Below are 213,945 nucleotides of genomic sequence, written 5' to 3'. Positions count from 1 at the left end.
CCTATTTTTAAAATAAATTTATTTCTTGTCACAATATATCAGTTATAATTTTAATATGTTGTGTGTTGCCTTACTTGTCTAAAGGTAAAGGGACCCCTGACCGTTAAGTCCAGTCGCAGACAACTCTAAGCAGATAGTAATTTGCATTTCTGATGTTATGCAACTTGTCATTACTGCTTATTTGTGTTTTATTTTCTGGAAATAATAGCATTTATTTTAAACTTTATATTGATTTTATTAGTGTTGTACAGTACTGAAAATACTGCACCATGTAGATATGCTTATTAAAGAACGTACTTATATAGCGGACCTGAGGTTTTTTTTATATTCCTTTTACTTTAAAAGCTACATTTCATACATACACAACATAATTAGAATTCAAACTTGATAGTAAATATACGGTTAGTGGCAGGCTTAGTGATTAACGCGAGTCATTCATGTTGTTTTTTCAATTTCAAGTTTGGTGCAAAAAAATCAAAGAATGTGAATTCACTGCATTGCCTCATTGAATAAAAGCATCTGTACAGTTTTTTGTTGCCATCTGAACAAGTTTACCCATGAATAAACATGCATATTAATTAATGCTATCATTTTCAATGCATCAAAATTATATCATTTTCAATGCATTAAAATGAATATTCTCCTATTTTAAATGAAAAGTCTCTAAGATTCTCATTAATTGATAATATTCTTGAGAATATTCTCCAAAAGATTATTCACTAGATTTTAACATCACTAAACCATTTTATACCATCATAAAGCATGGAAATTCCTCCTCCTCTTCCTAGAGGAAGCTATTTGCAGGACATTCAGCAGGCAGCACTTCCAGCTGGATGACCAGGGAAGAGCCATGGCTCAGTGGCAGAACACCTGCTTTGCATGCAGAAGGTCCCAGGTTCAATCCCTGGTGTCTCCAGGTAGGGCTGCAAAAGACTCCTGCCTGGAGCCCTGGAGAGCCGCAGTCAGGCAATATTAGCAATCCTGAGCTAGATGGACCCTGAGGCCCATTTGGGACCTTCCTCTGTTCCAGAGAGGTCAGGATGGCCTGCAAACCTTCTGAACTTACAGCCCTGATTTACCGTAATTTTTTTGCAGGGCTCAAGCAGGAAAGTAAAAGGACCTTCCCTTCTACAAAGGGACAAGCTCTACCCTGAGTCCAAAGAACTGCCAGCCCTTGTACTTAAGGCTGATTCTTTGCTGTTCTGTGTGTCCTAAGGGCGCTGAAATTATTTGTAATATTTTAAGCAATAGCAATCAGACTGTTGAAACATACCAAATTGTTCCATATGCGCTAAATGCCTGGCGCTAAAGTAAAGGTACTTCCAAACATTCCAAGCAGATGGTTGTTTTTCCTTCCCTCCTTCGCGGCTGCAGCTCAGCGCTGGGCTGGCGCAACCAGGGATGGAAGGATCTGCTGTCAGACTGAACGGCTGCGAAGGTCAGGATCCACCAAAGACTTACCTTCCTTGATGGAGAGGCGAAAGTCCGCCTCTCGCTTGCGGTCCAGGGCGCTCAGTGCTTTGGCTGCCAACTCGACTGCGTAAGGTGCGCCGTAGTAGCTGAGCAGCAGGTCTCGGAGGCGAGAGGCGCTGGCCTTGTACAGAACCAACTTGGGGATGCGAACGAAGCCCTCCTCGAGCGGGATCTCGCGTAGTTTGCGCCGGAACCTCCGCCGCTCGTCCCGACTCAAACGCCCCAGGGAGACGTTCAAAGCGGTAACGATAGGGGACAGACCGAGAAAGACGCTCTCCCGCTCAGAGAAAAACTGCGACGAGAAAGAGTGCGACAATCGCCCCGTGCTGAGGGCCCAGTCGTCATCGTAGCTGCTGCTGCTACTCTGGCGCCCACCACCCTCGAGACTTCGGGACATCGGGAACTTGAGGAGGGGATCCACCACCCTCCCCCCCTTCTTCTCGGTGGACTTGCCTCCTTCCTCCAGGGGCTCCTTCTGGCGCCCACCACCCTCGAGACTTCGGGACCTCTGCAGTCCCTGGAACTTGAGAAAGGGATCCTCCTCCCTCTGCCCTTCCTCCCTCCCCCCCTTCTTCTCGGTGGACCTGCCGGCCTCCTCCGTCTTCAGCTTCTCGCCTCCTTCCTTCAGGACCTCCTTCGCCCAGGGGTCTTCGGGGGTCGCCATGGCGCCCTTGCCCAGAGGAAAGTCTCGCCCCGAGGCAGAGCCGGAGAGGCGGCAGCGTCCGAAAAGAGAAAAAAGGAAGCGGGCGAGGCCCTCGGGGAAGCGGCTCCTCCGCGGGCGCTTGGCAGGGGCGGAGACTCCCGAGGTTTCCTCCCGCCGAGCAGAGAATCAGCGCCAAACCTGGGAAGGCGAGAACGTGCGAAGGGTCTTCCCGGCGCTCCCAGAAGACTGGCTGGCTGGCGGGGGGGGGGGGGGACGGGCAAAATGAAAACACGCCGCTTCCTTCCAAGTTTGGCTCAACTTCCAATCGCCACCAGCATCTCCTCTCTCCCCCCGCTGTCAAAAGGAGCACACCCGCCTTGCTTAACCGCAGGACCCAGAAAGGCAGAAACGAAACCGCCTGGTGAGCAAAGAAAGAGGGTGGAGCGCGCCTCTTTCTCAGCGCGGAAGGAAGCCCTTGGCCGCCGCCTCTTCCTCGGAGAACCCAAAGTGGCTGCCCACGTTCTGGCTGCGGGATCCCGAAGACCGTCGGCCGGTGCAGGACGGGAGCAACCAGGGGGGCCTAGAGGAAGTAAAGCAATAGAAAGGACTAACTGAACAATTAGGTCGGTTCTGCCCCCCTAACAAAGGTCCACCCCCCAAAAAAAAATATAATAATCCTGGCAACGCCCACGCGCCGGTGCCTGAAGGACCCCCTAGAGAACCTGGAGAAAGACGAGCTGCGGAAGTTCAGGGGGAAACTGAAGGCAATTCCCATCGATGGATGGCGCTGAAGGAGCGGGTGCCACAAACGCACGTGAGCCTGCTCCGGCTTCGCCACTACACGGAGGAAGACGCCCCACACCTGACAGCCCAGATCTTCAATGGGATTAACTGCAGCATAGGCGCCAGCTCCGATGGCCCTTTGCCCCCCGCCTAAAATATTTGCGGGGGCCAGGTCCACCTCCAAGGTTGACAGTGATTGCCATTCAAAGGATGTGATCTTGTGATCGATTATGTGGGGCAAGGCTCACCTGCGCCCCCCCCCCGCCCCCATATTTCATTCAAGTTGGCTCCCCTGACTATTCCTCTCATTTCTTTCAAATAACCAAATTCCCATGATGAAGTGTACCAAAAATTGAGAGAGACTTCTTGGACCAGTTTCCTTTGGATGAAAGAATACTGGAAGCTTATGCAGGCCTAATGAAAAGGACAGAATGTTATTGGTAAAATATTTTTATTACAAAGTACTTTTATTTACAATGTACAAACTGGAAAGGAGAAATGTTAGGAAGCCCTAAAGCAAAACAACTTGGAATCACCACCACCCAGGAAGTTCAGAGAAGGACAGGCTGTCTCTCTCTGGCTTCATCTCCTGGGATTGACACCTGCTCCTCCTCTAAGAAGTCCATCTCCCAGCAGGAGAAAAAGTCCTGTCAGGAAAGGAACATGCACTGAACTGCAGCCACAGGAGGGACTTTGCTCACCAGAGGCACTGTACTTAGTGAATGAGACCGCTCTGCTGTGGTATGTCAAACACAAGAGCAGTCAAGTACAACATTCCTAGAGTGAACATTTACACATGGGGAGGAATGTTTGTCCAGCCAGCAGGTAAACTTCCTCTGCATGTGACTAGAGGTGGGTGTGGCCTCACCTGTGCAGGTAACGACAATAGCACAGGGCAGGGCAGCCATCTCTCTCTCTCTACTTTAGTTGAAGAAGTAACATCTGCTTAGCCAAAGATGCTCTCTTGGCCTCCAAGAGAGGACAAAGGGACTCCAGCCAAGAGAGGACAAAGGGACTGTCTCCTTTTGAGTTAGCTTTGAAAAATAACATACACCTGAAAACTAAGTCTGCCTTCTGGGATCCAATTGTGAACAGAATGTGAGTAAACTCTTTTTATACTTTTATAGAAGACTGTGTCGTGTCTTTTCTTTTATAAGGGAATAAAGGGGGAAATACCAGAACTGCTTTGTGTGGCTCATTGGTATTTTCCTGGAGGTCTGGAAATTGAAGCTCTATTGGGACTTCCGGTGGAGCGCGATCTCACCGCAAGCGGGGATTTTTGCGGAGAGCAAATCCCGGGCTATTTTGGAGGAAAGGGGGTGCTACAGGGCGCAGTAGCCCCCAAAAATCACCTCTGGTGGGAGTCCAGAAGGTCAGGTTCCCGGCGGTACCAGAAGCGGACCGCCCGGCCGTCAGGTAGCTTCTTGGAAGTGAAGAGAACGGCGGAGCGGTTCAGCGGGTCCAGGGACGCCATTATCTACCTCCGAATAGCGAAGCCCCGAGCTTGCAGAGGAAGCGCTTCGCTCTCAAGATTTGAAACCCGGCACCAAATCAAAGATCAGATTGGACTAATTTGGATTATAAGGAAGTCCCGGGGAGCGTAAAACTTTGCTCCGAGTTCAGCCGGCAGCCGAAATCGGCGGAGACGCAGCACCATCGGCAGAGCAGCAGTAAAGGAAAAGTGAGTCACTGGCGGTTACTGTTTCTTTTCCCCCATAAGATACATATGAACTAAGAGGAGAGCAGCTTGAAACAATGTCTCAAGCTTGACTTAAATAAGGGGGGAACAGAAGATTAAGAGAATTAAAAAGAGGTTTCCTGTTAAACTGAGGGTTCTTTTTGTTTATTCAACTAGAGGAGCTTCTCTATTTGGATTACTCTTTTCTTGGAAAAGGATAACAGAGTTAAAACGGAAGAGAAGCCCTCGACACCATTTTTAACCATCAGACGTCCTCTAGAACTTAAAGAAGTATAAAGGGATACATCTGGAATTGGAAGTGGGGGCTCTTATCAGCATGTTAGATTCCTCTGATGGTTGTTTTTTCTGATGTTCTTTTTTTTTTTGGAAAGAATTACAACTGTTAGAGTATTACAAAAACTTTTTGATCTACGTTCTTTTTCGTCTCCTTTTTTGAACTGCGTCATTAGCCATCCCCCCGGTGGTGGCTAAGGAAATTACAACTTATTTTTTTCTGCCTTCGGCCACAAACTTAAGGGACTTACGTTTTCTTTTCTCTTTTCGAAGTGAGTTACCAGCCATCCCCCTGGTGGTGGCTAAGGAAATTACAACCTATTTTTTCTTTCCTCTGTCTTTGGCTTTTTTAATTTAAGGGACTTACGTTTCTTCTTCCCTTTTTTGAACTGAGTTATCAGCCATCCCCCCGGTGGTGGCTAAGGAAATTACAATTTATTTTTCTCTTTCTTCGGACACAAATTTAAGGGATTTAATCACAAATTTAAGAGATATAACCTGCAGAATCCTCCCTCCATGGTGAGAGGGGTTGAAAGGATGGACCAATTTTTTGTGCTATGGGAATGATTTATTGTCTCTAGTTTTGTCTCCAACGGAACTAAATTTGGGATTACAATTAGACAATCTTTGGACCCCGAAATTTAAAGGCTTTAATTTGAATGACCCCCAAAGTGGATTAGCCTGAGTGGAGGCAAGAAGAGTAGATCAACGCAAAATGGATTAGCCTGATTGGAGGCAAGAAGAGGAGCCAATATTTGGACAAACTATTGTTATTGATTTATTGCCTTACCGAGGACTTAAAATAATTATCTATATTATTTGTATTTTGTTATATATTGAAATTAGTAAATAAGGAAATAAGGAGAAGGGGTAAAAAGGAGACAAAATGTCTAATTTGGGAAAGAAAGGGGCGGAGGGGACACCATCAGATAGAAAGGGGTCCAAACAAGAAACAGAATTTAAGGCAGAGATTTTAAAAATGTTTGCCGATATTAAACAGAGTCAGAACAATTTGGAAACAAAGCTAGGGCATGTGGACAACAAAATTGGAAATGTGGATAAAAAAATCGATGAGACAGTAAAGGAACTGAAAGGACAGCTGAAGGAGGTTGTGAAAAGAACACAATCATTGGAGGAGGGAATGAAGAAGACAAGAGTAGAGGTGAAGGAAGTTAGAAAGGAGGAAGAGAAAATGAAATCGGAAATAAGGGAGCTAAGTAAAGCACAGGAAGAGATGAAGGATTTAATAGCTATGAATGAACTTCGACAGAGAGAGGTGAATTTAAGATTGAGAGCTGTTCCAGAAGTGCAAGGAGAAAATATTAAAGATAAACTGATTTCTGAATTGGCACAATGGTTAGAGATACCAGAGGAAGAGATGGCAAAAACTGTGCAAAGCGCATTTAGAATGAGAGTAAAATCAACAAAAGCAAGGAAATTTACAGGAGACTGCCTGATTACATTCAAAGATAGAGAGATGAGGAACACAATCTTACAGAAGAATAGAGAGAAGAGACTGAGCATAAATGGGAATTATATAATTGTATTTAAAGATGTTCCGATCAGATTGCTTAAACGAAGAGACCCCTATAAACATCTAGTGCAAACGCTGAAGAAAAATAAGATTGAGTTCAGATGGGAGTTTCCGGAAGGGATAGCGTTTGCATACAAAGGCAAAAGACACAGGCTGACATGTCCGGAAGAAATGGGGAAATTTCTGAGGAAAGACAAGGAACTAAAATCAGAGAAAGAAGAAGACAAAGGGGAGGACGTAGAACCATCAGGCGGCTCAGAGGAAGAGGAAGAAGAAGAGAAGGGGAAGAAAACAGACGAAGAAGAAGAAGAGGAAGAAGAAGAAGCGAAATTATAAAATTATTTAAATAAATTTATTAAAATTAGAATTTGGAAAATATGGCGCTGAAAATCTGGAACTGGAATATTAACGGAATGAACGACAAAAAGAAAAGAAACAGAATCGAACAATTTTTAAGGAAGAAACATCTAGATATGTTTACAAGAAACACATGTGGCAAGAAGACAGAAAAGGATATTGATTAACAAAAGACTAGGGAATGAATTCATATCTTCGGACAAACAAAAGAAAAGAGGAGTGGTCATCTACATAAACAACAAAATCAAAGCCCAGCAAATATTTAAAGATGAAGACGGGAGGATAATTGCGGTACGAATCAACTGGCAAGGAGAAAATTTAATTATAGTCGGGATCTACGCACCTAATGGAAATAAGACTGAGTTCTATAAAAATTTGGAAGAAAAATTATTTGAATAAATGGATCAGAAAATAATAATAATGGGAGATATGAATGGAGTGGTGTCATTGGAGATGGACAGACTTCGAGAGGGAGCAAGCAAGGAAGGGAAACTACCGAAGTCTTTCTTTTCAATGATAAGGAATTTGAACATGATAGACATTTGGAGACTTAGACACCCATTGGACAAACAGTTTACATATTATTCGGAACCGAACCAGTCAATGTCTAGAATAGATCAAATCTGGATTTCAACGGAACTCACTCCAAGAACCCAACAGATAGAGATCCAAGCAAAGGTAATCTCAGATCATAATCCAATAAAATTTGAATTGAAGGGATATGAGGAAAGAACCTTCAGATGGAGGATGAACGACTATCTATTGGATGACCAGGAAGTGGTAGAAAAAGCTCAGAAGAAATTGACGGAATATTTTGTGGACAATTGTAATAAAGGTACTAAACCAAAGGTGGTTTGGGATGCAAGCAAAGCTGTAATGAGAGGTTTCTTTATTCAGCAGAACGCAATTAAGAGTAAAAATAGGGAAAAAGGGGAAAAGGAAATTTTGAAACAAATAATGAACAATGAACAAAAGCTAATCAAACACCCGAACAACCAGAAAACAAAAGAAAATATTAAAATATTACAAAGCCAATTTGCAATGATAATAAATAAAGAAGTCGAGTGGAATATAAAAAGATTGAGACAGAACAATTTTGAACATGCAAACAAATCCGGGAAATGGTTGGCTTGGCAAATGAAAAAAAGGAAAGAGCAATCCACAATAAGCAAAATTATAGTTGAAGGTGAAGAGAAGGTTAATCCGAGAGAGATAAGGAAAGGGTTTTTGGACTTTTATAGAGGCCTGTATAAGAAGAAAGAAAGAAACAATTTAAGGAAAATAGAGAGATATTTAAAAGATAAAAAGGTGCAAAAGATCCCGACTGAGAAAAGACAGTGGCTAAATACCCCAATAGAAATTGAAGAAGTAAAGGAAGCTATTAAAAACTTGAAAAGGGGAAAAGCTCCGGGTCCAGATGGATTCACCGCAGGATATTATAAAGAAATGAAATCTATTGTGCTAGCACCGTTGAAGGAAGTTATGAACAACATTTTAAAAGAAAGAGACATCCCAGAAACATGGAAAGAAGCATACATCACATTCTTACCAAAACAGGACTCTGACTTAACCCAAGTAAAGAACTATAGACCGATCTCACTATTGAATACTGACTACAAAATATTTGCAGGGATACTTGCAAAACGGTTGAAAAGAATATTACAAGATTATATACATAAAGACCAGGCTGGTTTCCTTCCAGGCAGACAGATGAAAGATAATATAAGAAATGTAATCAATATAATGGAATGTCTGTCTGTCAGGATTGATAAACAAGCCATATTGATGTTTGTGGATGCAGAAAAGGCATTCGATAATATAGCTTGGGACTTTATGTTAAGAAATTTAGAGTTTATGGAAATCGGTGAAGAGTTCCTCAATGGAATCAAGGCAATCTACACAGAGCAGAGAGCCAAACTTATAATAAACAATGTTATTACAGAAGAATTGAAGATCTCTAAAGGAACAAGACAAGGATGTCCGCTTTCGCCATTATTATTTATAACGGTGTTAGAGGTCCTTCTGAATTCAATAAGGCAAAATAAAAATATAAAAGGGGTAACGATAGGACAAAATGAATATAAAATTAAAGCATTTGCAGATGACCTGGTGGTAACAATAGAGGAACCAGCAGAGACGGCCAAAGAAGTGATAGAGGAAATGGAAAAATTTGGAGAAGTGGCAGGATTTAAATTAAACAAGAAAAAGACTAAGATGATAGTGAAAAACGTGGATCAAAGCGCAATTGGAACAATGCAACAGCAAATTGAAATAGAAGCGGTGAAGAAGGTGAAATATCTGGGAGTATGGTTAACTCCGAAAAATATTGATTTATTTCAAAATAATTATATACCGGTGTGGAATGCAATAAAGAAGGACCTGGAAGTGTGGGGAAGGATGAAGTTCTCATTTTGGGGAAGAATATCTACAATCAAGATGAATGTGCTGCCAAGAATGTTATTTTTGTTCCAGACTATCCCTATAATTAAGGGGGGTAACCTATTTAAAGAATGGCAAAGAGCGATTTCAAGATATATATGGCAGGGCAAAAAGCCGAGAATACAATTTAAACTTTTAACGGATACTAGAGAAAGAGGAGGCTTTGCCCTGCCGGATTTGAAGTTATACTATGAAGCATCATGCCTTTGCTGGTTGAGAGATTGGATAAAATTAGAGAACAAAGAACTGTTAGACCTGGAAGGATATGATAATAGATTTGGCTGGCACGCATATTTATGGAAAGAGAAAAAGAAGGTACACAAAGGTTTTGGAGACCACATCTTCCGAGGTCCATTAATTGAAGTCTGGGATAGGTACAAAAACCTATTAGAACCTAAGATACCACACTGGTTATCACCTCTAGAAGTTATGAGTGTAAGGAAAATCAATATGAGAAGTGATTGGGCCACGTATGGTCAATTATTGGAGAAGGAAGGAGGGAAATGGAAAGTGAAACCATACGAACAGGTTAAAAAGCATGTTTATGATTGGTTGCATTACTATCAGGTCAACGAAATGTTTAGGAAAGATCTGAAAGAGTGGGGATATGCTGAGAAAGAGTCAACTTTCCAATCTGAGATAGTAGATAAGGAAGCTAAAAATTTGTGGAAAATGTACAAATTGTTGTTAGAATGGAACTTGAAAGATGAAGAGGTAAAATCGGTAATGATACACTGGGCCAGGGATTTTGGGTATAATATACAGTTGGAAGACTGGGAAAAGTTATGGAAGGAGAACTTAAAATTTACAGCATGTATGGCATTGAAAGAGAATGTGATGAAAATGTTTTATAGATGGTACATTACACCGGTAAAATTGGCCAAAATGTATAAAACATGTAATAAGTGTTGGAAATGTAATGAAAAAGAAGGATCATTTTATCACATGTGGTGGGAATGTAAGAAAGTGAAAGACTTCTGGGAGTTGATATATAATGAGTTGAAGAGGATTTTGAAATATACTTTTACAAAGAAGCCAGAAGTCTTTCTGTTAGGTATTATAGGAAAGGAGATTAAGAGAAAAGATAGTAAGTTTCTCCAATATGCAGTGACGGCAGCGAGGATGTTACTGGCACAAAAATGGAAACAACAGGAAATACCGACAATAGAAGAGTGGAGGTTTAAGTTGCTAGAGTACGCAGAATTGGATAAGATGACTGGAAAAATTAGACACATAAGAGACCAAAAGTTTACAGAAAACTGGGGGAAATTCGTTAATTATCTGGAAAAATTAAGTGATGGTCAAATAACGCTAGAAGGTTTTAAAAGAGCACTGTGATATACGCGAGAGACATTGTTAAAAGGAATGATAGAGAAAAGATATAACCAATGACAATGGGAAAAAAGGAAATGCGGAAACTAACAGTGACTATGAAAGATTTACGGAACAGCTGAAGGAAGTCGAAAACTAAAGACTTGGAAATGAGAATGTGAAACAGGAAAATAATATATGTGTTGTTTTGTTTTGTCTTGTTTTGTCTTGTTGTAAATTAATAAAAATTATTAAAAAAAAAAAAAAAGGAAAAGGCTAGGGATTTTGTGGGAGAATTCTTAAGAGCTCAATGGGCTAAAATTCACAGTGGGTAGCATGATGAAGAGGTGGATCTAGTGTGTGGCAGCTGTGAAAAAGTCCAATTCCATGCTGGGGATCATTAGGAAAGGAGCTGAACTTAAAACTGTGAATATCATACCATTTTGCAAATCCATGGCCAACCACATTTGGAATGCTGTGAAAGTTCTGGTTCCAAACCGCAAAAAGGACATTGTAGAGTTGGAAAATGTTCAGAAAAGGGCAAGCAAAATGATTGAGGGGATGCAGCAACTCCCATATGAGAGAGGCTGCAGGGCTTGAGACTGTTTAGAGAAAAGGTAAGAGAGGACATGATAGAGGTTTATAACATTATTCAGGGTGTGAGCAAAGTGGACAGAGAAATGTTTTTATCCCTTTCTTGGTACGCTAGAACCAGTGAGCATCCAATGAGGCTGGATGTTGGAAGACGCAGACAGATAGAAGTCCTTCACACAGCGCAGAGTTAGACCATGGAACTCACTTCCACAGGAGACAGTGCTAGTCACCAACAAGGGTGGTTTCAAAAAAGTTACTGGACAACTTCATGGAAGACACGGCTCCTTGCCATGATGGCTGCGCTCTCCCTCCTCAGTCAGAGGTAGAAATGCTTCTGAATACCAGTTGCTGGAAGCCACAGAAAGGGAGCGAGTTCTTCCACTTGCAGGTTTCCCACAGCCATCTGGCTGGCAGAGGTGAGAACAGGATGCTGGTCTGATCCAGCAAGCTCTTACTATCTTATAAGGCACAGGTTTTGGCATGAACTACTACCTGGAGGAAGGAAAAAAGGGATCATTGAGTACATGTGTGAAGCTATTAAATACTGTCAGGAAATGAAGGGAAAAGAAGCCCCCAAATTTCTAAAGTGTGGGACACCTTTTTCATTTCGTTATACATCATTTCCCAGAAGGTCTTAATCCTTGGGCACGTCCACCAAAGGTGAAAGCAAGTACCTTCCGTCTCATTACATTTCCAACATTTATTATCAGGCAAATGATAAATTTTTGCCAGCTTGACTGGTGTTATGTACCACCTGTAAATCATTTTCATTAAATTCTCCTTTAAGGCATTGCATGCTGTAAACTTCATACCTGTGGTCCATAACTGTTCCCAGTCAGCCATCATAATGTTATGCCCAACATCTCGTGCCCATTTAATCATAGCAGATTTCACCGTTTCATCTTGAGTATTCCATTTCAGCAGCAGGTTGTACATTCTTGACAAATTCTTAACCTTGGGTTCTAACAATTCTGTTTCTAATTTTGATTTTTCCACCTGGAAGCCTAATTTTTTGTACAGCTCTAGAATGTTCCAAGTGGTGGCCTATGCAGGTAATCCTAAAGTATTACGGTGGGTGCAGGCAAGGGGTTCAGGAAGTTAGAAAGGGCAAGTTTTACCTAAAGTGAGAAACACATCCCTAAATTTGCGAGAAGTTTCACTGATGTACCTGTTCCCAGGCAGAGCAAGCTGTCCCCCAGTCATGTTGTAGCAAAACTCCCCAAACTGGGGAACATGAGACCATGTGAATCAGGGGTAGTCAATATGGTGCCCTCCAGAAGATGCTGGACTACAACTCCCATCTTGCATGACCATGGGAAGTGCTCTTCCGTAAGCCTCAAATCTGAGGGACACAAGACGAAGGGCTGATTGACACCATTAAATGCATGAATTCCTCCAAAGAATCCTGGGAACAGTATTTTATTTAGAGCATGGTGTATTTCAGCCCTGTGAAGGGCTAAACTACAGTTCCCAGGATGCTTTGGGGGAAGCCACATGCTCTAAACGTGCATTAAAAATGTGGTGTGGATGCACAACTAGATCCATGTCTTCCTATCTCCAACAACATTGCCCCAGAGCAAACAGCTTTTGTATGTACAGCAGCGGTAGCCAACACAGTGCCCTAAATAAACTGCAGGACTACAACTCCCATCATGCCTGATCTTTAGGAGTGCTGGCTGGGACTGATGGGAGCAGCAGTCCAACACCTCTAGGGAATCCTTATTCTAGCAAGGCAGCACCTACACTCTGGAACTGCTTGCCCATTGACAGCTGTCTTCTTTGTACGATGCTCAGTGCCTGCTAAAAAAAAATATTTGTTTAGGCAAGCCTACCCAGATACGTAACGCTGACACGTATTTTAATAGGTGATTTTATTTTAAAAAATATATTTTAGCTGCTGATATTATTACCATTTTGAATTTTTTAAACCTCAACTAATTTTAAACTTCTGACTTTTATTTAAAAATAATATTTTTTGTTTTATACAAATAGCTTAGAGATTTTTTTCTTATAACTGAGCAATACACACATTCTGTTAAATAAAAAAGATAAGCCAACTACTCAAGGGCACCAGGTTGGTTATCCCTGACGTGTGGTTTTTATCCTCTCATCCCCACTGCCCCCATGAAGAGATTATGAATCCACCACTCTGCATTGGGGGGGGAAGGGGGGGCTGGCAGGTGGCACTCCATTTGCCTTCCATCCTAGCAAGTTTTGTGAGCTGGAATTCCTTCTTTCTTACTCAGTCTCAGAGAGGGAGATGAGCCTCTCTGCCTCAGGCCTGCAGTTGATGGCTCTGAGCACATCAGCCGCCACCTGCACAGCATCTTCCATGTAGTAACCCAGCAGCAGCAAGCTCAGGTCCATGACATCCGCCTTCATTAGCCTCCCTCGAGGGATGTTGTCATAGCCACCCCTGATGGGGGAATCACTGAGACTGAGCTTGAACCTCTTGAGTTCATCCTCATCCAGATTCTCCAGGACGGACACCAGACGTTCTCTGATGGTCCTCACCTTCACTCTGCACTGGCGCCTCCAACAGCAGGGAAAAGCAGACACAAAACAAGAGAAGCTCAGCAAAGGGATATGGGAAGGAACTACATCATCAGGAGGTGCTGTCCCCTTCCATGACTGTGACTGGCACTGAGGGAGGGGAAAGAGGGGTGGCCTGAAGTTGCTTTGAAGTTTAGAGAGCCATCTTTGATCAGCGATCGGAGGTCCGAGCACCACAATGCTGGGATTGGAGCTAAACCTCCTCCTGCTCTGAGGGGAGCCTTGCATGCAACTGATTCGTAGAGAGATACCCAATTTAGCTTCTGTTGACTTTACACATTTGCATATTCCTGCTCCTCCAGCAACAGCAGTGCAGCCAATGTCTAAGCAGCACGCCCCCCCCCCAACATCTGCTGTCTGCCTATGGCAGCTGCTGTATTGTCCCTAATAGCAGGACTAGCTTTGTGTGAGGAAAGGGAATGTCAAGCCCTACTTGCTTTCCACACCATGTCCTGAGTCAGTGCCACTTGATGCAGCATGAGACCGAGTGCAGGAAGAAGCACCTGGAAAAGAGAAATTTAGTGGATAGGTAGGAAACAAGGAGGGATTATGGGAAAATGATAATTATGGGACATGAACCTGTGCCACGCTTTCGGGTCTCAAATTATAGCAGCGCATTGTGCAACATCAAAATTTTCTAGCCCCCACTTCTCACCTTCCATTCTACATTATAGCAGTGTGGGGTGCCAGGGGGCATAAGCCCCACGTGCACAATTTTTACAGGGCCCAAACCAGACACACAGTGATCCCTGTTCCACCCTGCCTGCCATGGGGGTCTCCCATGATCCTTCCTTTCTTCTGTGGGAAGAGAGTGGCCATTATGCCGGCTTTTAAATCCATGAAAACTTTACCCACAAGGCCTCTACCCTGGGAAGAAAGCCACTTTTAAGGACTCTGTGCAATAAACCTTACTGTGTTACACTTATATTGCCACTTCATAACAAAAGTTCTCTAGCTGGCTCACAAGGAAAAACAAAGCAACAAGAACACACATTAACATGCAGTTAGAAAACCAATTAAACCTATTAAAAACAATATTTTAACAACTGACGCTAAGTTGAAAACTGAGAAGCCTAGGCTGTAACACATACCAGGAGAAATCACGCGCCCATTCAGGGATCTCTGTCTGACCCTGCCTGCTGCCGGATGTTTCTGTGCTCCCATTGGGAGGAAGGTGAGATTTAAGTATGAGGAAATAATTAAAACCTGCTGACCTTGTGCTGCATGTAGAAGAGGAGAAGTCATCTCAGGGGACTTTAACTCTTCTGAAACAGAACAGGAAAGAGGCAGTCAAAGAGGGAATGTGATTGGCATGTCCTTTATCACCCTGCCTCCCAAATTATGGTCCAACCTTCTGATCTTCCTCCATTCCAACTCACTTTGTGTCACATGGGCCTCCCAGATGAGTTTATTCTTGCGCTTGTCCATCACACGGAAGTTGAACGTGTCTTGCATTTGCTCAGCAGACAGTTCCACATATTGCTGCAGCTTGTCAGCATCCAGGTATTGAAACTTCACTTCCTGTGGGGAAGCATTAAACCAGGGTGTCAGGGAACTGCCATCGGAGCGGGAGGCGGAGAGGAGGCTCCCAGACGATGGTGGAGAAGGTCCTAGTAGGAGGAGGGATAGCCCATCCGCTGGGGAAGGTAATCAGCGCAACACCAGTGGAGAAGGGGAGGAGATGGAGGAATCAGAGAGGTGGCTCCAGGACTCTTCGCAGGAGACCAGCGGAGAGGGTACTAGTACTCCGTTGCCCACACCCACCTTGCGCAGAAAACTTTCATGCAGGCAACGGGGGAGGAGACTGGGCGTCAAACAGCTTCTATGCTGGAAGCGGTTTAAGGAACGCCCACTGACGGATTCTGCCAGCGACTGAGGCAGCCACGGAGCTTGAGGCTGTCCTGACAGAAAGGGTTCAACCATGCAACCTAGCCAGGAGTAAAGGCAACTTACGCACGAGCAACCCCTAGAACCATTACAGCAATCCGTCAGTCCCTTACGTTGCTTGTGCACAGCTTCGGAGGAGCGACAACATGAGCCTTACCAGGGGATCCGGAGGTTAGGAGGAGCAAGCAGCTGGAGGGGAAAGTCTGGTTGAGAGAAACCGAGACTTGGAACAGCATGTGGCTCTCCTAACGGCGCGGCTGGATGAAAGGCGGGCTCTGGATGCACAGGTCAGACCCACCCCCATCGCAAGGAAAGTACCGGGGTTGGTACAGAAGTTTGGGGGGGACCCCCAAGACTATAATGCGTTCCGAACGAAAATAGAGTATGCCTTGGAACTGCAGCATAATGACTTTGCGGACAATGGAGAACGGGTGGCATATGTGGTGGGGCATCTCCAGGGAGGGGCACGTGAATGGATTAGGCCCCTCATGGCAACGCAGAATACGGTCCTGAAGGACCTTAAGAAATTCTTCCAGGCCATGGATGCGATGTATTCAAGTGAAGTGGCACAAAGTGTGACTCGGCGGGAGCTGATGGGGTGCAAGCAGGGGAACCAATCAGTTAGAGAATACTGGTCATGTTTTGCCATGTTGATCCACCGGCTCGGGTGGAGTTTGGACTCGGAACCAGTGCAAATGCTATTCGAGGAGGGTTTTTCTCCTGCTGTGAAGGACGAACTGTCCAGGGCGCCCCGCCCGCAGTCCATGGATCAGCTGACCAAGGCTGTGCTTGTGATTGGAGTACGACAGGAAGCGCGCGCTCAGGAGAAGTGCGAGGGAAAAGGGGAACGTTGCCTTGACTACAGCATTCCTGAAATACTAAGGCAGCTTTCTCAGGCTCCTGAACCAATGGAGGCGGATGGTGCTCGCGCCAGCGGGGTTTCAAAGTCCAGTGAAGGTCACAAAAGGGAGGGAAAGGATTGGAAGACGACCAAGAAATGTTTTCTCTGCCAACGGCCAGGACACTTTGCCAGGGTCTGCCCTCAAAAGAAGGCTTGGCAAGGGATGGTGGGGGCTGCTGCCAGTGGGGAGGAGAAGGAGGAGCAAGAACAGGCGCAGGGAAACGAAAATGCCTGGCTGCCAATCAAGAGGGGCAGCGGCCAGGCCAGCAACCAATAAAAGCGCCCCAGCCTGAGCGCCCCAGAGCAGCTATAGCTGTAGAAGTGGTGCTAGAACTCCCAAATGGGCACGCAGTCAAGGTTGAGGGGTTGCTGGATTCAGGCAGCTCCTGTAATTTCTTCAGCAGGGACTTTGCCCTGGAGCACCAACTCCACCTACTACCTTTGGATTTTCCCTTGCAAGTGACCACCATAGATGGCAGGGAACTTCTGGGAGGGGAAGTGACACACCAGACCCCACCAATGCGAATGAGGGTTTCCAGGCACACTGAGACCATCGCCTTTCATGTGGCCACACTGGCAGGACCTCCAATAATATTGGGAATGAGCTGGCTGGCACTGCATGACCCAGTAGTGTCATGGCATCAGCAGTCAGTCACCTTTGGGTCAACTTACTGTTTGGAGCACTGTCTGGGGGGGGGGAACCCCAAGAATGACTGTGGCCAGGGTGGCTGGGCTGGCAGTGGGAACGAAAGGGGAGGTGCCAACACAATATGCTGACCTAAGGGAAGTCTTCAGCGAGAAAGAGGCAGACAAACTACCCCCTCATCGGCCCTTTGACTGCCAAATCAACTTGCTCCCAGGGGCTCAACTACCAATGGGTAAGCTGTATGCCATGTCTGACAGGGAGATGCAGGAGTTGCGGCAGTTTATCAACAAGAATCTGAAGAGAGGGTTCATAAGGGAATCAAAGGCGGTGGGGGGCAGCCCGGTGTTCTTTGTGGACAAAAAGGAGACTAATCAGCCCAGATTGGTCGTAGACTATAGGGCGTTGAACATGGTTTCAGAACCAGTGACCTTCCCAATGCCAAGGATTGATGACATTTTAACACAGGTGATGCGGGGGGAAAATTTTACTAAGCTGGATCTCAGGGGAGCGTACAATCTGATTAGAATATGGGAGGGGGACGAATGGAAAACCACCATGTTCACCCCCCTGGGGGCGTTTGAGTACTTAGTCATGCCATTTGGATTACAATCAGGCTCCGCCTGCTTTCAAGCTTTCATGCACCACGTGTTGGGCCCCCTGCTGTACAAGAACTGCGTGGCCTTTTTGGACGACATCTTAATCTATTCGGACAATGAGGAGCAACATGTCAGAGACATCAGGGAAGTGCTAAAAAGACTGCATAAGCACCAGCTGTGGGTCAAGCTGGAAAAATGCCAATTCCACGCCAGAGAAGTCGAATTTCTGGGGTACAGGTTGTCGGACAAGGGCCTAGCTATGGACCCGAGCAAGGTGCAGGCGGTGTTGGAGTGGAAGGCACCCAAGACCCGGAAGGACGTGCAGAGGTTCCTAGGGTTCAGCAACTTCTACAGGAAGTTCATCAAGAACTTCGCCCACTTGACAGCACCCATCACAGATTGTCTCAGCAGCAAGAAGAAGTTCGCCTGGACAGAAAGTGCCCAGCAATCCTTCGAAAGACTGAAGAAGGCATTCGCCTCGGAGGAGCAGCTCCTACATGTTGATCTGAAGAAGCCCATGAGGTTGGAAACCGACGCGTCCGACCGAGCCATTGGGGCGGTACTTCTTTTGCAGGCGGGAGCCAAAGGGGACTGGAGACCGTGTGCCTTTTTCTCGAGGAAGCTGAGCAAGTCGGAGCAGAACTATACCGTGTATGACCGTGAACTGCTTGCGATCTATGCGGCGTTTCGCCGATGGAGACATCTGTTAATAGGGGCGCAACACAAGATTCAGGTTTGCACTGATCACAAGAACCTAGAATACTGGAGGACCACGCGAGTGCTCAACCAGAGACAGATTTGATGGGCACAGAAGTTCTCCAAGTTTTCCTTTGAGATCCGATACGTTCCGGGAGAAGAAAACGTGAGAGCAGATGCGCTCTCCCGGAAGCCGGAGTACATGGAAGGAGAGGGACCGCTGGAGATACGACACGTGATCCCCGAGGACCGATGGGTGTGGGGGGGAGCGTTGGTTGGGAAACGAGAACTGGGGGAGCTTACTAGAAATGACGAGTTCGCTCAAACTAAGATCAGAGAACTCCGAGACGGAAGGGAAAGCCAGGGAGGGTTTGAGGAAAAGGAAGGGCTGTTGTACTACAAGGGGGCGCTGTATGTACCAGGGGGGACCCTGAGGGGAAGGGTACTCAAACAACTCCACGACAACCCCACGGCGGGCCACTTCGGGCAACACAAAACTATGCTACTTGTCACCAGGCAATTCTGGTGGCCAAGGGTAAGGGAAGATGTGCGAGAATATGTACGGGGGTGCGACCACTGCCAAAGGGCCAAGGGGGAGAGGGCGGCTCCTGCAGGGTTACTGGAACCCTTACCCACGCCGGGAAGACCCTGGGAGGTGGTGTCCATTGATTTTATGACAGATTTGCCCAAGTCGAGGGGGAAAACAGCAGTCATGGTAGTAGTCGATCTACTGACAAAGATGTGCCATTTCATCGCTTGCTCACATGCGGTGACGTCAGAGGAAACAGCCAGGTTGTTTGTGGAGCACATCTTCAGACTGCATGGAGTTCCCTCGAGAGTCATCTCAGATCGCGGGAAACAATTTACTTCCCGGTTCTGGAGGAAGCTCATGAGCTTGCTGCAGGTCGAGGTGGGGTTCTCGACGGCGCAACACCCGGAAACCGATGGGCAAGCAGAAAGAGCAAACGGGATACTCCAGCAATACCTACGCTGCTACTTCAGCGAGAGACAGAACGATTGGGTATAGAAGTTAGCGCTGGCTGAGTTTGCGTACAACAACGCTGAACATGTATCCACGGGAATGAGCCCCTTCATGGCCAATTATGGGTGTCACCCCAGGGCCTTCCTGGGGAGGGGGGAGGAAGGATGGAGTGTACCTGCGGCAGAGCAGTTTGTGGAAGAAATGGAGGCCTTGCACCAGCAACTCAGGTGGAACTTGGAGCGGGCCAAGGAGGTTTACAAGAGACAAGCCGACAAACACCGTCGGGAGGGGGAGACCATACGGGTGGGAGACCGGGTGTGGTTGTCAACCCAGGGGTTACCCCTAAAGGGAGGGTGCAAGAAGTTGCAACCAAGGAGGCTGGGACCATTTGAGGTAACACAGCAGGTGAACCCGGTGGCACTCAAGCTCAAACTGCCTAACAGCATGAAGATACATCCGGTGTTCCATAGGTCCCTACTCTCACCGTACAGGGAGGGGCGGGAGTTTCCAGAGCAAGGGGGAAGAGTCACCACCCACCCGCAGGTAGAGGAGAGGGAACACCATAACCAAGCTACGGAAATACTCGATTCAAGGTGGGGAGGGCGCCAGGTGGAGTACTTGGTAGCTTGGGAAGGAGAACCCGAGTCAGAAAACACGTGGGTCCCTGCTGAGGCAGTCACGGACGGGTGTCTAGTGGAAGAATTCCACAACCTGTATCCAAGGAAACCAAAACCGCTAGTGAGATTCTGGGAGGAGGAGTTTGGCACTACAGACGACGAAGAGGACTTCGTGGGTTTTCCTGCCTCCGAAGAGGAGGGAGGGGAGGTGTCTGAGGAAGAAGAAGCAAGCTGGGAGACTCACCCCACGGGAAGGTATCGGGGCGGGTGGGAAGCTGGTTTTGAATCCTCGGAGGATGACGACAGCTCCTTCAGGGGCTTCCCCACATCGTCGGTCGAGGATAAGGACGAGGTTATGTCAGAAGGTCAGGCCGGGGGTGGAGGGGGTCCTGGGGGGGAGGTGGATGTCAGGGAACTGCCATCGGAGCGGGAGGCGGAGAGGAGGCTCCCGGACGACGGTGGAGAAGGTCCTAGTAGGAGGAGGGATAGCCCATCTGCTGGGGAAGGTAATCAGCGCAACACCAGTGGAGAAGGGGAGGAGATGGAGGAATCGGAGAGGTGGCTCCAGGACTCTTTGCAGGAGACCAGCGGAGAGGGTACTAGTACTCCATTGCCCATACCCACCTTGCGCAGAAAACTTTCGCGCAGGCAATGGGGGAGGAGACTGGGCGTCAAACAGCGTCTATGCTGGAAGCGGTTTAAGAAACGCCCACTGATGGATTCTGCCAGCGACTGAGGCAGCCACGGAACTTGAGGCTGTCCTGACAGAAAGGGTTCAACCATGCAACCTAGCCAGGAGTAAAGGCAACTTACGCACGAGCAACCCCTAGAACCATTACACAGGGGTTGGGGGAAAAATTAGCCACGGACTGCTCCACTGCCCCTCAGACCTTGTGGCGGGCTGGAAAAGCAACACTGGGGGGGGGGGGGAGCTGGAAGAAGAGGCGAGGAGGGCAAGTAGCCCTCCTCCCCACCCCCCACCCCCAGCTTACCTTTCCTGGGGCTACCACCACTGCTGCTTCTCATGGGTAGGCAGAGTGAGCTTGTCCACGCCACTCTCTGGCCCACAGGAGCACCAGTGCAACCGTCAGCAGAGGGCAGATGAGAAGTGCAAAAGGGCTGGCTCTGGAGAGGGGCTGCTTAAAATGTCAGTCAGCCAGTTCAGTCCAGCCCCCTTCCTTCTCTTGGCAGGGTGGGGAGAAGCCAGGAGGGAGGAGGTGGTGCCACGGTATGTGTGATAAGAGTAGGGTGGGGATGGAATGGCACTGTGGGGGGGATGGTGCAGCCCGAACGAACAGAATCCCCACGCTGATCCACGGACAGACCATGGGCCGGATCTTGAAGGCAATTGGGCCTGATCCAGCCCGTGGAACTTAGTTTGCCGACCCCTGCATTAAACCTTATGTGGGAGTCAAATTAAGGTGTGACGAGGGATCTGGTGGAGTCCCCTCCATTCTCATACTTCACAGCCTTGGCTGTACCCTAGCAAAGCTTTTCATCATCTTTGTGCCTCACCTTGGGGCAAATTTTGGCACCATTTGTCTCCACAAAGAAGCGACAGCCAATTCTCAGAGGTCTCAGAGTGCAGGGGGGCTTCTCTATTTTCTGTGAACGACTACGTGGTTCATTATCATCAACCGCCTGGGAAAGGCAAAGAAGGTCACTTCTGAGATATGCAAAAAAGGTAACCAACTTCTGGAAGACTGGATCCCTACCCCTTGCTTGGCTCTGTTGCAGCTTGTAAGGTAGGGATGGAGAGTCTGCAACCTGTGGATTCCTATCAGCCACAGACAGTATAGGTCAAGAATGATGGGCTTTGTAGTCCCACAGAATTTAAAGGGACACAGGATCTCTATCAGTAATATAAAGAAAACTAAACCACTTTGGTAGTAGAGACCAAAATATGGACAGGCAATTTTCTGACCACCTGGGGAATTCTATTCTGGACCCCTGAATTTGTGGGATGTAAAACACAGGAGCAGTCAATTACAACATTCCTAGAGTATACATGTTAAGACATGGGGAGGGATGTCTGTCCAGCCAGCAGGTAAACTTCCTGGGACAGACTTCCTCCACATGTGACCAGAGGTGGGTGTGGCCTCACCTGTGCAGGTAATGATAAAACCACAGGGCAGGGGTAGCCATCTCTCTCTTGCCTCTCTCTCTGCCATCTTCCTTCGAAGAAGCAACATCTAAAGATGCCCTCTTGGCTCCCAGCCAAGAGAGGAGAAAGGGACCATCTTCCTATAAGATAGATTCTAAATGTATTTTACCTTTTTAAGCCTGTCTGCCTTCTGGGGTCCTATTGTGAACAGAACGTGAGTAAATTCTCTTTATACTTTTATGAAAGACTGTGTCATGTCTTGTATTTTAAGAGGGAACAAAGGGAAAATTACCAGAGTGATTGTTATAGAGGTTCTAGCGAACCTGAGCACAAGTTACCATTGCGAACTTAAAAGGGGAATGTCTTACTCTGCTGATATTTTGGGAGCTTGTTAGCACAAGTTGGATAAGGATATAATCTCACAATATATCCTCTCCTGCATCCCTGAACATTCCCGCATAATTGGCCAGCTTGACCTATGAAACAGCAGAGGTACCAGCTATCCTGGGTCACCCTGCTAACTCTCTTGAGGAGGCAACACAGGAAAGCATAGAAAGCATTATACTTTGATCAAAACATAACATAATATTCTTAGGAATACTTGAAACTGAGAAGGCAATTTATCTATCATGTGCCAACTTTGCAAACCAAAAGCAACATTTTCCCTCATGAGTTCTTGGAGAAAGCTCCTAGTAAATACCAAGCCAATTCCTAAGCAAATTCAGCAACAATGCTGTTGTCTATGGAACCAGGCATGGCATTCGCCCTCTGGAAAAGAGGCTGCCTAGCACTGGAAATGTCACTTTTAAACATCACTACTGGTGGAAGTCAAAGTAACTCAGTGAAGGGCAACTACTGATCTCTCTAGGGGCATATTGATGTTAGTGAGAAGTTTCGTAAATTAGTTCAAGCCAACACAGGGTGGTACAGTTCATGAGCCATAACACACTCTGATGCATTATTTTGCATAGCTACTCTGTCAGGCTTCTTATGATCAAGCAAATGATCGAGGCCATCTGGAATACCAATCAGAGTTGGAGAATCCCAGTTACCTTTCTCACGGAAGAGTCATTGGGTAGGAGGTACAGGTGGAATTTTGGTGGCTGGAACTGAACCATTTGATAAAGCAGTGCCACAGTGTGGACCTTTCTCATTAGCTTAAACAATGGTATTTCCGAAATGGCTCCATGGGAAGAGAAGTTTGGGTTTTCCAACACAACATGATACGACCCCACTCTGTTTGGTTTCTCTAGACTCATCCTCCCTTCCATAAAATGTGCAAGGTGGACTTGGGAACCATCTTTACCTGGAAAGAGGCACAAAAGAACAGGTCACCAATAAAACACCTTGTTTCAGTGAAATAAACCCTTTATTCAAGGAAACAAGGCCATCCCAGGATGCCAAGCCTAGTGAGCAGATTTGGCCCAGAGAGGAAATTCCCTAAGGCTCCTTCCCAAGCAATCTTAGATTACATCACCATGTCTGTATTTGCTCTGCCTTCTTCATACCACTTCTGATTCTGGGAGACGAATGGAGAAGAAAGCTGGTCACAGCAGGAGGGGAGACTCCCTGGCTTCTCAGCGGCCTGCCTCACATCTGTCTCCTGGCCCCCTTCCTCTCCAGTCTCCACTTCTGCCCCCAATTCTGCACTGTTCTCAGTCACAGCCTCTTCCTGCTCACTAAACCCTGTTCCCTCGCTAATCTCCAACACCACCTCCTCCCAGGCTGCTCCCTCTGATCCCTCGTCATTCTCCCACCAGCAATCTCCTGGCTCTGAGCCTTCTTCCCCTGGAGGTTCCCTTGGGGGTTCCCCAACTGGTGCCTCCCACCACTCCTCTGCAGCCAGCCTGTGCATGACCTCCCTTGAGTTTGGATGACAAAGCTCATTACTGCACTCATCCTGTTACATGCAATATTTGTTTTGTTACAAACTTTTTTGCCTGCCATACCTGCAAGACACAAGAAGTGAGGGAAGTGAACAGCTGCCACAGCCTCTGCTGGATCTGCTTCAATGTTGATCAAAGGCCCAGCAACAACCCAATTCTTCATGTTCTGTTCGGTCAGGTGCTTAGACCATGAATCAAAGTGGTAGGTGATGGTCACAGCTCCTCTCACCTCAAATATGACATCCGTATAAAAGCAAAGGAAGGATCCAGCCTCAGTGAAGCACAGTCTGAATGCCACAAAGGGAAAAATGGAAAGAGAAGTGGATTGAACAGCAGCCGGACACCCTCTGCATCTTCCTGATTGGAAGCAATCCCCACTCTAAACTCGACCCCCCCAACCTTCCAGGGAGGAGGAAGACAGTATTGGGGGGGTGTCTTTGCTCTCCTACTTTAAAGGCTCGCTGGGTTCTGGAAGATAGAGGGTCTGGAATGCTTTCTACTGATAACATGTTAGCTGTGCGTTGCTCTGGCTCTCCCATGATTTCCCAACTTTCCCTCTCATCTGACTCTGAGCTGTGACCTGCCTCAAACCCCTGTTCTAAATCTATACTGTCTTCTCTTCTTCCTCCGTGGAAGGTTGGGGGGGGGGCGGTCTCCACCATTCCTCCTCTGCCCAGTCCCTGACACAGATGTAGTTTGGGAACATTTTCGAGAGGACCACCACATGTGATGATTGTGAGACCTTCATATACCAGATGTGTTCTGCGGAACACTTCTCTGAAACCTAAAAAGAAAATCAACTTTCCCTTAAAGGAGAAAGCTCTGCAAGATCTGAGAGAGACATTGCTCACCTGTATCTTTCATGACTTGTTTCTGCGTCCAAAAACACCTCTGGTCTGATTGTCTCTGGAAGATACTGTTACAAAATAATTTACCATTAATATGGGCACCAGACTCCTTTTCCGCCTGAAAGCAGGACATTCCTGTCTGTTTCTAACACCCATACGACCACACCAAGGAGCACTGCTTGAGGTCAAACCCACAAATACAGATGACTTACGACTCTTTTATAGCTACTTTGTTCTACGTTCATTTTGGCCATAGCAGTTCTCGCTCAGGTCTGACAGTTTCTTATGAAAGGTTTTTTCTTTCACCTCAGCAGTATTCCCCCTGTTCCTTATAGAGAGCCCCTGCACAGGTTTCTCCCTATTAACATTAAGGGATCTTTCTCCTTGTTTCATTTTTTTAAAACAATTTTTTTTATTGAGTTTATTCACAACATACGCACACACTTGTCAAACTGAACATGAAAATAATAATCAAAAGACAAACAAACAACAAATAGAAACAACAAAACAAAACAAAACAAAAAAGTACAAATAAAACATAACATACGAAAACTTACACAAAACAAATAGTCACACCCACACCCACACACCCACAAACACACCCACCCACCCACCCACACCATATTACATTTCTTCTTTTCTTCCAATTGACTTACTTCATCCTCAACATGGTTCTTTTATCGCTTTTGGTAAACTGTCTCCTTTTTAATTCATTATTACCCCTTTTTCTTTCTGTTTTTAACCTAAGTACTGTAAACTATTTTGCAGAAGTTAATCAAAACAAGTCCAAGTATTAATCTGAGGGCACTGCTTTTTAAGATATTCTCTGTATTTTGCTCATTCTTTTTGGAATTTTTGCTTGGGTTGGTTTGACTCCTAATTACCTCTGTCAATCTGGCCAATTCAATATAATCAAATAATTTGTCTTGCCATTCTTTTTTTTGTTGGGATTATTTCTTTTTTCCAATTTTTGGCAATTAGTGTTCTTGCCACTCCCGTGGCGTAACTGAATATTTTATTATTTTCTCTGGCAATATCTGTGTCTAGTTTCCCCAATAAAAAAGCTTCTGTTTTCTTAACAAAGTTTTGTTTAAACATTTTCTTTAACTCTTCATACACCATATCCCAGAAGCCTTTGATTTTATCATGTCCAATACATATGTATGACACATATGTATTTGTTACACCTCCAACTTTGATTTGATTTTGTTTTATACATTTTACATATTTTTAAAAAGGTAACGGACCCCTGACAGTTAAGTCCAGTCATGAACGACTCTGTGGTTGCGGCGCTCATCTCACTTTACTGGCCAAGGGAGCCAACATTTGTCCACAGACAGTTTTTTTGGGTCATGTGGCCAGCATGACTAAGTGAAACCAGAGCAGCACACGGAAACACCATTTACCTACCCACCGGAGCGGTACCTATTTATTTACTTGCACCTTGACGTGCTTTCAAACTGATAGGTTGGCAGGAGCTGGGACTAAGCAACGGGAGCTCACCCTGTTGTGGGGATTCGAACCACCGACTTTCCAATCGGCAAGCCCTAGGCTCAGTGGTTTAGACCACAGCACCACCCGTGTCCCTTTTACATATTTTGGTTGGTGTTAAATACCATCTGTAAAACATCTTTATTAAATTTTTCCTTATCGCTTCACAAGCCATAAATTTCCAACTCTCTTTCCATAATTTTTCCCATGATGATAATTAGGTAGTTTTACCTATATCTATAGCCCATGTAATCATTGCCTGTTCGTCCTTCACCTCCCACTCCAGTAGTGTTTCATAAATTTTAGAAGTTACCTTGGTCTTATTTTGTAATAACTCTTTATCTAGTAATGAGATTTCCTTTGTAAAGCCTCTTTTCTCATCTGCCTTGAACACTTCATTTAGTTGGTGATACTGAATCCACCCTGTCAGATGATGCCTTATTTTCTTGTAATCTTTTAATACCAGCTTTTTTTTCTTTTAATAAATCCTTATATGTAGCCCAATTTAGTTCCATATTTTTCTTTTTTACCATTATCACTTCTAAGGGTGAAATCCACCAGGGTGTCTTTGGTTCTAGTAGTTCTTTGTATTTTGCCCATACTCTGTATATCGATTTTCTTATGATATGATTGGTAAATCCCCTGTGAACTTTCACCTTTTTGTATCCTAAATATGCATGCCACCCACAGTGGTTATTAAACCCTTCAAGGTCCAATAAATCTCCATCCTGTAACAATATCCACTCTTTTTTTTATATATGCTTTATTGTTCATACTTGCATCTGTACATCAAAGACATACCTTCCTTATTTTACATTAGTCAATTTTGTCAAAACAAAAATCCAACAAAAGAATGTAAGTCCTCCTATAGTACATTTAATACATAAGCTTGACTTCCTGTCCTTTCCCAGTTTTTCTGCTCTAATAAACCTATTGCCTCAATATATTACTCATGAAATTAAATCTGTTTTCTCACAGAGATTACTCAAAGGCTGCATCAAGTTCTGGTTGCAACAATTGTTCTTTAAATATCTCCTTAGAGGTTCCCAGTTTGAAATGAACTCCTGTTTTGACTTATCTTTGATCTTTTCCGAGAGACTGTCTAATTCAGCATATTCTACCAGCTTTAGTAACCATTCAGTAACCTTCCAGTGTTTTACTATAAGTACCCTTGCGGCAGTAGTGGCATACAGAAAAACTTCTTATCTTCCTAACAATGTCTCAGTATCCTGAGATCTCTCTCAGCAGCCATTCTCCCTCCTCACACGCAGAGAGAGAGGCAGAAAGATTGTTGAAAAAGACAGTTACTGGAATAACAGTTGGAAGAGAATGGAATGCCTCTCTCATGTGACCCACAGTCAGCCAATCACGTGACAGATACAGCGAAAGGAACACACACACCCTTAAAGTACACAGTGATTTAACATAAGAAAACATCTTCATACCAGGAAATGGGAATGCACTGCCACAGAATAGGTCTTCAAAGAGGCTCTAGTCTGTGTTCAGACGGACTCATTCTGCCAAGTTCGTTGTAGTCACCCTCTCTCACATTTGCCGTAATCATTACCAGCTCCCTAGAGAACCAGGTGGCTGGTTTGGCTCCAGTTCCTGAGCAGGGACACTCAGGAGTAATCTGTCTGACTGTGTCTTGCAGATTTGGAATGAAATGTCTCAACAACTGCTATACGCAACAGCAGCCGCCCAAATCTTAATTGCAATAAACTGGAAAGGGGAAAGGGTTCCAACAAGTTTGGAATGGTAGAATAAATTACTGGAATACGCATAAATGGCACAACTGACTAATCGGATGAGAGATAATTAAAAACAATCATTTATTAAAAAATGGGATATGTTGAAGCTATATTTACAATAATGTAACAGTGGTGTGATATCTATGGCTGTATTTGAGTGACCCTTGTGTAAAATAATAACAAAGAAATAAGGAAAACTGGTACGATACGTTGTAAGAATGTATTAAAAAGTATAAATTGATGAAGGTAATAATTATAAGTACACTCGATATTAGAAATGTTAAATGCATTGGGAGTTGATGGGAAGTCTATTACACTTTAGTAAGAATGTTGAACTAAAGAGATTGTATAAGATTGAATCAATTTTTATCTGTATATTTACATAAGATTACTTACATAAGATCATTTTTGGATTTTTTTTGTTATTTATGAAATTCAATAAAGCATTGAATTGGAAAAAATAAAAATAAAAAATACTTTTTTTGACCCCAAGTGCTCAGAAAAATCTGTCAAAATCTTTCTGCAATTTCTACTTTTAGTTAAGTATTTTTATTCATTTACTTGATTGGGTGGAGGCAGCTGCCCCACCCCCACCCCAGTCTGGGCCCATCTGTTCAGCCACTTACCTCACAGGGACACAGCTTACACACAACACTTTCCCCACAAACTGCTGGGTTTTCCATCTTGCTTCTTCTTCCTTCCTCCGCAAATAGGGTGGATTCTGACTTCAGCCCTGAGGGGCCTGTCGCCTGGACCAATTTTTTACCCGAGCCTGTAAAAGACAATTCTTTACCTGACATGACTGTTGCAAGGAGGAGGAAGGTAGTTGAACTGTCCTTGAAGCTTAGAAAGTACTCTAAGTCAAACTCACCATGGACTGCAACTAGCAGAATCTGAATGGAGCCTGGATGTTCCCTTTCTACTTGTTCCAGGAACCAGCAACAAGTTGCCTCCCCCCTTTCCTGGATAATATCCAGCAATTTTTGAATTTTCTGCTTGGAGTTTTCTCCTGCTTTCCACAAATCCCAGTATTTTGTCGGTGTGATAATAAAGCCATAGCACAATTCAAGTAAAAAGAATTCTAGGTTCTTTTCAATAATTTCAAGTAATTCTTTTCTTCCCTTGCAGACTATTTCATCACCAGTGATAGCGACTCCTTCCAGTGACCTGTAGCAAAAACATTTATTTTATATTAGGCATTGTTGTGGGGAGAGAATTAGAGCTTCATTAGGATACAGGCTGGGGCTTAATTTTTCCATCCCTAGTATACTGCCTTCACTGAGCATTCCTCTGAGCATGCTGAGATCTGCTTTTCCTTTGCAACCTGGAAAATATGTTAATTTATTCCACACTGAAAAGAAAGCACGATGTAATTTGCCACCCGTTTTTTACTGGCCAAGAATATACACAGTCTTCGTGATACATTTTGCACTCCTCTCTAGGTTTCATCCAAGGCAGGTGTCCCTGCTGACTTCGTTATTATACGTTCTGCATGTAGACACAGCCAGGCTGCCCATGAAAAGGGTGAGGAAAGCTTGTGGGGAGGGGAAACATACCTGGACCCTCCTAAGAGGGGTGTCAAATCTGCCGGCCACTGCCTCTGTGACCAGCTCTTCCACAGACCCTCTTGCTGCCTCTCCTCCTCCACCGACTGCTAACTTGCCACTTCCACCTCCTCCTCAACTGCACATCTGCCCTTCCTTGCAGGTCTCTATTTTGAAAATGGAAGTGTTACAACTTCATCCACACCCCTAAGGAACAAGGAAGGCAAAGTTGTACTAGAGTGATTTTCAAAATGGAGGCCTGAAAGGAAGGTGTGTGGCAGGGGGTTGGTGGGGGTGAAGCTGCGCTGGTGGCCTGAATCTGCAGCAGGGACTCAAACCAGTCAGCTGCCTCTCTTGTCCATACTTTTCCATCTTCCTGAGAAAGGAAGATGCAGCAGCTGTGCCTCCCCCTCTTCCATCTGGGCTAGGGTATTATTATTATTATTATTATTATTATTATTATTATTAAGCTGGCGGTTTTTGGCTGTCAGGTCCAGCTCTGCCTCCTCTTTCAGGTAAGGCAGCCTCCTTTCCACCAGTAGAAGGCAAAAGCCACTTCATGGGGGGGGGAATGACAAACAGGCAACTCAGGGTTCGATTATAGGTTTTTCTAAAGGCGAAAGAGGGAAAACCTCTTGCCCCAGGGCAGATATAAATAATGGATTTTAGAAATATATTGGCAGAATAATGGAGCAGTCTTTCTAGCAGAAAGAAAATTTGGCTTGCTTATCTACCAAGTTAATAAGAGGCTTCAAAGCGACTCATTAGCTTGACAGCCCATCTCCCAGAGCCCCCCACCCACAGATCTGGATTCTGTATACATTTAGGTGTTGAATTTGAAAAGGGGGGGGGTAGTGTGTGCATGTGTGTACATAACATGCATTGTGGAAAAAGATTGCCACCTCTGGTTAAAGACCCCTCTTAACTGCATGAGATTTCCCATTTCTTTTTCCTCCTCCATGGGAGGAGCAGAAGCTGATCTAGGAAGGATGCTGCTAAGCCAGGGTTTTCTCTTTCCTCAGCTCCTTCCTTCAGTCACAATGGCTGCTGCATCTTTGGTGGCTCTCAGGTCACCTTTTCCATCACAGCCTGGCTCAGACCCCTGGCCCCAGCACTGCCCCACCCACAGCCGGGCAAGGGTCTTCCTGGCCACTGATGCTGCTCCTGCCACTGCTTATCACCGGTTGGGCTGCTGAGAAGGAAGGCAAGAGGGAAAGAAAGGAGACAAGTGTTTTCCCTGTGTTTCGTGTGTGTGTAGAAAGAGAAAGAGAGAGACCCTTAGCAAACTACAATTCCAGGGGGAGAACCAATTTGATTTGCCTCAGGCACCAAAATGTCTGGGGCCAGCCCTGCATGCAAACCATGCTCCATAATAATAAGCAGAAGCTTGAAGTCATAGAAATGGCTGAGAAGTTGCCCTCTGGACTCACACACAAGCCTTTCTCCAAGGCTGCTTCTCCCATTCCCCCATTCATCAGGTTCCTGAGGACCACTGAACTACATGTGTCTCTTTACTAGTACACCAACATCGCCTAGTAACCCCGTTTCCTAGGAAGTGATGTTGTTGTTGTTTAGTCGTTTAGTCGTGTCCAACTCTTCGTGGCCCCATGGACCAGAGCACGCCAGGCACTCCTGTCTTCCACTGCCTCCTGCAGTTTGGTCAAACTCATGCTGGTAGCTTCGAGAACACTGTCCAACCATCTCATCCTCTGTCGTCCCCTTCTCCTTGTGCCCTCCATCTTTCCCAACATCAGGGTCTTTTCCAGGGAGTCTTCTCTTCTCATGAGGTGGCCAAAGTACTGGAGTCTCAGCTTCGGAATCTGTCCTTCCAGTGAGCACTCAGGGCTGATTTCCTTAAGAATGGATGTGTTTGATCTTCTTGCAGTCCATGGGACTCTGAAGAGTCTCCTCCAGCACCATAATTCAAAAGCATCAATTCTTCGGCATCAGCCAGAAGCATCAGCCTTCTTTATGGTCCAGCTCTCACTTCCATACATCACTACTGGGAAAACCATAGCTTTAACTATACGGACCTTTGTTGGCAAGCTGATGTCTCTGCTTTTTAAGATGCTGTCTAGGTTTGTCATTGCTTTTCTCCCAAGAAGCAGGGATTTTTTAATTTCGTGGCTGCTGTCACCATCTGCAGTGATCATGGAGCCCAAGAAAGTAAAATCTCTCACTGCCTCCATTTCTTCCCCTTCTATTTGCCAGGAGGTGATGGGACCAGTGGCCATGATCTTTGTTTTTTTGATGTTGAGCTTCAAACCATATTTTGCACTCACCTCTTTCACCCTCATTAAAAGGTTCTTTAATTCCTCCTCACTTTCTGCCATCAAGGTTGTGTCATCTGCATATCTGAGGTTGTTGATATTTCTTCCGGCAATCTTAATTCAGGCATGGGATTCATCCAGCCCAGCCTTTTGCATGATGAATTCTGCATATAAGTAAAATAAGCAGGGGGACAATATACAGCCTTGCAGTACTCCTTTCCCAATTCTGAACCAATCAGTTGTTCCATATCGAGTTCTAACTGTAGCTTCTTGTCCCACATAGAGATTTCTCAGGAGACAGATGAGGTGATCAGGCACTCCCATTTCTTTAAGAACTTGCCATAGTTTGCTGTGGTCGACACAGTCAAAGGCTTTTAGTCAATGAAGCAGAAGTAATGTCTTTCTGGAACTCTCTAGCTTTCTCCATAATCCAGCGCATGTTTGCAATTTGGTCTCTGGTTCCCCTGCCTCTTCTAAATCCAGCTTGCACTTCTGGGAGTTCTCGGTCCACATACTGCTTGAGCCTTCCTTGAAGAATTTTAAGCATAACCTTGCTAGCGTGTGAAATGAGTGCAATTGTGCGGTAGTTGGAGCATTCTTTGGCACTGCCCTTCTTTGGGATTGGGATGTAGACTGATCTTCTCCAATCCTCTGGCCACTGCTGAGTTTTCCAAACTTGCTGGCATATTGAGGAAGTGATACTTATCACTAAATCCCTTAGCACTGTCCATTCCAGTGACACATTTGCCCATCTTGGTTCCTGGATGAAGCTCCCTCCCAAGCTAAGGTCTGATTCTCACAGCATCCAATCAATGCTCTTCCACTATAAGCTGCAAGTAGAATTGCAATGGGACTTACCACACATTTTTCTTTCGTACATTCCTCTGTATACCAAGGGACATGGCACTGTAACCTGTGGACAGGTAAGGGAGAGGTCAAAACTAGCTGTTTATCCCCCCCCAGCAGTCTTTTGCTATATTTAATTGGCACCAGTGCATTTCTTGCTGGGTAAGCACTTTTTCCTTTAACCATTGATGTTTGTGTGACACTAGCCCTTTGGAATTCCAGTGGATATCATACTGTGAAATGTATATGAGAGAAAGAGTAGGGGCGAATCGTTAGTTGACACTTGACAGCTCTAGTTCTAACAACAAATGGAGTAGAACAAGGGTGCTTATTGGCACCCCGGCTGTTTAACATTTATGTAAATGATGTAATAACTAGAACTAAAACAACCAGAATTTTTTCCTGTTACAGTTTTATCCCATAAGGTATCCATCCTGCTATATGCCGGCAATATGGTGCTATGAGCACAAACACGTGGGTATGAGGCGATTACTAAAGAACTTTGGGATTGTTTGTCCTAGCAAAGATTTGAATATAAATTGTTTCAAGACAAAAGCTGTAGTATTTGAGGCACAGCCTGTGAAGCATAAATGGTTCTTAAATGAACAAATAATTGAACAAGTGAGACATTTCAATTATTTGGAGATTTGTTCTCCGAGAGGAGTACTTGGTCACACCATATAGCAGCACTTAGGCCTTGAAGACATCAAGATCTGCACAAGCAATTCTTAGTTTTACCAGAAGCAAAGGCGGCAATATGATTGTCCCTGCACTGAGAACAAATAATGGTTAGGTGCTCCCACAGTTAACGTATTGGGGAGAAATTAATTTCTAATAAGACTACTCGGTTTATTCCCCCCCCCCCAACTCCAGCAGCTAGTATTGGAGCAGAAACAGGAACTATGCCAGTACAGTGTCAAATTCCTATGGTCTTATTTAGGTATTATTTAAAACTCTGTAATATGGAAGACTTTTTGTGGAACAACAAAAATTACAACATAAGATTTCTTGGGAGAGACATGTGGCTCGGGCGCGCTGCAGACCCCAGTGTGGAGTCTGGGAGAGATGTGGTGGCTTGGGCATGCAGACTCCATGCTGCCAAAAAACAGTCCACCTGCTGCCTCCCCCCCCCCCCAAGCTGGAGGGCAGCTGAGTGGAAGGAGGCAGGCAGACTCTGGAGGCCCCACTGTGCGCCCCGGCCCTATGGGCAGTTCGCCCCACCCTGGAATAGGTTTTTATGGAGAAGAAAACATCACTAAAATTGTGTCTTTTGTCAATTATTTAGGCACATACATTGCTCTTAAAGGGCTCTTTCTGATTAAACCTTTCTTGAGCTCCTGAATTATTTTCCATGTACAGGATTGGGCTCATCTGAAGGAAGGTTAACCAAAAGTTTATTGTGGGGTGGAAACCCAGTTCCTTATTTATAATAATCACCTGACGTCATCCTCTAATAATGGGCATGCAGCAAGTTCTGCAGACAGCCATTTGGAGACTGTGCTGTAGTGGCAGAATTGAATAGAAAATCCAGGGAACCTCCTTATACCATCGTAAAGCATGGAAATTCCTCCTAGAGGAAGCTATTTGCAGGACATTCAGCGGGCAGCACTTCCAGCTAGATGACCAGGGAAGAGCCATTGCTCAGTGGCAGAACACCTGCTTTGCATGCAGAAGGTCCCAGGTTCAATCCCTGGTGTCTCCAGGTAGGGCTGCGAAAGACTCCTGCCTGGAAGCCTGGAGAGCCGCAGTCAGGCAAGATTAGCAACCCTGAGCTAGATGGACCCTGAGGCCCATTTGGGACCTTCCTCTGTTCCAGAGAGGTCAGGATGGCCTGCAAACTTTCTAAACATACAGGCCTGATTAAAAAAAATTTGCAGGGCTCAAGCAGGAAATAAAAAGGAGTCTCCTTTCTACAAAGAACAACTTCAACCCCGAGTCCTAAGGACTTTGAGCCCTTCTGCTTAAGGCTGATTATTTGCTGGTCTGTGTGTCCTAAGGGCGCTGAAGATATTTGTAATATTTTGAGCAATAGCAATCAGACTGTTGAAACATACCAAATTGTTCCTTATGCGCTAAATGCCTGGCGCTAAAGTAAAGGTACTTCCTAACATTCCAAGCCCATGGTTGTGTTGTTTTTCCTTCCCTCCTTCGCGGCTGCAGCTCAGTGCTGGGCTGGCGCAACCAGGGATGGAAGGATCTGCTGTCAGGGCTGCGAAGGTCAGGATCCACCAAAGACTTACGTTCCGTGATGTAGACGAGCATGTGCGCCTCGTACTCGCAGTCAACGGCCCTCAGCGCGTCGGCCGCCACCTCGAATGCGTAAGTTACGCCGTAGTAGCTGAGCAGCAGGTCTCGGAGGCGAGAGGCGCCTGCCTTGTACAGAACCTCCTTGGGGATGTGGACGAAGCCCTCCTCGAGCGGAATCTCGCGCAGTTTGTGCCGGAACCTCCGCCGCTCGTCCCGACTCAAATCCCGCAGGGTCAATCGAAAGACGCTAGCGATACGGGGCAGAACGAGAAAGAGATTCTCCCGCTCAGAGAAAAACTGCTGGGAGAACGAGTACGGCAATCGCCACGTGTTGGGGTCCCAGTCGTCGTCGTCGTCGTCGCTGCTGCTGCTACTCTGGTGCCCACCACCCTCGAGCCATCGGAACTGGAGGAGGGGATCCTCCTCCCTCTCGCTTTCCTTCCACCTCCACTTCTTCTCGGTGGACCTGCCGGCCTCTTTCGCCTTCAGCTTCTCGCCTCCTTCCTCCAGGGGCTCCTTCGCCGAGGGGTCTTCGGGGGTCGCCATGGCGCCCCTGCCCAGAGGAAAGTCTCGCCCCGAGGCAGAGCCGGAGAGGCGGCAGCGTCCGAAAGGAGGAAGAAGGAAGCGGGCGACTCTCTCGGGAAGCGGCTCCTCCGCGGCGCTTGGCAGGGGCGGAGACTCCCGAGGTTTCGGAGAGAATATAATGAAAATGATTTACAGATGGTACATGACACCAGTCAAGCTAGCAAAAATGTATCATATGCCTGACAATAAATGTTGAAAATGTAAAGAATCTGAAGGTACTTTCTTTCACCTTTGGTGGACGTGCCCAAGGATTAAGGCCTTCTGGGAGATGATTTATAATGAACTGAAAAAAGTGTTTAAATACACATTTAGAAAGAACCCAGAAGCCTTTCTCCTGGGTATGGTAAACCAACAGGTCCAGGCGAAGGACAGGACATTTTTTATGTACGCTACAACAGCAGCAAGAATACTCATCGCACAGTATTGGAAAACGCAAGATTTACCCACGCTGGAAGAATGGCAGATGAAGGTTATCGATTATATGGAACTAGCAGAAATGACTGGCAGAATCAGAGACCAGGGAGAAGAGACGGTGAAGGAAGACTGGAGGAAGTTTAAAGACTACTTACAGAAGCATTATAAGATAAAGAATGTTTGAGGACATCAGATAGAATTTAAAAGAATATTAGCATAAAAATTTAATGATCAAGAAAGATTAATGTTTTAAGACATATGGAAATGCAATTATGTTAAGATAGTAAGATTAAGTCGAACCAAACATATGCCAGAGGGAAAGAATTCACTGTCAGAACATAAGATCTAGAATACAGAGTGGGAAGGTTTGGGGAAGTCGCAGATCCAAGTTAATGTTAAAAAATGTAAAGACACAATAATTGTTTTTAACCTTTTTCTTTTATTCTTTTTTGTACACTGTATTTTATATTGTTTGTATGTATTGCTTTTATCTTTTTTGTTTTGTATTTGTTTGTTTGTATTCTTTGTTTATTGGTTGTGAAAAATAAAAAACATTATATATATATAAAAAAAGGAGACTCCCGAGGTTTCCTCCCGCCGAGCAGAGAATCAGCGCTGGACCTGGGAAGGCGAGAACGTGGGAAGGGCCTTCCCGATGCTCCCAAAAGACTGGCTGGCTGGCAGGCAGGCAGGGGGGAAACACAAAATAAAAACACCCTGCTTCCTTCCAAGTTTGGCTCAACCAGAGGCTAGCAATTTTGTTGTTGTTGTTTTTTGTCACACCCCCAACCTTTTTTTAACAGAGGGTACCCCAAAGTTCCCCTTCATGGATCACTGCCTTGTCGTGGTGAAGGGGCTTAAATAACTCAGAGAAGCTATGAGCTATGCCGTGCAGGGCCACCCAAGATGGACAGGTCATAGTGGAGAGTTTTGACCAAACGTGATCCACCTGGAGCAGGAACCGGCAAGCCACTCCAGTATCCCTGCCAAGAAAACTCCATGGACAAAGACAACAGGCATATAAAAGTTATGACGCTGGAAGATGAGCCCCTCAGGTCGGAAGGCGCCCAACATGCTACTGAGGAAGAGCGGAGGACAAGTACAAGTAGATTCAGAGCTGATGAAGCGGCTGGGCCAAAGCCGAAAGGACGCTCAGTTGCAGATATGCCTGGAAGCGAAAGGAAAGTCCAATGCTGTAAAGAAAAATATTGCATAGGAACCTGGAATAGTGATTTCGGGTAAGAACCATGAACCTTGGTAAGTTGGATGTGGTCAAAAATGAGATGGCAAGAATAAATATTGACATCCTGGGCATCAGTGAACTAAAATGGATGGGAATGGGTGAATTCAGTTCAGATGACCATCATATCTCCTACTGTGGGCAAGAATCCCGTAAAAGAAATGGAGTGGCCCTCATAGTCAACAAAAGAGGGGCGAAAGCTGTACTGGGATGCAATCTAAAAAATGATAGAATGATCTCGATACGAATCAAAGGCAGACCATTTAACATCACAGTAATCCAAGTTTATGCACCAACCACTGGTGCTGAAGAAACTGAAATTGACCAATTCTATGAAGACTTACAACACCTTATAGAAATGACACCAAAGAAGGATGTTCTTCTCATTATAGGGGATTGGAATGCTAAAGTAGGGAGTCAAGAGGTAAAAGGAACACCTGGCAAGTTTGGCCTTGGAGTTCAAAAAGAAGCAGGGCAAAGGCTAATAGAGTTCTGCCAGGAGAACAAGCTGGTCATTACAAACACTCTTTTCCAACAATACAAGAGACGACTCTACATATGGACATCACCAGATGGGCAGCATCGAAATCAGATTGATTATATTCTCTGCAGCCAAAGATGGAGAAGCTCTATACAGTCAGCAAAAACAAGACCTGGAGCTGACTGTGGCTCAGATCATCAGCTTCTTATAGCAAAATTCAAGCTTAAACTGAAGAAAGTAGGAAAAACCACTGGGCCGGTAAGATACAATCTAAGTCAAATCCCTTATGAATACACAGTGGAAGTGAGGAACAGGTTTAAGGATTTAGATTTGGTGGACAGAGTGCCTGAAGAACTATGGATGGAGGCTCGTAACATTATACAGGAGGCAGCAACTAAAACCATCCCAATGAAAAGGAAATGCAAGAAAGCAAAGTGGCTGTCCAACGAGGCCTTACAAATAGCGGAGGAGAGAAGGCAAGCAAAATGCGAGGGAGATAGAGAAAGATACAGGAAATTGAATGCAGAATTCCAAAAAATAGCAAGGAGAGACAAGAAGGCCTTCTTAAACGAGCAATGCAAAGAAATAGAGGAAAACAATAGAATGGGAAAAACCAGAAATCTGTTCAAGAAAATTGGAGATATGAAAGGAACATTTCGTACAAAGAGGACCATAATAAAAGACAAAAGTGGAAAGGACCTAACAGAAGCGGAAGACGTCAAGAAGAGGTGGCAAGAATACACAGAGGAATTATACCAGAAAGATATGGATGGCTCGTACACCCCAGGTAGTGTGGTTGCTGACCTTGAGCCAGACATCCTGGAGAGTGAAGTCAAATGGGCCTTATAAAGCACTGCTAATAACAAGGCCAGTGGAAGTGATGATATTCCAGCTGAACTATTTTAAATTTTAAACGATGATGCTGTTAAGGTGCTACACATGTGCTCTGGTCCATGGGGTCACGAAGAGTTGGACACGACTAAACAACAACAACCCCAAAGTTGTTGAGCCATTTAAAGGGAAGGTTGCACAGAGTTTTTGAGCTTTTCGGGGCAAGGAACACCATAGTTTATCAGCTTTTTTTAGGGACGGTTGCTGTGCGGGACCGATCTGCCCACCGGTGTGCGAGCGCTGATTACTTTTCTCTGGCAGATCAGCCTGTTTAATGCAATTCAGCCCCTGGAACAATGCTAGCCATGCTCCCTTGCTTGGTTGCAGATGTTTCACAATTTCCTTTGCAAGAAGGGGTGAGCCCAGCTTGTTCAATTCAAACAGCCATGTCTTCAGAGCAAGTCAGTGCAAGATGAATGCTGAAACACAAACCTCACAGCAGCCATCACTGGGGGAAACTCTTCTAAAATTAAGGGGGGGAAATATGCATTCTAATATTTGGAAGGAAACTGGAGTGAGGGAATCTTCCCCACTCCCACCCCCCCCCCATTGACAAAAGGCTCAAGAAAGTGGAGTCCAGGCTTAGGCTGAGTGCACACCATACATTTAAAGCACCTGGAAAAAGCAGCACCCAGGAAGCTGTAGTTTGTTATGGGTGCTGGGAGTTATAGCTCTTTCGGGTAACCTACAGCTCTCAGAGTTCTTGGAGAGTGTGTGTGTGTGTGTGCTTTAAAAGTGTGATATGTACACAGCCTTAGATAACTTTAATAGGGAATATAACAGTTTTATAGAGGACAGAGATCTACCAATAGTCCAAAACAATCATATTAATATACGTGTCACTAATTTTCTCTTCCTTTATTATGCTGCTGCTCTGATAAGAATCTGTTTTGTTATGAAAAACTGTGTTCCATAGCGCATTTATTATTACTATCATAATTTGATTTTTTAATAACCGTTTTCATTTTATCAGTAAAAGAAGTTACACGCAACTATTTAAAATATTTAAAAATAATTACAAATGAACCATATGCTAAAAAGCAGATTAAAGTGCATGTCGAAATTTTACATGTCTGGATGGGCTTTCCTAAACAAACATTTGTTTATTTTTGCAGGCAGTAAAAAGAAAAAGCAGTGAAGGCGCCTGCCTGGTATCAATAGGCAGGGAGTTCCAAAGTCTACCTATGCTGCCACACTAAAATATTGATTTTTCACAAGTGCAGGTGTTTTATATGGAACCAGTAACTGCGCCAGTTTTCTGAGATCAAAGCAGTTGAGTTCGGAATACATGGGGGAAGGCAATCTCTCAAGCAAGCTGATCCCAAGCTGTTAAGAGCTTTGTAGTCCAGCATAAAATGAGTGGGGTCAGGTCAATGGCCCATCTAGCCCTAGAAACATGGCTTTAGGGATTATTATTGTTTAATACAGGTAGGTGGCCGTGTTGGTCTTTGGATACCTGATATCAGATATCTGAAGAAGTCTGCATGCACACGAAAGCTCATACCATAACAAACTTCGTTGGTCTCTAAGGTGCTACCGGACAATTTTTGGAAAGATACTTTTAAGGACTATTTTTGGAGAGAAAAAATAAAGACTTGATTCTTTTAAAGGATTTTTTTTGGAACAGTTTTTTTAATTACCTTTTTCATTAGAATTTATTTATTTATTTATTTATTTATTTAAAAAACCCAAACTTTTTTTTGTTAAGCACCTTTCAACATCCTCAAGCACCAGCACCAACCAGCACCAACCAGCACCAGTCATTTTAACCACCAATCGGAAAGAAGTCGCTCCAAAGCAGTGTTGTGGTGCAGAGACAGAAAAACAAGTCTTTGGGAGCAACTAGATTTTTATGTGTCTAACAAAAGCCCCATGCATTGCCCTAAACGTCCAGGGAACACGAGGTGCTTCTAAACGTCCTTTTCATTGGACATGCATCAATTTCATTTGCACCTGCAAAAGTTTTGGGGCTGTCCTACATACTTCCTTTCCCACCGGTCCTAGAACTTCCCGATGAAATCCTATAGCTGTTCATGCCACAAATGTTCTAGGGAAGAGTGGGGGGTGGTCCCCTCTTTTGCTGTGCCACTCCAGAAATAGACAATATGGTAGCCACAGGGAACAACTAATAAAGGGCAGAATTAAATCCACCACCGATGCGCTATTATTCTGTCTAGGAACGGAACACCATTGCGGAAGGGCCCATTAACTATGTCCCCAGAAGGGCGGCTACTCCCATAGCTCATGAGACAAGCACACCCCAGGGACCAGGAACTTGAGCATCCAGCCATCTTTAATAAAAAAAACCCCACGTTTAAATAATTAACAACAGAGAGGCTTGTTTCATGTACTACCGATTGCAATAAAAAAGGTGGGAGGGGAGAGATAATACACACACACACACACCAACCACACCTCGCAATGTGGCACCATCTGATATTTGAGGATTATTTCCACCAGCCCAGTCTTGCTCTTCCGAAAGGGGAGGGGTATCAATGCCAACTCCTTAAAGGAGCAGATATTTTCCAAGCTCTAAACGGAGATGGGAAAGCTGAAAGCAGTCAACAGGCAGCCCTGCCAGGCACCCGCCGCTTAAATGCACTATGCAAGGGGGGTAGGGAAGAGAGCCCCAGGAAAACCCAAAGCCTGGCGGCAGAGGAAGAAAGCCTCTTAAAGAGGCAGGCAGCTCATTAGAACGCTGAGGAAAATATGCAGTGCCCAGAAAACACACGCCAGTCCCATCAGCCGAGACTGGGAGGCAAGTGGCAAAGAACACACACTCCAACAACGCAAAACAGGGACTGGGAGGCCGGCAGCAAAGCAGGAAACACACAGAACTCAAACCAGCAACGCAGAGGGAAACTCACCACACACACACACACACACACACACACACACACAAAATTTCAGGAGGGGAAGCGCACACGCACTAAAAATAAATAAAGGGGAGATCTCAAGTAAATTTGGTCTTGCCCGCCAGAGCCGCTGCAGCCAGGCAGCGAGGGCTGGCGAAAGGGCGCCAGGGATGGAGACACGACGTTTTGCAAGAGCAGCGGTTCCCTCGCGGAACTGGCAGGGCGAAGTTGATCCCGCAGCAAAATAAGCAGGAGCTGGAGCAAACGCCAGATCGCCGCCGCTGCCAGATCCCCAGCCAGAGCTTCTTCTATATACTGCGGAGAGCCGAGCAGAGCCCAGCCCGCCAGCCCAGCCGCCGGGGGGGAGGGGGCGTGAATGTCGCCCCCTTAGGAGTGACACCCAGGGCGGCCCACCCCACCTTCCTACACCACTGAACACATTGCAAGCAACGGGGTTCTGTTCTTTATGGAGTTCAGTCAACTTTTCTCTCTCTGGTCCCAGAGAGAGATCCAAAGCTTGTTCAACATGCAGAGTTTCTCTGCTGCTATTAGCCATCTCTGATTTCTCAAGTTTCCTTTCCAGCTGTGAAAACTGCAGTGTGGGTTTCCAGCAATGAGGTAGCTTAACACACTGAAATGGAGAAGCACTCTTCTTCTTTCACCTAGAGTAGAAGAAATGGCTTAAGGTAAACATCTCCTTACAGCATTGCAAATACAATGCATTCAAACACAGGATTTTGTCTATATAACTTTCTCTTGTGCAGGTGGCAAAATTCAGCTCCTTGCATGGATGGCGCCTGCCTTACAAGCCTGGAGACGCCTCACGGGAGGTGGGAAAGAGGAGAATGCCCAGGTGTTATTCGTGGATCAATGAATTCTTCTTGTGGGGAACCTTTGGCCCTCCAGATGTGGCTGAATTACAACTCCTATAATCCCTGCCCCTCCCTCAGCCCCTTTTGTGTTTTATTGTTTTAGTGTTTTCTGTTGTTTTATTGGCCATATTTCCCATGTTTATCCAAAGAGTTGGGAATCCCTGAAGGTGCTCCTCCTCTCACACATTTGATTTTACAGACATTCTTTGAAGCAGACGTAGACTTAAGACAGAGACTGGCCCAAGGAAACCCAGGGAACTTCTCTCATTCCAGACCATTTCTCCAATTTCTTTCAAATGGGCAAATTCCAAAAACTGTCTCAAAAATTCCCATAACAGTCTCAAAAATTGTGCAAGGCTTCTTGGACCAGTTTCCTTTCAATGAAAGAATACTGGAAGCTTTTGCAGGCCTAATGAAAAGGACATAATATTATTGGTAAAATATATTTATTACAAAGTACTTTTATTTACAATGTACAAACTGGAAAGGAGAAATGTTAAGAAGCCCTAAGGCAAAACAACTTGAAGTCTCCACCACCCAGGAAGTTCAGAGGAGGACAGCCTGTCTCTCTCTGGATTCATCTCCTGGGATTGAAACCTGCTCCTCCTCCCAAGATGTACATCTCCCAGCAGGAGAAAAAGTCCTGTCAGGAAAGGAACATGCACTGAACTGCAGCCTCAGGAGGGATTTTGCTCTCCAAGCGCACTGTGCTTAGTGAATGAGACCGCTCTGCTTTGTGTGGCTCACTGGTATTTTCCTGGAGGTCTGTGAATTGAAGTTCTGTTGGAAAAAGCTAGGGATTTTGTGGGAGAATTCTTAACAGCTCACTGGACTACAATTCACCGGATTCTCTGAAGGATGTCAGGGCATTATAAAACTGGCAAATATTTGTAGCTGTGGCCTGAGTGAAGTGTTGCAGAGGATGCTGGGAGAGCTGAGACAAAACATCCAGATCTTTTTGGAGACTGAAGGATCAGAGACAGTGGGAAGGGGCTCCCCATTGTTTCCCAAGGAGGAGGATGAAAGGGGGCAGCACAACCCTTGGGGTCACAGCGGGTCGCATGATGAAGAGGTGGATCTAGTGTGCGGCAGCTGTGAAAAAGTCCAATTCCATGCTAGGGATCATTAGGAAAGGAGATGAACTTAAAACTCTGAATATCATAATAAAGGTAAAGGTAAAGGGACCCCTGACCATTAGGTCCAGTCGTGACTAACTCTGGGGTTATGGCGCTCATCTCGCTTTACTGGCCGAGGGAGCCGGCATACAGCTTCCAGGTCATGTGGCCAGAATGACTAAGCCACTTCTGGCGAACCAGAGAAGTGCACGGAAACACCATTTACCTTCCCGCCAGAGTGGTACCTATTTATCTATTTGCACTTTGACGTGCTTTCGAACTGCTAGGTTGGCAGGAGCAGGGACCGAGCAACGAGAGCTCACCCCATTGCGGGGATTCGAACCGCCAACCTTCTGATCAGGAAGTCCTAGGCTCTGTGGTTTAAACCACAGCAATAATACCGTTATGCAAATCCACGGCGCAACCACATTTGGAATACTATGTACAGTTCTGGTTCCACACCCCAAAAAGGACATCGTAGAGTTGGAAAACGTTCAGAAAAGGGCAAGCAAAATGATTGAGGGGATGCAGCAACTCCCATATGAGAGAGGCTGCAGAGACTGTTTAGAGAAAAGGTCAGAGAGGGCATGATAGATGTTTATAACATGCTTCAGGGTGTGAGCAAAGTGGACAGAGAAATGTTTTTATCCCTTTCTTGGAACGCTAGAACCAGTGAGCATCCAATGAGGCTGGATGTTGGAAGACGCAGAGAGATAGAAGTCCTTCACACAGCGCAGAGTTAGACCATGGAACTCACTTCCACAGGAGACAGTGCTAGTCACCAACTTGGGTGGTTTCAAAAAAGTTACTGGACAACTTCATGGAAGACACGGCTCCTTGCCATGATGGCTGTGCTCTGCCTCCTCAGTCAGAGGCAGAAATGCTTCTGAATACCAGTTGCTGGAAGCCACAGAAAGGGAGAGTGTTCTTCCACTTGCAGGTTTCCCACAGCCATCTGGCTGGCAGAGGTGAGAACAGGATGCTGGCCTGATCCAGCAGGCTCTTCTTAAGTTCTAAGGCACAGGTTTCAGCATGAACTACATCCTGGAGGAAGGAAAAAAGGGATTATTGAGTACATGTGTGAAGCTATTAAATACTGTCAGGAAATGAAGAGGAAAGTAGCCCCCTGTCAGGAACTCTAGAAAAGGTGTAGGGAACCTTTGGCCCCCCCAAATGTTGCTTAACTACAACTCCCATCATCCTGGGCTCCATTGGCCAAGTTGCCTGGGGCTGATGGGAGTTGAAGTTCAACAACTTCTGGAGGTTCAACAGTTACCTGCTCCTGCTGTAGAGAATGATCTTCAACTTTGGGCCCCCAGATGTTGTTGGCCTACAAGTTCCATCACCCCCAGCCAGCTTAACCTGACCTCAAAGAGGGTGGGAGTTGAAGTTCAGCAACATCAGGGGAACAGAACTCTCCAGGTTGTGGCCTATGCAGATAATCCAAATCTATGAAGTCATCTCTATAATTGTGAAAAGCTTCACTAATGCACCTGCTTCCAGTGAGAACAAGCTGTCCTACAATCTCTCCCATCTAGATTTGATCTCGTTCTGGCTGGGACTGGTGGGACCAGCAGACCATCACCTGTAAGGAACCCATATTCTAGCAAGACAGCCCCTACACTGTGGAACTCCCTGCCCATTGACATTAGGCAGCTGCCTTCTTTGTATTATGTTAAGTGCCTGCTTTTTAAAAAAATAACTTCTTTTTTAAGGCAAGCCTACCCAGATAATGTAAAGCTGACATGTATCTTCATATGTGAATTCATTTTAAAAAATACATTTTAACTGCTTTTATTAGTGACATTTTGAATTTTTTCCACTCAAGTCACTTTAAACATCTGACTTTAAAAAATGATGTTATGTTTAATACAAATTGTTTACTGTAGGTATTTTATTACAACTAAGCGTTATACAAATTCTGATAAATAAGAAAGATAAACCAACAGTGAAGGGCACCAGATTAGTTGTCCCTGATCTAATTTTTCCCTCCTCTTGTCCCCACAGTCCCATGAAGAGATGATCAGAATCAATCCCCCTCACCCCATAGCGGGTGAGGCATCAGGCAGATGCAGGATTAAACCCTGCAGAGGCCCCGTGGCAGACAAAATCTCAGGGGGCGGGATGAGCTCGCAAATTATCCCCTAATAATCTTTTGTAATTTTATTTTAAGATCAAATCAATATTATTCTGATCCGTTGTTACGGGGCCCCTAAACAGTGTGGGGCCCAAAGGCCGGTGCCTATTTGGTAATCCAGCACTGACATCAAGGGCGACTGGCGCTCCATTTGCCTCCTAGCAAGTTCCATGAGGTGGCCCTCCTTTGTAGGGGTGCAAATATCCAGAGTGTGGGGGTCAGGTGGGATTGCTATGAGGAATTATGAAAAATGAAGCAAGCCATTGAGTCAGCAGTGAAAGCATTGCATTGACTGGGTTTGATTCATTGACAATACTTTCTGATCGAATCCCACAAGCCTCTCCACCTCTGCCATTTGCTTTCTCTACGTCTGACAAGCACGTATAAGCATTCTAGGACACAGACCAGTTGCCCGTTGTGCACCAGGCATCCTAGGCCATAAAGTTAATCGATTACTGTGATGTAGTTTGTTAATCTTTAAGACATATCTTAAAGGCCAGGAAGAGAGTTCACAAGGAGATGGTAAATCCTGCCTCTCCTCTTTACTCCTGTTTATGACCTCCAGGGTTTCCTAAAAGCATTCCTCCTTGCTTCCTCTTTTATTTACTCTGGACTACTATGCATGCTCAAATTAGCTCTTTGTAGTTTTAACTTTTAACTTTGTCCCCACATGGGGTTTTTGAAATGCTCAGAGGAAATCTGATTGGTTCTTAAGAACACTGTGTAAAAAGTTCTTTTGTGAATAAAACGACCTGGGCCGAGGGGTGGACAGGAATTATTATACGCACTCCTCCCAGAGTCTTGCTGGTCAAGCCTGTGTGTATTTTATTAATCAGAGTCCAATCCTTCCTTGCTTTGGGAACGCTACACTCCTTCTTTCTTACCTCTTCCCGGTGAGGCTGAGGAGCTTCTCTGCCTCATCCCTGCAGTTGATGGCTTTGAGCACATCAGTCGTCACCTGCACAGCATAATCCTCCATGTAGAATCCCAGCAGGAGTCGGCTCAGTTCCATGGCATTCGCGTTCTCCAGTGGCCCTCGGGGTATGTTGTCAAAGCGCTCTGCAATTGAGAACTCATTGAGCTTGAACTTGAACCTGTTGAGATCATCCTCCCTCAGGTTCTCCAGGGCGGACACCAGGTGGTCTCTGATGGTCTTCTTCATCACTCTGCATTGTCACCCCCAGAGGCAGGGAAAAGCAGGCACAAAACAAGAGAAGATCAGCAAAGGGACCCGGGAAGGAGCCACACCATCTGCAAGTGCTGCCAACTTCCATGACTGGGATTGGCACAGAGGGAGCAGGAAGAGATGCGGGTTGCAATGGTCCTTACATTTACCAGCAATAAAGGCCAAGCTGCTTCACTGGGCCTAATAGCAAGACTGGCCTTTTGTGAGGAAAGGGAACCTTAAGCCCTACCTGCTTTCCACACCATGTCCTGAGTCAGTGCTGCTGGATGCTGCATCAGTTGATGTGCAGCAAGAAGCACCTGGAAAAGAGAGAAAGCAAAAGTGTGTGGATACATATGAAACAAGGAAGGACTATGGGAAAATGATGATCATGGGACATGAACCAGGAGAGGACCTTGACTCCCTCCAGCGAGTGCTGCTAGCAGAGGGACTCAGGTGCCCAGCAGTTTCACCGGCAATACACCACTGAGTGAAACTGACATCACAGTCTGCCCCTCATACTGGGTCCTGGGTGATATATATCAATATATTGCCCAAGCCCAGCAGGGAGGAAAGCCCAATTGCACTACCATGAGCATTTGCACTGGATTCCGTTAGCACACAGGGTGTGCTGAATCCAGGCCATAGTGGCTTCTACAAAACTGGGCTGGTATGAAAGACCTTCATCTGGCACCAAAGGAGACTATAAAGCAGGGGGAATCTGTACTGGAAGGAGACTCCATAACATTACAAACGTGACTTTTCCTTGTTGCACCATGTACGCAGCACTGTATCACCAGCCACTGTCCTTGGAAGAAGACCACCTGGACTCTGTGTCACAAATGTTACTTGTTTAAGTGTTACACTTACACTACCACTTCACAACACAATTTCCAAAGTTGGCTCATAAGGAAGAACAAAGCAACAAAAACATACATTAACATGCAATTAGAAAAATAGTTTAACATCTGACACTCAGTTGAAAATCAAGAAGCCCAGGTGGTAAAACATACCGGGGGAAATTCAACATCACCCTCTGTGGCCATTTCTACTTGCCAGACTGAGCGTTCTCCCCACAACCGCCAAGAACACACATTACTCCCTTTCCCACTGTTCTGGAGGTTCTCCTGACCCTTCAAAGCACATCTGGGGGACATGGGGGGGCGCAGGGAGGAGAGCCCAATTGCACTAGTGTGAGCACTGGGACAAGATTCCATCAACACATTAGGTTATTTGAATCCACGCCAAAGTTGTTTTTTACATAACTGAGCTGGATTGAAAGACCTTCATCTGGCACCAAAAGAGAATATAAAGCCAGGTGGAGCTATATCGGAAGGCAATTCCATAACAAGAGTGACTTTTCTGTGTTGTACCATGTATACAGCAGTACTCTATCACCAGCCACTCTGTGCTCCCACTGGGAGGAAGGTGAGATTTTAAGTAAGAGGAAATAATTAGAACTTGCTGACCTTGTGCTGCATGTAGAAGAGGAGAAGTCATCTCAGGGGACTTTAAGTCTTCTGAAAGAGAACAGGAATGAGGCAGTTAAGAGAGGGAATGTGACTGGGATGTCCTTTATCACCCTGCCTCCCAAATTATGGTCCAACCTTCTGATCTTCCTCCATTCCAACTCACTTTGTGTCACAAGGGCCTCCCAGATCAGTTCATTCTTGAACTTCTCCATCACACTAAAGTTGAAGGTATCTTGCATTTGCTCAGCAGACAGTTCCACATACTGCTGCATCTTGTCAGCATCCAGATATTGAAACTTCACTTCCTGTGGGGAAGCATGAAACCTCCTTATGTGCAAACAGAGCATGGCCTAGTGAACCGTTCCAAGGGAGTCAAATTAAAGGGTGACGAGGGATCCTAGAATCATAGAATCATAGAGTTGGAAGAGACCACAAGGGCCATCGAGTCCAACCCCCTGCCAAGCAGGAAACACCATCCTGGTGGAGTTCTCCCATTTTCATACTTTAAAGCCTTGGCTCTGACCTAGCAAAGCCTTTCATCATCTTTGTGCCTCACCTTGGGACAGATTCTGACATCATTTGTCTCCACAAAGAAGCGACAGCCAATTGTCAAAGGTTTCAGGGTCCAAGGGGGCTTCTCTATTCTCTGTGAAGGACACTGTACTTCATGCTCATGAACCGCCTGGGAAAGGCAAAGGTCACTTTTGAGATATGCAAGAAAGGTAACCAACTTCCGGAAGACTGGATCCCTACCCTTTCTTGGCTTTGTTGCAGCATGTAAGGCAGGGATGTGGAACCTGCAACCTTCCAGATGTCATGAGTCAGGAATGATGGGTTTTGGAGTCCCGCAGCATTTGAAAGGACACAGGATCTCTATCAGTGATATAAAGAAAACTAAACCACTTTGGTAAAAGGTAAAGGTACCCCTGCCCGTACGGGCCAGTCTTGCCAGACTCTAGGGTTGTGCGCCCATCTCACTTAAGAGGCCAGGGGCCAGCGCTGTCCGAAGACACTTCCCGGTCACGTGGCCAGTGTGACATCACTGCTCTGGCGAGCCAGAGCCGCACACGGAAACGCCATTTACCTTCCCGCTAGTAAGCGGTCCCTATTTATCTACTTGCACCCAGGGGTGCTTTCGAACTGCTAGGTTGACAGGCGCTGGGACTGAACAGTGGGAGCGCACCCCGCTGCGGGGATTCGAACCGCCGACCTTTCGATCGGCAAGCCCTAGGCGCTGAGGCTTTAACCCACAGCGCCACCCGCGTCCAACCACTTTGGTAGTAGAGACCAAAATATGGACATGTCATTTTCCCATCCCATGGGGAACTCCTGTCTCGACTCTTGGAATGGCCAGGTTGACCCATGAAGCAACAGAGGGGTGCCAGCTATCCTGGTACACCCTGCCACCTCCCCCGATGAGACAACACAGGAAACTATAGAAGGCATTACACCTTGACGAAAACATAAAATTCTTAGGAGCAGTTGAAATTGAGAAGGCATTTTGTCTTTTATGTTTGCAATATTTGCAAACCAGAACCAATGGATTTCCTCCAGAGATTTTGGAGAAACCTCATAGTAACTACTAAGCCAATTCCTAAAGAAACAAGGAAAATGTGGTCATCACGAAATACATTTATTTTGAAGGAAGCTCCACGGATTTCAGAGAAGGATTAGGGGTCTTAGAACTGGAGCATAAATATATTTTGCTTGCATGATTTCATTGACAATGCTGTTATCAAGGGAACCAGGCAGGGCACTGGTCCTCTGGAAAGGAGTGAAAAATGCTTATTTCAGTATTGGAAATGCCATTTTAAACATCACTACTGGTGGGAAGAAAAGTACTATATTTTTTGCTCCATAAGATGTACCTGACCATAAGATGCACCTAGTTTTTAGAGGAAGAAAACAAGAAAAAAAATATTCTGAACGAAACAGCGTATGTATGATTTTTGTGGTTCATGCTGTGGCTACAGACATGTGATTTGACGGTGAGTTTGGGGTAGCCCAATGCAAAAATCCTGAGAATCCATGTGGATACATGCTTTGTAATGATGTTTTTGCGCCATGGCGGCCCCATGCAACAGTGGGTGCGTGATGTTTTTGGTGCAGGCTGTACCCATGGACATACTATGTGATCTGATAGTGAATTTGGGGTGACCCAATGTAAAAATCCTGAGGATGCATGGGCTTTTACATCCCCCCTCCCAGGCAGCCTCCTTTATCACTAGTGTCCCTTATCTCCCTCCCTTACCAATCAGCTGCTTCCTTTCAACACTCCCTTCCCTCGTTTGCCTTAGTGTCTTTTCCTTAGCTGCAGCAGTTTTTTGCTCCTCATTTTCTTCTAATTTCTCTCCTTATTGCTTTAGTCTTCCTGTCTCCTCTCCTTGCAAGTTCGTTCTTTACCTCCCCACTCCCAGGCAGCCTCCTTTATTGCTAGCGTCCCTTATCTTGCTCCCGATCGCTTGCTGATCAGTGACTTTGTTTCAACACCCACTTCCCTCTTGCCAAAAAAAAAGCATGATCTGCTTTTTGCCCCTGGGCAATTCAGCTCCAGGGATGACGCATTTGCTCCATAAGATGCACAGACATTTCCCCTTACTTTTTAGGAAGAAAAAAGTGTGTCTTATGGAGCGAAAAATACGGTAATTCATTGGGTGACAACTGACAATCTTCTCTCTAGGGGCATGTTAATGTTGGAGAGCAGTTTGGTAAATTACTTCAAGTCCACCAACGGGAGATACAGTTCATGAACCATGTCACACTCTGATGCATAATTTTGTATAGCTACACTGTCAGGCGTCCTATGGTCAAGCAAAAGATCCAGGACTTCTGGAATACCAACCAGAGTTGGAGAATCCCGATTACCTTTCTTAGAGAAGAGTCATTGGGTAGGAGGTACAGATGGAATGTTGGTGGCTGGAACTGAACCATTTGATAGAGCAGTGCCACAGTGTGGACCAGTATCTTCCGTTTAAACCATGACCATGATGTTTTCAAAATGGCTCCACGTGGAGAGAAGTTTGGGTTTTCCAAAATAGCACGATACGATCCCACTCTGTCTGGCTTCTCTAGACTCATCCCCCCTTCCACAAAATGTGCAATGTAGACTTGGGAAACATCTTTACCTAGAAAGAAAGTAAGAAGGGTAGTCCAGGAAGCCAGCATTGCAACTCATTCCAGTACATCTAGCCCCTATGAGGCTGTTCCCTAAGGCTCTTCCTCCCCCAGGTCCTTCCCAAAGCGATCTGAGATTCCAACACCATGTCTGTATTTGCTCTGCCTTCTTCATACCACTTCTGATTCTGGGAGACGAATGGAGAAAGGAGCAGGCTGCAAAAGGAGGGGGAGGCTGCCCTGACTTCTTTAGCAGCCTGCCTCACATCTGTCTCCTAGTCCCCCTCCTCTCCAACCTCCACTTCTGCCTCCAATTTTGCACTGCTCTTGGTCACAGCCTCTTCTTGCTCACTAAACCCTGTTCCCTCTCCAACCTCCACCACCACCTCCTCCCAGGCTGTTCCCTCTGATCCCTCGTCATTCTCCCACCAGCACTCTCCTGGCTCTGAGCCTTCTTCCCCTGGGGGTTCCCTTGGGGGTTCCCCAACTGGTGCCTCCCACCACTCCTCTGCAGCCAGCCTGTGCATGACCTCCCTTGAGTTTGGATGACAAAGCTCATCACTGCACCCTTCCTAGCTACATGCAATATTTATTTTGTTACAAACCTTTTTAACCTGCCATACCTGCAAGACACAAGAAGTGAGGGAAGTGAACAGCTGCCACAGCCTCTGCTGGATCTGCTTCAATGTTGATCAAAGGACCAGCGACAACCCAGTCCTCCATGTTCTGTTCAGCCAGGTGCTTAGACCATGAATCCAAGTGGTAGGTGATGGTCACAACTCCTCTCACCTCAAATATGACATCCGTATAAAAGCAAAGGAAGGATCCAGCCTCCGTGAAACACAGTCTGAATGCCACAAAGTAGAAAATGGAAAGAGAAATGGATTAAACACCAGCTGAACACCCTCTGCATCCCCCATGATGGGAAGCAATCCCCACCCCAATAATATTTGACCATAAAATCTCAAAGAAACATTAAAATGGGTTAGAGCACGGTTCTGATCAGTGTTATTCTTCTAGAAAGAGATGCTGGAACTCACCATGAACGCTTCCCTTCTTCTCTTATAATGGCCATGGCACCCACCTGAGAGGTGCTGGAACTCAGTTCTGGTGAGGTCCAGATGAAAAAAGCCCTGGAGCTGATAATGCCAAGGTTTCAAGTTTGATCCCTGTATGGGGCAGCTGCATATTCTGGCATTGACCCTCAGGATACCTTCCAACAATCCTATGATTCTATGAAGATTAGGAAGAGACCTACGCACACTTAAACCCCTATGGAAAGCAGGGTGTGAAAGAGTGAAATGGAGATGTGGAATATTAACCCCAAGGTCACAACTGAAAAGTGGAAAACCACGAGCTCTTTGTGTGAGACATTTAAAATACAGTCGAACCAACAATTTGTGTTTTGCTAGATAGGCGCATGAACGGGTTTTCCTGTAAACTTGCTAGCAAGAGCTGTGTGAGATTTCACCCCTCCCATACCCAGGAATCTCCTGAGCAGTCTGCTGATTCTGCAGAGAGGAGGAGGCGTGTTCTGATATCTACTTATTCTGCTCCAGCACCACGTCAGTGAGTGAGAGAGTCGGTCGGAGAGTGAGTAGGTCAGTGAGAGAGTCAGTGAGTGAGTCAGTCAGTGTGTCGGAAAGACTGAGTGTTATCTCTGTGTAGATAAGGTCGCTGCAGAAAGCAGCTGTAACACTCAGTGCAGTCCAGCATCTCCATTTGTATATAGTTTGTATAATACAGTAGCTGTTAGTGAATAAAAGAAGATATTCTTCAGCGCTGTCGTCCGAGTGATTTATGCTCTGCTGTACTCTGCTGTACAATGACTGTCTTCTTGTTGGAGTGATTTGCGGTGCTCACAGCTCTGAGTTGTGAGTCCACAGCACTTAGACCTGTTCCTGTGAGAAGGTGGTCTCTGGAAGTGCTACCCAGCTCGCCTAGCCCAGTCGGGGCTGAAGTGGATGAGTCCAGTTGGTGACACTGGCTCAAGGGCGATGCTGACATCGGTTATGGGTCCAGTCGTTGTTCCAGTCGTCTGACAAGGCGTTGTTCCAGTTGTACCAGTCATCCCAGTCGCCAGAGGGTTTTATTGCTGATTGCCGGACCGCGGAATGGAGGCTGCATGCTGGACTGATTTGTGGTGCCCAGAAGCAGAGCTGTTTTGGAGCAGAGTGTTCAAGCTGCCGCTGTTGCTGCTGCTTGATTTATGGAGGTATGTTGCTGACTGCCAAAGAAAGAAGATAGCATCCCTGTTTGCCTGTTAATTGCGCTCTGAGTGGAAGAGAGAGTAGCTGAAGGAGTCCAAGGCTTTATCTGTGTTGCACGAGGGAAGTGTCTTGCTCTAAGTAATAGCAGACATGGCCTGTGCACATTCTGGCCAGATGGCTCTGTCCTTTCCTCTCCTGACACCTGAAACCTATGCAGTAGGGCAAGTGAAGATGAAAGCGCTTTTACAGAGGGAAAAGCTATTTCACACGATAGAAGATGACCCTCCCGATAAGGATGATGATGAATGGCCTGAGTGGCATGCTGCAGACATAAGAGCCCGAGGGACAATTGTTTTGAGTGTTTCCGACCACTTGCTGGTAAACTTAGAGGGTCAAGAGACTGCACGAGCTGTTTGGCATAAGCTGAGAGACATGCATTTGAGGCAGAATGCTGGTTCCAGTGTGATTTTCTTCAAGAAGCTGTGCAGGCTGCAGTTGGAGAAAGGTGGTGATTTGCCTAGCCATCTATCTCAGTTAAAGCGTCTCAGACAGGACCTTGTTCAGCGATACCTGGCTATTTCAGAGGCTGTGTTTGCAATGCTGATGATAAATAGCCTAGACGATTCTTACGATGGAGTAGCTGCCCAGATTTCTACCATGCCTTCTGACCGGCTAACCGAAGATTATGTGTCTAGCATGCTCCTGAATGAGTGGGATCGCAGACAGGCTGTTAGAGAAAGCCGGGAAAATGGTGCTGTTAAAAATGTGCTTGAAAATGTGCCTAAGGAAAGTGAAAGTGAAACTGCTGCTGTTAAAGCACTAAAGTTGAAGCGGTGCTTTTGGTGTGGAGCACAAGGCCATTTGAGTTTTCAGTGCAGCAAGAAAACTTCAAAGAAGAAGGGAAACTTCAGAGGCAGAGGGGGAGGAGGACGAAATCCTAAAGCACCTGCTACTTCAAAGGCTTTGATCTCTCGCTGCTCCAATCAACGTGGGCGGAGTTTCTTCGTGATCGACTCTGGCTGTACCAACCACGTAGCCAAAGATAAGGATCTCTTTGTTCAGCTTGAGAAGCAAGAGAAAGAAATTCATCAAGCAGATGGGACTGTTCTCATGAGTTTGGCTAAGGGAACTGTGTTCTTAAAGAGCCTGAATGCAACAATTAAGAATGTCCTGTATGCGCCTGATATTCAGGACAATTTGTTGAGTGTTTCCCAGCTTGATCGTCAAGGGTTTAAGGTGGTGTTTGCTAAATCTCGCTGTGAAATTCGTCGAGATGGCAAGCTCATTCTGTATGCAAAATGTGTTAATGGTTTGTACCAATTGCCTTTTGTTTCAGGTACAGGTACTGCAGAAGCAACTAAGACAGAGTGTTGCAATTTATCTGTTGATAAGAATGAGAAGTTGCATGACCAATGTATTCATTTTTACCACCGTGTTTATGGTCATTTGAATTTCCAGGCTGTGGCAAAAATGCCTGATATGGTTCAGGGTATGAAGTTGAAAGAATGTCCCTACCACATGAAATGTGTTTCTTGTGCTGAGAGTAAGGCAAGGCAAGCTCCCAAAGGTACAGAGTCTGGGAGAGAGGCCAAGAAACCATATGAAGTCATTCATGCAGACTTAGTGGGGCCTCTAACGCTTTCTAGAGGCAAATCAAGGTTTTTCATGGTTTTGATAGATGCCTATTCTAGATATGTATGGGTCTATATGCTGCAGAAAAAGTCTGAAGCCTTTACCAAGTTTCACCAGTTTTGTAAATGGCTCAGAAATGTACATAATGAGAACGTACGTTGTCTTTTCACTGACAGGGGAGGTGAGTTTTGTTCAGAGGAGTTTGAGAGTTTTCTTTCTGAACAGGGCATTGAGCATAGGACTGCCACGCCCAGATCACCCTGGCAGAATGGTTTATGTGAGAGAGTAAACCAGACCCTGCAGCAAGGAATTAGAACACTGTTACATGATTCGGGGCTGCCCAATCCCTATTGGGCCGAAGCTCTTTCGTTTTTCTGTCACGTGTATAACAGGAGGTACCAGTCCGCAGTAAATTGCACCCCATATGAGATGCTTCACGGAAGGAGGCCATGTGTAAAGCATTTTAAAATTTTTGGATCAGAGGTTTGGGTGCACACCTCGCAGGGTGACAAACTGAGCAAGCGTGGAGAACATGGTGTTTTCCTAGGATATGAGAAAGGGTCTTATCGTGTCCTTATCACAGACACGAAACCATCAGGCTGACCAGGAGTATTGAGGACAATCCACAATGTTGGCGTTTTTCAGTGCCATCCCATTTGTGATGATGGTGCAAAAGGGGCAAAGACAGTTAAGAGGGAGGCAAGTTCTGATGTGATTGATAATCCTGATGCCGATGTAGTTCCGGATAGTGGCACAGATTATCAGAGCCCAAAAGCCTCAGAAGAGTCTGACGCAGATTCAGACTTAGCAGCTCCCAAAGAGGAGGAAGCACCAGAACAAGAGGATCAGAGAGTTTTGCGCAGATCCGAGAGAACAACCAAGGGTGTACCACCGAAAAGGTTTTCTGAAGAGTTCGCCAAGACTGCGGTCACATGCAACTCTGGTGTGGTTTTTAAACCAGGCATGAAATGTGCTGAGAGTAATAGTATAAAACGCTTTATTTATTTCCTTACCTGACCTAAAGTGGTTCATGTATAACACGTTAAAAGGATCAGGATTGAAGGAGCAAGTGTATTTAAGTACAAAAAGTGTTTTGTTTAAATCTGCCTAAATGAGCAATGTTAATTTGCATGTAAGAAAGAGAAACGTGTATGAAGATTTTTCTAGAAGCTGCTTATTCATTTGAGTATTCACAATGTGTATTTTGTGTAAACTGCAGATTGAGGTTTATGCTTTAACTCCTTCCTAATAGACACAGAGTGGTTACAGTGATTGTTTAATGGTATTGTTAAAGTGTCTTAGATAAAAGGGGAGAGAGGTACCTGCAGATATGTTAACCAAGGTTGTAAGCAGAGAACTTTTGGAGTGCGTGTGTAAATTACAGTTATGTTAAAGATTCTTGAAATGGTCGGATGAAATGGGGGAGGATGAGGAGATTTCACCCCTCCCATACCCAAGAATCTCCTGAGCAGTCTGCTGATTCTGCAGAGAGGATGAGGCGTGTTCTGATATCTACTTATTCTGCTCCAGCACCACGTCAGTGAGTGAGAGAGTCGGTCAGAGAGTGAGTCGGTCAGTGAGAGAGTCAGTGAGTGAGTCAGTCAGTCAGTGTGTCGGAAAGACTGAGTGTTATCTCTGTGTAGATAAGGTCGCTGCAGAAAGCAGCTGTAACACTCAGTGCAGTCCATTGTATATACAATCTCCATTTGTATATAGTTTGTATAATACAGTAGCTGTTAGTGAATAAAAGAAGATATTCTTCAGCGCTGTTGTCCGAGTGATTTATGCTCTGCTGTACTCTGCTGTACAACGACTGTCTTCTTGTTGGAGTGATTTGCGGTGCTCACAGCTCTGAGTTGTGAGTCCACAGCACTTAGACCTGTTCCTGTGAGAAGGTGGTCTCTGGAAGTGCTACCCAGCTCGCCTAGCCCAGTCGGGGCTGAAGTGGATGAGTCCAGTTGGTGACACTGGCTCAAGGGCGATGCTGACTTGAATATTAACCCCAAGATCACAACTGAAAAGTGGAAAACCACGAGCTCTTTGTGTGAGACATTTAAAATAGAGTCGAACCAACAATTTGTGTTTTGCTAGATAGGCGCATGAAAGGGTTTTCCTGTAAACTTGCTAGCAAGAGCTGTGTGAGAACATCCCCTTGTACCCAGGCAGGAAGTGGGCAAAACTATATCTCCTCCTCTCTGCCTGGGCACACCTTCTTTCTGCTCTTCTCCATGTGCCTGCAATGTTGCAAGATCTGATAAGTCTGAGCTCCTTTATTTAAAGAGTAGAAAAACCTTTTCTCCAAACTTACAGACTTCACTTTCCTCACAATCTGCTTTGGCTTAGACATCATTTTGTGATGCTAAGCCCATTCCTCAGAGGACAGACGGGGGATATAAACAATTGGATATAAGCAACACCAATGTTGAATCGTAGTATTTTCCCAGCTCTGTTCCTGAGAACCCAAGAATGCAATGTGCAAGTGACAGATGGTCAGGATGCTGTCAGCAACGCCCAGCTGTTGCCCAGAAAATTATCGTAACAAGGGAATATTTCTTACCATCCTTTTTTATTCAGTATTTACAGAGAGAGGCTATACAACCCAGTCTCTTCAATAATGGAGTTGTCCCGAGTGAATCTCCACACATCCCGTCTCTCCCACTTCCTCATTCGTCACTTCTATTGGTGCTGTCTTTGACCTCTTAGCTCTCCTGCTTTAAAGGCTCGCTGGGTTCTGGAAGATGGAGTGTCTGGAATGCTTTCTAATGTCAGTATGTTAGCTGTGTGTTGCTCTTGCTCTCCCATGATTTCCCAACTTTCCCTCTCATCCGCCTCTGACCTCCCTCAAACCCCTGTTGTAAATCTATACTGTCTTCCTCTTCTTCCTCCATGGAAGGTTCGGGGGGGGGGGGCGTCTCCACCACTCCTCCTCTGCCCAGTCCCTGACACAGATGTAGTTTGGGAACGTTTTAGAGAGCACCACCACATATGATGATTGTGAAACCTTCTTATACCAAATGTGCTCTGCTGAACACTTCTCTGAAACCCCAAAAGATATTCAATGTAGATAACTTTCCCTTAAAGGAGAAAGCTTTGAAAATCTGAGAGAGACATTGCTCACCTGTATCTTTCACGACTCATTTCTGAGTCCAAAAACACTTCTGGTCTGATTGTTTCTGGAAGATCCTGTTACAAAATAATTTATCATTAATATGACCGCCATACCGCTTTGCCACCTGAAAGCAGGACATTCCTGTCTGTTTCTAACACCCATATGACCACACCAAGGAGCACTGCTTGAGGTCAGCCCCACAAATACAGACCACTAATGGCTCTTTTAGAGCTACTTTCTTCTACATTCATTTTGGCCATAGTAGTTCTCACTCAGGTCTGACAGTTTCTTATGAAAGGTTTTTTCTTTCACCTCAGTGGCATTCTCCCTGTTCCTTACAGAGAGCCCCTGCACAGGTTTCTCCCTATTAACATTTAGGGATCTTCCTCTTTCTGTTTCACCTTAGACCACAGTGACACACACGGCCCAAATGAGTGTTCTCAGTATCCTGAGAACTCTCTCTTGGCAGCCATTCTCCCTCCTCTCACGCAGAGAGAGAAGCAGAAAGACAGTTGAAAAAGATAGTTACTGGAATAACAGTTGGAACAGAATGGAATGCCTCTCTCATGTGACCCACACTCAACCAATCACATGAGAGATACAGTGAAAGGAAAAACCCATGTTAACGTAAGAAAACATTCCCATTCCAGGAAAGGGGAATGCACTGCCACAGAATAGGTCTTCACAGAGGCTCTAGTCTGTGTTCAGTCAGACTCATTCTGCCAACTTCCTTGTCGTCACCCTCTCACACGCTTATTCATTACCAGCTCCATAGAGAACCAGGCGGCTGGTCTGGCTCCAGGTCCTGAGCAGGGAAACTCAGGAGTAATCTGTCTGGCTGTGTCTTGCAGATGTGGAATGAAATGTCTCAACAACAGTTGTTTAAAATCACCGTATTTTTCACTCCATAAGACGCACTTTTTTCCTCCTAAAAAGTAAGGGGAAATGTCTGTGCGTCTTATGGAGTGAATGCATGGTCCCTGGAGCCGAATTGCCCAGAGGCAAAAAGCAATATTTAGAAAGAGGGAAGGGGGTGTTGAAACAAAGCAGATGAGCAGCTGATCAGCAAGCGATCGGGAGAGGAGATAAGGGATTCTAGTGATAAAGGAGGGAGGTAAAAGCACATGGATCCTCAGGATTTTTGCATTGAGTCACCCCAAATTCTCCATCAGATCACATAGCATGTCCATGGCTACAGCCTGCACCAAAAAGACCACACATCCACTGTTTCGTGGGGCCGCAATGGCACAAAAACGTGGTTACAAAGCATGGGCTACCCCAAACTCACTGTCAAATCACATATCATGTCTGTGATCATAGCATGAACCACAAAAATCATACATCCACTGTTTCGTTCAGAATATTTTTTTTCTTGTTTTCCTCCTCCTAGGTGCGTCTTATGGTCAGGTGCATCTTATGGAGCGAAAAATACGGTACTTTGTTGTTGTTGTTTTTTACCCCAAGTGTTCAGAAAAATCTGTCAAAATCTTTCTACAATTCCTACTTTTAGTTAAGTATTTTTATTCATTTACTTGACTGGGGGGAGGCAGCTGGCCCCTCCCCTGATCTGGGCCCATGTGTTCAGCCACTTACCTCAAAGGGACACAGATGACACACAACACTTTCCCCACAAACTGCTGGGTTCTCCATCTTGCTGCTTCTTCCTTCCTCCGCAAACAGGGGGGATTCTGACTTCAGCCCTGAGGGGCCTGTCCCCTGGACCAATTCTTTACCCAAGCCTGTAAAAAATAATTCTTTACCTGATATGTCTGTTCCAAGGAGGAGGAATGGAGTTGAACTGTCCTTGAAGTTCAGAAAGTACTCTTAAGTCAAACTCACCATGGACTGCAACTAGCAGAATCTGAATGGAGCCTGGATGTTTCCTTTCTACTTGTTCCAAGAACCAGCAACAAGTTGCCTCCCCCCTTTCCTGGACCATATTCAGCAGTTTTTGACTTTTCTCTTTGGAGTCTTCCTCTGCTTGACACAAGTCCCGGTATTCTTTCAGTGTGATAATATAGCCATAGCGTAATGAACCTAAAAAGAATTCTAGGTCCTTTTCAATAATTTCAAGTAATTCTTTTCTTCCCTTGCAGACTATTTCATCACCAGTGTAAACAACTCCTTTCATTGACCTGTGGCAAAAACATTGATTTTATTTTAGGCATTGTTGTGGGGAGAGAATTAGAACCTGATTAGGATACAAGCTGGGGCTTACGTTTTCCACCCCGGTATACTGCCTTCACTGAACCTCTGAGCATGCTGAGATCTGCTTTTCTATGCAACCTGGAAAATATGCTGATTTATTCCATGCTGGGAAAAAAGCATGATGTAATTTGCCATCCTTTTTAATGGCCAAGAATATACTCAAACCAGTCAGCTGCCTCTCTTGTCCATACTTTTCCAAGAAAGGAAGATGCAGCAGCTGTGCCTCTCCCTCTCCCCTCTGAGCTAGGGTATTATTATTATCAAGCTGATTGGTCTTGGCTGTCAGGTCCAGCTCCGCCTCCTCTTTCAGGTCAGGCAGTCTCCTTTCCACCAGCAGAAGGCAACAGCCACTTCATCTCAAGTTGCCTCCCCCATCCCAGCCTGGCTCAGCCCCCCTGGTCCCAGCAGGGCAAGGGGTTTCCCTGCCATTGATGCTCTCCTGCCACTGCTCATTGCTGGTGGGGCTGCTGAGAAGGAATAAAGGCAGGAGGGAAAGAAAGGAGAGAAGTGACTTTCTCCTGTGTTTTCACACACCCACCCTTAGCAAACTACAATTTCTGGGGAAACACCCATTTGATTTGCCTCAGTCACTAAAATGTCTGGGGCCAGCCCTGCATACAAAGCATGCTGTATGATAATATGCAGAAGTCTGAAGTCAGAAAATTATGGTTTGCATGTGATGTTATGTGGTGAGAGGAGGCCTGATGGGGTCTGTCACAACAGCATGAAGGGCCTTTTTATTATTATTTACTTGATTGGGGGGGCAGCTGGCCCTCTGCCTACTCCCATGGTCATGGGCACAGAATATTGAGGGGACCCAACCCGCTCCTTGAAATTTGGGGGGTTGTCAGTCCCCCGTCCCCCTTGCTTATCATCAAATCCCTTAGCACCATTCGTTTTAGCAACACAGTTGCCCATCCTGCAAACAGAATTGTGTTGGACTTACCACACTTTTCTCTTTCTTTCCTTGCTCTGCATATATAAACCTGTAGGCAGGTAAGGGAGAGGTCAAAATTGGCTGCTTTATTCCCCCTCCCCCTGCCCCCAAAACAGTCTTTTTCTATATTTAATTGGTGCCAGTGCATTTCTTGCTGGGTAAGCACTTATTTCTTTAACCAATGGCTAGGGGTGTCACACTAGCTGTTTTTTGGGGGGGTATAGAATATTCTCCACAAACTGTAAATTCTAATGTAAGAAAAAGTTTTACAACCCACATTTAAAAAATCTAGTAAAAATTAAGTCAAGCTGTGATATTGCCAGTGTAAATAATGAATAATGGATTTTTTGATCCAGTTACATTACTGGGCAATGTGTCATTCACCACTGGCACTTATGAAATGTGAGCTACAGAAAACATTTTTTTTTTTTTTTTTAGTTTTAAAAATGCTATTCGTTTAAATTTGATGAACATTTGAATTTGTTTGTATTTCAACTATATGTAATAGCCTTTTTCTATTTTGGTGTGACCTTATTCTTAGCAATTGTATACCCTTGGCCATACAGTGTGATTTTTTTTTTACAGAAAGTAGCTTTAATGCTTTATACACTTAAAGTACCCACAATTATGTGTAATAGCATGTGAGGTGGACTTATTTATTTAGCAAAAAGGAATAGGCAGAGACAGAGCAGAAAAGCTTGCATATGTAGCTCATAACTTAAAGCTCCTAGAAGAGAAGAAAACACAGCTTCTAACAAGCTCATTGAATTTTACACAACCATCAACTTCGTTCTATGATCTTGCAGATGATCAGTGTGGAACTGAAAGCTCTGCTATCAGTGGAGACAAAGGTGGTAACTTATCCTCTTAAGATGTTTGAGGAGTCAATATAAATTTATAAACATTTGAGACTTGTTACTTAAAGCCTATTTTTAAAATAAATTTATTTCTTGTCACAATTTATCAGTTATAATTTTAATATGTTGTGTGTTGCCTTACTTGTCTAAAGGTAAAGGGACCCCTGACCGTTAAGTCCAGTCGCAGACAACTCTAAGCAGATAGTAATTTGCATTTCTGATGTTATGCAACTTGTCATTACTGCTTATTTGTGTTTTATTTTCTGGAAATAATAGCATTTATTTTAAACTTTATATTGATTTTATTAGTGTTGTACAGTACTGAAAATACTGCAGCATGTAGATATGCTTATTAAAGAACGTACTTATATAGCGGACCTGAGGTTTTTTTTATATTCCTTTTACTTTAAAAGCTACATTTCATACATACACAACATAATTAGAATTCAAACTTGATGGTAAATATACGGTTAGTGGTGGGTGGTAGGCTTAGTGATTAACGCGAGTCATTCATGTTGTTTTTTCAATTTCAAGCAGGAAAGAAAAAGGACTTTCCCTTCTACAAAGGGACAAGCTCTACCCTGAGTCCAAAGAACTGCCAGCCCTTGTACTTAAGGCTGATTCTTTGCTGTTCTGTGTGTCCTAAGGGCGCTGAAATTATTTGTAATATTTTAAGCAATAGCAATCAGACGGTTGAAACATAACAAATTGTTCCATATGCGCTAAATGCCTGGCGCTAAAGTAAAGGTACTTCCAAACATTCCAAGCCCATGGTTGTTTTTCCTTCCCTCCTTCGCGGCTGCAGCTCAGCGCTGGGCTGGCGCAACCAGGGATGGAAGGATCTGCTGTCAGACTGAACGGCTGCGAAGGTCAGGATCCACCAAAGACTTACCTTCGTCAATGGAGAGGCGAAAGTCCGCCTCTCGCTTGCGGTCCAGGGCGCTCAGTGCTTTGGCTGCCACCTCGAATGCGTAAATTCCGCCGTAGTAGCTGAGCAGCAGGTCTCCGAGGCGAGAGGCACCTGCCTCCTGCAGCGCCTCCTCGGGGATGCGGACGAAGCCCTCCTCGAGCGGGATCTCGCGCAGTTTGCGCCGGAACCTCCGCCGCTCGTCCGGACTCAAACACCCCAGGGAGACGTTCAAAGTGGTAACGATAGGGATAAGATCGAGAAAGACGCTCTTTTGCTTAGAGAGAAACGGCGAGGAGGAAGAGTGCGACAATCGCCCCGTGCCGAGGGCCCAGTCGTCATCGTCGCTGCTGCTGCTACTCTGGCTCCCACCACCCTCGAGCCATAGGGACATTGGGGACTTGAGGAGGGGATCCACCACCCTCCCCCCCTTCTTCTCGGTGGACTTGCCTCCTTCCCCCAGGGGCTCCTTCTGGCGCCCACCACCCTCGAGCCTTCGGGACATCTGGAACTTCAGGAGGGGATCCACCACCCTCCCCCCCTTCTTCTCGGTGGACTTGCCTCCTTCCCCCAGGGGCTCCTTCTGGCGCCCACCACCATAGAGCCATAGGGACTCCTGCTGTCCCTGGAACACGAGGACCCTGGAATCCTCCTCCCTCTGCCCTTCCTCCCTCCCCGCCTTCTTCTCGGTGGACCTACCGGCCTCCTCCGTCTTCAGCTTCTCGCCTCCTTCCTCCAGGGCCTCCTTCGCCCAGGGGTCTTCGGGGGTCGCCATGGCGCCCCTGCCCAGAGGAAAGCCTCGCCCGGCGGCAGAGCCGGAGAGGCGGCAGCGTCCGAAGGAGGAAGAAGGAAGCGGGCGACGCCCTCGGGGAAGCGGCTCCTCCGCGGGCGCCTGGCAGGGGCGGAGACTCGCGAGGTTTCCTCCCGCCGAGCAGAGAATCAGCGCTGGACCTGGGAAGGCGAGAACTTGCGAAGGGTCTTCCCGGCGCTCCCAGAAGACTGGCTGGCTGGCGGGGGGGGGGGGGGGAATGAAAACACGCCGCTTCCTCCCAAGTTTGGCTCAATTTCCAATCGCCACCAGCATCTCCTCTCTCCCCCCGCTGCCAAAAGGGGCACACCCGCCCTTGCTTAACCGCAGGACTCAGAAAGGCAGAAAGAAAACCGCCAGGTGAGCAAAGTAAGAGGGTGGAGCGCGCCTCTTTCTCAGCGCGGAAGGGAAGCCCTTGGCCGCCGCCTCTTCCTCGGAGAACCCAGAGTGGCTGCCCACCTTCTGGCTGCGGGATCCCGAAGACGGCCGGCCGGTGCAGGACGGGAGCAACCAGGGGGGCCTAGATGAAGTAAAGCAATAGAAAGGACTAACTGAACAATCACGTCGGGTCTGCCCCCCTAACAAAGGTCCACCCCCCCAAAAAATAATAATCCTGGCAACGCCCACGCGCCGGTGCCTGAAGGACCCCCTAGAGAACTTGGAGAAAGACGAGCTGCGGAAGTTCAGGGGGAAACTGAAGGCAATTCCGGTTGATGGATGCGTGACATCCCCAGAGGGTACTGAAGGAGAGGATGCCATGCACGTGAATCTGCTCCAGACTCCAGGCAATTCCCATCGATGGATGGCGCTGAAGGAGCGGGTGCCACAAATGACGTGAGCCTGCTCCGGCTTCGCTACTACACGGAGGAAGACGCCCCACACCTGACAGCCCAGATCTTCAATGGGATTAACTGCAGCATACGAGCCAGGGCTCCAGGGCCCTTTGCCCTCCGTAAAATATTTGAGGGGGCCAGGTCCACCTCCAAGGTGTCCACCTCCACAGCCATTCAAAGGGTGTGATCCTTTGATAGACTATGTGGGGCAAGGCTTACCTGCCCCCCCCCCCCGCCTGCATATTTCATTCAAGTTGGCTCCCCTGAACTGCAGCGACCAGGCACAGGATCTGGGAAGTGGATTGGAATAGGGATAAGAAGGAGAACTTCCCCAAGTTTTCTGGTAAGTCGGTCCTGATCAAATTATCTGGATCTGTAGGGAGCTGGTTAGAAGAGGGCTTTCTTCAATATCTGGCGCAGGTGCCCAGAAATCTTGGGTGGACTTCTGTGCATCCCAGACCATTCCTCTCATTTCTTTCAAATAACCAAATTCCCATGATGAACTGTATCAAAAATTGAGCGAGACTTCTTGGACCAGTTTCCTTTCAATGAAAGAATATTGGAAGCTTTTGCAGGCCTAATGAAAAGGACAGAATGTTATTGGTAAAATATCTTTAATACAAAGTACTTTTATTTACAATGTACAGACTGGAAAGGAGAAATGTTAGGAAGCCCTAAAGCAAAACAACTTGAAGTCTCCACCACCCAGGAAGTTCAGAGGAGGACAGGCTGTCTCTCTCTGGATTCATCTCCTGGGATTGAAACCTGCTCCTCCTCCCAAGATGTACATCTCCCAGCAGGAGAAAAAGTCCTGTCAGGAAAGGAACATGCACTGAACTGCAGCCTCAGGAGGGACTTTGCTCTCCAAGCGCACTGTGCTTAGTGAATGAGACAGCTCTGCTTTGTGTGGCTCACTGGTATTTTCCTGGAGGTCTGTGAATTGAAGTTCTGTTGGAAAAAGCTAGGGATTTTGTGGGAGAATTCTTAACAGCTCACTGGACTACAATTCACCGGATTCTCTGAAAGATGTCAGGGCATTATAAAACTGGCAAATATTTGTAGCTGTGGCCTGAGTGAAGTGCTGCAGAGGATGCTGGGAGAGCTGAGACAAAACATCCAGATCTTTTTGGAGACTGAAGGATCAGAGACGGTGGGAAAGGGCTCCCCATTGTTTCCCAAGGAGGAGGATGAAAGGGGGCAGCACAACCCTTGGGGTCACAGCGGGTCACATGATGAAGAGGTGGATCTAGTGTGCGGTAGCTGTGAAAAAGTCCAATTCCATGCTAGGGATCATTAGGAAAGGAGATGAAACTCTGAATATCATAATAAAGGTAAAGGTAAAGGGACCCCTGACCATTAGGTCCAGTTGACTAAGTCTGGGGTTGTGGCGCTCATCTCGCTTTACTGGCCGAGGGAGCCGGCATACAGCTTCCAGGTCATATGGCCAGCATGACTAAGCCGCTTCTGGTGAACCAGAAAAGTGCATGGAAACACCGTTTACCTTCCCGCCAGAGTGGTACCTATTTATCTATTTGCACTTTGACGTGCTTTCGAACTGCTAGGTTGGCAGGAGCACGGACCGAGCAACGGGAGCTCACCCCGTCGCGGGGATTCGAACCGTCAACGTTCTGATCAGGAAGTCCTAGGCTCTGTGGTTTAAACCACAGCAATAATACCGTTATGCAAATCCATGGCGCAACCGCATTTGGAATACTGTGTACATTTCTGGTTCCACACCTCAGAAAGGACATCGTAGAGTTGGAAAATGTTCAGAAAAGGGCAAGCAAAATGATTGAGGGGATGCAGCAACTCCCATATGAGAGAGGCTGAAGACTGTTTAGAGAAAAGGTCAGAGAGGGCATGATAGAAGTTTATAACATGCTTCAGGGTGTGAGCAAAGTGGACAGAGAAATGTTTTTATCCCTCTCTTGGAACGCTAGACCCAGTGAGCATCCAATGAGGCTGGATGTTGGAAGACGCAGACAGATAGAAGTCCTTCACACAGCGCAGAGTTAGACCATGGAACTCGCTTCCACAGGAGACAGTGCTGGTCACCAACTTGGGTGGTTTCAAAAAGGTTACTGGACAACATCATGGAAGACACGGCTCCTTGCCATGATGGCTGCGCTCTCCCTCCTCAGTCAGAGGCAGAAATGCTTCTGAATACCAGTTGCTGGAAGCCAGAGAAAGGGAGAGAGTTCTTCCACTTGCAGGCTTCCCACAGCCATCTGGCTGGCAGAGGTGAGAACAGGATGCTGGCCTGATCCAGCAGGCTCTTCTTAAGTTCTAAGGCACAGGTTTCAGCATGAACTACATCCTGGAGGAAGGAAAAAAGGGATCATTGAGTACACGTGTGAAGCTATTAAATACTGTCAGGAAATGAAGAGGAAAGTAGCCCCCTGTCAGGAACACTAGAAAAGGCGTAGGGAACCTTTGGCCCCCCCAAATGTTGCTGAACTACAACTCCCATCATCCTGGGCTCCATTGGCCAAGCTGGCTGGGGCTGATGGGAGTTGAAGTTCAACAACTTCTGGAGGTTCAACAATTACCTCTAGAGAATGATCTTCAACTTTGGGCCCCCAGATGTTGTTGGCCTACAAGTTCCATCACCCCCAGATAGCTTAACCTGACCTCAAAGAGGGTGGGAGTTGAAGTTCAGCAACATCAGGGGAACAGAACTCTCCAGGTTGTGGCCTATGCAGATAATCCAAATCTATGAAGTCATCTCTATAATTGTGAAAAGCTTCACTAATGCACCTGCTTCCAGTGAGAACAAGCTGTCCTACAATCTCTCCCATCTAGATTTGATCTCGTTCTGGCTGGGACTGGTGGGAGCAGCAGACCATCACCTGTAAGGAACCCATATTCTAGCAAGGCAGCCCCTACACTGTGGAACTCCCTGCCCATTGACATTAGGCAGCTGCCTTCTTTGTATTAGGTTAAGTGCCTGCTTTTAAAAAAACAACTTCTTTTTTAAGGCAAGCCTACCCAGATAATGTACAGCTGACACATATTTCCATATGTGAATTCATTTTTTAAAAAATTACATTTTAACTGCTTTTATTAGTAACATTTTGAATTTTTTCCACTCAAGTCACTTTAAACATCTGACTTTAAAAAATGATGTTATGTTTAATACAAATTGCTTACTGTAGGTATTTTATTACAACTAAGCGTTATACAAATTCTGATAAATAAGAAAGATAAACCAACAGTGAAGGGCACCAGATTAGTTGTCCCTGATCTAATTTTTCCCTCCTCTTGTCCCCACAGTCCCATGAAGAGATGATCAGAATCAATCCCCCTCACCCCACAGCGGGTGAGGCATCAGGCAGTGCAGGATTAAACCCTGCAGAGGCCCCATGGCAGTCAAAATCTCCAGGGGGAGGGGCTCGCAATTATCCCCTAATAATCTTTTGTAATTTTCTTTCAAAATCAAATCAATATTATTCTGATCCATTGTCATGGGCCCCTAAACAGTGTGGGGCCCAAAGGCTGGTGCCTATTCTGCCTATTTGGTAATCTGGTACTGACATCAAGGGCGACTAGCAATCCATTTGCCTCCTAGCAAGTTCCATGACGTGGCCCTCCTTCTTTCTTACCTCTTCCCGGTGAGGCTGAGGAGCCTCTGTGCCTCATCCCTGCAGTTGATAGCTCTGAGGACATCAGCCGTCACCTGCACAGCATAATCCTCCATGTAGAAACTCAGGAGGAGTTGGCTCAGGTCCATGACATCTGCCTTCTTCAGCCGCCCCAGGGCAATGTTGTCATGGCCCTCACTGACAGGGATCTCGTGGAGCTTGAACTTGAACCTGTTGAGATCATCCTCCCTCAGGTTCTCCAGGGAGGACACCAGGTGGTCTCTGGTGGTCTTCTTCATCACTCTACATTGTCACCCCCAGAGGCAGGAAAAAGAAGGCACAAAACAAGAGATCAGCAAAGGGACCCGGGAAGGAGCCACACCATATGCAAGTGTTGCCGGGGGGCCGCTAGGGGCGCATTGGAAGATGGCCAACAATACCATCTCTCCGGCTCACACAAGGTAATTAAGAGGCTAATATGGGAGCAATTAGCCTCCTGAGTTTTTCCAGGTGGAATGGAAAAACACTGCCTTGTCTGCGGTTGCCTATAAATCACCCCCCAGGTTCGAAAGAAGGAGGGTGTGTGGGCACTAGACGGATAGCACTCGTGTGGGTTTTTCGCTCTCCCAGACGCTACTTCTGATCGCAACCTAGTTGCAGGAGCTCAAAATAAATAATCGGAGAGGAGCAAATGCACATGTTTCAAGTGAAGAAAGGGAGTATTGATTGCTAATTTGAAAACGACCTCTGTGAAGCTGAGCGACGGGTTGGACTGAACAGGAAAATATATCAAAGAGGACTACCTCAAAGATGTCGATATGTCAGAACGGGGCGGAAAGGGGGGGGGGAACTTTTCTTTCTTTCTCTAACAACCGCCCGCTAAGAAGAACCGTTGCAATAATCGACAACAAGTGAGATGGATTAATGAACTGTGTGGAAATGAATCATTAACTAAAGGCTTTGCTTTGGGGAAGATCTGGAAAGGAAATGGAAGGCTTTTGCGATGACGCAGTTCTAAAAGAGATTCGCCATGACAAGACAGGCTCTGTTGCAGGCTTGACGGTCAAGAGGGGGAGGAAGCCATGGCTTTGTTATCATATTTGACTCTGTGTCTGATCTGGCAGAACCCCCTGAAAAGATTGATGTCGGAACAACAGGTCTGTGAAAGCTAATGAGCAGACGTTGAGACAGTATTTTATGGAAGTGCCGAAATGGCGTCTGCCGTCTGAATATGACTTTTGGATTAATGTGAAAATCCACACAGGACTATAACAATGTTTGTTTCAACTCACTTGTGGAGACTCTCAAAGGTTATAAAGAAAGGGGAAAATATACAATAACAACAAGAAAATTGGAAGATGACTTGTAAAGGAAAACAACAAAGAGATGAATGGACAGAACTGTGAACATCAAAGCAGCAGAAATAAGAGATGATTGGACCCTTTCTGAGCTCGAAGCATGGGTACCCCCAACAAAAATTTAAAAAATTCGGTTTTCTAATTTGTAATTCGGCATTAATGTGATTTGATTGGTCTGTTAATAAAAATTATTTTAAAAACCATCTGCAAGTGTTGCCAACTTCCGTGACTGGGATTGGCACACAGGGAGCAGGAAGAGATGCGGGTTGCAATGGTCCTTACATTTATCAGCAATAAAGGCCAAGCTGCTTCACTGGGCCTAATAGCAAGATTTGCCTTTTGTGAGGAAAGGGAACCTTAAGCCCTACCTGCTTTCCACACCATGTTCTGAGTCAGTGCTGCTGGATGCTGCATCAGTTGATGTGCAGCAAGAAGCACCTGGAAAAGAGAGAAAGCAAAAGTGTGTGGATACATATGAAACAAGGAAGGACTATGGGAAAATGATGATCATGGGACATGAACCAGGAGAGGACCTTGACTCCCTCCAGCGAGTGCTGCTAGCAGAGGGACTCAGGTGCCCAGCAGTTTCACCAGCGATACACCACTGAGTGAAACTGACATCACAGTCTGCCCCTCATACTGGGTCCTGGGTGATATATATCAATATATTGCCCAAGCCCAGCAGGGAGGAAAGCCCAATTGCACTATCATGAGCATTTGCACTGGATTCCGTTAGCACACAGGGTGTGCTGAATCCAGGCCATAGTGGCTTCTACAAAACTGGGCTGGTATGAAAGACCTTCATCTGGCACCAAAGGAGACTATAAAGCAGGGGGAATCTGTATTGGAAGGAGACTCCATAACATTACAAAAGTGTCTTTTCCTTGTTGTACCATGTATGCAGCACTGTATCACTGAAAACCAAGAAGCCCAGGTGGTAAAACATACCAGGGGAAATTCAACATCACCCTCTATGACCATTTCTACTTGGCAGACTGAGCGTTCTCCCCACAACAGCCAAGAACACACATTACTCCCTTTCCCACTGTTCTGGAGGTTCTCCTGACCCTTTCAAAGCGCATCTGGGGGAAGTGGGGGGCGCAGGGAGGAGAGCCCAATTGCACTAGTGTGAGCACTGGGACAAGGTTCCACCAACACATTAGGTTATTTGAATCCACGTCAAAGTTGTTTTTTCATAACTGAGCTGGATTGAAAGACCTTCATCTGGCACCAAAAGAGAATATAAAGCCAGGTGGAGCTATATCGGAAGGCAATTCCATAACAAGAGTGACTTTTCTGTGTTGTACCATGTATACAGCAGTACTCTATCACCAGCCACTCTGTACTCCCACTGGGAGGAAGGTGAGATTTTAAGTAAGAGGAAATAATTAAAACCTGCTGACCTTGTGCTGCTTGTAGAAGAGGAGAAGTCATCTCAGAGGACTTTAAGTCTTCTGAAAGAGAACAGGAATGAGGCATTCAAAGAGGGAATGTGACTGGGGTGTCATTTTCCATCCTGCCTCCCCAATTATGGTCCAGCCTTCTGATCTTCCTCCATTCAAACTTACTTTGTGTCACATGGGCCTCCCAGATGAGTTCATTCGTGCATTTCTCCATCACACTAAAGTTGAAGGTATCTTGCATTTGCTCAGCAGACAGTTCCACGTACTGCTGCATCTTGTCAGCATCCAGATACTGAAACTCCACTTCCTGTGGGGAAGCATGAAACCTCCTTATGTGCAAACAAGGCTTAGCCCAGTCGACCAGTCCAAAGGAGTCAAATTAAAGGGTGACGAGGGATCCTAGAATCATAGAGTTGGAAGAGACCACAAGGGCCATCGAGTCCAACCCCCTGCCAAGCAGGAAACACCATCCTGGTGGAGTTCTCCCGTTCTCATACTTTAAAGCCTTGGCTCTGACCTAGCAAAGCCGTTCATCATCTTTGTGCCTCACCTTGGGACAGATTCTGACATCATTTGTCTCCACAAAGAAGCGACAGCCAATTGTCAAAGGTTTCAGGGTCCAAGGGGGCTTCTCTATTCTCTGTGAAGGACACTGTACTTCATGCTCATGAACCGCCTGGGAAAGGCAAAGAAGGGCACTTCTGAGTTATGCAAGAAACGTAAGCAATTTCTGGAAGACTGGATCCCTACCCTTTCTTGGCATTGTTGCAGCATGTAAGGCAGGGATGTGGAACCTGCAACCTTCCAGATGTCATGAGTCAGGAATGATGGGTTTTGGAGTCCCGCAGCATTTGAAAGGACACAGGATCTCCATCAGTGATATAAAGAAAACTAAACCGCTTTGGTAGTAGAGACCAAAATATGGACATGTCATTTTCCCACCCCATGGGGAACTCCAGTCTGGACTCTTGGAATGGCCAGGTTGACCCATGAAGCAACAGAGGGGTGCCAGCTATCCTGGGACACCCTGCCACCTTCCCTGATGAGACAACACAGGAAACTATAGAAGGCATTACACCTTGACGAAAACATAAAATTCTTAGGAGCAGTTGAAATTGAGAAGGCATTTTGTCTTTTATGTTTGCAATATTTGCAAACCAGAACCAATGGATTTCCTCCAGAGGTTTTGGAGAAACCTCATAGTAACTACTAAGCCAATTCCTAAAGAAACAAGGAAAATTTGGTCATCACGAAATACATTTATTTTGAAGGAAGCTCCACTGATTTCAGAGAAGGATTAGGGGACTTAGAACTGGAGCATAAATATATTTTGCTTGCATGATTTCATTGACAATGCTGTTATCAAGGGAACCAGGCAGGGCACTGGTCCTCTGGAAAGGAGTGAAAAATGCTTATTTCAGTATTGGAAATGCCATTTTAAACATCACTACTGCTCCATAAGATGTACCTGACCATAAGACGCACCTAGTTTTTAGAGGAAGAAAACAAGAAAAAAAATATTCTGAACGAAACAGTGTATGTATGATTTTTGTGGTTCATGCTGTGGCTACAGACATGTGATTTGACGGTGAGTTTGGGGTAGCCCAATGCAAAAATCCTGAGAATCCATGTGGATCCGTGCTTTGTAACGATGTTTTTGCACCACGGCGGCCCCATGCAACAGTGGGTGCGTGATGTTTTTGGTGCAGGCTGTACCCATGGACATACTATGTGATCTGATAGTGAATTTGGGGTGACCCAATGTAAAAATCCTGAGGATGCATGGGCTTTTACCTTCCCCCTCCCAGGCAGCCTCCTTTATCACTAGTGTCCCTTATCTCCCTCCCTTACCAATCAGCTGCTTCCTTTCAACACTCCCCTCCCTCGTTTGCCTTAGTGTCTTTTCCTTAGCTGCAGCAGTTTTTTGCTCCTCCTTTTCTTCTAATTTCTCTCCTTATTGCTTTAGTCTTCCTGTCTCCTCTCCTTGCAAGTTCGTTCTTTACCTCCCCCCTCCCAGGCAGCCTCCTTTATTGCTAGCGTCCCTTATCTTGCTCCCAATCGCTTGCTGATCAGTGACTTTGTTTCAACACCCACTTCCCTCTTGCCAAAAAAAAAAAAAGCATGATCTGCTTTTTGCCCCTGGGCAATTCAGCTCCAGGGATGACACATTTGCTCCATAAGATGCACAGACATTTCCCCTTACTTTTTAGGAAGAAAAAAGTGCGATTTATGGAGCGAAAAATACGGTAATTCATTGAGTGACAATTGACAATCTTCTCTCTAGGGGCATGTTAATGTTGGAGAGCAGTTTGGTAAATTACTTCAAGTCCACCAACGGGAGATACAGTTCATGAACCATGTTACACTCTGATGCATAATTTTGTATAGCTACACTGTCAGGCGTCCTATGGTCAAGCAAAAGATCCAGGACGTCTGGAATACCAACCAGAGTTGGAGAATCCCGATTACCTTTCTTAGAGAAGAGTCATTGGGTAGGAGGTACAGATGGAATGTTGGTGGCTGGAACTGAACCATTTGATAGAGCAGTGCCACAGTGTGGACCAGTATCTTCCGCTTAAACCATGACCATGATGTTTTCAAAATGGCTCCACGTGGAGAGAAGTTTGGGTTTTCCAAAATAGCACGATACGATCCCACTCTGTCTGGCTTCTCTAGACTCATCCCCCCTTCCACAAAATGTGCAATGTAGACTTGGGAAACATCTTTACCTAGAAAGAAAGAAAGAAAGAAAGAAAGAAAGAAAGAAAGAAAGAAAGAAGGGTAGACCAGGAAGCCAGCATTGCAACTCATTCCAGTACATCTAGCCCCTATGAGGCTGCTCCCTAAGGCTCTTCCTCCCCCAGGTCCTTCCCAAAGCGATCTGAGATTCCAACACCATGTCTGTATTTGCTCTGCCTTCTTCATACCACTTCTGATTCTGGGAGAAGAAAGCTGGTCACATCAGAAAGGGAGACTCCCTGGCTTCTCAGCGGCCTGCCTCACATCTGTCTCCTGGCCCCCCCTCCTCTCCGCTTCTGCCTCCAATTCTGCACTCCTCTCAGTCACAGTCTCTTCTTGCTCACTAAACCCTGTTCCCTCGCTAATCTCCAACACCACCTCCTCCCAGGCTGCTCCCTCTGATCCCTCGTCATTGTCCCACCAGCAATCTCCTGGCTCTGAGCCTTCTTCCCCTGGGGGTTCCCTTGGGGGTTCCCCAACTGGTGCCTCCCACCACTCCTGTGCATGACCTCCCCTGAGTGTGGATGACAAAGCTCATCACTGCACTCATCCTGTTACATGCAATATTTATTTTGTTACAAACCTTTTTAACCTGCCATACCTTCAAGACACAAGAAGTGAGGGAAGTGAACAGCTGCCACAGCCTCTGCTGGATCTGCGTCAATGTTGATCAAAGGCCCAGCCACAACCCAATTCTCTGTGTTCTGTTCGGCCAGGTGCTTAGACCATGAATCAAAGTGGTAGGTGATGGTCACAGCTCCTCTCACCTCAAATATGACATCCGTATAAAAGCAAAGGAAGGATCCAGCCTCCGTGAAGCACAGTCTGAATGGCACAAAAGGAAAGAAAAGTGGATTAAACATCAGCGGGACACCCTCTGCATCTTCCTGATGGGAAGCACTCCCCACCCCAATAATATTTGACCATAAAATCTCAAAGAAACAGTGCAACAGGTTAGAGCATGGTTCTGATCAGTGTTATTCTTCTAGAAAAAAGAGGTGCCGGAACTCACCATGAACGCTTCCCTTCTTCTCTTATAATGGCCATGGCACCCACCTGAGAGGTGCTGGAACTCAGTTCTGGTGAGGTCCAGATGGAAAAAGCCCTGGAGCTGATAATGCCAAGGTTTCAAGTTTGATCCCTGCATGGGGCAGCTGCATATTCTGGCATTGCAGAGGGTTGTACTATATGACCCTCAGGATACCTTCCAACAATCCTATGATTCTATGAAGATTAGGAAGAGACCTACGCACACTCAAACCCCTATGGAAAGCAGGGTGTAAAAGAGTGAAATGTAGATGTGGAATATTAACCCCAAGATCACAACTGAAAAGTGGAAAACCACGAGCTCTTTGTGTGAGACATTTAAAATACAGTCGAACCAACAATTTGTGTTTTGCTAGATAGGCGCATGAACGGGTTTTCCTGTAAACTTGCTAGCAAGAGCTGTGTGAGAACATCCCCTTGTACCCAGGCAGGAAGTGGGCAAAACTGTATCTCCTCCTCTCTGCTTGGGCACACCTTCTTTCTGCTCTTCTCCATGTGCCTGCAATGTTGCAAAATCTGGTAAGTCTGAGCTCCAGTCTCAGGCTCCATTTCTAAGCTAGACCTAAGCATGTCTTCTCTTTTAAGCTGCAAATAGATGGCACTGCTGAACTCACAAATGTAAGGAAGGAAGGATAATATCTAACAAATATATCCTCTCCTAACAACTAATCACATCCCAACACTTTGAGGACGGGGGATATAAACAATTGGATATAAGCAACACCAATGTTGAATCGTAATATTTTCCCAGCTCTGTTCCTAAGAACCCAAGAATGCAATGTGCAAGTGACAGATGGTCAGGATGCTGTCAGCAACGCCCAGCTGTTGCCCAGAAAATTATCGTAACAAGGGAATATTTCTTACCATCCTTTTTTATTCAGTATTTACAGAGAGAGGCTATACAACCCAGTCTCTTCAATAATGGAGTTGTCCTGAGTGAATCTCCACACATCCCGTCTCTCCCTCTTCCTCATTCGTCACTTCTATTGGTGCTGTCTTTGACCTTTTAGCTCTCCTGCTTTAAAGGCTCGCTGGGTTCTGGAAGTTGGAGTGTCTGGAATGCTTTCTAACGTCAGCATGTTAGCTGTGTGTTGCTCTCCCATGATTTCCCAACTTTCCCTCTCATCCGCCTCTGACCTCCCTCAAACCCCTGCTGTAAATCTATACTGTCTTCCTCTTCCTCCTCCCTGGAAGGTTCAGGTCTCCCCCACTCCTCCTCTGCCCAGGCCCTGACACTGATGTAGTTTGGGAACGTTTTAGAGAGGACCACCACATATGATGATTGTGAGACCTTCATATACCAAATGTGTTCTGCTAAACACTGCTCTGAAACCCCAAAAGATATTCAATGTAGATAACTTTCCCTTAAAGGAGAAAGCTTTGAAAATCTGAGAGAGACATTGCTCACCTGTATCTTTCACGACTCATTTCTGAGTCCCAAAACACTTCTGGTCTGATTGTTTCTGGAAGATCCTGTTACAAAATAATTTATCACCAATATGAGCACCAGACCCCTTTTCCACCTGAAATAAGGACATTCTTGTTTCTAACATCCATATGACCACACCAAGGAGCACTGCTTGAGGTCAGCCCCACAAATACAGACCACTAATGGCTCTTTTAGAGCTACTTTCTTCTACATTCATTTTGGCCATAGTAGTTCTCACTCAGGTCTTACAGTTTCTTACGAAAGGTTTTTTCCTTCACCTCAGTGGCATTCTCCCTGTTCCTTACAGAGAGCCCCTGCACAGGTTTCTCCCTATTAACGTTTAGGGATCTTCCTCTTTCTGTTTCACCTTAGACCACAGTGACACACACGGCCCAAATGAGTATCCTGAAAACTCTCTCTTGGCAGCCATTCCTCCTCCTCACACGCAGAGATAGAAGCAGAAAGACAGTTGAAAACGATAGTTACTGGAATAACAGTTGGAACAGAATGGAATGCCTCTCTCATGTGACCCACAGTCAACCAATCACATGAGAGATACAGGGAAAGGAAAAACCCATGTTAACATAAGAAAACATTCCCATTCCAGGAAATGTGAATGCACTGCCACAGAATGGGTCTTCAAAGAGGCTCTAATCTATGTTCAGTCAGACTCATTCTGCCAACTTCCTTGTCGTCACCCTCTCACACGCTTATTCATTACCAGCTTCATAGAGAACCAGGCGGCTGGTCTGGCTCCAGTTCCGGAGCAGGGACACTCAGGAGTAATCTGTCTGGCTGTGTCCTGCAGATTTGGAATGAAATGTCTCAACAACAGTTGTTTAAAATTACCGTATTTTTCGCTCCATAAGACATAAGTGCATCTTATGGTCAGGTGTGTCTTATGGAGCAAAAATACGGTACTTTTTTGGGGGGGGGGTTACTCCAAGTGTTCAGAAAAATCTGTCAAAATCTTTCTACAATTCCTACTTTTAGTTAAGTATTTTTATTCATTTACTTGACTGGGGGGAGGCAGCTGGCCCCTCCCCTGATCTGGGCCCATGTGTTCAGCCACTTACCTCACACGGACACAGATGACACACAACACTTTCCCCACAAACTGCTGGGTTCTCCACCTTGCTGCTTCTTCCTTCCTCCGCAAACAGGGGGGATTCTGACTTCAGCCCTGAGGGGCCTGTCGCCTGGAACAATTCTTTACCCAAGCCTGTAAAAGATAATTCTTTACCTGACATGACTGTGGCAAGGAGGAGGAATGTAGTTGAACTGTCCTTGAAGTTTAGAAGGTACTCTAAGTCAAACTCACCATGGACTGCAACTAGGAGAATCTGAATAGAGCCTGGATGTTTCCTTTCTACTTGTTCCAGGAACCAGCAACAAGTTGCCTCCCCCCTTTCCTGGATCATATTCAGCAATTTTTCACTTTCCTCCTTGGATTTTTCCTCTGCTACCAGCAAGCGACGGTATTCTTTCCATGTGATAATAAAGTGATTGTGTGATAACCATACAAAGAATTCTAGGTCCTTTTCAATAATTTCAAGTAATTCTTTTCTTCCCTTGCAGACCATCTCATCCCCAGTGACAGCGACTCCTTCCACTGACCTGTGGCAAAAACATTTCTTTTATGTTAGGCATTTGTGGCTGGGAGGGTGGGGTGGAGAGGGAGGGATAGCATTAGAGCCTAATGCAAGCTGGGCCTGAAGTTATCCACCCCTGTTCCACTTTCTCCCTGATCCTTGCAGACCATTTGATCAGCAGTGACAGCGACTCCTTTCATTGACCTGTGGCAAAAACATTGATTTTATTTTAGGCATTGTTGTGGGGAGAGAATTAGAACCTGATTAGGATACAAGCTGGGGCTTAAGTTTTCCACCACTGGTATACTGCCTTCACTGATCCTCTGAGCATGCTGAGATCTGCTTTTCTATGCAACCTGGAAAACATGCTGATTTATTCCACGCTGGAAAAAAAGCATGATGTAATTTGCCATCCTTTTTAATGGCCAAGGATATACTCAAACCAGTCAGCTGCCTCTTTTGTCCATACTTTTCCATCTTCCTTGAGAAAGGAAGATGCAGCAGCTGTGCCTTCCCCTCTCCCCCCTGGACTATGATATTATATTATTATTATTATTGTTGTTGTTGTTATTATTATTATTATTATTATTATTATGCTGATTGGTCTTGGCTGTCAGGTCCAGCTCTGCCTCCTCTTTCAGGTCAGGCAGTCTCCTTTCCACCAGCAGAAGGCAACAGCCACTTCATCTCAGGTTGCCTCCTCCATCCCAGCCTGGCTCAGCCCCCCTGGTCCCAGCAGGGCAAGGGGTTTCCCTGCCATTGATGCTCTCCTGCCACTGCTCATTGCTGGTGGAGCTGCTGAGAAGGAATAAAGGCAGGAGGGAAAGAAAAAAAGGAGAGAAGTGACTTTCCCCTGTGTTTTCACACACACACACCCTTAGCAAACTACAATATCTGGGGAAACACCCATGTGATTTGCTTCAGTCACTAAAATGTCTGGGGCCAGCCCTGCATACAAAGCATTCTCTATGATAATACGAAGAAGCTTGAAGTCAGAGAATTATGGTTTGCCTGTGATGTCATGTGGTGAGAGGAGGCCTGATGGGGTCTGTCACAACAGCAGGGAGGGCCTGAAGGGGTCCACCACAGCAGCCCATCGGGGCCAGTCAAAGCCTTGAGTCTGGCCAGGATTTATTGTAGGGGGCAGGCTTTATGTTGGGGGGGACAGAACTGAGCTCTCTTGGACACAACTGATCAATTAGTTAGGTTTTTTTTTATTTACTTGATTGGGGGGGGGCAGCTGGCCCTCTGCCTACTCCCATGGTCAAGGGGAAAAAATATTGAGGGGACTTGTGTGTTGGACTTACCACACTTTTCTCTTTCTTTCATCACTCTGCATATAATAACCTGTAGGCAGGTAAGGGAGAGGTCAAAATTGGCTGCTTTATTCCCCCTCCCCCTGCCCCAAAAACCTGTCTTTTTCTATATTTAATTGGTGCCAGTGCATTTCTTGCTGGGTAAGCACTTATTGCCTTAACCAATGACTAGGGGTGTCACATTAGTTGTTTGGGGGGTATAGAATATTCTCCACAAACTGTAAATTCTAATGTAAGAACTAGTTTTACAACCCACATTTTAAAAATCTAATAAAAATTAAGTCAAGCTGTGCTATTGCCAGTGTAAGTAATGAATAATGAATTTTTTGATCCAACTACATTACTGGGCAATGTGTCACTCACCACTGGCACTTCTGAAATGTGAGCTACAGAAATCATTTTATTTTTTTTTAGTTTTAAAAATGCTATTCGTTTAAATTTGATGAACATTTGAATTTGTATGTCTTTCAACTATATGGAATAGCCTTTTTTTTAAAAAAAACCTTTTATTTTGGTGTGACCTTATTGTTAGCGATTGTATACCCTTGGCCATACAGTGTGATTTTTTTTTTATTTACAGAAAGTAGCTTTAATGCTTTATACACTTAAAGTACCTACGCCTATACAATTATGTGTAACAGCACGTGAGGTGGACTTATTTATTTAGCAAAAAGGAATAGGCAGAGACAGAGCAGAAAAGCTTGCATATGTAGCTCATAACTTAAAGCTCCTAGAAGAGAAGAAAACACAGCTTCTAACAAGCTCATTGAATTTTACACAACCATCAACTTCCTTCTATGATCTTGCAGATGATCAGTGTGGAACTGAAAGCTCTGCTACCAGTGGAGACAAAGGTCCCAGGTTCAATCCCTGGTGTCTCCAGGTAGGGCTGCGAAAGACTCCTGCCTGAAACCCTGGAGAGTCGCTGTCAGGCAATATTGGCAATCCTGAGCTAGATGCACCACGAGACCCATTTGGTACCTTCCTCTTTTGCAGAGATGTCACTTACAGGCCTGATTAAAACTTTTTGCAGCGCTCAAGCATGAAAGAAAAAAGACTTTCCCTTTTACCCTGTGCAGGGTAGGCAAGCTCTACCCTGAGTCCAAAAAACGGCCTACCCTTGTACTTATTAAGGCTGATTCTTTGTTGTTCTGTTTGTCCTAAGGGCGCTGGAGGTATTTGTGATTTTTAAAGCCATCAGATTGCTGAAACATCAAATTATTCCATATGCGCTAAATGCCTGGCGCTAAAGTAAAGGTACTTCCAAACATTCCAAGCAGATGGTTGTTTTTCCTTCCCTCCTTCACGGCTGCAGCTCAGCGCTGGGCTGGCGCAACCAGGGATGGAAGGATCTGCTGTCAGACTGAACGGCTGCGAAGGTCAGGATCCAGCAAAGACTTACGTTCCCCGACGGAGAGAAGGAGCATGTCCGCCTCGTACTCGCAGTCAATGGCCCTCAGCGCGTCAGCCGCAACCTCGACTGCGTATATTCCGCCGTAGTAGCTGAGCAGCAGGTAGCGGAGGCGAGAGGTGCTTGCTTTGTACAGAACCTCCTCGGGGATGCGGACGAAGCCCTCCTCGAGCGGGATCTCGCGCAGTTTGCCCCGGAACCTCCACCGCTCGTCCCGACTCAAACGCCCCAGGGAGAATTGCAAGGCGCGAGCGATAAAGAGACTCTCCCGATAGTAACTCGCCTGCTCAAAGCCAAAGCGCAGGGGGAACGGGTCCTGCCGCCGCCCCGGGGGGAGGTCCCAGGGGGTAAAGTCGTCGTCGTCGTCGTCGCTGCTGCTACTCTGGCGCCCACCACCATAGAGCCATCGGGACCCCTGCTGTCCCTGGAACTCGAGGAGGGGATCCACCTCCCTCTCCCCCTTCTTCTCGGTGGACTTGCCGGCCTCCTCCGTCTTCAGCTTCTCGCCTCCTTCCTCCAGGGGCTTCTTCGCCGAAGGGTCTTCGGAGTACTTGCCTGTGCGGTTCCTCCGCCGCTGCTTCCTCCCCCCCTTCTCCTCGGGGGTCGCCATGGCGCCCCTGCCCAGAGGAAAGTCTCGCCCCGCGACAGAGCCGTAGTGGCGGCAGTCCGAAAGGAGGAAGAAGGAAGCGGGCGACGCCCTCGGGGAAGCGGCTCCTCCGCAGCGCTTGGCAGGGGCGGTCGCTCCAAAGCAGTGTTGTGGTGCAGAGACAGAAAAACAAGTCTTTGGGAGCAACTAGATTCTTATGTGTCAAACAAAAGCACCATGCATTGCCCTAAAAGTCCAGGGAACACGAGGTGCTTCTAAACGTCCTTTTCATTGGACATGCATCAATTTCATTTGCACCTGCCAAAGTTTTGGGGCTGTCCTACATACTTCCTTTCCCACCGGTCCTAGAACTTCCCGATGAAATCCTATAGCTGTTCATGCCACAAATGTCCTAGGGGAGAGTGGGGGGGGGGGGGGTCCCGTCTTTTGCTGTGCCACTCCAGAAATTGACAATATGGTAGCCACAGGGAACAACTAATAAAGGGCAGAATTAAATCCACCACCGATGCGCTATTATTCTGTCTAGGAACGGAACACCATTGCGGAAGGGCCCATTAACTATGTCCCCAGAAGGGCGGCTCATGAGACAAGCACACCCCAGGGACCAGGAACTTGAGCATCCAGCCATCTTTAATAATAATAAAAAAAACACGTTTAAATAATTAACAACAGAGAGGCTTGTTTCATGTACTACCGATTGCAAAAAAAGGTGGGAGGGGAGAGATAACACACACACACACACACACACACACACACACCAACCACACCTCGCAATGTGGCACCATCTGATATTTGAGGATTATTTCCACCAGCCCAGACTTGCTCTTCCGAAAGGGGGGGGGGGGTATCAATGCCAACTCCTTAAAGGAGCAGATATTTTCCAAGCTCTAAGCGGAGATGGGAAAGCTGAAAGCAGGCAACAGGCAGCCCTGCCAGGCACCCACCGCTTAAATGCACTATGCAAGGGGGGTAGGGAAGAGAGCCCCAGGAAAATTCAAAGCCTGGCGGCAGAGGAAGAAAGCCTCTTAAAGAGGCAGGCAGCTCATTAGAACGCTGAGGAAAATACGCAGTGCCCAGAAAACACACCCCTCTCCCATCAGCCGCGACTGGGAGGCAAGTGGCAAAGTACACACACTCCAACAACGTGAAACAGGGACTGGGAGGCCGGCAGCAAAGCAGGAAACACACACAACTCAAACCAGCAACGCAGGGGGAAACTCACCACACACACACACACACACAATTTCAGGAGGGGAAGTGCACACGCACTAAACAAAATAAAGGGGAGATCTCAAGTAAGTTTGGTCTTGCCCGCCAGAGCCGCTGCAGCCGGGCAGCGAGGGCTGGCAAAAGGGCGCCAAGGATGGAGACACGACGTTTTGCAAGAGCAGCGATTCCCTCGCAGAACTGGCAGGGCGAAGTTGATCCCGCAGCAAAATAAGCAGGAGCTGGAGCAAACGCCAGATCGCCGCCGCTGCCAGATCCCCAGCCAGAGCTTCTTCTATATACTGAAGAGAGCCGAGCAGAGCCCAGCCCGCCAGCACAGCCGCCCGCGGGGGGGGGGGGCGAATGTCGCCCCCTTCAGAGTGACACCCAGGGCGGCCCGCCCCACCTTCCTACACCACTGAGCACATTGCAAGCAACGGGGTTCTGTCCTTTATGGAGTTCAGTAAACTCTTCTCTCTCTGGTCCCAGAGAGAGATCCAAAGCTTGTTCATCACTGCAGAGTTTCTCTACTGCTATTAGCCATCTCTGATTTCTCAAGTTTCCTTTCCAGCTGTGAAAACTGCAGTGTGGGATTCCAGCAATGAGGCAGCTTAACTCACTGAAATGGAGAACCACTCTTCTTCTTTCACCTAGAGTAGAAGAAATGGCTTAAGGTAAACATCTCCTTACAGCATTGCAAATACAATGCATTCAAACACAGGATTTTGTCTATATAACTTTCTCTTGTGCAGGTGGCAAAATTCAGCTCCTTGCATGGATGGTGCCTGCCTTACAAGCCTGGAGACGCCTCACGGGAGGTGGGAAAGAGGAGAATGCCCAGGTGTTATTAGTGGATCGATGAATTCTTCTTGTGGGGAACCTTTGGCCCCCCAGATGTGGCTGAATTACAACTCCTATAATCCCTGCCCCTCCCTCAGCCCCTTTTGAGTTTTATTGTTTTCTTTTGTTTTATTGGCCATATTTCCCATGTTTATCCAAAGAGTTGGGAATCCCTGAAGGTGCTCCTCCTCTCACACATTTGATTTTACAGACATTCTTTGAAGCAGATGTAGACTTAAGACAGAGACTGGCCCAAGGAAACCCAGGGAACTTCTCTCATTCCAGACCATTTCTCCAATTTCTTTCAAATGGGCAAATTCCCGTAACTGTCTCAAAAATTCCCATAACAGTCTCAAAAATTGTGCAAGGCTTCTTGTACCAGTTTCCTTTCAATGAAAGAATACTGGAAGCTTTTGCAGGCCTAATGAAAAGGACATAATATTATTGGTAAAATATCTTTATTACAAAGTACTTTTATTTACAATGTACAAACTGGAAAGGAGAAATGTTAAGAAGCCCTAAGGCAAAACAACTTGAAGTCTCCACCACCCAGGAAGTTCAGAGGAGGACAGCCTGTCTCTCTCTGGATTCATCTCCTGGGATTGAAACCTGCTCCTCCTCCCAAGATGTACATCTCCCAGCAGGAGAAAAAGTCCTGTCAGGAAAGGAACATGCACTGAACTGCAGCCTCAGGAGGGACTTTGCTCTCCAAGCGCACTGTGCTTAGTGAATGAGACAGCTCTGCTTTGTGTGGCTCACTGGTATTTTCCTGGAGGTCTGTGAAATTGAAGTTGTGTTGGAAAAAGCTAGGGATTTTGTGGGAGAATTCTTAACAGTTCACTGGACTACAATTCACCGGATTCTCTGAAAGATGTCAGGGCATTATAAAACTGGCAAATATTTGTAGCTGTGGCCTGAGTGAAGTGCTGCAGAGGATGCTGGGAGAGCTGAGACAAAACATCCAGATCTTTTTGGAGACTGAAGGATCAGAGACAGTGGGAAGGGGCTCCCCATTGTTTCCCAAGGAGGAGGATGAAAGGGGGCAGCACAACCCTTGGGGTCACAGCGGGTCGCATGATGAAGAGGTGGATCTAGTGTGCGGCAGCTGTGAAAAAGTCCAATTCCATGCTAGGGATCATTAGGAAAGAACTTAAAACTCTGAATATCATAATAAAGGTAAAGGTAAAGGGACCCCTGACCATTAGGTCCAGTCGTGACTAAGTCTGGGGTTGTGGCGCTCATCTCGCTTTACTGGCCGAGGGAGCCGGCATACAGCTTCCAGGTCATGTGGCCAGCATGACTAAGCCGCTTCTGGTGAACCAGAAAAGTGCATGGAAACACCGTTTACCTTCCCGCCAGAGTGGTACCTATTTATCTATTTTCACTTTGACGTGCTTTCGAACTGCTAGGTTGGCAGGAGCACGGACCGAGCAACGGGAGCTCACCCCGTTGCGGGGATTCGAACCGTCAACCTTCTGATCAGGAAGTCCTAGGCTCTGTGGTTTAAACCACAGCAATAATACCGTTATGCAAATCCATGGCGCAACCGCATTTGGAATACTGTGTACATTTCTGGTTCCACACCTCAGAAAGGACATCGTAGAGTTGGAAAATGTTCAGAAAAGGGCAAGCAAAATGATTGAGGGGATGCAGCAACTCCCATATGAGAGAGGCTGCAGACTGTTTAGAGAAAAGGTCAGAGAGGACATGATAGAAGTTTATAACATGCTTCAGGGTGTGAGCAAAGTGGACAGAGAAATGTTTTTATCCCTTTCTTGGAACGCTAGAACCAGTGAGCATCCAATGAGGCTGGATGTTGGAAGACGCAGACAGATAGAAGTCCTTCACACAGCGCAGAGTTAGACCATGGAACTCGCTTCCACAGGAGACAGTGCTTTTCACCAACTTGGGTGGTTTCAAAAAAGTTACTGGACAACATCATGGAAGACACGGCTCCTTGCCATGATGGCTGCACTCTCCCTCCTCAGTCAGAGGCAGAAATGCTTCTGAATACCAGTTGCTGGAAGCCAGAGAAAGGGAGAGTGTTCTTCCACTTGCAGGTTTCCCACAGCCATCTGGCTGGCAGAGGTGAGAACAGGATGCTGGCCTGATCCAGCAGGCTCTTGTTAAGTTCTAAGGCACAGGTTTCGGCATGAACTACATCCTGGAGGAAGGAAAAAAGGGATCATTGAGTACATGTGTGAAGCTATTATATACTGTCAGGAAATGAAGGGAAAAGTAGCCCTCCAATTTCTAAAGTGTGGGAAATCTTTGGCCCTCCAAATGTTGCTGAACTACAACTCCCACCATCCTGGGCTCCATTGGCCAAGCTGGCTGGGTGTGGCTGGGAGTTGGTTCAACAACTTCTGGAGCTTCAACGGTTACCTGCTCCTGCTCTAGAGAATGATCTTCAACTTTGGGCCCTCGATGTTGTTGGTCTACAAGTTCCATCACCCCCAGCCGGCTTAACCTGACCTCAAAGAGGGTGGGAGTTGAAGTTCAGCAACATCAGGGGACCCAAAGTTGAAAAACAGCTCTAGAATGTTCCAAGTGGTGGCCTATGCAGGTAATCCTAAAGTATTACGGTGGGTGCAGGCAAGGGGTTCAGGAAGTTAGAAAGGGCAAGTTTTACCTAAAGTGAGAAACACATCCCTAAATTTGCGAGAAGTTTCACTGATGTACCTGTTCCCAGGCAGAGCAAGCTGTCCCCCAGTCATGTTGTAGCAAAACTCCCCAAACTGGGGAACATGAGACCATGTGAATCAGGGGTAGTCAATATGGTGCCCTCCAGAAGATGCTGGACTACAACTCCCATCTTGCGTGACCATGGGAAGTGCTCTTCCGTAAGCCTCAAATCTGAGGGACACAAGACGAAGGGCTGATTGGCACCATTAAATGCATGAATTCCTCCAAAGAATCCTGGGAACAGTATTTTATTTAGAGCATGGTGTATTTCAGCCCTGTGAAGGGCTAAACTACAGTTCCCAGGATGCTTTGGGGGAAGCCACATGCTCTAAACGTGCATTAAAAATGTGGTGTGGATGCACAACTAGATCCATGTCTTCCTATCTCCAACAACATTGCCCCAGAGCAAACAGCTTTTGTATGTACAGCAGCGGTAGCCAACACAGCGCCCTAAATAAACTGCAAGACTACAACTCCCATCATGCCTGATCTTTAGCAGTGCTGGCTGGGACTGATGGGAGCAGCAGTCCAACACCTCTAGGGAATCCTTATTCTAGTAAGGCAGCACCTACAGTCTGGAACTGCTTGCCCATTGACAGCTATCTTCTTTGTACGATGCTCAGTGCCTGCTAAAAAAAAATATTTGTTTAGGCAAGCCTACCCAGATACGTAACGCTGCCACGTATTTTAATAGGTGATTTTATTTTTAAAAATATATTTTAGCTGCTGATATTATTACCATTTTGAATTTTTTAAACCTCAACTAATTTTAAACTTCTGACTTTTATTTAAAAATAATATTTTTTGTTTTATACAAATAGCTTAGAGATTTTTTTCTTATAAGTGAGCAATACACACATTCTGTTAAATAAAAAAGATAAGCCAACTACTCAAGGGCACCAGGTTGGTTATCCCTGACGTAAGGTTTTTATCCTCTCATCCCCACTGCCCCCATGAAGAGATGATCAATCCACCACTCTGCATTGGGGGGGGAAGGGGGGGCTGGCAGGTGGCACTCCATTTGCCTTCCTTCCTAGCAAGTTCTGTGAGCTGGAATTCCTTCTTTCTTACTCAGTCTCAGAGAGGGAGATGAGCCTCTCTGCCTCGGGCCTGCAGTTGATGGTTCTGAGCACATCAGCCGCCACCTGCACAGCATCTTCCATGTAGTAACCAAGCAGCAGCAAGCTCAGGTCCATGACATCCGCCTTCATTAGCCTCCCTCGAGGGATGTTGTCATAGCCACCCCTGATGGGGGAATCACTGAGATTGAGCTTGAACCTCTTGAGTTCATCCTCATCCAGATTCTCCAGGACGGACACCAGACCTTCTCTGATGGTCCTCACCTTCGCTCTGCACTGGCGCCTCCAACAGCAGGGAAAAGCAGACACAAAACAAGAGAAGCTCAGCAAAGGAATATGGGAAGGAACTACATCATCAGGAGGTGCTGTCCCCTTCCATGACTGTGACTGGCACTGAGGGAGGGGAAAGAGGGGTGGCCTGAAGTTGCTTTGAAGTTTAGAGAGCCATCTTTGATCAGCGATCGGAGGTCGAGCAACACAATGCTGGGATTGGAGCTAAACCTCCTCCTGGTCTGAGGGGAGCCTTGCATGCAACTGATATGTAGAGAGATACCCAATTTAGCTTCTGTTGACTTTACACATTTGCATGTTCCTGCTCCTCCAGCAACAGCAGTGCAGCCAATGCCTAAACAGCACCCCCACCAAACATCTGCTGTCTGCCTGTGGCAGCTGCTGTATTGTCCCTAATAGCAGGACTGGCTTTGTGTGAGGAAAGGGAATGTCAAGCCCTACCTGCTTTCCACCCCATGTCCTGGGTCAGTGCTGCTGGAAGCAGCATGGGTCAGAGTGCAGCAACAAGCACCTGGAAAAGACAGAGAGAAAGTTCATGGATAGGTAGGAAACAAGGAGGGATCACGGGGAAATGATAATCATGGAACATGAACCAGTAGAGGACCTTCGGGTCTCAAATTACAGCAGCGTTGTGTGACACCAAAATTTTGCACACTCACAAGCTTCTCACCTTCCATTCTACATCATAGTTGTAGCAGGGGTATAGCGTGGGGGGCCCAGGGGGCCATCGCCCCAGGTGAACAATTTTTTGGGGGTGCAAACCAGGACTGCCGGCAGGGGTCTGCTGCGATACTGTAGGGAGAGAGAGGCCATTCTGCCAGCATTTAAATCCATGAAAACTACCCACAAGGCCCCTGTCCTTGCAAGAATACCACCTTTTTGGACTCTGTGTCACATATGTTACTTGTTAAAGTCTTACACTTGCACTACTCCTTCATAACACAATTTGCAAAGTTGGCTCACAAGGAAAAACAGAGCAACAAACACACACATTAACATGCAATTAGAAAAATAGTTTAACAACTGACACTCAGTTGAAAACTGAGAAGCCCAGGCTGTAAAACTTACAGGGAGAAATTAAATGTCACCAACAGTGACCTTTCCTGCTTGCCAGACAGAGCTATCCCTTCCCAACAGCCAAGTACACACATCACACCCTTTCTGGCTGTTCTGAGGGTTCTCCTTGACCCTCCAAAGTGCATTTGAGGGAAGTGGCGGGTGAAGGGAGGAAAGCCCAATTGAAGTATCGTGAGCATTTGCACTGGATTCCGTTAGCACACTGGGTATGCTGAATCCAAGCCAAAGCTGTTTCTACAAAATTTAGCTGCGTTGAAAGAACTTCATCTGCCACCAAAGGAGATTATAAAGCAATGGGCAACCCGCACCGGAAAGCGATTCCCTAACATTACAAAAGTGACTTTTCTATGGTACTGTATCACCAGCCACTCTGTGCTGCCATTGGGAGAAAGGTGGGATTTAACTACGAGGAAATAAGTAATTAAAACCTGCGGACCTTGCTCTGAGTTTGAAGGAGAAGACGTCATCTCAGGAGACTTTAACTCTTCTGAAAGAGAATAGGAAAGAGGCAGTCAAAGAAGGAATGTGACTGCGATGTCCTTTATCATCCTGCCTCCCAAATTATGGTCAAACCTTCCGATCTTCCTCCAATCCAACTCACTTTGTGTCACATGGGCCTCCCAGATGAGTTCATTTGTGCGCTTGTCCATCACACTGAAGTTGAACATGTCTTGCATTTGCTCAGCAGACAGTTCCACGTACTGCTGCATCTTGTCAGCATCCAAATATTGAAACTCCACTTCCTGTGGGAAGCATAAAAGCTCCTTATGTGCAAACAAGGCTTAGCCCAGTCGACCAGTCCAAGGGAGTCAAATTAAAGCATGATGAGGAATCCTGGTGGAGTCCCTCCCGTTCTCATACTTCACAGCCTTGGCTCTGCCCTAGCAAAGCCTTTCATCATCTTTGCATCTCACCTTGGGACAGACTCTGACATCATTTGTCTCCACAAAGAAGCGAGAGCCAATTGTCAGAGGCCTCAGGGTCCAGGGGGGTTTGTCTATTCTCTGTGAAGGGCACTGTACTTCATGCTCATGAACCGCCTGGGAAAGGCAAAGAAGGGCACTTCTGAGTTATGCAAGAAAGGAATCAATTTCTGGAAGACTGGATCCCTACCCCTTTCTTGGCTTTGTTGGAGCATTTAAGGCAGGGATGGGGAACCTGCAACCTGCCAGATGTCGTGGGTCAGGAATGATGGGTTTTGTAGTCCCAAAACATTTGAAGGGACACAGGATCTCCATCAGTGATATAAAAAAACTAAACCACTTCGGTAGCAGAGACCAAAATATGGATAGGTAATATGATGTTGGCTAGCAGTCTGGTAAAATAGTTCAAGCCCAACAAAAGGAGATACAGTTCATAAACCATGACACACTCTGATGCATAATTTTGTATAGCTACTCTGTCAGGCTTCCTATGGTCAAGCAAAAGTGATCCAGGACGTCTGGAATACCAATCAGAGTTGCAGAATCCTGGTTACCTTTGTTATGGAATGGTCATTGGGAAGAAGGTACAGGTGGAATGTTGGTGGCTGGAATTGAACCATTTGATAGAGCAGTGCCACAGTGTGGACCTTTATCTTTCGCTTAAACCATGACCATGATGTTTTCAAAATGGCTCCACGTGGAGAGAAGTTTGGGTTTTCCGACACAACATGATACGGCCCCACTCTGTCTGGCTTCTCTAGACTCATCCCCTCTTCCACAAAATGTGCAATGTGGACTTGGGAACCATCTTTACCTGGAAAGGAGCAAAGGAAAAAACAAACAGACATGTTACAAGTGGCAAACTGGAGCCGTCCACCAGGAACTAGAGTCAAGAGCAGGTCAGCAATGAAACACCCAGTGTCAGCGAAGTCAACCCTTTATTCAAAGAAAGAAGGCTAGCCTGGGAAGCCAAGCCTACTGAGCGCTGCAACTCATTCCGATACATCTAGCCCCTATGAGGCTGTTCCCTAAGGCTCTTCCTCCCCCAGGCCCTTCACAAAGCGATCTGAGATTCCAACACCATGTCTGTATTTGCTCTACCTTCTTCATACCACTTCTGATTCTGGGAGACGAATGGAGAAAGGAGCAGGCTGCAAAAGGAGGGGGAGGCTGCCCTGACTTCTTTAGCAGCCTGCCTCACATCTGTCTCCTAGTCCCCCTCCTCTCCAACCTCCACTTCTGCCTCCAATTTTGCACTGCTCTTGGTCACAGCCTCTTCCTGCTCACTAAACCCTGTTCCCTCTCCAACCTCCACCACCACCTCCTCCCAGGCTGCTCCCTCTGATCCCTCGTCATTCTCCCACCAGCACTCTCCTGGCTCTGAGCCTTCTTCCCCTGGGGGTTCCCTTGTGGGTTCCCCAACTGGTTCCTCCCACCACTCCTCTGCAGCCAGCCTGTGCATGACCTCCCTTGAGTTTGGATGACAAAGCTCATCACTGCACCCTTCCTGTTACATGCAATATTTATTTTGTTACAAACTTTTTCGCCTGCCATACCTGCAAGACACAAGAAGTGAGGGAAGTGAACAGCTGCCACAGCCTCTGCTGGATCTGCTTCAATGTTGATCAAAGGCCCAGCGACAACCCAATTCTCTGTGTTCTGTTCGGCCAGGTGCTTAGACCATGAATCCAAGTGGTAGGTGATGGTCACAGGTCCTCTCACCTCAAATATGACATCCGTATAAAAGCAAAGGAAGGATCCAGCCTCCGTGAAGCACAGTCTGAATGGCACAAAAGGAAAGAAAAGTGGATTAAACATCAGCGGGACACCCTCTGCATCTTCCTGATGGGAAGCACTCCCCACCCCAATAATATTTGACCATAAAATCTCAAAGAAACAGTACAACAGGTTAGAGCATGGTTCTGATCAGTGCTATTCTTCTAGAAAAAAGAGGTGCCGGAACTCACCATGAACACTTCCCTTCTTCTCTTATAATGGCCATGGCGCCCACCTGAGAGGTGCTGGAACTCAGTTCTGGTGAGGTCCAGATGGAAAAAGCCCTGGAGCTGATAATGCCAAGGTTTCAAGTTTGATCCCTGCATGGGGCAGCTGCATATTCTGGCATTGCAGAGGGTTGTACTATATGACCCTCAGGATACCTTCCAACAATCCTATGATTCTATGAAGATTAGGAAGAGACCTACGCACACTTAAACCCCTATGGAAAGCAGGGTGTAAAAGAGTGAAATGGAGATGTGGAATATTAACCCCAAGATCACAACTGAAAAGTGGAAAACCACGAGCTCTTTGTGTGAGACATTTAAAATGCAGTCGAACCAACAATTTGTGTTTTGCTAGATAGGCGCATGAAAGGGTTTTCCCGTAAACTTGCTAGCAAGAGCTCTGTGAGAACATCCCCTTGTGCCCAGGCAGGAAGTGGGCAAAACTGTATCTCCTCCTCTCTGCCTGGGCACACCTTCTTTCTGCTCTTCTCCATGTGCCTGCAATGTTGCAAGATCTGGTAAGTCTGAGCTCCAGTCTCAGGCTCCATTTCCAAGCTAGACCTAAGCATGTCTTTGTAACCGGATTACCATTTTAATCCTGAATAATGCTGCTTACTGGTTACTCTTCAAGAAGCATTCTGAATGAGTAAGCATTATTTTTACCTTTGACAAGACTATTTTGTGTATGATAGTTATTTTAAGGGGGAGAAAAGGGTAATATCAGCCTGCCTTAAAGCATCCTGGGTTACTTACACTAAAAGGCTAAAACTAGCCTATGTAAGGCTTCTCTTTTAAGCTGCAAATAGATGGCACTGCTGAACTCACAAATGTAAGGAAGGAAGGATAATATCTAACAAATATATCCTCTCCTAACAACTAATCACATCCCAACACTTTGAGGACGGGGGATATAAACAATTGGATATAAGCAACACCAAAGTTGAATCATAATATTTTCCCAGCTCTGTTCCTGGGAACCCAAGAATGCAATGTGCAAGTGACAGATGGTCAGGATGCTGTCAGCAACACCCAGCTGTTGCCCAGAAAATTATCATAACAAGGGAATATTTCTTACCATCCTTTTTTATTCAGTATTTACAGAGAGAGGCTATACAACCCAGTCTCTTCAATAATGGAGTTGTCCTGAGTGAATCTCCACACATCCCGTCTCTCCCTCTTCCTCATTCGTCACTTCTATTGGTGCTGTCTTTGACCTCTTGGCTCTCCTGCTTTAAAGGCTCGCTGGGTTCTGGAAGATGGAGTGTCTGGAATGCTTTCTAACGTCAGCATGTTAGCTGTGTGTTGCTCTTGCTCTCCCATGATTTCCCAACTTTCCCTCTCATCCGCCTCTGACCTCCCTCAAACCCCTGTTGTAAATCTATACTGTCTTCCTCTTCTTCCTCCGTGGAAGGTTCGGGGGGGGGGGCGTCTCCACCACTCCTCCTCTGCCCAGTCCCTGACACAGATGTAGTTTGGGAACGTTTTAGAGAGCACCACCACATGTGATGATTGAGAGACCTTCATATACCAAATGTGCTCTGCTGAACACTTCTCTGAAACCCCAAAAGATATTCAATGTAGATAACTTTCCCTTAAAGGAGAAAGCTTTGAAAATCTGAGAGAGACATTGCTCACCTGTATCTTTCACGACTCATTTCTGAGTCCAAAAACACCTCTGGTCTGATTGTTTCTGGAAGATCCTGTTACAAAATAATTTATCATTAATATGACCGCCATACCCCTTTGCCACCTGAAAGCAGGACATTCCTGTCTGTTTCTAACACCCATATGACCACACCAAGGAGCACTGCTTGAGGTCAGACCCACAAATACAGACCACTAATGGCTCTTTTAGAGCTACTTTCTTCTACATTCATTTTGGCCATAGTAGTTCTCACTCAGGTCTGACAGTTTCTTACGAAAGGATTTTTCTTTCACCTCAGTGGCATTCTCTCTGTTCCTTACAGAGAGCCCCTGCACAGGTTTCTCCCTATTAACGTTTAGGGATCTTCCTCTTTCTGTTTCACTTTAGACAGATCACACTAACACACACGGCCCAAATGAGTATCCTGAAAACTCTCTCTTGGCAGCCATTCTCCCTCCTCACACGCAGAGAGAAGCAGAAAGACAGTTGAAAATGATAGTTACTGGAATAACAGTTGGAACAGAATGGAATGCCTCTCTCATGTGACCCACAGTCAACCAATCACATGAAAGATACAGGGAAAGGAAAAACCCATGTTAACATAAGAAAACATTCCCATTCCAGGAAAGGGGAATGCACTGCCACAGAATGGGTCTTCAAAGAGGCTCTAATCTATGTTCAGTCAGACTCATTCTGCCAACTTCCTTGTCGTCACCCTCTCACACGCTTATTCATTACCAGCTTCATAGAGAACCAGGTGGCTGGTCTGGTTCCAGTTCCTGAGCAGGGACACTCAGGAGTAATCTGTCTGGCTGTGTCTTGCAGATTTGGAATGAAATGTCTCAACAACAGTTGTTTAAAATTACCGTATTTTTCGCTCCATAAGACACACTTTTTTCCTCCTAAAAAGTAAGGGGAAACATGCGTGGTCCCTGGAGCCGAATTGCCCAGGGGCAAAAAGCAATCTGTGTTTGTTTGTTTTTTGAAAGAGGGAAGGGGGTGTTGAAACAAAGCCGCTGAGCAGCTGATCAGCAAGTGATCAGGAGAGGAGATAAGGGACTCTAGTTATAAAGGAGGCTGTCTGGGAGGGGGGGAGGTAAAAGCACATGGATCCTCATGATTTTTGCATTGGGTCACCCCAAATTCTCCATCAGATCACATAGCATGTCCATGGCTACAGCCTGCACCAGAAAAGCACACATCCACTGTTTCGTGGGGCCGCAAAGGCACAAAAACGTGGTTACAAAGCACGGATCCACATGGATCCTCAGGATCCATCAAATCATATATCATGTCTGTGGCCACAGCATGAACCACAAAAATCATACATCCACTGTTCAGAATATTTTTTTTCTTGTTTTCCTCCTCTAAAAACTAGGTGCATCTTATGGTCAGGTGTGTCTTATGGAGCAAAAAATACGCTACTTTTTTTTTGGGGGGGGTTACTCCAAGTGCTCAGAAAAATCTGTCAAAATCTTCCTACAATTCCTACTTTTAGTTAAGTATTTTTATTCATTTACTTGACTGGGGGGAGGCAGCTGCCCTTGGGCCCATTTGTTCAGCCACTTACCTCACAGGGACACAGATGACACACAACACTTTCCCCACAAACTGCTGGTTTTTCCACCTTGCTGCGTCTTCCTTCCTCCGCAAACAAGGGGGATTCTGACTTCAGCCCTGAGGGGCCTGTTGCCTGGACCAATTCTTTACCCGAGCCTGTAAAAGACAATTCTTTACCTGACATGACTGTGGCAAGGAGGAGGAAGGTAGTTGAACTGTCCTTGAAGTTTAGAAGGTACTCTTAAGTCAAACTCACCATGGACTGCAACTAGGAGAATCTGAATGGAGCCTGGATGTTTCCTTTCTACTTGTTCCAGGAACCAGCAACAATTTGCCTCCCCCCTTTCCTGTATCATATTCAGCAATTTTTGACTTTCCTCCTTGGATTTTTCCTCTGCTACCAGCAAGCGACGGTATTCTTTCCATGTGATAATAAAGTGATTGTGTGATAACCATACAAAGAATTCTAGGTCCTTTTCAATAATTTCAAGTAATTCTTTTCTTCCCTTGCAGACCATCTCATCCCCAGTGACAGCGACGCCTTCCAGTGACCTGTGGCAAAAACATTTCTTTTATGTTGGCATATTTGGCTGGGAGGGGGGGTGGAGAGGGAGGGATAGCATTAGAGCCTAATTAGGATACAAGCTGGGCCTGAAGTGCTCCACCCCTGCTCTACTGCCCCCACTGATCCTTGCAAACCATTTGATCAGCAGGGACAGCGACTCCTTTCATTGACCTGTGGCAAAAACATTGATTTTATTTTAGGCATTGTTGTGGGGAGAGAATTAGAACCTGATTAGGATACAAGCTGGGGCTTACGTTTTCCACCCCTGGTATACTGCCTTCACTGATCCTCTGAGCATGCTGAGATCTGCTTTTCTATGCAACCTGGAAAACATGCTGATTTATTCCACGCTGGAAAAAAAGCATGATGTAATTTGCCATCCTTTTTAATGGCCAAGGATATACTCAAACCAGTCAGCTGCCTCTTTTGTCCATACTTTTCCATCTTCCTTGAGAAAGGAAGATGCAGCAGCTGTGCCTTCCCCTCTCCCCCCTGGACTATGATATTATATTATTAATTATTATTATTATTATTATTAAGCTGATTGGTCTTGGCTGTCAAGTCCAGCTCCGCCTCCTCTTTGAGGCAAGGGAGTCTCCTTTCCACCAGCAGAAGGCAACAGCCACTTCATCTCAGGTTGCCTCCTCCATCCCAGCCTGGCTCAACCCCCTGGTCCCAGCATCACCCCCACCCACAGCTGGGCGAGGGGTTTCCCTGCCATTGATGCTCTCCTGCCACTGCTCATTGCTGGTGGGGCTGCTGAGAAGGAATAAAGGCAGGAGGGAAAGAAAAAAAGGAGAGAGGTGACTTTCCCCTGTGTTTTCACACACACACCCTTAGCAAACTACAATATCTGGGGAAACACCCATGTGATTTGCTTCAGTCACTAAAATGTCTGGGGCCAGCCCTGCATACAAAGCATGCTCTATGATAATACGTCAGAGAATTATGGTCTGCATGTGATGTCATGTGGTGAGAGGAGGCCTGATGGGGTCTGTCACAACAGCAGGGAGGGCCTGAAGGGGTCCACCACAGCAGCCCATCGGGGCCAGTCAAAGCCTTGAGTGTGGCCAGGATTTATTGTAGGGGGCAGGCTTTATGTTGGGGGGACAGAACTGAGTTCTCTTTGACACAACTGATCAATTAGTTAAGGTTTTTTTTATTTACTTGATTGGGGGGGGGGCAGCTGGCCCTCTGCCTACTCCCATGGTCATGGGGAAAAAATATTGAGGGGACGTGTGTTGGACTTACCACACTTTTCTCTTTCTTTCATCACTCTGCATATAATAACCTGTAGGCAGGTAAGGGAGAGGTCAAAATTGGCTGCTTTATTCCCCCTCCCCCTCCCCAAAAACTGTCTTTTTCTATATTTAATTGGCGCCAGTGCATTTATTGCTGGGTAAGCACTTCTTTCCTTAACCAATGACTAGGGGTTTCACACTAGTTGTTTGGGGTAATATTCTCCACAAACTGTAAATTCTAATGTAAGAACTAGTTTTACAACCCACATTTTAAAAATCAAATAAAAATTAAGTCAAGCTGTGCTATTGCCAGTGTAAGTAATGAATAATGAATTTTTTGATCCAACTACATTACTGGGCAATGTGTCAATCACCACTGGCACTTCTGAAATGTGAGCTACAGAAATCATTTTTTTTTGTTTGTTTGTTTTAAAAATGCTATTCGTTTAAATTTGATGAACATTTTAATTTGTATGTCTTTCAACTATGTGGAATAGCCTTTTTTAAAAAAACCCTTTTATTTTGGTGTGACCTTATTCTTAGCGATTGTATACCCTTGGCCATACAGTGTGATTTTTTTATTTATTTACAGAAAGTAGCTTTAATGCTTTATACACTTAAAGTACCTAAGCCTATACAATTATGTGTAACAGCACGTGAGGTGGACTTATTTATTTAGCAAAAAGGAATAGGCAGAGACAGAGCAGAAAAGCTTGCATATGTAGCTCATAACTTAAAGCTCCTAGAAGAGAAGAAAACACAGCTTCTAACAAGCTCATTGAATTTTACACAACCATCAACTTCCTTCTATGATCTTGCAGATGATCATTGTGGAACTGAAAGCTCTGCTACCAGTGGAGACAAAGGTCCCAGGTTCAATCCCTGGTGTCTCCAGGTAGGGCTGCAAAAGACTCCTGCCTGGAACCCTGGAGAGCCGCAGTCAGGCAAGATTAGCAATCCTGAGCTAGATGGACCACGAGGCCCATTTGGGACCTTCCTCTGTTCCAGAGATGTCAGGAAGGCCCGCAAACCTTCTGAATTTACAGGCCAGATTAAAACTTTTTGCAGCGCTCAAGCATGAAAGAAAAAACACTTTCCCTTTTACCCTGTGCAGGGTAGACAAGCTCTACCCTGAGTCCAAAAAACGGCCTGCCCTTGTACTTATTAAGGCTGATTCTTTGTTGTTCTGTTTGTCCTAAGGGCGCTGGAGGTATTTGTGATTTTTAAAGCCATCAGATTGCTGAAACATATCAAATTATTCCATATGCGCTAAATGCCTGGCGGTAAAGTAAAGGTACTTCCAAACATTCCACGCCGATGGTTGTTTTTCCTTCCCTCCTTCGCGGCTGCAGCTCAGCGCTGGGCTGGCGCCACCAGGGATGGAAGGATCTGCTGTCAGACTGAACGGCTGCGAAGGTCAGGATCCACCAAAGACTTACGTTCCCCGACGGAGAGAAGGAGAATGTCCGCCTCGTACTCGCAGTCAATGGACCTCAGCGCGTCGGCCGCCACCTCGACTGCGTATATTCCGCCGTAGTAGCTGAGCAGCAGGTAGCGGAGCCGAGAGGTGCTTGCTTTGTGCAGACCCTCCTCGGGGATGCGGACGAAGCCCTCCTCGAGCGGGATCTCGCGCAGTTTGCCCCGGAACCTCCGCCGCTCGTCCCGACTCAAACGCCCCAGGGAGAATTGCAAGGCGCGAGCGATAAAGAGACTCTCCCGATAGTAACTCGCCTGCTCAAAGCCAAAGCGCAGGGGGAACGGGTCCTGCCGCCGCCCCGGGGGGAGGTCCCAGGGGGAAAAGTTGTTGTCGTCGTCGCTGCTGCTGCTGCTACTCTGATGGTAGAGCCATCGGGACCCCTGCTGTCCCTGGAACTCGAGGAGGGGATCCTCCTCCCACTCCCCTTCCACCCTCCTCCCCTTCTTCTCGGTGGACCTGCCGGCCTCCTCCGTCTTCAGCTTCTCGACTCCTTCCTCCAGGGGCTCCTTCGCCCAGGGGTCTTCGGGGGTCGCCATGGCGCCCCTGCCCAGAGGAAAGTCTCGCCCCGCGACAGAGCCGGAGTGGCGGCAGTCCGAAAGGAGGAAGAAGGAAGCGGGCGACGCCCTCGGGGAAGCGGCTCCTCCGCGGCGCTTGGCAGGGGCGGTCGCTCCAAAGCAGTATTGTGGTGCAGAGACAGAAAAACAAGTCTTTGGGAGCAACTAGATTCTTATGTGTCAAACAAAAGCACCATGCATTGCCCTAAACGTCCAGGGAACACGAGGTGCTTCTAAACGTCCTTTTCATTGGACATGCATCAATTTCATTTGCACCTGCCAAAGTTTTGGGGCTGTCCTACATACTTCCTTTCCCACCGGTCCTAGAACTTCCCGATGAAATCGTACAGCTGTTCATGCCACAAATGTCCTAGGGGAGAGTGGGGGGTGGTCCCCTCTTTTGCTGTGCCACTCCAGAAATTGACAATATGGTAGCCACAGGGAACAACTAATAAAGGGCAGAATTAAATCCACCACCGATGCGCTATTATTCTGTCTAGGAACGGAACACCATTGCGGAAGGGCCCATTAACTATGTCCCCAGAAGGGCGGCTACTCCCATAGCTCATGAGACAAGCACACCCCAGGGACCAGGAACTTGAGCATCCAGCCATCTTTAATAATAATAAATAATAATAATAATAATAATAATAATAATAATAATAATAATAATAATAATAATAATAATAATAAATGTTTAAATAATTAACAACAGAGAGGCTTGTTTCATGAACTACCGATTGCAATAAAAAAGGTGGGAGGGGAGAGATAATACACACACACACACACACACACACACACACACACAAATAAACCACACCTCGCAAAGTGGCACCATCTGATATTTGTAGGATTATTTCCACCAGCCCAGACTTGCTCTTGCTCTTATCAATGCCAACTCCTTAAAGGAGCAGATATTTTCCAAGCTCTAAACAGAGATGGGAAAGCTGAAAGCAGGCAACAGGCAGCCCTGCCAGGCACCCGCCGCTTAAATGCACTATGCAAGGGGGGTAGGGAAGAGAGCCCCAGGAAAACCCAAAGCCTGGCGGCAGAGGAAGAAAGCCTCTTAAAGAGGCAGGCAGCTCATTAGAACGCTGAGGAAAATGTGGGAATGTTCTGGGGTGCAGGAGAGGATATATTGACTAATTATATCCTTATCCAACTTGTGCTAACAAGCTCCCAAAATATCAGCAGAGTTTATAGACATTCCCCTTTAATTTCACAACGGTAACGTCTGCACAGGTTCGCTAGAACCTCTATAATAATTACTCTGGTAATTTCCCCTTTTGTTCCCTCTTAAAATACAAGACACGACACAGTCTTTATAAAAGTATAAAAGAGTTTACTCACGTTCTGTTCACAATATGATCCCAGAAGGCAGACAGCTTAAAAAAAGGTTACATACATTTAGAATCTATCTTGTAGCAAGATAGTCCTTATCTCCTCTCTTGGCTGGGAGCCAAGAGAGCATCCTTAGATGTTTCCTCATCGAAGGAAGATGGCAGAGAGAGAGATAAATGGCTGCCTGCCCTGTGCTTTTATCATTTACCTGCACAGGTGAGGCCACACCCACCTCTGGTCACATGCGGAGGAAGTCCGTCCCCAGGAAGTTTACCTGCTTGCTGGACTGACATCCCTCCCCATGTTCTAACATGTACACTCTAGGAATGTTGTCATTGACTGCTCCTGCGTTTTACATCCCACAGAAAATACGCCGTGCCCAGAAAACACACACCTATCCCATCAGCCATGACTGGGAGGCAAGTGGCAAAGCAACGCAAACAACGCAAAACAGGGACTGGGAGGCCGGCAGCAAAGCAGGAAACACACAGAACTCAAAGCAGTAACGCAGGGGGAAACTCACCACACACACACACACACACACAATTTCAGGAGGGGAAGCGCACACACACTAAACAAAATAAAGGGGAGATCTCAAGTAAGTTTGGTCTTGCCCGCCAGAGCCACTGCAGCTGGGCAGCGAGGGCTGGCAAAAGGGCGCCAAGGATGGAGACACGATGGTTTGCAAGAGCAGCGGTTACCTCGCGGAACTGGCAGGGCGAAGTTGATCCCGCAGCAAAATAAGCAGGAGCTGGAGCAAACGCCAGATCACTGCCACTGCCAGATCCCCAGCCAGAGCTTCTTCTAAATACTGCAGAGAGCTGAGCAGAGCCCAGCCCGCCAGCAAGGCTGCCCGGGGGGGGGGGGAGTGAATGTCGCTCCCTTCAGAGTGACACCCAGGGCGGCCCGCCCCACCTTCCTACACCACTGAACACATTGCAAGCAACGGGGTTCTGTCCTTTATGGAGTTCAGTAAACTTTTCTCTCTCTGGTCCCAGAGAGAGATCCAAAGCTTGTTCATCACTGCAGAGTTTCTCTGCTGCTATTAGCCATCTCTGATTTCTCAAGTTTCCTTTCCAGCTGTGAAAACTGCAGTGCGGGTTTCCAGCAATGAGGCAGCTTAACTCACTGAAATGGAGAAACACTCTTCTTCTTTCACCTAGAGTAGAAGAAATGGCTTAAGGTAAACATCTCCTTACAGCATTGCAAATACAATGCATTCAAACACAGCATTTTGTCTATATACCGTATTTTTCGCTCTATAAGACGCACCAGACCACAAGACGCACCTAGTTTTTGGAGGAGGAAAGCAAGAAAAAAATATTCTGAATCTCAGAAGCCAGAACAGCAAGAGGGATCGCTGCGCAGTGAAAGCAGCAATCCCTCTTGCTGTTCTGGCTTCTGGGATAGCTGCGCAGCCTGCATTCGCTCCATAAGACGCACACACATTTCCCCTTACTTTTTAGAAGGGAAAAAGTGAGTCTTATAGAGCAAAAAATACAGTAACTTTCCCTTGTGCGGGTGGCAAAAAAAACAGGAGGTGGGAAAGAAGAGAATGCCCAGGTGTTATTAGTGGATCAATGAATTCTTCTTGTGGGGAACCTTTGGCCCTCCAGATGTGGCTGAATTACAACTCCTATAATCCCTGCCCCTCCCTCAGCCCCTTTTGAGTTTTATTGTTTTAGTGTTTTCTGTTGTTTTATTGGCCATATTTCCCATGTTTATCCAAAGAGTTGGGAATGCCTGAAGGTGCTCCTCCTCTCACACATTTGATTTTACAGACATTCTTTGAAGCAGACGTAGACTTAAGACAGATATTGGCCCAAGGAAACCCAGGGAACTTCTCTCATTCCAGACCATTTCTCCAATTTCTTTCAAATGGGCAAATTCCCAAAACTGTCTCAAAAATTCCCATAACAGTCTCAAAATTGTGCAAGGCTTCTTGTACCAGTTTCCTTTCAATGAAAGAATACTGGAAGCTTTTGCAGGCCTAATGAAAAGGACATAATATTATTGGTAAAATATCTTTATTACAAAGTACTTTTATTTACAATGTACAAACTGGAAAAGAGAAATGTTAAGAAGCCCTAAGGCAAAACAACTTGAAGTCTCCACCACCCAGGAAGTTCAGAGGAGGACAGCCTGTCTCTCTCTGGATTCATCTCCTGGGATTGAAACCTGCTCCTCCTCCAAGAAGTCCATCTCCCAGCAGGAGAAAAAGTCCTGTCAGGAAAGGAACATGCACTGAACTGCAGCCTCAGGAGGGACTTTGCTCACCAGCCTCACTGTGCTGGTATTTTCCTGGAGGTCTGTGAATTGAAGCTCTGTTGGAAAAAGCTAGGGATTTTGTGGGAGAATTCTTAACAGCTCAATAGGCTAAAATTCACAGGATTCTCCAGAGGATGTGAGGGCATTATAAAACTGGCAAATATTTGTAGTTGTGGCCTGAGTGAAGTGTTGGAGAGGATGTTGAGCGAGCTGAGACAGCTTGATGTCCAGATCTTTTTGGAGACTGAAGGATCAGAGACGGTGGGAAGGGGCTCCCCATTGTTTCCCAAGGAGGAGGATGAAAGGGGGCAGCACAACCCTTGGGGTCACAGCGGGTAGCATGATGAAGAGGTGGATCTAGTGTGCAGCAGCTGTGAAAAAGTCCAATTCCATGCTGGGGATCATTAGGAAAGGAGATGAACTTAAAACTCTGAATATCATACCATTTTGCAAATCCATGGCGCAACCGCATTTGGAATACTGTGTACATTTCTGGTTCCACACCTCAGAAAGGACATCGTAGAGTTGGAAAATGTTCAGAAAAGGGCAAGCAAAATGATTGAGGGGATGCAGCAACTCCCATATGAGAGAGGCTGCAGAGACTGTTTAGAGAAAAGGTCAGAGAGGACATGATAGAAGTTTATAACATTATTCAGGGCGTGAGCAAAGTGGACAGAGAAATGTTTTTATCCCTTTCTTGGAACGCTAGAACCAGTGAGCATCCAATGAGGCTGGATGTTGGAAGACGCAGACAGATAGAAGTCCTTCACACAGCGCAGAGTTAGACCATGGAACTCACTTCCACACGAGACAGTGCTGGTCACCAACTCGGGTGGTTTCAAAAAAGTTACTGGACAACTTCATGGAATACACAGCTCCTTGCCATGATGGCTGCGCTCTCCCGCCTCAGTCAGAGGCAGAAATGGCAGAAATGCTTCTGAATACCAGTTGCTGGAAGCCACAGAAAGGGAGCGAGTTCTTCCACTTGCAGGTTTCCCACAGCCATCTGGTTGGCAGAGGTGAGAACAGGATGCTGGCCTGATCCAGCAGGCTCTTGTTAAGTTCTAAGGCACAGGTTTCAGCATGAACTACATCCTGGAGGAAGGAAAAAAGGGATCATTGAGTACATGTGTGAAGCTATTAAATACTGTCAGGAAATGAAGAGGAAAGTAGCCCCCTGTCAGGAACACTAGAAAAGGTGTAGGGAACCTTTGCCCCCCCCCAATGTTGCTTAACTACAACTCCCATCATCCTGGGCTCCATTGGCCAAGCTGGCTGGGGCTGATGGGAGTTGAAGTTCAACAACTTCTGGAGGTTCAACAATTACCTCTAGAGAATGATCTTCAACTTTGGGCCCCCAGATGTTGTTGGTCTACAAGTTCCATCACCCCCAGATAGCTTAACCTGACCTTGCAGAGGGTGGGAGTTGAAGTTCAGGAACATCAGGGGAACAGAACTCTCCAGGTTGTGGCCTATGCAGATAATCCAAATCTATGAAGACATCTCTATAATTGTGAAAAGCTTCACTAATGCACCTGCTTCCAGTGAGAACAAGCTGTCCTACACTCTCTCCCATCTAGATTTGATCTCGTTCTGGCTGGGACTGGTGGGAGCAGCAGACCATCACCTGTAAGGAACCCATATTCTAGCAAGGCAGCCCCTACACTGTGGAACTCCCTGCCCATTGACATTAGGCAGCTGCCTTCTTTGTATTATGTTAAGTGCCTGCTTTTAAAAAAATAACTTCTTTTTTAAGGCAAGCCTACCCAGATAATGTACAGCTGACACATATTTCCATATGTGAATTCATTTTTTAAAAAATTACATTTTAACTGCTTTTATTAGTAACATTTTGAATTTTTTCCACTCAAGTCACTTTAAACATCTGACTTTAAAAAATGATGTTATGTTTAATACAAATTGCTTACTGTAGGTATTTTATTACAACTAAGCGTTATACAAATTCTGATAAATAAGAAAGATAAACCAACAGTGAAGGGCACCAGATTAGTTGTCCCTGATCTAATTTTTCCCTCCTCTTGTCCCCACAGTCCCATGAAGAGATGATCAGAATCAATCCCCCTCACCCCACAGCGGGTGAGGCATCAGGCAGTGCAGGATTAAACCCTGCAGAGGCCCCATGGCAGTCAAAATCTCCAGGGGGAGGGGCTCGCAATTATCCCCTAATAATCTTTTGTAATTTTCTTTCAAAATCAAATCAATATTATTCTGATCCATTGTCATGGGCCCCTAAACAGTGTGGGGCCCAAAGGCTGGTGCCTATTCTGCCTATTTGGTAATCCGGTACTGACATCAAGGGCGACTAGCAATCCATTTGCCTCCTAGCAAGTTCCATGACGTGGCCCTCCTTCTTTCTTACCTCTTCCCGGTGAGGCTGAGGAGCCTCTGTGCCTCATCCCTGCAGTTGATAGCTCTGAGGACATCAGCCGTCACCTGCACAGCATAATCCTCCATGTAGAAACTCAGGAGGAGTTGGCTCAGGTCCATGACATCTGCCTTCTTCAGCCGCCCCAGGGCAATGTTGTCATGGCCCTCACTGACAGGGATCTCGTGGAGCTTGAACTTGAACCTGTTGAGATCATCCTCCCTCAGGTTCTCCAGGGAGGACACCAGGTGGTCTCTGGTGGTCTTCTTCATCACTCTGCATTGTCACCCCCAGAGGCAGGAAAAAGAAGGCACAAAACAAGAGATCAGCAAAGGGACCCGGGAAGGAGCCACACCATATGCAAGTGTTGCCGGGGGGCCGCTAGGGGCGCATTGGAAGATGGCCAACAATACCATCTCTCCGGCTCACACGAGGTAATTAAGAGGCTAATATGGGAGCAATTAGCCTCCTGAGTTTTTCCAGGTGGAATGGAAAAACACTGCCTTGTCTGCGGTTGCCTATAAATCACCCCCCAGGTTCGAAAGAAGGAGGGTTTGTGGGCACTAGACGGATAGCACTCGTGTGGGTTTTTCGCTCTCCCAGACGCTACTTCTGATCGCGACCTAGTTGCAGGAGCTCAAAATAAATAATCGGAGAGGAGCAAATGCACATGTTTCAAGTGAAGAAAGGGAGTATTGATTGCTAATTTGAAAACGACCTCTGTGAAGCTGAGCGACGGGTTGGACTGAACAGGAAAATATATCAAAGAGGACTACCTCAAAGATGTCGGTATGTCAGAACGGGGCGGAAAGGGGGGGGGGGACTTTTCTTTCTTTCTCTAACAACCGCCCGCTAAGAAGAACCGTTGCAATAATCGACAACAAGTGAGATGGATTAATGAACTGTGTGGAAATGAATCATTAACTAAATGCTTTGCTTTGGGGAAGATCTGGAAAGGAAATGGAAGGCTTTTGCGATGACGCAGTTCTAAAAGAGATTCGCCATGACAAGACAGGCTCTGTTGCAGGATTGACGGTCAAGAGGGGGAGGAAGCCATGGCTTTGTTATCATATTTGACTCTGTGTCTGATCTGGCAGAACCCCCTGAAAAGATTGATGTCGGAACAACAGGTCTGTGAAAGCTAATGAGCAGACGTTGAGACAGTATTTTATGGAAGTGCCGAAATGGCGTCTGCCGTCTGAATATGACTTTTGGATTAATGTGAAAATCCACACAGGACTATAACAACGTTTGTTTCAACTCACTTGTGGAGACTCTCAAAGGTTATAAAGAAAGGGAAAAATATACGATAACAACAAGAAAATTGGAAGATGACTTGTAAAGGAAAACAACAAAGAGATGAATGGACAGAACTGTGAACATCAAAGCAGCAGAAATAAGAGATGATTGGACCCTTTCTGAGCTCGAAGCATGGGTACCCCCAACAAAAATTTTAAAAATTCGGTTTTCTAATTTGTAATTCGGAATTAATGTGATTTGATTGGTCTGTTAATAAAAATTATTTAAAAAACCATCTGCAAGTGTTGCCAACTTCCGTGACTGGGATTGGCACACAGGGAGCAGGAAGAGATGCGGGTTGCAATGGTCCTTACATTTATCAGCAATAAAGGCCAAGCTGCTTCACTGGGCCTAATAGCAAGACTGGCCTTTTGTGAGGAAAGGGAACCTTAAGCCCTACCTGCTTTCCACACCATGTCCTGAGTCAGTGCTGCTGGATGCTGCATCAGTTGATGTGCAGCAAGAAGCACCTGGAAAAGAGAGAAAGCAAAAGTGTGTGGATACATATGAAACAAGGAAGGACTATGGGAAAATGATGATCATGGGACATGAACCAGCAGAGGACCTTGACTCCCTCCAGCGAGTGCTGCTAGCAGAGGGACTCAGGTGCCCAGCAGTTTCACCGGCAATACACCACTGAGTGAAACTGACATCACAGTCTGCCCCTCATACTGGGTCCTGGGTGATATATATCAATATATTGCCCAAGCCCAGCAGGGAGGAAAGCCCAATTGCACTATCATGAGCATTTGCACTGGATTCCGTTAGCACACAGGGTGTGCTGAATCCAGGCCATAGTGGCTTCTACAAAACTGGGCTGGTATGAAAGACCTTCATCTGGCACCAAAGGAGACTATAAAGCAGGGGGAATCTGTATTGGAAGGAGATTCCATAACATTACAAACGTGACTTTTCCTTGTTGTACCATGTATGCAGCACTGTATCACTGAAAACCAAGAAGCCCAGGTGGTAAAACATACCAGGGGAAATTCAACATCACCCTCTATGGCCATTTCTACTTGCCAGACTGAGCGTTCTCCCCACAACAGCCAAGAACACACATGACTCCCTTTCCCACTGTTCTGGAGGTTCTCCTGACCCTTCAAAGTGCATCTGGAGGAAGTGGGGGGGGGGGCGCAGGGAGGAGAGCCCAATTGCACTAGTGTGAGCACTGGGACAAGATTCCATCAACACATTAGGTTATTTGAATCCACGCCAAAGTTGTTTTTTTTTTGAGCTGGATTGAAAGACCTTCATCTGGCACCAAAAGAGAATATAAAGCCAGGTGGAGCTATATCAGAAGGCAATTCCATAACAAGAGTGACTTTTCTGTGTTGTACCATGTATACAGCAGTACTCTTATCACCAGCCACTCTGTACTCCCACTGGGAGGAAGGTGAGATTTAAAGTAAGAGGAAATAATTAAAATCTGCTGACCTTGTGCTGCTTGTAGAAGAGGAGAAGTCATCTCAGAGGACTTTAAGTCTTCTGAAAGAGAACAGGAATGAGGCATTCAAAGAGGGAATGTGACTGGGGTGTCATTTTCCATCCTGCCTCCCAAATTATGGTCCAACCTTCTGATCTTCCTCCATTCAAACTTACTTTGTGTCACAAGGGCCTCCCAGATGAGTTCATTCTTGCACTTCTCCATCACACTAAAGTTGAAGGTATCTTGCATTTGCTCAGCAGACAGTTCCACGTACTGCTGCATCTTGTCAGCATCCAGATACTGAAACTCCACTTCCTGTGGGGAAGCATGAAACCTCCTTATGTGCAAACAAGGCTTAGCCCAGTCGACCAGTCCAAAGGAGTCAAATTAAAGGGTGACAAGGGATCCTAGAATCATAGAGTTGGAAGAGACCACAAGGGCCATCGAGTCCAACCCCCTGCCAAGCAGGAAACAGCATCCTGGTGGAGTTCTCCCGTTCTCATACTTTACAGCCTTGGCTCTGCCCTAGCAAAGCCGTTCATCATCTTTGTGCCTCACCTTGGGACAGATTCTGACATCATTTGTCTCCACAAAGAAGCGACAGCCAATTGTCAAAGGTTTCAGGGTCCAAGGGGGCTTCTCTATTCTCTGTGAAGGACACTGTACTTCATGCTCATGAACCGCCTGGGAAAGGCAAAGGTCACTTTTGAGATATGCAAGAAAGGTAACCAACTTCTGGAAGACTGGATCCCTACCCTTTCTTGGCATTGTTGCTGCATTTAAGGCAGAGATGGAGAAGCTGCAACCTTCTAGATGTCATGAGTCAGGAATGATGGGTTTTGTAGACCCACAGCATTTGAAAGGACACAGGATCTCCATCAGCGATATAAAGAAAACTAAACCACTTTGGTAGTAGAGACCAAAATATGGACATGTCATTTCTCCACCCCATGGGGAACTCCCGTCTGGACTCTTGGAATGGCCAGGTTGACCCATGAAGCAACAGAGGGGTGCCAGCTATCCTGGGACACCCTGCCACCTTCCCTGATGAGACAACACAGGAAACCATAGAAGGCATTACACCTTGACGAAAACATAAAATTCTTAGGAGCAGTTGAAATTGAGACGGCATTATGTCCTTTATGTTTGCAATATTTGCAAACCAGAACCAATGGATTTCCTCCAGAGATTTTGGAGAAACCTCATAGTAACTACTAAGCCAATTCCTAAAGAAACAAGGAAAATTTGGTCATCACGAAATACATTTATTTTGAAGGAAGCTCCACTGATTTCAGAGAAGGATTAGGGGACTTAGAACTGGAGCATAAATATATTTTGCTTGCATGATTTCATTGACAATGCTGTTATCAAGGGAACCAGGCAGGGCACTGGTCCTCTGGAAAGGAGTGAAAAATGCTTATTTCAGTATTGGAAATGCCATTTTAAACATCACTACTGGTGGGAAGAAAAGTACTGTATTTTTTGCTCCATAAGATGTACCTGACCATAAGACGCACCTAGTTTTTAGAGGAAGAAAACAAGAAAAAAAAATATTCTGAATGAAACAGTGTATGTATGATTTTTGTGGTTCATGCTGTGGCTACAGACATGTGATTTGACGGTGAGTTTGGGGTAGCCCAATGCAAAAATCCTGAGAATCCATGTGGATCCGTGCTTTGTAACGATGTTTTTGCACCACGGCGGCCCCATGCAACAGTGGGTGCGTGATGTTTTTGGTGCAGGCTGTACCCATGGACATACTATGTGATCTGATAGTGAATTTGGGGTGACCCAATGTAAAAATCCTGAGGATGCATGGGCTTTTACATCCCCCCTCCCAGGCAGCCTCCTTTATCAATAGTGTCCCTTATCTCCCTCCCTTACCAATCAGCTGCTTCCTTTCAACACTCCCTTCCCTTGTTTGCCTTAGTGTCTTTTCCTTAGCTGCAGCAGTTTTTTGCTCCTCATTTTCTTCTAATTTCTCTCCTTATTGCTTTAGTCTTCCTGTCTCCTCTCCTTGCAAGTTCGTTCTTTACCTCCCCCCTCCCAGGCAGCCTCCTTTATTGCTAGCGTCCCTTACCTTGCTCCCGATCGCTTGCTGATCAGCGACTTTGTTTCAACACCCACTTCCCTCTTGCCAAAAAAAGCATGATCTGCTTTTTGCCCCTGGGTAATTCAGCTCCAAGGACGACGCACTTGCTCCATAAGATGCACAGACATTTCCCCTTACTTTTTAGGAAGAAAAAAGTGTGTCTTATGGAGCGAAAAATATAGTAATTCATTGAGTGACAACTGACAATCTTCTCTCTAGGGGCATGTTAATGTTGGAGAGCAGTTTGGTAAATTACTTCAAGTCCACCAACGGGAGATACAGTTCATGAACCATGTCACACTCTGATGCATAATTTTGTATAGCTACACTGTCAGGCGTCCTATGGTCAAGCAAAAGATCCAGGACGTCTGGAATACCAACCAGAGTTGGAGAATCCCAATTACCTTTCTTAGAGAAGAGTCATTGGGTAGGAGGTACAGATGGAATGTTGGTGGCTGGAACTGAACCATTTGATAGAGCAGTGCCACAGTGTGGACCAGTATCTTCCGCTTAAACCATGACCATGATGTTTTCAAAATGGCTCCACGTGGAGAGAAGTTTGGGTTTTCCAAAATAGCACGATACGGTCCCACTCTGTCTGGCTTCTCTAGACTCATCCCCCCTTCCACAAAATGTGCAATGTAGACTTGGGAAACATCTTTACCTAGAAAGAAAGAAGGGTAGCCCAGGAAGCCACACCTACTGAGCATTGCAACTCATTCTGGTACATCTAGCCCCTATGAGGCTGCTGCCTAAGGCTCTTCCTACCCCAGGTCCTTCCCAAAGCGATCTGAGATTCCAACACCATGTCTGTATTTGCTCTGCCTTCTTCATACCACTTCTGATTCTGGGAGACGAATGGAGAAGAAAGCTGGTCACAGCAGGAGGGGAGACTCCCTGGCTTCTCAGCGGCCTCCCTCACATCTGTCTCCTGGCCCCCCCTCCTCTCCACTTCTGCCTCCAATTCTGCACTCCTCTCAGTCACAGTCTCTTCTTGCTCACTAATCCCTGTTCCCTCGCTAATCTCCAACACCACCTCCTCCCAGGCTGCTCCCTCTGATCCCTCGTCATTCTCCCACCTTCTTCACCTGGGGGTTCCCTTGGGGGTTCCCCAACTGGTGTCTCCCACCACTCCTCTGCAGCCAGCCTGTGCATGACCTCCCCTGAGTGTGGATGACAAAGCTCATCACTGCACTCATCCTGTTACATGCAATATTTATTTTGTTGCAAACTTTTTTGCCTACCACACCTGCAAGACACAAGAAGTGAGGGAAGTGAACAGCTGCCACAGCCTCTGCTGGATCTGCTTCAATGTTGATCAAAGGCCCAGCGACAACCCAGTCCTCCGTGTTCTGTTCAGCCAGGTGCTTAGACCACGAATCAAAGTGGTAGGTGATGGTGACAGCTCCTCTCACCACAAATATGACATCCGTATAAAAGCAAAGGAAGGATCCAGCCTCCGTGAAGCACAGTCTGAATGGCACAAAGAAGAAAATGGAAAGAGAAGTGGATTGAACACCACCTGCATCTTCCTGATGGGAAGAAATCCCCACCCCAACTACTTGGACTCAATAATATTTGACTATAAAAGATCAATGAAACACTACCACAGGTTAGAGCATGGTGCTGATCAGTGCCAGGGTTGCAAGTTCAATCCCTGTATGGGAGAGATGCATATTCCTGCATTGCAGGGGGTTGGACTAGATGATCCCCTGGGTCCCTTCCAAGTCTTCAATTCTATCATTCTGATTCCCAGCAAATGTCTGGACAGTATAGCAAATCTGGTGGGAAATAACTAGAGATGGTTATTTGGACGAAGGGGCAATAAAGCCCAGGAAGTGGAGAAAGAGAAAGCAGGACAATGATCTTCCGTCATGAAGCTCCTTGGGTGGTTTTGGGCAAGCCACTTTCTTCATGTTTTGCCAGAAAGGCCTATGAGAGGTGCTGAGGCTGAGTACATATTATTTTTACTTTTCACCACACCAGAGCTTTCTTTGAGTCAGAACTCTCCGGAACTCAGTTCCGGCATCTCTCGGGTGGGTGCTACTGCCATTCAAAGAGAACAAGGGAGGCGTTCATGAAAGCTTTGGAAGATCACCTGTATCTTTCATGACTCCGGTCTGAATCCAAAAACACCTCTGGTCTGACTGTTTCTGGAAGACCCTGTAACAAAATCGTTATTCATTAATGTGGCCGCCAGACACCTTTCTGCATCTGAAAACAGGGCATTCTTGTCTGTTTCTAACATCCTTATGACCACACCAAGGAGCACTGCTTGAGGTCAAACTCACACAAAAAACACCTCTAAAGGCTGTTCTATATCTGCATTGTTCTGCATTCATTTTGGCTGTAGTAGCCTGACCGTGCAATGCTCAGAGAAATTGGGGGGGGGGGACCCAAGAGTTACATCTCAGGCTGTACAGGCCTCAGTTAGAATGTTAAAAGTTTATGGCAGTACAGTTAGAAAAAGACTGAACAAATATGGTTTGTTTGGAAGGGTAGCCAGGAGAAACCTTGTTTTTCAGCCACAGGACCTGGGAACATTGCAGCCATTGAGTCAGAGTTAATTCCTCTGTATACCATAGTATTCTAGAGTCAAACATGAGGCCATCCAAGATAGCTTAAAGCTTGGCCAAATTTGGGTCATGCATCAGGACAATGATGCGAAGCATGCCTACAAATCTACAACAGAATGGCTGAAAAAGAACAGAATTGGGGTGTTGCAATGGCCCAGTCAAACTCCAGACCTTAACCCAATTGAAATGCTGTGATGGGACCTGAAGAGACCTACACATAAATAAATGCCAGCAAACCTCAATGAACTGAAGAATGTTGTGAAGAAGAGTGGGCCAAAATTCCTCCACAACGATGTGAGAGACTGATAAAGTAATACAGAAAACAAGTAATATAGAAAACAATTACTTCAAGTTATTGCTGCTAAAGGTGGTTCTGTAAACTTTTGAATCGTAAGGTGTACTTAGTTTTTCCACACATGTCTTCTCCATTTTGGCTTTATTTCTCTTAAATAAACCATGGCATGGTGTTAGACATCATGTGCTACCTATTATGAAGACCTGCTAAGGAACAGGTGGTTGTTTATTATGTCCTCCTACGTAGAACCACAGAATTCAAAGAGGGTGTACTTTCTTTCCCCCCATGACTGTAGAGCAGGCATAGGCAAACTCGGCCCTCCAGATGTTTTGGGACTACAACTCCCATGATCCCTAGCTAACAGGACCAGTGATCAGGGATGATGGCCAATACTGATGAAGATGGCTGCCTAAATCCTTAACTCCAGCAAAGGCCAGAATCAAACCCTCTTACAAAACCAACCCTGCACTTACTTTTCATCATAAATTTATTCTTAATTCTTTGGGCATGCCAGTGATTCCGAATCAACAAAAAACAGGCAACCTTTCTGCTTTCTTCAAGCTGTGCAACTGCAAGCAATCTAGTACAGGTCCACTACAGAAACAGACACAGACTACTAGCAACATGGCAGACACTTCGAGAAATGTGGGAGACCAAGCAGAAAATGGTGATTCCATTCTTCGTGAGATATGGAATCAGGTGGATTAGGGGAATGATGTGGACTTAGTGTATCTTGATTTCAAAAAGGCTTTTGAAAATGTTCCCCATGATAGTCTTGCAGGGAAGCTGTCAAAATGAGGGCTGGATGACCGTTAGGTAGATTTGTAGCTGGTTGACTGACCAAAGGAACACAGAGAGTGCTCATTAATGTTTCCGTTTCATCCTCAGGAAAAAATTAAAAGTGGGGTGCCAAAGGGTTCTGTCCTGGGCCTGTTGCTGTTCAACTATTGTTATAAACAACCAGGGGACTGCCTTGGCTCCAGTTGCAGAGAAGAGAAGCTGCCCTGGTCATTTCTCCATTCCAGAAATCCACCAGAGCTTTGACAGAACCACCTTCCAAGTATCAATGTCTATGCAAGTAAGACGTCCAGTCACCTACCTCACTGGGACACAGGTTACACACGACTCTTGTCCCAGAACATGCTGGGTTTTCCATCTTGGTTCTTCTTCCTTCCTCTGCAAACAGTGGGGATTCTGACTGCGTCACTGAGGAGCTTGTCGCCTGGACCAATTTTTTACCTGAGCCTGTAAAAGACAATTCTTTACCTGACATAATAATAATAATAATAATAATAATAATAATAATAATAATAATAAAATTTTATTTATATCCCGCCCTCCCCAGCCGAAGCCAGGCTCAGGGCGGCTAACAACAATAAAACAGTACAAAAGTACAGCACAAACAACACTCTAAAATCATTCATTATAAAATTAATTAATTCAAGCCACTGGCAACCATTGGGCCAGAGCTCTGCGAAGATTGCCGAGGGAGGGAGTCAGGCTGTGCCCTGGCCAAAGGCCTGGTGGAACAGTTCTGTCTTGCAGGCCCTGTGGAAAGATGTCAAGTCCCACAGGGCCCTGGTCTCTTGTGACAGAGTGTTCCACCAGATCGGAGCCACAGCCGAAAAAGCCCTGGTTCTAGTTGAGGCCAGCCTAACTTCTCTGTGGCCTGGGACCTTCAAGATGTTTTTATTTGAAGACCGTAAGTTTCTCTGTGGGGCATACCAGGAGAGGCGGTCCCGTAGGTACGAGGGTCCTAGGCCGTATAGGGCTTTAAAGGTTAAAACCAGCACCTTAAACCTGATCCTGTACTCCACCGAGAGCCAGTGCAGCTGGTATAGCACCGGGTGAATGTGATCTCGCAGCGAAGACCCCGTAAGGAGTCTCACTGCAGCATTCTGCACCCGCTGGAGTTTCTGGGTCAGTCTCAAGGGCAGCCCCACGTAGAGCGAGTTACAATAATCCAGTCTGGAGGTGACCGTCGCGTGGATCACAGTGGCTGGGTCAGGGCGAGAGAGGTAAGGAGCCAACTGCTTAGCTTGGCGGAGATGGAATGAATGCTGGAAGGAAAAGGAAGGTAGTTGAACTGTCCTTGGAGCTTAGAAAGTACTCTAAGTCAAACTCACCATGGACTGCAACTAGCAGAATCTGAAAGGAGCCTGGATGTTTCCTTTTTACTTGTTCCAGGAACCAGCAACAAGTTGCCTCCCCCCTTTCCTGGATCATATTCAGCAGTTTTTGACTTTTCTCTTTGGAGTCTTCCTCTGCTTTCTGAAAGTCTCGGTATTCTTTCTGTGTGATAATAAAGCCATAGCATAATTCACGTAAAAAGAATTCTAGGTCCTTTTCAATAATTTCAAGTAATTCTTTTCTTCCCTTGCAGACTATTTCATCACCAGTGATAGCGACTCCTTCCAGTGACCTGTGGCAAAAACATTTATTTGATTTTAGGCATTGTTGTGGGGAGAGAATTAGAGGTTGATTGGGATACAAGCTGGGGCTGGGGTTCTCTGCTGCCCTCATTAATCCTCTGAGCATGCTGAGATCTGCTTTTCCATTGCAACCTGGTAAACATGCTGATTTATTCCACATTGAAAACAAAGCATGATGTAATAATAATAATAATAAAATTTTTTATTTATACCCCGCCCTCCCCAGCCAAAGCTGGGCTCAGGGCGGCTAACAACAGTCAAAACAATCCAACATTCTAAAAACTTTTCACCATAAAATCAATCAAAAACAAATTGATGGCAACCAGCAAGCAAGACCCTGTGCAGATTGCCAGAGGAGGGGGGTCAGGCTGCGCCCTGACCAAAGGCCTGGTGGAACAGCTCTGTCTTACAGGCCCTGCGGAAAGATGTCAAGTCCCGCAGGGCCCTAGTCTCTTGTGACAGAGCATTCCACCAGATTGGTGCCACAGCCGAGAAAGCTCTGGCTCTAGTTGAGGCGAGCCTAACCTCTCTGAGGCCTGGGACCTTCAGGATGTTTTTATTTGCAGACCATAGGTTGCTCTGTGGGGCATACCAGGAGAGGAGGTCCCGTAGGTACGAGGGTCCTAGGCCGTATAGGGCTTTAAAGGTTAAAACCAGCACCTTAAACCTGATCCTGTACTCCACCGGGAGCCAGTGCAGCTGGTATAGTACCGGATGAATGTGATCTCGCAGCGACGACCCCATAAGGAGTCTCGCTGCGGCATTCTGCACCCGCTGGAGTTTCTGGGTCAGTCTCAAGGGCAGCCCCACGTAGAGCGAGTTACAATAATCCAGTCTGGAGGTGACCGTCGCATGGATCACAGTGGCTAGGTCAGGGCGAGAGAGATAAGGAGCCAACTGCTTAGCTTGGCGGAGATGAAAAAATGCCGCCTTTGTTATAGCTGTAATCTGCGCCTCCATAGAGAGGGAGGTATCGAAGATTACACCCAAACTCTTAACGGACGATGCTGGCACTAGTTGCACCCCCGCAAGAGATGGGAGTTGCCCCCTCAATCCCATATCGCCCCGTCCCAGCCAGAGGACCTCTGTCTTCGAAGGATTTAACTTCAACCGGCTCCCACGTAACCATCCAGCCACAGCTTCCAGGCATCTGGTCAGTGTGTCTGGGGCTGAGTCAGGATGGCCATCCATCAACAGATAGAGTTGGGTGTCATCGGCATACTGATGGCAACCCAGCCCAAAACTCCGGACAAGCTGGGCGAGGGGGCGCATAAAGATGTTAAAAAGCATCGGAGAGAGAATCGCACCCTGAGGCACTCCACACACCAGGGAGTGGCGCGATGACAATTCCCCCCCAAGCGCCACCCTCTGTCCCCGACCAGAGAGAAACGAGCGCAGCCATTGAAGGACTGTGCCCTGGATCCCCATGTCGGCAAGGCGGTGGTCCAGGAGTTCGTGATCGACCATGTCGAAGGCTGCTGACAGGTCTAGAAGAATCAGCAGCCCCGACCCGCCTCGATCTAGCTGCCTGCGGAGATCATCTGTTAGGGTGACCAGAGCCGTCTCGGTCCCATGACCAGCGCAGAAGCCGGACTGGAATGGATTTGCCATCCCTTTTTTAACGGCCAAGAATATACGCAGTCTTCGTGATAGTGATACATTTTGCACTGCTCTCTAGGTTGCATCCAAGGCTGATGCCCCTGCTAACTTAGTTTTTATACTTTCTGCATGCAAACAGAGCCAGGCTGCCCATGAAGAGGCAGCTTATTTCACCTTGCTTGGGTGCCTCTTCGCAGCCCACTAACTCTCCCCCTCCTCAGCTGCACACCTGTTTTGAAAATTGAACTGTTACGACTTCACTTGTACCCCCAAGGAACAAGGAGGGCAATGTTGTAATGGAGTGATTTTCAAAACAGAGACCTGAAAGGAAGGTGTGTGGCTGGTTTGAAGCTGTGCTGGTGGCCCAAATCTGTAAAGGAAGCTCAATCCCATCAGCTGCCTCTCTTGTTGTTGCTTCTCCCTCTCTCCCATCTGGGCTGTAGTATTATTATTATCAAGCTGGCTTTTAGGTAAGGCAGCCTCCTTTCCACCAGCAGAAGGCAATAGCCACTAGCCACCCCATCAGGGAGTGGGGAGCTGACAAACTGGCAACTCAGGATTTGATTTTAGGGTTTTTTAAAAGGCCAAAGTGGGGAACCCTTCTGCCCCTGGGCAGCTGTAAATAATGGACCTCAGAAATATACCGGGAGCAGAATGGGGCAGTCTTTCTAGCAGAGCTGGCTAATCAACCAAGTTAACTCAAGGTTTAGCATGAGAGTCCTCCTCCCAGAGCCCACCACCCACAGATTGGATTTTGTATACATTTAGGTGTTGGTTTTGAAAAAGGGAAAGTGTGTGCATGTGTGTACATAACATGCATTGTGGAAAAAGATTGCCATCTCTTATTAAGGACCCCCCTAGATTGCATGCGACTTCCCCTCTCTTTTTTTTTCTCCTTGAGAGGAGCAGAAGCCCCAGCACTGCCTCCCCCCACAGCAGGGTGAGGGTCTTCCCTGCCACTGATGCTGCTCCTGCCACTGCTCATTGCTGGTGGGGATGCTGAGAAGGAAAGGAGGCAGGAGGAAAAGAAAGGAGAGAAGTGACTTTCCCCTGTGTTTTCCAACACACACCCTTAGCAAATACAATTCCTGGGGGAACACCAATTTGATTTGCCTCAGGCTCCAAAATGTCTGGGGCCAGCCCTGCATGCAAACCATGTGGGAATGTTCAGGGATGCAGGAGAGGATATATTGTTTGATTATAGCCTTTCCAACTTGTGTAAACAAGTTCACAGTTTAGCAGAGTAACATCCCCCTTTTTAAACTCACAGCGGATGCGTTTGCTCAGGCTCGCCTCTATAATAACTGTTCTGGTATTTCCCCCTTATTCCCTCATAAAAGATAAGACACAACAGTCTTCTGTAAAAGTATTTAAAAAGTTTACTCACATTCTGTTCACAATCAGATCCCAGAAGGATTTGGAGGTGAGGGACAGCTGGCCCCCTGCCTACGTCCATGGTCACAACCACAGAATATTGAGGTGATCCAGACCCCTCCTTGAAATTTGGGGGTTGTCAGTCCCTCGTCCCCCTTGCTTATCACCAAATCTCTTAGCACTGTTCTTTCGAGAAACACATTTGCCCATCCTGGTTCCTAGATGCAGCTCTCTCCCAAGCTAAGGTCTAATCCTGTCTTCTGAAACTCATAGCATCCAATCATTGCTCTTCCACTGTAAGCTGCAAACAGAATTGTGATGGACTTACCACCCTTTTTTCATTCTTACATTCCTCTGCATAACACGGGACTTGGTACTGTAACCTGTGGGCAGGTAAGGGAGAGGTCAAAATTGGGTGTTTTATTCTCTCTCTCCCCCCCCCCCCCCGCAGTCTTTTTCTGTATTGAATTGGCTCTAGTGCGTTCTTGATGGTTAAGCGCTTATTCCCTTAACCAATGACCTTCCAAATACCACTTATCAACGGTCAAAACACCCAGAACCAGAAAACACTTATTCAGAGAAAGTTTGGGCCAACTTACTGACACATCCTTGACCTTTCACTGATAATTTCTCTATTTAAAAAATGATGGAATCCAATCTGGCAAATTCAATGCATTTCTGGGGCATTTTATGCAAAATGGGGTGGATTTTTTGTTTGGGTTTCCAGAGGAAAAAGAGTACCGCATATACTCGAATATAAGACAACTTTTCCAGCATACTTTCAGCTGCGCTGCACTATGCCTCTCCCAACCAGGCTCCTACGCCTGCTCTTGCGAGTGGCAGAGGGACGAGCAGCGAGAAAGGAGAAAGGTGCTCCTTCCTCCTCCTCCGCCTTTACCACTGTCCGCAGCGGTATAGGAGGAACAAGCAGGAAAAAGGAGGGAAGGGACTGGAAAACAGCCAAAAAGTGTCAACGACCAGGGCACTTTGCCAAGGCTTGCCCGCAGCATCAAGGCTGACAAGTGATGGTGGGGGAACGGAAACTGGGGCAGCGGCCAGGCAGGAGCGCAGTAGAAGAGCCCTGACCATGCCCTCCCAAAGCAGGCATAGTGGTCAGGGTGTTGCTGGAGCTCCCTAATGGCCACCCAGTGGAAGTACAAGCGTTTGTTTATTCTGGTGCCAGTGCAAAGTTTTTCAGCAGGGACTTTGCTTTGCAGCATCAGCTGCACCAGCTGCCTCCTGACTTTCCATTGCAAATAACCACCATTGATGGGAGGGAGTTGCTGGGGGGGGGAGTGACACACCAGACACCCCCCATGAAAATGAGGGTCTCCACACACTCCGAAACCATTGCCTTTCACGTGGCCACCTTGGCAGGACCCCCCATTATTATGGGAATGAGTTGGTTGGCTCTCCATGATCCAGTGGTGTCGTGGCACCACGATCCCTTACTTTCAGGTCGGCACAATGTGTAGAGCATTGTTGGGGGGGGAGCCACAGGAGAGGAAAGACAAGGTCGCGACAATGCGTCTGGGGGAGAAGGAGAAAATCCCTCCGCAGTACACGGATTTTGAGGAGGTGTTCAGCGAGTGGGAAGCTGATACGTTACCCCCACATCGGCCGTACGATTGTCAGATCAATTTAGTCCCAGGGGCCAAGCTGCCGGCAGGTAAGCTGAACTCAATGTCCGACCAAGAAATACATGATTTGAAGGAGTTTATTGATAAGAACTTGAGGAGGGGTTTCATCAAGGAATCCTAGGTGGTGCAAGGGAGTCCTGTGTTCTTTGTGGACAAGAAGGGGAGAAAAGAGAGCCTCCTAGCGGTGGATCTCAGGATTGTCAACTCCTTGACGGAACCCCTGGCCTTCCCCATGCCGAGAATCGACGGCATTTTGGTGAGAGTCAGGTGGGGCAGGGTTTTTACCAAACTTAACCTCAGGGGAGCGTACAATCTGATCAGGGTGCGGGAGGGGGACGAATGGAAGATGACCATGTTTTTACCCCCCAGGGGCATTTGAATATCTCATTATGCCGTGTGGATTACAAAGAGAAAGCCCCTGTTTCCAGGCGTTCATGTACCACGTACTGGGGTCCCTACTGTACCGGAACTGCATCTGCTTTTTGGACAACATACTAGTCTTCTCGGAGAACGAGGAACAGCACATAAGAGATGTCCGGCAAGTCTTGGAGAAGCTAAAGGAGCATCAGTTATGGGTCAATCTGGAGAAATGCCAGTTCCATGTTTGGGAAGTGGAGTTCCTAGGGTACTGGCTGTCAGATAGGGGACTGGCAATGGACCGGGAGAAGGTGAGAGCGGTTTTGGAATGGGAAAAACCCAAAAACAAAGAAGGATGTACAGAGATTCCTTGGCTTCAGCAACTTCTACAGAAAGTTTATCAAGAACTTTGCCCACTTGTCAGTGCCCATAATTGATTGTCTCAGTGGGAAGAAAAAGTTTCTGTGTACTGAGGAGGCGCAAAGGGGATTTGAGAAACTAAAGAATGTTTTTGCATCAGAGGAGCAGCTACTGCACGTGAATCCTGACAACCCATTACAGGTGGAAACTGACACCTCCGATCGGGCCATCGGAGGAGTCGTGTTGCAGCAAAGATGCAGGGGGGGGATTGGAGGCCTTGCGCCTTTTTCTCCCGGAAACTGAACAAATTGGAACAAAACTACAGTATCTATGACAAAGAATTGTTGGCAATTTTTGCGGCTTTTAAGCAGTGGAGACACTTCCTGATTGGGGCTCAGCAGCAGATACAGGTGCATACAGATCACAAGGACTTGGAATACTGGCGAACTGCCAGAGGCAGATCCGTTGGGCGGAGTTTTTTGCCAACTTTAACTTTAGGATCCAGTACGTCCCGGGAGAGCGGAACATGAGGGCAGATGCGTTATCTTGGAAACCAGAGTATTTGGAGGAAGAAGGACCCCCGTGGCCAGACATATGTTATAGAAGGACAAATGGATCTGTGGAGGAGCACTAGTGGAAGAATCAGAACTGGTGCGACTCACCAGAGAAGATGACTTTGCTCAAAGGAAATTCAGCGAGCTCAAGCGGGGGTTGGGAGCAGGGGGGGTGAGGAGAAAGGGGGGCTGTTGTTCTACAGAAGAGCATTGTATGTACCAGGAGAGTCCCTAAGGGTCAGAGTTCTCAAACAGCTCCATGACAACCCCACTGCGGGGCATTTTGGGCAACACAAGACCATGTTGTTAGTTACACGAGATTTTTGGTGGCCCAAAGTAAGGGAGGATGTGCGAGATTATGTGCGAGGATGCGACATGTGTCAAAGGGCAAAGGGTGAGAGGGTGGCGCCGGCGGGGTTGCTAGAACCCTTGCCCACACCCGGGAGGCCATGGGAGGTGGTGTCCATAGACTTCATGACGAACCTGCCCATATCCAGAGGTAAGATGGTGTGATGGATCTACTAACTAAGATGTGCCACTTTGTGGCATGTTCCCATCCAGTGACAGCAGAGGAGACCACCAGGTTGTTCGTGGATCACATATTCCAACTGCATGGGTCCCTTCGAGGGTAATTTCAGACCATAGAAGGCAGTTCACCTCGCGTTTCTGGCACAAGCTCATGAGTTTGTTGCAGGTAGAGGTGAGCTTCTCGACAGCAAGGCACCCAGAAACTAACCGACAAGCTGAGAGAGCGAATACCATTTTGCAGCAGTACTTGTGCTGTTATGTCAATCAGAGGCAGAATGATTGGGTGGAGAAGCTAGCACTGGCAGAGTTTGTGTACAATAATGCTGAACATGTATCCACAGGGATGAGTCCCTTTCTTGCCAATTGGGGGTGCCACCCCAGGGCCTTCCCAGGATGGGGGGGAGGAGGCTTGGAGTGTGCCGGCCACAGAGCAATTTACGGAAGAGATGGAGGCCATACACCAACAGCTCAAGATGAACTTGGAGAGGGCAAAGGAGGCATACAAGAAGGAGGCCAACAAGCATAGAAGACCAGGGGAGGTCATACAGGTGGGAGACAAGGTTTGGTTGTCATCTCAGGGGCTGCCCTTGAGGGGGAGGTGCAAGAAACTGCAGCCTAGGAGAGTGGGCCCCTTTGAGGTCATCCAGCAGGTCAATCCAGTAGCATTTAGGTTGAAGCTGCCAAACAACATGAGAATGCACCCGGTTTTCCACAGGTCCCTGCTGTCACCTTACAGGGAGAGGCACGGCTGCCCAGGGAGGGGGCAGGAGGTGCCCACCTCACTAAACACAGAAGAGAGGGAACAATGCAACGAAGTGACAGAGAGACTTGACTCCAGGTGGAACGGACATCAACTAGAATATCTAGTTGCCTGGGAGGGGGTGCCCAGTTCTGAAAATGTGTGGATTCCCGAGGGGTGCGTGACAGAGGAGTTTCTCATAGAGGAATTCCACGCTCTTTCCCCAGACAAGCCCAAATCCCTGGGGAGTTTTTTTGGAGAAGTGTTTGGACCCACAGAGGATGAGGGGGACTTTGAGGGATTCCCACCCTTGGGGGGGGGAATAGTTGATGAAGTCGCTGAGAGCTCTGATGAGGAGGAACACCCTGAGGACTCTCCAATGGGGATGGGGTTGTGGTGGGGGGTTGGGAAGCAGTTTTTGAGGACACAGAGGAGGATGGCGATTCTTTCCTTAGCTTCCCACCCCCTCCTCCCACCGCCAGTGAGGGTGAGGTAGTTCAGAACCCCACCGATGGGCGGGTTGTGGGGGGTGGATGTCAGCCTCCTCTGGCTTCTCCCTTCCAGACTTGAAATTATACTATGAAGCAGCTTGCATCACGTGGATTCAGGATTGGATAAAATTAGAAAGAGATGAAATACTGGACTTGGAAGGACATGATAATAGATTTGGTTGGCATTCATAATTATGGTACAGGAAAGATTAAAAAAATGTTTTCATAATCATATAATAAGAAAAACACTTATAAAAGTTTGGAATAAATATAAAAACTTTCTAGAACCAAAAAACCCATGGTGGCTCTCACCGGTGGAAGCATTAGCATTAAAACCACACAGTAAGGGAGGAATTGGCCGACATATAGAGAATTATTAATAGAGGCGGGAAAAGGGTTAAGGCTGAAAGGATATGAGGAACTGAAGACCTTTTTACAAAGCTGGCTACAACATAGACAATTAAATGAACAGTTTAATTAAGACAATAAGAAAGGTTTTAGTTATACAGTTTCAAACTTTCAAAAAGAGATAGTCGAGAGTGACACAAAATTACTTTAAAAAACGTATTATCTCCTACTTTATGGGGAAACGTTAGATGAAATGGTAAAGTCAGCACAAATAAAGTGGGCTCAGGGTTTAGGTCATAATATACAACTTGAAGATTGGGAAAAGATGTGGAAGGTGAACCTAAAATTTACAGATTGTATCTTACGGAAAGAGAATTATATGAAAATGATATATAGATGGTATATAACACCAGAGAAAGAGGTCAAAATGTATAAAAAGGGATCAAAAACTTGTTGGAAATGTAAAGAAAAAGATGGGACATTCTATCATATGTGGTGGGAATGCAAAAAGATTAGAAATTATTGGGAAATGATACCTAATGAATTGATAAAAATGTTTAAAAAGACTTTTGTTAAGAAACCAGAAGCATTCCTTCTAGGAATTTTAGACCAAGATGTAAAAAAAGAAAATTGGAAATTATTTATGTATGCAACAACAGCAGCAAGAATTATATTAGCACAAACTTAGAAGACAGAAGAAATACCAACAAAAGTACAATGGCAAGGGAAACTTATGGAATATGCAGAACTGGCAAAACTAACAGAAAAACTACATGAAAAGGACAACAAAGACTTTAAAGGAGAATGGGAACCATTTACAACAAATATGAAGAGGCAACATAAAGAAATGGACTCATTGGCAGGGTTTGAGTAAACAATCACAACTGTTTACAACAAAAAATAAGACTACAGTGGCACCTCAGGTTACAGATGCTTCAGGTTACAGACTGTGCTAATCCAGAAATAGTACCTCAGGTTAAGAACTTTGCTTCAGGATAAGAACAGAAATCGGGTGGCGGCGGCACAGCAGCAGCGGGGGGCCCCATTAGCTAAAGTGGTCCCTCAGGTTAAGAACAGTTTCAGGTTAAGAACGGACCTCCAGAACGAATTAAGTTCTTAACCCGAGGTACCACTGTATATGTATTGACCAAATTTTAGGGAAACAATATGCAGGGTGAACGATATGGAAATAAAACAAAACGGAAGTATGAGGGAAGTCCAGGGGAGGAGGGTCGAAATGTGAAAAATTGTTAAAGATATATTGTTAGAAGAAGTATACATGGAAAAATCAATAGAAAAGAAAGGTGAAAGTGACCTTTTCCTTCTGAATTTCACCAGTTGCCTCTCAATCTGAAGCAAGATTGACAATGACCTGAGAATTCTTACAAGGAAAAGGATGGCTATGAAAAGCCCCTCTGGCAGAAGCTGCTCCTGGAAGGCCGCTCCTGATGGCATTGTGTCCAACCCAGTGATTTTTGGGGTCCAAAAAACTGTCAAGGGTGTCAGCCATTGCCAAGAAGAGCCTATATATTAAAAATGAGGAACGGAGAGTGTGCACCCCACAGTAAGCTTCTCTCCACCCACAATGATACAGCCACACCCCCAGCAGACTGTCGGTGGATCATATCCATCCCAATCTCTAATGTATGTGGACCCAACAGCAAAAAAAATGCCAAAATATTTAGACTAGAATAAAGTGCTGTGAGTGCTATATTATTTGATCCACTTCTCTCTAAGTATGGCTGCTGCTGTGAGAACTGTTTGAAATGGTCCAAAGCTTATTGTGGTCACATTTTTACTTCCTTGTTCTTTTTCTACATATTTTGGCTATTAATTGTAATGGGTATTGTTCTGTGTGTCCTAAGGGCGCTGATGGTATTTGTAATTTTTAAAGCCACCAGACTGCTGAAACATACCAAATTATTCTATATGCGCTAAATGCCTGGCGCTAAAGTAAAGATACTTCCAAAAATTCTGAACGGATGGTTGTTTTTCCTTCTCTCCTTCGCGGCTGCAGCTCAGCGCTGCTGTCAGACTGATCGACTGCGAAGGTCACGATCCACCAAAGCCTTACCATCCCTGACGGAGAGGAGCCTGTCCACCTTGTCTTTGCGACCAACGGCCCTCAGTGCTTTGGCCGCCACCTCGACTGCGTAAATTCCGCCGTAGTAGCTGAGCAGCGGGTCTCCGAGGCGAAAGGCGCCTGCCTTGTACAGAACCTCCTCGGGGATGCGGACGAAGCCCTCCTTGAGCGGGATCTCGCGCAGTTTGCGCCGGAACCTCCGCCGCTCGTCCTCTTTCAAATCCTGCAGGGCCCATCGCAAGGCGCAAGAGATATGAAGACTGCTCCTGGGGAGGCGCCAGAAGGAAAAGTCGCCGCCGCTGCTACTCGGGTGCCCAGCACCGTAAAGGCTTCGGGACCTCTGCCGTCTCTGCAACTTGAGGAGGGGATCCACCTCCGTCCCCGCCTTCTTCTCGGTGGACCGGCCGGCCTCTTTCGCCTTCAGCTTCTCGCCTCCTTCCTCCAGGGGCTCCTTCGCCGAGGGGTCTTCGTGGGTCGCCATGGCGCCCCTGCCCAGAGGAAAGTCTCGCCCGGCGGCAGAGCCGGAGAGGCGGCAGCGTCCGAAGGAGGAAGAAGGAAGCGGGCGACGCCCTCGAGGAAGCGGCTCCTCGGCGGGCGCTTAGCGGGGGCGGAGTTGGTGGCCAACACTCCCGAGGTTTCCTCCTGCCGAGCAGAGATGGCTGGCTGGCGGGGGGGGGGGGCGGACGGGCAAAATGAAAACACCTCGCTTCCTTCCAAGTTTAGCACAACTTCCAATCGTGTATTAGCACAACTTCTAATCGTGTATCCCTCCCCTCGTTGCCAAAAGGGGCACACCCGCCCTTGCTTAACCGCAGGACCCAGAAGGGCAGAAACGAAACCGCCTGGTGAGCAAAGAAAGAGGGTGGCGCGCGCCTCTTTCTCAGCGCGGAAGGGAAGCCCTTGGCCGCCGCCTCTTCGTCGGAGAACCCAAAGTGGCTGCCCACCTTCTGGCTGCGGGATCCGGAAGACGGCCGGCCGCTGCAGGGGGGCGCAACCAGGGGGGCCTAGATGAAGTAAAACAAGAGAAATACTTAACTGAACAATCACGTCGGCTTTGCCTCCCCAACAAAATTCCTACCCCCTCCCCCAAAAAATTTTTTTCCTGCGAACGCCCACGCGCCGGTGCCTGGTGGACACCCTCGGGAACCTGGAGAAAGACCAGCTGCGGAAGTTCAGGGTGAAACTGAAGGCAATTCCGGTTGATGGATGTGTGCCATCCCCAGAGGGCACTGAAGGAGAGGATGCCATGCACGTGAGTCTGCTCCAGCTTCACTACTACACGGAGGGGGATGCCCCACACCTGACCGCCCAGATCAGGGGTCCCCAAACTAAGGTCCGCAGGCCGGATAAGGCCCAAGGCACTCGTTTATCTGGCCCAGGGTCACCCACTGCCACTGCCCGCTCTTATCGGCGCTGTTTCCTTGCTCAACACTTACAAAAAGCTTGCTGGACCACTTAGCACAGAAACTATTTCCAACTTTGTACAGGGGTGTGCAGCTATGACTTGCAGTATAGGGAAAGCTTCCATGTTTGCTTGTGGCTGAGTTTTGTCATCATTCGCAACCACCACCAAAGTTGAACATCACCCACCCTGTCCTTAAAAGCAGAGGTGCATTCCAGTCATGAGGAACCTTTGGCCCTCCATATGCCACTTCCGGGTTGGAGGAGCACCGGAAATAGCTTGTGCGCATGCGCATGCGTTATTTGTGCATGTGCAAGCATTATTTCCAGTGCACATCTGAGTTGGAGGAGGCGCTGGAGACACTGGCCCGAGGCGCGGTATGTTTGCTGACCCCTGGCCCAGATCTTCATTGGAATTAACTGCAGCATAGGAGCCAACTCCCAGGGCCTGAGGTCCCTTTGCCCCCCCTAAAATATTTGAAGGGGCCAGGTCCACCTCCACGGTTGACGGTCACAGCCATTCAAAGGATGTGATCTTGTGATCCATTATGTGGGGCGAGGCTTACCTGCACCCCTGAATAGCTTATTCAAGTTGGCTCCCCTGAACTGCAAGTGGCACCTTCGGGAAAGCAGCACCAAAGGTGCTTGGCAGGGTGGAGTCCGCGGGCTCTTTGGGCACCTGCAGCAGGTGGTGCCAACGCTGGAGGGAGCTTGCAGGAAAGCCTGCCTGCCTGCTTGCTTTCTTTTTCTTTTCTTTTCTTTTCTTTCTCTCTCTTTCTTTTCTTTTCTTTTCTTTCTTTCTCTCTCTCTCTCTCTCTCTCTTTCTCTCCCTCCCTCTCTTTCGGCAGACGATTGGGGGCTGGGGGCATTTTGGGCTGCACTGAGAAAAAATTTGCCATCCCAGGGCAGAAGGAGCGGTTTTCCCTCTTTTCCTCCTCTGCTTTGTCTTTTGGCAGGGGAAGGGAAACTCAACGCTTTCTCAAACGCTCTGGGTCCCATCAGTACCTTAGTTCTCTAACAACAGTTAAGGAAACATGATGCATCTCAAGGGTTTTCCCATCTGTCGGCGGCTGCTTTCTACTGCTGCCCAAGCATTGCTCTTCTGCTGTAAACTATGAGTAAAAATAGAAATTGACCTTCCACGTGTGTGTTTTCTTTTCTGTGTGTAGTTTCTTCCATTCACACCACAGTGAGCAAGAAATGGATGCTGTGGGAAGGGTCATTTGAAGTGTGGGGCAAATCTGCAGCCAAAATGACCATTTCTGTTTACTGTACATGTGTATAAATGGATTAATAGACTTCATAAATTCCTCTGTGAACACCTCTATGAATTGTTTTTCACTGAACTTCTATGGAAGGAAATTTAGACAAAGGGTTTCGCATTTCCTCCTTGCCTCAGATCATACTCTTTTTTGTTTGCCTGCTGATGGAAATGTGTTGTTTGCTCTCTCCCCCCCCCCCCCCCCGGGAAGCATTGCAGAACAGCTAATAAAGTGGAACAATGGCTGAATTGGAAATAAATGACTGAGATAATTCCAAACAAATCCCCCCTGATAGTTCACTCCAGCCCACCTTTCACCAAATGAAGACACCTCAAGCCTGTATAATAAACATAAATCTGCCCTTATTCCCTTATGGGGGACACAAGAGCCCTTATAGAGTCCTTTGCAGGTTCTCCATCGGTCGGAGAAAATAAGAGGCCAACCAGAGAATATTGAGCAGCAAAGCAGCTAGTAAGCCTGATCTTTATTGATCTGTTGCAACAGGATGCCCCTCTTCACATGCAGCAGGAGGAGGAGAACCCAGAACCAAGGTGTGTCTGCCCTTATATAGACATTTTAAATTGCCCACCTTGGAGTCCAAGACCACCCCCAGAAACATCATACCTACATCACAGAAGAGGCGGTCTACAACAGAAATCTGAGTGTGTTGTTTACTTCCTGTCTGGCAGGTTATCTGTTAATGCTTACTTGATTGGATACCCTGGGGAGCCTGGCCAGTCTTTTAAATGATAAATACTTAGTTCCTGAGCCAGGTCACAGGCTCAGCCTATTCATACACAGACATACCCTTAAGAGAGGATTTGTGAATGAAAAGAATGGGCAGGCTTTTCCATTTCCTTGACCTTGCAGAGAAATCATTTGGTCAGTTTGGGAGCCGAAAATGGTTTCAAGGCTGTTTTCCTGTGCTGCTTCAGAAATGTGGTTTATATATTTATGTACGTGTTTGCTTGGTACATTTATGAACATTTATTATATATTTCTTTAGTCCTGTCCGACTCTTCGTGACCCCATGGACCAGAGCACTCCAGGCACTCCTGTCTTCCACTGCCTCCTGCAGTTTGGTCAAACTCATGGTTGTAGCTTCGAGAACACTGTCCAACCATCTCGTCCTCTGTCGTCCCCTTCTCCTTGTGCCCTCATTTTTTCCCAGCATCAGGGTCTTTTACAGGGAGTCTTCTCTTATCATGAGGTGGCCAAAGTATTGGAGCCTCAGCTTCACGATCTGTCCTTCCAGTGAGAGATATATATATATATATATATATATATTTGCTTTCGTAGATTTATATATATATATATGACCTTACATTTTTTACATTTACATATATATATGACCTTACATTTTTTGTTTCACCTGGAACTGAAAACATAATCTGGGTTTATTTAAAAAAAAAACACCCAGAAGGCACAAATATACTTATTCAACAGACACTCTTATCTCATTTACAAAACAATGTACGGAGTTGCTAAACTGTTTTCCCAACCCATCCACAAATACACAAACATATACACATTTTGCCTGCCAGTTTGGGGGAATTTGGACAAGGCAGTCTGATTATAAAATGGGAAACCAAGTATGGGAATTTTGTGATATTGGACTAGGGACAAAGGAGGTCCACCATTGCTGGATTGTCCTGCAACATAGGAAGTTGTCTTATACATAGGAAGTTGTCTTATACAGTGGTACCTTCTCAAATGCCTTGGTTCCCAAACACTGAAAACCCAGAAGTGTTCTGGTTTTCGAATGTTTTTTGGAAACCAAATGTCCAATGCAACTGTTGGCTATTGTTTCAGGGGTGCCCGCACAATCAGAAGCTGTGGCTGAGTTTTCGAACATTTCAGAAGTCAAACGGAGTTCCAGTTTGCGTTTTTGTTTTTGAGGCTTTTTCGGTTAATTTGTTTTTGTGACTGGGTGGAAGCCAGTTCAGCTACTGACTGATTGTGTGACTGCGGAAATGGATAAAAGCCCCCGCCCCCATCCAAACAATGACTATCATCGGTGCAGGTAAGAAAAAAATGTAATTTTACTTTTTCGCATCTACAATACATAGTACAGTACATTGATTATTGCTTTCATTTTATAAATCAATGGTCTTGTTAGATAGTAAAATTCATGTTAAATGCTGTTTTAGGGGTTGTTTTTAAAAGTCTAGAACGAATTAATCCATTTTGCATTACTTTCTATGGGAAAGCGTGCCTTGGTTTTGGAAGGCTTTGGTTTTGGAACAGACTTCCGGAACAGATTAAGTTTGAGAACCAAGGTACCACTGTACTGAGTCAGATTATTTGCCTGATGTAGTTCAGTACTGTCTACACTGACAGTGTTTTCCAGAGTTTCAAAGAGGAGATTGAATCCAGGACCATCTACATGCAAAGAAATTTATCCCTTAAATTGTACGGCTGCTGCAGAGAAAGAGCTTGAGAGATCTGCGTCCATTAGCCTTCTCCTCCTCCCTCTAAACTATCACTAGCCAGTGGCCACGTGGCTGCAGTGGAGGAAGAGGTGGAGCAGAAAGCCTTCTACCTTGGTTCAGCTGAGCAAACAGCTGCCATTCGGTTCCTCTCCTCCCTGAAATGTTTCATTCAAGCTCATCGTACTCAGAACCATGTAACTAAGAGCTAGTGCTAGAGGCTGCTTGTTTTCCTCTTCCCTCCTCTTCTCTTTTTCCTTTTGGATTCTGAATTTTAGATTGCAAGCCGGTGAGGTAGGACTTTTAATCTGCATACAAATCCTTAGTCAATTTTAAGTATTTGAAAAATGATAAATATAGTATCAATGTGGCCTCACCTGTGCAGGTAACGACAAAAGCACAGAGTAGGACAGCCATCTCTCTCTCTTTGACTACATGCATCAAAGAAGCAACATCTGCTTAGCCAAAGATGCTCTCCAAGAGAGGACAGAGGGACTGTCTCCTTATGAGATAGTTTCAAGGTTTATGTTACTTTTCTAAGCTAAGTCTGCCTTCTGGGATCCGACTGTGAACAAAATATGAGTAAACTCTTTTTATACTTTTATAGAAGACTGTGTCGTGCCTTATCTTTTATGAGGGAATAAGGAGGAAATACCAGAACAGTTATTATAGAGGCTTTAGCAAGCCTGAGCAAACGCATCCGCTGTAAGTTTAAAAAGGGGAATGTTACTCTGCTAAATTGTGAACTTGTTAACCCAAGTTGGAAAGGCTATAATCAAACAATGCATCCTCTCTTGCATCCAAGAACATTCCCACACATCATGGTTCCTACAAGCACCGAGGGGGATAAACACAAAGAGAAAATAGAATTGGCCTTTATCAAAGAGGACAGATTCATATTCCTTCTCACTCCAGTGTCCCCGAGTCAAATGTGACGGCCTCCTCCAGGTTCTTCCCACTGTAGCTACCTGCATTTCCTTCCCCAAAGTATATTGCCTTGTTTTTCTTGCTCATACAAGATATTACATGGCTTCAAGGTAGTCCCCTGACATGCCAAGGCGGAATTTCTGTGCCCCAGAATGGAACTGTGCCTTGGCTGCCTCTTTATCCTTCCAGGTCGGCAATGAGGAACCTGTTTTTCATCTTGAGGGCTTCGTACAGCTTCTCCTTGCAAGCTTGGTTCCAGCTGGGCAGCAACCTGTAGAGCTCCCGCATTTTTTCCTGGTTGGTGCTTTTGGCGGAGATCTTTTGGTACTGCTCATCATCCAGGACATCGCCATGCAGCACGTCCAGGATCCCCTCCACGGTGGCCGTCCTCTGGATCAGGGCCTCCCGGTGCCGCTCAATGAAATGCTGCTCCGGTGGGGCTGGAGGCTGTGTCTCTGCCAAAGGAAGGACCAGAATCAAGGGATCCAGCCACACACCAGGCATTTACACTTGCCCTCTCTGTGAGGGAAGACTATGGGATCCTTAAGGGTGTGCACAGGTGGGGGAAGGGCCACAGCTCAGCGGTAGAGCATCTGCAGGGGATTCAGAAGGTCCCAGATTCAATCTCTAGCATATCCAGGTAGCAGTGGGAAAGCTAGTCAGGGTAGACAGTACTAAGCTAGATGGGCCTAAGGGTTGACTCTACACAAGGCAGATTCTTGTGTTGTTCCTGTGTATGTGGAGTCTGTGGAAATGTTGTTGCTAGTAGAAGAGGATATATGGGTTAAATATTATCCTTCCTCACTCATATTTAATCCATATATCCTCTTCTACTAGCAACAACATTCCCCCAGATTCCACATACACAGGAACAACACAAGAATCTGCCTCATGTAGAGTCAACCCAAAGGCCACTCATAGGGACGCTGGAGGCGCTGTGGGTTAAACCACAGAGCCTAGGACTTGCCGATCAGAAGGTTGGTGGTTCGAATCCCCGCGACGGGGTGAGCTCCCGTTGCTTGGTCCCTACTCCTGCCAACCTAGCAGTTCGAAAGCACGTTAAAGTGCAAGTAGATCAATAGGTACCACTCCGGCGGGAAGGTAAACAGCATTTCCGTGCGCTGCTCTGGTTTGCCAGAAGCGGCTTAGTCATGCTGGCCACATGACCCGGAAGCTGTACGCCGGCTCCCTCGGCCAATAAAGCGAGATGAGCGCCGCAACCCCAGAGTCGGTCACAACTGGACCTAATGGTCAGGGGTCTCTTTACCCTTTACCTTCCTCACTCATGCTAGTGAGTTAGCAGCAGAGTACATTCCTCTTTATATTTTATGTGCTTGCTCCTCTATGCAATATCCTGGTGAGCTCTCCTCATTTTCTTAAGGAAAGCTCCTGCCATTGGCTAAGTAAAGAATACAGACACAGCTGCCTTTGCTTTTTCCATGGCTAAGTATAGCTTACTGCAAACTACTATTCCCATTTTGTGTGTGTGTGTGTGGGAAGCCTGGACAATTAAAGCAGCATGAAATTGACAGGCTTTGCAGTAGTGTGGATCTGGCTTAAGTGAGAGGATTACTGCAAGCTGGAGCAAAGGCCAACAGGTAGGAGAGACCTGGAGGTTAGCTTATGGATGTTGATGGGGGACGGACAATACTTAAGAAGATAGAGGCTGGAGCTCACCATTTCTTCCGGAGGTGGTACTGGTGGAAGGCACAGGGATCTGAGGATTACAGCAAGCAGCTGGAACAGAAAAGAGAGTTGATGTTTTGAGTTTCCCAATCCACCCAAACATTATTCATGATTATAGACAAAATTAAAAATGTTTTCTTTCTGATACCTCATTAGATTTTTACCCCCAAACTCTTGATGGCAGGGCAGTTCCACCAAAGGCACCTCTGGGCCCCCCAAACCATCTCCAACGATAATCAGGAATGGATGGAACTGGAAACATTTCCACCCATTTAACAGGAGCATAACACCATCTCTGCATTTCAACGGATGTGCTTTTTAGATGCATGAAACGAGCAACCCTTTCATGATTATAAGGCCACTAAGTATCAGGAAACTAATTTTTGGAAATGTAGAAAGGAGAAAAATACAACAGCCGAGAGGCAGCCATCTAAAATGAAGGTGATGTAAAGATGCACAGAGGATGCAACGGAAAATAGTAAGATATTTAATACCTGCTATATGCATTTATTTCCTGCCAACCTAGCAGTTCGAAAGCACGTCAAAAGTGTAAGTAGATAAATAGGTACCGCTCCGGCAGGAAGGTAAAGGGCGTTTCTGTATGCTGCTCTGGTTTGCCAGAAGTGGCTTAGTCATGCTGGTCACATGATCCGGAAGCTGTACGCCGGCTCCCTTGGCCAGTAAAGCGAGATGAGCGTCGCAACCCCAGAGTCGGTCACGGCTGGACCTAATGGTCAGGGGTACCTTTACCTTTACCTATATGCATTTATTCTGTGGTGAATTTTGAAATACTTCCAAATGGATAAAAGTGGAAAGAAGATCATAGCTTCCAGTCTGCAGGACAAGTATGTCAAGACACATGGCACGGGTGGATGTGTTTTGACAGTCCTGTGGTTTTAAGTTTTAATTTGTAACATTACTGAAAAGAAAAGCCCTCTGTGGACAGAATTGAGTGATTGAGAAATATATTAGGTATGATTTCCAAATAGGATTTCATTTCCATATTGGGGTGGTACTGCCTGCTCCGCAGTGGAACCCTCCCTGTAGAACGCCCTACCATTTGAGGTCAAGGAAATAAAGAACTACACAATTTTTAGAAGGCACCTGAAGGCAGCCCTGTATCAGGAAGTTTTTAATGTTTGACGGTTTCCAATGTTTTTATATGTGCCGGAAGCCACCCAGGGTGGCTGGGGAAACCCTGCTAGATGGGCGGGGTATAAATAATAAAATTATTATTAATTATTATCATTATTATTATTATTAGGGTGGTGACGAAGAAGGTACGTGGTGAGGATCTGCGGATTTCAAAATCACTCCTCCCCCTCTTTATGTGGCTTTCCTTGCAAAAGTGTACCTAATATTTCAGAGGCACCTCACTAGACCTTGAAAAAAGAGCTCCTCGGACCAACTCCGGATGAGTTGATCCGGACGGACCTGAAAGAGAAGCTGGGAAAGTCCCCCCCCCCCCTCGCCTCCCTTCCCCTCGCCCAATGAGATGATCCGGATCCACGCTTGTCTCCCGGCCAGGCCTCCCCCTCCTCCCTTACTCTTCTCGCCGCCTCCGCGGAGCTTCTGCGCCTGGTCCTTGCAGTGGATCTCTTCCAAGACCTGCGCGGTGAGGCGCAGGGCGTAATCCTGCTTGTAGTAGCTGATCAGCAGACTGGACAGATCCACCGCGTCCGCCTTCTCCAGCCGCCCTCGGGGGATGTGCTCGTGGCTTTCCTCGAGCGGGATCTCGGCCAACTTGGCCTTGAACTTGCGCAGCATAATGTGAGGTTCCTCAGGCAGCCTCTCCGCCTGTACAAACCATGGTGCAGATAGGGCCTAATATTCTCACGGGGGCAGGAGCTCCCTTGAGATGGCAAAGGGTATCAGTGCTACCTTGAGAAGGCCTACCTTGAGAAGGCCCTCTGCCTGGTTCCCTGTAGCTTTGCTTCTCGCAGTGAGGGAGCTGCCAGAAGGTCCTCGGCGCTGGACCTCAGAGTCTGGGCAGAATGATGGGGGTGGAGATGCTCCTTCAGGTATACTGGGCTGAGGCCGTTTAGGGCTTTAATGGTCAACATCAACACTTTGAATTGTGCTTTAGGAGATGCTTAGCAAACTAAAGCTCCCAGGATTCCCCACCACTGCTGAAATGGTGTAAGAGGGCTTTTAAAGAAGTATGGTGTGGTGATACAAGCCAACTATGGTTGGCTGTCCTGCCTGCTGACTCCCAATCTATCATGGCAGAGGTTTCCTGGCCCAAACTATGACTAATCAAATAAGACAGTCCTAATAATCTATCAAATGCATTTCTTAAGGAATCAGTCACTCTCTGTCCCCGGTACTGGAATTACATGGCTGGAGAGGGGGAGGCGGCCTATAGGAAGGAAGCTGAGCAGTTGGGGGAGTGGTGCAGGAAAAACAACTTACTCCTTAACTTAAAGAAAACAAAAGAGATTATTGTGGACTTTAGGAAATGGAAATGGAATATTCAGCCACTCATTATTGAGGGGAAGTGTGTGGAACAGGTCTTGGTGTTCCGATTTCTGGGAATGGAGTTGAGAGATGACCTAACCTTGGGGGAGAACAGTAAAGACCTGATGAAGAGAGCACAGCAGAGATGATATTTTCTGAGAATCCTCTGGAAAAATAATCTCTCAAAGGACCTGTTGATGGCATTTTACCATTGTGCTGTTGAGAGTGTATTAACTTATGGTCTGTGTGTGTGGTTTGGGAGCTGCATGGTGAGGGAAAAAACAATGCTGTCCGGGGTTGTAACGACTGTGGAGAGAATAATTGGGTGCACTCTTCCCACCTTGGATCAAATCTATGCTTCCAGGTGTCATAGGAAAGCTGCAGAGATAGTGCACAATAGTACGCACCCCGGAAATGATCTCTTTCAGCTTCTGCCTTCTGGAATAAGGTACAGGGTTATAAAGACTAGGACAATTTTGGTTTTAAACACAGTGTAAGGTAGTCTCTATGGGAGTATGTTGTATTAAATTATGGGATGTCAGAGTTTTTAGGGGGTTAACCAGGCTGGGATAGCAGACTTGTTGGTTTTTGAATGCCTGATGTAGATTTTTTTTCAATTTTGTTGTTCTGTATTGGACAATGACAATAAAGATTATCATATCATATTAAAAATGATATTTTAACAACTGACATTCAGCTGAAAACTGAAAAGCCCAGGCGGTAAAACATACAGGGAGAAATTAAATGTCGCCCTCTGTGACCTTTCCTGCTTGCCAGACAGAGCTATCCCTCCCCAACAGCCAAGTACACACACTGCACCCTTTCTGGCTGTTCTGGGGGTTCTCCTTGACCCTCCAAAGTGCATTTGAGGGAAGTGGCGGGTGAAGGGAGGAAAGCCCAATTGAAGTATCTTGAGCATTTGCACTGGATTCCGTTAGCACACTGGGTGTACTGAATCCAAGCCAAAGCTGTTTCTACAAAATTTAGCTGCATTGAAAGAACTTCATCTGGCACCAAAGGAGACTATAAACCAATGGGCAACCTGCACCGGAAGGCGATTCCCTAACATTACAAAAGTGACTTTTCTATGGTACTGTATCACCAGCCACTCTGTGCTGCCATTGGGAGGAAGGTGGGATTTAACTACGAGGAAATAAGTAATTAAAACCTCCAGACCTTGCTCTGAGTTTGAAGGAGAAGACGTCATCTCAGGAGTCTTTAACTCTTCTGAAAGAAAACAGGAAAGAGGCAGTCAAAGAGGGAATGTGACTGGGGTGTCATTTTCCATCCTGCCTCCCCAATTATGGTCAAACCTTCCGATCTTCCTCCAATCCAACTCACTTTGTGTCACATGGGCCTCCCAGATGAGTTCATTTGTTCGCTTGTCCATCACACTGAAGTTGAACATGTCTTGCATTTGCTCAGCAGACAGTTCCACGTACTGCTGCATCTTGTCAGCATCCAAATATTGAAACTCCACTTCCTGTGGGAAGCATAAAACCTCCTTATGTGCAAACAAGGCTTAGCCCAGTCGACCAGTCCAAGGGAGTCAAATTAAAGCGTGACAAGGGATCCTGGTGGAGTCCCTCCCGTTCTCATACTTTACAGCCATGCCTCTACCCTAGCAAAGCCTTTCATCATCTTTGCATCTCACCTTAGGACAGACTCTGACATCATTTGTCTCCACAAAGAAGCGACAGCCAATTGTCAAAGGTTTCAGGGTCGAAGGGGGCTTCTCTATTCTCTGTGAAGGACACTGTACTTCATGCTCATGAACCGCCTGGGAAAGGCAAAGAAGGGCACTTCTGAGTTATGCAAGAAAGGTAACCAATTTCTGGAAGACTGGATCCCTACCCCTTTCTTGGCTTTGTTGCCGCATTTAAGGCAGGGATGGGGAACCTGCAACCTGCCAGATGTCATGAGTCAGGAATGATGGGTTTTGTAGTCCCAAAACATTTGAAGGGACACAGGATCTCCATCAGTGATATAAAAAAACTAAACCACTTCGGTAGCAGAGACCAAAATATGGATAGATAATATGATGTTGGCTAGCAATCTGGTAAATTAGTTCAAGCCCAATAAAGGAGATACAGTTCATAAACCATGACACACTCTGATGCATAATTTTGTATAGCTACTCTGTCAGGCTTCCTATGGTCAAGCAAAAGATCCAGGACGTCTGGAATACCAATCAGAGTTGCAGAATCCTGGTTACCTTTGTTATGGAATGGTCATTGGGCAGAAGGTACAGGTGAAATGTTGGTGGCTGGAATTGAACCATTTGATAGAGCAGTGCTACAGTGTGCACTATTATCTTCCGCTTAAACCATGACCATGATGTTTTCAAAATGGCTCCACGTGGAGAGAAGTTTGGGTTTTCCAACACAACATGATATCGCCCCACTCTGTCTGGCTTCTCTAGACTCATGCCGCCTTCCACAAAATGTGCAATGAGGACTTGGGAACCATCTTTACCTGGAAAGGAGCAAAAGAAAAAACAAACAGACATGTTACAAGTGGGAAACTGTGGAGCTGTCCACCAGGAACTGGAGTCAAGAGCAGGTCAGCAATAAAACACCCAGTGTCAGCGAAGTCAACCCTGCAATGCAACTAATTCCGATACATCTAGCCCCTATGAGGCTGTTCCCTAAGGCTCTTTCTCCCCCAGGTCCTTCCCAAAGCGATCTGAGATTCCAAAACTATGTCTGTATTTGCTCTGCCTTCTTCATACCACTTCTGATTCTGGGAGACGAATGGAGAAAGGAGCAGGCTGCAAAAGGAGGGGGAGGCTGCCCTGACTTCTTTAGCAGCCTGCCTCACATCGGTCTCCTAGTCCCCCTCCTCTCCAACCTCCACTTCTGCCTCCAATGTTGCACTGCTCTTGGTCACAGCCTCTTCTTGCTCACTAAACCCTGTTCCCTCTCCAACCGCCAACACCACCTCCTCCCAGGCTGCTCCCTCTGATCCCTCGTCATTCTCCCACCAGCAATCTCCTGGCTCTGAGCCTTCTTCCCCTGGGGGTTCCCCTGGGGGTTCCCTTGGGGGTTCCCCAACTGGTGCCTCCCACCACTCCTCTGCAGCCAGCCTGTGCATGACCTCCCATGAGTTTGGATGACAAAGCTCATCACTGCACCCTTCCTAGTTACATGCAATATTTATTTTGTTACAAACTTTTTCGCCTGCCATACCTGCAAGACACAAGAAGTGAGGGAAGTGAACAGCTGCCACAGCCTCTGCTGGATCTGCTTCAATGTTGATCAAAGGCCCAGCGACAACCCATTCCTCCGTGTTCTGTTCAGCCAGGTGCTTAGACCACGAATCAAAGTGGTAGGTGATGGTCACAGCTCCTCTCACCTCAAATATGACATCCGTATAAAAGCAAAGGAAGGATCCAGCCTCCGTGAAACACAGTCTGAATGGCCCAAAGAAGAAAATGGAAAGAGAAATGGATTAAACATCAGCTGAACACCCTCTGCATCCCCCATGATGGGAAGCAATCCCCACCCCAATAATATTTGACCATAAAATCTCAAAGAAACAATAAAATGGGTTAGAGCATGGTTCTGATCAGTGTTATTCTTCTAGAAAGAGATGCTGGAACTCACCATGAACGCTTCCCTTCTTCTCTTATAATGGCCATGGCGCCCACCTGAGAGGTGCTGGAACTCAGTTCTGGTGAGGTCCAGATTAAAAAAGCCCTGGAGCTGATAATGCCAAGGTTTCAAGTTTGATCCCTGCATGGGGCAGCTGCATATTCTGGCATTGCAGAGGGTTGTACTATATGACCCTCAGGATCCTTTCCAACAATCCTATGATTCTATGAAGATTAGGAAGAGACCTACGCACACTTAAACCCCTATGGAAAGCAGGGTGCAAAAGAGTGAAATGGAGATGTGGAATATTAACCCCAAGATCACAACTGAAAAGTGGAAAACCATGAGCTCTTTGTGTGAGACATTTAAAATGCAGTCGAACCAACAATTTGTGTTTTGCTAGATAGGCGCATGAAAGGGTTTTCCCGTAAACTTGCTAGCAAGAGCTCTGTAAGAACATCCCCTTGTGCCCAGGCAGGAAGTGGGCAAAACTGTATCTCCTCCTCTCTGCCTGGGCACACCTTCTTTCTGCTCTTCTCCATGTGCCTGCAATGTTGCAAAATCTGGTAAGTCTGAGCTCCTTTATTTAAAGAGTAGAAAAACCTTTTCTCCAAACTTACAGACTTCACTTTCCTCATAATCTGTTTTGGCTTAGACATCGTTTTGTGATGCTAAGCCCATTCCTCAGAGGATGGGGGATATAAACAATTGAATCGTAATATTTTCCCAGCTCTGTTCCTGAGAACCCAAGAATGCAATGTGCAAGTGACAGATGGTCAGGATGCTGTCAGCAACGCCCAGCTGTTGCCCAGAAAATTATCGTAACAAGGGAATATTTCTTACCATCCTTTTTTATTCAGTATTTACAGAGAGAGGCTATACAACCCAGTCTCTTCAATAATGGAGTTGTCCCGAGTGAATCTCCACACATCCCGTCTCTCCCTCTTCCTCATTCGTCACTTCTATTGGTGCTGTCTTTGACCTCTTTGCTCTCCTGCTTTAAAGGCTCGCTGGGTTCTGGAAGATGGAGTGTCTGGAATGCTTTCTAACGTCAGCATGTTAGCTGTGTGTTGCTCTCCCATGATTTCCCAACTTTCCCTCTCATCCGCCTCTGACCTCCCTCAAACCCCTGCTGTAAATCTATACTGTCTTCCTCTTCCTCCTCCCTGGATGGTTCGGGGGGGGGGGGAGACGGTCTCCCCCACTCCTCCTCTGCCCAGTCCCTGACACAGATGTAGTTTGGGAACGTTTTAGAGAGGACCACCACATATGATGATTGTGAAACCTTCATATACCAAATGTGCTCTGCTGAACACTTCTCTGAAACCCAAAAAGAAATTCAATGTAGATAACTTTCCCTTAAAGGAGAAAGCTTTGAAAATCTGAGAGAGACATTGCTCACCTGTATCTTTCACGACTCATTTCTGAGTCCAAAAACACCTCTGGTCTGATTGTTTCTGGAAGATCCTGTTACAAAATAATTTATCATTAATATGACCGCCATACCCCTTTGCCACCTGAAAGCAGGACATTCCTGTTTCTAACACCCATATGACCACACCAAGGAGCACTGCTTGAGGTCAGACCCACAAATACAGACCACTAATGGCTCTTTTAGAGCTACTTTCTTCTACATTCATTTTGGCCATAGTAGTTCTCACTCAGGTCTGACAGTTTCTTATGAAAGGTTTTTTCTTTCACCTCAGTGGCATTCTCCCTGTTCCTTACAGAGAGCCCCTGCACAGGTTTCTCCCTATTAACGTTTAGGGATCTTCCTCTTTCTGTATCACCTTAGACCACAGTGACACACACGACCCAAATGAGTATCCTGAGAACTCTCTCTTGGCAGCCATTCTCCCTCCTCTCACGCAGAGAGAGAAGCAGAAAGACAGTTGAAAAAGATAGTTACTGGAATAACAGTTGGAACAGAATGGAATGCCTCTCTCATGTGACCCACACTCAACCAATCACATGAGAGATACAGTGAAAGGAAAAACCCATGTTAACGTAAGAAAACATTCCCATTCCAGGAAAGGGGAATGCACTGCCACAGAATAGGTCTTCAAAGAGGCTCTAGTCTGTGTTCAGTCAGACTCATTCTGCCAACTTCCTTGTAGTCACCCTCTCACACGCTTATTCATTACCAGCTCCATAGAGAACCAGGCGGCTGGTCTGGCTCCAGTTCCTGAGCAGGGAAACTCAGGAGTAATCTGTCTGGCTGTGTCTTGCAGATGTGGAATGAAATGTCTCAACAACAGTTGATTAAAATCACCGTATTTTTCACTCCATAAGACGCACCTTTTTCCTCCTAAAAAGTAAGGGGAAATGTCTGTGCGTCTTATGGAGTGAATGCGTGGTCCCTGGAGCCGAATTGCCCAGAGGCAAAAAGCAATTTGTGCTTTTTTTTTTTTAGAAAGAGGGAAGGGGGTGTTGAAACAAAGCAGATGAGCAGCTGATCAGCAAGCGATCGGGAGAGGAGATAAGGGATTCTAGTGATAAAGGAGGGAGGTAAAAGCACATGGATCCTCAGGATTTTTGCATTGAGTCACCCCAAATTCTCCATCAGATCACATAGCATGTCCATGGCTACAGCCTGCACCAAAAAGACCATACATCCACTGTTTCGTGGGGCCGCAATGGCACAAAAACATGGTTACAAAGCATGGGCTACCCCAAACTCACTGTCAAATCACATATCATGTCTGTGACCACAGCATGAACCACAAAAATCATACATCCACTGTTTCGTTCAGAATATTTTTTTTCTTGTTTTCCTCCTCCTAGGTGCGTCTTATGGTCAGGTGCATCTTATGGAGCGAAAAATACGGTACTTTGTTGTTGTTGTTTTTTACCCCAAGTGTTCAGAAAAATCTGTCAAAATCTTTCTACAATTCCTCCTTTTAGTTAAGTATTTTTATTCATTTACTTGACTGGGGGGAGGCAGCTGGCCCCTCCCCTGATCTGGGCCCATGTGTTCAGCCAATTACCTCACAGGGACACAGATGACACACAACACTTTCCCCACAAACTGCTGGGTTCTCCACCTTGCTGCTTCTTCCTTCCTCCGCAAACAGGGGGGATTCTGACTTCAGCCCTGAGGGGCCTGTCCCCTGGAGCAATTCTTTACCCAAGCCTGTAAAAGATAATTCTTTACCTGATATGTCTGTTCCAAGGAGGAGGAATGGAGTTGAACTGTCCTTGAAGTTCAGAAAGTACTCTTAAGTCAAACTCACCATGGACTGCAACTAGCAGAATCTGAATGGAGCCTGGATGTTTCCTTTCTACTTGTTCCAAGAACCAGCAACAAGTTGCCTCCCCCCTTTCCTGGACCATATTCAGCAGTTTTTGACTTTTCTCTTTGGAGTCTTCCTCTGCTTGACACAAGTTCCGGTATTCTTTCAGTGTGATAATATAGCCATAGCGTAATGAACCTAAAAATAATTCTAGGTCCTTTTCAATAATTTCAAGTAATTCTTTTCTTCCCTTGCAGACTATTTCATCACCAGTGTAAACGACTCCTTTCATTGACCTGTGGCAAAAACATTGATTTTATTTTAGGCATTGTTGTGGGGAGAGAATTAGAACCTGATTAGGATACAAGCTGGGGCTTACGTTTTCCACCCCTGGTATACTGCCTTCACTGAACCTCTGAGCATGCTGAGATCTGCTTTTCTATGCAACCTGGAAAATATGCTGATTTATTCCATGCTGGGAAAAAAGCATGATGTAATTTGCCATCCTTTTTAATGGCCAAGAATATACTCAAACCAGTCAGCTGCCTCTCTTGTCCATACTTTTCCAAGAAAGGAAGATGCAGCAGCTGTGCCTCTCCTTCTCCCCTCTGAGCTAGGGTATTATTATTATCAAGCTGATTGGTCTTGGCTGTCAGGTCCAGCTCCGCCTCCTCTTTCAGGTCAGGCAGTCTCCTTTCCACCAGCAGAAGGCAACAGACACTTCATCTCAAGTTGCCTCCCCCATCCCAGCCTGGCTCAGCCCCCCTGGTCCCAGCAGGGCAAGGGGTTTCCCTGCCATTGATGCTCTCCTGCCACTGCTCATTGCTGGTGGGGCTGCTGAGAAGGAATAAAGGCAGGAGGGAAAGAAAGGAGAGAAGTGACTTTCCCCTGTGTTTTCACACACCCACCCTTAGCAAACTACAATTTCTGGGGAAACACCCATTTGATTTGCCTCAGTCACTAAAATGTCTGGGGCCAGCCCTGCATACAAAGCATGCTGTATGATAATATGCAGAAGTCTGAAGTCAGAAAATTATGGTTTGCATGTGATGTTATGTGGTGAGAGGAGGCCTGATGGGGTCTGTCACAACAGCATGAAGGGCCTTTTTATTATTATTTACTTGATTGGGGGGGGCAGCTGGCCCTCTGCCTACTCCCATGGTCATGGGCACAGAATATTGAGGGGACCCAACCCGCTCCTTGAAATTTGGGGGGTTGTCAGTCCCCCATCCCCCTTGCTTATCATCGAATCCCTTAGCACCATTCGTTTTAGCAACACATTTGCCCATCCTGCAAACAGAATTGTGTTGGACTTACCACACTTTTCTCTTTCTTTCCTTGTTCTGCATATTTAAACCTGTAGGCAGGTAAGGGAGAGGTCAAAATTGGCTGCTTTATTCCCCCTCCCCCTGCCCCCAAAACAGTCTTTTTCTATATTTAATTGGTGCCAGTGCATTTCTTACTGGGTAAGCACTTATTTCTTTAACCAATGGCTAGGGGTGTCACACTAGCTGTTTTTTGGGGGGGGGTATAGAATATTCTCCACAAACTGTAAATTCTAATGTAAGAAAAAGTTTTACAACCCACATTTAAAAAATCTAGTAAAAATTAAGTCAAGCTGTGATATTGCCAGTGTAAGTAATGAATAATGGATTTTTTGATCCAGTTACATTACTGGGAATGTGTCATTCACCACTGGCACTTATGAAATGTGAGCTACAGAAAACATTTTTTTTTTAGTTTTAAAAATGCTATTCGTTTAAATTTGATGAACATTTGAATTTGTTTGTATTTCAACTATATGTAATAGCCTTTTTCTATTTTGGTGTGACCTTATTCTTAGCAATTGTATACCCTTGGCCATACAGTGTGATTTTTTTTTACAGAAAGTAGCTTTAATGCTTTATACACTTAAAGTACCCACAATTATGTGTAATAGCATGTGAGGTGGACTTATTTATTTAGCAAAAAGGAATAGGCAGAGACAGAGCAGAAAAGCTTGCATATGTAGCTCATAACTTAAAGCTCCTGGAAGAGAAGAAAACACAGCTTCTAACAAGCTCATTGAATTTTACACAACCATCAACTTCGTTCTATGATCTTGCAGATGATCAGTGTGGAACTGAAAGCTCTGCTATCAGTGGAGACAAAGGTGGTAACTTATCCTCTTAAGATGTTTGAGGAGTCAATATAAATTTATAAACATTTGAGACTTGTTACTTAAAGCCTATTTTTAAAATAAATTTATTTCTTGTCACAATTTATCAGTTATAATTTTAATATGTTGTGTGTTGCCTTACTTGTCTAAAGGTAAAGGGACCCCTGACCGTTAAGTCCAGTCGCAGACAACTCTAAGCAGATAGTAATTTGCATTTCTGATGTTATGCAACTTGTCATTACTGCTTATTTGTGTTTTATTTTCTGGAAATAATAGCATTTATTTTAAACTTTATATTGATTTTATTAGTGTTGTGCAGTACTGAAAATACTGCACCATGTAGATATGCTTATTAAAGAACGTACTTATATAGCGGACCTGAGGTTTTTTTTATATTCCTTTTACTTTAAAAGCTACATTTCATACATACACAACATAATTAGAATTCAAACTTGATGGTAAATATACGGTTAGTGGTGGGTGGTAGGCTTAGTGATGAACGCGAGTCATTCATGTTGTTTTTTCAATTTCAAGCAGGAAAGAAAAAGGACTTTCCCTTCTACAAAGGGACAAGCTCTACCCTGAGTCCAAAGAACTGCCAGCCCTTGTACTTAAGGCTGATTCTTTGCTGTTCTGTGTGTCCTAAGGGCGCTGAAATTATTTGTAATATTTTAAGCAATAGCAATCAGACGGTTGAAACATACCAAATTGTTCCATATGCGCTAAATGCCTGGCGCGAAAGTAAAGGTACTTCCAAACACTCCAAGCAGATGGTTGTTTTTCCTTCCCTCCTTCGCGGCTGCAGCTCAGCGCTGGGCTGGCGCAACCAAGGATGGAAGGATCTGCTGTCAGACTGAACGGCTGCGAAGGTCAGGATCCACCAAAGACTTACCTTCGTTGATGGAGAGGAGAAAGTCCGCCTCTAGCTTGCGGTCCAGGGCGCTCAGTGCTTTGGCTGCCACCTCGAATGCGTAAATTCCGCCGTAGTAGCTGAGCAGCAGGTCTCCGAGGCGAGAGGCACCTGCCTCCTGCAGCGCCTCCTCGGGGATGCGGACGAAGCCCTCCTCGAGCGGGATCTCGCGCAGTTTGCGCCAGAACCTCCGCCGCTCGTCAGGACTCAAACACTCCAGGGAGACTTTCAAAGCGCGAACGATAGGGAACAGACCGAGAAAAGGGCTCTTCCGCTCAGAGAGAAAAAGCGAGGAGGAAGAGTACGACAATCGCCCCGTGCCGAGGGCCCAGTCGTCATCGTCGCTGCTGCTGCTACTCTGGCTCCCACCACCCTCGAGCCATCGGGACATTGGGGACTTGAGGAAGAGATCCACCTCCCTCTCCCCCTTCTTCTCGGTGGACTTGCCTCCTTCCCCCAGGGGCTCCTTCTGGCGCCCACCACCCTTGAGACTTCGGGACATCGGGAGGGGATCCACCACCCTCCCCCCCTTCTTCTCGGTGGACTTGCCTCCTTCCTCCAGGGGCTCCTTCTGGCGCCCACCACCCTCGAGACTTCGGGACATCGGGAGGGGATTCACCACCCTCCCCCCCTTCTTCTCGGTGGACTTGCCTCCTTCCCCCAGGGGCTCCTTCTGGCGCCCACCACCCTCGAGACTTCGGGACCTCTGCAGTCCCTCCCTTTCCTTCCACCTCCACTTCTTCTCGGTGGACCTGCCGGCCTCCTCCGTCTTCAGCTTCTCGCCTCCTTCCTCCAGGGGCTCCTTCGCCCAGGGGTCTTCGGGGGTCGCCATGGCGCCCCTGCCCAGAGTCTCGCCCCGAGGCAGAGCCGGAGAGGCGGCAGCGTCTGAAAGGGGGAAGAAGGAAGCGGGCGACTCTCTCGGGGAAGCGGCTCCTCCGCGGCGCTTGGCAGGGGCGGAGACTCCCGAGGTTTCCTCCCGCCGAGCAGAGAATCAGCGCCAAACATGGCAAGGCGAGAACGTGGGAAGGGTCTTCCCGGCGCTCCCAGAAGACTGGCTGGCTGGCGGGGGGGGGGGGGGACGGCAAAATGAAAACACGCCGCTTCCTTCCAAGTTTAGCACAACTTCCAATCGCCACAAGCATCTCCTCTCTCCCCCCGCTGCCAAAAGGAGCACACCCGCCCTTGCTTAACCGCAGGACCCAGAAGGGCAGAAACGAAACCGCCTGGTGAGCAAAGAAAGAGGGTGGCGCGCGCCTCTTTCTCAGCGCGGAAGGGAAGCCCTTGGCCGCCGCCTCTTCGTCGGAGAACCCAAAGTGGCTGCCCACCTTCTGGCTGCGGGATCCCGAAGACGGCCGGCCGGTGCAGGGGCGCAACCAGGGGGGCCTAGATGAAGTAAAACAAGAGAAATACTTAACTGAACAATCACGTCGGTTCTGCCCCCCTAACAAAGGTCCACCCCCCAAAAAATATAATAATCCTGGCAACGCCCACGCGCCGGTGCCTGAAGGACCCCCTAGAGAACCTGGAGAAAGACGAGCTGCGGAAGTTCAGGGGGAAACTGAAGGCAATTCCCATCGATGGATGGCGCTGAAGGAGCGGGTGCTACAAACGCACGTGAGCCTGCTCCGGCTTCGCTACTACACGGAGGAAGACGCCCCACACCTGACAGCCCAGATCTTCAATGGGATTAACTGCAGCATAGGCGCCAGGGCTCCAGGGCCCTTTGCCCCCCCCAAAAAAATATTTGCGGGGGCCAGGTCCACCTCCAAGGTTGACAGTCATTGCCATTCAAATAGTGTGATCTTGTGATATATGTGGGGCAAGGCTTACCTGCGCCCCCCCCCCCGCCCCCATATTTCATTCAAGTTGGCTCCCCTGAACTGCAGCGACCAGGCACAAGCTCCGGAAAGTGGATGGGACAAGGGATAAGAAGGAGAACTCCCCCAAGTTCTCTGGCAGGTCGGTCCTGATCAAATTATCTGGATCTGTAGGGAGCTGGTTAGAGGAGGGCTTTCTTCAATATCTGGCGCAGGTGCCCAGAAATCTTGGGTGGACTTCTGTGCATCCCAGACTATTCCTCTCATTTCTTTCAAATAACCAAATTCCCATGATAAAGTGTACCAAAAATTGAGAGAGACTTCTTGGACCAGTTTCCTTTGGATGAAAGAATATTGGAAGCTTATGCAGGCCTAATGAAAAGGACAGAATGTTATTGGTAAAATATCTTTATTACAAAGTACTTTTATTTACAATGTACAAACTGGAAAGGAGAAATGTTAGGAAGCCCTAAAGCAAAACAACTTGGAGTCACCACCACCCAGGAAGTTCAGAGAAGGACAGGCTGTCTCTCTCTGGATTCATCTCCTGGGATTGACACCTGCTCCTCCTCCAAGAAGTCCATCTCCCAGCAGGAGAAAAAGTCCTGTCAGGAAAGGAACATGCACTGAACTGCAGCCTCAGGAGGGACTTTGCTCACCAGAGGCACTGTACTTAGTGAATGAGACTGCTCTGCTGTGGTATGTCAAACACAAGAGCAGTCAAGTACAACATTCCTAGAGTGAACGTTTACACATGGGGAGGAATGTTTGTCCAGCCAGCAGGTAAACTTCCTCTGCATGTGACTAGAGGTGGGTGTGGCCTCACCTGTGCAGGTAACGACAATAGCACAGGGCAGGGCAGCCATCTCTCTCTCTCTGACTACTTTAGTTGAAGAAGTAACATCTGCTTAGCCAAAGATGCTCTCTTGGCCTCCAGCCAAGAGAGGACAAAGGGACTGTCTCCTTTTGAGTTAGCTTTGAAAAATAACATACACCTGAAAACTAAGTCTGCCTTCTGGGATCCAATTGTGAACAGAATGTGAGTAAACTCTTTTTATACTTTTATAGAAGACTGTGTCGTGTCTTTTCTTTTATAAGGGAATAAAGGGGAAAATACCAGAACTGCTTTGTGTGGCTCATTGGTATTTTCCTGGAGGTCTGGAAATTGAAGCTCTATTGGGAAAGGCTAGGGATTTTGTGGGAGAATTCTTAAGAGCTCAATGGGCTAAAATTCACAGTGGGTAGCATGATGAAGAGGTGGATCTAGTGTGTGGCAGCTGTGAAAAAGTCCAATTTCATGCTGGGGATCATTAGGAAAGGAGCTGAACTTAAAACTGTGAATATCATACCATTTTGCAAATCCATGGCCAACCACATTTGGAATGCTGTGAAAGTTCTGGTTCCAAACCGCAAAAAGGACATTGTAGAGTTGGAAAATGTTCAGAAAAGGGCAAGCAAAATGATTGAGGGGATGCAGCAACTCCCATATGAGAGAGGCTGCAGGGCTTGAGACTGTTTAGAGAAAAGGTAAGAGAGGACATGATAGAGGTTTATAACATTATTCAGGGTGTGAGCAAAGTGGACAGAGAAATGTTTTTATCCCTTTCTTGGAACGCTAGAACCAGTGAGCATCCAATGAGGCTGGATGTTGGAAGACGCAGACAGATAGAAGTCCTTCACACAGCGCAGAGTTAGACCATGGAACTCACTTCCACAGGAGACAGTGCTAGTCACCAACTTGGGTGGTTTCAAAAAAGTTACTGGACAACTTCATGGAAGACACGGCTCCTTGCCATGATGGCTGCGCTCTCCCTCCTCAGTCAGAGGCAGAAATGCTTCTGAATACCAGTTGCTGGAAGCCACAGAAAGGGAGCGAGTTCTTCCACTTGCAGGTTTCCCACAGCCATCTGGCTGGCAGAGGTGAGAACAGGATGCTGGTCTGATCCAGCAAGCTCTTACTATCTTATAAGGCACAGGTTTTGGCATGAACTACTACCTGGAGGAAGGAAAAAAGGGATCATTGAGTACATGTGTGAAGCTATTAAATACTGTCAGGAAATGAAGGGAAAAGAAGCCCCCAAATTTCTAAAGTGTGGGACACCTTTTTCATTTCGTTATATATCATTTCCCAGAAGGTCTTAATCCTTGGGCACGTCCACCAAAGGTGAAAGCAAGTACCTTCCGTCTCATTACATTTCCAACATTTATTATCAGGCAAATGATAAATTTTTGCCAGCTTGACTGGTGTTATGTACCACCTGTAAATCATTTTCATTAAATTCTCCTTAAAGGCATTGCATGCCGTAAACTTCATACCTGTGGTCCATAACTGTTCCCAGTCAGCCATCATAATGTTATGCCCAACATCTCGTGCCCATTTAATCATAGCAGATTTCACCGTTTCATCTTGAGTATTCCATTTCAGCAGCAGGTTGTACATTCTTGACAAATTCTTAACCTTGGGTTCTAACAATTCTGTTTCTAATTTTGATTTTTCCACCTGGAAGCCTAATTTTTTGTACAGCTCTAGAATGTTCCAAGTGGTGGCCTATGCAGGTAATCCTAAAGTATTACGGTGGGTGCAGGCAAGGGGTTCAGGAAGTTAGAAAGGGCAAGTTTTACCTAAAGTGAGAAACACATCCCTAAATTTGCGAGAAGTTTCACTGGTGTACCTGTTCCCAGGCAGAGCAAGCTGTCCCCCAGTCATGTTGTAGCAAAACTCCCCAAACTGGGGAACATGAGACCATGTGAATCAGGGGTAGTCAATATGGTGCCCTCCAGAAGATGCTGGACTACAACTCCCATCTTGCGTGACCACGGGAAGTGCTCTTCCGTAAGCCTCAAATCTGAGGGACACAAGACAAAGGGCTGATTGACACCATTAAATGCATGAATTCCTCCAAAGAATCCTGGGAACAGTATTTTATTTAGAGCATGGTGTATTTCAGCCCTGTGAAGGGCTAAACTACAGTTCCCAGGATGCTTTGGGGGAAGCCACATGCTCTAAACGTGCATTAAAAATGTGGTGTGGATGCACAACTAGATCCATGTCTTCATATCCTCAACAACATTGCCCCAGAGCTAACAGCTTTTGTATGTACAGCAGCGGTAGCCAACACAGTGCCCTAAATAAACTGCAGGACTACAACTCCCATCATGCCTGATCTTTAGGAGTGCTGGCTGGGACTGATGGGAGCAGCAGTCCAACACCTCTAGGGAATCCTTATTCTAGCAAGGCAGCACCTACAGTCTGGAACTGCTTGCCCATTGACAGCTGTCTTCTTTGTACGATGCTCAGTGCCTGCTAAAAAAAAATATATTGTTTAAGCAAGCCTACCCAGATACGTAACGCTGACACGTATTTTAATAGGTGATTTTATTTTAAAAAATATATTTTAGCTGCTGATATTATTACCATTTTGAATTTTTTAAACCTCAACTAATTTTAAACTTCTGACTTTTATTTAAAAATAATATTTTTTGTTTTATACAAATAGCTTAGAGATTTTTTTCTTATAACTGAGCAATACACACATTCTGTTAAATAAAAAAGATAAGCCAACTACTCAAGGGCACCAGGTTGGTTATCCCTGATGTAAGGTTTTTATCCTCTCATCCCCACTGCCCCCATGAAGAGATGATCAATCCACCACTCTGCATTGGGGGGGGGGGGCTGGCAGGTGGCCCTCCATTTGCCTTCCATCCCAGCAAGTTCTGTGAGCTGGAATTCCTTCTTTCTTACTCAGTCTCAGAGAGGGAGATGAGCCTCTCTGCCTCAGGCCTGCAGTTGATGGTTCTGAGCACATCAGCCGCCACCTGCACAGCATCTTCCATGTAGTAACCAAGCAGCAGCAAGCTCAGGTCCATGACATCCGCCTTCATTAGCCTCCCTCGAGGGATGTTGTCATAGCCACCCCTGATGGGGGAATCACTGAGATTGAGCTTGAACCTCTTGAGTTCATCCTCATCCAGATTCTCCAGGACGGACACCAGACGTTCTCTGATGGTCCTCACCTTCACTCTGCACTGGCGCCTCCAACAGCAGGGAAAAGCAGACACAAAACAAGAGAAGCTCAGCAAAGGGATATGGGAAGGAGCTGCATCATCAGGAGGTGCTGTCCCCTTCCATGACTGTGACTGGCACTGGGGGTGGGGGAGAGGGGTGGCCTGAGGTTGCTCTGAAGTTTAGAGAGCCATCTTTGATCAGCGATTGGAGGTCCGAGCAACACAATGCTGGGATTGGAGCTAAACCTCCTCCTGCTCTGAGGGGAGCCTTGCATGCAACTGATATGTAGAGAGATACCCAATTTAGCTTCTGTTGACTTTACACATTTGCATGTTCCTGCTCCTCCAGCAACAGCAGTGCAGCCAATGCCTAAACAGCACCCCCCCCCCAACATCTGCTGTCTGCCTGTGGCAGCTGCTGTATTGTCCCTAATAGCAGGACTGGCTCTGTGTGAGGAAAGGGAATGTCAAGCCCTACCTGCTTTCCACCCCATGTCCTGGGTCAGTGCTGCTGGAAGCAGCATGGGTCAGAGTGCAGCAACAAGCACCTGGAAAAGACAGAGAGAAAGTTCATGGATAGGTAGGAAACAAGGAGGGATCACGGGGAAATGATAATCATGGAACATGAACCAGTAGAGGACCTTCGGGTCTCAAATTACAGCAGCGTTGTGTGACACCAAAATTTTGCACACTCACAAGCTTCTCACCTTCCATTCTACATCATAGTTGTAGCAGGGGTATAGCGTGGGGGGCCCAGGGGGCCATCGCCCCAGGTGAACAATTTTTTGGGGGTGCAAACCAGGACTGCCGGCAGGGGTCTGCTGCGATACTGTAGGGAGAGAGAGGCCATTCTGCCAGCATTTAAATCCATGAAAACTACCCACAAGGCCCCTGTCCTTGGAAGAATACCACCTTTTTGGACTCTGTGTCACATATGTTACTTGTTAAAGTCTTACACTTGCACTACTCCTTCATAACACAATTTCCAAAGTTGGCTCACAAGGAAAAACAGAGCAACAAACACACACATTAACATGCAATTACAAAAATAGTTTAAGAACTGACACTCAGTTGAAAACTGAGAAGCCCAGGCTGTAAAACATACAGGGAGAAATTAAATGTCACCAACAGTGACCTTTCCTGCTTGCCAGACAGAGCTATCCCTCCCCAACAGCCAAGTACACACACTGCACCCTTTCTGGCTGTTCTGGGGGTTCTCCTTGACCCTCCAAAGTGCATTTGAGGGAAGTGGCGGGTGAAGGGAGGAAAGCCCAATTGAAGTATCGTGAGCATTTGCACTGGATTCCGTTAGCACACTGGGTGTGCTGAATCCAAGCCAAAGCTGTTTCTACAAAATTTAGCTGCATTAAAAGAACTTCATCTGGCACCAAAGGAGACTATAAAGCAATGGGCAACCCGCACCGGAAGGCGATTCCTAACATTACAAAAGTGACTTTTCTGTGGTACTGTATCACCAGCCACTCTGTGCTGCCATTGGGAGGAAGGTGGGATTTAACTACGAGGAAATAAGTAATTAAAACCTGCAGACCTTGCTCTGAGTTTGAAGGAGAAGACGTCATCTCAGGAGACTTTAACTCTTCTGAAAGAGAACAGGAAAGAGGCAGTCAAAGAGGGAATGTGACTGCGATGTCCTTTATCATCTTGCCTCCCAAATTATGGTCCAACCTTCCAATTTTCTTCCAACTAAGCTCACCTTGTGTCACAAGGGCCTCCCAGATGAGTTCATTCTTGCGCTTCTCCATCACACTGAAGTTGAACATGTCTTGCATTTGCTGAGCAAACAGTTCCACATACTGCTGCAGCTTGTCAGCATCTAGGTATTGAAACTCCACTTCCTGTGGGGAAGCATGAAACCTCCTTATGTGCAAACAAGGCTTAGCCCAGTCAACCAGTCCAAGGGAGTCAAATTAAAGCATGACAAGGGATCCTGGTGGAGTCCCTCCCGTTCTCATACTTTACAGCCTTGGCTCTGCCCTAGCAAAGCCTTTCATCATCTTTGCATCTCACCTTAGGACAGACTCTGACATCATTTGTCTCCACAAAGAAGCGAGAGCCAATTGCCAGAGGCCTCAGGGTCCAGGGGGGTTTGTCTATTCTCTGTGAAGGACACTGTACTTCATGCTCATGAACCGCCTGGGAAAGGCAAAGAAGGGCACTTCTGAGTTATGCAAGAAAGGTAACCAATTTCTGGAAGACTGGATCCCTACCCCTTTCTTGGCTTTGTTGCAGCATTTAAGGCAGGGATGGGGAACCTGCAACCTGCCAGATGTCATGAGTCAGGAATGATGGGTTTTGTAGTCCCAAAACATTTGAAGGGACACAGGATCTCCATCAGTGATATAAAAAAAACTAAACCACTTCGGTAGCAGAGACCAAAATATGGATAGGTAATATGATGTTGGCTAGCAGTCTGGTAAATTAGTTCAAGCCCAACAAAAGGAGATACAGTTCATAAACCATGACACACTCTGATGCATAATTTTGTATAGCTACTCTGTCAGGCTTCCTATGATCAAGCAAAAGATCCAGGACGTCTGGAATACCAATCAGAGTTGCAGAATCCTGGTTACCTTTGTTATGGAATGGTCATTGGGCAGAAGGTACAGGTGGAATGTTGGTGGCTAGAATTGAACCATTTGATAGAGCAGTGCTACAGTGTGCACTATTATCTTCCGCTTAAACCATGACCATGATGTTTTCAAAATGGCTCCACGTGGAGAGAAGTTTGGGTTTTCCAACACAACATGATATGGCCCCACTCTGTCTGGCTTCTCTAGATTCATGCCGCCTTCCACAAAATGTGCAATGAGGACTTGGGAACCATCTTTACCTGGAAAGGAGCAAAAGAAAAAACAAACAGACATGTTACAAGTGGGAAACTGTGGAGCTGTCCACCAGGAACTGGAGTCAAGAGCAGGTCAGCAATAAAACACCCAGTGTCAGCGAAGTCAACCCTGCACTGCAGCTAATTCCGGTACATCTAGCCCCTATGAGGCTGTTCCCTAAGGCTCTTTCTCCCCCAGGTCCTTCCCAAAGCGATCTGAGATTCCAAAACTATGTCTGTGTTTGTTCTGCCTTCTTCATACCACTTCTGATTCTGGGAGACGAATGGAGAAAGGAGCAGGCTGCAAAAGGAGGGGGAGGCTGCCCTGACTTCTTTAGCAGCCTGCCTCACATCTGTCTCCTAGTCCCCCTCCTCTCCAACCTCCACTTCTGCCTCCAATTTTGCACTGCTCTTGGTCACAGCCTCTTCTTGCTCACTAAACCCTGTTCCCTCTCCAACCTCCACCACCACCTCCTCCCAGGCTGCTCCCTCTGATCCCTCGTCATTCTCCCACCTTCTTCCCCTGGGGGTTCCCTTGTGGGTTCCCCAACTGGTGCCTCCCACCACTCCTCTGCAGCCAGCCTGTGCATGACCTCCCATGAGTGTGGATGACAAAGGTCATCACTGCACCCTTCCTAGTTACATGCAATATTTATTTTGTTACAAACCTTTTTCGCCTGCCACACCTGCAAGACACAAGAAGTGAGGGAAGTGAACAGCTGCCACAGCCTCTGCTGGATCTGCTTCAATGTTGATCAAAGGCCCAGCGACAACCCAGTCCTCCGTGTTCTGTTCGGCCAGGTGCTTAGACCATGAATCCAAGTGGTAGGTGATGGTCACAGCTCCTCTCACCTCAAATATGACATCAGTATAAAAGCAAAGGAAGGATCCAGCCTCCGTGAAGCACAGTCTGAATGGCACAAAGAAGAAAATGGAAAGAGAAATGGATTAAACACCAGCTGAACACCCTCTGCATCCCCCATGATGGGAAGCAATCCCCACCCCAATAATATTTGACCATAAAATCTCAAAGAAACAATAAAATGGGTTAGAGCACGGTTCTGATCAGTGCTATTCTTCTAGAAAAAGAAGTTCCGGAACTGACCATGAACGCTTCCCTTCTTCTCTTATAATGGCCATGGCGCCCACATGAGAGGTGCTGGAACTCAGTTCTGGTGAGGTCCAGATGGAAAAAGCCCTGGAGCTGATAATGCCAAGGTTTCAAGTTTGATCCCTGCATGGGGCAGCTGCATATTCTGGCATTGCAGAGGGTTGTACTATATGACCCTCAGGATACCTTCCAACAATCCTATGATTCTATGAAGATTAGGAAGAGACCTACGCACACTTAAACCCCTATGGAAAGCAGGGTGTAAAAGAGTGAAATGGAGATGTGGAATATTCACCCCAAGATCACAACTGAAAAGTGGAAAACCATGAGCTCTTTGTGTGAGACATTTAAAATGCAGTCGAACCCACAATTTGTGTTTTGCTAGATAGGCGCATGAAAGGGTTTTCCCGTAAACTTGCTAGCAAGAGCTCTGTGAGAACACCCCCTTGTGCCCAGGCAGGAAGTGGGCAAAACTGTATCTCCTCCTCTCTGCCTGGGCACACCTTCTTTCTGCTCTTCTCCATGTGCCTGCAATGTTGCAAGATCTGATAAGTCTGAGCTCCTTTATTTAAAGAGTAGAAAAACCTTTTCTCCAAACTTACAGACTTCACTTTCCTCACAATCTGCTTTGGCTTAGACATTATTTTGTGATGCTAAGCCCATTCCTCAAAGGACGGACGGAGGATATAAACAATTGGATATAAGCAACACCAATGTTGAATCGTAATATTTTCCCAGCTCTGTTCCTGGGAACCCAAGAATGCAATGTGCAAGTGACAGATGGTCAGGATGCTGTCAGCAACGCCCAGCTGTTGCCCAGAAAATTATCGTAACAAGGGAATATTTCTTACCATCCTTTTTTATTCAGTATTTACAGAGAGAGGCTATACAACCCAGTCTCTTCAATAATGGAGTTGTCCCGAGTGAATCTCCACACATCCCGTCTCTCCCACTTCCTCATTCGTCACTTCTATTGGTGCTGTCTTTGACCTCTTAGCTCTCCTACTTTATTTTTTTTTTTTTAAATAATATTTATTGAGTTTTCCAATAACACAACACAACATATCCACAAAAGACACATAAAAAAAAAAGAATAGAGGGGGAAAAAAAGAAAAAAAAAGACAAAAGAAAACCCAAACGAGGAGGAAAAAAAGAAAGAAAAAAAACCCTCTCCCCCATCCCCCCCCACAAAAAATCTCAAAAAAGAAAAACTCAAAAAAGAGAACAGAAAAACCCCAAACAACTCAAAGTTTCAAATTCCTTCTTTTTTAACCTGTTTCTTTGACTTCCTCCCACCTCCCTCTTTGTATTCCAATTTTTAATCTAATTGGCAAATTCCATCCAACTTTTAGTGCTTTTTCACTTATCTACCTTTACCACTTGTGAAGAAGAAAGACAATAATAGAAAAAGAAAATTTACTTTAAATCTTCTAATCTTAAACCCTATAATAACATGCCCTTATATCCTAATGTTTCATCTTCCTTATCTTACTCCCTGGAACCGAAATAAATTCCTTCCGTCATCCCCCAAAAATGCTTAAAATCATATTATATCAAATTTTACTTAAAAATTTCCAAATTTATCCCACCATCTCTTCCCCCCGGTTTCAGGTACTGCCAGTCTTTTTAACAGTTTTTTAAGGTCTTTGCAGTCCATAAGTTCAATCAGTCAGCCAGGCTGTCTTATGTCCGGGGCCATTAATCCATATTCCTGGCCTGTCAGCAGAGTCTTTTTCGAGCCTGAAGTTATGTCCAAATGCACATTCCCCTCCCCCTTTCCTTTGTCCTTCTTGAGCAAGCTTGCCCAAACTCTATAATTCCTCTTGTGAACCAAAAAATTGTCCAAGACTTGCTCCGCACACTCCTTTAAGTTGCTAATTTTCCCTTCTTCAATTTTTCTCAAAGTGCCAGTTTCCAAAATGTATCTTGTCAGACCTGTATCACTCAATCCATATATGGCACTACTTTTCCAAATCCGTCCTTTGGGCTCTTTACACTCATAGTCCATTTTTTGTCCATCAATCTGAGGCTCTATTACTATATTTTCCACTGACGATTTCTCTTGCAAAGACAGCGCCTGTTCTGTTTGATTCATATTCTTAGTTGATTTCAATCCTTGAGCCGAGTTTGCTAGTTTTTCTCCTTGTTGAGCCAGGCTGTGTACATTTTCCTTCAAATCCAAAATGCCAAATTCCAAAATAGACAGGTTTTTTTGAAATTGTTCAAACAGGGCTGTTATTTTTTCTTCCATGCTCCCAAGCCTAGTCTTTCACTGTTATCTTGTTGTCAAGGTCAAATGCTTGTATTCCTCTGCCAGATTTCAGCCTGTGTGGGAATTTTCCATCCAAAACATGACAGTCCGATATGTGTTTCTGTAACTTTCCACGGCAGCCGGATACAATTCCTTCGGTTATTTTTTATCCACCTTTCAGTAACAATTATAGCTCAACTCCATTTTTCCTTTCCAACAAATAAAAGACGAAAAGATTCAGTTCTCCCTTGATCTGTTCTTTTTGGTGATTATTTCTAGTTATAAAATAAAAGTTCTTTCCTTTGGCAGCCCGGTCCCGGGAGACGGTAGAAAACAGATTCAAAATCCACTGCTCTGCAGGGCTATAAACAGTTAAAAGAATCTGCAGGGCTATAAACAGTTAAAGAATCTCCCCCTCTCCCTCTGCCTCCGAGGGGGGGTTTAGAAAGCTTAGATGGCAGATTTGTTTCTTTGCAAAGTACTTTTTAAGGGCTCCAGTCCTTTCACTTTTGCCTTGATCTTTCTACAGAGTGGAAGGTGGGCTTCCTGTTTTGACCTTCCATCCAATACCGAATTTCAATAATTTATAATCCAATTTCCATTTACTTACAAAAGTTTCTTTAATCCGAATGTCCACAGGAAAAGTTGGCGCTTCCCTGACAGCAGCTATGCGGCTTCACTCCCCGAAAACAGCGATCGATCCAAAGTGCCGCGCAGCTCACCCCACGTCGCTCCAGAGCCCCGAAACCGGGTCTCCCCGCGAGTAGGGGAGGCGCTGATGGCACAAGCCGGATCCCAGGTCCACGGTCTTCCTCCGACCGTGGTTTTTTGCGGGTCTCCGCCTCGCCGTAGGCGGTCAGACCCTTCTTTTCGGAGAGCAGTCCCCTCCGAGACGGAGGAAATCTGCCATTGCCAGGCGCGCTCAACTCGGAAGCCCTTAGCTCTCCTACTTTAAAGGCTTGCTGGGTTCTGGAAGATGGAGCGTCTGGAATGTTTTCTAATGTCAGCATGTTAGCTGTGTGTTGCTCTCCCATGATTTCCCAACTTTCCCTCTCATCCGCCTCTGACCTCCCTCAAACCCCTGTTGTAAATCTATACTGTCTTCTTCTTCCTCCTCCCTGGAAGGTTCAGGTCTCCACCACTCCTCCTCTGCCCAGTCCCTGACACAGATGTAGTCTGGGAACGTTTTAGAGAGCACCACCACATATGATGATTGTGAGACCTTCATATACCAAATGTGTTCTGCTAAACACTTCTCTGAAACCCCAAAAGATATTCAATGTAGATAACTTTCCCTTAAAGGAGAAAGCTTTGAAAATCTGAGAGAGACATTGCTCACCTGTATCTTTCACGACTCATTTCTGAGTGCCAAAACACTTCTGGTCTGATTGTTTCTGGAAGATCCTGTTACAAAATAATTTATCACCAATATGAGCACCAGACCCCTTTTCCACCTGAAATAAGGACATTCCTGTTTCTAACACCCATATGACCACACCAAGGAGCACTGCTTGAGGTCAGACCCACAAATACAGACCACTAATGGCTCTTTTAGAGCTACTTTCTTCTACATTCATTTTGGCCATAGTAGTTCTCACTCAGGTCTTACAGTTTCTTACGAAAGGTTTTTTCTTTCACCTCAGTGGCATTCTCCCTGTTCCTTACGGAGAGCCCTTGCACACGTTTCTCCCTATTAACGTTTAGGGATCTTCCTCTTTCTGTTTCACTTTAGACAGATCACAGTAACACACACGGCCCAAATGAGTATCCTGAGAACTCTCTCTTGGCAGCCATTCTCCCTCCTCTCACGCAGAGAGAGAAGCAGAAAGACAGCTGAAAACGATAGTTACTGGAATAACAGTTGGAACAGAATGGAATGCCTCTCTCATGTGACCCACACTCAACCAATCACATGAGAGATACAGGGAAAGGAAAAACCCATGTTAACATAAGAAAACATTCCCATTCCAGGAAATGGGAATGCACTGCCACAGAATGGGTCTTCAAAGAGGCTCTAATCTATGTTCAGTCAGACTCATTCTGCCAACTTCCTTCTCGTCACCCTCTCACATGCTTATTCATTACCAGCTTCATAGAGAACCAGGCGGCTGGTCTGGCTCCAGTTCCGGAGCAGGGACACTCAGGAGTAATCTGTCTGGCTGTGTCTTGCAGATGTGGAATGAAATGTCTCAACAACAGTTGTTTAAAATCACCGTATTTTTCACTCCATAAGACATAAGTGCATCTTATGGTCAGGTGTGTCTTATGGAGCAAAAAATACGGTACTTTTTTTGGGGGGGGGGGTTACTCCAAGTGTTCAGAAAAATCTGTCAAAATCTTTCTACAATTCCTACTTTTAGTTAAGTATTGTTATTCATTTACTTGACTGGGGGGAGGCAGCTGGCCCCTCCCCTGATCTGGGCCCATGTGTTCAGCCACTTACCTCACAGGGACACAGATGACACACAACACTTTCCCCACAAACTGCTGGGTTCTCCACCTTGCTGCTTCTTCCTTCCTCCGCAAACAAGGGGGATTCTGACTTCAGCCCTGAGGGGCCTGTCGCCTGGAACAATTCTTTACCCAAGCCTGTAAAAGATAATTCTTTACCTGACATGACTGTGGCAAGGAGGAGGAAGGTAGTTGAACTGTCCTTGAAGTTTAGAAGGTACTCTGTCAAACTCACCATGGACTGCAACTAGGAGAATCTGAATGGAGCCTGGATGTTTCCTTTCTACTTGTTCCAGGAACCAGCAACAAGTTGCCTCCCCCCTTTCCTGGATCATATTCAGCAATTTTTGACTTTCCTCCTTGGATTTTTCCTCTGCTACCAGCAAGCGACGGTATTCTTTCCATGTGATAATAAAGTGATTGTGTGATAACCATACAAAGAATTCTAGGTCCTTTTCAATAATTTCAAGTAATTCTTTTCTTCCCTTGCAGACCATCTCATCCCCAGTGACAGCGACGCCTTCCAGTGACCTGTGGCAAAAACATTTCTTTTATGTTGGCATATTTGGCTGGGAGGGGGGGTGGAGAGGGAGGGATAGCATTAGAGCCTAATTAGGATACAAGCTGGGCCTGAAGTGCTCCACCCCTGCTCTACTGCCCCCACTGATCCTTGCAAACCATTTGATCAGCAGGGACAGCGACTCCTTTCATTGACCTGTGGCAAAAACATTGATTTTATTTTAGGCATTGTTGTGGGGAGAGAATTAGAACCTGATTAGGATACAAGCTGGGGCTTACGTTTTCCGCCCCTGGTATACTGCCTTCACTGAACCTCTGAGCATGCTGAGATCTGCTTTTCTATGCAACCTGGAAAACATGCTGATTTATTCCACGCTGGAAAAAAAGCATGATGTAATTTGCCATCCTTTTTAATGGCCAAGGATATACTCAAACCAGTCAGCTGCCTCTTTTGTCCATACTTTTCCATCTTCCTTGAGAAAGGAAGATGCAGCAGCTGTGCCTTCCCCTCTCCCCCCTGGACTATGATATTATATTATTATTATTATTATTATTATTAAGCTGATTGGTCTTGGCTGTCAGGTCCAGCTCTGCCTCCTCTTTCAGGTCAGGCAGCCTCCTTTCCACCAGCAGAAGGCAACAGCCACTTCATCTCAGGTTGCCTCCTCCATCCCAGCCTGGCTCAGCCCCCCTGGTCCCAGCAGGGCAAGGGGTTTCCCTGCCATTGATGCTCTCCTGCCACTGCTCATTGCTGGTGGGGCTGCTGAGAAGGAATGAAGGCAGGAGGGAAAGAAAAAAAGGAGAGAAGTGACTTTCCCCTGTGTTTTCACACACCCACCCTTAGCAAACTACAATTTCTGGGGAAACACCCATTTGATTTGCCTCAGTCACTAAAATGTCTGGGGCCAGCCCTGCATACAAAGCATGCTGTATGATAATATGCAGAAGTCTGAAGTCAGAAAATTATGGTTTGCATGTGATGTTATGTGGTGAGAGGAGGCCTGATGGGGTCTGTCACAACAGCATGAAGGGCCTTTTTATTATTATTTACTTGATTGGGGGGGGCAGCTGGCCCTCTGCCTACTCCCATGGTCATGGGCACAGAATATTGAGGGGACCCAACCCGCTCCTCGAAATTTGGGGGGTTGTCAGTCCCCCATCCCCCTTGCTTATCATCGAATCCCTTAGCACCATTCGTTTTAGCAACACATTTGCCCATCCTGCAAACAGAATTGTGTTGGACTTACCACACTTTTCTCTTTCTTTCCTTGTTCTGCATATTTAAACCTGTAGGCAGGTAAGGGAGAGGTCAAAATTGGCTGCTTTATTCCCCCTCCCCCTGCCCCCAAAACAGTCTTTTTCTATATTTAATTGGTGCCAGTGCATTTCTTGCTGGGTAAGCACTTATTGCCTTAACCAATGACTAGGGGTGTCACACTAGTTGTTTGGGGTAATATTCTCCACAAACTGGATTGCATGTGATGTCATGTGGTGAGAGGAGGCCTGATGGGGTCTGTCACAACAGCATGAAGGGCCTGAAGGGTCCACCACAGCAGCCCATTGGGGCCAGTCAAAGCCTTGAGTGTGGCCAGGATTTATTGTAGGGGGCAGGCTTTATGTTGGGGGGACAGAACTGAGCTCTCTTGGGCACAACTGATCAATTAGTTAAGTTTTTTTTTATTTACTTGATGGGGGGGGGCAGCTGGCCCTCTGCCTACTCCCATGGTCACGGGCACAGAATATTGAGGGGACTTGTGTGTTGGACTTACCACACTTTTCTCTTTCTTTCATCACTCTGCATATAATAACCTGTAGGCAGGTAAGGGAGAGGTCAAAATTCGCTGCTTTATTCCCCCTCCCCCTCCCCAAAAACTGTCTTTTTCTATATTTAATTGGCGCCAGTGCATTTCTTGCTGGGTAAGCACTTATTGCCTTAACCAATGACTAGGGGTGTCACACTAGTTGTTTGGGGTAATATTCTCCACAAACTGTAAATTCTAATGTAAGAACTAGTTTTACAACCCACATTTTAAAAATCTAATAAAAATTAAGTCAAGCTGTGCTATTGCCAGTGTAAGTAATGAATAATGATTTTTTTGATCCAACTACATTACTGGGCAATGTGTCACTCACCACTGGCACTTCTGAAATGTGAGCTACAGAAAACATTTTTTTTTTTAGTTTTAAAAATGCTATCCGTTTAAATTTGATGAACATTTGAATTTGTATGTCTTTCAACTATATGGAATAGCCTTTTTTTAAAAAAAAAAAACCTTTTATTTTGGTGTGACCTTATTCTTAGCGATTGTATACCCTTGGCCATACAGTGTGATTTTTTTTTATTTACAGAAAGTAGCTTTAATGCTTTATACACTTAAAGTACCCACAATTATGTGTAATAGCATGTGAGGTGGACTTATTTATTTAGCAAAAAGGAATAGGCAGAGACAGAGCAGAAAAGCTTGCATATGTAGCTCATAACTTAAAGCTACTAGAAGAGAAGAAAACACAGCTTCTAACAAGCTGATTGAATTTTACACAACCATCAACTTCGTTCTATGATCTTGCAGATGATCAGTGTGGAACTGAAAGCTCTACTACCAGTGGAGACAAAGGTCCCAGGTTCAATCCCTGGTGTCTCCAGGTAGGGCTGCGAAAGACTCCTGCCTGGAACCCTGGAGAGCCGCAGTCAGGCAATATTAGCAATCCTGAGCTAGATGGACCACGAGGCCCATTTGGTACCTTCCTCTTTTCCAGAGATGCCAGGATGGCTCGCAAACCTTCTGAACTTACAGGCCTGATTAAAACTTTTTGCAGCGCTCAAGCATGAAAGAAAAAAGACTTTCCCTTTTACCCTGTGCAGGGTAGACAAGCTCTACCCTGAGTCCAAAAAGCGGCCTGCCCTTGTACTTAAGGCTGATTCTTTGTTGTTCTGTTTGTCCTAAGGGCGCTGGAGGTATTTGTGATTTTTAAAGCCATCAGATTGCTGAAACATCTCATATTATTACATATGCGCTAAATGCCTGGCGCTAAAGTAAAGGTACTTCCAAACATTCCAAGCAGATGGTTGTTTTTCCTTCCCTCCTTCGCGGCTGCAGCTCAGCGCTGGGCTGGCGCAACCAGGGATGGAAGGATCTGCTGTCAGACTGAACGGCTGCGAAGGTCAGGATCCACCAAAGACTTACGTTCCCCGACGGAGAGAAGGAGCATGTCCGCCTCGTACTCGCAGTCAATGGCTCTCAGCGAGTCGGCCGCCACCTCGACTGCGTATATTCCGCCGTAGTAGCTGAGCAGCAGGTAGCGGAGGCGAGAGGCGCCTGCCTTGTGCAGACCCTCTTCGGGGATGCGAACGAAGCCTTCCTCGAGCGGGATCTCGCGCAGTTTGCCCCGGAACCTCCGCCGCTCGTCCCGACTCAAACGCCCCAGGGAGAATTGCAAGGCGCGAGCGATAAAGAGACTCTCCCGATAGTAACTCGCCTGCTCAAAGCCAAAGCGCAGGGGGAACGGGTCCTGCCGCCGCCCCGGGGGGAGGTCCCAGGGGGTAAAGTCGTCGTCGTCGTCGTCGTCGTCGCTGCTGCTACTCTGGCGTCCACCACCATAGAGCCATCGGGACCCCTGCTGTCCCTGGAACTCGAGGAGGGGATCCACCTCCCTCTCCCCCTTCTTCTCGGTGGACTTGCCGGCCTCCTCCGTCTTCAGCTTCTCGCCTCCTTCCTCCAGGGGCTTCTTCGCCGAAGGGTCTTCGGGGTACTTGCCTGTGCGGTTCCTCCGCCGCTGCTTCCTCCCCCCCTTCTCCTCGGGGGTCGTCATGGCGCCCCTGCCCAGAGGAAAGTCTCGCCCCGCGACAGAGCCGGAGTGGCGGCAGTCCGAAAGGAGGAAGAAGGAAGCGGGCGACGCCCTCGGGGAAGCGGCTCCTCCGCGGCGCTTGGCAGGGGCGGTCGCTCCAAAGCAGTGTTGTGGTGCAGAGACAGAAAAACAAGTCTTTGGGAGCAACTAGATTCTTATGTCCCCTTCATGGATCACTGCCTTGCCGTGGGGAAGGGGCTTGAAGAACTCAGAAAAGCTATGAGCTATGCCGAGCAGGGCACCCAAGATGAACAGGTCATAGTGGAGAGTTTTGACCAAACGTGATCCACCTGGAGGAGGAACCGGCAAGCCACTCCAGTATCCCTGCCAAGAAAACTCCATGGACAAAGACAACAGGCATATAAAAGATATGACGCTGGAAGATGAGCCCCTCAGGTCGGAAGGCGTCCAACATGCTGCTGGGGAAGAGCGGAGGACAAGTACAAGTAGATCCAGAGCTGATGAAGCGGCTGGGCCAAAGCCGAAAGGACGCTCAGTTGCGGATATGCCTGGAAGCGAAAGGAAAGTCCAACGCTGTAAAGAACAATATTGCATAGGAACCTGGAATGTAAGAACCATGAACCTGGGTAAGTTGGATGTGGTCAAAAATGAGATGGCAAGAATAAATATTGACATCCTGGGCATCAGTGAACTAAAATGGATGGGAATGGGCGAATTCAGTTCAGACGACCATCATATCTACTACTGTGGGCAAGAAACCCACAAAAGAAATGGAGTGGCCCTCATAGTCAACAAAAGAGTGGCGAAAGCTGTATTGGGATGCAATCTGAAAAATGATAGAATGATCTCGATACGAATCCAAGGCAGACCTTTTAACATAACAGTAATCCAAGTTTATGCACCAACTACTGGTGCTGAAGAAACTGAAATTGACCTATTCTATGAAGACTTACAACACCTTATAGAATTGACACCAAAGAAGCATGTTCTTCTCATTATAGGGGATTGGAATGCTAAAGTAGGGAATCAAGAGATAAAAGGAACAACTGGCAAATTTGGCCTTGGAATTCAAAACGAAGCAGGGCAAAGGCTAATAGAGTTCTGTCAAGAGAACAAGCTGGTCATCACAAACACTCTTTTCCAACAACACAAGAGACGACTCTACACATGGACATCACCAGATGGGCAGCATCAAAATCAGATTGATTATATTCTCTGCAGCCAAAGATGGAGAAGCTCTATACAGTCAGCAAAAACAAGACCTGGAGCTGACTGTGGCTCAGATCATCAGCTTCTTATAGCAAAATTCAAGCTTAAACTGAGGAAAGTAGGAAATACCACTGGGCCAGTAAGATACAATCTAAATCAAATCCCTTATGAATACACAGTGGATGTGAGGAACAGGTTTAAGGATTTAGATTTGCTGGACAGAGTGCCTGAAGAACTATGGATGGAGGCTCGCAACATTATACAGGAGGCAGCAACGAAAACCATCCCAATGAAAAGGAAATGCAAGAAAGCAAAGTGGCTGTCCAATGAGGCCTTACAAATAGCGGGGGAGAGAAGGCAAGCAAAATGCGAGGGAGATAGAGAAAGATACAGGAAATTGAATGCAGAATTCAAAAAAATAGCAAGGAGAGACAAGAAGGCCTTCTTAAACGAGCAATGCAAAGAAATAGAGGGAAACAACAGAATGGGAAGAACCAGAGATCTGTTCAAGAAAATTTGAGATATGGGCTTCCGGGTTGAGCGCCATCGATCATGGCGGCCCCCTGCTGAGCATCGGAGGGGGAAGCTCCGAAAAAAACAGGGTTCTACCGCCACGGCGACGCGGGGGACCCTTGGAAACGTGGACGGAGGAGGTCTACGTCCGTGGGACTCGGCGGGCACCAACAGCGCTCTCCCAAAACGTCTCCGGGGCTCAGTAAAAGCTCCGGAGCGTGGCGGGGGTTGAAGCGGTGCTGAGAGTCAATCGCTTCTTTTTCGGAGTGACGTCGCGCAGCTGTGATCGGAGCAGCGCTCAACTTTTTCCTGTGCAATTGGGACTAAAAAGAAGGATCCGTGAGTAGGAAAAATACAAATATCTTAAAGGATCTGATGAAATTAAGCAAGAATTGAGAAGTAATTGGATTTAAATTGGACTTAAATTAACAACGTAATATGATACCGAAGCGGAAAGGTTTAAACAGGGAGTCAGCCTTCCGCCTGTAAATATTGGAAAGCAAAGACGTGAGGACTAAAAACCCTACAAAAATAAAGTTTGAAAGGGTTGAAATCTGAAGTCTTTGGAGAGAAATCCCCCCCCCTCGGGAAGCAGGGAAAGAGGGGGGGAGTTTAAAAAAAAAACTTTTTTATTGCCTGCATTGAAAGAAGTTTACTATAAAGTTCACTGCCTGGACTCCTGGTCCTGATCTGTCAAACCTGAAAGTTAAGCCATATGGACTGTGGAAGTGCTTAAAAGGATTTGAGTTGTGAATATTGAGAGGGAATATTACTGATACAAGTTTGCTGTGAAAGGAGAGGGGGAGACATATTATCCCTTCAGCTGCAACATCTGCTAGGTCCCCCTGGTGGCTACTGGAATTGTTACAGAGCTACAAAATAACTGAGAAAAATTTCCACTGTTTACTTTGGAATAGATAACAAGTTACAGCTGCAGAGTAACCTTGAAACAGTCGGCTTATGGCAGAGGAAAGAGGGAAAGTACAGCAATTTCAAGACAAAACAACAAGATCTGGCAAATCTTTTCACACGGGAAGGAGGGGATCCTTCCCAGAACCTACAGGAAGTGCCTCTGTCACACCTAAAGTTAAAGTAATGTCGGGGACAGAAGACCTTATTACGGCAGGATTTGCAAGGGTACAGGGATCCTTAGACAAACTGACAGAAGAACTGGCAGACACTAAAAGACAAGTTACGGAATTAAAAAGCCAGGTCGCAGAGACAAATAAAGGAGTAACAGAGGCCTTCCAAAAAATAGAACAAAATTCTGCAAATATAAAGCAAAATACAGCTGCAATTAAGGAATTATTGGAAGCATCGGCCGAGACAAGAAAAATTGCTGAGGAGGCAAAGGAAGTTGCAGTTGCCACTGAGGAGAAATTACCACCGATGAATAAGCAACTAGAGGAATATAGAGCAAAATTTTCTATGCTGGACTTAAAAGAGAGACAAACGAATCTGAGAATTAGAAATATACCAGAAATTGAGGAAGGAAGCCTGCGGGACTTTCTTACACAAGAATTTGAGAAATTTTGGAATTTGGAACCCGAGAAAGAGGAATTTAAGATATTGAGTGCCTTTCGATTGGGAAGAACAAGTAAAAGGATCAAAATTAGAGACTGTTTGATTACGTTTCGAACCAAAGAAGAAAGAGATAAGGTTCTTGGATTACACTTTCAAAAACCCTTGGTAATCAATCAATCCAAAGTTGAGATCTTTAAAGATATTCCAAAATTTCTTTTGGACCTTAGGTCAAACTACAAGGACCTGGTTACCCAACTAAGAAAAAACAATATCGTCTTCAGGTGGGAATTCCCGGAAGGAATTTCTTTCAGTATCAAGGGAAGAAAGATAAAGATAAAATCAGTGGAGGATAAAAATATATTCCTAGAAACCTACGAGGAGGACCTACAGAAGGGAACTTTAAAAGTAACAGACCCATCGGAATCATCAGAGGAAGGGAGTGAAGGCGTGACAGGAGCAAAACCAAAGAGGACTCGGAAGAAAAAGACACCACCGGATTCGACAGATAAGGATAAGACGTTGGGAGCAACTGGAGGAACATAATAGAATAAATTCACCATGTCTCTGCAAATTTTAAGTTGGAACTGCAATGGTCTTAACTCAATTCGACGGAGGAAATCGATCTTTCATATTTTAAAAAAGGAACAATTGGACTTAATTTGCTTACAAGAAACACATGTGACAAGGCTCCATAGGAAAATCTTAATTAATAAAAGACTGGGCCAAGAATTTATCTCATCTGACAAAGTTAAAAAAAGAGGGGTTGTAATATATGCTAAAGAGAGCCTTTCACCAAAGTTTATGTTTAAAGATGAACAAGGGAGATATTTGGCAATTGAAATCCAATATCATGGACAAAAATATCTGATAGTAGGTGTGTATGCACCTAATGATGGAAAATCCGAGTTTTTCAAGAAGTTGCATGAGACATTGATGGATTATTTGGAGTACAATGTGATGTTGATGGGTGATATGAATGGAGTAGTTTCGACAAATATGGATAAGGCACAACGACAGGTAGTCACCAAAGATGGGAGACTACCAAAAACCTTTTTTGAATTGACTGATAACCTGGATTTGGTGGACATTTGGAGAACTAAAAACCCCTTAGGAAAAGAGGGTACTTTCTTCTCTGAAGCCAAAATGACCTGGACAAGAATCGACCAGATATGGATTACGAGAGGACTGGCACCGAAGACAAAAAAAGCGGTAATCTGCCCAAAGACTTGTTCCGACCATAATGCTGTTAAGATGGTAATGAACTTAATACCAACTGGCTCCTTTAGATGGAGGATGAATGACGCTCTGTTCAGAGACGAGGAAATAACTAAGAAGGCCCAGAAAACCCTGAAGGACTATTTTGAGATAAATTTAAACACTACAGTGGAGAAAAGAACTGTATGGGACGCAAGTAAAGCTGTTATGAGGGGGTTCCTGATTCAACAGAACACGTTTAAGAAGAGACTACAAAAGGAAAAAAGAGAAAAGATCTTAGAGAAAATCAATGAGGGAGAAAAGAGACTAAGAGTAAAACCAAAATCACAGGAAATTTTAAGAGAAATTAAGTTATATCAAGTTGAATATATGCAAATGATTAATCAAGAAATTGAATGGAAAATAAGGCAAATGAGACAACGGACCTTTGAATCAGCAAACAAATGTGGAAAGTTATTGGCATGGCAAATAAAGAAGAGACAAAAACAGAACACGATAACAAATCTGGAAGTGGAAGGAAGAAATATACAGAACCCAGTGGAAATAAGGACTGCCTTTCAAAAATACTTTAAACAGCTTTACTTTCAGCAACCCCAGAATGAAGCAGATATAGAGGAATTTTTGAAAGAGAACGGGCTATCGAAAATATCTCAAGAAAGCAGATTGAAACTGAGCGACAGGATAACAGATCAAGAAATTCAGAGTGCCATCCAGAATATGCAACTAGGCAAGTCTCCAGGACCGGACGGACTGACTGCCAAATACTACAAAGTATTGAAGGACTGGTTAATTCAGCCGTTGAAAGATGTTTGTAATGAAATACTGCAGGGGAAAAAAGCACCAGAAACGTGGAAAGAAGCTTTTGTCACGCTTATACCGAAGACAGAGACTGAGAAACATCAACTTAAAAACTACCGCCCAATATCGCTATTGAATGTGGATTATAAAATCTTTGCAGATATTTTGGCTAGAAGACTCAAGAAAATATTAATAGAGGAGATTCACAAAGACCAAGCAGGTTTTCTCCCAGGAAGACATCTATCTGACAATGTGAGGAATATAATAGATATATTGGAATTTTTGGAGGAAAAAATAAATACAAAAGCAGTTTTGATATTTGTGGATGCGGAGAAGGCCTTCGACAATATTTCTTGGAGTTTTTTGAAGAAGAATCTCCAAGGCATGGGGGTAGGCCAAGAATTTGAAAATGGTATAAGTGCAATCTATTCTGAACAAAAAGCTAAACTAATTGTAAATAATGTAATAACTGAGGAGTTCAGAATAGAGAAAGGTACACGACAAGGTTGCCCAATTTCCCCTTTACTTTTTATATCAGTCCTGGAGGTGTTGCTGAATATGATCAGAAAGGACCAATTGGTTAGAGGGATACAGGTCGGATCTAAACAATATAAACTAAGAGCATTTGCAGATGATTTAGTTTTGACATTGCAAGAGCCAGAATCCAGTGTAAAAAGAGTCTTAGAATTGATTCAAGAGTTTGGTCGATTGGCAGGGTTTAAATTAAACAAAGTCAAAACCAAGGTTTTGACAAAGAACCTAACAGAAATTGAGAAAGAAAGGTTTCAGAATGAGACAGGATTGACAGTAGTGAAAAAAGTGAAATACTTGGGAATTACCATGTCTGCTAAAAATGGGAACTTATATAAAGACAACTATGATAAATGTTGGTCGGAGATAAAGAAAGATCTAGAAACATGGTCTAATTTGAAACTCTCATTAATGGGTCGCATTGCTGTGATAAAGATGAATGTATTGCCAAGAATGTTGTTTCTATTTCAGACGTTGCAGATTATAGACAAAACTGACTGTTTCAGGAAGTGGCAAAAGGATATATCTAAATTTGTCTGGCAGGGCAAAAAGCCAAGGATAAAATTTAAAATATTAACTGATGTCAAGGAAAGAGGGGGCTTTGCCCTGCCAGATCTGAAACTTTACTATGAAGCAGCAGCTTTTTGCTGGCTAAAAGAATGGCTACTTCTTGAAAACACCGACATGTTGGACTTAGAAGGATTTAATAATGTTTTTGGTTGGCATGCATATTTATGGTATGACAAGGTCAAAGTGCATAAAATGTTTAAAATCCACATTGTCAGAAATGCATTGTTTAAAGTTTGGATGAGATATAAAGATTTGCTTGAAAATAAGACTCCAAGGTGGTTGTCTCCAATGGAAGCAAAAGCACTAAAAAAACTCAATATGGAGGCCAATTGGCCAAAATATTGGGAGATTTTAGAGCAAGATGGTGATAGAATGAAATTACAGAGTTATGACAAATTAAAAAGTAAAGTTCGAGATTGGCTCCATTATCATCAAATAATGGAGGCTTTCAAAATGGATAGAAAAATTGGTTTCCAGGTGGAAAAATCAAAATTGGAAACAGAACTGTTAGAACCCAAAACTAAGACTCTGTCAAGAATGTATAACTTGCTGTTGAAATGGAATACGCAAGATGAGGAAGTGAAATCAGTGATGGTTAAGTGGGCCCAAGATTTGGGTCATAACATAATGTTTGCTGACTGGGAAAGGTTATGGACCACTGGTATGAAATTTACAGCATCTAATGCCCTAAGAGAGAATATTATGAAAATGATATACAGGTGGTACATGACACCAGTCAAGCTTGCAAAAATCTATCACTTACCTGACAATAAATGTTGGAAATGTCAAGAGGTTGAAGGTACATTCTTTCACCTTTGGTGGACATGCCCAAGGATAAAGACATTCTGGGAGATGATTTATAATGAGCTGAAAAAAGTCTTTAAATACACATTCTTGAAGAAACCAGAGGCCTTTCTCCTGGGTATGGCTAACCAACAGGTGCACAAGAAGGATAGGACATTTTTCATGTATGCTACAGCAGCAGCAAGGATACTCATCGCACAGTATTGGAAGACTCAACAGCTACCCACACTGGAAGAATGGCAGATGAAAGTTATTGACTATATGGAATTGGCAGAAATGACCGGCAGAATCAGAGACCAGGGGGAAGAGACGGTGAAGGAAGACTGGAGGAAATTTAAGGACTATTTACAGAAACATTATAAGATAACGAACGTTTGATGACATCGGATTGAGGGTGAATGGGTATTTGGGAAAAAGTGATCAGAGAAAGATTTAATATTTTGTCAGACTTAAGGAAATGCAACTATCTACTAGTCTTTAAGAGTATTAGAAAATCAAAATATGATAGAGGAAAAGAATTTGCAGACAGAATATTTGTTTTGGAATACAGAGAAGGAAGGTCTGGGGAAGTCGGAGAAATAAGTTAATGTAAAGAATATAAGGAGACAAAAATTGTTTTTTAATATATTTATTTTCTTTAATATATTTTGCTGTTATGTGTTTGTGTGTTGTAGTATCTATTTTCTCTTGTTTTTTCTTTCTCTTTTTCTTTTTGTTGTTGTTCTGAGATTGTTTGTTTATTGTTGCTTTAAGTTTCTGTTGTAAAACTCAATAAAATATTATTTAAAAAAAAAAAAGAAAAAGAAAATTTGAGATATGAAAGGAACATTTCGTTCAAAGATTACCATAATAAAGGACAAAAGTGGTAAGGACCTAACAGAAGCAGAAGACATCAAGAAGAGGTGGCAAGAATACATAGAGGAATTATACCAGAAAGATATGGATGTCTCGTACACCCCAGGTAGTGTGGTTGCTGACCTTGAGCCAGACATCATGGAGAGTGAAGTCAAATGGGCCTTAGAAAGCATTGCAAATAACAAGGCCAGTGGAAGTGATGGTATTCCAGCTGAACTATTTAAAATTTTAAAAGATGATGCTGTTAAGGTGCTACACTCAATATGCCAGCAAGTTTGGAAAACTCAGCAGTGGCCAGAGGATTGGAGAAGGTCAGTCTACATCCCAATCCCAAAGAAGGGCAGTGCTAAAGAATGCTCCAACTACCACACAATTGCACTCATTTCACACGCTAGCAAGGTTATGCTTAAAATTCTACAAGGAAGGCTCAAGCAGTATGTGGACCGAGAACTCCCAGAAGTGCAAGCTGGATTTAGAAGAGGCAGAGGAACCAGAGACCAAATTGCAAACATGCGCTGGATTATGGAGAAAGCTAGAGAGTTCCAGAAAGACATCTACTTTTGCTTCATTGACTATGCAAAAGCCTTTGACTGTGTCGACCACAGCAAACTATGGCAAGTTCTTAAAGAAATGGGAGTGCCTGATCACCTCATCTGTCTCCTGAGAAATCTCTATGTGGGACAAGAAGCTACAGTTAGAACTGGATATGGAACAACTGATTGGTTCAAAATTGGGAAAGGAGTACGACAAGGCTGTATTTTGTCTCCCTGCTTATTTAACTTATATGCAGAATTCATCATGCGAAAGGCTGGGCTGGATGAATCCCTAGCCGGAATTAAGATTGCTGGAAGAAATATCAACAACCTCAGATATGCAGATGACACAACCTTGATGGCAGAAAGTGAGGAGGAATTAAAGAACCTTTTATTGAGGGTGAAAGAGGAGAGCGCAAAATATGGTCTGAAGCTCAACATCAAAAAAACGAAGATCATGGCCACTGGTCCCATCACCTCCTGGCAAATAGAAGGGGAAGAAATAGAGGCAGTGAGAGATTTTACTTTCTTGGGCTCCATGATCACTGCAGATGGTGACAGCAGCCACGAAATTAAGAGACGCCTGCTTCTTGGGAGGAAAGCAATGGCAAACCTAGACAGCATTTTAAAAAGTAGAGACATCACCTTGCCAACAAAGGTCCGCATAGTAAAAGCTATGGTTTTCCCAGTAGTGATGTATGGAAGTGAGAGCTGGACCATAAAGAAGGCTGATCGCCGAAGAATTGACGCTTTTGAATTATGGTGTTGGAGGAGACTCTTGAGAGTCCCATGGACTGCAAGAAGATCAAACGCTTCCATTCTTAAGGAAATCAGCCCTGAGTGCTCACTGGAAGGACAGATCCTAAAGCTGAGACTCCAATACTTTGGCCACCTCATGAGAAGAAAAGACTCCCTGGAAAAGACCCTGATGTTGGGAAAGATGGAGGGCACAAGGAGAAGGGGACGACAGAGGACGAGATGGTTGGACAGTGTTCTCGAATCTACAAACATGAGTCTGACCAAACTGCGGCTGGCAGTGGAAGACAGGAGTGCCTGGCATGCCCTGGTCCATGGGGTCACGAAGAGTCGGACACGACTGAACGACTAAACAACAACACAGATTCTTATGTGTCAAACAAAAGCACCATGCATTGCCCTAAAAGTCCAGGGAACACGAGGTGCTTCTAAACGTCCTTCTCATTGGACATGCATCAATATTATTTGCACCTGCCAAAGTTTTGGGGCTGTCCTACATACTTCCTTTCCCACCGGTCCTAGAACTTCCCGATGAAATCCTATAGCTGTTCATGCCACAAATGTCCTAGGGGAGATTGGGGGGTGGTCCCCTCTTTTGCTGTGTCACTCCAGAAATCAACAATATGGTAGCCACAGGGAACAACTAATAAAAGGCAGAATTAAATCCGACCCGATGCACTATTATTCTGTCTAGAAACGGAACACCATTGCGGAAGGCCCCATTAACTATTTCCCCAGAAGGGCGGTTACTCCCATAGCTCATGAGACAAGCACACCCCAGGGACTAGGAACTTGAGCATCCAGCCATCTTTAATTTTTTTAAAAAATACGTTTAAATAATTAACAACAGAGAGGCTTGTTTCATGTACTACCAATTGCAAAAAAAGGTGGGAGGGGAGAGATAATACACACACACACACACCAACCACACCTCGCAATGTGGCACCATCTGATATTTGAGGATTATTTCCACCAGCCCAGACTTGCTCTTCCGAAAGGGGGGGGGGTATCAATGCCAACTCCTTAAAGGAGCAGATATTTTCCAAGCTCTAAGCGGAGATGGGAAAGCTGAAAGCAGGCAACAGGCAGCCCTGCCAGGCACCCACCGCTTAAATGCACTATGCAAGGGGGGTAGGGAAGAGAGCCCCAGGAAAATCCAAAGCCTGGCGGCAGAGGAAGAAAGCCTCTTAAAGAGGCAGGCAGCTCATTAGAACGCTGAGGAAAATACGCAGTGCCCAGAAAACACACACCAATCCCATCAGCCGCGACTGGGAGGCAAGTGGCAAAGAACAGACACTCTAACAACGCAAAACAGGGACTGGGAGGCCGGCAGCAAAGCAGGAAACACACAGAACTCAAAGCAGTAACGCAGGGGGAAACTCACCACACACACACACACACACACACACAATTTCAGGAGGGGAAGCGCACACGCACTAAACAAAATAAAGGGGAGATCTCAAGTAAGTTTGGTCTTGCCCGCCAGAGCCGCTGCAGCCGGGCAGCGAGGGCTGGCGAAAGGGCGCCAGGGATGGAGACACGATGTTTTGCAAGAGCAGCGGTTCCCTCACGGAACTGGCAGGGCGAAGTTGATCCCGCAGCAAAATAAGCAGGAGCTGGAGCAAACGCCAGATCGCCGCCGCTGCCAGATCCCCAGCCAGAGCTACTGCAGAGAGCCGAGCAGAGCCCAGCCCGCCAGCACGGCCGCGGGGGGGGGGGGGGGAGCGAATGTCGCCCCCTTCAGAGTGACACCCAGAGCGGCCCGCCCCACCTTCCTACACCACTGAACACATTGCAAGCAACAGGGTTCTGTCCTTTATGGAGTTCAGTAAACTTTTCTCTCTCTGGTCCCAGAGAGAGATCCAAAGCTTGTTCATCACTGCAGAGTTTCTCCGCTGCTATTAGCCATCTCTGATTTCTCAAGTTTCCTTTTCAGCTGTGAAAACTGCAGTGTGGGATTCCAGCAATGAGGTAGCTTAACTCACTGAAATGGAGAACCACTCTTCTTCTTTCACCTAGAGTGGAAGAAATGGCTTAAGGTAAACAGCTCCTTACAGCATTGCAAATACAATGCATTCAAACACAGGATTTTGTCTATATAACTTTCTCTTGTGCAGGTGGCAAAATTCAGCTCCTTGCATGGATGACGCCTGCCTTACAAGCCTGGAGACGCCTCACGGGAGGTGGGAAAGAGGAGAATGCCCAGGTGTTATTAGTGGATCAATGAATTCTTCTTGTGGGGAACCTTTGGCCCTCCAGATGTGGCTGAATTACAACTCCTATAATCCCTGCCCCTCCCTCAGCCCCTTTTGAGTTTTATTGTTTTCTTTTGTTTTATTGGCCATATTTCCCATGTTTATCCAAAGAGTTGGGAATCCCTGAAGGTGCTCCTCCTCTCACACATTTGATTTTACAGACATTCTTTGAAGCAGACATAGACTTAAGACAGAGACTGGCCCAAGGAAACCCAGGGAACTTCTCTCATTCCAGACCATTTCTCCAATTTCTTTCAAATGGGCAAATTCCCAAAACTGTCTCAAAAATTCCCATAACAGTCTCAAAAATTGTGCAAGGCTTCTTGTACCAGTTTCCTTTCAATGAAAGAATACTGGAAGCTTTTGCAGGCCTAATGAAAAGGACATAATATTATTGGTAAAATATCTTTATTACAAAGTACTTTTATTTACAATGTACAAACTGGAAAGGAGAAATGTTAAGAAGCCCTAAGGCAAAACAACTTGAAGTCTCCACCACCCAGGAAGTTCAGAGGAGGACGGGCTGTCTCTCTCTGGATTCATCTCCTGGGATTAAAACCTGCTCCTCCTCCCAGGATATGCATCTCCCAGCAGGAGAAAAAGTTCCAGCAAGAAAGGAACATGCACTGAACTGCAGCCTCAGGAGGGACTTTGCTCACCAGAGGCACTGTGCTTAGTGAATGAGACAGCTCTGCTTTGTGTGGCTCACTGGTATTTTCCTGGAGGTCTGGGAATTGAAGTTATGTTGGAAAAAGCTAGGGATTTTGTGGGAGAACAGCTCACTGGACTATAATTCACAGGATTATCTGAAGGATGTCGGGGCACTATAAAACTGGCAAATATTTGTAGCTGTGGCCTGAGTGAGGTGCTGCAGAGGATGCTGGGAGAGCTAAGACAAAACATACAGATCTTTTTGGAGACTGAAGGATCAGAGACAGTGGGAAGGGGCTCCCCATTGTTTCCCAAGGAGGAGGATGAAAGGGGGCAGCACAACCCTTGGGGTCACAGTGGGTCGCATGATGAAGAGGTGGATCTAGTGTGTGGCAGCTGTGAAAAAGTCCAATTCCATGCTAGGGATCATTAGGAAAGGAGATGAACTTAAAACTCTGAATATCATAATAAAGGTAAAGGTATAGGGACCCCTGACCATTAGGTCCAGTCGTGACTGACTCTGGGGTTGTGGCGCTCATCTCGCTTTACTGGCCGAGGGAGCCGGCATACAGCTTCCAGGTCATGTGGCCAGCATGACTAAGCCGCTTCTGGCGAACCAGAGCAGCACACGGAAACACCGTTTACCTTCCTGCTGGAGCGGTACCTATGTATCTACTTGCACTTTGAGGTGCTTTCGAACTGCTAGGTTGGCAGGAGCAGGGACTGAGCAACGGGAGCTCACCCCATCGCGGGGATTCGAACCGCCGACCTTCTGATTGGCAAGCCCTAGGCTCTGTGGTTTAAACCACAGCAATAATACCGTTATGCAAATCCATGGTGCAACCGCATTTGGAATACTGTGTACAGTTCTGGTTTGCACACCTCAAAAAGGACATTGTAGAGTTGGAAAACGTTCAGAAAAGGGCAAGCAAAATGATTGAGGGGATGCAGCAACTCCCATATGAGAGAGGCTGCAGGGCTTGAGACTGTTTAGAGAAAAGGTCAGAGAGGGCATGATAGAAGTTTATAACATTATTCAGGGTGTGAGCAAAGTGGACAGAGAAATGTTTTTATCCCTTTCTTGGAACGCTAGAACCAGTGAGCATCCAATGAGGCTGGATGTTGGAAGACGCAGACAGATAGAAGTCCTTCACACAGCGCAGAGTTAGACCATGGAACTCACTTCCACAGGAGACAGTGCTAGTCACCAACTTGGGTGGTTTCAAAAAAGTTACTGGACAACTTCATGGAAGACACGGCTCCTTGCCATGATGGCTGCGCTCTCCCTCCTCAGTCAGAGGCAGAAATGCTTCTGAATACCAGTTGCTGGAAGCCACAGAAAGGGAGCGAGTTCTTCCACTTGCAGGTTTCCCACAGCCATCTGGCTGGCAGAGGTGAGAACAGGATGCTGGTCTGATCCAGCAAGCTCTTACTATCTTATAAGGCACAGGTTTTGGCATGAACTACTACCTGGAGGAAGGAAAAAAGGGATCATTGAGTACATGTGTGAAGCTATTAAATACTGTCAGGAAATGAAGAGGAAAGTAGCCCCCACATCCTGTCAGGAACTCTAGAAAAAGCGTAGGGAACCTTTGCCCCCCCCCCAATGTTGCTGAACTACAACTCCCATCATCCTGGGCTCCATTGGCCAAGCTGGCTGGGGCTGATGGGAGTTGAAGTTCAACAACTTCTGGAGGTTCAACAATTACCTCTAGAGAATGATCTTCAACTTTGGGCCCCCAGATGTTGTTGGTCTACAAGTTCCATCACCCCCAGCCAGCTTAACCTGACCTTGCAGAGGGTGGGAGTTGAAGTACAGCAACATCAGGGGAACAGAACTCTCCAGGTTGTGGCCTATGCAGATAATCCAAATCTATGAAGTCATCTCTATAATTGTGAAAAGCTTCACTAATGCACCTGCTTCCAGTGAGAACAAGCTGTCCTACAATCTCTCCCATCTAGATTTGATCTCGTTCTGGCTGGGACTGGTGGGACCAGCAGACCATCACCTGTAAGGAACCCATATTCTAGCAAGGCAGCCCCTACACTGTGGAACTCCCTGCCCATTGACATTAGGCAGCTGCCTTCTTTGTATTATGTTAAGTGCCTGCTTTTAAAAAAAATAACTTCTTTTTTAAGGCAAGCCTACCCAGATAATGTAAAGCTGACATGTATCTTCATATGTGAATTCATTTTAAAAAATACATTTTAACTGCTTTTATTAGTGACATTTTGAATTTTTTCCACTCAAGTCACTTTAAACATCTGACTTTAAAAAATGATGTTATGTTTAATACAAATTGCTTACTGTAGGTATTTTATTACAACTAAGCGTTATACAAATTCTGATAAATAAGAAAGATAAACCAACAGTGAAGGGCACCAGATTAGTTGTCCCTGATGTAATTTTTCCCTCCTCTTGTCCCCACAGTCCCATGAAGAGATGATCAGAATCAATCCCCCTCACCCCACAGCGGGTGAGGCATCAGGCAGTGCAGGATTAAACCCTGCAGAGGCCCCGTGGCAGTCAAAATCTCCAGGGGGAGGGGCTCGCAAATTATCCCCTAATAATCTTTTGTAATTTTCTTTCAAAATCAAATCAATATTATTCTGATCCATTGTCATAGGCCCCTAAACAGTGTGGGGCCCAAAGGCTGGTGCCTATTCGGTAATCCAGCACTGACATCAAGGGCGACTAGCAATCCATTTGCCTCCTAGCAAGTTCCATGACGTGGCCCTCCTTCTTTCTTACCTCTTCCCGGTGAGGCTGAGGAGCCTCTGTGCCTCATCCCTGCAGTTGATAGCTCTGAGGACATCAGCCGTCACCTGCACAGCATAATCTTCCATGTAGAAACTCAGGAGGAGTTGGCTCAGGTCCATGACATCTGCCTTCTTCAGCCGCCCCAGGGCAATGTTGTCATGGCCCTCACTGACAGGGATCTCGTGGAGCTTGAACTTGAACCTGTTGAGATCATCCTCCCTCAGGTTCTCCAGGGAGGACACCAGGTGGTCTCTGGTGGTCTTCTTCACCACTCTGCATTGTCACCCCCAGAGGCAGGAAAAAGAAGGCACAAAACAAGAGATCAGCAAAGGGACCCGGGAACGAGCCACACCATCTGCAAGTGTTGCTGGGGGGGCCGCTAGGGGTGCATTGGAAGATGGCCAACAATACCATCTCTCCGGCTCACACGAGGTACCGTATTTTTCGCTCTATAGGACGCACTTTTTCCCCTTCAAAAATGAAGGGGAAATGTGTGTGCGTCCTATGGAGTGAAGACGCTATAGTCCCGCGACCCTCTCCCGGCTGGAGAGGTGACGCACGGCTATGGCAGGAGTCCCTATAGCCGCGCGTCACCTCTCCAGCAGGGAGAGCGCGCGCGGGGCTAAAGCAGCCCCCCGCGACCCTCTCCTGGCTGGAGAGGTGACGCGCGCCTATAGCATGAGCCTCTATAGGCGCGCGTCACCTCTCCAGCCGGGAGAGCGCGCGCGGGGCTAAAGCAGCCCCCCGCGACCCTCTCCTGGCTGGAGAGGTGACGCGCGCCTATAGCATGAGCCTCTATAGGCGCGCGTCACCTCTCCAGCCGGGAGAGCGCGCGCGGGGCTAAAGCAGCCCCCCGCGACCCTCTCCTGGCTGGAGAGGTGACGCGCGCCTATAGCATGAGCCTCTATAGGCGCGCGTCACCTCTCCAGCCGGGAGAGCGCGCGCGGGGCTAAAGCAGCCCCCCGCGACCCTCTCCTGGCTGGAGAGGTGACGCGCGCCTATAGCATGAGCCTCTATAGGCGCGCGTCACCTCTCCAGCCGGGAGAGCGCGCGCGGGGCTAAAGCAGCCCCCCGCGACCCTCTCCTGGCTGGAGAGGTGACGCGCGCCTATAGCATGAGCCTCTATAGGCGCGCGTCACCTCTCCAGCCGGGAGAGCGCGTGCGGGGCTAAAGCGGGCTTTTGCGGGAGGTGGGGGAATTCCCCCACCTCCCAGGAAAGCCAAGAGAAGCCGTGCAGCCCTTTTAAAGTGCTCACGGCTTCTGCCGGTTTTGCGGGAGGTGGGGGAATTCCCCCACTTCCCAGGAAAGCCAGGAGAAGCCACGATCTCTTTAAGGGGGTTGCGTGGCTTCTGCGGGCTTTTGAGAGAGGTGAGGGAATCCCCCCACCTCCCAGTAAAGCCCTGCGCAGCGTCTCCGGCAAGGAGAGGCTGCACGGGGCTAAAGGGGAAGCCATCCTGTTCTCTGCCTTGGCTTCCTCCATAGCTGCGCACAACCCCTCCGGCAAGGAGAGGCTGCACGGGGCTATGGATTCTTTAGCCCCACGCAGCCTCTCCCGGGAGGGAGAATCTGCACGGGGCTAAATGGGAAGGCAAAACAGCCTTGGCTTCCTCCATAGCTGCGCGCAACCCCTCCGGCAAGAAGAGGCTGCACGGGGCTATGGATTCTTTAGCCCTGCGCAGCGTCTCCTGGCAAGGAGAGGTTGCGCTGGGCTAAAGAGGAAGCCAAAACACCGAGCGGGATCCATCCTGCTCTCTGCCTTGGCTTCCTCCATAGCCGCGCGCAACCCCTCCAGCAGGGAGAGGTTGTGCGCAGCCTGTACGCTGCTCTTTGGTGCTGGGGGGGGAAATATTTTTTTTCTTGATTTCCCCCCTAAAAACTGGGTGCGCCCTATGGTCCGGTGCGCCCTATGATGCGAAAAATACGGTAATTAAGAGGCTAATATGGGAGCAATTAGCCTCCTGAGTTTTTCCAGGTGGAATGGAAAAACACTGCCTTGTCTGTGGTTGCCTATAAATTACCCCCCAGGTTCGAAAGAAGGAGGGTGTGTGGGCACTAGACGGATAGCACTCGTGTGGGTTTTTCACTCTCCCAGACGCTACTTCTGATCGCGACCTAGTTGCAGGAGCTCAAAATAAATAATCGGAGAGGAGCAAATGCACATGTTTCAAGTGAAGAAAGGGAGTATTGATTGCTAATTTGAAAACGACCTCTGTGAAGCTGAGCGACGGGTTGGACTGAACAGGAAAATATATCAAAGAGGACTACATCAAAGATGTCGGTATGTCAGAACGGTGCGGAAAGGGGGGGGACTTTTCTTTTTTCTCTCTATGTGATTACCTAACAACCGCTGCAATAATCGACAACAAGTGAGATGGATTAATGAACTGTGTGGAAATGAATCATTAACTAAAGGCTTTGCTTTGGGGAAGATCTGGAAAGGAAATGGAAGGCTTTTGTGATGACGCAGTTCTAAAAGAGATTCGCCATGACAAGACAGGCTCTGTTGCAGGATTGACGGTCAAGAGGGGGAGGAAGCCATGGCTTTGTTATCATATTTGACTCTGTGTCTGATCTGGCAAAACCCCCTGTAAAGATTGATGTCGGAACAACAGGTCTGTGAGAGCTAATGAGCAGACGTTGAGACAGCATTTTATGGAAGTGCCGAAATGGCGTCTGCCGTCTGAATATGACTTTTGGATTAATGTGAAAATCCACACAGGACTATAACAACGTTTGTTTCAACTCACTTGTGGAGACTCTCAAAGGTTATAAAGAAAGGGGAAAATATACGATAACAACAAGAAAATTGGAAGATGACTTGTAAAGGAAAACAACAAAGAGATGAATGGCAGAACTGTGAACATCAAAGCAGCAGAAATAAGAGATGATTGGACCCTTTCTGAGCTCGAAGCATGGGTACCCCCAACAAAAATTTTAAAAATTCGGTTTTGTAATTTGTAATTCGGAATTAATGTGATTTGATTGGTCTGTTAATAAAAATTATTTAAAAAACTATCTGCAAGTGTTGCCAACTTCCGTGACTGGGATTGGCACAAAGGAAGCAGGAAGAGATGCGGGTTGCAATGGTCCTTACATTTATCAGAAATAAAGGCCAAGCTGCTTCACTGGGCCTCATAGCAAAACTAGCCTTTTGTGATGAAAGGGAACGTTAAGCCCTACCTGCTTTCCACACCATGTCCTGAGTCAGTGCTGCTGGATGCTGCATCGGTTGATGTGCAGCAAGAAGCACCTGGAAAAGAGAGAAAGCAAAAGTGTGTGGATACATATGAAACAAGGAAGGACTATGGGAAAATGATGATCATGGGACATGAACCAGCAGAGGACCTTGACTCCCTCCAGCGAGTGCTGCTAGCAGAGGGACTCAGGTGCCCAGCAGTTTCACCAGCGATACACCACTGAGTGAAACTGACATCACAGTCTGCCCCTCATACTGGGTCCTGGGTGATATATATCAATATATTGCCCAAGCCCAGCAGGGAGGAAAGCCCAATTGCACTATCATGAGCATTTGCACTGGATTCCGTTAGCACACAGGGTGTGCTGAATCCAGGCCATAGTGGCTTCTACAAAACTGGGCTGGTATGAAAGACCTTCATCTGGCACCAAAGGAGACTATAAAGCAGGGGGAATTGTATTGGAAGGAGACTCCATAACATTACAAACGTGACTTTTCCTTCTTGTACCATGTATGCAGCACTGTATCACTGAAAACCAAGAAGCCCAGGTGGTAAAACATACCAGGGGAAATTCAACATCACCCTCTATGGCCATTTCTACTTGCCAGACTGAGCGTTCTCCCCACCACAGCCAAGAACACACATTACTCCCTTTCCCACTGTCCTGGAGGTTCTCCTGACCCTTCAAAGTGCATCTGGGGGAAGTGGGGGGGGGCGCAGGGAGGAGAGCCCAATTGCACTAGTGTGAGCACTGGGACAAGATTCCATCAACACATTAGGTTATTTGAATCCATGCCAAAGTTGTTTTTTACATAACTGAGCTGGATTGAAAGACCTTCATCTGGCACCAAAAGAGAATATAAAGCCAGGTGGAGCTATATCAGAAGGCAATTCCATAACAAGAGTGACTTTTCTGTGTTGTACCATGTATACAGCAGTACTCTATCACCAGCCACTCTGTGCTCCCACTGGGAGGAAGGTGAGATTTAAAGTAAGAGGAAATAATTAGAACTTGCTGACCTTGTGCTGCTTGTAGAAGAGGAGAAGTCATCTCAGAGGACTTTAAGTCTTCTGAAACAGAACAGGAAAGAGGCAGTTAGAGAGGGAATGTGACTGGAGTGTCCTTTATCACCCTGCCTCCCAAATTATGGTCCAACCTTCTGATCTTCCTCCATTCCAACTCACTTTGTGTCACAAGGGCCTCCCAGATGAGTTCATTCTTGCACTTCTCCATCACACTAAAGTTGAAGGTATCTTGCATTTGCTCAGCAGACAGTTCCACGTACTGCTGCATCTTGTCAGCATCCAGATACTGAAACTCCACTTCCTGTGGGGAAGCATGAAACCTCCTTATGTGCAAACAAGGCTTAACCCAGTCAACCAGTCCAAGGGAGTCAAATTAAAGGGTGACGAGGGATCCTAGAATCATAGAATCATAGAGTTGGAAGAGACCACAAGGGCCATCGAGTCCAACCCCCTGCCAAGCAGGAAACACCATCCTGGTGGAGTTCTCCCGTTCTCATACTTTAAAGCCTTGGCTCTGACCTAGCAAAGCCGTTCATCATCTTTGTGCCTCACCTTGGGACAGACTCTGACATCATTTGTCTCCACAAAGAAGCGACAGCCAATTGTCAAAGGTTTCAGGGTCCAAGGGGGCTTCTCTATTCTCTGTGAAGGACACTGTACTTCATGCTCATGAACCGCCTGGGAAAGGCAAAGGTCACTTTTGAGATATGCAAGAAAGGTAACCAACTTCTGGAAGACTGGATCCCTACCCTTTCTTGGCATTGTTGCAGCATGTAAGGCAGGGATGTGGAACCTGCAACCTTCCAGATGTCATGAGTCAGGAATGATGGGTTTTGGAGTCCCGCAGCATTTGAAAGGACACAGGATCTCCATCAGTGATATAAAGAAAACTAAACCACTTTGGTAAAAGGTAAAGGTACCCCTGCCCGTACGGGCCAGTCTTGCCAGACTCTAGGGTTGTGCGACCATCTCACTTAAGAGGCCAGGGGCCAGCGCTGTCCGAAGACACTTCCGGGTCACGTGGCCAGCGTGACATCACTGCTCTGGCGAGCCAGAGCTGCACACGGAAACGCCGTTTACCTTCCCGCTAGTAAGCGGTCCCTATTTATCTACTTGCACCCGAGAGTGCTTTCGAACTGCTAGGTTGACAGGCGCTGGGACCGAACAGCGGGAGCGCACCCCGCTGCGGGGATTCGGACCGCCGACCTTTCGATCGGCAAGCCCTAGGCGCTGAGGCTTTAACCCACAGCGCCACCCACGTCCAACCACTTTGGTAGTAGAGACCAAAATATGGACATGTCATTTTCCCACCCCATGGGGAACTCCCGTCTGGACTCTTGGAATGGCCAGGTTGACCCATGAAGCAACAGAGGGGTGCCAGCTATCCTGGGACACCCTGCCACCTTCCCTGATGAGACAACACAGGAAACCATAGAAGGCATTACACCTTGATGAAAACATAAAATTCTTAGGAGCAGTTGAAATTGAGAAGGCATTTTGTCTTTTATGTTTGCAATATTTGCAAACCAGAACCAATGGATTTCCTCCAGAGATTTTGGAGAAACCTCATAGTAACTACTAAGCCAATTCCTAAAGAAACAAGGAAAATTTGGTCATCACGAAATACATTTATTTTGAAGGAAGCTCCACTGATTTCAGAGAAGGATTAGGGGTCTTAGAACTGGAGCATAAATATATTTTGCTTGCATGATTTCATTGACAATGCTGTTATCCAGGGAACCAGGCAGGGCACTGGTCCTCTGGAAAGGAGTGAAAAATGCTTATTTCAGTATTGGAAATGCCATTTTAAACATCACTACTGGTGGGAAGAAAAGTACTGTATTTTTTGCTCCATAAGATGTACATGACCATAAGACGCACCTAGTTTTTAGAGGAAGAAAACAAGAAAAAAAAATATTCTGAATGAAACAGTGTATGTATGATTTTTGTGGTTCATGCTGTGGCTACAGACATGTGATTTGACGGTGAGTTTGGGGTAGCCCAATGCAAAAATCCTGAGAATCCATGTGGATCTGTGCTTTGTAACGATGTTTTTGTGCCACGGCGGCCCCATGCAACAGTGGGTGCGTGATGTTTTTGGTGCAGGCTGTACCCATGGACATACTATGTGATCTGATAGTGAATTTGGGGTGACCCAATGTAAAAATCCTGAGGATGCATGGGCTTTTACATCACCCCTCCCAGGCAGCCTCCTTTATCACTAGTGTCCCTTATCTCCCTCCCTTACCAATCAGCTGCTTCCTTTCAACATTCCCTTCCCTCGTTTGCATTAGTGTCTTTTCCTTAGCTGCAGCAGTTTTTTGCTCCTCCTTTTCTTCTAATTTCTCTCCTTATTGCTTTAGTCTTCCTGTCTCCTCTCCTTGCAAGTTTGTTCTTTACCTCCCCCCTCCCAGGCAGCCTCCTTTATTGCTAGCATCCCTTATCTTGCTCCCGATAGCTTGCTGATCAGCGACTTTGTTTCAACACCCACTTCCCTCTTGCCAAAAAAAAAAAAAAGCATGATCTGCTTTTTGCCCCTGGGCAATTCAGCTCCAGGGACGACGCATTTGCTCCATAAGATGCACAGACATTGCCCCTTACTTTTTAGGAAGAAAAAAGTGTGCCTTATGGAGCGAAAAATACGGTAATTCATTGAGTGACAACTGACAATCTTCTCTCTAGAGGCATGTTAATGTTGGAGAGCAGTTTGGTAAATTAGTTCAAGTCCACCAACGGGAGATACAGTTCATGAACCATGTCACACTCTGATGCATAATTTTGTATAGCTACACTGTCAGGCGTCCTATGGTCAAGCAAAAGATCCAGGACGTCTGGAATACCAACCAGAGTTGGAGAATCCCAATTACCTTTCTTAGAGAAGAGTCATTGGGTAGGAGGTACAGATGGAATGTTGGTGGCTGGAACTGAACCATTTGATAGAGCAGTGCCACAGTGTGGACCAGTATCTTCTGCTTAAACCATGACCATGATGTTTTCAAAATGGCTCCACGTGGAGAGAAGTTTGGGTTTTCCAAAATAGCACGATACGGTCCCAATCTGTCTGGCTTCTCTAGACTCATCCCCCCTTCCACAAAATGTGCAATGTAGACTTGGGAAACATCTTTACAAAGAAAGAAAGAAAGAAAGAAAGAAAGAAAGAAAGAAAGAAAGAAAGAAAGAAAGAAGGGTAGTCCAGGAAGCCAGCATTGCAACTCATTCCAGTACATCTAGCCCCTATGAGGCTGTTCCCTAAGGCTCTTCCTCCCCCAGGTCCTTCCCAAAGCGATCTGAGATTCCAACACCATGTCTGTATTTGCTCTGCCTTCTTCATACCACTTCTGATTCTGGGAGACGAATGGAGAAGAAAGCTGGTCACAGCAGGAGGGGAGACTCCCTGGCTTCTCAGCGGCCTGCCTCACATCTGTCTCCTGGCCCCCCCTCCTCTCCACTTCTGCCTCCAATTCTGCACTCCTCTCAGTCACAGTCTCTTCCTGCTCACTAAACCCTGTTCCCTCGCTAATCTCCAACACCACCTCCTCCCAGGCTGCTCCCTCTGATCCCTCATCATTGTCCCACCAGCACTCTCCTGGCTCTGAGCCTTCTTCCCCTGGGGGTTCCCTTGTGGGTTCCCCAACTGGTGCCTCCCACCACTCCTCTGCAGCCAGCCTGTGCATGACCTCCCCTGAGTTTGGATGACAAAGCTCATCACTGCACTCATCCTGTTACATGCAATATTTATTTTGTTACAAACTTTTCGCCTGTCACACCTGCAAGACACAAGAAGTGAGGGAAGTGAACAGCTGCCACAGCCTCTGCTGCATCTGCTTCAATGTTGATCAAAGGCCCAGCGACAACCCAATTCTCTGTGTTCTGTTCAGCCAGGTGCTTAGACCATGAATCCAAGTGGTAGGTGATGGTGACAGCTCCTCTCACCTCAAATATGACATCCGTATAAAAGCAAAGGAAGGATCCAGCCTCAGTGAAGCACAGTCTAAACGCCACAAAGTAGAAAATGGAAAGAGAAGTGGATTGAACACCACCTGCATCTTCCTGATGGGAAGAAATCCCCACCCCAACTACTTGGACTCAATAATATTTGACTATAAAAGATCAATGAAACAGTACCACAGGTTAGAGCATGGTGCTGATCAGTGCCAGGGTTGCAAGTTCAATCCCTGTATGGGAGAGATGCATATTCCTGCATTGCAGGGGGTTGGACTAGATGATCCCCTGGGTGCCTTCCAAGTCTTCAATTCTATCATTCTGATTCCCAGCAAATGTCTGGACAGTATAGCAAATCTGGTGGGAAATAACTAGACGGTTATTTGGACGAAGGGGCAATAAAGCCCAGGAAGTGGAGAAAGAGAAAGCAGGACAATGATCTTCCTTCATGAAGCTCCTTGGGTGGTTTTGGGCTAGCCACTTTCTTCATGTTTTGCCAGAAAGGCCTATGAGAGGTGCTGAGGCTGAGTACATATTATTTTTACCTTTCACCACACCAGACCTTTCTTTGAGTCAGAACTCTCCGGAACTCAGTTCCGGCATCTCTCGGGTGGGTGCTACTGCCATTCAAAGAGAACAAGGGAGGCGTTCATGAAAGCTTTGGAAGATCACCTGTATCTTTCATGACTCCGGTCTGAGTCCAAAAGCACCTCTGGTCTGACTGTTTCTGGAAGACCCTGTAACAAAATCCTTATTCATTAATGTGGCCGCCAGACACCTTTTTGCATCTGAAAACAGGGCATTCTTGTCTGTTTCTAACATCCTTATGACCACACCAAGGAGCACTGCTTGAGGTCAAACTCACACAAAAAACACCTCTAAAGGCTTTTCTATATCTGCATTGTTCTGCATTCGTTTTGGCTGTAGTAGCCTGACCGTGCAATGCTCAGAGAAATTGGGGGGGGGGGACCCAAGAGTTACATCTCAGGCTGTACAGGCCTCAGTTAGAATGTTAAAAGTTTATGGCAGTACAATTAGAAAAAGACTGAACAAATATGGTTTGTTTGGAAGGGTAGCCAGGAGAAACCTTGTTTTTCAGCCACAGGACCTGGGAACATTGCAGCCATTGAGTCAGAGTTAACTCCTCTGTATACCATAGTATTCTAGAGTCAAACATGAGGCCATCCAAGATAGCTTAAAGCTTGGCCAGATTTGGGTCATGCATCAGGACAATGATGCGAAGCATGCCTACAAATCTACAACAGAATGGCGGAAAAAGAACAGAATCGGGGTGTTGCAATGGCCCAGTCAAACTCCAGACCTCAACCCAATTGAAATGCTGTGATGGGACCTGAAGAGACCTACACATAAACAAATGCCAGCAAACCTCAATGAACTGAAGAATGTTGTGAAGAAGAGTGGGCCAAAATTCCTCAACAACGATGTGAGAGACTGATAAAGTAATACAGAAAACAAGTAATATAGAAAACAATTACTTCAAGTTATTGCTGCTAAAGGTGGTTGTGTAAACTTTTGAATCGTAAGGTGTACTTAGTTTTTCCACACATGTCTTCTCCATTTTGGCTTTATTTCTGTTAAATAAACCATGGCATGGTGTTAGACATCATGTGCTACCTATTATGAAGACCTGCTAAGGAACAGGTGGTTGTTGATTATGTCCTCCTATGTAGAACCACAGAATTCAAAGAGGGTGTACTTTCTTTTCCCCCATGACTGTAGAGCCGGCATAGGCAAACTCGGCCCTCCAGATGTTTTGGGACTACAACTCCCATGATCCCTAGCTAACAGGACCAGTGATCAGGGATGATGGCCAATACTGATGAAGATGGCTGCCTAAATCCTTAACTCCAGCAAAGGCCAGAATCAAACCCTCTTAGAAAACCAACCCTGCACTTACTTTTCATCATAAATTTATTCTTCATTCTTTGGGCATGCCAGTGATTCCGAATCAACAAAAAACAGGCAACCTTTCTGCTTTCTTCAAGCTGTGCAACTGCAAGCAATCTAGTACAGGTCCACTACAGAAACAGACACAGACTACTAGCAACATGGCAGACACTTCGAGAAATGTAGGAGAGCAAGCAGAAAATGGTGATTCCAGTCTTCGTGAGAAATGGAATCAGGTGGATTAGGGGAATGATGTGGACTTAGTGTATCTTGATTTCAAAAAGGCTTTTGAAAATGTTCCCCATGATAGTCTTGCAGGGAATCTGTCAAAATAAAGGCTGGATGACCGTTAGGTGAATTTGTAGCTGGTTGTACTGACCAAAGGAACACAGAGAGTGCTCATTAATGTTTCCTTTTCATCCTCAGGAAAAATGAAAAGTGGGGTGCCAAAGGGTTCTGTCCTGGGCCTGTTGCTGTTCAACTATTGTTATAAACAACCAGGGGACTGGCTTGGCTCCAGTTGCAGAGAAGAGAAGCTGCCCTGGTCATTTCTCCATTCCAGAAATCCACCAGAGCTTTGACAGAACCACCTTCCAAGTATCAATGTTTATGCAAGTAAGACGTCCAGTCACCTACCTCACTGGGACACAGGTTACACACGACTCTTGTCCCAGAACATGCTGGGTTTTCCATCTTGGTTCTTCTTCCTTCCTCTGCAAACAGTGGGGATTCTGACTGCGTCACTGAGGAGCTTGTCGCCTGGACCAATTTTTTACCTGAGCCTGTAAAAGACAATTCTTTACCTGACATAATAATAATAATAATAATAATAATAATAATAATAAAATTTTATTTATATCCCGCCCTCCCCAGCCGAAGCCAGGCTCAGGGCGGCTAACAACAATAAAACAGTACAAAAGTACAGCACAAACAACACTCTAAAATCATTCGTTATAAAATTAATTAATTCAAGCCACTGGCAACCATTGGGCCAGAGCTCTGCGAAGATTGCCGAGGGAGGGAGTCAGGCTGTGCCCTGGCCAAAGGCCTGGTGGAACAGTTCTGTCTTGCAGGCCCTGTGGAAAGATGTCAAGTCCCGCAGGGCCCTGGACTCTTGTGACAGAGCGTTCCACCAGATCGGAGCCACGGCCGAAAAAGCCCTGGTTCTAGTTGAGGCCAGCCTAACTTCTCTGTGGCCTGGGACCTTCAAGATGTTTTTATTTGAAGACCGTAAGTTTCTCTGTGGGGCATACCAGGAGAGGCGGTCCCGTAGGTACGAGGGTCCTAGGCCGTATAGGGCTTTAAAGGTTAAAACCAGCACCTTAAACCTGATCCTGTACTCCACCGAGAGCCAGTGCAGCTGGTATAGCACCGGGTGAATGTGATCTCGCAGCGAAGACCCCGTAAGGAGTCTCACTGCAGCATTCTGCACCCGCTGGAGTTTCTGGGTCAGTCTCAAGGGCAGCCCCACGTAGAGCGAGTTACAATAATCCAGTCTGGAGGTGACCGTCGCGTGGATCACAGTGGCTGGGTCAGGGCGAGAGAGGTAAGGAGCCAACTGCTTAGCTTGGTGGAGATGGAATGAATGCTGGAAGGAAAAGGAAGGTAGTTGAACTGTCCTTGGAGCTTAGAAAGTACTCTAAGTCAAACTCACCATGGACTGCAACTAGCAGAATCTGAAAGGAGCCTGGATGTTTCCTTTCTACTTGTTCCAGGAACCAGCAACAAGTTGCCTCCCCCCTTTCCTGGATCATATTCAGCAGTTTTTGACTTTTCTCTTTGGAGTCTTCCTCTGCTTTCTGAAAGTCTCGGTATTCTTTCTGTGTGATAATAAAGCCATAGCATAATTCACGTAAAAAGAATTCTAGGTCCTTTTCAATAATTTCAAGTAATTCTTTTCTTCCCTTGCAGACTATTTCATCACCAGTGATAGCGACTCCTTCCAGTGACCTGTGGCAAAAACATTTATTTGATTTTAGGCATTGTTGTGGGGAGAGAATTAGAGCTTGATTGGGATACAAGCTGGGGCTGGGGTTCTCTGCTGCCCTCATTAATCCTCTGAGCATGCTGAGATCTGCTTTTCCATTGCAACCTGGTAAATATGCTGATTTATTCCACATTGAAAAGAAAGCATGATGTAATAATAATAATAATAATAAATTTTATTTATACCCCGCCCTCCCCAGCCAAAGCTGGGCTCAGGGCGGCTAACAACAGTCAAAACAATCCAACATTCTAAAAACTTTTCACCATAAAATCAATCAAAAACAAATTGATGGCAACCAGCAAGCAAGACCCTGTGCAGATTGCCAGAGGAGGGGGGTCAGGCTGCGCCCTGACCAAAGGCCTGGTGGAACAGCTCTGTCTTACAGGCCCTGCGGAAAGATGTCAAGTCCCGCAGGGCCCTAGTCTCTTGTGACAGAGCATTCCACCAGATTGGTGCCACAGTCGAGAAAGCTCTGGCTCTAGTTGAGGCGAGCCTAACCTCTCTGAGGCCTGGGACCTTCAGGATGTTTTTATTTGCAGACCATAGGTTTCTCTGTGGGGCATACCAGGAGAGGCGGTCCCGTAGGTACGAGGGTCCTAGGCCGTATAGGGCTTTAAAGGTTAAAACCAGCACCTTAAACCTGATCCTGTACTCCACCGAGAGCCAGTGCAGCTGGTATAGCACCGGGTGAATGTGATCTCGCAGCGAAGACCCCGTAAGGAGTCTCGCTGCGGCATTCTGCACCCGCTGGAGTTTCTGGGTCAGTCTCAAGGGCAGCCCCACGTAGAGCGAGTTACAATAATCCAGTCTGGAGGTGACCGTCGCATTGATCACAGTGGCTAGGTCAGGGCGAGAGAGATAAGGAGCCAACTGCTTAGCTTGGCGGAGATGAAAAAATGCCGCCTTTTTTTTTTTTATATATAATATTTTATTTTCCGCATTCAATAAACAAAAAAAAGAACAAATCGACCAACACATCAAAAGGAAAAAAGCAAAAGAAAAACAATACATACATTATACAAAAACATAAAGAAAAATAAAAACGGTAAGAATAAAAGAGTTAAAAACAAATATTGTATCATTATATTCTTCAGCATTAACTTAGGTCTGCGACTTCCCCATGCCTTCCCACTCTGTATTCTAGGTCTTATATTCTGGTAGTAAACTCTTTCCCTCTGGCGTATCTTTGGTTCAGATTAATATTATTGTCTTATTTATCCTTACATTTCCCTATGTCTTATTAAATATACTTTCTTTAACATTGTCATTTTTATAATAACATTCTTTTACATTCAATCTGATAACCTCAAACGTTCGTAATTTTATAATGCTTCTGTAAATAGTCTTTAAATTTCCTCCAGTCTTCCTTCACCATCTCTTCTCCCTGGTCTCTGATTCTGCCGGTCATTTCTGCAAGTTCCATATAGTCGATGAGCTTCATTTGCCATTCTTCCCGCGTGGGTAGATCTTGCGTCTTCCAATATTGCGCGATGAGTATTCTTGCTGCTGTTGTAGCGTACATAAAAAGAGTTCTATCCTTCACTTGAACCTGTTGGTTTACCATACCCAGGAGAAAGGCTTCTGGGGTCTTTCTAAATGTGTATTTAAATATTTTTTTCAATTCATTATAAATCATTTCCCAGAAAACCTTAATCCTTGGGCACGTCCACCAAAGGTGAAAAAAGGTACCTTCTGCTTCTTTACATTTCCAGCATTTGTTATCAGGCATATGATACATTTTTGCAAGCTTGACTGGTGTCATGTACCACCTATATATCATTTTCATTATGTTCTCTCTTAAGGCGTTACATGCCGTAAACTTTATTCCAGTGGTCCACAACCTTTCCCAGTCAGCAAACATTATGTTATGGCCAACGTCTTGAGCCCATTTAATCATAGCCGATTTCACTTCCTCATCCTGTGTGTTCCATTTCAGCAGCAAATTATACATTCTAGACAATATTTTTGTTTTAGGTTCTAATAGTTCTGTTTCCAATTTTGATTTTTCCACCTGGAAGCCAATTTTTCTGTCCATTTTAAATACCTCCATTATTTGATAATAATGAAGCCAATCTCGGACTTTACTTTTTAGTTTATCAAAACTCTGCAGTTTCAGTTTGTCACCATCCTGTTCTAAAATCTCCCAATACTTCGGCCAATTTGCCTCCATATTGAGTCTCTTTACTGCCTTAGCTTCCATTGAAGACAACCACCTTGGAGTTTTGTTTTCCAAAAGATCTTTATATCTAATCCAGACATTGAACAGTGCTTTTCTGACAATGTGAATTTTGAACATTCTATGCACTTTAACTTTGTCATACCATAGATATGCATGCCAGCCAAATGCATTATTGAACCCTTCTAAATCCAATATATCTGTGTTTTCAAGAAGTAACCATTCCTTCAACCAGCAGAAAGCTGCTGCTTCATAATAGAGTTTTAGGTCTGGCAGGGCAAAGCCCCCTCTTTCTTTAACGTCTGTTAATATTTTAAATTTTATCCTTGGCTTTTTGCCCTGCCAGACAAATTTAGATAGATCTTTTTGCCACTTCTTGAAACAGTCAGTTTTATCAATAATCTGCAGTGTCTGAAACAAAAACAGCATTCTTGGCAATACATTCATCTTAATTACAGCAATGCGCCCCAGTAGTGAGAGTTTCAAGCTAGACCACGTATCTAGATCCTTTTTTATCTCTGTCCAGCACTTCTCATAGTTGTCTTTAAATAAGTTCCCATTTTTTGCTGTCATATTTATTCCCAAATATTTAACTTTCTTCACTACTGTTAAACCTGTTTCTTTCTGAAACCTTTCATTTTCAATTTCTGTCAGATTTTTTGTCAAAACCTTAGTTTTTGTTTTGTTTAATTTAAAGCCTGCCAATTGGCCAAATTCTTGAATCAGTTCTAAAACTTTTTTTCCACTAGATTCTGGCTCCTGCAACGTCAAAACCAGGTCATCTGCAAAAGCTCTTAATTTATATTGTTTAGCTCCGACCTGTATCCCTTTGACCAATTGGTCCTTTCTGATCGTATTCAGCAACACCTCCAGGACCGATATAAAAAGTAGTGGGGAAATTGGGCACCCTTGTCGTGTTCCTTTTTCTATTCTGAACTCTTCTGTCAAAACATTATTTACTATTAATTTAGCTTTTTGTTCAGAATAGATTGCCCCTATACCATTTTCAAATTCTTGGCCTACCCCCATGCCTTGGAGATTCTTCTTCATAAAACTCCAAGAGATATTGTCAAAGGCTTTCTCCGCATCCACAAATATCAGCGCCGCTTTTGTATTTATATTTTCCTGTAAAAGTTCCAAAATATCAATTATATTTCTTACGTTCTCTGATAGATGTCTTCCTGGGAGAAAGCCTGCTTGATCTTTATGAATCTCCTCTGTTAGTACCTTCTTCAATCTTCTCGCCAAGATATCCGCAAATATTTTGTAATCCACATTTAACAATGATATAGGCCGGTAATTCCTAAGTTGATGTTTTTCAACGTCTGTCTTTGGTATAAGAGTCACAAAAGCTTCTTTCCACGATTCTGGAGCCTTTTTCCCCTGAAGTATTTCATTACATATTTCCTTTAGGGGTTGAGTTAGCCAGTCTTTCAATGATTTATAATATCTTGCAGTCAGCCCATCAGGTCCCGGAGCTTTGCCTAGTTGCATATTTTGGATGGCACTCTCTATCTCTTGTTCTGTTATCCTACTGCTCAGTTTAAATTTGTTTTCTTGCGATATTTTTGGTAGCCCATTCACTTTCAAAAATTCTTCTATCTCTGTTTCTTTCTGTGGTTGTTGAGAGTAGAGCTTTTTAAAATATTTTTGAAAAGCACTCCTGATCTCGTTGGGATATTGCAACATTCTTCCTTCAACCTCCACACTTGTAATAGTGTTCATTTTTTGTCTCTTCTTTATTTGCCATGCCAATAACTTTCCACACTTATTTGCCGAATCAAATGTTCTTTGTCTCATCTGTTTAATTTTCCATTCAATCTCTTGGTTTATTAGTTGCATGTATTGTGCTTGATACAACTTTATCTCTCTTAATATTTCCTGTGATTTTGGGTTTGTTCTCAATCTCTTTTCACCTTCCTTGATCTTATCCAAAATCTTTTCTCTTTTTTCCTGTTGTAATCTTCTCTTGAGTGCATTTTGTTGGATCAAAAAACCTCTCATAACAGCCTTACTTGCGTCCCATATAATTCTTTTCTCCACCGTAGTGTTCAAATTTATTTCAAAATAATCTTTCAGAGTTTTCTGGGCTTTCTTCACAAATTCCGCATCTCTAAAAAGAGAGACATTCATCCTCCATCTGAAGGATCCAGTTGGTTGTAAGTTCATTACCATCTTAATAGCGTTATGGTCGGAGCAAGTCTTTGGGCAGATTTCCACCTTATTTATCTTTGGGGCCAGTTCTCTAGTGGTCCAGATTTGGTCAATTCTAGTCCAAGTCTTTTGGGCTTCAGAAAAGAAGGTTCCCTCTCTTTCCAGGGGATGTTTCGTTCTCCAAATGTCAATCAAATCCAAGTTATCAGTCATTTCAAAAAAGGTTTTCGGTAGTCTCCCATCTTTGGTAACTACCTGTCTTTGTGCCTTATCCATATTCGTTGAGACTACTCCGTTCATATCTCCCATTAGAATCACATTGTACTCCATATAATCCAACAATGTCTCATGCAGTCTTTTAAAAAATTCTGATTTTCCTTCATTGGGCGCGTATACGCCCACCATCAAATATTTCTGTCCATGATACTGTATTTCAATAGCCAAGTATCTTCCTTGCTCATCTTTAAAGACAAATTTTGGCGCCAGGCCTTCTTTAGCATAAATTACAACTCCTCTTTTTTTAACTTTGTCCGATGAGATAAATTCTTGTCCCAACTTTTTGTTAACTAAAATTTTTCTGTGAAGCCTGGTCACATGTGTTTCTTGCAAGCAAATCAAATCCACATGTTCTTTTTTTAATATGTGAAAAATGGATTTCCTCCTCCGAGAAATGTTCAAACCATTACAATTCCAACTCAAAAGCTGCAGAGACATGTTGTATTATTGTTATTCTGTTCCTCCCGTTGCTTCTGATAGCTTGTCTTCTTCTGCTCCTGGTGGAGTCTTTCCATCCAAATTTAGATTTAGATTCAATATTGCCTCTGCTGTCTTCTTCCTTCTTTCCTCTAGTAGGTCTGCTGTCCCTTTCTGTAGGTCCTCCCCTCCCCAGTCTGGAGGTGACCGTCGCGTGGATCACAGTGGCTAGGTCAGGGCGAGAGAGGTAAGGAGCCAACTGCTTAGCTTGGCGGAGATGGAGAAATGCCGCCTTTGTTATAGCTGTAATCTGCGCCTCCATAGAGAGGGAGGTATCGAAGATTACACCCAAACTCTTAACGGACGATGCTGGCACTAGTTGCACCCCCGCAAGAGATGGGAGTTGCCCCCTCAATCCCATATCGCCCCGTCCCAGCCAGAGGACCTCTGTCTTCGAAGGATTTAACTTCAACCGGCTCCCACGTAACCATCCAGCCACAGCTTCCAGACATCTGGTCAGTGTGTCTGGGGCTGAGTCAGGATGGCCATCCATCAACAGATAGAGTTGGGTGTCATCGGCATACTGATGGCAACCCAGCCCAAAACTCCGGACAAGCTGGGCGAGGGGGCGCATAAAGATGTTAAAAAGCATCGGAGAGAGAATCGCACCCTGAGGCACTCCACACACCAGGGAGTGGCGCGATGACAACTCCCCCCCAAGCGCCACCCTCTGTCCCCGACCAGAGAGAAACGAGCGCAGTCACTGAAGGACTGTGCCCTGGATCCCCATGTCGGCAAGGCGGTGGTCCAGGAGTTCGTGATCGACCATGTCGAAGGCTGCTGACAGGTCTAGAAGAATCAGCAGCCCCAACCCGCCTCGATCCAGCTGCCTGCGGAGATCATCTGTTAGGGTGACCAGAGCCTTCTCGGTCCCATGACCAGCGCAGAAGCCGGACTGGAATGGATTTGCCATCCCTTTTTTAACGGCCAAGAATATACGCAGTCTTCGTGATAGTGATACATTTTGCACTGCTCTCTAGGTTGCATCCAAGGCTACTGCCCCTGCTAACTTAGTTTTTATACTTTCTGCATGCAAACAGAGCCAGGCTGCCCATGAAGAGGCAGCTTATTTCACCTTGCTTGGGTGCCTCTTCGCAGCCCACTAACTCTCCCCCTCCTCAGCTGCACACCTGTTTTGAAAATGGAACTGTTACGACTTCACTTGTTACCCCCAAGGAACAAGGAGGGCAATGTTGTAATGGAGTGATTTTCAAAACAGAGACCTGAAAGGAAGGTGTGTGGCTGGTTTGAAGCTGTGCTGGTGGCCCAAATCTGTAAAGGAAGCTCAATCCCATCAGCTGCCTCTCTTGTTGTTGCTTCTCCCTCTCTCCCATCTGGGCTGTAGTATTATTATTATCAAGCTGGCTTTTAGGTAAGGCAGCCTCCTTTCCACCAGCAGAAGGCAATAGCCACTAGCCACCCCATCAGGGAGTGGGGAGCTGACAAACTGGCAACTCAGGATTTGATTTTAGGGTTTTGTAAAAGGCCAAAGTGGGGAACCCTTCTGCCCCTGGGCAGCTGTAAATAATGGACCTCAGAAATATACCGGGAGCAGAATGGGGCAGTCTTTCTAGCAGAGCTGGCTAATCAACCAAGTTAACTCAAGGTTTAGCGTGAGAGTCCTCCTCCCAGAGCCCACCACCCACAGATTGGATTTTGTATACGTTTAGGTGTTGGTTTTGAAAAAGGGAAAGTGTGTGCATGTGTGTACATAACATGCGTTTTGGAAAGATTGCCATCTCTTATTAAGGACCCCCCTAGATTGCATGCGACTTCCCCTCTCTTTTTTTCCTCCTTGAAAGGAGCAGAAGCCCCAGCTCTGCCTCCCCCCACAGCAGGGTGAGGGTCTTCCCTGCCACTGATGCTGCTCCTGCCACTGCTCATTGCTGGTGGGGCTGCTGAGAAGGAAAGAAGGCAGGAGGAAAAGAAAGAAGACAAATGACTTTCCCCTGTGTTTTCCAACACACACCCTTAGCAAATACGATTCCTGGGGGAACACCAATTTGATTTGCCTCAGGCTCCAAAATGTCTGGGGCCAGCCCTGCATGCAAACCATGTGGGAATGTTCAGGGATGCAGGAGAGGATATATTGTTTGATTATAGCCTTTCCAACTTGCGAAAACAAGTTCACAGTATAGCAGAGTAACATTCCCCTTTTTAAACTCACAGCGGATGCGTTTGCTCAGGCTCACCTCTATAATAACTGTTCTGGTATTTTCCCCTTATTCCCTCATAAAAGATAAGACACAACAGTCTTCTGTAAAAGTATTTAAAAAGTTTACTCACATTCTGTTCACAATCAGATCCCAGAAGGATTTGGAGGGGAGGGACAGCTGGCCCCCTGCCTACGTCCATGGTCACAACCACAGAATATTGAGGGGATCCAGACCCCTCCTTGAAATTTGGGGGTTGTCAGTCCCTTGCCCCCCTTGCTTATCACCGAATCTCTTAGCACTGTTCTTTCCAGAAACACATTTGCCCATCCTGGTTCCTAGATGCAGCTCTCTCCCAAACTAATGTCTAATCCTGTCTTCTGAAACTCATAGCATCCAATCATTGCTCTTCCACTGTAAGATGCAAACAGAATTGTGATGGACTTACCGCACTTTTTTCTTTCTTACATTCCTCTGCATAACACGAGACTTGGTACTGTAACCTGTGGGCAGGTAAGGGAGAGGTCAAAATTGGGTGTTTTATTCTCTCCCCCCCCACACACAGTCTTTTTCTGTATTGAATTGGCTCTAGTGCGTTCTTGATGGTTAAGCGCTTATTCCCTTAACCAATAACCTTCCAAATACCACTTATCAACGGTCAAAACACCCAGAACCAGAAAACACTTATTCAGAGAAAGTTTGGGCCAACTTACTCACACATCCTTGACCTTTCACTGATAATTTCTCTATTTAAAAAATGATGGAACCCAATCTGGCAAATTCAATGCATTTCTGGGGCATTTTATGCAAAATGGGGTGGATTTTTTGTTTGTTTGGGTTTCCAGAGGAAAAATAGTACCGCATATACTCGAATATAAGACAACTTTTCCAGCATACTTTCAGCTGCGCTGCACTGTGCCTTTCCCAACCGGGCTCCTACGCCTGCTCTTGCGAGTGGCAGAGGGACGAGCAGCGAGAAAGGAGAAAGGTGCTCCTTCCTCCTCCTCCGCCTTTACCACTGTCCGCAGTGGTATAGGAGGAACAAGCAGGAAAAAGGAGGGAAGGGACTGGAAAACAGCCAAAAAGTGTCAACGACCAGAGCACTTTGCCAAGGCTTGCCCGTAGCATCAAGGCTGACAAGTGATGGTGGGGGAACGGAAACTGGGGCAGCGGCCAGGCAGGAGCGCAGTAGAAGAGCCCTGACCATGCCCTCCCAAAGCAGGCATAGTGGTCAGGGTGTTGCTGGAGCTCCCTAATGGCCACCCAATGGAAGTACAAGTGTTTATTTATTCTGGTGCCAGTGCAAACTTTTTCAGCAGGGACTTTGCTTTGCAGCATCAGCTGCACCAGCTGCCTCCTGACTTTCCATTGCAAGTAACCACCATTGATGGGAGGGAGTTGCTGGGGGGGGGGAGTGACACACCAGACACCCCCCATGAAAATGAGGGTCTCCACACACTCCAAAACCATTGCCTTTCACGTGGCCACCTTGGCAGGACCACCCGTTATTATGGGAATGAGTTGGTTGGCTCTCCACGATCCGGTAGAGTCGTGGCACCACGATCCCTTACTTTCAGGTTGGCACAATGTGTAGAGCATTGTTGGGGGGGGGAGCCACAGGAGAGGAAAGACAAGGTCGCTACAATGCGTCTGGGGGAGAAGGTGAAAATCCCTCCGCAGTATGCGGATTTTGAGGAGGTGTTCAGCGAGTGGGAAGCTGATACGTTACCCCCACATCGGCCGTACGATTGTCAGATCAATTTAGTCCCAGGGGCCAAGCTGCCGGCAGGTAAGCTGAACTCGATGTCCGACCAAGAAATACATGATTTGAAGGAGTTTATTGATAAGAACTTGAGGAGGGGTTTCATCAGGGAATCCTAGGCGGTGCGAGGGAGTCCTGTGTTCTTTGTGGACAAGAAGGGGACAAAAGAGAGCCTCCTAGTGGTGGATTTCAGGATTGTCAACTCCTTGACGGAACCCCTGGCCTTCCCCATGCCGAGAATCAACGGCATTTTGGTGAGTCAGGTGGGGCAGGGTTTTTACCAAACTTGACCTCAGGGGAGTGTACAATCTGATCAGGGTGCGGGAGGGGGACGAATGGAAGATGACCATGTTTACCCCCCAGGGGCATTTGAATATCTCATTATGCCGTGTGGATTACAAAGAGAAAGCCCCTGTTTCCAGGCGTTCATGTACCACGTACTGGGGTCCCTACTGTACTGGAACTGCATCTGCTTTTTGGACAACATACTAGTCTTCTTGGAGAACGAGGAACAGCACATAAGAGATGTCCGGCAAGTGTTGGAGAAGCTAAAGGAGCATCAGTTATGGGTCAATCTGGAGAAATGCCAGTTCCATGTTTGGGAAGTGGAGTTCCTAGGGTACTGCCTGTCAGACAGGGGACTGGCAATGGACCGGGAGAAGGAGAGAGCGGTTTTGGAATGGGAAAAACCCAAAAACAAAGAAGGATGTACAGAGATTCCTTGGCTTCAGCAACTTGTACAGAAAGTTTATCAAGAACTTTGCCCATTTGTCAGTGCCCATAACTGATTGTCTCAGTGGGAAGAAAAAGTTTCTGTGTACTGAGGGGATTTGAGAAACTGAAGAATGTTTTTGCATCAGAGGAGCAGCTACTGCACGTGAATCCTGACAAGCCATTACAGGTGGAAACTGACACCTCCGATCGGGCCATCGGAGCAGTCCTGTTGCAGCAAGATGCAGGGGGGAATTGGCGGCCTTGCACCTTTTTCTCCCGGAAACTGAACAAATTGGAACAAAACTACAGTATCTATGACAAAGAATTGTTGGCAATTTTTGTGGCTTTTAAGCAGTGGAGACACTTCCTGATTGGGGCTCAGCAGCAGATACAGGTGCATACAGATCACAAGAACTTGGAATATTGGCGAACCGCATGTGTGCTTTGCCAGAGGCAGATCCGTTGGGCGGAGTTTTTTGCCAACTTTAACTTTAGGATCCAGTACGTCCCGGGAGAGCGGAACGTGAGGGCAGATGTGTTATCTTGGAAACCAGAGTATTTGGAGGAAGAAGGACCCCCGTGGCCAGACAGATGTTATAGAAGGACAAATGGATCTGTGGAGGAGCACTAGTGGAAGTAGAACTGGTGCGACTCACCAGAGAACATGACTTTGCTCAAAGGAAATTCAGTGAGCTCAAGCGGGGGTTGGGAGCAGGGGGGGTGAGGAGAAAGGGGGGCTGTTGTTCTACAGAAGAGCATTGTATGTACCAGGAAAGTCCCTAAGGGTCAGAGTTCTCAAACAGCTCCATGACAACCCCACTGCTGGGCATTTTGGGCAATACAAGACCATGTTGTTAGTTACGCGGGATTTTTGGTGACCCAAAGTAAGGGAGGATGTGCGAGATTATGTGCGAGGATGCGACATGTGTCAAAGGGCAAAGGGTGAGAGGGTGGCACCGGCGGGGTTGCTAGAACCCTTGCCCACACCCGGGAGGCCATGGGAGGTGGTGTCCATAGACTTCATGACGAACCTGCCCATATCCAGAGGTAAGATGGTGGTGATGGATCTACTAACTAAGATGTGCCACTTTGTGGCATGTTCCCATCCATGACAGCGGAGGAGACCGCCAAGTTGTTCGTGGATCACGTATTCCAACTGCATGGGGTCCCTTCGAGGGTAATTTCAGACCATAGAAGGCAGTTCACCTCACGTTTCTGGCACAAGCTCATGAGTTTGTTGCAGGTAGAGGTGAGCTTCTCGACAGCAAGGCACCCAGAAACTAACGGACAAGCTGAGAGAGTGAATACCATTTTGCAGCAGTACTTGTGCTGTTATATCAATCAGAGGCAGAATGATTGGGTGGAGAAGCTAGCACTGGAAGAGTTTGCGTACAATAATGCTGAACACGTATCCACAGGGATGAGTCCCTTTCTTGTCAATTGGGGGTGCCACCCCAGGGCCTTCCCAGGATGGGGGGGAGGAGGCTTGGAGTGTGCCGGCCACAGAGCAATTTACGGAAGAGATGGAGGCCATACAGCAACAGCTCAAGATGAACTTGGAGAGGGCAAAGGAGGCATATAAGAAGGAGGCCAACAAGCATAGAAGACCAGGGGAGGTCATACAGGTGGGAGACAAGGTTTGGTTGTCATCTCAGGGGCTGCCCTTGAGGGGGAGGTGCAAGAAACTGCAGCCTAGGAGAGTGGGCCCCTTTGAGGTCATCCAGCAGGTCAATCCAGTAGCATTTAGGTTGAAGCTGCCAGACAACATGAGAATACACCTGGTTTTACACAGGTCCCTGCTGTTACCTTACAGGGAGGAGCACGGCTGCCCAGGGAGGGGGCAGGAGGTGCCCACCTCACTAAACACAGAAGAGAGGGAACAATGCAACGAAGTGACAGAGAGACTTGACTCCAGGTGGAACGGACATCAACTAGAATATCTAGTTGCCTGGGAGGGGGTGCCCAGTTCTGAAAATGTGTGGATTCCCGAGGGGTGCGTGACAGAGGAGTTTCTCATATAGGAATTCCACGCTCTCTTCCCAGACAAGCCCAAATCCCTGGGGAGGTTTTTTGGAGAAGTGTTTGGACCCACAGAGGACCAGGGGGACTTTGAGCGATTCCCACCCTGGGGGGGGGGGGAATAGTTGATGAAGTCGCTGAGAGCTCTGATGAGGAGGAACACCCCGAGGACTCTCCAATGGGGATGGGGTTGGGGGGGGTTGGGAAGCAGTTTTTGAGGACACAGAGGAGGATGACGATTCTTTCCTTAGCTTCCCACCCCCTCCTCCCATTGCCAGTGAGGGTGAGGTAGTTCAGAACCCCACCGATGGGCGGGTTGGGGGGGTGGATGTCAGCCTCCTCTGGCTTCTCCCTTCCAGACTTGAAATTATACTATGAAGCAGCTTGCATCACGTGGATTCAGGATTGGATAAAATTAGAAAGAGATGAAATACTGGACTTGGAAGGACATGATAATAGATTTGGTTGGCATTCATAATTATGGTACAGGAAAGATTAAAAAAATGTTTTCATAATCATATAATAAGAAAAACACTTATAAAAGTTTGGAATAAATATAAAAACTTTCTAGAACCAAAAAACCCATGGTGGCTCTCACCGGTGGAAGCATTAGCATTAAAACCACACAGTAAGGGAGGAATTGGCCGACATATAGAGAATTATTAATAGAGGCGGGAAAAGGGTTAAGGCTGAAAGGATATGAGGAACTGAAGACCTTTTTACAAAGCTGGCTACAACATAGACAATTAAATGAACAGTTTAATTAAGACAATAAGAAAGGTTTTAGTTATACAGTTTCAAACTTTCAAAAAGAGATAGTCGAGAGTGACACAAAATTACTTTAAAAAACGTATTATCTCCTACTTTATGGGGAAACGTTAGATGAAATGGTAAAGTCAGCACAAATAAAGTGGGCTCAGGGTTTAGGTCATAATATACAACTTGAAGATTGGGAAAAGATGTGGAAGGTGAACCTAAAATTTACAGATTGTATCTTACTGAAAGAGAATTATATGAAAATGATATATAGATGGTATATAACACCAGAGAAAGAGGTCAAAATGTATAAAAAGGGATCAAAAACTTGTTGGAAATGTAAAGAAAAAGATGGGACATTCTATCATATGTGGTGGGAATGCAAAAAGATTAGAAATTATTGGGAAATGATACCTAATGAATTGATAAAAATGTTTAAAAAGACTTTTGTTAAGAAACCAGAAGCATTCCTTCTAGGAATTTTAGACCAAGATGTAAAAAAAGAAAATTGGAAATTATTTATGTATGCAACAACAGCAGCAAGAATTATATTAGCACAAACTTAGAAGACAGAAGAAATACCAACAAAAGTACAATGGCAAGGGAAACTTATGGAATATGCAGAACTGGCAAAACTAACAGAAAAACTACATGAAAAGGACAACAAAGACTTTAAAGGAGAATGGGAACCATTTACAACAAATATGAAGAGGCAACATAAAGAAATGGACTCATTGGCAGGGTTTGAGTAAACAATCACAACTGTTTACAACAAAAAATAAGACTACAGTGGCACCTCAGGTTACAGATGCTTCAGGTTACAGACTGTGCTAATCCAGAAATAGTACCTCAGGTTAAGAACTTTGCTTCAGGATGAGAACAGAAATCGGGTGGCGGCGGCACAGCAGCAGCGGGGGGCCCCATTAGCTAAAGTGGTCCCTCAGGTTAAGAACAGTTTCAGGTTAAGAACGGACCTCCAGAACGAATTAAGTTCTTAACCCGAGGTACCACTGTATATGTATTGAGCAAATTTTAGGGAAACAATATGCAGGGTGAACGATATCGAAATAAAACAAAACGGGAGTATGAGGGAAGTCCAGGGGAGGAGGGTCGAAATGTGAAAAATTGTTAAAGATATATTGTTAGAAGAAGTATACATGGAAAAATCAATAGAAAAGAAAGGTGAAAGTGACCTTTTCCTTCTGAATTTCACCAGTTGCCTCTCAATCTGAAGCAAGATTGACAATGACCTGAGAATTCTTACAAGGAAAAGGATGGCTATGAAAAGCCCCTCTGGCAGAAGCTGCTCCTGGAAGGCCGCTCCTGATGGCATTGTGTCCAACCCAGTGATTTTTGGGGTCCAAAAAACTGTCAAGGGTGTCAGCCATTGCCAAGAATAGCCTATATATTAAAAATGAGGAACGGAGAGTGTGCACCCCATAGTAAGCTTCTCTCCACCCACAATGATACAGCCACATCCCCAGGAGACTGTCGGTGGATCATATCCATCCCAATGTCTAATGTATGTGGACCCAACAGCAAGAAAAAATGCCAAAATATTTAGACTAGAATAAAGTGCTGTGAGTGCTATATTATTTGACACACTTCTCTCTAAGTATGGCTGCTGCTGTGAGAACTGTTTGAAATGGTCCAAAGCTTATTGTGGTCACATTTTTACTTCCTTGTTCTTTTTCTATATATTTTGGCTATTAATTGTAATGGGTATTGTTCTGTGTGTCCTAAGGGCGCTGAAGGTATTTGTAATTTTTAAAGCCACCAGACTGCTGAAACATACCAAATTATTCTATATGCGCTAAATGCCTGGCGCTAAAGTAAAGATACTTCCAAAAATTCCAAGCAGATGGTTGTTTTTCCTTCCCTCCTTCACGGCTGCAGCTCAGCGCTGCTGTCAGACTGATCGGCTGCGAAGGTCACGATCCACCAAAGCCTTACCATCCCTGACGGAGAGGAGCCTGTCTGCCTTGTCTTTGCGACCAACGGCCCTCAGTGCTTTGGCCGCCACCTCGACTGCGTAAATTTCGCCGTAGTAGCTGAGCAGCAGGTCTCCGAGGCGAGAGGCGCCTGCCTTGTACAGAACCTCCTCGGGGATGCGGACGAAGCCCTCCTCGAGCGGGATCTCGCGCAGTTTGCCCAGGAAACTCCGCCGCTCGTCCTCATTCAAATCCTGCAGGGCCCATCGCAAGGCGCAAGAGATATGAAGACTGCTCCTGGCGAGGCGCCAGAGGGAAAAGTCGCCGCCGCTGCTGCTCGGGTGCCCAGCACCGTAAAGGCTTCGGGACCTCTGCAGTCTCTGCAACTTGAGGAGGGGATCCACCTCCCTCCCCCCCTTCTTCTCGGTGGACCTGCCGGCCTCTTTCGCCTTCAGCTTCTCGCCTCCTTCCTCCAGGGGCTCCTTCGCCCAGGGGTCTTCGGGGGTCGTCATGGCGCCCCTGCCCAGAGGAAAGTCTCGCCCGGCGGCAGAGCCGGAGAGGCGGCAGCGTCCGAAGGAGGAAGAAGGAACCGGGCGACGCCCTCGAGGAAGCGGCTCCTCGGCGGCCGCTTAGCGGGGGCGGAGTTGGTGGCCAACACTCCCGAGGTTTCCTCCCCCACGAAAAGAGAATCAGCGCCGGACCTGGGAAGGCGAGAACGTGGGAAGGGTCTTTCCGGCGCTCCCAGAAGACTGGCTGGCTGGCGGGGGGGGGGGGGGACGGGACGGCAAAATGAAAACACCTCGCTTCCTTCCAAGTTTAGCACAACTTCCAATCGTGTATCCCTCCCCCCGCTGCCAAAAGGAGCACACCCGCCCTTGCTTAACCGCAGGACTCAGAAAGGCAGAAACGAAACCGCCTGGTGAGCAAAGAAAGAGGGTGGAGCGCGCCTCTTTCTCGGCGCGGAAGGGAAACCAGTGGCCGCCGCCTCTTCCTCGGAGAACCCAAAGTGCCTGCCCACGTCCTGGCTGCGCGGATCCCGAAGACCGTCTGCCGCTGTAGGGGGGCGCAACCGGGGGGGGGGCTAGATGAAGTAAAACAAGAGAAATACTTAACTGAACAATCACGTCGGCTTTGCCTCCCCAACAAAATTCCTACCCCCCCAAAAAAAAATTTTTTCCCCTGCGAACGGCCACGTGCCGGTGCCTGGTGGACACCCTCGGGAACCTAGAGAAAGACCAGCTGCGGAAGTTCAGGGTGAAACTGAAGGCAATTCCGGTTGATGGATGCGTGCCATCCCCAGAGGGCACTGAAAGAGAGGATGCCATGCACGTGAGTCTGCTCCAGCTTCATTACTACACGGAGGGGGACGCCCCACAGCTGACCGCCCAGATCAGGGGTCCCCAAACTAAGGTCCGCAGGCCGGATAAGGCCCGAGGCACGCTCTGGGTTCCATCAGTACCTTAGTTCTCTAACAAGCGTTAAGGAAACATGATGCATCTCAAGGGTTTTCCCATATGTCGGCGGCTGCTTTCTACTGCTGCCCAAGCATTGCTCTTCTGCTGTAAACTATGAGTAAAATTTGAAATTGACTTTCCACACGTGTGTTTTCTTTTTTGTGTGTAGTTTCTTCCATTCACACCACAGTGAGCAAGAAACGGATGCAGTGGGAAGGGTCATTTGAAGTGTGGGGGAAATCTGCAGCCAAAATGACCATTTCTGTTTACTGTACATGTGTATAAAGGGATTAATAGACTTCATAAATTCCTCTGTGAACACCTCTATGAATTGTTTTTCACTGAACTTCTATGGAAGGAAATTTAGACAAAGGGTTTCGCATTTCCTCCTTGCCTCAGATCATACTCTTTTTTGTTTGCCTGCTGATGGAAATGTGTTGTTTGCTCTCTCCCCCCCCCCCCCCCCCGGGAAGCATTGCAGAACAGCTAATAAAGTGGAACAATGGCTGAATTGGAAATAAATGACTGAGATAATTCCAAACAAATCCCCCCTGATAGTTCACTCCAGCCCACCTTTCACCAAATGAAGACACCTCAAGCCTGTATAATAAACATAAATCTGCCCTTATTCCCTTATGGGGGACACAAGAGCCCTTATAGAGTCCTTTGCAGGTTCTCCATCGGTCGGAGAAAATAAGAGGCCAACCAGAGAATATTGAGCAGCAAAGCAGCTAGTAAGCCTGATCTTTATTGATCTGTTGCAACAGGATGCCCCTCTTCACATGCAGCAGGAGGAGGAGAACCCAGAACCAAGGTGTGTCTGCCCTTATATAGACATTTTAAATTGCCCACCTTGGAGTCCAAGACCACCCCCAGAAACATCATACCTACATCACAGAAGAGGCGGTCTACAACAGAAATCTGAGTGTGTTGTTTACTTCCTGTCTGGCAGGTTATCTGTTAATGCTTACTTGATTGGATACCCTGGGGAGCCTGGCCAGTCTTTTAAATGATAAATACTTAGTTCCTGAGCCAGGTCACAGGCTCAGCCTATTCATACACAGACATACCCTTAAGAGAGGATTTGTGAATGAAAAGAATGGGCAGGCTTTTCCATTTCCTTGACCTTGCAGAGAAATCATTTGGTCAGTTTGGGAGCCGAAAATGGTTTCAAGGCTGTTTTCCTGTGCTGCTTCAGCAATGTGGTTTATATATTTATGTACGTGTTTGCTTGGTACATTTATGAACATTTATTATATATTTCTTTAGTCCTGTCCGACTCTTCGTGACCCCATGGACCAGAGCACTCCAGGCACTCCTGTCTTCCACTGCCTCCTGCAGTTTGGTCAAACTCATGGTTGTAGCTTCGAGAACACTGTCCAACCATCTCGTCCTCTGTCGTCCCCTTCTCCTTGTGCCCTCAATTTTTCCCAGCATCAGGGTCTTTTACAGGGAGTCTTCTCTTATCATGAGGTGGCCAAAGTATTGGAGCCTCAGCTTCACGATCTGTCCTTCCAGTGAGATATATATATATATATAAAAGACCTTACATTTTTTGTTTCACCTGGAACTGAAAACATAATCTGGGTTTATTTAAAAAAAAAAACACCCAGAAGGCACAAATATACTTATTCAACAGACACTCTTATCTCATTTACAAAACAATGTACGGAGTTGCTAAACTGTTTTCCCAACCCATCCACAAATACACAAACATATACACATTTTGCCTGCCAGTTTGGGGGAATTTGGACAAGGCAGTCTGATTATAAAATGGGAAACCAAGTATGGGAATTTTGTGATATTGGACTAGGGACAAAGGAGGTCCACCATTGCTGGATTGTCCTGCAACATAGGAAGTTGTCTTATACATAGGAAGTTGTCTTATACAGTGGTACCTTCTCAAATGCCTTGTTTCCCAAACACTGAAAACCCAGAAGTGTTCTGGTTTTCGAATGTTTTTTGGAAACCAAATGTCCAATGCAACTGTTGGCTATTGTTTCAGGGGTGCCCGCACAATCAGAAGCTGTGGCTGAGTTTTCGAACATTTCAGAAGTCAAACGGACTTCCAGTTTGCGTTTTTGTTTTTGAGGCTTTTTCGGTTAATTTGTTTTTGTGACTGGGTGGAAGCCAGTTCAGCTACTGACTGATTGTGTGACTGCGGAAATGGATAAAAGCCCCCGCCCCCATCCAAACAATGACTATCATCGGTGCAGGTAAGAAAAAAATGTAATTTTACTTTTTCGCATCTACAATACATAGTACAGTACATTGATTATTGCTTTCATTTTATAAATCAATGGTCTTGTTAGATAGTAAAATTCATGTTAAATGCTGTTTTAGGGGTTGTTTTTAAAAGTCTAGAACAAATTAATCCATTTTGCATTACTTTCTATGGGAAAGCGTGCCTTGGTTTTGGAAGGCTTTGGTTTTGGAACAGACTTCCGGAACAGATTAAGTTTGAGAACCAAGGTACCACTGTACTGAGTCAGATTATTTGCCTGATGTAGTTCAGTACTGTCTACACTGACAGAGTTTTCCAGAGTTTCAAAGAGGAGATTGAATCCAGGACCATCTACATGCAAAGAAATTTATCCCTTAAATTGTACGGCTGCTGCAGAGAAAGAGCTTGAGAGATCTGCGTCCATTAGCCTCCTCCTCCTCCCTCTAAACTATCACCAGCCAGTGGCCACGTGGCTGCAGTGGAGGAAGAGGTGGAGCAGAAAGCCTTCTACCTTGGTTCAGCTGAGCAAACAGCTGCCATTCGGTTCCTCTCCTCCCTGAAATGTTTCATTCAAGCTCAACGTACTCAGAACCATGTAACTAAGAGCTAGTGCTAGAGGCTGCTTGTTTTCCTCTTCCCTCCTCTTCTCTTTTTCCTTTTGGATTCTGAATTTTAGATTGCAAGCCGGCGAGGTAGGACTTTTAATCTGCATACAAATCCTTAGTCAATTTTAAGTATTTGAAAAATGATAAATATAGTATCAATGTGGCCTCACCTGTGCAGGTAACGACAAAAGCACAGAGTAGGACAGCCATCTCTCTCTCTTTGACTACATGCATCAAAGAAGCAACATCTGCTTAGCCAAAGATGCAAAGATGCTTCCAGCCAAGAGAGGACAGAGGGACTGTCTCCTTATGAGATAGTTTCAAGGTTTATGTTACTTTTCTAAGCTAAGTCTGCCTTCTGGGATCCGATTGTGAACAAAATATGAGTAAACTCTTTTTATACTTTTATAGAAGACTGTGTCGTGTCTTATCTTTTATGAGGGAATAAGGGGGAAATACCAGAACAGTTATTATAGAGGCTTTAGCGAGCCTGAGCAAACGCATCCGCTGTAAGTTTAAAAAGGGGAATGTTACTCTGCTAAATTGTGAACTTGTTCACCCAAGTTGGAAAGGCTATAATCAAACAATGCATCCTCTCTTGCATCCAAGAACATTCCCACACATCATGGTTCCTACAAGCACCGAGGGGGCTAAACACAGAGAGAAAATAGAATTGGCCTTTATCAAAGAGGATAGATTCATGTTCCTTCTCACTCCAGTGTCCCCGAGTCAAATGTGATGGCCTCCTCCAGGTTCTTCCCACTGTAGCTACCTGCATTTCCTTCCCCAAGGAAGGATATTGCCTTGTTTTTCTTGCTCATACAAGATATTACATGGCTTCAAGGTAGTCCCCTGACATGCCGAGGCGGAATTCCTGTGCCCCAGAATGGGGCTGTGCCTTGGCTGCCTCTTTATCCTTCCAGGTCGGCAATGAGGAACCTGTTTTTCATCTTCAGGGCTTTGTACAGCTTATCCTTGCAATCTTCGTTCCAGCTGGGCAGCAACCTGTAGAGCTCCCGCATTTTTTCCTGGCTGGTGCTTTTGGCGGAGATCTTTTGGTACTGCTCATCATCCAGGACATCGCCATGCAGCACGTCCAGGATCGCCTCCACGGTGGCCGTCCTCTGGATCAGGGCCTCCCGGTGCCGCTCAATGAAATGCTGCTCCGGTGGGGCTGGAGGCTGTGTCTCTGACAAAGGAAGAACCAGAATCAAGGGATCCAGCCACACACCAGGCATTTACACTTGTCCTCTCTGTGAGGGAAGACTATGGGATCCTTAAGGGTGTGCACAGGTGGGGGAAGGGCCACAGCTCAGCGGTAGAGCATCTGCAGGGGATGCAGAAGGTTCCAGATTCAATCTCTAGCATATCCAGGTAGCAGTGGGAAAGCTAGTCAGGGTAGACAGTACTAAGCTAGATGGGCCTAAGGGTTGACTCTACACAAGGCAGATTCTTGTGTGGTTCCTGTGTATGTGGAATCTGTGGAAATGTTGTTGCTAGTAGAAGAGGATATATGGATTAAATATTATCCTTCCACACTCACATTTAATCCATATATCCTCTTCTACTAGCAACAACATTCCCCCAGATTCCACATACACAGGAACAACACAAGAATCTGCCTCGTGTAGAGTTAACCCAAAGGCCACTCACAGGGACGCGGGTGGCGCTGTGGGTTAAAGCACAGAGCCTAGGACTTGCCGATCAGAAGGTCGGTGGTTCGAATCCCAGCGACGGGGTGAGCTCCCGTTGCTCAGTCCCTGCTCCCGCCAACCTAGCAGTTCGAAAGCACGTCAAAGTGCAAGTAGATCAATAGGTACCACTCCGGCGGGAAGGTAAACAGCATTTCCGTGCGCTGCTCTGGTTCGCCAGAAGCAGCTTAGTCATGCTGGCCACATGACCCGGAAGCTGTACGCCGGCTCCCTCGGCCAATAAAGCGAGATGAGCGCTGCAACCCCAGAGTCGGTCACGACTGGACCTAATGGTCAGGGGTCTTTTTACCTTTTACCTTCCTCACTCATGCTAGTGAGTTAGCAGCAGAGTACATTCCTCTTTATATTTTATGTGCTTGCTCCTCTATGCAATATCCTGGTGAGCTCTCCTCATTTTCCTAAGGAAAGCTCTTGCCATTGGCTAAGTAAAGAATGCAGACACAGCTGCCTTTGCTTTTTCCATATATAGCTTACTGCAAACTACTATTCCCATTTTGTGTGTGTGTGGGAAGCCTGGACAATTAAAGCAGCATGAGATTGACAGGCTTTGCAGTAGTGTGGATCTGGCTTAAGTGAGAGGATTACTGCAAGCTGGAGCAAAGGCCAACAGCTAGGAGAGACCTGGAGGTAAGCTTATGGATGTTGATGGGGGACGGACAATATTTAAGAAGATAGAGGCTGGAGCTCACCATTTCTTCCGGAGGTGGTACTGGTGGAAGGCACAGGGATCTGAGGATTACAGCAAGCAGCTGGAACAGAAAAGAGAGTTGATGTTTTGAGTTTCCCAATCCACCCAAACATTATTCATGATTATAGACAAAATTAAAAAATGTTTTCTTTCTGATACCTCATTAGATTTTTACCCCCAAACTCTTGATGGCAGGGCAGTTCCACCTCTGGCCCCCCAAACCATCTCCAATGATAATCAGGAATGGATGGAACTGGAAACATTTCCACCCATTTAACAGAAGCATAACACCATCTCTGCATTTCAACGGATGTGCTTTTTAGATGCATGAAATGAGCAACCCTTTCGTGATTATAAGCCCACTAAATATCAGGAAACTAATTTTTGGAAATGTAGAAAGGAGAAAAATACAACAGCCGAGAGGCAGCCATCTAAAATGAAGGTGATGTAAAGATGCACAGAGGACGCAACGGAAAATAGTAAGATATTTAATACCTGCTATATGCATTTATTCTGTGGTGAATTTTGAAATACTTCCAAATGGAGAAAAGTGGAAAGAAGATCATAGCTTCCAGTCTGCAGGACAAGTATGTCAAGACACGTGGCACGGGTGGATGTGTTTTGACAGTCCTGTGGTTTTAAGTTTTAATTTGTAAGATTACTGAAAAGAAAAACACTCTGTGGACAGAACTGATTGAGAAATATATTAGGTACGATTTCCAAATAGGATTTCATTTCCATATTGGGGTGCTACTGCCTGCTCCGCAGTGGAACCCTCCCTGTGGAACGCCCTACCATTTGAGGTCAAGGAAATAAAGAACTACACAATTTTTAGAAGGCACGTGAAGGCAGCCCTATATCAGGAAGTTTTTAATGTTTGACGGTTTCCAATATTTTTATATGTGCTGGAAGCCACCCAGAGTGGCTGGGGAAACCCTGCCAGATGGGCGGGGTATAAATATTATTATTATTATTATTATTATTATTATTATTAGGGTGGTGACGAAGAAGGTACGTGGTGAGGGTCTGCTGATTTCAAAATCACTCCTCCTCCTCTTTATGTGGCTTTCCTTGCAAAAGTGTACCTAATATTTCAGAGGCGCCTCACTAGACCTTGAAGAAAGAGCTCCTCGGACCAACTCCTGATGAGTTGATCGGGACGGACCTGAAAGAGAAGCTGGGAAAGTCCCCCCCCCCCGCCTCCCTTCCCCTCGCCCAATGAGATGATCCGGATCCACGCTTGTCTCCCGGCCAGGCCTCCCCCTCCTCCCTTACTCTTCTCGCCGCCTCCGCGGAGCTTCTGCGCCTGGTCCTTGCAGTGGATCTCTTCCAAGACCTGCGCGGTGAGGCGCAGGGCGTAATCCTGCTTGTAGTAGCTGATCAGCAGACAGGACAGATCCACCGCGTCCGCCTTCTCCAGCCGCCCTCGGGGGATGTGCTCGTGGCTTTCCTCGAGCGGGATCTCGGCCAGCTTGGCCTTGAACTTGCGCAGCTCGCCGTCGTGCAAGTTCTCCAGGGCGTCCATCAGGCGCTGCCGGGCGCTCTTGGCCATCGCGCCCCTTCAGCCCGAGCGCGCGCCGGGGAGACCCAAGGAAGGAGGCCCGGGATCGCCCAGGATCCGTTTCCGTCCTCCGAGGAAGAGGGAGGAGCCGGACGAGGAGCTGCCGCCGCTTCCTTTGCGCGCAGAGAAAGAGGCGAGCACTGAGCAAATGCAAGACAGTGCATCCGCGTCCGTTTGCTCATCGCGCGCTTTCGCTTCTGCCTTTTGCAATCCTGCGGTTCAGCAAGAGCGGAAGTGCTCGGGAATTATGGGGTTCATGTGCCTCCCTGCAGCCTGCCTTGGCTAGCAAGCAGGTAAACCATTTAAAAGCTGTTCCAACTTAATTAAGTAAAGCATTTTGAATGCTTGTGTAGGAGAAATGAGGCGTCAGAGGCTATAATTATTGGGCTTCTTTCAGAGGTTTTTAAATGGGGCAGATCTCACAAAAGATCGCATAGCTGGAGGGAGCTCCCCCAACCTGTCAGCAAGATTGCAAAACCTCTAACCACGATCTCTTTGCTTAAACAGAAACCTGAAGGTCAAGCTGACTTTCTAATTTTTTTCATGCATAAAATAAGGAAAATGCTTTCCTTTTTCACGCAAATAACTTTTGGCATTCTGGGTTTTTGGTGCTTATCAGCAGGTGCAAGAGCGATTACTTATACTGTACAGGAGTGCCCTCGAGTGGCCAAATGGGGGTAGTGCAGTCCTAGCACGCTGCCTTTAGCCTCCTTTCCCAGTGCTAGCTACCAGGGCCGAATCCTGGCTAGTTTC

At 46.2% G+C, this 213,945-nt stretch overlaps 6 protein-coding genes and 1 long non-coding RNA gene across 11 annotated transcripts; all 7 read right to left on the bottom strand.

Moving 5' to 3' along the window:
* Positions 1 to 10,786: 10,786 nt before the first annotated feature.
* On the bottom strand, positions 10,787 to 125,270 carry LOC310662767 (uncharacterized protein; the record flags this gene model as incomplete). 4 transcript variants are annotated; one of them, XM_083409858.1, is made up of 14 exons in its annotated part: positions 125,007 to 125,270; positions 80,681 to 81,152; positions 79,270 to 79,309; positions 77,692 to 77,987; positions 77,447 to 77,592; positions 76,350 to 76,414; positions 74,496 to 74,719; positions 73,625 to 73,884; positions 71,706 to 71,831; positions 71,321 to 71,462; positions 48,196 to 48,246; positions 46,977 to 47,046; positions 13,349 to 13,639; positions 10,787 to 11,594 (listed from the first exon to the last, which is right to left on the bottom strand). In XM_083409858.1, exons 1-14 carry the CDS (start codon positions 125,112 to 125,114, stop codon positions 11,561 to 11,563), a joined length of 2,325 nt encoding a protein of 774 aa, XP_083265984.1. In that variant the 5' UTR covers positions 125,115 to 125,270. The 4 variants fall into 4 exon arrangements, with proteins under 4 accessions (XP_083265984.1, XP_083265983.1, XP_083265985.1 ...); XM_083409857.1 differs by lacking the exons at positions 71,321 to 71,462; positions 71,706 to 71,831; positions 73,625 to 73,884; ... (2 more) ...; positions 77,447 to 77,592; positions 77,692 to 77,987 and adding exons at positions 48,362 to 48,503; positions 48,755 to 48,880; positions 51,064 to 51,323; ... (2 more) ...; positions 59,857 to 60,002; positions 60,103 to 60,398 and having other exon boundaries at positions 125,007 to 125,269; XM_083409859.1 differs by lacking the exons at positions 10,787 to 11,594; positions 13,349 to 13,639; positions 71,321 to 71,462; ... (4 more) ...; positions 77,447 to 77,592; positions 77,692 to 77,987 and adding exons at positions 46,442 to 46,727; positions 48,362 to 48,503; positions 48,755 to 48,880; ... (3 more) ...; positions 59,857 to 60,002; positions 60,103 to 60,398 and having other exon boundaries at positions 125,007 to 125,268.
* On the bottom strand, positions 42,739 to 44,484 carry LOC310662834. The gene is made up of 2 exons (XR_014504326.1): positions 43,850 to 44,484; positions 42,739 to 43,496 (listed from the first exon to the last, which is right to left on the bottom strand). It is a non-coding gene; the product is annotated as an uncharacterized lncRNA (long non-coding RNA).
* Positions 125,271 to 130,582: 5,312 nt separating the features above from the next.
* Positions 130,583 to 163,604, bottom strand: LOC310662768 (caspase recruitment domain-containing protein 8-like). Its single transcript, XM_083409861.1, has 12 exons — positions 162,874 to 163,604; positions 161,458 to 161,497; positions 141,622 to 141,917; positions 141,376 to 141,521; positions 139,791 to 139,858; positions 137,984 to 138,207; positions 137,011 to 137,270; positions 136,450 to 136,575; positions 136,137 to 136,278; positions 135,972 to 136,022; positions 132,330 to 132,389; positions 130,583 to 131,107 (listed from the first exon to the last, which is right to left on the bottom strand). Exons 1-12 carry the CDS (start codon positions 163,496 to 163,498, stop codon positions 130,830 to 130,832), a joined length of 2,316 nt encoding a protein of 771 aa, XP_083265987.1. The 5' UTR covers positions 163,499 to 163,604; the 3' UTR covers positions 130,583 to 130,829.
* Positions 146,899 to 158,077, bottom strand: LOC310662591 (caspase recruitment domain-containing protein 8-like; the record flags this gene model as incomplete). Its single annotated transcript, XM_083409530.1, has 10 exons — positions 146,899 to 148,498; positions 150,249 to 150,539; positions 150,990 to 151,059; positions 152,061 to 152,111; positions 152,226 to 152,367; positions 152,540 to 152,665; positions 153,103 to 153,153; positions 153,292 to 153,362; positions 154,025 to 154,266; positions 158,058 to 158,077. The coding sequence occupies 10 exons, from the start codon at positions 158,075 to 158,077 to the stop codon at positions 148,465 to 148,467; spliced, it is 1,098 nt and encodes a 365-aa protein (XP_083265656.1). The 3' UTR covers positions 146,899 to 148,464.
* An 11,845-nt stretch (positions 163,605 to 175,449) lies between the features above and the next one.
* LOC310662801 (NACHT, LRR and PYD domains-containing protein 1a allele 5-like) lies at positions 175,450 to 185,804 on the bottom strand. The gene is made up of 6 exons (XM_083409942.1): positions 185,561 to 185,804; positions 183,246 to 183,371; positions 182,853 to 182,994; positions 182,688 to 182,738; positions 181,651 to 181,720; positions 175,450 to 178,743 (listed from the first exon to the last, which is right to left on the bottom strand). The coding sequence occupies exons 1-6, from the start codon at positions 185,771 to 185,773 to the stop codon at positions 178,458 to 178,460; spliced, it is 888 nt and encodes a 295-aa protein (XP_083266068.1). The 5' UTR covers positions 185,774 to 185,804; the 3' UTR covers positions 175,450 to 178,457.
* Positions 185,805 to 185,901: 97 nt separating this feature from the next.
* On the bottom strand, positions 185,902 to 205,649 carry LOC310662788 (uncharacterized protein). 2 transcript variants are annotated; one of them, XM_083409902.1, is made up of 7 exons: positions 204,971 to 205,649; positions 198,215 to 198,269; positions 190,198 to 190,493; positions 189,180 to 189,340; positions 187,308 to 187,372; positions 186,461 to 186,684; positions 185,902 to 186,037 (listed from the first exon to the last, which is right to left on the bottom strand). In XM_083409902.1, the coding sequence occupies exons 1-7, from the start codon at positions 205,458 to 205,460 to the stop codon at positions 186,021 to 186,023; spliced, it is 1,308 nt and encodes a 435-aa protein (XP_083266028.1). In that variant the 5' UTR covers positions 205,461 to 205,649; the 3' UTR covers positions 185,902 to 186,020. The 2 variants fall into 2 exon arrangements, with proteins under 2 accessions (XP_083266028.1, XP_083266029.1); XM_083409903.1 differs by having other exon boundaries at positions 189,180 to 189,325; positions 204,971 to 205,646.
* Positions 205,650 to 209,625: 3,976 nt separating this feature from the next.
* LOC310662809 (apoptosis-associated speck-like protein containing a CARD) lies at positions 209,626 to 213,386 on the bottom strand. Its single transcript, XM_083409959.1, has 3 exons — positions 212,907 to 213,386; positions 211,633 to 211,692; positions 209,626 to 210,420 (listed from the first exon to the last, which is right to left on the bottom strand). The coding sequence occupies exons 1-3, from the start codon at positions 213,181 to 213,183 to the stop codon at positions 210,143 to 210,145; spliced, it is 615 nt and encodes a 204-aa protein (XP_083266085.1). The 5' UTR covers positions 213,184 to 213,386; the 3' UTR covers positions 209,626 to 210,142.
* Positions 213,387 to 213,945: the final 559 nt, after the last annotated feature.

This window comes from Podarcis tiliguerta (assembly GCF_965153285.1).
Source record: "Podarcis tiliguerta genome assembly, chromosome: 13".
NCBI classification, from domain to species: domain Eukaryota; kingdom Metazoa; phylum Chordata; class Lepidosauria; order Squamata; family Lacertidae; genus Podarcis; species Podarcis tiliguerta.
Note: the sequence above shows the minus strand (reverse complement) of the source record. Positions and strands in the feature narration are given on the sequence as shown.

Coding starts and splice junctions, on each gene's coding strand:
- LOC310662768 (XM_083409861.1), bottom strand. CDS start 163,498: ATGACGACCCCCGAGGAGAAGGGGGGGAGGAAGCAGCGGCGGAGGAAC. Junction 141,918..161,457: donor GAAAGAAAGAGAAAAGTGTG/GTAAGTCCAACA, acceptor TTTTTGCCACAG/GTCAATGAAAGGAGTCGTTT. Junction 139,859..141,375: donor GTCATCTGTGTCCCTGTGAG/GTAATTGGCTGA, acceptor ATTATTTTGTAA/CAGGATCTTCCAGAAACAAT.
- LOC310662788 (XM_083409902.1), bottom strand. CDS start 205,460: ATGACGACCCCCGAAGACCCCTGGGCGAAGGAGCCCCTGGAGGAAGGA. Junction 198,270..204,970: donor GCTCCTCTCCGTCAGGGATG/GTAAGGCTTTGG, acceptor ACCTGCCCACAG/GTTACAGTACCAAGTCTCGT. Junction 186,685..187,307: donor CGGAGTCATGAAAGATACAG/GTGATCTTCCAA, acceptor TGTGGCGTTTAG/ACTGTGCTTCACTGAGGCTG.
- LOC310662809 (XM_083409959.1), bottom strand. CDS start 213,183: ATGGCCAAGAGCGCCCGGCAGCGCCTGATGGACGCCCTGGAGAACTTG. Junction 211,693..212,906: donor CCGCGGAGGCGGCGAGAAGA/GTAAGGGAGGAG, acceptor TTTCTGTTCCAG/CTGCTTGCTGTAATCCTCAG. Junction 210,421..211,632: donor TACCACCTCCGGAAGAAATG/GTGAGCTCCAGC, acceptor TTCCTTTGTCAG/AGACACAGCCTCCAGCCCCA.
- LOC310662801 (XM_083409942.1), bottom strand. CDS start 185,773: ATGAGTCTAGAGAAGCCAGACAGATTGGGACCGTATCGTGCTATTTTG. Junction 182,995..183,245: donor ATGTCAGAGTCTGTCCCAAG/GTGAGGCACAAA, acceptor GCTTCCCCACAG/GAAGTGGAGTTTCAGTATCT. Junction 178,744..181,650: donor GGACATGGTGTGGAAAGCAG/GTAGGGCTTAAC, acceptor GTGACAATGCAG/AGTGGTGAAGAAGACCACCA.